The sequence below is a fragment of the Pyrgilauda ruficollis genome, unplaced genomic scaffold, assembly GCF_017590135.1.
Source record: "Pyrgilauda ruficollis isolate IOZ18807 unplaced genomic scaffold, ASM1759013v1 scaffold132, whole genome shotgun sequence".
Classification (NCBI taxonomy): Eukaryota; Metazoa; Chordata; class Aves; order Passeriformes; family Passeridae; genus Pyrgilauda; species Pyrgilauda ruficollis.
Genome location: NW_024511655.1, coordinates 223112 through 476695, shown reverse-complemented (window position 1 = coordinate 476695; position 253584 = coordinate 223112). Strand labels below are relative to the sequence as shown.

Here is a 253584-nt window from a genome sequence, read left to right as displayed (position 1 = left end):
AGTGCTGGTTTGGCTTGGCGAGTGTGGACCTGAAGCCACCTGTGATTTTTTGAGACAATCCAGTCTGCACCAGGAACTTTTCCAGTGCAGCCTGTGGATGTTGAATACTCCAAGCCAGCTCCTGCTGGGGTGCAGTTCAAGAACTCTTCCCTTGGCTGCAGGCTTTTCCTTGTCAGAAAGGGATGTGGAGCCTCCAAAACTCAGGCTGCAGTCACGTCCATATCTATCAACAGGATGCTCATGGTGTGGTGCTGGATTTGTACTAAATTTAAAGAAGCTGCTTCAAATTCCTCTCACGTTGACCACATTTCTACAGGAGCTGCTGCAAAGTCCCTTGGTGAAGGAGAAAGTGAGACATTAATCCATGGGCAAAGGAAAAGAGCAAGAATCAATCGGTCTCAAGGCCAAGTGTAGAGTACTGCCCTGGATCGCTTCCAAAAAGGGAATTTGGATTATCAAAGTACCTTCACTTGATAGATTTGTCCCAGGATCCGGGAAGCTGGGACAGAAAAAGAGGCACTACATCTTCCACTGCCTGGGAAGTGCCTCACGCACCAAGGCAACCCTGAAAGGAGGACTGGGGTGCTCTGGTACAGCTTCCCCAAAAACAGGGTCTAATGGCCAGGTGGAGTCAGGCAAAATTGATTAAATAATTACTTTTAAGTAGCCAAAAATTTAAAATCATCCATTTCAGCTATTTCTAGCAGAATTCCCACTTAAAAAAAAAAAAAGTAAAAAATAAAATTATCCTTAGAGAGTTGGGCTTACGTGACTTTCCAGGCCAATGTTTGCAGTTCCCAATGCCAGGTTTTGGCTTCTTCTCTTTGACAGAGATACTGAAATTGAAAGCTAAACAAGATTTGTTAATTCTCTGGCCTGCAAACCCCACTGCACAAGGAGGCATCCTAACTGGGGAATAAACATCAGGCTCACAGAGAGTCAGGAGCTGGGGCATCGCTGGGAATGTCATTTATTTGGGTTTTCTTTTAGGAGTCTGGAAGGCCTAGAGAAGCTTTGGGGAAACTCTGTATTTTGCTTTCCTGCCTGCCCAGTGCCATAATTATTGCCACCAGTAATTATTGGCCTTTCTTTGAAAGCAAAGCACAGACAGAGTGACCATGGGTAGGTCAGCAGAAGTACAAAGGCATTCCCAAAACAGCCTTTGGTTGGATCTTGGCTGGGGATCAGCGCTGGCTGAAGCTTCGGAAGGGAGGGAGCTGTTCTCTGCCAGACCCAGAGCCCGGAGCAGCTCTTTGTTCCGCGGGTGGGTTCACCCCCAAGCACCACTCAGAGCTCTCCCGTTCCACGCCAGAGCCAGGGGCAGCCAGGACACCCCAAGTGAAAGAGGGGAAGTTCCTCTGAGGCCAGGTCAGCCAAGGGAGAGTGCAGGAAGGTCAGCTCTGCAGCCAGGAGTCCTTTCCCAGCTGCTGGCTGTCCCTGCCTTGCTCATTCCCCTCCGCAGTGTGAGCTCATTCAGTCAGGTGCACGCGTACACTTGTCCTGCTCCTCCACCTGTTGGTATTTGTAGTTATGATATTTTATGAAAAATCCTTTGCTAGGATTTTTCTCTTATTCTAGCTGAGAAGCTTCAGAAAAGAAATGTGAACAATTAATTGTCTGGTTGTGGAATGTGGTTTGGACATTGTTTACCAACAGGTGCATCTGTGATTGGTTCCTTTTAATTAATGGCCAATCACAGTCAGCTGGCTCGGACTCTCTGAGTCATGAGCTTTTGTTATTATTTTATTCTTGTTCTTTTTAACCTTCTGATAGATTCTTTTCTTTCTATTCTTTTTAGTATTGCATTTTAATATAATACATATCATAATATAATAAATCAACCTTCTGGAACATGGAGTCAAGATTCGCGTCTCCTCACACAAAGCACCAACCACAGATATTGGTGCAACATCCCTGCTCCTCTGTGCCTGGCAGCCCTGGACACTGGCACATCCCAGCCTGGAAAGTAGCTCAACTTCAAGATCAATTATTATTGAAATTATGTAGAATTATTAAATTATTTAAAAGCCACATAGATGTGGCACTTGGCGTGGTTTGGCGGAGGGCTTGGCAGCTCATGGATCATCTTAGAGGACTTTTCCAACCTAAACAATTTTCTGATTATTCCTGGGCACACAGAGTGCTACTACACTTCCTGGAAAAAAACCAAGCTACCATCTTACCCTTAATTCATCTGTGTGGCAGCTACAAAATAAATTAAAATTCCTCATTAACCAAGCCTCTTATGGCTCCGCCTCCCTTGTGTTTGCACAATAGTGCAGAAAACCTTGATGTGGTCAGAAAAGCACTGATAAAAATAAAGGCCATCAAAATCTCAGACTCAAACACAGATAACGAGATTTCTCTACTGAATATTGGGTGTTATTTCCAGTGCAATCTGCAAACAGATCCTCCAGTGAGTTCATTCCGAGTTCTGCTGCTTTTAAGATTGTATTGCTGCTGATTTGCACTGGAATCACCTTTTCCTTCTGTAAAGCTCAGATATCAGTCTTGGCCTTTGGCTTTTGTAGCTGGTAACTGCAAATTGCAAACAAATCCAAATGTTCTTGTGTTTCTATTGGACATCATGAGGGAAAATATGGAATTTCATCTATCCAGGAAGAACAAGAGATCAGTCAGGAAAAAGAAGGTAAAGAAGGTGTCCTGAGTATTAAAAAAAAGGCAGTGATACAGCAAAAATATTCAACAGAATATTCAAAAATATTCTTAGACTTGAGCCCCAGGCAAGCCAGGGCTTATTTCTGTGGGAGGTTCTATTTGTGCCCCATTTACAGTGCAGGGATAAACCTGAGCCTTATAATAAACCCAAGAACCTCAACTAATGAGATAAAACTTGTGTTTTCAGTAGTGCAAGTAAGCAATATAATGAAATATTTGGCACAGTCCACTGGTGTCCTGACAGGTGGCCCTGTTGCCCTTTAGGGGACAGTGAATCATCCATAACCACACATTTGTTTCTGGGGTTTTTCAAATGAATGTTGGTTTTGTCTTTCAAATCTCTGAAATTCTTCACAGGGTTTCTTACTGTGGTTAATTAGACAGTTTTTCCCTGTCTGATGGAACATCTTTTCTTTAGAACATTTCCTTTATCTGTTATTTAATAATGTTTAAAAAAGAAAAAGGAAATGCATGTGTTTTGCTAAAGATTTTAGGTGTTATAGAAACTGCTATAAATTTTCTGCTGTCCTTGCAGACAAGGACAATAAATAAATCCCCGAATGATCTTTAGCTGTTTCCGTTCTTCTTTTAAAAAATAAAAAAAGAACAAAACAAGCCATGCAAACAAACAGAACAGGTAAGGACTAAATGGCACTTGTTAGCAGGAATACTGGGGCTTGTGCAACCTTGAATTTAATTTCTAAGGAGCTGCAGGTCACTGTTTTATTTTATTTGTTTTATTGCACCTATTTTGTGCTGACAAGAGCATGCAGAACTGTGCAGAGGTGGAAAATTTATCTTTCCTGAAGAAACTTTTGCCCCTTTTCCCTGGAGTTCTTTAATGCTGCAGCCAGGCTTTAGGTTTGGCATATTTTAGGTGCAATATCCCAGGTTTTATTTCTCTGCTCCAGAGCTTGGTCTGGTGCTTCAGTATTGATCTAACTAATAGTTTTCAATGGAATCATGAACCCCAGGAATGGTCTGGGTTGGGAGGGACCTTAAAACCCTCTCATTCCCCTTCCCTGCCATGGCAGGGACAGTTCCCACCAGCCCAGGCTGCTCCAGGGGTCCCCCCATCCTGTTTTTCTCAGCCCACAGCTCTGGCAGAAGAGTTCACAGGAAGATGCCCCACGATCAGCTGTGTGCCATAAGGAATAAATCCCGGGCTGTTTCCTACAGGACACCCCAGCACAGCCCCATTCTCCTCCATGTTTGGGCTCCCTCCTGGTTTCCAGCCTGAATCCCTCCCCAGCTGCTGACAGGACATTCCAGAGCCAGCATTCCCTTAGGTCACCCCCTCCCCTGGCTGTTCACCCCTCACATGAGGGGAAAACCAGACAGCTCCTTCCAGCCTCCCATTTTATGGTTAAACAGAGCAAGTCCTTCCCAGCCCTGCTCCAAGCCCCACTCCCAGCACAGCAGCTCATTCCCACCCTTATCCCGCTGTTCCCGAGCTCCTGTGAACGCCCTCCAGCCACTGACATCTACAGAGGTTTATTCCTTGGTATAAGGAGTTTCCTTGCTTTTTTTTTTTTTTTTTTTTTTTTTTTTTTTTTTTTTTGTGGCTGGGTAATGTGCACATCTCTGGCAAGCCAAATTTCTCTTCTTCCCTGTCCCCTGTGACAGAGCAGACCCATGGAATTCCTGGTGGGATTCTCCACTCTGTGCATGAGCTACAAGCAAATTTTCCCTGTTCCTGTGGCTCTGGGCTTTCCAGCTGATTTTCCCTGGGATAAACCAGCCTGGTCAGCAGCACTGACAGGCAGCACCTAGAGGATGAGCTCTGCTGCAGGCGGCTCTGTCCCCAAGGGTGGCAGAACAGCACCAGGGTCAGCAGGACAGAGCCAAAGGCGTGTCCATGGTCTGCTCCGAATGCACAGAGAGGGGAGGAATTGGCCTCTGGAAGAAAACTCCTTTCCTAGAAATTGAAAAGTAGCTTCAGGGAGTCACCTGCTCTTGCTTTGTGCCTTCTCTGTGATGCAGAAAATGAGCGTTTTTGGACATTTCAAATGCCCTCAGGTGAAGTGTACACCTGTAAATGTCTGTCACTGGGGCACTAAAAGTCTTGCAGGTCAGCCAGCTGAACCTACAGAATGCAGCACACACTGAAGCTGACACCCACTGCTCTGGAAGGAAAGAAAACTGCTGAGACAAAGCAAACGCAGAGATGGGATGCAGCACAGCTTGAAAAAGAATTCTAAACATAATAGTATTTCTTTGCACTACTTGACTATGCCCAGATAAAAATGAAGTGATTGTTGTTCACTTGTCGGCACCGCGACAAGCAAATGGTCAGTGATAAATACATCAATAACAGGAATGAGGAAATGATAAAAGTGAGTTCTGTCTCAGTCCCCTTTCTGTCTGATCTCTCGGAGCTCCCGCCTCGCCCTTGCCGCTGCAGGTCTGACCCCAAGGAGACCCCAGGCTGCAGCACAGGGTCACGACAAACGGACAGAAGAACGACAGAGCCCCAGCAGATCCTCACTCGGGATTTTCTAGGGGGAGGCTGGGTGGGAGAGCCACTCCCTGCACCCAGCAGGGAACGCTCAGAGACATTCAGGTAACCGGAGAACACCAGTGGAAAAGAACCCATTAAAACATGAGGTAGATTTTGAGGTTTCTGTATATTGTATTCTCTTCAGATTTCCAAAGCAAACAGGTACACGGCGACATTGATTCCAGTACAGGTTTAAGCACATGCAACACTGGTGTCCTATCTGTACATTGTTTTCTAAGGCTGCCCAAGGACCTTTACATTGAAAGCGTACAAGAACTCACACACACGTGCACGGATTCCTCCTGGCATCAGTCCTGAGGAAAAAAACAACTGGAATTTTACTGGAGAAACCAAACTTCAGCACTGCAAGCGCATCAGGGAAATCCCCCCCAGCTGTTCTGAACTGCTTCCTAACCTCAAAACTCACTTTTTTTTTTTTTTTTTTTTTTTTTTTCTTCCCAAGCCAAAACACCCTTTTTTTTTTTTTTTTTTTTTTTTTTTTTTTTTTTTTTTTTTACAATTTGGAGCTGAACAGGCTGTTGTTCATCAGGTTGTAGTGTCAGAAATGGTTCAAAACAGTCCAAGGTTTACAGTACTGGAGACAAAACCTGTATTCCCATTAAAAACCATGCCAGATGCAAATGAAGTATCACATGGAAATGCTGACGTTCAAAACAGAAAACTGAGAAAACATAAGCACAGAGAGACCAGAAAACACATTAAAGACTTCTCATTCATGTATAATTTGTGTAATTATACAGTCAGCCTTTCTGTAAAATACTAAAGGCCTAAATACTCAGGCCAACCTAAATAACAACAATACAAAATTTTCTAAAACGGCTTCTTGTAGAAAGAATGACAGTAGTTGAAAGTAAATAAATAAATAAATATTTTTAAAGGTCTGATATTGCTCTGAGACAGTGTCCATCAGGTTCCACTAGATGTCAGTGGCACAGAACCAGTTTGTGGCAGACTTAATGGCATCAAGTCCACTTGGTTTATTTATTTGTCATCGTTACCTCCTCTGTGAAACACAGCCCATGTCAACTGTACCAACCACCCAGGATTTATGGCAGTGAACTGAACCCAAAATAACAGTCTCATCTCATTTCTTTTCCCCACTCTTGCTTGCCTGATTTGAATAGAAGACTTGAAATCAGGCTCACAATGCCAAAAATGTGGTGAGATAAGGTCTGAATCACTGCAGCTCCTCAGCGTTTCCCAAAGCAGTGACACGGAGCTCACTCCAACCCCAGCACTCTCTGTTTGTCAGGTACTGAACACCCTGAAGATAAAGCTTTTTATGTGAAATACAGTGTAGCTGATCCAGGTGGAAAATTATAAGGCACGTACAATTTTTTTTTGTTGTTTTGTTTTTGTTTTTGTTTTTGTTTTTTTTTTTTAAAAACACACATTCTGAAGCGTTGTTACAATCGTGCTACTCGGGGTGGCCCAGCCAAGGACAGAGGGGATGAAAGTCCACAAAATGCAGGAAAATACAGGAAAAAAAATACAGAAAAAAAATACAGAAACCAAAGAATAAAGCAGAACACATTGATACAATGTACACAATGACAGCAATGATCAACTCTTCTCATTTCTTTGGCCAACAAGCAGTGACAATTGCAAAGCATTCTTTGTTTTGCACTGGAAATACCTGACTTTATTTGGATACACAGATGTTTGCCACAATACCTGAAATAAGTAAATAAAAAACCCAAACAGGCTGGTTCTAGTTTATGATTTTAACAAAACAAAGCTGCCAAGTAATTGTTGTTGGGAAATCATGAGAGAAATAGTAACGGGGGCTACAAAAATGATGAGCTAGAATGACAGCTGAGAAGAGATTCGTAGTTAAGGAACATATGAAACCAAATGGCAATGGTTCTAGGCATTTATTCCAATATCTTAGAAAATAAAAATAAAAAATACTCTTCATTGCATCACCATTTAAAGACAGAAAAACAAATCTTTAACTTAAGCCAAAAGAAGATGAGAATTGTTTCCTCGCTTTTTTGTTTGGTTTTTTTTTTTTTTTTGGTTGTTTTTTGTATTTTTTTTTTTTTTCCATTCGCAGCCTTGTTTATTCACAGTACAAACAGAGCCCGCTGGTACAGATTTCAAAGTGACAAGATGCACAAAGTCGGACGAGGAGCGCTGTTCCCTCCTCCCCTCTGCGCAGCTGCTCTGCCCCAGAGAAACCCCAGAGCCCCAAATAAAAACGAAATCCCCAAGCCCGCACTTTTCAGTGCCCCGAGAAATCGCAGAGCAGCAGCACTGAAGCTCGGGGCGTGCCGTTCCCCCCAACAAAGAACATTCCACACATAAAAAAAAAAAAAAAAAAATCAGATAATGCAATTTTCTACCTGTCCCCTTCAAAGTTTCCTGCTTTTCCAGATTTCAAGTGTGACCCCTGAAATTCAGTAAATTAACAGAACATTCGGCATAAGGAAAAAAAATTAAACAGGAAATGCTTTTCCCAACAATAAATCAATAATTTCCCTTAGTTCTATCTACATTTTGTTAAAGCATTTTATGCGTTTTCAATGACAAATTGCAACTTTTTTTTTTGGCAACTTATTTTTTTTCTTTCTTAATAAAAATCCAGACAGTGTTCTCTGTTTGCAATCAGAACCACACCCTTAGTGCAATATTATATTTATTTCTTACAGTAATTTTGGTTGCCATACAAGAGTATTAAGGATTGGGGAAAAGTGCAAGTTACAGGAGCTTGATTTTTTTTTTTTAATCAGTTGAAATAAGAGGAATTAAAGCACAAAAATTACAGCAACATAGATAACGTGAACACAAGTTGTTACACAAACTATAGCGAGAAACATATTAGTATCTAGAAAATAAAAGAAAAAATGTAATGGAAAAATTATCAATATTTGTGGCTCATACACATAATCATCGCCAGATCAACTGGGTAATGCTTTCTAAGAACTGAGAGGAAAAGAAAAAAAAATCACTATTTTTTTATTAACTTAAGTACCACAAATAATTAACTTCTTTGTGATATGTAAATCCTGTAAATCAACAGTCACATCTAGTCATTTTATAATATATGAATTAAACTTAAAATGTTCTCAGACACCTAGGGCAAGGAGTCTGTGCAGTTATACACAATTTACATCTTGTAAGATTTTGGTATTGTATACACAAATATTACAGAAACTAGGCATGTAAATGCAATTTATTTAAATTACAGTATATAAACAAAAGTTGATCCTAAAACCCAGAATATCATAGATCTCTAATGACTTTGTTTTTCACTATCAGAGTAGCATGAAAGAAATGGGTCTTCTCTCCTCCCCCCTGGTGAAAATACTCGGAGGCCACGGCGTTATCTGTTACTATTGCTTTCTTTTTTTTTGTTTCAAACCACCCCTCAGAGCTGGAGACCGAACTCGACTTGGCAGAGGTGCATTCTGGTGGTCCAAGTAGCTCCCCTCAGGTCTCCTTACCTTTTTGCTTCATAGGACACAAGGTGAAAAATAAAACTATTCCCTTACAGCTCTTTCCTCTGCTCGTTTTGTGCCTGCCCTTGGAGTACCTGAAGAGATGCAGGAGCAGGAGCCACACCTGGGTGAGGAAGGGACGGTCCCACCTGGGGGTCACTGGGTGTGTCAGCGCTTGCTCAGGGCAAGTTCAACCAACAGGAAGGTTGTGATCCAAAAAAAGCAGCTTTAAAAGTCAACTTCTATGGTTTTTTTTTTTTTTCCTTTTACTACTGTACTTATTTCCTAACGCATTTCTGGCACGTGTTATAGAGGTAATAGCAACTGTACCCAAAGAAACAAACAAACAAAAAATTTAAAAAGAAAAAAAAAAAAAGAGAGCATGGCATCAGTGGTTTATTTACTGAATTCTGTTGTATCACCAAATGGAAGACAAAAGATGGCTAAATTACCTTTTTTTTTTTTTTTTTTTTTTTCACTTCTTAAAGTGTGTGATGGCCTCAAGTTGCCTACATCAACCTGTCTGAGTGGAACTGCCATTTTCTACACCTCCCATGGAAAAACTCAGCACTCCTCGACAGCAAAACGCCTCGGAGCTTCGTTTTTATGACAAGGTTCCTTGGAACTCCCCAAATACAAACAGAGTGCAGTAACAGATGTTAAGTCAAAAGATTTGCTGTTCCATAAAGGGGGCAGGAGGCTTAAATAAGTTGATTTTTATGAGTTTCCAATGCGTTGGTAACTGTAACCACTTTTGAAGAAATATTCATCCTCCTCTGTAGAAGTTCTAGCAAAGATAGAAAATATAACACAGCTCTGCTGGTTCAGATGCATCCAAATGAGGTTGATTTTAAAAAGGTCAAGACTTTATAATTATTCCACAGAAATAGTAGTAAACCACAAAAAGTTTTTTTTTTCCTTTTTTTTTTTTTTTTTTGTTTGGTTTTTTTTTTTCTGTTTTTAACTTCCTAGCACTGAAGTGGCACAAAGGCTGCCCAGTAGACCAGCCACTTATTTTCTTAAAATATTGTGCTTATAAACTATCTGTACAACTATTTAAACTTGCAGTAAAGAAAGATATTTAAAATGCTAAACTTTATGTACTCATACTAGGGCTGTTGCAGACCTAATTAGACACTTGTTTGTGAGCAAAAAATAATCACAATAATAAAAAAATTAGAGATAGGCTGGACCATATCAAGGACCATATCAAGGAAAGAAAGTTCAGGTACCTTGCAAAATGCAAGGGAACCTGAAAGTTTGGTAGGGAGGCAGTTTAGCCATCCACACCCAATTCACCCGCCTTGAACATCTTCAATATTCTGTCCAGAAAGTCCTACAAAACTCACAGATATTCAGAGGTGTTAATTACAAGGGGGAGTTCAAACATGCAGAGAGAGACTTGTTAACTTGAAAGCTGAAAAAAAAAATCTTTTTTTTATTCTTTTAAAACAAAGCTGTGTGAACCAGCTGTGGGTGTTTCTCCCCTGCTGACAGAAGTCTCCTGGAAAGTTCTCTCTGCCCCGCTCCCAGCACTGGATTCTGGCAGGGTGCTCCCACCTCTCGTGCCAAGGAATGGGCTGGGGGCCAGTGCCCGGCCCTGTGTCCTTGTCCAGAGCCAGTTCCTGCCAGCAGTGACAAAATGAGAGCCTGGATCCCTCCCAGCCCTCCTGGCTCTCGGAACGCACCCCGAGACACTCGACAGCTCTTTCCATCTTGGCATCACCTCTCTGCCTCCTCTCAAGGATCTGAAGCATTTCCATCCTAACAGGCTGAAATCCCTCTCTCACTTCAGATCCTGGCACACTTCCCACTGACTTCAATGGGAACATTCATCTCTCTTTTCCTTCCTTCTCAGCCTGCTGTTCAAAATACCCAGGCACTTACCACTCACTGAATTAAGCAGCACCTCCCAGGGCTCAGCCTCTCTCAGTGTCTCACTGTCAAGTCCCAAAGCTGTGCCTGCACACCAAAGTTTGTCCTGGCTCGTGGAGCTCATATTTTGACTCAGCATCAGCTGAGCTGGTTGAGAACTGGAGGGGGTCTCAGGTTCGAACTAGCTTCACTTTTCTGTACCTCTAAGTGTGGTCCCTCCTCAGCCTTTACTCAACATCTGCACCATCCTACAGGCCACGTCAATGGAGCGTGCACTGAACTTGTTCTGCCACCTTGGAAGAGTGCTAAATACCACTGCAGAAATAAAGAAATACCAGGTAAAACAGAGCAAGGTTACCATTGGACTGACCCCAGCAGAACAACCAGCTTCACTGCCAACAGATCAGGGAGCTATGCCAGTAAAAAAAGAGGAATATGAACTCCTGTGCCCACCTCAATATCCCTGCTGCTGATAAAACTAGGTTTGAGTGGTAATGGAGCAACCTGTCCTCTTAAAATCAACAAAGGGCTGGGGAAGGAAGCCTGCTTGGAGACTGTATGTCAAGAAGAGAATAAAATAAAATGCAATATTTTTTTTTCTGTCAGTAAAAGAAACCCTGAAATGTTTGCAATTTTAAAAGAAAATCATCACACAATGGTCCCGGCCAAGAGCAGTATCAAGAGTTGTAAAGTTAACAATTGTCTCTCTCTCACATCTCCCCACAGCTTGGAAATAAAATGGCCCCACTTCTTTAGCATCTTTAGGTTTGTGTTTGGGCATGTAGCAGACAGTCTGCATCACCTGAGTACCAGGAATTCATCTGTTTTCCCCCTCCCCCCCAATTTTGCTGGCACTCGCAGACAGACAAGGCATTTGGGGTATGTCAGTACCAGCCCATCTCTAGTTATCAACAGAAGTTTGTGAGGCAAAATAGCTATTCTTATCTGTCCAGCAGCTGCTTCAAAGCTCTTTCTATGTTCATTCTGTGCCCAACTCTAGTCACTCCAAGGTCTATCAGATCTTCCTTCTGTAGATTTGGTAAATGTGTGCCATCTATTTCATTGTCCATAAATGTTTCTTTATGTTCACCTAAGTTTAGACTTTCCAACCAATCTGCCACATCTGGTTTAGTCCACAGGTGGACAGGCTTAGTTGTAAAAGGCTTATTTGAGATTGGCTGTTGTAATATTGAGGGAGAAGGAGACCTGCTGCGCCCTGTGGTCAAGCCAAATAAGTCCCCAGAAGGGGGCTGGCTGGGTAGGCTAAATACATCAGACAGAGTTGGAGAAGGAGAGGAGGCTGAAGCAGAAGCAGTCAGAGGAGCAGGCAGGATGTCTTTATTAATCTCTGTTGGTGAAACCACAGGGCTGGGAGCGTGCCTTGCTCCTGAGGTCCTGCTGTCATAGTCTGGGGACCTGCTCTGCAGTGTGATCGGCTGGCTGGCTCCGGGTCGGACAGTGAAAGTGATTGTTGTACTTCGTGTACCTGAGACAGTACTCATGACTTCCGTGCTCCTGCAAGTGCAAACAGACAGGCACAGTTAGAGCTGCTGGCCACCAGGATGGCCCCATCAGCACGTGGCAATTGCAGCATGGGAATGCTTGGGTAGTTTCACATTTTAACTAAAAGTACAAAAATAGTATCATTGACTCTTTCCCAGAAAACCAGCAACAATGGTAAGCCACAGTTAAAGACAAAACATTTGCTTATGAGCAATCCAGGAAAAAACACCTTCCAGACCACACCACTTTTTAATACCTGTTCCCAAAATTAACTCCTGGTTAAATGAGAAGTGCTGAGTGGAACAAGCACTTTGTACTCGGCGAAGCACGACCAGAAGTTGACCTTCCCTTTGCCACGTGGAGGGCTGGAATCCTTCAGTTCTGGCTTTACACATAACATAGCTAATAACAGTAGCAGTGGAAAGTTTCAGGAGCACTGGATTTTGGATCTTTGGGCTTCACTCAGTGAATTTTGCAGAATGTTTGTAGTGCTGTTTGTTTAGAGAACAAGCTGCTCTTATTTCCCTTTCTATCCATGATTTAATCATAAAACAGTCCTTCTAAGGTGCCTGAAACATCTCAGTGTCTACTTCCTTCCACAGAGAAATTATACTCTGGCAGTTTCACCACAAAATTAAGGAGACAAAAGTTCTTTTTCCTGTGCATGACTGGAGGTGATGTAGCTGGGATCAAGGAAATGAGTTTTAGATTCCAAATGAAGCAGGCATGAACCTCGCTGGGAGGCTCGCTCTGATGCCCAGCCTGACAGGGTGGGTGAAGGAACACGACCCTCTGCTTCTGCCTGCTGGCTACAGAAGCAAATTTAGAAGCTTTGGGTCTGTTCATGTCATCAAAGGCTTGGCCCCACAGCCCTCACTCCCATGGGAAGAGCCTGCCGGTCAGCGTGCACACTTCAGGATGCTCCACAGAGCCCTTGGATGCCTGGAGCTCCAGCGTTCTTCACTCCAGAAATAACCTGCCAACTGAGAAAACGTTCAGACAACTAATTTAAAGCACTTGCAGACCAAAGGAAGGGATTATTTATCCTCGGAGCAATGCCATGGAGTCCAGAGGATGATGTGGCTGATGCTTTACTGAGATTTCCAGTGCAGACCCTGACAGAAGCCCTCTGTTTCTGAGTTCTGTTTTTGAGTGCCACACTGTCCCCAGACCTGGCCTGTCCTGCCTGGGTGGAACTGAGGATGGCTTGAGTGCATGCTGTCAGATGGAAATGCTTCCATGAATCCAGCACAGCATTAATTCTGCGCTGCTGTGCAGAAAAGAACTCAAGGAGATGAAGGAAAACCAGGGCAAGGGCAACATGAGGCTGTGCTAACAAATAGACTATTAATCCCTTTCTCCCAGACTGCAGCCCTGAGCCGGATACAGTGATTCCCTGGCTGGCTGCTACCTGCGGAGAGCCCTGAGAGTATTCCCTGAATCATCCCTGGGGCTTTGGCACTTCACACCAACCCAGAGCCCAGAGAGGTACAGCTCTGCCACACCAACATCTCGGCAGGTCCCATTCAAATAAAGCTCCCTGTCATGAGAAGAGCACCGAGAATCACTTTTGGGAGAGCTCACATCTAATTCACACCAACATTCCCACTGATTTCCCACAGGCTGCTCCATGGATATCAATAGGAACAGGGGGATCTCTTTGGAAGATTGGTACTTCACTTAAAACCCAGTAGGAACAATGCTTCCAGCACTTATGGCTTTGTAATTTAACACAGAAAGGAAACACTTGGCAAGGTTCTGAGTGTTTCCTGTGATGTTTTTGGCACCTAATGCCTCTCATTGTCTTCCAAGGCTGGAGCTAAGCATTCTTACAAATAAAAAGTCTGTGGCAAGAGACTATTAAATTCTACTAACCAAGGGGAGCAAGTTATTTCCACCTCCTTTACCTCAGCACTAGGATTTCACACTCATTAGTAAGGCATGATATAATTTAAATCCAACAAAAAGCCTGCTTTGAAAAAGGTTGGGGTAGTGCTATCCTAGTGATGGCAAGAATGAGCTTTGTATAAATAGAGAAATGACTCCCTGATCTTTGCCTACTTTCCTGTCTTGCAAATACTAGAAATTAGGGTTTTGTATTTACACCCATTGTGGCAAGATCAAATGGATTACGAAAATACACCTTCTTTTATTCCAGATGATGAAAGATAATTTCTACAGCTTGAATGACAGCTCCAGGCTCAGTGCTTTGCAAATCTTGTTGCTTTTCCTCCAGACTGCTCCTCTTAAAGACTGCCTGGCCAGTCTTGCTCAGGAAATTGCTGTCACTCTTCCTTTAAATAAAGGGTGATAAGAGAGAAGAAACAAAGCCCCCAAAAGTAAACTCTGTGCTCTCACTTGAAGTATTCCTTGGCTTGTGTTCTTTAACTTTCTCAGCCCCATGGGCAGGAATACTCAGGGTGAGCAAAGCATCCCAGGCATTCTGGTCCTTTGCCTCCTGTCAGCCTGGATCTAAACATTGGCTTCACATGGCTGCAAGCAGCAGCAGGAGAACTGAGAGCATCTTGCTTTTTCCAAGCCAGAGGTTCAGGGCTGTTGATTATAAAAACAAAACTCTTGAGATAGTGATATGATAATTTAGCTGATTGCAGAGGTTTCAACATCAACTCAGTTCATAGCCATGTGAGTGCTCAGCTCTCATGTCATGGGCACAGACTTGGTGAAGCTCAGGGAAGTCTGCTGAAGCACTGCCAGGTTTTCAGTTCCATGCCTTTCACTCCAAAATTATTTTCCCACGTTCTTTTCCCCTTTTTCCACCTGCCATATCAACTCCATTCTTTCATGCTGCACTGTAATTGTAATCCAAGGGAAAAAAAAACCCAAGGATATTTATGTAACTCCTATGCATCCTAAATTATAATTTATGACATCTCCCACATGCTCTGGGGTGCAGACACAGCCTTGAAACCATCATCTGTCTTGCATTTTATGGTTGGTTGGTACCCTGGTCAATAAGGAGCGAGCACATTCCAGCTGGAGAGCAGGCTTGGGTTGCTGTGTTACGGGGTTTCCAGATTTTTAATCAGAGCAATTTTTTATGCCTTATTTGATCATCTGTTATCCTAAACATGTTAAATCCATATTAAACCTGCCAAACCCCAAACTTCATTTTAAAAAAAAGGTGAAAAGTCAGATAATTATTTTAAATAAAATTTGCTCTGTTGGAATCAGCATATGGTGGTAATTTATAAACATTTGCTGCTGTGAGCCTGCATGGATTGCAATGCCCATTATGTTGCTTCATATTAAAATCAAAATATATAACCTATATGTCACAACCACATGGCCTTCAAGTATAAAAGCCATCAGCAAGGCTTGTAGGAAAAAATTATTTTAAATTTTAAATTATATTTGCAAGATTCAAATTTACTGTTAACTTAATATCAGAGGCAAATCAGTGCAGCAGCTCCCATCGAAAAATAAAAAACCCTACATTATTCTCAGCTCCTGGGAGCTGTTTTACCCTAGAACTTTCCAGAAGACTTGCTGGTTCTGACACAGCTTTTCCATTGTATCAAAGGAAAACACCTTAAAAACCAAGAGGAGTAATAACTGAAGTCCCTGTGTAGGGGTACGGCAAGAAATTAAATTCTTACAGATCCTGGAGGCCGCACAAACCCCAAACTTTGCCTTCACCTCTGAATTTTTTTACTTTGTTGTCAGAGGCAAATTGCACAGCAGGAAAGCAAGAAAGAATTGTCTGTTTTGGGGGCAGGTGAAGAACAAGGGCTGAGGTGATGACTGGCAGGATGCAGAGCTCCTCACAAGGGCGTTATCTGGGGAGCAGAATTGAGAGCTGCTTGGTGTCTGCTGCCAGCGAGGAACAGTCAGGAAGGTCTGCGGGAGTGTGTCTGTGCAGGAGCAGGAGTTTCCATGTGAAACGTCTGGAAAGCAGAGGGAAGGGGATGGTGCTAGGCCAGGAGGCAGCCTCAGCCCTCTCTGCTTGGATAACTGCAGGGGAAAGGGAAGCTGGAAGGAGAACGGGGGGAATTCCACAGCTTTCGAGGACAGGACGACCACACAGGCTGGTTTGTCTTTACTTTCAGCCTCACACAGGTGTGTAAAACTGTACTAATCATCCCTCCTCACCCCTCCACCTCCCAAAATCTGGCAGAACCTGGCCATATCTGAAAAGTCCTGCCCCTTGTTTAGGTGCTCAGACACATTCAGGAATCTGGTCTTATATGCTCATGTTACCAACACATTTTTCTGAGTACTCCTCTGATGAGTGTGGCTTTTATTTCACCTTGAGATGATCCTAGGTCCCATTTTAGGATGGCTACCATTTCTGGATTAGGATGATCTAATCCACACTGCACTGTGAGAAACACAGTCACCACCAAAGTCACTGAAATGCAATAACAATGGGTGAGCATTAAAAAGCAGCAGAATGTACAACACAGAATAGTCTATGCTTTATGGTTGGCACTTACTTCATGGCACTTCAGCATGGCCCTCCTCTGACAACAGCAGTCATGACAGCAAATAAAAATGACAAAATGGAATGACTGAAACACTGCAGAAATCACTGACAAAGCAAGCAATCCTGTGCAATTGGCTGGCAAACAGTTAACGATGTGAAATGAGTCTAATGGAGAGCAGCAAAGTGAAAAATCAAGGCACTTATTTCATCTTCTGCCAAACTCAGACATCCTTTACCATAAACCAAATGTAGGATCACTCTCTATAAAGGACTCACTGCTAAGTTCTGTTCTTACCTGCTTGTGGAAAAATAAAAGGAACTTCTCCAAATACTAATGAAAAACGAATTCATTCACTCAAACTGGCCAGTTTCACTTTTAAAACTTGTTATTCCAGCACAATGCAGGTTATTCTTCCTAGAGGACTCAATTTCCACAGCAGCCTCCATAACTCCCACATTTATCATGAGTATTTCCCACTGCCAGCAGCGATGCCAATGTGCCCCAGAGGTCACAGGATTGTGCAAACACAGCTGGACAAAGACAGAAAAACTGGAAGTGTTTCTCCTTCTGGCCAAGCCATGGATCATTTTGGTGTGGTGCTGGTGGAGAGCAGCAGGAGCTGCTGTTCATTACTCCTTATCAGTGTTCCAGAGGCATGAGGGAGGCAGGATGCTGTGTTCCCTGGGGGCTGAGCTGTGTCCCTGGCAGCCCCTGGGTTTATCCTGCCTCAGCCACGCTGCCTCAGGCCCTGGATCTCAGGGGTTGGCTCCTGATGGTCGTGTTGCTACAGGACTGCAGGGTCACAGACACAACAAACACTCCTCCTCTCTCCCAGGGAAAGCCCTGCTCTGCTCTTCTACCCCTTCTTTCATCAGCTCCCTATAAAAGCCAGAGGCCTCTCAAGTGGATTTATAGCACTGCTGGATTTATTGTGATTGATATGTCCTGTCCTCCTCGCCTGCAGGAGGACATGGATAAATCAGATTAAAACCTCTGTCACCAAAACTGATGGCCATAATTCCTCAAAGTAAATGGTGGCCAAAACTGGGAGTGGGATCTGGAGGTCTCTTCCTGAACCTTGTGATCAAACCCTTTAATTACACTTCAATTAATACAAAGTAAGCAAGGGCATCCTCTCACTTCTTCCTCTTTTCCCTTCTCCTGCTGGGCTCCTTTTTCCTATCCCATGGGCTGGCCACTGCCACTGAGGATGAAGGAGCAGATGGTTTCCAGCCAAGCGTTTCCATGCTCTATTTAAAAATCTTGAAGCTCGGTGTCTCCATAAGAACCATGGGAAAACTATAAATACACCATGGAAAATGATTGCTAAACCAAGGTGCAGAGAATAAAAGCAAATTTAGGGTGGCTTCAATGTAATAAATGAGAAATGCTGTTCAGGACCATCTCTTCCTTATCTCCATTTATCAAAAACACACAAAGAAGGTGTTTTTATGGGTTACTGCAGCCAGTAATTACCCAGCTCTCTGTGGTCTAATTCACCCCTGTGGCACCCTAAGAGGGCAATTGCCTAGAGTGAGCCCCAGTTTTACATCTACTGGCTGTGTAAAGAGAATTCCCAGTGGGATTTAGGATTCCAATCTGGCCTATAATTGTATGTATGGCCCCATAAGCAGATACATATTTTTAATTTCATCAGGCTGCCTGTGCTGTGAACACCGCCCAAGCGAGCCTGTGAACGCTGTTCCTATTTATAACCCTTCCCAATCCTTCTCCTTGGCTGAAGGATAGGAACAGGCCCATTTATTATCACTGCTCTGTTCACAGAGCTAACGAGTTGTTCTTTAATTTAGCAGAGTCCCTGCTTTTTGTGAGCCAAAATTCCTTGGTCCCTTTCTAATGCTGCCTCACAGGGAAGGGCTGCAAGATCAACAATTGGTTGTCACAAGCTTTAGAGTATTAGGGGGAAAAAAATAGCAAGGAACTCCAGGAATTTTACCTTTGAAATTTAAACATTAGCTTTTACACTTGAAATTTTCACAAGATGCCTTGGTCATAATATTTGACAGCTTTGTAAAAAAAAATTGTGTCAGCCATGCAGTTGGGCTAGAAAGGCTGTAATTTATTCAACTTTTAGAGAGATAAAGTGGGAGTAAAAGCAGTGAAAAAAAACCACAGGCCTTCTGATTCCAGAAGTGAACATCTCCATTTCCATCTCTCTGCCTTACCCTGGTTGAGATGAAAAGACTCTGCCTGCAGCACCTTTTCAAACACACTTCCAGCATCTGTAGATTGCTGGCTCTCTTCTGCTGTCTCCTAGATTATTATTTGCTTTAAAAAGAAATCCTTAGCAACCTTTCCTGGTGGTTTTAGCAGCTTCAATACAGCTCATAATTAAGAAGCAATCACATCAGTTTGGAAAATGGCAGGAAACAAAACCCAGCCCTCTTGTCTCCTGTTCCCACCGGGAATGCTGTGGAGGTGTCATTTTCTCCCACAGCCAAATAACAGCCAAGAGTTTTCCTGCTCTTTGCCACTGCCAACTTATCCCATTTATGCCCTCGTAGCTCTTTTGGCTCTGGTACATTCCAGGATCCTCTCTCCAGCTTGCAAAGATGAGTGTTTGTGTTAACTTTTCAGGGAAGAAGCAGGGTTTCAGCCCCATTGAAATAATGCTTTGGGTGGGGTTAAGCTTCTGTATTCCATAATGAAGATGTAGTAATTTGCCAAAGCTGAGTTAAAAAAATTAAAAAACCTCAAGGAGAGGAAAAAAAGCAACATAAATTTGTAACACTAAGTCAGTTTTTCCTCTAAAAGGTAACATATGGGGCTACTTCTGCTTACATAACAGCTTGTTTTCCTCTAGTGAAGTGCTATAGTTTTTCAAGTTTTCCCCACCCTTTATACCTTTAAAAATATATTTTCACAGAAAAAGTATTTCTGTTTACTTCTGCTTTTCATTTTGCTCTCAGTAATGAGAATACTTTTACATATTTACAGTGCATTGTAGTTGGTAGTCTAGGTTATTTTCTAAAAAAATAGGGATGCTAAAGATCTCCACTGTAACCTGGAAATACCTTTCAGTTTAAAAATAAAAGCTGATAAATAATGTTATACACATGAAGCTACAGACAACATGTTCATGTTACCTTAACAAGAAATATGACCAACATCTAGCAAAAATAATGTGGGTTTTTTTCATGTATGAAGGCTTTTCCTGCAGACACAACTCAATTTCTAATCCATTTAGTCAAGTGCCACTGAGAGGAATTCCAGAATTTCTGTTTTATTCCCATTTCTCAATTTTAAAAATTTAATTCCTTCACCGTCACCAGTTTGATGACTTCCATCCTGCAGGAAATAATGTCTAACTGTGTGATGCTGAGGCTGTGGATCACACTGTGTTCTGAATGAGCAATCTTTGCAATCAGCAGACACCCTTCCCTTAAAAGCAAATTATCTTCATGCTTGCAAAGTACACCAGCTTTCCAAAGGCTGAGCTATTTATCAACCATCAGAATAATTCTAATAAAATTGACTTAGGTGGCACCTTTTTTAAAAAAAAACTAAGCCAGCATGGTGTTTTTGCAAGAAAAAAATACCTCAGTCTCCCAATGAAACATACAAAATTTGCTTTTTTTTTGCAATAATTGTGGTTTTCATGATATTATGTCCACATTCCATCCAGATGTGGTTTAGCAATAACATGGACAGTGCAAAGTAATTTTAATGAGAAATTCTCTGAAATACTTTATGATTAAGTAGATTAGGAGAGGTCTCAGCATGAATCAAACGAGACCACATAGTAAATGCAAAGCAGCCCTTGGCAAAAACACTTTTTACCTGTTTGAAGCCAAAATACCTCATGACACTGAAGAAAAATTAAATTATCACCCCATTTTAAAAGGAAAGAAACTAAAGAGAAAAAAAAAAAAAGAGAGAAAAAAAATTAAAGAGAAATCTAAGATATTCACACCAAAACAACAGAAAGGTATGTGCAAACCTTGAAGCTGAAGGCTGAGTAAGCTCCTATCCTATCATGCAGGCAACACAAATGTTGACAGTGTAAGAAATTCTTGTTTGACACAGATTAAGCAAATACAGAGTACACTCTTCCTTTATCTATGTGATTTACAGGAGAAATTAGCAAAGGGATGGCAAAAAAAAAAAAAAAGATCAAGCCTTTTTAGAAAACGATTTGGTTAATTACTTTTACCTTGTACTGAGACTCGCAGTTTTCGTTCCAGTCGGTGACTCCAATCCCTCCCCTGGCTTTGAGGATTTCTCTCTGTTCATTTGCTGGAGTATTGAGTTCAATTCACTAATGACATTAGCCTTGGGGCCTGAGAGAATCGGGCTTTTCACCTCTGGCACGTCCCCCCATAGCTTGGATGTCCTTTGGGGGACAACCTTCCCCAGGTTGGGCTGGGCACTGATGGGAGGCGGGGGCGGAGCGGGAGGAGGGATCACAAAGCTGTCTACAGTTTCCTCGATCAGCGCGTCCTTGTAAAGTGCATTGCTTTTGTTGATTATGGGCTTCATTTTTGGCTTAGGAGGTACTGGGGGTTTGTCCACCAGAAATGTTTGCCCATCTGCATAGACTGTACAAGTATCCACGTTCTCCCCCCCTTCCGAGGATAAGGTAGAGATGCTGGACACCGTTGAGATAGTGCTGGTTGTCTCTAGGTGATGGTCACTGCTGCTCCGACTGTCAACCTCCTCGATCCCAGAGTCGGTGATGTTGTCGAAGCTGTCGGGGGGTGGCAGGAAGGAGGCAGGCAAACAGTTTGAGAGGCCCGCTTGCTTTTTGCCGTCTAAGGAGTTTGCTGGCTGGCCGGGCGAAGGGGTGCCGTTCTTCCTCTGTGCCATCAGGTCTGTCAGCGCCGAGCCAGGCACCGCGCGGTCGTCGGGGATGTCAAAGCTGTTGGCAAACTCCAAGGGAGGGGGCAGCGGCTCGGTGAACAGGAACTCCTCATCAATGTCCACTGAGGCCAGGGGCGGCGGGGGGATGCGGAAGGGCAGGATGACGGGGTCGTCCACAGAGCTGGCGGCCACGATGGTTTTGCAGGGAGAAGCTGGGGGCTCGGGCGCGGCAGGGACGCTCAGCTCGCTCTCTGCTTCCTCGCTGCCCTCCGGCCTCTCTGGCGGGGAGTTTTCAGGGCTCGGCTCCATCTCAGCTCCCTTTTCCTCCTCATCCTCGGGCATATCATCTGACTTTGCCGTATCCACTGTGTGCACCATCAACAAGCCAGCTGATTTTTGCTGCGACGTATCCACAATGTTTATCAACATGTTCTTCTTCTCCTCAGCTTTCTTTTCTTTCCCTGCATCCATCTCGTACTTGTTCTCAGTCTCCTGCCGTCTCAACAGGCCGCGGGTATTTTGCCTGGTGACAGTGGCAGTAACAGGAAAAGTCGTTTCCATGTTGGGTCTCAGCTTGGTGTCGATGTAAAGCGGTTTGTTAAGGTCGGTTTTGACTGCGTCCCCTTTTCCTGGAATCTGCTGTGTCTGCTCTTTCATGGCTCTGTCCCTGGCAGAGAGCGCGAGGGCAAGTGGAGAGTTTGGATCCAACAGCTTCCCTGTGACTGGGTGGACGTAGCTATCCGAGCCGGGAGCGCTCGTGGGCTTGGCTGCCGCCATACTGTTGTCAGTGCCTTTCGTTTTGGATGGAGCATTCAATGTCCTTGAGTCACTCTGGTTGCTAGGCTCACTACTGTTGAAAAGGTTTTCGGGCTCCCTGGGGGCGGGGATCGGAGATGGTGACATGAGCTGTCTGAAACCATCCTCACTGCTGAACATTGCCTCCTCGGTGAACTTGGACTGCCTCATCCGTGGTGTTGGTGGGGTTAATCCAACGTCCTCATCTCCCAGGTCTGTGGAGAGGAAGGCCGGGGAATTGCGCCTCGCCTCCAGCCTCTTTTCCCTGTCCCTCACGGCCCCTGCGATGGCTGCTGCAAACGGACTGCTGACTCCCAAGCTGTCGTCAGGCCGGAGCTGTCCCGGCTGCTCCGAAGACTGAGGATCGATCTCCATGCTGCTCCCTTGGCTGCTTTTCCCGCTGCTGCTGGTGGATGGCTCTTTGACAATGATGGTTGGGATTGGAATAGAGCAGGTCTTTTCTGGACTGTCCTCCACGTTGGATTGTTTCACCAGCATCCCCTTCCTCCTGGCTGGCTTGGCTGGCACATAAACGGCTTTGCTGGCAATCTTCCCAACCTCAGAATAGGGATTTTCCGGCATCTGGCCCCTCTTGCTCCTGAAATTGGCCTGAGCTGCGGCACTCCGATTGTACAGGTCTTCCGAGTCCAGGGAGTATCGGTCCAGCTCCCGCCGGTAATAGATCCCTTTGTCCCTTATCATCGTCCCCACGCTCTCGGGCCTAACCAAAGAGATTTTTGCACCTGAATTCTGGTTAAATGGAGGTTTGATCGTTCCGTAGCTCCGGGTTGTCAGGGATTTGGGAGAGTTATACAGAGAGGGGGAAGGTGGTGGTGGTGAGGGAGGTAAGGACTGTGGTGGTGGTGGGATATCTTCAGAGGTGTCAGGCATTGAAAGACTCCTGGTAAACTTCAGCATAGGAGGGGCCAGAAACTGCCGCTCTTCCTCCGTTATTCCTGAAAAATCAGAGAGTGCTTTCAAAACACTGCCACATCCACTGGGATCCCTCACGCTGCACTATTTCTCCATCCAACCCAATATTCCAGGATGCATTCCCCACAGCATGAGGAGTATGCAAAATTCCAAAAGAGGCCTTTAGGTTGATTCCCACCACAAGCATTCTTTCCCACCATAAGAATTCTTTCACCTTTTCAACCCAGGTGCCAGGATTGAAAAGGATGCTACGGAATCTTAATTAAACTGATGTGTAGGCAAATGTTTGGGGTTTTTGTATCATCAAGGTGGCTGTAGAAAAGCACATTTTCTTTGAAAACTATTGAACAGGGAAGATATTCTGTGCGGAGGAGCCGCTTCTGCCTTGCTCCAGCACTCTACAAATGCATATAATAAAACAACTCAGAAACGTAATGAATTTTTAAGATGCAATTGAAATTTAGCAAAGGGACTGTGAAGATTCTATTGGGGAAAAAACCCATAATGTTGCATTTCAAAAGACGACATTATATGATTAAAAATATGGCTTTTAACATAAATTGGGTAATACTGGGATAGTTTGGATGCTAATTTTACATCAGCATAATGTGTTTCTAAATTGATAAAAGTCACTGCTAAGATTACTAACAAGAACAAAGAAAGCCCAAATTTGGTCTGCTCTTTGTTTCTTTGTTGCAAAAAGATCTATTGTTATCATTTGAAATGAAAAAAAAGGTGAATTTTAGTCCATTTGATCAACAGGATTTCTTTGTAAACTACACAGCATTACAATGCTTTCACATCAATAACAAGGAAGAAAAAGGATCATATTTTGCCCTAATGTTTTGCAAAAGGCTTGTAGTGGGGTTTTTTTGGTTTTTTTTTTGTTTTTTTTTTTGGTCCTTATTACAGGGAACATTCTAAAGAAAATAACCAAATTATAATTCCATACTTGCCAAATGTGGAAATCACATCACCTTACACACAAACTTCTTTTCTTTGTATAAAGATTAAGCAGCCACTCACTGGGGTAAAGATGTCGGAGAAACACACTTTAGGAAAGAACCAAAGTTACTAAAAGTATGCTATTAATGAACAAAACCATACAAGAGAAGCATTTTACCTATAGATTTTTGTCTTCTCATTGTACCCCGAGGTATACCCAGAAAAGGACCTTGAGGGCTCCCTGGGACAGTGGGTGTCATCACAGCAATACCCTGTCTCTCATACATGGACTACAAAAGAGCAAACAGAAACCCCAACAGCATTAAAACATGAAAGTCTCTCCCATGTGGAAGTAATGCCTCATCCATTACCCCTTGAAGTGAGAATTCTTATGGAAAATAAAAAATCTGGGGTTATTTCTGGGGAGGAGGTGGAGAGAAAGGGAAGACTGGGCTTGGTTTAGACACTCATGAAAGGACAGCAGCTGCAAGTGGAGTGTGTTGACATTATTTACAAGGCAACAGCTTAAGGTGGGTAATGGAAAAGTATGTCCAAAATGCAATAAAACCAGTTATTTTTTTTACCTGCAAAGTTTTGTAAGATTAAATTCTGCACTTAAATGATGCAATTTCAGAGCGCTGGCATTTAGTTTTTAATATGTGCTATAGTATTAATGTCAATTCTTCCCTTACAAAGCATTGGGCATTATTTAATCAACTAGGAATTAGATACATTAGTAGGAATAAAGCAGTACTTCGTGGCTCCCACTCACATTCATATCTGTAGCTGAGGGAAAACATCTACTAGAAGGCCGCTGTTTTATAGTTGCCACTCTGGAGTCCACAGTTGCATTGTCTGCAATTCTTGATGGCTTGGAAACTGGCACTATTTCATCCACCTTATCTGTAATATAAAAGCATTCAGTAAAATAAATATCACTTGTTCAAAGAAATGGAAAAGTTAAGTATTGCAAGGTCAAAGGAAGAGATTTACTTTTCAAAAAAATGCAAAGAAAAAGTTTTTTTGGCATTTTAACAAGGCAACGCTTGAGCATCATAAGTCGTGCAAGCCGAGCACTTTTTATTGCTGCTACATAACATGCATGCTTTAGTTTTAAGCCTGCATGCATTTAATGTTTACTTAGTGTGACTCGAAAAACAATCCTCTTCTTCAAACCTTCAAAATGTGAAGGGAGAATATCTATATAGAAATGGAAAGAAGACCTTTAGAAATAGTGAATCCATAGAGCACTGTTTCAAATAGAGATAAGCAGACTGTACTTAGTCATCAGAATTTCAGTGATATTTTGGACAATAACAAGTACTCCAGAAGTGCTCTTTCATGCCTATGCTCCTTAAATAATAACATCCTGATTTGTTCACACTCTTGGACTTGTAGGCTAGCACTGCTAACTGCATCCTTTGTTTAAATGAAACTTTTATATGCATTTCTGTCGGTTTGGTTTTTTAAAATTTCTTTTAATAACTGGACAGTTTGGGAATGCATTTAGTCATGGTCAGAAGCAGATCAAAAATAGGCAAAGTCCAAATCTGAATGAGAACTTCAACATTTGGATTTGGGACTCTGATCTACTGCATGATGTGATGGTAAAATACAGGGATAAGTTTAGTCAGGATATTCCAAAGCTGAGTGCTGGTGTTAGCCCCGTCTCCAACTTTGGTCACAAACAAGGTTCATCAGCATTAAATACAAAATGCTACTCCCTCACATGGAAGACCTTGAAGTACAGTATAATCCATTAATTATTGCCTGACAGCTCCTTTTTTTGCCCCTTCCACTGCTACAAAACCAAGGCACAGAGAAATTAAATCACTAGCCCAAGCCACCAGGAGAGTTTGAGTTTGGAATCTCTACTAGAATCCAAACTGGAATCACGTCAACAGCCAACAGCTTTCCTTCCTATGCCTTCCATTGCATTTGCTTGCCTGTATCACGTTAATTTAGTGTCTTTTCCTTTGAAGTTTCACCAAAACTTGGATTAGTTTTATAGCCTGTGGCATTTCCGTGAGTGGAACACCTCAGGCTGGCTCCTAAACTTCCACAACACAAGTCAGAGCAATGCTATTTTTCAGCAATTAGCTCCATCTCCCAAATAATTGATTGTTTGTCAAACAAGGATAGTTACTTCATTAGGATACTGCAGACTTGAAAAATCCCCATGTTTTTGGTGATCTAGAGCTGGTGTTACTATCCCAATTATTGTATTTAGGGATTTAAATTTTACCTCTCGCTGGAGAGCAGCACACTCAGAGCCCTGGATATTGATATGGATGGGAATAAGGCAGGAGGAAAAGAGCTTTTGATCCCTCTAAACAGTAGATCTGGCTGATGCAAGGAAGATATTTTAAACAGGAGAAGAGAGAGGGAAGAACTTTTAGCCTTTGGGTTAGGAAGAAGGTTGTCCTAGAAGTGGATATTTCAGTGTCACAGAGGGTCAGGGAGCAGGCAGGAAAGGAAAGGCTGAGCAGGACCAGTAAGCTGAACACTGCTGAGAACTGTCTCACAAGAGTAGTGTTGCTGTTTCTTTTCAGCTGAAGTTAGCATTCAAGTCTTTTCATTGGTCTGCTTTTCTTTTTTTTTTTTTTTTCTTTGTGGTGTTTAAATCATCCAGTGGAAGGAGAAAAAGAAAAAAAAAATTCTTAAAATTGTCACATGTATTCAAAAATAAAAAACCAAGTTCACATCACATTTCTGAAGGCTTTTCATAAGGGGATCTATCACCAAGAGCTTCAACAGGGCAGAGATTCCTCTTAAGGCTCTCCCACCCTTGTTCTCATCCCAGAAGCCAAACAAGTGATCTTTGGGATACAGAAAGAAGGAAGCCTTGGAAACTGAAGCACTCAAAATCTGCACATGAGAAATAGAAATACACCACGTAAGAAGTGATCCCCTTTATTTTGAACAGACACATGTAGCCAGATATCCATTCAGACAACAAAAAGCTACAGGGAAAGAGTGATGAGGCCATGACAGACACTTGGAAAAGCATGAAAAATTTTGTTGGGGATGAAACATACATACCCTCCTACTGCACTGATTTTGCTAGACAATCCTAGAAGTCAGATCCTAATTTTGGATCTGACCAAAATATCAGTTGGTACCCATTCTTAAAACCATCTACCATTTCCATGAGGGGAAAAAAACCCTGGTTTTGCATGAGTTTATTGCAGGTTTCTTGTCTGTAGAGAGGTTTTCAGTCCTTCTCACCCTACGGCTGCTCCCATTTGCCACATTTAGCCAAAGCACTCGGAAATGGGAGAGGAGGGCGGGTTAAAGCTTTGCAAGGAACTCTTTAGGGCTTTCTCGCATGGCACTTCCAACAGCAGCACTGCACAGCTCTTTCTCTTGCTCTACTGCCTTTGGATCAGAAAGAAAAGGTGGAGTGGAGGTTGTCATTTTGGAGCTACTACAACAAAAAATGTGAGGCCACAGAAGCAGCCAGCACTTGGAGACTGATCCTACATGGCGGGTCCCGTGGGAAACGTCAAAATCTGAACTCCTGGCCACAACTGCCCCACCCTGCCGGAGTGAAAGCACGACGTGAAACAAAAACATCCTCACTGCCGTATCAAACGTGCTCTTCAGGCCAAGGAAATGGACTGGCTGAACCGCAGCTAACCTCACTCAGACTCACCCCAGAGAAAGAAGACGTGTTGGGCCGAACCTTCACTCGCCCGTGCCGCGAGCTGTTTGTCTGCACAGCACCAGAGTGCAAACCCCTCCTGCATCCGAACCACACGTTCCAAATATACTCCTACTGGAATAATTTGTCAGGCTCACTAATTAGCTCTCCTCCCAGCCTCCTTGTGAGCTCAAATACTCTGCAGCACGCACTCCTCATACCAACGAGAGGGGAAGCTCACAAGCTCCTGTTGGAAATTCTCTGAGGATAACTTTACAAATAATCCTGACAAAAGAGAGAGAAAAAAAGCTACAAAATGGATGCAAAAATTGGCACCTGCTGTGAGGTGTGTTGATAGAGTGGCCCAAAGAAACCTGCCTCCAATGGGATTTTTAAAAGGAATGCAGCTGGATGAAGGCAAAAGGAAGGAATGTGGGAAAAGCCTACACTGGAGGTTGGCCATGCCAGCTGCATTTCCTCCTTGAACCGGTCATTTAGCAGAGTACAGCCACAAGCACACGCACACACACACTTTTACAGGAGAAGTTTGTGGCTGGCTGGTAGAGTAACAAACTCTGATCTGCTTTGCCCTGAATAACCTCAGCCTCACTGGAAGACAGGGAAGAAGAGTCTATGTCTCACTGGCCAAAGAGCATGGCTCAGTTGTAGTCACAGAAGAGGATTTTTAAGCCTACGATTGTTCCCTGGCATTTTCCATAGAAACTGCTCTGCATCTTCCCGAGAAGTCGCGACGGCATGTTGAGAGTCAAACACAGGAGCCATGCTACACCTGTGAGAACCTGTTCCCACTGCTCCAGGGCCTCCTGGGAGCAGCATCCTTCCGGAGAACTGTCAGGGATACCACATGTAAAAGCCAGTCTGATGCCTCTGCATGCATATAGCAATTTGAGTGCCACTATATTAGATTCCCCCGAGAGAGGCAGCACCAACAGACATAAAGTAATTTATTGCCAAAGTGCGTTTCCATCTGCCCTATTGGGTTACCAATGGGACCCGTGCCCTGCTCAGGGTGCCAGCCCTCAGGAAATTGGATGGCCTAATGGCACAGAAAGTAGTTGTGTTTTATAAAGATGTAGGTCTCGTCTCTGATGAAAAGCTCTTAATCACAGACAGAGTAGCACAGTACCCAACAGCATGTCATGACTTTTACATTCTCAAGAGGTCTGGCTGCTAGGCAGGTTGCTTTTTTTTTTTTTCTTTTTCTTTAATAATTAATATCTGTGATAATTACAGGGGACAGTCTTCTCCTAATAGATTTGTTACAGGAGATGGGTCTTATCCCCGTGGAACACATTGCTTAGTGACTCCTGTTCCGAATACCCAGACTCTCTCAGAGGAAAAAGTATAATGCTGCCCATCAAGCCACCAGATCCATCATCAAATGAACTTTGAAAACGAGAGTCAGGTGCCCAGATAGATCTGGTGGCACATCACTACACAGCCCCCAAAAAGAGAAATATGAGGTATGATCCTGGCAACATTACTTATTGTACGACATAGCCAAGACATGTGGATTAGCTCCACCGAGGGTCTTAGGAAGTGAGCTGGTGAGACCCACAGAGGATAAGAATGGTAATGATCCAGTACAGGCTATACCCCAACACCTCAGGCTGGCATGCCAGAAACACCAGGCAAAGACTGATCGAACACAGTTTGGGAGGCGAGTATTGCCAAGACCTCTATACTTACCACCAAGTCCCGAGTGCTTGCTCAGAGGGGGTGGGATAATGGAGAAAGAAAACTCAAAAAACAGCTGCCTCAAGAAATGACTTGTATTTGTAAGAAAAGCAACGAATGCCTAGCACAGAGTAAAAAAATGCTCGTATGAAGTTAAAGTGAAAGAACAGAGGCAAATGTTCTTCAAATACCAGCAGCACACATCGTTAACAGTGCAAATATAAACTACAAAATGTTAGACTAATCTAGTCAGCCAGAATACAATGTTAGCCAATGTAGGAAATGGTTGAACTCTGCCACCGATGGCCTTATGGCTAAGAATTAAAAGGACAGGCACATTAAAAAAAACTCTAAAAATCCTATGGAGTGGTTATTTTTTCTTCCCTCCCCCTTTTGCCTGGCGTGGAGGCATGGGCAGCGAGGCCCTCTCGGTTATGGCTCTCTGCAGCCGGCCACTGCGACAAGGCAGGGTGGCCTGCGGTGGGTCGCGAGAGTCGCTCGTCCCTTCGGCCCCTGGTAAGCACACAGTGGAGGATGCCACTGCGTCCTCACCAGTCCATGTCGAGGCACATGTCAACTCGACATGGGGGGTGGCTCTTTGGGAGATGCGCGTTTCAAGGACCTGCGTCCTCGGCTGCTTGAGGAAAGCTAAAATCTCTGACAGGTAGTTATGGATGGCTCTTGTGGAGGTAGCCACAATGCCCAGCTGCAGCTCCATACGGCCCATGGACTGGGACATGAGACCCATGGACTGTGCATGCTCCCTCTTGATATTTTCCAGCAGCTGCACAATCCTACTGTTGGTTTCCATCAACAGCTTCTCTCCCTCTGTTAGCTGGGGCTGCCCTCTCCAACCCCGATCCCTAGGGACAGGCTCAACACCGCAGCGCTCTTCATTCATCTCATCATTTCCCTCCTCCTCAGGAGAGTCACTTTCAAACTGAGGAGTCCTACTGAGTGACTGATCCCCAGGAGACTGTATGTCCATGGTGCACTCTGGAGTCCGCGCCGGCGTTTGAAATCCCTCAAAATCCTCCCCAACGTTGCTGTGCGTTTCAGATGAGGACAGCGGCCACTGCCAGCTCTCTGTGGTCCTGGCTGGCGAGTCTTCATCAGAGGCAGGCACCGAGGATTCCTGTTCTTCGGCCGGCGTGGACAGCGAGCTCCCTCGGTGATGGCTGGCTTGCCCCGAGGATCCAGGAACCTCCCCATCTTGCTCCCCAGTGACATCTGGCAATCAAATAGAGGAGCAACAACCACTGTATCTGAGGCCAGGCAGATGGAGGTATCTACATGCATTGGACAACACATAGAAAGAAGCCAGTTGGGAAGCCAGAGTGTATGTGTTTGGGCAAACGGAAGGGCGGACTAAAGTTTAGTGACTGCATTGGGCACGTGGTAATTGGCGTCATTAAGCACTTTTGTCTCAGTGCACACTGTCCTGTACCCAGAACACACACAGCCATGCTGCAACCCAAGGCAGGAGCTACCAAATTCCCCTCAGCGTGACTGTGACAGGAAATGTCAGTGAACCTAGCGAGAAGCTCACCTATGCACTGCAGTGGTGTCAGTCAGAAATCCCTGGGACGAGCTCAGGGCCAAGGGTCCAATTGAGCTTCCTGGGGTGCCAGATGTGCTCCACCACTGGCTGAGGGCAGCCCTTTGTTGCTCTGAAGCACTGCTGGCTATCTTCACTTTTGTCCGACGTCTCACGTCACCCCACCCAAAATCTCTCTCAAATAACTGCTGCAGCGCGACGGTGGCTGTCCGTGGGATTATCCCGTGAGCAATGCCCTCCCCAACATTTGCCAGATTTTCCTTGCTCTCTTCTCCAAACAGTAGGAAATGCTATCTGAGGGCATTGCTCACCGGGATCTCTTTGTCTCCTGCAAATGAACTGAGTTTTGCCCTCCCCTGGCTACCTCTTCCCTTGCCTGAGGGTGCATGGTGGAAAACTGGGTTCAAGCACTTCCCCACAGCAACAAAGAGAAAAATGCCCTCCAAAAGAGCAGGAAAGGCTTGGGCTTTTGCACCCACAGGAATCACCAGCTCACAATGGAATGTGATCTGCCCAACTCTCTCCTGCACCTCTCTGCATTACGTGAGGCTGTAGACAGGACTCTATATACTTTCTGTTACTTCAGATAAAAAAATGAGTCCACTTTTTTTTTTTTTTGAGGGGAGCCAATTTGGTCATGAGAAATCACCCTAGGGCAGTGTGGCTGAAGGAGGCAGCACAAAGCCCAAAGCCCTGCATTCCCCACGCTCAGGCAAGAGACAGCTGAGAGAAGCACTGCTCTCGGTAGGGCTGCGACCCGACCAGCTGCTGCTGCTCACACCGCAGTGGCCTGAGTGCCAGATCAGTGCTGTGCCTACTCTCTGGCATCCCAGCCTTGAAAAAAGCTTTTTGGGTTTCTTTTTTTAAGGATTAATTTCTTCTTTTTGAAATACTGCTCTTCAGACCTCAGTGGAAGCTGTTAAGCTTATACCTGCAACGTGTTGCTGAGGTCATGCTAAACCATACTTTTGCTTCTGTTTATGAATCAGGGCAGGGTTTTGTTTGATTTAAAAAAAAATATATATTTTATGTGAAATATAATGAAATGAAAAGCTTTTTCTGACAGACCCAAGGATCCTTCCTCCTATATCTCAATCCCTGTCTACCACAGTGTGGTACTCATTATCACCCATGTGCCTGCAATATTACGGTGCTCTAAAAGAGATTCAGTGTGACTTCATTGAATGATGACTTTTAAGTGCTAAAATAATGGATATTATTCGTGCATTTAGCATATTCACTACTTCAAAGTATTCACATTCAAAGTATTCATATTCTCTCTGCGTCTGGCTGGACTGTCCAGTTGCATGTTTTATGGAAAGTGAGGATGAAATTGTATTTGTAAAAAGGAATGAGCTCCTTATGAAAATGAATTCTAGGGACAAACTGTCATGCAATCATTGGTTCTTCCACTCCATGGAGATTTGAAAGGGACTATATATCAACCTAGCTAAGAACTGCTTCTTCCTTGGCAATTCTTCTCCTGCTTTGTCTAATACAGCCATAGCTGCATTCCTTCATTAGCAAAGCTTTCTTAGCAACTACAGTGTAGGATCATGAAATGATTTTTCAGCATTTTCCTATGTGAGTACACATGAAAAAAAAAAAAAAAAGAACAAAAAAACAGGGGACCTAATTTTACCACACAAAGCAAACACACACTTCAGTTAAAGTCTATGGAATCGGAGTGAGGTAAGGGATCATAAATACTCATTCTGGTAGAGCCACTGGTCATACTGAAGATCTTGGCATTTCTTTTGACATGTCAACAGAAAATTTCCCATATTTAAAAACCCCATTTAGCTGGCAAGTGTTCTAAACAGAGCCCACCTAACAACTGGTAAATAGTAGAACCAAACTATACTGGAAGTCAAAAACGGAAGCAAAACGAAATCAAAAACCTCGAAACTCCACACTGAATTATGAATACTTCTGTAAATGGTATCACTGTGTCTAGTTCGTTCAGATTCAGGGGGACCAGAACACCTTTGTTATTTGTGCATGTCTACATATTTGCCAGAAGCTTGTAAAGAAAAATTTCTCTGCAAAAGCACAATAATAAATTTTTCCAAAATTCCGTATGTCTTATGAAATGTTACCACTTGTTGTTCTCCCAATCAGTCTTTTCAGCCTTTCAGAGCTGAAAGAACAGCATCTGGCAATTGGTGACCAATGACACAAATGACAAAAAAGTAAAGAGTCTGTGAAAACCCCTGGGCAGAAGGTTAATTGCAGAAACTCTTGGCGAATACTTCTGAATAATGAATACATGCACAGGCTTTAGGTTAGGTTGGTAAACTTGGCTGGCAATGAGAAGAAGGAACAATCATCACTGTTATTATTTGTAACAAGGTTCAGCATCTCTCAGCAACTCTGGTTTCTGGAAGCTTTGGGAAGCATTGCCATGGGCATGGGGAACCGAGGGTGTGTTACAGGCATGGCCTTCTACAAACTTTCCTTCACTAAGGAGCAATCATGGGAAAATTCCCTGGAGGCCACTGGCTGACACCACCTGGATGAACGTGTGAGTTTCTGCCCAAGAAATCCATTCCTTAGTGACCAAAATTCACCCTAAATTCTGGACAGATCTTGGTCAGGTTGGTTACACCAGTGCCTAGGCTGGGGCTGTGGCAGAGGTGTGCCAGGGACAGCAGGGGCACTGCAAAACTGGGTTCAGCCAGAAACCGTCCTTATGTACGAACAGCTGACAGAGTGACCTCAGCTAACTGCCTTTAACTCCTTAGAAAAGGGGCCACCTCCAAAAAAAGAGAGAGAGAGGCCACTACAACTGTGAAGTCAAAATTGGCCATGGATCAAACCATGCACCTCCATGGCTGACCTCACCTGGTTGTTAATTTGCTTTAAAAATAAAAAAAAAAAGTCTCTTTCTTTTCAAGCTTTAAATAGTGTGGGTACAAAGAAGCACAGCTGGCTTCCTTGGGTGTGAAGCAAAGGGAAGAGGTCAGATTCTCTGATTTTTCTAGCAATTTCCACCTGACACACCATTCCTACATGCAGCATTTTGCTCACAGTGACAGATATGACTTACAGGCAAAATAGGTCACTTCTGTCTTTTACAGGTATTTTTATACCAAGTGATAGCAGCCATCAGACCTGCAGCCTCCAAGGTTCACGTTCCTAACCTCATGTCCATTGCTCTGCTGGGGCAGGACTTCCATCTCCATCCTTAAATGGCTGAGGAAGGGACTCAGGGAGGAGCATGCAAATGGACTAAAGGGAGCAGAAACATCTGGAAGTCAGTGACCCACTGCACTTCAGCTTTGGTGTTTGATCAGCTATTTCCAAAAGCTATTGATGCAGCTATTTCCAAAAGCCCCCCAGGATTCACAGGGTTCTGAAGGCTGTTTTTTGTTTTACCTCAGTGACTCTGTTGTGTTTAAGGAAAAAAAAAAAAAAAAGAGATCTGCTATTGAGGAGGTTCATGCAATAGGAACTGGTGAGCCTGCACCAAAGTCCTGGCTATCTCCCTTTCTCCCCTGTTGGACAGGTTCTCTGTTTCTGCAGAGGAGCAGAATCTGCCAGACAGATTCTCTGTTCCTGCTGCCTATCCAGGTGATTCCCCTGGGCTGACACAGAGCCTGGTCTGATGTGGTGGATCAGCAGGTGCTCCTGGAGCACAGGAGTGCTGCTCCAGGTGTGCCTGCAGGGGAGAGCTGTGGTTTTCCCCATCCTGCCCTGAGCATGCTGATCAAAGCCAAGTTTATTCCAGCCTTTAGGTTCATGAATATGTCCATTATTTTGGAGCACTGCTATTCCGTGCTATTCCTTGCACCACAACATTCATTTTACCACTGAGAGTCCTTTGTGTTGGTCATTAGGCATTTTTAGGATTGTAGCAATTACTGGGCTGAGATACACAGAGAATTACTGAATGGTTGATTCAGCTGCAGGGGTAGAGGACTGAGACAGAGGCCAAGAACAGAGCAGGGCTTTGGATATACACAAACTTTAGAGACATCAGAAGTACTTCTTTAACTTTTGGTCACTGAAGAACATTTGAGATTTATGCCTGTGTTGTGCCTTACCTGCCACTTGGCAGCTGATCCCTCCCCTGAGATGTGCTGCTCTTTAAGAAGCCCTCCTTTTGAAATCCCACCATTCCTGTTTCACCTCTGCTACTGGATCGTTGCCTTTTCCATTATCTTTCCTTTTCAGACTGCCCACCAGCGGAGCTGCACGGGAGGGCTGGGGCACCGTCTCTTCCTGCTGACAGACAGGTGGGTGGAGATGTCCCTTGGCCACAACAAGAGGGCCAGGAGCCCAACAACAGCGGGAACACAGCGGGGGAGCTTCCCGGGCCCTGCCTCTGCTGCTCTGGACCTGGGCCTCTGTCTGTATCTCATCATCCCTCCTGGGGTGGGTGCATTTCTCAAACTGCTTAGGTACCAAGGTGATAGGTGCCTTGTAAATACCTAAGATAGATACAGACAGAAACTGTACCAGGCGCATTAAGCAACACTTCAGACAATGCCAATGGCACCTCAGTGCTGTAGGATCACCCACCTGGTCCAGCATCTGCAGGCAAATACTGGGCACATGCATTTTTCCTTTGGAAAAGTGATGGGAACACAGGACATTCATTCTTCCTTGGTGGCAACAGGTTTGGGCACACAGCCCTTAGTGTCAGGCACTGCACATGCAAGGGTTTTGTTCCATCGCCTTCCCTAAATACGAGTTTGCAGGTTTAGTTTAATTTCCTTCGTTAGCCAATAAAATTTGCTTCCTTGTCAATAATCTGCAAAAACGGGTTACAGGAGCTGCACCAGAACTGAAGGGGTGGTCTTCACATGTGCCTATTTAAAATTCCTATCTGAAATGCTTTTTAAATGACATAAAAATATGGCTGTGGTGTTGCTTTCATCTTATGGACTCAATTTCTTATCCCAATTTCTTTTCTTTTTAAATACAAGTAGCTTGTTTTTAGCATGAAGACCAGGAGTGATTATGCATATAATTAAGTTTCCATGTCTGGAAAGAAAAAAAAAAAAAAGCAGCATCTAAATCAAGTTGGTGCAATTATTTGCACTGCATTCCTTTTAGGTTTTTGGCACCTTCCGTATATAAACCAAAGGCCTTGCCCTGCTTAATTTGTAAAAGAATAGCTGGGAAGTAACTGGATAAAAACTTCAGGGGGAACATCCGTGGATGGGAGAGCCACTAAACGACAGTTTGGGCAAACAGTGAGTATGGGGATCTGGGCAAGGCTTTCAAAGAAGCAGATGAACAAAAATTCTGGACCACCTTCCCAGTGCTAGCAGGCAGGTGAGAATCTACTGATTTCAAAAGAGAGCTTGGTGAGACCACAGGAGTTCATCTGATAAAGTTGCTTGGCACAGAAGCAATTTCACCTGACAGTGTCCCTTGGGGAAAACCAGGTGACTCATGTTTGGTTAAAATGGTTAAAAATGGATTTGTGCCCGCTGAGAACAAATGGCTTTCTTTCCAGCTTTTCAAACAGGATCAGATGTGTAAAAATTCATGAAAGACCAAAAGTAGGTAAAGTATAACAAGGCCTTCAACACATCACTGAGCATTTAAAGACCAGCCTCAGTTGAAGCATGGATTCAGAGTAAGAACATTAAAGGTTAAGTTCTAAATCCAAATTTGTTGTTTATGATCAAAATTAGAGGAAAGAAACAAGTTCAGCCTACAGTTATGTCCTGTAAATATAGAATTAAAAATATACAGGAATGGAATGACCTGAGTTTTCATGTGGACAATTAGGCTAATCCTCATCAATCTGCCACCACTATATTTTAATCTGGAATTACCTTTCTCCAGTCCCACCCCAAATTAACAATTTGCAGGACTGTGCTTGAATCACAATGCCCAAACCACACATTTACCATACTGCAAACAACAGGCAGAGAATATTATTTTAGCAGTCAGCATAATGAGGAAATAATAAAAGTGCTTTGCAATACAGTCAAACACAAAAGGCACTTGAAACACTTTCCTTCTATGAAAATTAACTAAAAATACTTGTCTGTTCTCTGGGATACTGTAAATTCTACAAAGTACTCTAAAATAAAAAAATAATAAAATGTAAAATAAATCAATAAAACATAAAAAAATTAGTTACTAAAATTAATCATTTAACATTGAGTATCTATAAATACCATTACATGATTTATGAAAATGCTTTGTAGGTATTCACAATAAAAAGCTCTCAAAACTTTCTTGAAGGAAAGCCTTATTTGTGTTTCTAGGGCTGAAAACAGCTTCACATTATTACACACAAGTCACATTTACACATTATAACCACACCATCAAAAGTAATTTTTAAGGAAGGCAGAAAACGGATATGTTCAAATTCTTTCCAGAGATACAATTTTCAAGTACCAGCTCTTTAACAGCATGTTCATTATTAAGGAAATAATGATACAGGCATTTAAAATACACCTGCAATGCTGAAGCCTTGCAATTCAGCCTACCTTGAAAGAGGAATGGTCATTGTCTAACAGTGGTTTCTGTTCAAGAACAAAAACAAAGCAGAGAATATAGTCAATACCCACTCCTACCCTGCAAGCCAGGTGGAATTTAAATGGCAATTTGATGTTCTGTTTAAGAGACAGCATTTGAAAATTTGGCCTAGTCACAAAAGAAAGGCAATTGAATCAAAGAAACCAAAAAGAAAGTGGAGGATCTAAGACACTTACAGCCTTCTCTGGTCTTACACTTTACTCTCATGCTTCCACACCGAGGGGAAAAACCAAACAAACTATGAGGAATTATCTAAAACAATTTATTTTTCATTAGATTAGAAATTAATTAACATGGGTATGTGAACATTTGAAGGAAAAAGAAAAAAAAATAGCAGCAAAGGGAGTTTTGAGATGAGGGAGATAAGTCCTTCATCTCCCTGGCTCCTGAAAAAGAGAGAGAACACATTAAAAGTGCTGAAAGAGTTTTCCACTGCCCTAACTGTGCCATGTTGGGAAACACATGCAATTTTAACTGTTCCTCAAGCCCTCATGATTTTGAATATGTGCTTAGATATTAAATTGATAATATCTGAGCATAGTCACACTCACATAAACCAACGTATTTAATGTGTCTCTTTGCAAATGCTACAAACCCCACATTTTCTGTAACACTTACAATTCCTTTTCCAACTTCTTTTGTACCATTGTCTTGTTTGGCTGATGCAGAAAGGTTTTAAAAACCTTTTCAATTACACTCCTGTAGTAAAGGAAAGCAAGTATCATGACAGGGCGCTACCTCCTCAAGAAAAAGCTGATAAATTCATAATAACAGTGTAGATGAGAACACCCATACAGACTCAAGCAGCCTCTACTCATGATTCCCAGTGTTTCCAAAATGTTAAAGCATCTCATGAAAGGTAATTCCTGGTCTGAATAAGTCTTTAGTATCAGGAGTGTCCTGTTAAGTTTGGATTCTGTGGCACAGGTTGCTGATCAACACATTGCCAAGTTATTTTTCATGGAAAACACAGGTTTAGCATTGTTCCCTTTTTGAAACATGCCAATTTTCAATACTTTGCTCTCACAAATTGTTTTACAAGTACTTATATTGTAGCCACGGTCCTAATCCTACACTTACACTGCTGTGGGCTCCCCCAAGTTACACTACAAGCCATAAAATCTGCAGCCTTGCTGCACCGACCACAAATGGGGCTGGCATTTCTTCACACAGACTTGACAAATTCCACCCAGAGTCACTGCTTGCTGCTTGAGATAAGTGACAACCCGATGACAACCTCTTCCTCATTACTACACTGCCACCTCATTAGAATTTCAAATATGTAATGTGAATCAATTACTTACAAGGGATAACCTTCAAGAATTCTTCATGAAGCCTGATGCCTTTTGCTCTCATCTTCTGAAATAGTGTCTGGTGAAGATCTGAAAACCTTCTTCCTACAGAGAAGTACTGCAGGTGCTGGGAGCTATCTCAGGAGCTGCTGTGGTGAGTGCTGTAAAAGTTGCTTTGGTGGTATTCCCATTGTTCCCTGCAGACAAATCTCCATCATCAACTCCACCACAGTGAAATAAAGAAAGTGAGTTTTGAACCCAGACGGCTTTGGGAGTGGTCTCTTCAAACAGAACAGAACACTGTGAGCTAATCCACTGCTTGGCATTCATTTATATATATTTGCTCTGCAATTTCATTGTTTCAGATGCCATTGGAAGGTGCCACCTTTGAAACAATGGACAACAGGAATGAGATGAAGTGGGAATGCTTATTGCAGACAGAGCTAATAATATTTCTTTTGAATGCCATCAACTGATATTTTTCTATTCAAATGCCAGTCAGACTTGATGCCAGGTAACAATATTCTGTGTTGATGATACCACAGTTATTGTGCATCTGTGAGGTGGTGATAGAATCTAAACCCTTCAAAGGAGAAAATCCATTATTTGTAGTTGGTACTGCAGCCCACACCAAAGCCCAAAGACCAGGACCAACACACATACTTTATCAGTACATGGTATATATCAGTATTTTATATTGATTACCATATCAAATCTAAGAACAAACAGCACCACCCCAGCTCACAGCTGACACCCATGTGACACTGCCAGCAGATTATTTATTAATGCAGAAGGATTATTTGTCATTCCCATTTCACTGTGGAAATTTAACCTGCTCTGTTCTTAATTTTGTCCTTTCTCTTAGAGGATTTTATATTAGGTGTTTTAAAATTCAACTGTCCACTTCAGCTTTCACTGAAATTCCCAAAATTACTCACTATATCAAACCCATTTCCTGGCAGCAAAGAAAGCTGAGGAGCAGGAAACTTTTAAATCTTGTATTTAGACATTTACAGATCTTAGCTTATGGATGTGTTCCTTAGGGATCATATAATTTTCAAATTCTCCCTCCACAAGGAGTTATTCATAAGTCAAAACAAAAACTGAAGGAAAAGCCATTTAAAACTAACCTCTCCACCAGCTGCATAAACTTATGAACAGAGTTAAATATAAAGTTTTAAATATTAATTTTGAAGCTCTAATGATACCTATTTTCCCGTCGTGATGATGAAAATTATGGCCTCAAATTTTTCCCTTAATCTTTCATTTTCAGAGTGTTTTCAAGCCTTCATTTCAATTTGCTGCATGAATATCCTGGGTACTGTTCAGTATTAATGGAATCACATTTTAAGTGCTCCCTCCAACAAGTTCTGCTACAACTCTTGGTTTACACGTTGCCATAACTTACTCATACAATGGTTCTTGGAAAACTACAGGGCACAGGAAAGAAGAACACCTCTCCCCCATCCCAGGTATCCCACAAAATCCAGAAAGTAGTTTGGAAACACAACCCTTCCACACACACATTTCAAGGCTGGAAGCTACCTCTGAGTCAGGCAACTACTGCAAGCAGAAAGTCAGTGGCACAGATGAAGTTAAATTTTAGTTAAATTCATGCTTTGTAACTGCAGTAAATTGACAGAACTGCCTATGCCATGCTGCTCCAAACCTAAGGATTTTATCAGCTTTTTAGACACAAATACCCTATCTTCTATCCTGCATATAAAAAATATAGCCTATGTCCTGTCCTGCCCTGCCTTTCCCCTGCTTTCCCAATGAACCAGAACCCATCTCCAGAGATAATCAACAAGACCAGTCAGACAAGAACCACAGAAGCCATTATCGTTATCTTAATGCCTCCCTCATCTCTGACCCAGAAAACTGAATTCGTGGTTGACAGAAGACTCTACACAAAAATACAAAGATTTTTTTTATATGCTGCCAAAACATATTTTTCAGTAGCAATGTGGTTTATTCTGTCATAATCTCTGAATGGAGAATAGCAAATATCCCTAGCTGGAACCTCTGGTAACCACCTGAAAGGAGGTCAGGAAAGAGCAGGAAAATAAAGAGTGGAAAATAACCCAATTCCGTCCTATTAAATGTCAAAAAGGAAAAGCCTCCCTGCTGAGAGAAGACACTGCCTACAGCCTAGATTTCTTTTCCATAACACTGAACCTCATCCAAGAGCAGGACACAGCCTGTTTTTCACCAGCTAGCACCCAGGGGCTCAGGGAAGTGGGAGACTCTTCCTTGGGCCACGCTCCATGAGAAGGTGGAAATGAACAGCCCCTGCTCGGGAGAGCTCACAATCTAGGGAAGCAAAATGACGTACAGGAGCATGGAAAAAGTACAGCTCAACACAAACAAACTCTCTGTACACAAAAATACATTCATGAAAACTATTAAAATAGCACTGCTATTTCTACCTGCCCCCCTGCCTCGCCATCAGTGCTGGGATGATTGCTCAGTGGGGATCTAGGGGAGGTGGGTCTCTGGGAGAGATTTCAAGGAGAAGGTGGTAGGTGGCCTCATGAATCAGTCCAGGGAGGGCACTCCATGCATACAGGACAGCGTGGAAGATGATCTACCAGACAGAGCAGCATTTCTGCACGTGAGAAGCTCAGGTGTGGTGTGCAAGATCCCTGATTCCTGAGCCAGACACAGTGTGGGCATGGGAAAACGTGTGGCCGCTGGGGAGACGAGCGGGATCACTAATGTGGGACTGCACTGGGGGGTCACTGGCCACTAACTCTCTGTGGCTGCCAGTCAGCACAGGAACCGTGAGGAGATGAGATGGAAGGGGTTGGAGAAGAGTCAGGTACAGAGAAGGAAAAAAAAGGCAAGGTGAAGGAAAGGAGACAAAAGGAAGAAATGCAGGGGATATTTTCGAATGTGGTCTTCTATTTGAGTTTCTTAGTGTGTTTGCAATTTATTAACTAATTAACTAAAAAAAACATATACAATAATTAATGTACATTTGACACCATAAAAGAAACTGGACCATATGCCAACATTTACATTGTTATTATCCTTCACTATGGAAAGGTGAGAAACAGGTTAAACAAGAGACAAAATGCTTCCCCTTACCCTTCTTCTTCCGTACTGAAGCTTGGAAATAGAAAGGGAAGGAACTGTGAATCAATTCTGAAGGTAATGTTTTATATGCTAAATCCTCATCTGTCATTTTGATGCAAACATTATCCTTCCCTCTAAGATGTCAGCCTCTCTCTGCTCACCTCGGCTAAATAGGTATTGGTCTCAAACCACAGTAGATAAAATCTGCTTTTGCCAAGCTGTTTATCAGGGTTTAAGAGGAATTTCTCCCCTGCAGTTATTAAGAATACATGCAGACAATTTTTTTCCTAAGTTCTTTTTTAAAAGCAGTAATTGGGGCAACTTATTGATACCAGGGCTGTCAAACTATGATAACATCGGGCATTCCCCAGTCTTTGCAGATTTAAATGGAAAGGAATCATTAGCACACTGCCATCTTTGGATTAATTAATTTAAAAGAGAACAACTCAGATGGTCTGCTCTGTATTATGAAGAACAGAATAGCTCAAAACATGTCAATAAAACTGCAAATAGGGTTCAGGGCCAGGCAAAGGAAGTGATTCTAATGACTGCAAGGTGGATAATTTTTTTTTTTAAAAATGATGTTTACCTTAGCTAGAAGACATTACAAAACTATGCAGTCTAAGGGAAAGCAAATGGGGAGTTTCTATTTACATTTTTCTTCTATTACATAACAAGGGACATTCAATAAAATTAAAGGCATCACATTCAAAACCAATAAAAAGGAAATACATCTGTACACAGCACATAATTAGCCCGTGGGATTCTTTGTCATGAGACATTATTGAGACCACGAGCTTCTCCAGCTCAGGAAAAAGGGTTACACATAGGTATTGATGAGAACATCCACAGTGCTCATTTATAGGTTCTTCCTATTTGGTTTGCACATATATGGCATGAAAGAACTCATTCATTAGAGAGTTTAATGGCTATAAAAATGTGGGTGTTCTCATAGCTCTCACAGATGTCCAATATATACACAAATACATAGAGGGATATATAAATTATAGATAAATACACACATACAAGCTGTGTTTTATGTCAGGAGACAACTTTTAACTGATGATAGGGAGAACACTTTCCCTGTGGAAGCTTGTTCAGTTGCTGTGCAATTTAAGAATTCTTGTCCCTTCTGGTAATAGCCCTTTTCCACAAAGGGACAAATATGAAAATAGGTAGACCACAGATGTTATTTGGAACAGCAGTCACATTGTTTGCTAGGGTGGCAAATGTTCAGAGTAGCACAGAAGTGGCATTTACAGACTTTTGTAGGAAGAAAGCAAATTTCTGCCACTACTACAGCTTTCCTAGGGGACAAACACCTCTGGAACATGGTGCAGGACTATTCCTCAGAACAGAAAACTCCTGCCACTGCAATGTCTACTCCATCTGGATAAAGGCATGAATGGGAAATGTGCTTAAAAATGGAAATATGTCCCATGGCTGCTTGTTAAAGTAGCTGCAGTGGTTTCTGCCACTTGGTGAGGACAAACAGCAGAGCAAGGGCCACAGCTTGAGCAGTGGGGTGGGAAAGCTAAAATATGATGGTCTCCACTGGGGACATTACTATTAACAAGCTATTCTTCCCTAGGAAAGTGCTGCTTGGGCTTTAAGATCAATATCTCCTGTGGAGGATTGAAAAGTCAGAGAAATAGAAGAATATCCTCAGCTTGAAAGCAATTGACAGAAGAGGATAACAAAGGGACAAAAATGGTGCTTAAATGTTGCTGTCCCCTTGGGAAAGGTGGTTGGTAAACCAGCAAAGTTTTACAAGCTCTCAGCACTCCATGAAAGAAAATGAAAAACATCCAGACCCACAAAGTGTGCTCCAGAAATAATATTTTACATTTTAATCCTGGAAGAAAAATAATGGAGCATTCACAAGCTGATGACACCTTGGGTTAAGCTCCTAAATTTCCTTGTACATAAAAACCAAATTTTCTGAGACTTGCTGGAGCTAAATAATCAGACTGGGGTGGTTTTTTTGGTCTTCATTTGGTTGTTAGACCATAGAGAAGACAGTACCTGCTTCAGCACCATTTTGCTGGGAGACTTCCCACTGGAGTTACATGACCTGACTCACTAAAGGATGGATAGGGTCCATCTGCCCCAAAAACCACTGACTTACAGGGGGAAGAAAAGGGGCCACAAGGCTATGATTCCTTCCAATTGGCCTTCAGATGAGTCCATGTCAGGAAAACCCCAAGACCATAAAATTAAGTATTTAATTGTAGAATTACATGGAAAAATGATTTTATAGTGTGGATTATTATATTATTACTCTGCAGTGAAGGATGTGGTTTGGCTTTATAACCATTTCTCACTTGCTAAACACACTGTTTTACTGTTATAGCCACATAGAAATATGCACTGGGCTTTTCCCTTTTTATATACGATTTATTCATATTTCCATGTCTAGCTGCAGAAATTCTACCTTTTAATGACCTAACAGATTAAAAACAGGAAGAAAAGAACAATTACCTTCCTCATTTCTAGAAAATGAATAAAAATTCCTGAAGAATTATGCATATCTAGAGTGTGGATGATCAAGCAAAGGAATCTACAATGACATTTCTCAAAACTAGCAAATAAAAGACTGAATGCTCAATAATTTTTATTACCAATAGTGAGAGGAGTTAAGTTTATATCATGCACGGAAGTCAAAGTGATATCATAATATGCACTTTTTCAGATCAAATGAAACAAGTTGAAGTTGAAGCTGCTTTAACACTGTCAGCTTTTAATAACAGCTTCTGGCAGCTTACCTTTATCCACTAATGAGAGGCCACAGAAATTTAAAATAAAACAATATTAGATGAACTGAAAATTTAGAAAGCAAAGCTAACAAAACATGATACAGCATTATTTTCTTTTTTTATTCTCTTTTTTTTTTTCTCTTTTTTGGTAGATGTGCCAAACTTTGATGATGCATAAAATGTATCAACATTCCCTTGCGCAGCAGTAAAGGCACAAGTCTCCACAAAAATCGTTCATGCGAGTCATGCACATTTTGAACTCTCCAAAGATGCAGCATTCTTAAAACCTCCTCTGCTCTAGACACTGTACACAGTGCAGCTCCCTTCACCAATTTCACATAGAGACATATAGATAGATATTTACATCTCCACCAAGCCAGCATGCTTGCCAAAAAACACTTTCTTACCAAGCTCTTCAAGCTCTGAGGTCATGGACTTAGAGCGCAGGGTCAGTGCAGTGGTTGGAGCTCGCTTAGGAGGTGGTGGGGCTGTGCATGGAACAGAAAAACACAAGTGTCAGCCAAAACACACCCTCTGGAAGCCCTATGCTCACAGCCACAATTCCATATCCATTTAAAAGAATAAGCTCCATGAAATAAGGCGAGAATAAATACCTACATGTGGAGGAAAAAGCCCTGAGATGCTTTTCATGGACTGAATTTCTCCACTGTTTCTGGCTCTAGCGTAGGTTGCTTGATACATCCGCAAGCTTTTATGTAACAGGATACATAGAAACATTTAAAGCTAAATAACTGTGCACTTCTGTTTCCCAGCAGGAAAAGGGTTTTCCAGAGAAAGGACCTCGCAGCAGTGGTGCCCCTTCTGAGAAACATGCAGAGCTAAAAACCTCCTGGGCACCAGCCAATCTCTGGCAGATTAATTTAATCTTTGCAGAAACTGTTCAATCCGAGAAATACAGGAAAGACCATTCACATGGATCTGAATTTTTAAGGTGACTCTAAGGGAAACGGGTGATCCTCAGAATATATAAGATCTTAAAATATCCAGGCAATAATCTAGCACAGAAACTACCATCTGTGCTTTAGTATCCTGGTAACAAATATTTCTGGTGGTCAGAAAAGATCATCTCATTCCAACCCCTCTGCCACACCTTCCACTATCCCAGGTTGCTCAAAGTCCCATCCATCCTGCCCTGGATGCTTCCAGGAGTGAGGCAGCCACAGCTTCTCTGGGCACCCTGTGGAAAGCCTCACCACCCCCACAGTAAAGAATTTCCCACTAATATTTAGCCTAAACCTGCTGTCTTTCAGTTTAAAGCATTGCCCCTTGTCCTGTGTCTACATTTAAGGTCAATATGATATATACCAAAAGGCAGAGGCAAAAAGGTTTGTTTAAAATGTGTGAACAGTATTTCCATCAAGCCAAAAATAATGCAAGACCATGCTGGGACATGATTTAGTTTAACACAGCCTTTCCCCTCCGCCCCACAAGCTGGTCTCATTCTTTTTTGCTTTTTAATTATTATTATATTTAATAAGCAGTGGAGGTCAAAAACACTTCCAGCATAGACATAAAGTTTTAATTTCATGGAGCAGGAGGGATGCTGGAGTGCCAGCCCCTCACCTGCTCCCGTGCTGAAGAGCCAGGTGTGTGTGAATGATAACTCATGGGACTGTGGGAGGAACAGGAACTTTCAGCAATGTGCTGCAGCTGCAAGGAGCACCAGTGAGCAGCAGCAATCTTTCCTGCTTAATTATAATTATGAGGGCCTAATGACTTCCCCGCATAGCTGGGAAGCCAAACTCTGGGGCATCTAAGGTGAAGGAAACAGTGTAAATTCCTTTTTTGTTTCCTCTTTTTATTGGGGTGAAGTTTTCATGGTGGTTTTTTGGATGGGTGGGTGAGAAACACTGCTAAACTACCCCCATTTCAAGTACATTTGAAATTAATAAAAGATCATTTCTTCTTAGTGCTTTTCCTCTCTCACTACTGCAAGAAATTTTACTACAAGATCCTCAGACATATACATGTGGAAAACTCACAGAGATTAATGCCAAGCATGATGAGAGAACACTGCTCTTTTGGCCACATGTTAATGTCTAACCCAACAGAATTAAATCACTCCAACTTAAAAAAGAACAGGGCATTTCAAATTTGAGAAGCAAAGTCTAATAAATCAGAATTTAGAAAACAGTAATTTCATGCCCATTCTTGGTTTTCTGTGAAGGAAGAGCAGAAGAGTCCATTAGGAAGAGAGAAAAATGTACCTTTCTTCCTTGCTGTGTCATCTGGATCAAGATTCCTGGTTACTGTGACAACCTTCAGCACGAGGTGATTGCCCCCCTGTCGAATCATGTTCACCACCTGCCTGTGGCCAACTTTCACTACATTCTCATTATTAACCTGCACAGAAAGGAAGGAGTCTTTTAGACCAAAATGCAGAAACTTTTTGTTCTATCATTTTTATAAAAAGAACGTGGAAGGAACAGATAGAAACAGAATTTCTAGTTACTGCCTTTTAATGAAAATATGTATTTAAGGAACAGTGCACAGCTGACATGATGACCAGAAAACAAAGCTACTCCTTTGGGAAATGCACATCTAAATAAATTCAACCAAATCATGCCCTTTACATATTTTATTTACAATGACTAGAATTTTACTTCTGCAAGTTTCTGGAGGATCTCCTGTCCTGGAAGCAAAGGCAACAGGGCCATAGCAGGTCCAAAGAGTGTCCAAGGAAAAAGAAGAGTTAAATACATGAAGCCCTGAGCAGTAACTGTGGTCATGCCAATTAAACTTCAAACTGCACTGCAACACTTAGCTTAGGGGGGGAAAAATATATATATTTTTATATATATATAATATATATATATTATATATATATTTTAAAATATATGTATATGTACTCTCAGTAATTTCTAGTACTAAATCATCATTTTTGCTGGATTTGTCTTTCCATAATATCAATTAATAGACATAGAAGAAAGCAGAGGCATGTAAATAAGCACAGCTAAAAGTAATTTATTTATTCATTCAATCTATAAGGAGTCACTGAAAGTTATCTGAAATTTGAATGATGACAACATGTAAGACTGAAGTGCTGCCTGTGCTATTTGAACATAAAAGATATTGAGGAATGGAGGAAGAGCTGCTGCCAGGATACATGCTGGGAAGTTGATCTCTCTCCAAAATTCCACTGACTCAGTAATATTTCACTGAGATCACTCAATGCCTCCCAAAATGAACAGTCATTTTCAAAGTAAGTGTTTTTAGCCTCCTCTATTTATTCTGACAGGCTGGGCATCTCACACTCTAAAGGATTTACAGTTCAGAGCAGAATCTCTCATTAAATATTATTGCTGCTTAGCGGAACAAACAGCACAAGCCGCCCCACTCCAACCTGAAATCATTTTTCCATCCATTGTCTGGAAGGAAAACCTTCCCTTTTTTCAGGCTTCAGCTGAGCCAAAATGCATTTTAATGAACCAGTGCATTGGTAAGCCGTCTTTTCAACAGAGTGCTGCAGTGGGGAGCCTACAGGACGAGCTGTGTGCTCTGTGCCTGAGCTCGGGGTGCTTTTGGAGATGCTTTTTTGGTTCCAAGTACTGTGACGTAGGTGGAACACATGCTGAACATCCAGACCTGTTGAGCAGGCAAAGACGAAGTTCTCTCATTCTGTAGGTGGAGGGTATAAAAGAATATTGATTTAAATAGGACTCTTGCTGGTTTGCTTTATTTTACACCTCCTTAGCATCTGGTATTTAATTCCAAGAGATATTTATTTAGCTGGACCAATGGCATCTAAATTTAATCTGTCTAAAATACTGAAGCAAACAGTGTACCCATTTACTTCTGAATCCTTCCAGTATTAAAGCCTCAACCAGGTAATTTTTTTCACATAAAAAAAAAAATCATGTAATTAAGAATTATGGAATGCATCCACTCTATTTTTACTGGAATTAAATTTCAAGCCTGGAAACCAGTAAGGATTACAATGTAATCCCTAATGCTGTCAAAAAATAGAGCCCTCCAAACAAATCAAAAGTCAATATTAATCAAACACATGTACACTTCACTAGTGTAAAGTGATAAATGTGTAATATGATAAACAGCTTATGCAGCATCCCATCTGTTCCCATCGTTCTGTGCAATGATATTTAACATTTAGAGCAGGAGCAAATATATACAACACATTTTTTTAAAGCTGCCTCAGAAACAGAACCTGTAAATGACTGTTTATAGCAGCTTTGTTGAAAAGGCACAGTTACAAGAGCTGGGACTGAAAAGATTGATCTGAAAATAAATAAAATAAAAATATTGATAGGAGAGCTGGAGGTTATTTAACTCAGAGTCTTACGGAAATACTAGAGAACAAAAGTATCATGGCACCAGAAGAGCAGAACCTCATCTTCACAGTCTTTAGCACTTCAGGGGGTAAAACTGGAGCATGATTACAAAGTAATAACTTGGGAATTGTCAACAGCTTATAAGTGACATTATTTCTTTTACCCTTCTTCAATATTTCATCGAGAAGCCAAATGCTTGCAGGAAGGGCTGTTAAGCAGTGAGAGACCAGAGTTCAAGCAGGTTTGTCTGACAGTTTTAGTTTGATTTATTCAGCAAAACTTTTCCAGGTGTGAATAATTTGAGGCAAATCTCTCTCAACTTCCACTTCAAGCTTTGGCTAGGAGAGTTTGTAAACCAGTAAAGCAGGTATCTATTCCAACTGTGCCAATTCATTTCATAATCACCTGTGTTCTCTGTATTAAATGTAATCCCACTCTTTAAAACACTCAAAAACTACTTTTTCTTTTAGCAGCTAGGTGTTTGGAAGGAAGCTCTAGAAACAAAGAGTAAAGTTGTTTTGCAGGCACAGATTTGTGTCTTTCCTTCTTCTTCAACCCAATCTTTCTGCATATTTTCTGCAATCTTTCACTGCAAAACCTGAGGTTCTTATTTTCCTTCTACTATTCCACAAAACATTTTTCTGCTATGTCCTATAAGTGAAAATAGATAATAGAAATAGACGTGTGAGGAGGCTGGGTCTGTGCTACATCAATGAAATCTGGTCATCCAAGAAACAAAATGCAAGGAAAACTGCCCTTTGGGACATCTCACAATTTCAACAACTCTCCTCTATCCACTCTGGACTCTTGGGAAAAGCCTCAGAATTCTGTATTTTTCAAAATCATCCTTTATTATCATCTGGTTACTGGGCAGTGGGATGGAAATTACTTTGAGAGAATTAATTTATGAAGTAATATGATCTCATGAATGTCTTTAAAAATAGTCCAAACAGCCTGGATAAAAACTTTTTTTCCCCAGAAATGCAGTTATGAAATGGGTTGAAAAATAATTAATATAATATAATATAATATAATATAATATAATATAATAGTAAAATAACCTGCACAGTAAAATAACCTGCACATTGTAAGCTGGCAGATGCATGAGCTGGAACACATTCACCAGAGCAGCCTTCCTGTAGGAAGGTGCAAAAGGAAAAAAAAAAAAAACCACTACCAGAAAAAGAGACCTTTGCAGACTTTGTTCTATTAATTAAAAATAAAAAAAATAATAAAAAAAAAAGATTAAAAAAATATAGGAAAAAAAAAAAGTCTTGATTTCTTCAATGCATCATCCTAATCCTTCCATTACCAAAACATTCCCTCAGTGGAAAAGGCAGTCAATAATTTTTAACAGCAATGAAGTAGACAGAACTCCATCATTATGCTTGGGATGCCCATTGCAGAATGGTTGAAGTTGGGAATGCACATCCTCCCAGAAGAAGCTTCTCAGAAGCTCTTTCTTATCTGCTGAACTGCTTGAAAAAAAAAACCCAACAAACCCCCAAACCCGTTACACACACTTACAACCCCCTGCCTACACGCTTTTTAAAATTCACCCTTTTTGATAAATATTTCACACACACAAACCCAATCACAATTTGTACCAGCGAAAATAAATAGCTCACAAGAGATTTTGCAGGCTCAAATGATGCTTCTGCATTTCAAGTAACCACGGAGTTGTGCACATGGCACTGCCTGTCAGCAGCCAGTAAGAGTTTCCCATCTGGAGACTAAAATGTGAGAGGAAGAAAGACACAGTGACCCAGAGACTTTTGGGGAAGTTATTTGTGCTCTCAGTGTACCCACAGTGCCAACCCAGAGGTCACCCACTGAAAACCAGCAAGGGGTTGTGGTGTTTGTGGCCATACTGGGATGGGCTGGAGCAGCTTTTAGCACAAACCAGCACAGATGTCCAGATTTGCACCTGACAAGCATATTTAGCGTCAAAAACTCTATTATTTTATCCTCTAAATTCATACTAAAGCTGGATTGAATGCACAAGGGTACATAGTGAATCCAGAAAGGCTTCTGTGAAAGTAAATTTGCACAAATTCTGTTGGCAGAATACTTCTTATTGAGCATCCCAGGAAAGACCTGAATATAAAAATAACCACAGATTCAAAGGAGGAGGCAAGTCAAAAAGGTCCAAAGCCAAAAGATGCTTTGGTGTAGTGACATTTTATGTGCTTACAAAATGCACTTCGCCACAAATTATACCAGGATTAACTGTCCCAAAAAGCTAGCACATGATTTTAACCTGTGTCTTAGATTAAAATAGAAAGTAATAATATAATATATAAATGAGTCCCATAATGGAAATTAATTTATGAATTTGTCTCTGCAAACCCAATTATTCCCATCCCACCACAGAAGCTTAAATAGACAGAAGCAAATGGCTTCAGTCCACCAGGCTCCAACTATTCATTTATTTCAACAGTTTCTGAAGCTGGCCTGGAAGAGTCTCTGGAAAATTCCTGAAGATTTTCTAATACAAATGGGAAGCTTTTTACATTCTGATCTCCCACAAACATCACTGATTCCCACAGGTGTTTGACCTGTATATTTGATTAAATATCCCATTTAATCTACTTTGGTGTAAAAGATGCTTCAGAGGCTTCATGCACTCTGTTGATTTAAAAGCTGCTTTAAAAACCCACCAAAAAACCCCATAAAAAACAAAAAACAACAAACAAAGAACTTCACAGAAGCAGGGATACAAGGATGTGGAAATTCCAGCTGCCATCTTGCATTAATGATGTTTTTGCAGTAATCCACTTGCTCACAGACTTGCCTGCCCTGGTGCATGGGATGACGTAAAGATGAAGCCAGTGAGCATGGAATTGTACTAGGTGATCAAAGGAGGCAACTTCCCACCTGAATTCTGTCACTTATGTGGTTTGTCCAGAACAAGAAATATTATAAGGAAGTATTTGACAGCCTTTCAGAAAAAAAAGTGCATATGAATTAAGGGAAAACCATCAAAATCATTCATAGCCTTGCTACAGTATAAATGTCTTGGCATAAACTCAAGTATTGGGGCACACAAACAAGATAAAAGATGCCTAAAAGAAAACACCCTGTGGAGAGACAATGTCCTGAAGTTTTGGATTCCATCCTATCACCACATCTGCCCCTGTTTGCACATGGGGAATGTTGTGCCTTCTCTGCTGCAGCTCCCGTGGCAAAGGGAGATGTCACTGCCTGGTGCTTGCTCTGGGCGAGGGCAGCAGGACAGGCTGGAGCCTGCTGGAACCTGGCACCTGCAGGGTTGCTCCAGCCAGGCAAAGACTTTTCCCTGGGCTGATTCAGCAGTGGTAAAAGCGCTGAGGGATGTGGTCTCTGCCTGGAGACAGCAGAGCTGTTGTGGAAGGGCTCAGCCGCTTCATCCCCATGAGTCGCACCAAAGCTTCAGTTGCGCTCAGGAACATCTATTTCTGAGAGAGGCACTGGAAGGAAGAGGCATCTCAGATCATAAACTCCAGACTCCTTGGTTGTCATGGCAACTGCATCACAAAATTTGTTTCTTAACATTTAGCCAAGCTCCATCTTGGAACTTCTCAGTTCTCTTGTCCCTGCTATTCCTGTTAGGCCCAGAACCTCTGAGAAGTGGTATTTTTTCTAATTTCTGTCATGGATGTAACCAGTTTGTATTATTTTCTTCCTGTGTAAAGCTACCAAAAGCCTAAATAGACTTTATTTCCCCCTTACTTTCCCAGCATTCTACAAACATATCATGTGGGAGTAATGTCCTGCCTTGGTTAAACACGTTTTAATAATATGACAAAGCTGAAAATCTGAATGGAGCATAACAGCTGTCAGTCCTTCAAAGTCCTTTTAAAATTTTTTTAACGTGTCTAACTTTAGTCAAACCAGCGTATAAAGATGGTCATGCACTCATCTGTGTTTCACCCAGCTAAGACTGGCCCCATGCCAGTGTCTGACCTCCCTCAAGGGAAATGCACAACTTGTTTTCTTCTAGTTAGTACAAACTCACTGGATTAGTTTGGGATCAAAGCTGATACCCCAAAAAAGCAGCAGGGTTAAGTGCTGCTTTTCATCTCTTACCCATGGCATGATTTAAAAGGCAGAACTATGTTAAATTAGCACTCTTATCTAAAATTTTGGATTTTGCATACTTATATCTAACCTGAAAGCTGTTTCAAGTAAGTGACTTCCATCCTCGTGAGACTACACAGAACATTTAAACATCACTCGATTACTTGGACCCTCTCCTATTAAAAATAATGGCCTCCATTAATTAGTACCTGTTCCTGTTTTGAATCCTTTGGTTTAAGTCACATTTCATTGGAGAGGTTCAATTAACTTTATTGCAGTTGATTGAACTGCAGTGCTCTGCAATCAATTAAGTGGCACTTAAGATGAATTTGTCTGATGTCTGCCAGGTGCAAGAGGTGGCAGCTTCTCATGTTTTAACTTCTCTCAGGGAAAAATATCCAATGAACTGTGCACATCTGTTTTGCTTCTTTTTTGCTTAAAATAAACTCACTGAAGATAAGCCGATAACTAATTTTTTTGCCCACATTCCAATGCTCAAAAAAAATGTACTAGTTTAAAATTCAGTGAAATGAAAATGAAGTTTGAAGTGCAACAGAGAGTACCTTTACATTATTCATCTTGTGAACATGCCTCTTATATTGAATTTGTTCTCATAGCCTATAAATTATGGTACATAGACAGCACCAAAAATAGAGTACCAAAAAATAGCAAACTAGAGGTCACCCATATGGTAAAGAAACATCTCTAGCATGTCTGCCCTTCACAGATGAAAGCATGCATGAAAATCTAAAACTGCTTAACCACTGCAACCAGAGCTGCTTCCATCTCATTCCCCTGGCATATCCAGTCATCCTCCTCTGCTGGGGGATGCTCGAAGGGAAGGGAAGGGAAGGGAAGGGAAGGGAAGGGAAGGGAAGGGAAGGGAAGGGACCCAGGCTGCTCATTCAAGCAGTGGGAAAACAAACTCCCATCGCTCCATGCTCCTCTGCTGGCCAGTCACCCACATCTTAGTTTGCTGCTCCCTCTGCACAGTCACTGATGCTTCATGAGGCCCTTCTGATAAATTGACTCCAGAGGGGAAAAAAATAGTCAAAACACAAAAGGATAATTTTGCTCTGGATGACAGACTGTCACTGTGATCTGAGTGCTGGGCCAGCTTAGGGCAGCACAGTGGGTGGAGCTGCTCTATTCTGCTGATCCAGGGCAGCAGGAAGAACAGGATCCCCTTTGGGCAGAGAGCATTTCCAAGCCAGGCCTATCTCTGGAGCCAGCTCCAGCTCTCTCCTGTGCTGCTGTGTGGGACAGGAACAGGGAGCAGAGGGAGCTGAGGCAGCGTTCCCGTTCCCGCTGTGCCCTCGGAACAGCGCCCACCTGTACACCCTGCCCCAAAGGGATGAAGGGCTTCAGACCCTCCTTAAACAATTCCCACCCCAACGCTGGAGGAAAACAGGAGGCTGTGTTCCACCCTAAAAATATCATATTTTTTCAAATGGGGAGTTGCAGTGCTGTTATGCAAGCACTGGGAGGACAATGGATCTTTATTTGAATTCTGAATGAACCACTTGATAAGTATTTACAGGAGGTAGAAGCTCGCAGGCTGAGCCCTTCTATTTTTAAAGCTGTGCATACCTACACTAAAGACCATTAGGCAGAGAATTCTAAAATATGGATCAAAATATAGATCTCTTTATGAGCATTAATAATACAGCCCAATATTCATTTACATTAGGTAAGCACCCTAAGTCAGGCAACACAATTTAAAATTAAACCCTGTACATGGGATATAAACTGCCTGGTTTTGTACATTTCAATGATTTTCTGTTAAAACCTTCCCAGAGATTACACAGATATATTGACAGAAAGTGTTGTCATCATGTGTTGATAATCTATATTTCCTCCTCCCACATACAGTCACTTTCCAGAAAATGCATCTGCTCTAAGAACAATATTAAAAAAAAATGTATTGCTCATGCATCCCTCTTTATGCAGGAAAACCTAATCTTAGAGCAGATGGAGATAATTCTTTCTTAAAGCCATGTTAGTTTTAACAAGGCTGCCTTAAACTTGGAATCCCTTGGAAATTTAATTTGGAGGCCATGGGAATGAGGACTGAAATCTGGGCCTGAGGAGTGTCTAAGCACATACAGAATAATCACAGAATAAACTCACATAAAAAATGTTTTCTGTGTTAGAACAGAATGAAGAAATACCCATCAGTCAGCTGGTGATGTGCGAGTGCCTTATTTTAATTTAGAAAATTACTGATTGCACTAACCATAATGCAGCTTTGTGCGTGTTTTATGCCAGACTTCCCAAACTGAAGATAAACCCCAAAAAGAGATATCAGTGGTGGAGTCATTGCACAGCATCGTTACAGACATGGAAATGTTTAGTTTAAAACAACCTCAAAACAACATCCAAATCTATAGGCACAAGTGTAATGTAAAACAGACAGGAGACACAAATACTGTTACACAATATTAACTCAACAAAAGCAACCAAAGACAACTTTCGCAGCTCTTTTAAAAGAAAACAAACTTGTTTATAAGAGCAACTTCATTAATTCATAATAAGGCTTTTTGTTGCCACTTTAAACAAACGACAAGTAATTTACTTACTCTCCACACAGAATAACCACTTTTTATCTTCTCAAGCAAGAGTACAAGTGCAAAAAGCTCCTCTCTTAAGAGGGAATGATTTATTTTGGTGAGTGAACAAGCATCAGAGGAGGATAAGAGCAGATTCCTCAGAGCATTTTGTCATAGAGAATAAGAATCATCAACAAACCTTTCATTAGGTTTGATTTTATTTGTAAATACTTTGGAAATAAAAATCTATTTTGGGACAATCTGGTGACTCACAGAGCACGAGGCAATTTCCTGCCCTTTAAAGAGGCTCCACCTTGGCTACAGAGAGCACCAGTCCCGAGGGAACACCCTCCCAGCAAAAGGCAGAACAGTGGAGCAAGGCTTTGCCTTCTGCACTGCTCCCAGCCCGCAGCAGCCAGAGATGCTGCAGCCTCTCCTTCGGGGACATTTGCTCCACAGTCTGATTCTGTATCCAAACAAAGCTTTGGAAACTCCTTTGGAGACCCTTCCTGCCTTCTAGTGGCCAGAAGGAAGCCAAACCTGTCACCTGCTTCCTTTGAGCGCCCGGAGCCAGCAGCAGCATGCTCAGCTGGGTGATGCTGGGGACGAGTCTGTGCCGTGACACACTGACATTTCAGGAACGCTCTCAAGAGCTGCACAACCTCGTGCCAACAGAGCAGCTCAGCAGAAGAGCCTTGTGGAGATAAGCATGCCCCAAACCTGAGCACAGGCACCGAAGAGAGGGAGACGAACAAAGCACGAATGCCAAACAAAGCCCAAGCAACAACAACATAACAGGATGTTCAGTCAGAAAGCAGCAGTTCCATTTGTACCAAAAGTAATTTTGGGATCACTAGAAAAGATACCCAAAATCACAATTTTGCAGACTTGTTCTCCTGCCACCTAAATTTTCTCTGCAACCCAACTCCCAAAATTAATGAACAGTGAAGCCCCATTGAGTTTGATTCTATGCAAAATATTTTGGAATGTGAACTAAGTCTTAGGCACACACGAAAAAAATCAGAAAAATAACATAGTTTGTTAAGAAGAACAGAAAGAGATGGTGCTGCCGCACACCAAAGGGCAGAAATGCTATGTGCTTCCAAAACTAAGGGAGGGAAACTTTGATTTAAACACCAAATATTATGCAAATCCCTTATAATTCAAATTAAATTTATATCCAGGTGTTGTAGAATGGAGTTTAAATGTTAGCCAAGCTCTTAGGCAAAGGTTTCAAACTTGGAGGCACTGTAGAAAGAGCTAATATTTCCCACAAAGTTGGAATTGCCAAAAACTATGTCAGTGTGACTCGAACACTGCCCTTGATGGATGGGCTCAGGGAGACCCAGGAGCTCAAATTCCCAAGGTGCTCAGCAAGCTGCATCCCCTTGCACAGGAGACGAAACCACCCAAGGTGTTGGAATGATTCCTGTGAGCACCTGATGTGCCAAAACTTCATCCTAAATCCCCATCCAGGGGAGGGCCAGCGACAGCAATGCAGATGGAATGTCACCCACCTCATCCAGCCCCTCCTGAGCACTCAGCCTCTGCTGGGCTACTAAATCCTGCTTGGCCAGCACCTTCAAGGGCACTCCCACTGCAGGATTTGGGAAGCAGCAAAGGCTGGGGACCGTTTCCAGGGACTGGGTGGGCGCAGCTGCCTTGCTTTGGAGCCTGACTCCATCTGTGTGACAGCACATTGCTCCCTGCCAGTGGCCACACATCCCAGAGAACATGGAATACTTGAATTTCCCAGCCTATGTGAATTCTACACGCTGCAGATAAACCTGGGAAAAAGAACTTTGCGTTTTGCCAAACATCCACCAGGTAACCCTGCTGGAGGTTACCAATTTCATTTCACAGCTAGCAGGAACAATTCCTTTAGTGTCACGTTGCTCACATGGCTTTCCCACCTCACACGGAGACAGAACTGTGAGAAGGAGGCACACTCACAGCTCTAATGTATAAATTTTAGATGACTTTAAGGTAGTGATTGATTCTCCTTGAGTGCCATCCTCTTTTTTATTCCAGCCTCTGAGCTCTTTGCCTAATTGCCCAAATTGCAGTAGCATCACATCTGATTTCTCTCCAAATACCTTGACCTAAATCAGCTTTGTCCCAGTTACTGGCATTGACAAGCCTGGCAATGGTAGAGGGATAATTTCAGTGCATCCTAATATGCTTTTTATTGATTTCCAGGTGGGGTTTTTTTAGACTACAAGGAAGACAGCCATGAAAGGCAAGATTTAGCTTCTGGAGTCTGACTGAGGCAACATAAAAGCTTCAGCTCTAGGAAACATTGTAAAAAGCAGCCTTAGTGTGTGCTACTCACTCCTACTACTGTGTCCCCCAAATCCTGCACAGGCAGCACTCCAGGAATTGCATAAATCCAGGACAGAATATCTTCTGCCACTGGCTTTGATCACTGCATGACTGTCAGCCTTCAGAGCATCTTCCTGCAGAATGCAAGGAATGCCTGATGCATGACCAAAGCTCCCGAGAGTCTCTGAAATTAAAACTATTTTTAGCCACCCTAAATATATGCTGTCTGAAATAGTTAAGTGAGCCATTGTTGCTAATACATAGTTCCTTTCACACATGTATAGAATACATGCTTATCACCCAGAGCACATTCCTTACTGAGGGAGCACAATTTTGTCCAGAAGAATGGAGAAAAATGTAGGTGTGTGCACTAGAGGCACTAGAAATAACTCTGCTAAAAGGCAGGGAACAGCAAAAAGCTGGGGGGTTCCGAGGCAGCAATTTAAAAACAAATAAATAAATCAATCAGGCAGACAAAAAGATGCCATTAATTAGTCCTTCTAATTTCTAAGCGGGGAAGAGCAGCTCTAATCTGATAGAGACTTTACCGACTCCATCAAATGGCCAATGTTGGTACAACAGGCAAGTGCTACTTAAAAATAAAACAAAAGGACAAAGGATTGGGAAAATCATCCTTTTAAGCACAAATTGACCCCAGTGTAAACGTTTCCCCAGCAGAAAGCTTTAAAGCATTTTGCTTATGTTCATATGGCAGTTCTTTCTCAGCGTTCTTGCCCAGAAGGAAAGAGCTGGAAGTTTTATGCTCCAGGAGAGACTGAATCTCATTGTATAATTCAGGAATTGGCTGCATCCAAAACTGGAAAAACTAATTTGTAAAATTCACTGGGCTTTGTATGCCAAAGTTAGGGCAAATAATTCGGGTTTCCTGATTTTCTGTGCTATTCCTCTGGGCCTGGTGGCTGTTTGTTTGGGAATTCCTGATCTCTGTGGACATTCAGGTCCAGCGTTATTTTCAAAGAGAAAAGAAGAGAGTGTCTCACAGAGCAGTACCTAGAAATTGAGGATATGGAAGAAAGTAGCAGCAACTCTCTGGAAAGTTTTCCTGCATCTATGGCATAGGCATGTGTAGGAAGTTGTGTGGATGCAAGAACTCTAAAAACAGACATTTTGTCACTTTGGTTAGAGATCAAAGACCTAGAAAACAGGATGCAGCCTCCTCAAAGCATCAGATTCTCAAGTTACTATCTAATATATTTCCATCATTGCTCAAAAATGAGTAATTTTATCATAAAATCCCAGCACCATAGAATGGTTTGGGATGGAAGAGACCTTTAGAGTTCCAAGCCCTCCTGCCATGGGCATGCACATCCTTCAGTAGGTTCAGGAGTTCCTTCCCATAAACCTAAACCTTAGGATAGAAGCAAACAAATGTCTCTGTTGCAGATAAAATAAATCAAATTTATTGGAACTTTTGAAACCAAGATTGCATCTTAGAACTCTATCATCACCTATCTGCACCAAGATTAAATTGATAATTGCTCCAGAATAGACAGAATCTTGGGGTTAGTTGCTTAGCAATTGAAACTTCTCTTTCAGAATCCAAAGGAGGCCAAACAGCACCTTTTGTGATTATAACTTGAAGTTTTCCTTCCTGACAGTGCAGCTGTGATGTTCTCAGCTACAAATCAATCACCTAAACCTTTACTTTATTTTGATAACACGACTCCTGCTATGCATGGGAAATATATTCCTGTCTGCCTGAATTCTGAGCTTTAAGAGCATTTCATCAGAGCCCTAATTTGGTGCCATTAAAGTCTATTCCCACTGAGGGTGGCTCAGCTTTTCTGCACCGAGACACTTTACAAATTCTAGATCACCCTCACCAGACAGGAATATGACAAATACAAATCTTTCCCACCCACTTCAGTAAGATCAACTAAATAATCAGGGAAACAGGGATGGAGCAAGAATTAGGATCAAATTCATCCTTTAACTATGGAAAAGGTTTCTGATAACACTGAGGAGTTAAGCCACTAACAAAGCATAACTCAGAACTAGGACAGAGCCCGTTTTCTTCAGCCAGAAAAGCACATGCCCAAACAAAAGAGTAAAATTGATAAATTTTACAAGCCAAGAATAAGAAGGAAGGATGGGTTGCAGGCTGTGATAAAAAATCAAGGTTCATTTCCTCCACCTGGAAAAGACGAAGTGATCTTTCACTTTTCAAACCAGTGTGGTGCAAGTCATATATTTTATGGCTTTGCTTCTTGTTTTGCCTTCTAAGCAGGAAATGCAGTATAATTTTAATTTTTTTATTCAGGTCTGGAGTACTGAATTCATCACAGCTCCAACCAAAACATTAGCAAAGTCCTCTTAAATATTTCCATCGGGAAATCCTAATTATCAACTGTGGCTTCAATTGCCTTCTTTACTCCTGTTTTTGCTTTCCCTGGAAAAGTTGCATTCATTTTGCCTTGGAGCATGTGCTGCTTTTATATTTTCCTCTTTATGCCTTTGGAAATGAGGACCACCTCTTTGCAAAGCTCATGGGCAGCTTCTCACTCCCTGCTACTGCAGCATCCCCACATCTCCACTGTGGGTTAATGAAGAATGCCCTCACTTAACTATGCATAACTGGATTTATTTCTCCTTTTTTTTTTTTTTTTTGGCCTCACCCCGGGGTTATCACATAATTTATCAAGAAGAGATGAAGCATTTTGTTTGACATAGCTGCAGCCCATCTGGAAGGTTGCAGGAGATGTAATGTGGCCAAGAGCGATTATTTCATCCCGCACCATGACAGCCAGCAAGAAGCAGCAAACAACAAAAAAAACCTTCATTGTGAATTATAGAGGTGCAGAATTTTCACTGTAAAAGCTGGATTAGCTAAAAGCTTCCTAGATAATACTTAGTCACAGAAAGAATAAACTCTGGTTACTTATTTCCTTCCCTTTTGTCATGCAGCAAGACACAGATTAAAAAGACAGACACAGGGAAGTCAGGCACTTTGAGAGTTTGCCAGTATTTTGATTAGTGACCAAAGTCAGTGAACTGCACTTTGTCTTGTCTTTTATGTAAGAATAAGGATGAGTCATGCAAGACTAAAATAAACACCTTCTTAGAGGCAGCCTTGCTATAAATAGCTGCTACATCTTTAGTCCTCCCCAGCTGAAACTACTCTATTACTAAAGCAGTAGTATGGAGCAGAGCGCGCTCAGGGGTGAATTCTACCTCTGCTGCTTGCACCTTCCTGTCTGATGGTATCAAAACAGACAGCTCAGAGCAGACACTTCCTCTGGGCTTGTGTGGCACGGTTTGGCAGCAGGCAGGATTGTGTGGGTGGCTGCTGTGAACATAAGAACCTGCTGGAAGGTTCTGCCGGGTCTGATGGAGCCAATGCCAGGATGGACTCCATGCTGGCCATGGCCAAGCCCACCAGCAATGGTGGGAGAACCTGAGTGGGTAAAAGTGAGAGAAAAACCTCTGCAGGCCCCCAGGCCAGGGGAGGAGGAGAGGCAGGAGGTGCTCCAGATGCCAGAGTCACTGAGTCCCTACAGCCCATGGGGGTCCACAGGGAAGCAGAGATCCACCTGCAGCCTGTGGAAGAGCCCAGGGGAGGCTGTGACCCCACAGGGGTCCCCTGCAATCCTGCAGGAGACCCACGCTGGAGTAGTCTGTTCCTGAAGGACCCGCCCCAAGGAAGGGACCCACGCTGGGGCAGTTTGGGAAGAACTGCAGCCCATGGGAAGGACTGATGCCGGAGAAGTTCATGGAGGATTCTCTTCCTCTCTCTGGAGCAGGGAAAGGGTGTGAGGAGTCCAGCCACTGAGGAGGAAGGAGCACCAATGACCACGTGTGATGGACTGGCCATGGCCCCCAGTCCCCATCCCAGGGTGCCACTGTGGGGGAAAATCAGGAGGAAGCCGAGCCTGGCAAGAAGGGAGGGGTGGGGGGGAAGGAGTTTCTGTACAAAAAGAAAATATTTTCAACGTATGCATCCCATAATAAACACATGAATTATATTTTGACACTTTAGGAATAGGAAACTATTAAACCATTACATGTCTTTCAGGTGTCATTGGGTAGGAAGGAGCTTAACCATTTTTATACAAACAATTCAAAAATTAGCTGTTTGTCAAGTGCTGAACACTACCCAGGGAACACCAACCAAGGAAAAAACCCTTCCACAGCACAGCAAAGCTCAATAAACCCAGGGAAAGGAAAACTTCCCTAAGTTATGACTGCACCATGAGGAACTCTTCCCGCTTATCCCAACAGACAGGCTCTTCCTGCTTCAATGTGCCTCAGACCACTGCACTGGATTTATGCTTCCCTGGAATGAAACAGTTTTCAGGTGCTCTCAAGCCTTCCAACCTCTCCATAACAACAATCACCTCCTGTTCTTTCATCTGAGCAGTTAAAACAGCAGCTAAGCAATGAGCCTGGTATATTGATGGTTATCCTTCGAGACATGGACAAGAATATTTTTCTGGGTTGGATCAGCCCTCTGTACAGGGAAGACTTATCCCAGTTAGAACCTACCTCTGCAGCAGAGCTGTTTTATTTCAAGATGGTCAGAATGATAATTTTTAAAGCATATTTTATAATTGTTCAAGGGGGAGAGCAATTTTTAGAAAAACTAGAGGATGCCCTGCAGGTTCAACACAACTGATCTTTCATTTACAAGCCTCAAACTGTCAGGTCACTGAATATTGTCCTTCAAAACTGACAAACAAGACTGGCTCCTATTAGAAAAACATTGTTAATGGCTTCTCCAAGACTTAAAAACCCCATTTAGCTTCTCATTTCCTCTGTGAAGTTCTTTTAATTATCTAGCCAAACTTGGAAAGGCCAAACAACAACAGATTCTTCCGTGGCTCTCACAGTCCTCTGGCATTAGGAACATATGTCATTTGTGTTTTATCAGACACTAAAGGAACTTGATCTTGCTTCTTGGGCACTTCTGAATTATTTCTGGCAAAGAGAGGCATTGAGATTAGAAAGGGAATAGTCCTGACAGCAGGAGCAGTTTTTTGCAGCCTTTAAACCATGCTTCCCCCACATATAGAAAGTATTCCAAGTTTCCATATATTTATACAAAACTTTATTCTCCTAAGTTAATGAACTAAGTCAGTGCAGTGAATTAATAGGTTATTAGAAACTTTCACAATATAAGCCTGGATCAAAGGGCAATATTCCAGTGGAACACTACCTGGTGTGCTCTCAGGGAGGTGTGCAGGTCTGCTGGCAGGAAGGCACCTGCATGGCAGAAAGGTCTCTGGTCCTGCCTTCCCAAATGGCTCTCCCAGCACACCATATGTTTCACACACAGCATCCCAGATGGATGCTTAAAGGGTTCATTAATTCCTCAAACCCAGATTTCTGAGGGTCTGGACAGCTCATACCTTTGTAAAATAGGGAGGGAGAAGTAAGAGCCAAAAACAAAATTGGGGGAAAGGGAGTTAAATTAAGATGTGTGCAGGGATGGTGGGAAGCAGCTCTGAATTCCTTCCTTTGGACCCAGCGCTCCAGGACTGTCTCGTTCCATTGAAATAATTATCTGTACACAAATGACATTTTAAACACAGCTTCACTCTTGTGGCACCAGGCACAACTTTGGAGGCCGTGCTTTGCTCAGAGCTGCAGACTGCATTAGTCATAACATGACTTAACCTTTGAAGAGCAAATCCATGGCCCACTAACATTTTTGGAGGGGAAAATTTCGTAACATCCCAACAGCCAGAGCAATCCATCAGGGTCTCTCCAGTTCTCCTTTTTGCTTTATTCTTTTGAGGCACTGCTGTCTGCCTTGCCATCCTGGCATTTTTCTCCGGCTTCAACACAAGGTTGTGATGAATAATATTCATTCCCTCCCTCCCTGGATGTGGGGTCAGGGTAGTGCTGCATGGAACATCTAAGGAGAGATGAATGGGATCCTAGAAACACTTCCTTCAGGAACTATGCTCAAATCCTATTGCATTTGAAGGTGGAGCTTGAGGAGATCATGATGCGAGTTGTCCAACAGAGGTGCAAACAAGAGCTGAAAAATCTAGGAGGAATAAGCCATCAAGCAAGAGCTTCCCCTGATGTACAGCCCCACATGGAGCACAGAAGGACCTCTAGTCTTCCTCTTGCAAATGAATTGAAAGCTGCACTTCAGGAAAAAAAAACAACAAATTCGTTGGTATGTAAGTAAAAATTCCCTTGGTAGATGGCAGAAAAAGGGCAAAATTTGTAATTTTGCCTCCTTCTGTTGTCATCTAAAATTTTGCTGGTGCTATTTGACCTCTTTTCTAGCTCTTCTCTGGAAGAACAGATAGAAATCAAGTGGAAAACATGGAAAGGAACAGCAAAGTCTTGTACCCCTCTGAGAACAACAATCAGGTGGTAGAAATTGAATTATTCTTTCCCTAGCAATGATTTTTAAATAGATCTTTCCTCAGACACACCCTTTTCTCCACAGCCCCTGTAACTGATAAACCAAAGAAGACAGCTTCCAGTAGAATATTTCCTAAATTTCCTTAATATTTTTTGCCTTGTAACTGACCCAGTGATAAAAGGCTCTGACATTTTGCATTGAGAAAGGCACAGATGATCTATAATCCATTTTTAACCTCTCTCTCTGCAACATCTGGACTATTATTATCCATATTAGAAGCCTCTGGTGTCAAAGAACTAACAGAATGTATATCATCCATGAAGAAATAATAAAAAGACCTATCCTCTGAAGTATTTATCCAGAATTTTGTAAAGTCTGTGGCTCCGAAAGATGAAGAACATGAGAGAGATCATCCATTCCAGAAGGACATCTCAAGATGCTCATGGGGGAATGCCTTCAGGCTGACATTGGGTGGGTTCAGGTTGGATATTGGGAAGAAATCCCTTCCTGTGAGGTTGGGAGGCCCTGGCACAGGTTGCCCAGAGAAGCTGTCGCTGCCCCTGGATCCCTGGAAATGTCCAAGGCCAGGTTGGACCTCACTGATGTGAGCCTCTTGTGGATCCAGGAGGATTTATCAGCCTTTTCCTGCTTGTCCTGCTTATCCTGCATCACATGGAATCATCTGATCAAAACCTTCAGCTATTTCTGACCTGATTTTGATTGGTGATCCTGTCTCTGCCCTAATAATGCCAATGATGGTGCTCCTTTCATCTGAAGCAGTGAGATAACTTCATTAATAACTCGGCCATGATGTCATCCCTACATTCCCTCTGCCTATATCATTTTTAGACCCTTGCGATCTAACTTTTCTTCTAAGTCTGGTTCCTACTTTTGAAAAAAACAAACAAACAAACAAACAAACAAACAAAAAACCTAGACATTTTCTGCAAAAGGTTGAAAATTTTTAAAAGTTATTTGTCTTTCAGTTCCCCAGACTTTGAAGTGGAAGAGGGGATATCAAAATTATTTTTTGAAAATCCAACACTTTGAACAAACAGATAAGATATAAGATACCTAAGATATATATACAGATAAACTTAATCTGCAAATTGTGGGCATAAAACTCAAGTTATTTCCCAAAAACACAAAAGGGATCAGGAGGACAAAAGTACAGCAACTTCTTCCTACAGGAGCAATGAAAAGTTTTGAGAGACAAAGCACATTAAAAAATTGAAGTCTGTTAATCCAGTTAGTGTCTGTGCAGGAATACAAAACACTGGATAGAAATACAGATCTTCTAGAAATGTCAGAGGTCTGATTTTGACTGCCATCAAATTAGGAGGAAATATGAATAAGAAAACACTGTTCAAGTGTGTCAAAGCAAGTCTGCAGATTATAAATGAACATGTATTTATTTGTACCCCATTTCTTGATATTATTGCAGACCAGTCCTTGTTTCTCACCACAGCACATTTGACTTGTTAAATCCCACTTTAATTAGAAATTAATAACAACAGCAACAGCAAAGCACGTCATATCAACTTGGCTACATCAGCTTCCACCACAGGAAAGTGAAGGTGTCATTTACAACAGATTAAAAAAAGACTGAAGTCCCTGTGGTATTGACTTAGGAAGTAACTGAAATAATTTCTAGCTTTGTTTCATCTTCTTCCAGAATATGACTTAATCCTCTTTGCAGATAATTCTCCATTTACCAAGCAGGAAACTTTTGAAACCAGGATTATGCAAAATGTGCCTTGGACCACAACAGCTTTGATTTTCCAAAAGGCACAAGTGAGTCCAGACCTTCATGGAAATCCAGAAAATATCCAGGTCAGAACTTTTTTGATGGGAAGACCCCTGATCTATCTAAATGGCCAATTACAGGTATGTGCATTTGCCTATTACTGTTTACAAATATCGGGCACCTACTTCAGTTCAGCATTCAAGGAGAAAGGTCAGAAAAAACATCAAGAGAATGTTTTTAGAGACAAATTCATCCAGAGAATCAAGTCAGAGAATTAATTGATTTCACAATTTCTTGCAGCACACTAATAACTTATTAGCTTGTTTGAAATTATGAATACCTTGAAAATAAAAATTATAATTAAATTATAATCAAAAGGGTTTTGTTGGGGTTTTTCAGCTAATGAATTCTTAAAAACAAAAGCAACAACATAGTATAGTCTAGCTAGATTTACTTGGCCTACAGTGATACAGTAATGCTGCATTTGCTAAACTCTGCTGGGGAAGGAACATAAAATTGGAACTTTCCCATGTTGATAAATAAAGTCAGAGATATTCTGCTGAATAAATTGACAGAAATGCAAATAACAGCAGGATTTGTGTGAAGGGAACCCTCCTGTGCAAGCACCAAAATGTGAATTTTAGGCTTACTGAATACACAATAATTTCAGCATACAGACCTGAATTAGAATTATTTTTTAAGCAAGAAAATCACACAGTTATCAATATGTTAGGTAGTCATTAGAAGCTGATCATTCTCTTGTGAGCTGAAGTTTGTTAATCCTCTTCCTTTATTCTAAAATTAATGAGTGACAGTAAGAAAGAGTCAATAAGAGCTAAAAATAATCTAACAGCAAAAACTTAGTCAGGCAATGATTTATTTATCTTCATGCTGATGCAGGTGTGTGGAAAAACATTGAATAAAGCAGCATTTTTGTGGTTCAGTAGCCAAACCAGTAGGTGGCCAGTCAAATGGCCCTGGGTTCACTTTCAGCATGGAATTTTGCAGACTGATTGTATTTCAGCAGAGCAAAGAATCCAGGTGGTGCATTTTGATTATCCATTTTAACTCAGAAACAGAGAACAAGCTTGGCTTGCTCAACACTTTTTTGATAACGGTGTACCTAGAGCTCTATTAAAAAAATCCCAAGTTTTGCCAATTTTTATATAATGCAAATCTTCAGAATTCATACGTCTGCATCACAGAATCATGGAATGGCTTGGGTTGGAAGAGACCTTAGAGCTCAATTAATTCCCACCTATATTTATAATATATATTATCATTCCAAGAGGATGATGGCAATATTCAGTAATTATTCTTTTCTCTGTTAGCAGTCAGGAAAAAGTTAAACCAAATGCTAAGTACGTGACTGAAGCCTTAAGCAACCAGCTATTAGCTACTGCTATCAGCAAAACAATCCCCTGCCGAATGCTGTTAATTAGAGCAAACAGTAAAACCACGGAAAAATGGAAATGCTCATGTTTGTCACAACAGGCCGCAGTTTCCTTCAGTAATGGTCAGAATCTGGGTCAGACACTGAAGCTCCTCACCAGTTAGCATTTTCCAGGAACAGCTGGAAAATCCAGCAGCGAATTCCCCAAACCACGATGAATCCCCACTATCTTCTGGGAAACCATGACTTGTGGCCACAAGGATAAACATATCCAAGCTTCCTTTCAAATCCAACAATAGTTAATGGCACCTCTGGCAACCTGTGTGTGGGTCACATAAGCCAGAATGTTTCTTTGATAACACAGACTTAAAAAAACTGCCATTGTCAAAAAAGTGCTATAAAAAGTCTTGGAGAATCATGGGATCATTTAGGCTGGAAAAGACCTCAAGATCATTGAGTCCAAACCTTAGCCTAGCACAAATATTCTATCTGTTTTCCTCAAAATGTGGAGTTCAGTCATTTTAGGTGCATTGGCTTCTCCACAAGAACCTCCCTAGGCCATTTTTCAATTCACTGGCAAGGAAAAAACTCAATTTTCCACCCAAAACCTACTTCTGAGATAAGACAAGTCCAAAGAAGGAGCCCCATCTGACACTGTCAACACACAAATGCTGAAAGCAGCAGATCTGAGAGAGAAAACAGAGGTCATTCACCACAAGGGAAAGGGCAGCATAAGAGACAGAATGCAAAAATACAGATGGTCACGAGTGAAATATACTCAGAGAACCAATAAAAGCTGAAGGTTGCTCAGAGGACAAAGGAGAAATGCACAGACAGAGGCAGGAAAGCTCTAAACTGAGCCAGGAATTCAGCAGTGTCCAGCAGGCCCTGGAAAGCAGAGCTGCCCAAGGGTCAGCAGTGATCTGGCCACAGGAATTTGTCACAGAGATGGGAGACAAAGAGACAGAAAAGCTCTGAAAAGAACATAAAGCTGCAACTGCTCATTCTGGATACAAGTCAAGGGCTAGAAAATATGAAAGTCAAGATAAAGAGGAGATGATTTCTGAATATTCGGAGGTGAAAAACAAAGGTGTTGGCTGGACACGAAAGAACAGAGTTATCAGGACAAAAATATTGACAACACACAGAATTACTTGAAGAAAAAAAACAAAAGACACATTCAATTTGCAGTGGGAAGCTGATTGCATCTTCCCAAGTGAGGATTCAATCCAATTGACAAAGGCAAAATTGAATATTATTCTGTAACTGCAGAATGTGAGTTATTTTAGAGAAGTCAATAAAGCAAAGAGTAAACACCAGCAGAGAACATGGGTGTAAAAAAGATACAGTGAAATGGAGGGGATTTGAGCAGTGATAACATCTTTTATTATTGACATTGATTTTTTACCCCTGAATATTACTAAATTAATACTCTTGGTCACAAGACATTGATCTTTAGGATCAAAGCAAAAAAAGCTTGAAGTCCATGTGAAGCAGAGGGACACACACTTGAACCCTGGTGTAATGAACACATTTCAAACTACATTCATTTATTAAATGGAATAAAATAGATTTTTTGTCAAGATTAAGGTTAAGGTAAAATACTAGTGAGATGCAAAGCAGTGATTTAGTGATATTTTGGCAGGAACTCGGCACTAAATTCTAAAATCAAATCTATAGAAAAACATCTGGGATATAGAATAGTGTGCCATAAATTTCTATTGGCATCGCTAGAGGTAAATTTGGGAAATGGGTTATAACAGCCTATGCTGTCAATCCCTCCATCACCCAGGGACATATTTTCCCTTAGTTGATTTAAACAAGAACCTCTCTAAAAAGGCAAATCCAGACAGAATGACCAAAGTCATTTTAGTTTTTGAGATGGGCAATCTATTTTAAGGACTTTGACTTTCTCTCCTAAATTTAACGATTCCTCTATTCATCATCTTAGCAGGATAGTTCTAGGAGAGTCTATACTTAAAATTTGCTTATATAGAAATCCACAGGGTCTAAAGGAGACTTTCTCCTTTGAGGTCAGCTCTCCCAACAGTCTGAATTTAATATTCCATGCGAAGTGCCACAGGTCACTGTAATTTTCCTGTATTTTATCTGATGCTTAGAACCTAGTAGATTCACTTAAACAGAGATCAGTCTAATAACAAAAGGCTTGATGCAGAAAACCAGTTTCCAGCAGTAAATACAGATACATTTACTCTAGATATATGGATCTTTCATCACTCCTATTGTTATCTATACCTTTGAAGACTTCAATACATCTAAATTTGTGTTGGAAGAAAATAGAAAATATATTTTTTATTGAGTCCTCTTACCCATTGGAGCTGGAAAGCACCATGGTAACAGGATAAAATACTTGGGGTCCTATTTGCCTTCCCAAATTCCTTCTAGACTAAAACTAATTTATATTCCTGCTGCTGGTACCATGGTATCTGTAAAACAGAATTCAGAGTATTTCATTTCATGTTGACATGACTGTGTCTGATAACTGAAGGTTCTTTAATCCCCAAAAATATGTCAAATGCTTGAAAAACCATCTGATGTCTGGAACAAATGAAAAATATCCTGATCTCATTTCCTGCCAAGCAATGAACTCCAGCTCTCTGGCAACAGCACCACCAGGTTCAACATTTCCCCCTGGCTCCCAAAGCTCCCAATCTGCAGAGCTTGCTCTCATTCAGGAGTGTTGGTTGTTTGGAGGGAATCATGGGGAATTCCTTAAAATCAGAGATAAAAATGCCACAGAACATCAGCGAGCACTTCAACTCCTCTACTGTAATCACAGAACAGTTCACATAAATTTCATTATCTTTATTACTCCTGAAATCACCAAACTGTCTGAAGAGCACTTAAGATATAATTTAAGAAAGGGAGAGATAGCAATCACTCTCTCATGGCAAACATGGTCTTTTTTAGAGTTATTTTTCACCTCAGAAAAGGTGATTTCTTCAGTACAACATATACTTCAGCTGCACTCCATGATCCTGATGGGTCCCTTTCAATTTAGTATTTTCTATTATTCTGGACTTGTAGTAAAATAGTTTTTGCTTCGGCAAAATCATAGACATAAAAGCCATTTAAAAAGCCATGTAAAAATGAAGCTGTGAATTAGTCAGATGTGGAAAAGTGGAAAAGCCCCATTATCCATCCCAGCCAGAGTTTTTCTTCAGAGACAACACTCAGCCTTCCAATTTCTAGCAATACCAGGAAATAAAATTACTTCCCTAGAAGTATTCACTAAAAATATTCCTTCACCTCCACTATTTATTGATTAAAGTTCCTGTTGCAGTCTAATTTTTTCCAGCACAAGTATTGCCACTTCATACCTCAGCAGCTGCCCTGACTGGCTTATCCAGGGATTATTCCTCTGCTGCAGGACTTTTGCCTGACCCAAGTCAGAGGAGCCCATCAAGGAGGATCCATCATTAGTGGCTCAATTAGAAATGAGTTTGGAGAGGCAGGTAATGATCTGGATTAAATTCATTAGACTGCATCTCCAGCTTACAGGCTCAAAATACATTTTAGGCCCATTCGAGTTAAGCACCCAGAGTAAAAGAACGGGATTCTATATTTTATAAGTATATCAAGGCCCCAAGAAAACCCAAAAAAGGTTTCTATTTTTGTGTGCTGCTGTTAATGTTTTAAGAAGAGCAGCTCCAGCCTAATATCTTACATGCCAAGGAGATGGAGAAAACCCCAGCTCGGCAACAACTTCATGCTCCTAACAACTTTGTGTAGCCCTGTTAAGAACTTCTCACAATTCTACTTTTCTAAAACCTGATGCAAAAGCAGAGTACAACAATAAACTTGTTTATTTACAGCTCCAGTGACAATGAACAACTGAATGTTGCTCAATAGCAAGAAAATATTTAATGTTCTGTTTCATCTCTTGTGCTGCTCTCTCTTTCTCCAGCTCAGCCTTGCATCTCTATGACAATCACTACACAAACCACATCATTCTGCAGCCCACACAGGCAGTTAACAATTTATCCCTGCTGTCTCCATCACATCCACTTAGGAGAGCAGCAATCATTTCTGCTTTGAGGCTCTGCTAATATGAATAATTAATTTCATCCCTTGAGTTCCAACACCAGTTTCCACTGTCCCTTTAATTACTTGGACAAACAGATTGGGATCTTCTTTTCTGTGCCTTTTATGCCACAAATCTTTTACTGGGATCAAAGAAACAGTCTGAATATTCCCCATTAAATGTAAGTTAGCAGTGAATCATGTCACAGTCCTCCACACCACACACTGCACTGTGAAATTCCAGACATGTCTCAGCTGCTTCACTGGCACCTGCTGAATGCATTCCTGATGATCACTTGGGGGTTCAGCCCTATTAAAAACTCTGCTGCTCTTCTTGTTAGGTCTGCATTGCCCTTACAGGAGGGAAATCTCTCTTGCCCCATCAGAAAAATCCCACGCAGAACATGGACAGTTGAACCCCCAGAAAAATCCATCTAGGTTTTACTTGAATTCAGCTTTTTTGCCCTCATTCTCCCTTTCAATGGAAAGATTGAAGCTGTTCCTCAGACTCCTCTCAAACACCAACCTGTCATCTGTCACTGGACACCATGCCTGGCTTTCAGGCTGACACTGGGATTTCTTTTAAACTCAGGGCCACATGATGTCCCAAAGGGCTCACTCTCACAGAAAGAGAAAATATCCTGTGGTTGGTTTAGTCAAGATCCCCAAACAGAGGCACAAATGAAACCTAGGATTCAGATTGTCATAGCTCAGTGAAGAAATGATGTGAGCCTAAAGCTGAATTCAGTACAAGCAAAGCACCTTTATTATCTCATTATTGGACCATGCCTGCATGGGAAACGTGTTGTGCCAGGAATAGCACAACAACAGCGTGAGTAATTCAAACTCCTCTCATGAAGTTAATATTTAACCTGAAAAATTCCCTGTAATCCACAGAAATTCACAACAAATCCAAAAGGGCTACTTTGTCTCAGAAAGAAAGAATTAAGGCATGAGCTGTCTTTTTTTTGCTATTTACAGAAAAAGCAGAAACATTCTATTAGATCATTTATGGGCTTTAACTGGGATAAACCATGATGCATCCTGAAAGGACTCTCAAAGATTCCAAATAGGAGAATTACCGTTTTCTATTCATTATGTCTCCCAAGCTCACAGAAGCTGCAAATATTATGCTTTCTCACATCTTACTGCCAAAGCTGAACCCCAGGTTAAGTGGATACAGCTTTCTTTAAGAGCTGCGCCAGAAAATTTTATAAACCTGATCCCAAGAGCATGTGTTTTATATGATTTATAAGCTTTGTTCATGTTTATAACAAATCACTGCCTTCCAGAAGGCAAATTTCTAAAAACCCTCTTATTTTGCATTCATTTTTGCAGTAAAAGCAGGACATATGTGTGATGTTGCTGTTATATGATACACATCAATAGATAATTAAATCAGCCACATATACATATTTCATTGTTTAACACTGCAGGTTGTCTGAACAAACCGTTTCCAGCTCACATTCCAGAGCCTTGTAACAGAATTGGGATCTTCATTTCTCCATACACAGCTCCCTGTTCCCCCTCAGAGCTCCATTACAAGAGTCAGTCCATTTTGAGAGCAGTAAGAACTTCCTTTCTTTCATGTATAGGATGATCTGACAGAAAATCTAAAAGAACTAAAAGAATAAATAATAAATCAGCTTGCCTGAGGTCTCTGAAAGACAGGGCCAGCATTTGCATGGAACAATCCCAGCTCCTTCAATGTCAGTTCAGGGTTTGATTTTCTGTTAATAACTCTGGATTTGTGACAGACTAAGAGCATAAAGAGGTCAGTGTGTTATAAACAAGCTGTGAATTGAGTTTGTTTGATCATCTAAATATAACTGTAATAAACACCTGAGAACCAGCGAAAAATCCAATGCCCTAAATGCAGAAATTAATGAACATGCAAAATTCACTTTGTCTGTCACACCCTGACTTCTGTGGAGCCAGGATCCCATCTCTGCATTTTCAGTGACAGGTATTAACCCAGGATCCACGGATTTAGTTGGGTAAAGAACCATTAAAAGGGATGAACTGAGGAGAAAGCCTCTTTTGTCACTAATCACCCTATACTCACTGTCAGGAACGCAGAATTTTAAAGATGAATTTGATATCTAGCAAAATTTTGCCCTGGGCATGTAATCAGCACAGCACAATTCGGATACACTCACTAGAAGATGGAAGGAGGAAGCAAAAAGGAATTTGGATAACAACTTTTTAAAAGGCATCACTGATTGTGTTATTTGTCCTGGGACAAAACCAGTGGCTTTAAAGCAAGGTACAGAATAAAAAAGTACTGGTATTTACATTTATAAGCACAGGGTGCTTGTGAAGCAGTGACAGCCCACAGACTTACTCACTTTGCTTAAACAATTGGGAGAGAGCAAGGGAAGTCAGGAAAAGAAACTACTTGGACAGAAAGCATTCTGCAAAGAAGCCACATCTGAAAAATCCACGAGTCACCAGGGATTTCTTGATAGAAAACCCCATATATCCTAAAGGAGATATATAGACTTAAGGATTTGGCCTGAAAAAAATACTATTTTTTTTCTGAACTTTCTTCTAAGATTTTCTAAATAATCTGCAAGAATACCTCCAGTGAAGCTAAATAGGGAACTTAACATTTTATGATCCCAAATACTTTCTGAGTGTGTGCCAACACACAGTAAAAAAAGCCAAGCCCATCAGAAATTACTATTCTCTCTTTTGCTGGGTTAGTACTCCAGCTATTTGAATTTATACACTCATTGTGGTTTATCACAGACTATTATGGCACAGAAGGGCAAACATAAACTGCATTGATTACCTCACAGTATTGATAGTCAGAGCCAGCAGAAGCTGACAGGTGAAAAGATAATTAGGGCAGTGATGAACCTCACTGTCATGTCTGCCTAGAAATAGCTTGTTATATTATATTAAGAAAATCAAAATTCTCTTTCTTTTTAGAACTATATTCACTTGATTATCCTCTTCTTTTTTTTTTTTTTAATTTTTTTTTTCTTTGCCAGGGCAAGAAACAAAACCCAACAAAATAACCAAAATCACACTGACTGGCAAAGAAAATTTTACTCAAAGACCGGTTGCTGCTATTGAAATTTTGCAAGGACTTCTTGGTTAGTTTGGGTTAATTTATTCCCTGAGGAATCTGTTAGGAACAGTGATTATGAACAGTGAGGACAAGTATCAAAAGGGAATTAGAAAGCCTGCCACTCTTACCAATAAGAAGACTAAGAAAAATAAGAATCTTGGCTGTTACAGGAAACAATGTTCAGTAAAATATCTCCACGTGTCAGCCCCAAAAATGATGCACACAGAGAGGCCAAGTGGCTGCTGCCCATCTTTCCCCCCAAGAAAATGTAGTACTTTGGGTCTCCACCATCAAAGCAACCACCAGTTTTTATTAAATTGGTAGGAATGATGATCTTATGACTAATGACTTAAATATAATGACTAGATCTTATGACTAACGATTAGATCTAATGACTTCTGGCTCTGTCACATTTGCATTAAATTAACCAATGTGTTGAAAGCCGAGGAGGAGGTTGGGTAGTGATAAATGGCTGAGCAGGCAGACATGGAGACTGCAAAATTTGTCCCCCAGGAAGCCAGGCTAAAAATAAAAAAAAAAAAAACAAACACCGACTAGGTGAACAATCAATTTATTTTAAATTTCTCTGGCAAGCATTTCCCTCCAGAGCAGACAACAACTCCCCAGTCTAAGCATGTGAGCAAACAAAGTTCAATTTACAGCAGTTCCATATCAGCAGGAATTAAGCCAACCTGCTATTTATGAGCCTTTCCACCCTTCCTCATTGTACAGAGTGTCTTGCATGGTGCATCCTAAATCCTTTCGCTGCTGAAGTAGGGCACAGATGGAAATGGGAAATCTGGACCCCGCTGGAGAAACTGCTGCAGTGGAATTGCACTTTGGAGAGCGGGTAGAGATTACTGGAGGTGGAAAAACATGTTTGGGATGCAGGGCACAGGACTTGTGATGAAGAAAAGATGTTTTCCACTTACCAGCAAACCCTGATTATGCATTTACCTCTCATACACTGCGTTTTATTTGTTCATACAATCACAGAATTGTGAAAGTTGGAAAAGGGCTTCAAGCTCAAATCAAAACGGGTCGTTTGGAATATCTGAGTCTCTACCTGTGAAACTGTAATTCTAATGTAAAACTCAACTAAAATTTTATCTAAATGAAGTAAATTCCAATACTGGTGCTTAATGAAAACAAAATAAAGAAGTGGAAGCATACAGATAAAAAAATACTCTGTAGGCATCCTTAGTAAGCCTGAATAAAAAGCAGACTCTCTTTTTGCATGAGGAATCTCAGGCATTAAAAATTTAGATGGGAAGCAGAGCAAGAGACTTTCTGAGCAGAGAACTGAACATTGGAGTCTCTTTCTCCAAGGTGATTTGCTCATCACAGCACTCCTGTGATGGAAGGCTGTTTTCCCAGGCCTCCATGTGACAAATGTCACAAAAAACCCCACTTTTCACTGGTTTTTTAACTACATTTCCTCCAAACCTACAAAAGACGCTCCATGGTCCTGCCTGGTGTTCCTTAACACACCAGGAGAGACTTTGGGGACAGACAAAGTGAATGGTGGAAAACTGGGAGAAAGAATGCAGATGTGGGGGAGGACTCCCACGAAACATGTGGAGGAGCTAATGGCATCGTTAACACCAAATTAAATGGAGTTTTAATGAGCGTTTTCCCCACAGGAGACAAGGCAATAAAAATGCTGCTTGCTGCAAGTGGGAGCTATGTGAAGATTTGGGGAGACTTTTCTGAATCTCTGAAACACAGTTTGTGTCAATGGAATTTTTTAGCAAAATGCCATGATATAAATACTCAGTATTCTGTAATCTGCCAGATTTCTTCACCACCCAGAAACACAACTTTTTATCTCAATCTCTCCCTGGGAAGGGGCTGGTAAAACAAACATTTGAGATCTATCATTCCATGTTCAAAGTCAGGTTGAAAATTGGGTTTGGATTACGTAGCTGAAGGGTTAAATTTTTAAAATTATTATTACTTGGAATTCTAAGCATCAAAAAATCCTTAGTCAGCTATTTAACCCCAAATTTAAAAGAGGAGTCACCAAACTAAACAAACTTCTCTCCAAAAGTAGGTGACAGAGCCCACATTAGTTCAGATCAGTTGGATAAAGGACAGAAGGGAGGGCATGCTACTGAATTCTTCTCCTGCTGCTAACCTGTGACTGAGAAAGAGAACTGTGAGATGATCTGTTCTTGGCATGGAAAAGGGATTTAAGTAGTGTTTCAAGGCCAGAAATTCAAAAGATACCTACAGAAGAATGGCCAAAAATAGCACATTTCTAGATGATATTAAGCACTTGGCCCTATCTGTGTAGACCTTCCATTAACTGGTTTCTCCAGAATTGAATTTATACTTCAAAGGATTAGATTTTCAGGCTGCCATTTTAGCACAGTTAAATTTTCTAATATTAATGGCCATAAATTAAATCTGATTCAGTTCAAAATCTAGTTATGTATTTAATTTCATTAACTTCCTGGCACGGAAAATGTACCCAGACAATTAGATGCACTGTACACTTGTAACAATCAGCAACATTTATTTTAAAGTGTTTCCTAAAAATGTCCTTTCTTTCCCCAAAACCAAGAGAGTTTCATATTTTTTTCCTGGTGGCTTTTCCATTTATTTCTTTGCTCCAGAACCACAAAGAGCAAAGATGGATGGAGCCAATCCCTGTGTAGTTCTTAGATTTGTCTTGCAGCCTCTTTCCTTTTTATTTAGCTTGTGTGGATGAATTAAGTTAAACTTGCATGCAGCTGAATAGAAGCCAAATCATTTTATGTCTGTTCTATTGTAAAATATTAATTCTTGTGGCTTATTAATGCATATTCAGTGCAGAAACATTTAGATGCTGAATAAACATTCTGCAGCTGGACAAGATTTTAAATACTGCTTTTCTTTAAATGCAAAGCAAAAATAACAGTTTCCATGTAGCATAGGAGCTGTGAAAAATAAAAATCAGTGCAAAGTCCCATAAACCTGAAGCTGGTTCAAAAGAGGACCCTGGACTGCCTGTCTTACACTTTTGCTTCTATTCACATAACTTGTGAATTACATCCACACTTCTGATAGGAGGAGAAAGGAATGGTTGGTTATGAAGGAAAGACTGGGACAGGGAAGAGGTTATTTCTCATTTAACAGGATGCTCTGAACACTGCAATTTCTGCTTCAGCATCCTTTTAACCTTCAAATAAAGATAATTATTAGTGTATTACTCTTCCTCCCTCCCTCTTCCCTCGGAGATGCTACTTTGAAGCTATATTCTATATATTATTTCTAGTATGTGAACACATCCACACACCTCAGAGCCTGAGCTTCAAGCCTTTCTTCAAGGCCTTAATTTTATTTTCATGCCAAGTTGTTTCATTAGGTACAGTTTCATCCTTCCTTGGGGCACGAGAGCACAACTGGATACCTCCCTCACATCCACAAAAAAGCTTGGCATTAGTCCCCAATTTTTTCTTACCTTTTGGGTTGGAAACTGTCAGCATGGAATTAGTAATATTGGGAATTAGTAATACTCCTCAACCTAGGTGATTAAATCAGTGAGAAGCAGGAGTGGGTTTCACAGAAGTTTCACCAGAATCCCAGAAGCATTTAGGTTGGAAAAGCCCTCTGAGATCATGGAATCCAACAATTAACCCAGCACTGAACGCCAATTCTGTGCCTAATAACTACAAGTAAAAAGGCGCAGATGAATTCCAGTGTGTCCTCTCAGGGGTGTTGGAGTTTTAAGGTATTTTTCCTGCTTCCAGAAGGAAATTTTTTAACATGCATTGTGATTCTGTGCAAGGAAGGATTATTAACTCATAAGCAAATAGACCTGATGAATTATTTAAATCTGTTCTGAAAACAGTCCATAGACATTTAGGCAGATAAATATAACACAGGACATTTTTGTAGCTTCACCAACCCTGTGAAGTGACCAAGCACTAAAAGCACCTCCCAGCCTTTAAATACCAATATTTAATAGCAGGGTTTTTTATGTTTATTCAAGCTAACTTAACACTGGGCTGAGAGTCAGTACACAGTAAAAAAACTCATCTGCATTTATATGATTTTTCAGTTTCATGATATGCAAAGCACTGGGCTGCACTTCTCCAGTGGCACTGATTGAATAAAATTCCTGCAACTTCACCACACAAACCAGAACATGTGCCTTGACTTTCAGATGTGCATCCCCTCTCAGAGGCAGGAAGCAATTACTTCTATTTCTTCCCTTTCAATACCACACTTGCATCTGCATAATGCAGTTCTGGGACAGATTATTGAAATTCCTTGACACAGCAGCAGCAAGCACACAGGCTAGTTTGAGCTCAGCCTCTCCTCCTGATCCCAAATGCTTGTAATTACACAGGGACCATAATTAACATGCAGGGAAAGATCAGGGATCTTTCAGATTCCCACTCTGCATTTTCCTGGTTTACTCCAGGCTGCTGTCAATCTTGTCAGACAGCACAGGTCCAGGAAGAGTCAACAGCCACAAAACTCAAGGAATGAGGAGGTGAACACCACAGGAATAAAAAAGAAAGCATTCTATACGTATAGGATATCCCCTAGCTGGTAAATTTTATCAAGATCTGGGTTTGGAAGCAGACTTTCAGCACTTTTTGATAACCAGCTCGATAATCTCACAGATAAGAAATCTTACGACCTTTAAATATTTTTCATTTAGAACTGAAGGGAGGAATTTAAGGCCACAGCAGCCACATTTATCAACCTAATAAAAGCACCTGAAAGGAGCTGCAATATAGAATTTACAGCCAAACACACAAGTGGCAAAAAAAATATACCATTTTAATCAGAAAGCTTCTTGGCAACTAGTATCTAATTTAGGGTATTTAGCCAGCCTTTTATGAGCCTATATTTCATTTTGTCACAGGATTTTCCAAATTGAAAATGGCGAAGAGATCATTTAACATACTACAACTGAAAAAATTCTTAATATTGTTGTTGATTCAACAGTGTACTGGACCCCTGCCAAGACCAGAAGCTATATTCAATTAGTTTAGGAACATATGTCTTCATGTGTTGGAAAGAACCGAGGTGCAATAAAATTCACAAAATTTATTCAGCAGATGGAATCAAATTAATGTGTTCCTGTGTCTCATGTTCATAGAATTGTGTTTATTTCATTTTTTGCTTTAAAAAACCAAAAAAACCAGCCATAAACCTAAAAAGATATATATTTTATGTTTTTCTGTTGAAATGCAAAGATGAGGATCAGAAATTGTTTTGAACACAAGGAATAAATTGGTATGGTCTGTATTTCCTCAGTTCCAATGTATATAGTAGAGCTTTTCTAGCCAGGAAAGGAACAAGTGAAAGTCTTTTGAAATGTGCAGGAATAAAGATAATAACGATATGCATAGATTAAAACCCTGCCCAACTCCAGGGTTTTTTGCAGCTTAAAGTATTTTAAAAAACCCTCAGCATTCAGTCCACTCTGCTTCACCTGGGACCACAAAACTGATTAAAAAATTAAGGATAAATTAAGGATGTGTGGCCGCATCCTTGGAAAATACAAACCCCAGCGTGCGTCTACTCCAAGCCTGGAGTATGTCAGGAGAGTGAAATGTAGATGGCTGAACCTGCCTGAGTTTACTCAGAGTTTAAAACCCCTTTGACAAGCTCTGTGCAAAAGACTGTTAGAGCAGGAGGTGAAGCTGTGCAGCAGGAGCTGGTTAAGGAGCAGACAAAAGAGGAGGAATGAGTCACCCCTTTTAGAGCCTTGAAAGAAAGTGCAGTGTCCCACACTTCCCGATGGGAATCAGCCAGCCTGAGAGAGAGAGAGAGGAAAACCACCAGAGCAGACAATCACTCTTAGTCAGAGCTCCAGCTTGCTGAAACTCCAAGAGGAGGCTGAAAGCTGGGAAAGTGCATTCCCAGTCTGATAGCAGGGAAATTTTCATCCTTGGGAACGGGGGACGGTCAGCTCTGACTGAAGGAGACCTGGGCTTCACCACAGGTCCTTCTGCTCAGCTGAGCTCCTAAAGGAAAAGGAAGCATACCTGAAAATCTCTGCTTTTATTGCTGACAGGTAAATAGATGATCACAGAAGTGAAATATGTCTATTAGTGAGTTCTAGACTGTGGGGAGGCCCCTGCTGGCAGCAGGAGGGATCCAAAAGCCCCTTCAGGAGCACAGCAGCGCTCTGAGGGCTTGTGGGTTTAGTGTTGCTTACATTGAAAGCAAAAAAAAAGAAAAAAGAAAGAAAGAAAACGTTCCTTTATAGCACAGACCAAGCAACTTGTAGGCCTTTTCCCAGAACCCAGACTAAGAAAAAGAGGGCATTAGGCAGGGCAGAAACTGAGCTGTTTTTATGAGGAATTGCTCCTTCCCAGATTCTGCAGCTGGAGCCCCTCCTCACAGCCCAGTATCTCCAGCTCCAAAATCTCCCCACCCACCACCCAGCTTATAATTCTCATCACTGGGACACAACTTTGACCAGTGCCCTGTAACTTTTCCATATCCACCTATCCAGCTGGCAATTCCTTTGTATTTACCCTGCATGATGAGTTTTTCCCCATCTGAGCAAAATCCTCTCAATTTCACATTAGCCAAAATTTAATGAGCAAACATCTAATAATATCTTCTAATCATGGCACAAAATCATTAATCTCTATCCATCCTGAAAATTGTATTTTGTTCACAGCTGCTTGTAGTTGACCCCTTAGCCATCTTCCTATGCAATTTTTTTCCACCTTCAATAATCATTTCCCATGGAATGATAAGGTAATGTTTTGTTTCAAACCAAACAGACTGACTGTCCTGCATTAATCTTGTTTAAAAAAACAGCTAATCTCTGCCATTAGCCTTCCCAAACCAGCATGAAAAAGATCCATTTATACCAGCTCCTATTCGCTTCCCATTCACTTTCAGGTTCCCACCTATCATTTTTTTAAATTCTAGGTTAAAACTTCCCACAGAATTGACCATCAGAAAACCAGCAGCTGCCTTGTATTTTCTCTTTCTGAGCACAGATGTCATGTTCACCACTCATCTCTCCTGCTGGCCTATATTCTGACTCCTGTGAAATCCAAGCACCACAAATGCAGTTTACCAGCTCTGTGCTTGACTGCCAGGCTCATTTTCAGCAGACACCTGATCACCCACATGCACCATGTGAACCCCATGGAACACTGGCACAAAGCACTCTTTTTTCCCCCTAGACTCAAAGAACAAGTGGTCCTACATGTTGGCAGAGGTATGAATGTATATGTACCACAAATATCAACAGGAATGAACGTTTTTTAAATTTCCCCAAAAATCCTACAGATGTCCACATCCTCCTTTGCTGACTTTCTAATTTTAAATGTGCTTTGCACATTTAATTTTGATGGCTGATAATCCTGCAGATATCTGGGCAATATTTAGTCCCCACAGAAAGCTGCCATCTCTTCCTCAAGAAAATAAAATATCCCAAGTCTCTCCTAGCATTATCATTCTTTCAAAACTACATTCAAAACCATTTCACGACTCCAAGTTATTTCTCCAGAGGAATCCCACTAAAGTTCACCTAAGCTGCAATAGCTTGGAGCATTTTTCACACCATGTCGTACCTGTTTCAGCAAGACTCTGGCTGTACCACTTGTTCCAGCAGTAACAACAATAAATTGCCTCTTTTCTATTCCTCAAACACGGGTTTGTATTGCCTCCTTTAGCTGCCAACACTGCTATATAGGTTTTCTCTTAACAAGTCTATCTCCCCTTGCCAGGACCTCCCCACTGACTCAGAACTCTCAGGTGGCTCTAAGCTTGTAAAGTGATCCTCAAAGCATTTCTAACTCACTGTGATTCTGATGCTGGACATATTTAATGATTTCCCTCTTCTCATCTCTGTGGATTGGTCTTTCTTTCCTTCCACACACCGGGTGCTTCTGGCTTTTCCCTCTCATTTTTTTATAAGAGCGGGACTATTCCATGTGCTCCACAACCAAACACAGCAGCAGCAGCTGCTCTGGAATTCCCACCCAGCGGGATCTCCCTGTGCCATACAAGTGTTTATCCCTGACCAGGAACAGGAGAAAATGGAGGAACACTTTCTTTGCACATCTTCTGGTCTGTCAAAACAGTTGCTCTGCCTGCCAGCACTTGCTACCTTCACGACTGGCAGATTTCGCTGGTGTCAGCGAGACCCAAAAGCCACCAACTGCTAGGGGGGAAAAAAAAAATAAATTAAGTATGAATGGAAATGAGGTTCACAAAGGCAAAACAAATCCTTGTATTTTGCCATCATGTTGAGGCCCATGCAGGAAATCCATGGCACTGGTACCCTTTTAGAAGCCCTGTCAGAGGGCTGAGGGAAAAGCCCTGCAGGGCCTGCAGCTCTCTCTTGGTCCAGCCCCAGGGAAAATGAGGCAAGAGGCTGGGAGAGATCCTAAATACAGACTAAACTGCACTCTGGCATTTCTCTTAGCTGCCATTTCAGGCTCTGAAGATGCTTCATGCCAAACTTTATCCCAGGCAGTTTCTCATTCTAGAATCATATTCCTTGCTACTTCTCCATTCCTAAGACTTTTTAGCACAGGCTTAGCCTCCATCTTCTGCCAAGTCCCAGTCCTCCCAGTTTATTCTCAGTCCCACTTATCTTCCACACTCATCCCTACTTCCTTTTCTTGGTTATTGGAGCATTTCACATGCTCTACTCCTCATGATGCATCCCATTTCTCTTAATCCATTCTTGCTATTTCTTCTCGTTCAGGCTCTCTCCTTCCTTAACTCTTCCCTCCATACAGACGCAGTTCCTGGGCTCTCCCTGCTTCTCTCCAGTTCATGTCCCTCTTCCATGCTGCTCATAAGGCCATGGTTCAGCCCAGCCTGCTCTCTGACTCCAGGTGTACCCACCATCCAGCTTTAATAGCACTGGAGAAAAATGTCTGGGATTTCCACCAGATTTCGGAAAGTCAGCTGAGGGAGCAAGTGCAGTTAGAGAACTGACAGACAGAATCAAACACAGCACATAATTTGGGCATGTTTTCAGAAGAAAACTTCTTTCTCCAAAGCACAGGAGCACTATCATTTTTCTAATGAAAGATCACCAGATTAAAAAAAAATAAACAAAAAGAGAAAAACCAACTAAAGCAGAAAACATCAACTAAAAACAGCTTCAGCAAGTGCTTAATAACTTGAGCAAAGTTTCTAATAGTGGCAAGTATCTGACAACAGTTTTATCCCAAGCAGTAGAAGCATTTTTATTATAGAATCACCGAATGATTTAAGTTGGAAGGGTCCTTCAAGATCATCAAGTCCCAAACCCGCAGCATGGGCAGGGATGTCATCCACCAGACCAGATTGCTCAGTACCCCATCTAAGCTGGTTTTATCTTCTAATCAGGCTTAAATAAATATCAGTTGTGATTGAACAACATCCACGAGCTGTTTCAGTGCCTGAGAATCTCACCACAGAATTTATTAGAGGATGAGTAAAAAGGAAAATGCAATTTGGTTTTTCCCTGCATCCCAAGCACTGAAACAGCCAAGTTGCCTGAGAGTAAACCACATCCCTAATTAACTGAGAGAACATAATTACCTGCTTAATATACTTCCAATGCATATTTGTAAAGCCACAAGAAAGCAGATTCTTTATAAAATATAGTCTGACCTGTCATTTGATGGTCTTCCAGAAAAAAAGGTGGAGGGGTTTTTGGCATATCCATGGAAGTTATTTAATATTTGCTGTTTTCAACTTACCCCAAATTTACTTAGCATGTGTTACTCCATTATAATTTAATTTGGACAAGAAAACTGCATGGCTGCTCAAGCAGTAAATTTAAAGTGTAAATGGATTCTTGGCTGCCAATGGCCCAGTTTCTGCTTCTGTTTCCATAGAAACCCATGTAGGAGTGGCAAGGAGGCATCACTTAAAATGTGAACTTAAGGGTTTACTTCTCCCTTTTTCCTCCCTCTCATCTCCAAGCAAATGGGAGGTAGTTTAAATTTTCAACCCCTTCTTTCTCACCCTTTGATTTTACTCCTGTAAGCATATGAAGCAATAATCCCACTGGCCAGCAATTTCCTCTGCTAAATTACAGATTCTGGGTTGCAGGAAGCGTGTACTTGGAACAGGAGGAGGAATGCCACACTCTCACACACCTCACATGTTTGGTACCGTGCCACAAACTGTTCCTGTCCAGTGAAATTCATTCTGATGAAGGGATGTAAATATAGAAGATAGAAAAATCATCTTTAAAATGAGATGTACAACACTAAGTCTGCATAAGCGGAAACTGTGACTCCTCAGTATAGATGCTACACACAGCTAAATTCACCTGCTAGGTTAATAATAACCTTCTCATTTATTAACCATCACTCTCACAAAATCTTCAACCCAAGGTTCAATTTATGAATATCTGTGATGAGTCCCAAATGCAGTGTATTTCCTACAGTAACATGTCCTGTAACAAAAATATCATTTCACCAACACAAAACTTTAGTGAGTTTGCTCATAAGAAATGGTTAAAGCCCTCAGATGTGGCAAAGCAATTTTTAAAAAGGGTGATAGAGACAAATGGGACCTGGACCATGATTTCATGTTAAGTAAAAGACAAAGATATAGAGATAGGCAGAATATCTCAATCCAACCACTGGGTTTATTTAATTGCCATCAAGATCCAGTGCCCACATCCTAAGCCTACTTCGGGCACTTCAGCACTGAAACTTTTCAGGCTCTTGCAGAAATGAGCCCCACATCACAAAAGCAAAGAACCAAACCCCCCGTCCCCTGAACCAAAGCAGGTCAGGCAGGGAGACAGAGGAGGAACCAGAGAAGAAGTGAAGGCCACCATCCACTCATCCTCCTCAGCAGGTCCTTTCCTACTCCTTAAACACATTTCTTCCTCCTTTCCATGGAATGCTAACACAGTAACCCACCCAGATACAAAATCCATGAGGGTTTGCAAACTTTCCTTCCAGAAGTGGGGGAACTCAGTCACAGGGCACAAACCCCTCTTCACTTTTACTCCACAGCAGATGTCTGGAGTCTGAGCCACTTATCTTCTATAAAAAGCATTTGCAAATAAAAACCTTATCTTTTCCTGCTGGTGTTCTTTGGTGGGCAACAAGGCCAGAATCTTTCTTCTCCCAGCATCAAAAAAAAATAAAAAAAAGGAAGTAGCAACCAAGGGGACATAATTTCAGAAGCTAATTAAGCTTGCTCTCCAGAACACATAGGCCTTGTTATCATCAAACTGCTGCCACATAGTAAAAGGAACAATTTGAAAAGGAAATAAATAAATAAAATGTAAATTTTCTTTACATGATTCACATTGTTCTTGAAGTCTGATCTCCCTGTTAGACACATGTTTGCAAAGGACAAATTAAGTTTATGGCTCTAAGCAAAGCCATTGCTTACACTTTGCCTGTACATTAAAAAAAAAAAAAAAAGGACAGAAACAAATCTTAGTTGCATTTCTCAATATTGCATAGATTTGTGTTGCAACAACATAATATTTTTTGATTCACAGAATCATTTTATCATAAAACAGCCTGACTGTTCAGCTGAGAGTAGGATTTCTAACTATGTTTTACCTGAGAATTCCAAGACACCTAAATCTTGTGCAGACTAATGGTAAGGATGTATTTAGAAATTGCCTTTAGATATTTATTTTTATTTATGCAGTGCCTGTGGTACTTCACAATTAAAGTAAGTGGGGCATCAAAACCTATTGGGGTATGAGGGAATAATTATGCATCAGAATCTAAGGAAACCAATTAAGCTGCAAGCATCCTTCAGAATAAATCCCTGATGCTCCCAGACAAACAGGCTTCTTCCATATTTGTGCAGCACAAATGAGACTAACAATCCTTTGGAAAAATCCTTGAGATGCCATGGCCTATAATGCAGCTCAAGCCAACAACATAACTGACTGCTCAACATAAAAGGCACTTTCTAAAATTTTGGCTAATCTCCAGGTGCTACTTGTTGGCTCTTCTGCTGTTCAGCTGTAAGATAATGACTGTGACAAGTATTTTTTCTTACATCACTAGTCCTAAATAACAGAGAGTTGTACAAATCCCTTCCAGTTGAATCCATGCTAATCACAGTGAAGGCTTTGCTGTACCTATTTACAAGCACAGCAAATTTTCTGGTGGCACCTCTAAGGCTCAGGAGGCTTAAAAGGATGATTGCTGCATTTGGATGTAACATTTTCCTTGGGTCCTGTGTGTGACAGAGGGAAAAATGTCCTCTGAATAAAAAGCCACTCTCCACCTGAGATCTAGATCTGAAGAATTCCAAATCTCACCCATCCGCAATTTGCAACTCCATCCAAAGGTCAAATGATAAAGCAGAAAATGTAATATATTTGAAGAAAATACAGTAGTAGGGCATTTATTATCTAACATATCTGTCCTACACATTTATTAAAGTGAATTCCACTGGTTTATAAGCTGGGTCCTATGGGAAACTTGCTGAATACCTCACACTGATCACTGAAATCGGGGTTTTTTTTCTAAAAATACATTGGTGGATACAATAAAATGACAATTATAATTGTGGTGCTCTTACACAAAGGTTATGACTCATTCATTAAAATATTTAAATTAGCAAGCCTACTGCTAGTTAAGATGGCAGATGCTAACACAGCCAAAGACTCAACACTCTGCATTATGTATGACTAACAAATCTTTGTGTAGAATGATGTGTAAATATTTCATACCAAGCAAATAGGCTTTGTGGAAAGTAGCATGATCTGAAACACACACAGATCACATCCCAAGTGTATTCAAAATACCCCTGATATCACACAGGCAGAGAGGAACCAGCTCACACAGGTTGAGATCAATTCACCATAAATGAGGACTTTTGCCGTCCGCTGGGACTGGAAATTGAGCATTCATAGTGAAATTCCTGTTTGCATCTCCGATTTTTGAATCTCTACTGCCTATTTGTGTTCTGAAAAAATACCCAAAAAGTATAATATGACCAATAAGTCATCTAAGAACTTTAGATACCCTCAGTAATGCAGATATAAATCAACAGGTCTATGACCACTATCCAGATATGAGTAGAGCTTCAGATAATTCTTTTAATAATTTAAATTCAATAGTATAAAAATACAGACTGCTTCATATAAGACCTTCAAATGAACCACTTGGTTTTTACACTTTTAAGCTTTTCCTGCCCTCATCCTTTCCCACAAAAAATAAAAGCATTTTGAGTTCACGGAAGGCTTTCCTGCTTTTCTGTACGCTCCAGTTCACGCTCCATTACCACCTGCACAGAGATACAAACACGAACCTCTGTTAAACCTATCAGAACAGCAGCATGGAGCAGACTTGAATCTACCACTTATTTATCACTAAGCTGCACTTTCCCTAAAAATTCTTCCATTATCCTCCAATTTCCAGTTTAATTTTGCGTGTTCCATTACAGGGTTCACAGCGCCAGCGCTGCGTCAGCAGAGCCCCTTCAGCGGGGAGATGGGAAATGCTGATAAGAGGAGTTTTTCTGCTGGCTCTGGAGCATCATCTCTGAGCAAACAGCTCAGACTCACTGAGCAAACAAAAGCTCCTTCATGTCAGCAAAGTGGCAACTGCACCAAAAATGTGGCTGCTGTATTAATGTCAAGCGAGGGGCAGAACTGTCCCTGTCTGGCTGCTGTGACCACAGCATGAAGATGCTGCAGGACAGAGGAGAAAATACTGAATTTATTCTGTGGAACACCTTTAACATCACAAAAGGCACAGGAGCAGGCTCCAGCACACCAGCAGCAGGCATTTTCTATTCAAATTCGAGGCTCACCCAAGTAATTAGTGCTGGCGTTTCTACGCTCACTGAGAAACAAGGCTTGGAGCTCAGTCTAATGACACAACAATTTTACAAATGTCTTGGATGTGTGGAAGAAGAATCTGGGGTTCTAACAAGACCACATGAACAATCCAAACCTCAGCCACTTGGGAATGTTGTTTATTCCAAAACCGAGTTCTTAACTTCTTTCTTTTAAACTACTAGTCACTGAACTAAAGCAAAAAGCCGCCACGTGCAGAAATGCCATAATCCCATTTTATTAATGTCCCCTGCCTCTCAATTTCCCATTAAATGGCAAATAATTGTGACAAACAAGAATAATACCAAGTTCCTCATGAAAAGATCAAGAAAATATGTTAAAATGTAGACCAATATTAAATGGCATCTCCAGGTTCCAAGGAAATGTCTGTAATGTATTTTCCTAGAAAAAAAGTTATTCTGGAAATACCTGTTTCATTTTACCCCCTTTTTCTATCAGGTATCAAAAAGCTTTCTGTTCCTGTGAAATGATTTAAGTCAGGCTGCTCGGTAATAAGAGAAGGAGAGCTTTTAGCTTCAAAAATCTAGGCTACAATATTCCAGAGAAGTCACATGAAATTATGCAGCTGAATGGAACTACTGCCACAGCAGGAGTCAGATTTCAAGAAATGGATATTAGAAGTAAGCATTTCATTGTCAGCTTCAGCTTTGGGAAATCTGAAGTACTTGACACATGAAGCAATGTTTGATTCCTTTTCCTAGATTAAAATCTGCTTTAGGGATGGTCTGTATGTTCCTCTGGGCTCCATGCCTACCTGGCTTTTATCAATACAATCACTACAAAACCCATCTTCAGCTCTAATAGTTATCCCCAAAGAAAGAAAAAACCTGATTTTTTTCATTCAGCAGTGAAGATACTTGTCCCAGATGCCTCTGTTTCCTCCATCCTTCCCTTCCTGCAGCAAATGTCTCACTCCAGGACACAGAGACAAGTTGTTTTCTCTTAACACTTGGCAAAATGTTAGAAAAGACAAGACCCCTGAACACAGACCACACCTGCCTCAGGGAACAGGTGTGAAACCAACCCAAAAAATCCAGCAGTGAAATTCAAACCTGCCTCTGACTGCTGAAATTGAAAGCTGCCAATTTAAGGTTCCAACACAGTTCCTTTCCCTACAGAAAAATATGAGGCTCAAAAGCTGCAAGGAAATAAATTCCCACAGTTTCGATACAGCAAATAAATGAACACTTCCCCAAAGTCCAGCTCCAGACCAATGTCCTGACATTTGCTGCTGCTGCTGCTGTGTAAGGTGATCCATGGAACCTGAAGATACCAATCCTAAAAACTCTGCTCTTGCTGAAATTTTTGTTTCCTTAGAAAGCAAAGGCTGGTCTTCCCACCCATTGAAAGAGATGTTTCTAAGCCATGAATAACATTAATCTTCCCCCAAGGAAAATAACTCTGCAGCCTCTACAGTACATCCCTGACCTGCAGAGGATCTATTACAAGAAATACCAATCCAGATTGTCTGTTGACTCATAACACAAACCAGGTATCAAGATGATCAAGAGCACTGCAAGTGAGGGAAGAGTAGATGCTGCCAGAGTTACTTCCTCGTGCTCAAGATGTATTCAATCATTTGTATTTAGTAATCTAAACTAAGGCCTTTGCATCTTCCATTTGGAAAGCAAGAGGTTTTTTCTAAGGAATGACAACACAATCATTCTAAAACCTCCACATGCAAAACACTCTGTGCATGAACAGAATGTAAACCTCCCCTGAAAGCAGCACATCATCAATAAAATTACAGTGCTACCTCTTTTTTAGAATCCTTCTAGTCAGTTACAGATAACCATGGAAAGGTCTAGGTTTTCAGAAAAATGGTTTTGCTCCTGTAGCAATTAGTAGGAAACACAGTACTTATAAAATTAGTGTTAAAATGGAGCAGGTCATGTCTAACTCTGGCAAGCTTCGGTTTAACCATGGCAGCCATAAAGCCTTCCAGCTTTGAAGACAGCTTTACCTTTCAGCTTGTTTGGTAAAGATGTGGCAGATCAAAGGTTTCCCCTGTCACTATCCACATCCAGAATATCCACTTCATACCTACAATGAAAACACACTCTGGAAACAACAATAATTTATTTGCTGTTAACTTCAGCTTTAAGTCAGACATTTGTACACTCAATTACTATTAATTTCTTCAGTTATGTTCCATCTCTTAATCAAGGTTCACTGCTGCTGCAAAGGCATTACAGAGTATTGAGAAAATACTAGAGGTAGGAGTAAAGAGACAAAAATCTGCGTTGCTATAGCTAAAATATGTGCAGTCTAGAACCACCTCCACTAGGTACCATCCTACTCCTCCAAACTGGAAATATTCAAAGTGTCTTCTCACTCTGTCAAGCTGCACATTCCAATCCTCAGCAAGACTCGAAAGGCAGGTTCATGGGGTCAGCTCCTTCCATCCCCAGCTAGTTACTATCAACACTTTTAGCCACTATCTGCATCTCCCCACATTTAATCCATTTAAAACTCTACTATAAACTGCTGCTGAGGCTTGCTTAAGGATCAAGTCAACCAAGCTTTGCTAAACATATGCAATTCTTCAATGGACATATGGTTACTTTGGAAATGCAGCTGAGGCTGTGCTTCAATACATCATCATCTCTAGAAAGCCCTGACAAAAATTAAACATTCAATGACATTTCTGCTTAGGCACAGGTAAAACTAGAGAGCAGAAGAATATAATCATCACCTTTTTAACTGTAAAACAGTAACACACAGTGAGCACAAATTATCGGCAGCATCAGAATACTAAAATGTTATTTACCCTGGAAATGGGAATGGAAGCAAGCTGAGAAGGCTGTTAAGTAGACTCAGATTTTTAGCCCTAAAACATTATTAGCTCCTACCAGCTGTCTCAAGGAACATGCACGTTCTCTCCTGAAAACTTGACATGCTGGAGATTGGGATGCTGTCAGACCACAACCAAAAAGCAAACATGCCTTCCTACAATTCTAGAAGAATTTAAGCCCTGCAATTTGTATTGTCTACATAATGTGTTGCTTTCTCTGTTATATATGTATGCACATATGGACATAGGAGTGTACCTAAAGATCTATATAAATTATGTTCACACCCAAATAAATCAGTTCCTTGGTCTGTCTGTCTATCATCCCATCCACATTTTATCAAACATCTCTAGGCAGGAAAGCACCAAAGAAATGCATTTAAAAGCTTGATATACTACAGTGATGGGGAAAAAAAAATCCAGTGTTCTTCCCACCAGGTAGTGAATTAAATACAAGAATCACAATAGCATTCTAATGTTTAAAATAGAATCCAGAAGACTTTCCCTTCTGCCAAACAAGCCAGTGAAAACAAATGAGCTACCTCCAAATCACAGCTTGGGACATGCAAGATTTAACATTATATGACTGGTTTTTTTGGTGCAGAGAAACCTAAAAAACCCAACAGTTCTTTTTCTGGAAATAGAAACTCTTTTGTCACCCGTGTTTTAAATGTGACATATTTTGAAGGGCTGTTATTCCCTAAATAAAGACAGCCTAAAATAATGTCAAAACCAGGGGCTAACAACTGTGGAAATCACAAGTTAAGACTGCTTGAACATGTGTAGTTTTCCATGGGTGACACCTTTCATTTCTACTTCTTTGGTGTTCTTATTAGGTTGGTATAAGGTCAAAGGCAATACTCAAGGAAAGAACTGCTTTCACACCAAAGGTGGAAAGTTATTCTTTGTGTTATGTGCTGCATGTCGATAAAGGAAATCACATTAAATCCCAAAAGTTAAATAATGTGTTTTTAGGCCAACAGAAGACATTTGGTAGAAGTCAAGATCTTTATGAATAAATCTCATTCCAGGCACAGATGGCAGCTCACAGTAATATCTATAAAAACAAGTTACAATTTGTATTTCCTTAACCACCTACTTAATTAAGTACTTCATAGCTGAATGCAGCAAAAGGCAGCCTTTATATTCTTTTAACTTTATTTTTGTGTGCTTAGGTACTGTAAATTCATAATCACAAAGATTAGGAGAACAGGCAGTATAGCAAAGAATAATGTGTCAATTTTATACACTTTTGTGTGGAAACTAATTACAGCCACATAAAATGGTGAAATCCCCTGTTTAGGTTTGAGTCAATGCCATACCAATGGATTCAGTACTCTGGAAAGACACTGCTGTCCTCTGAAAGTGACCTAAAAAGCTTACTTGAACAGTAACAGATGTAACCAGTTGTTCTGTTACATAACTGAATAGCATAAGGAAAACCATTGCATAAAATGGCAAAGTACTCCAGTTTGGGGGAAGAAAAGGGCAAGAGTTCAGAAGCCTGAAGGTAAGTCATTGTCTCTCAGGAGACTGTGGTCTACCTGCTCGAGCTAACAATGACTTAACAAGATTTGTAGAAATCACCATGAGGAGCCAGAGCTCCATTCCATCTCCCGTGGACTTCTTTTTCAATGGTTTTCCCCTTGTGCACTCTCAGTCTGGAGTCACTGATTGTTCCAGGAGTTGCATTTAAAGAGGTCTTGAGATTCAGCCATGGACCTGTCCCCTTCTGTCTCTTCCAAGCTTGTGATTCCAGCCTCTGCAGTGATCTGAGGCCTTGTGTGACATGGATAAGTGGATTTAAGCAAGCACAAAACCAAAACTGGAGCCTGCAGGGTATCTGCCCTGAAGAGCACATCACTCCAGGTTACAGAGCCAGCACATCCCAGAGCTGTCCTGCCACCTGCTCACTGCCACCTGTGCTGCTTCCAGCAAGGCCCCGACCTGCGCTTGCTGCACCATGATGAACTCAGTGATGCTGACTTTTTGCATTCCAGGAAAAAAAACCAAACCAACACTCTTAATTTGAAATCTTTTAGTTAAAGCATTTAGAATCACATAATGGATGGGGTTGGAAGGGACCCTCAAAACCATGCAGTCCCAACCCTTTCAGGTTGTACAGGGTTGAAGCTCAACAAGACTCAAAGCTTTTGCAGTATTAAAACCGGGAAGAGAATTCAGGCCTGGTTTGAGAAGCTGAACTGAACCTGAGGATTTCACTTAGCCTTAGTCACTGTGAGTGAGATCAACACCAGTTCAATGCACAAGGCTCCTTGGGAGTGCAAATATCAGCACAAGCTGACACTGCAGCTGCTCGTTCGTTAAGTGGTCTCCAGCCACACACGGTCAGGGAGAGGGAAAATTCTCCAGCCAAGCCAGAGCACAGAGAGCAGCCAGAGGGAATGGAGCAATCCTGTGCTATTCCTCCCCTTTTGTTTCTTTTGGAGGTCAGTGATCAGGTGTTGGTGTCCTTCCAAAGGCACACATGATTAAAGCCATGACACTTTTAGGAGTAGTGCTGCATATTGCAGTACAAGCACAAAATTCCCTTGGGAACATCATCCTGCCCATGTGCAAATAAAGAGGAAAAAAGAAAACCAGAGAAGCCTTTTTTTTTTTTTTCCCACCTATTTTTTTTTAACTACTGTGGTTTTAAACTTTAGCTGCTATAATTTAAAAAAATATTAATTAAAAAAAGGCAAAAGTTTAGAGATAATTCCTCCAATTAGCTAGCAGGAGGCAATATTTGTGTTCTAGGGAAACTGAAGGTTTTGTGGTTTGGAATTTTTTTAAGTATGAAAAACCACAGCTCAAGTGTTAAAATTTTTATTACATTCCTGAGCTCAGGACTCAGTTGAGGACCAAAGAAAATATTGTGCCTACTGAGGCCCAGAATATCTTTCCATTAGTGCTTGAACACTCTCCTTCGAGTGAGCAGTTAGTCCTAAGGGCTTTAAGAGGATATTTATGCTCAGGTATCAGCAATTCATCAGCTATTCTATTTGGAATAATCGTTTGCTATCATATTGCTATTTACAAAAGCAGTGAGTTAAGCTGTATTGCCTGGGAACGCAATAGAAACAAACAGGAGGAAGTTTCCATACTCAAAAATCCCTGACTGTGCCACAGATCTGAAAAATTATATTTCAGTCTGCATAACCAGAGAAAAACCTAAACAGAGCCCAACAACAGCTGTCTCCAGATATTCTGGCCTCACGGACCTCCTGCCTTGCCATCTTGACCGCTCAGCCCTCATCTTCTGTTGCAATGTGCCACCCCTCTGCTATTTTTGCTTTTTGAACCTTTTTTTTCTTTTGGGCGGTGCAGGGGGAGAAAAAAAGCCCAGTCCCATACTCATCTGTATTTATAACTCCATAGTTAATCTTTCTTTGAAGAAATCTTCTATCAGTGTCTTGCTGAGGTGTGGGGTGGGACAAGCTCTGTATCAACAAGAGCTGCTTTCCCATTTACACCTTTATCGTTACACAGCCTCTTGCCATGATTGCTGGGGATATCTTTACTGAGAAAAGAGACTCAATTGCTTCTTCCCCTGAGCCTGAAAAGAAGGAAACTGGCACAGCTCTAAAATCTCTTTTAGAATTCTATTAAGGGCCCTGGTCTTTACTGGCAGGAATTGCTGTCTTTTTAAAAGAATTTCAGAAAAAAACAACCCTGGTTTGATTTGGCAGGGGAATTACTTTTTAGGGTTAATTACTTTGGCAACAGATTTAAATAGATAACCATCCATTTAGAAGACCTAATGACTAAAAAGAACTCTCTTGTTGAAAGATAACAGGGATGATTTTGCATTATTGCAGTTCCAAGTATTATCAGTAAGTTAACCTGGAAAATAGCTGGGATGTCACTCCAGTTTGCCAAAAATTTTTAAAAAACAGAAAAAAACACCAGAATCACCAAAAACTAATTACAACTGCTAAGGGACAACCTGGGTAACCTAGTGGCAAACATCACTGAGCAAAGCAAAAAGAACTCAGGCACAGAGGAGGGCTGAGGGTGGGAACAGCACAGGGAACACACTCCAACCCAACCTAACCTCCAAGGAGAGGAAGAGAGATCCCAGATCTCTCCTGACACTTGGACCTCTCGTGTGAGATGGGTCTGAGGGACACATCCCTGCTCAGTTCTCCCTTCTGTCCCTGCCTGCTGTAGCAGCTCAGAGCAGCAGCTCCAAGGTTGCCTCAGATTTTAGCTTTTATATTTTTCAGATTCTGTACTGCTTAAGTGTGTACTTCTGAGCTTTATATTAGGGGATGGTAAGCTAAACGACAGAGTAGGGAGACAAAACAATTCCTTCTCTAGCTTGGGACCAAGGACAACCAATACAAGTTTCAGGCCCAAGAGCACAAACAACGTGGACTGAAGAGAGAAAAACAAGAAGGATGGGACTTCATAACCTGAAGCTGTAATTGGACATTAACTCCAATATGCAAATGGAGCAGAACTGATAAAAGTGAGAGACCTCGTGACCAGTTGTCCATTTTGTGACCATTTTGGTTCACCTTGGGTGCAGCCCTGGCTGGGCTCTTGTGCTGCGCAAATAATGGTGGATCCATTGAGGCTTTTAATAAACCCCTACTTTATTCTTTAACTCAGTCTAGTCTCTGTTCTAGGTCAGCCTTCACAAGGCATCAGTTTCTGATGACCAAGAGTCTGTCACACATCCCAGTCCCCAGCCCGGATCCATGGCAGTGTCAAACCTCACGGAACATTTTCTGGTTCTCCCAGGGAACACCCCCCCCACCAAGGAGTATTTTAAGCACACACACCTCAAAAGGCCATCCTTGCTGCAGCTCATGCTCAGGAGGAAGTTATCCTGAGTGAGAGGGTAGGCTCAGGAGGAGAAGGTGTCAAACACTTTGGGCTTTGTTCCCCTCGTGGGGGGCTAGGCTTGAGCACCGAGTGAGCATCAGCTCTTAGCATAGACACAACCAAGGGCAGATTCTCCAAGGAAAGCACAATTTTCACCTTAATCCAATTGAAAATGTGGCTTGAGACACATTCTAAGAGAGCCCCTTCTGCTGCCTGCCTCTGCCTCAGTGAATCTCAACACGAAATGCATTAAAACAAAGCAGGCATTGGACCACAGGCAGCCAAATAAAATCCTGCTGGGTAGGATGGTGCTGTGTTTTGGAAAGAAAATATGGGATGTTCCTGTACTCCAGGTTCTAATTCCTCAGAACACTGGGAACTCTGCCTTTTAAGAGGGCACATCTGGTCTACAAAAGAAGCTTAATCCAGGAGTTACAGGGTAAATCAAACCAAGGTCACCCATGCAAAATATTTTTTCACTCTGTAAAAACTTGTTCAGAGTAACTTGTTCAGGAGGCTGGAACTTGCACTGTGCATTTAACACAGCACAAGCAGAAGCTAAAAATTACAGGTGTGTAAATCTCAGCAATAGATTTCTTTGGGAAAAATACCCAACAATTAGTCATAAAGAATTTGAAATAACTATGGTCCTTGGCAGCTCTGTGTATTGATCACAGGTTAAAAGTAATACCTTACACTATTCCCAACAAGTATCCTTTTAGATAAGAAGTAGAAGTTCGTTGTTTGACACTTCTGGCTGCTTCATCTGATCCTCCCAAAATCTATTTCTTTTTAGAGGTGTTTTTTTTTTTCCTTTGTGCATGTTAAATCTAATTTAAAAAAAAATCTATTTCTTTTTAGAGGTGTTTTTTTTTTTTTCCCCTTGTGCGTGTTAAATCTAATTAAAAAAAAAAAAATTGATATTTATGAGGAAAAATACCATCAAATCAGGTTTCTGTTGAACTCAACTACTTTCTTCAGCTCACTAATAACTATATAAAATGCAATAATCAGATGGACTTCATTTGATAGTGGCCAATGATATGATAAAACTAAAATAATTATTAGCATTACTGATTGGGAGAATGCAATTAAATCTGTGGATATTTGATCAGATTAGCAAACCAAAAGAAAGTCAAAGCTCGTTCAAATAATATTTATCTGAGTTTGCTTCCTACTACTATGATATGATGGATGTTGAATGAAGGCTGTATCTATCAGCTCCTGGACTGCATTCAAATTTAAGGAAGAAAACAAAAATAAAAATGCTTATCAGCATGGAAAAAGCAGATCCCATATAATCCCAAGCATGGCCAATATAAACACAAGATTTACATAGCATTATAGTGCCTTACAAATCTTTGTGCTAGGCGACATTCAAATTATGGAATATGTGTTAAAAATACAGCCTGTCCATTCTCTGAGCAGCCAGTGTGACCAAGCCTTGTGTTTGGGAGGGAATTATGGAAAAGATCCATGGCAAGGTCCTGGGCACCCTCCCCACGGCAGCTGGAGTGCTCTGGGGAGGTGGAAGGGAGAAGAAGACAAACAGCCTTGTTCCTGTCACATTCTCCCAGTGCCAAGCTGAAACACAAAGCAAAAGGTGCAGCCTTCCCAGAGGTGTTACAAGTGTGGGAGGCAAACTTTCTAAAAATTAAGGCACTAGATACTAAATAACAGGCTGCACACAGAAAACCAGCAATAAATCCCACTTGTTCATTAAGTACAGGCTAATTTCAGATCTCGTAAGTGACTTATGGATAGGTCATGTATGTAAGAGCTTATAAAGGACTTCACATTGATTTCTTCAGCTGGGCTTGGCTATCAACACTTCCCATACGCCTTAGAGACATTTGTCTTTCACTTCAGGCTACAACCACACTTTGGTCTAAGATCCCACATTTGCTACCCCAAAATCCTCTTCTCAATTCTTCAGTGGCTGTGGGCCACCTTGTTGTCACCTTGTTGTCAGCAGTTCCGACTTCAACTGCTGTTCACTGAGTGTAAAATCATCCAAATGTACTTTGATAAAGCAAAACTTTCAAAATACACCGTGAACTTTTGTGATCTTTTCCTTCTCTGATGTGCAGATACAAAAACGTAGGTTCTGGTGAGAAACTTCTATTTCATCCCACAAGAAACTGTACGAGGTAAAATGGGGTAAATAAAGATGTTACTACTCTGCCTGTCATTGTATGGCTCAGCTAAAAATGGTTATTCCACTGCAAAGTTGTGTTCATGGCCTCATATACAAATGAAATATCTGTCCTATTATTGTCACAGACCAAAAGCAACCAGCACACAAACCTCAGAGCTCTGAAATAATATTGGCCCCTTTGTCCACTAATTATGCAGTTAAAAGAATAATTTTTTGTCTTCTTCAATTCCTTTTACATGGAAAACCATAGAAGAAAAGCCTTATAAGTTCAAGATACATCTAATTTTACTCCTTTTAAAGATCTAAGCAGAGAAAGCATACACATGCACATAAACTCCAAAATGAGTCACATAAAGCCAATAAAGTTCATACAGCAAGGAGCTTAATTGAATTAATGGGAAAACTTTGCCTTCTGCATTTCTGATGTTGAAACAGAAAAAGCTGAGTGCTGATAAGTGGGAAAAAGATGGTAATTGGGGTAGTCAAAGCAAACACCACAATCCAAGTGTTTCTAGATTATTCCTAGTCACTAATATCTATGAGGGAAAAAAAAAAACCTGAGGCAAACACTGTGCACACTGTGCCACCAGTGAATTGCATTGAAATTGCAAAACAAATGCTATTTAACATTAAAAATCTGATAAAATATGTTTCTAGCAGATATTTAAACTTCTGATGAAGTATCCCTGCCAACCACAGAACTCAAGTGGTGTCCTGCAGTTATCTTTTATGAGGTAAGATATTGCTTATTAATTAAGTTTAGTAATTTTTATACACACCTTTTTTTTTATCCATAGCAGTATTTTCTAAAAAATATAACTTTTTAAATGCCTTCAGTAAGAAATAGTATCTTCACAGCTAATATGACCTCAGTGATAACAGTTTGCTCTGCATTTCACATTTTCACTCAATTGCAAAACTGGTGCTCTTTCAATAAAAGGTGTCTATCAGCTGCAGTCTTTAAAAAACGCACAAGGAAAATTTAAATTATAGCAGGGAGCTGAACTTGACATTAACCTAGATCTGTTTTGTGAAAAAAACCATGAAAATAATTATAGATGCTATACAGATAAGCCTACATTTCAAGATATTAGTTTTTGAGGGTGTTTTTGAATAGTGAAATTTAATTTCATAGATGATTAATTAAAGGAGGAGATGTTCAGGAAGTACCTTGAAATCAAAAGTTTGTCTCTGAAAAGCTGAGAAATTTATGTTAATAAATAGAAACTCAGTCAATAGTACAGTAAAATAATCAGAATTCGACTACATCATGTACCACTAAAACAAGTGGTCTGTGTGAAAAAAAAATCAGTGTTTGCTGTGAAACTGGTGGTGAAAGCTGAGAGTCCAAAATGAAGTTATAGAATCCAAGGATGATTTGGGTTGGGAGAAATCTTTAAAGCTCATCCAGTTCCACCCCTGCCATGGGCAGGGACACCTTCCACTATCCCAGGTTGCTCCAAGCCCCATCCAACCTGGCCTTGGACACTGCCAGGGATGGAGCAGCCACAGCTTCTCTGGGAAATCCATTCCAGGACCTCACCACCCTGTCAGCAAAAACCTTCTCTGTCACATCTACTCTGAACCAAACCTCTTTTAGTTTAAAACCATCCCCCCTCGTCCCCCACTAAAAAATCTGTCCCCATCTTTCCATCAGCTCCTGTTAAACATTGGAAGGGAAAAAAAAATCAGTGTTTGCTGTGAAACTGGTGGTGAAAGCTGAAAGTCCAAAATGAAGTCATAGAATCACAGGATGATTTGGGTTGGGAGAAACCTTTAAAGCTCATCCAGTTCCACCCCTGCCACGGGCAGGGACACTTTCCACTATCCCAGGTTGCTCCAAGCCCCATCCAACCTGGCCTTGGACACTGCCAGGGATGGAGCAGCCACAGCTTCTCTGGGAAATCCATTCCAGGACCTCACCACCCTGTCAGCAAAAACCTTCTCTGTCACATCTACTCTGAACCAAACCTCTTTTAGTTTAAAACCATCCCCCCTCGTCCCCCACTAAAAAATCTGTCCCCATCTTTCCATCAGCTCCTGTTAAACATTGGAAGGCCACAGCAGGGGCTCCCTGGAGCTGTCTTCTCTTCAGGCTGAACAAGCCCAGCTCCCTCCGAGCCTGTTGCTCCAGGGACACTCATCCATTTGGTGACAGCTTTATTCCCAGTGCCAGCGTGGGGGTGGAGCAGGGAAGGAGTGGAGCAGGGAGCTCCAGGTTGGCAGCACGTTTTCCATCTCTCTCTGAGGGAAGCACCAGGGCAGAAGAGGAGCACTTTTGAGTTTTCTCACTGCTCCCTGCAGTGCCAGCCCTGGAGGGGCCCCCAAGCTCTCCCCATTCCTCACAGCAAGGCTTGAGGCCCCTCCAGGAGCCAGCAGCTTTCCCTCTCCTGCTGCTATCTGGAGCTGGAGAGAATGAAGTGCCTTTTTTCCTGCAGTACACAGAAAATATTCCAGAGGAAGAAGAGAAACCCAGCAGCTTCATCTGTATTCACAGAAAGAGAATATATGTATATATATATCTATCTCATATTCTCAGGATGGAGATCTAATCACGGAATGGGTGGGATGCAATTCAAATCTCTTTGTCAAGAAGTTTTAAAAAAAATTTTAAAAAATCTATATATATGTGTGCATATATATTTATATATTCGTAGAATTATCGAACCATCCAGGTTGGTAAAAGACCACCAAGTCCAACATTCCCCAGCACTACAAGGCCACCACTAACCCATGTCGCCAGGTGTCATATCCATACAGCTTTTAAATCACTCCAGGCATGGGGAATCCACCACTGCCCTGGGCAGTCTGGACCAGGGCTGGACCATCCTTTTAGTGAAGAAAATTTTCCAAATATCCAACCTAAATGTCTCCTGGCATAAGTTGAGGCCATTTTCTCTCAAATGCGATGGGACAATCTGGAAAACATGGATTGTTCCAATGTATTGGGTATGCACCAAATGCTGACTGTGTGACATTTTTGTTACAATAAAAAATGAACAGAATCAAGAAAAAAAAAAAGGAACATAATAATAATAATACATTTGTACTGAATAATAATATTAATTATGGTCTGAAAGAGGCTAATCACAGGAGCTACTACTCATGAAGGACTGTCAGTACATTGATGTTTCTGCAGCATGATCTGCCACATTCTCCTACCCAGAAGCTTTTGCTTCCTTTTAGAAAATTCCAGCTGGAGAAGGCAATGAATTCTGTGATATAAACGTGTTTCAGTGAGTTTGTTGGGTTGAGTTATTCAGATCGCTAAAGTAGTACCTCTGCTTTGAATAGCACTGATGAGTGACAGTACAGAAAGTGTCTGCAAAATGGGAGTAGAGTCATCTGCTGTTATGTGTGGTCACTAACAGAACTCATTCACTGGAGACTTTTTAGAATTTAGGAAGCAAAAAAAGGGACTAAATGAGGAAAAGCAAGGCAAACCTTACAGTGCATGTCCCAGCATCATCCACAAGCCTGACAATTTAGGCCTGGGGAAAAGAAACAGTGGCAAACTAACAACCAAAAAGCAAGTTCATATTTTTTCCCTCTCCTCTCCTCTCCTCTCCTCTCCTCTCCTCTCTTTATAGCTCTTCATGCCCCCTAAGAAAGACTCAAGCATTAAATCTCAAAACACTTCTTCAAAATTATAATACCTCAAATCAACAGTCACACAAATGACTACACAAATTATACCATAAAAAGAAAAAATCCTCTTAGGTTACTAGGTTCTGTAGCAAGTATTTAATAGATTACCATTCCCTTCCACAAAGAGTTCCAAATATTCCACTGGAGTTAAACTGGGGGAAGTGGATTGCTACATTCCTGCAGCTTTTAAACAGTTGGAATGGGTCCTAAATGAAACATAGTACAGCAAATAACAAAATGATGAGCTTTCTTAGAAGGACAAGGACTGCAAATGTACATGATTACCTTTTAAAAGATGTTTCCTACATATATTGCTAGTTTTGCAATTTGATAAAGCAGCTGGGGAGAAATGATATTAAACATATAAATTTTCTTTCTTTGTTGTATATTGATTGTAGTGAATTAGATTCAATCTACAGCTACTTTGTTTTGGTTTTGAGAGCTTGTTTGGAGTCAGTTGGCTGCAAAAATACCATTTTGTCAAGCCCCACTGGCACAGAGAAGGGAGCGGAGTCGATTGATATGTGAAGAGTTATTTTGGCAAAATGACTGACGTGGGCAGCTGACGGCCCAATCCCATCTCCCACCCGCAGGGATAGCTGCTTCCTGCTGGCAAGGGCCACCTCCAGGGCAGCTGGAGCCTTTTCCAGCAGAAGGGGGCAGGAGCCAAGGCTGGGTGGGAATGGATGCAGAGCTGCCTGACCATCCCTGTCCCCGCCGGGTTCTGTATCCTGGTTGTACATCCCGGTATTTCTCACAGTTGCTTGGAGACAGTTGCTGTGTTACAAGTCAACTGGAGCTGTAAAACAGCACCACGGGCACAGATTGGTGATACTCTGTCAAGGGGGATCTTGTACTTGCTGACTGCTCACAGCTCTCTCCTTGAAGATGCAGAGATTTAGGTATTTAGGAGGGGATGACTTAGGAAGGTTTCTGTCCTCACTGGTACATTTGTGATCCGTGTTTAATACCAAATTAAACCTTCTGAAACTGCACTGATCATTTCCCGGTATTGAATTTTGCTCACAGTATTTTTCTAGTTGCACAAAAAAAATGTGGAGATTGTCATTATGCAGGATGAGGGAAATATTTCATACACTTGCTCAATAAATAAAAGCTGTATTTTACAAATTGGTAGCTGCATTTTGTTCTTGCTCAGTATTAGGATATATGAAATATATTTCCCTGTTATGCATATGAATCTATACCATGTGTCAGAGCTACCTGACATGAAACACGAAGAATTTAATTTACTGGCACCCTTTGCAGTTTATCCTCGCTCATATTTCCGACATCTTTTGCACTTTGCATGCCTGTGTTTTAAGCCAACCATGAAACAGAGGCACAAATACATTTAACAAACAGAAAGCAGAAATACCAGGATCCCTGAGTCCCTTTCCAGCTGGTCAGCCCCAGCACATCCGGATGCCCGGGGGGATTCCTCCCCAGGTACACTTCCTTTGACATACTCAACACTGGCGTCTCCTGCTTTTCTAGTTAAGCTCCAAATGCTTTTTACTGGTTTTGAATTATGCCTAAGATCCTATATCTGATCATCGTTGTACAAATTTAACAGGACAGCTCACAGAGCATAGCCCTCAAAAACTGTGCTCATTTTCCCTGTATTTTGAAATAAGCCCATTTATCTCTACCCTTTATTTCTTATCCCAGGAGGTCCTTTTCTCTTACTACACAATAAGCTGCTTTTCAAGCCCATCTTTCCCAATGTCCAAATGAAAGCTCAGACTGCCAAGGCAGTTATTCATACAACCACCAATTTTTTCCCAAAACATGACTTCCCATTTTGGAATCAGTGAAGTTGGAAAAGACCTCCAAGATTGTCAAGTCCAACCTTTGACTGAACACTGCCACACCCCTGAACCATATCATGAAATGCTAAATTTTGGCTCCTGAAGGCTGGTGGGTTTTTTAATCCCTTTTCTAGCAATTCTAATCTTTCTGACACCAGCACCAGCTCTCCAGCTGCAGGAACATTCCTAACTCAGTGTTGTTTCTCTAAGTGTCCTGAGGAAGCAGCCATATCCCAAGCTCCTCCATAGCTGGACTATGGCTAAGAACTCTCTGAGGTTTCCATCAATAACATTCTCTTTCAACAGTGCTGCCTTTTAAAGGTCCATCATCCTTCAGGTCTGTTGACCTCTGGAAGACCTCCCTGTTTCTGGCAGGGAGAAAAGAAAAACATCTATCATCAGATTTTTATGCCTTTGGCTACTTCTTCCTTGAAATCTATTTTGGTGAGCCATACAACAGAGTTTTAACTCTGCAGGGTTAAAGTCTTTTCTTCCTTGTTCATATTTCCAGTTTTAAACTAAGGCTTCCTAATTCTTAGTGACACTGTTTAGAAACCATTTAACCACACTGTCTTTTTGGTGGCTGCACTTCTAATAGACAAAAAATGAGGAAGAAAATAAAAAACCCAATCAGATATCTTTTGTTTTAAAAGGTGTCTAAGGCAGGCTGTGTAGAAGGATGCTAAATTTCCAGTCTCAGAGGAAATAAAAATACTTGGAGAACCAAAGAGAAATCCTGTTTAGCGTAATTCAGAAGAATGCTTTAATTTTGCAAACCAGCTATTGCTCTGGAATTGTTTCATTTTTCATCCTTGCTCTTGTTGTAGCAAGGGTTATCCTGCCACATGCTAGGTCAGGCTTTCTGCAGAGCCATCAATCCACATAAAGTATATCCAGACAGCTCCTTGGACACTAATCCAGGACAATTTCAAGAGCTCTCAGGAGCTGACCTGTGTCTCTCACTAAACTGATGAGGCAGCACTTCTCTGTGAAGCCAATTCTTTGCAGAAATATTTCATTCTATTCTATTTTTTTCACTACTTTTCTGTATCCCAGAGACCACCAACTCAGTCCTCCTAGAATGGATGGCTTGGAGCAGCCAAATTTCTTTTCAGACCAAGCAAACTCAGTGAAATTTATCCAAAAGACCATTGATGGAATTAGGATATTTTAGTGACAAACTGAGTCACAAATGCACGATTCCCAACCGTTAATTTATTAGGTCATATAACAGAGAAAGAATTTGATCGTAACATTATAACACAGCTGTTTTATTTCAGATGTGGAACGAGGCCAAGGATTGGATAATTGTGCTGCTTCAATTAGTGGTGACTCGAGAGCTGGTGAAGTGGCATTGTTTGCTGCCAGGCAGGAAGCCCAGGGAAGCTCATTAACCAGCCCGAGGACGTGCAGGGCTGGGGGGGCTGATCCTCAACAGGCCATGGCAGGTGGCAGCACAGCAACAGCAGGGACTTTCCTTTCCCACACTGAGCACAGTTAGCAGCAGTTCAACCTAAAATCTGCATTTCCCAGCAAAAAAACCTGCATCTTCCAGCCAATGGATATTGAGCAAAATTGTCTGGGCCTATGTACAGATCTCAAAGAATCATGGAATGGTTTGGAACAGAAGGGATCTTAAAGGTCCTTTAGTTCCAACTCCCCTGCCAAGAGGGAGACACTTCCACTGGACCATGGACACCTTCACTAGACCAGGAATCTCATGAAGCGTCTCAATCAGCATCTGTGGCCCTCTGCTCATTTCCCTGGAAATTCAATCCCATGTGCTTCTTCCTTTTCGTTCATTTCCCTGCATTAGAAGTGTTTATTCATCCTTCCTCTGCCCTGCCCTGCCTATCAAAATACAGTCATCCTCTCCCCACGGCAGTGATGTGCTGTCAATATTTTAATAATACCATAACTCAGCTGTCCCCAGCCCCCAGCTCCTGGGGCAGGATTAGGGTCCTCTGGAAATCACTCCATGCAGAAGTTGGGAAGCTTTTGCCTCAGCCAAGGAAAAAAACTCACAGTGCTGTATTGTATTGCCACTGCAAATCTCTCCCTTGTAGGAGCCAGACAAGGATGGAGAAAGGTTGTCAGCATTAACTACCATGGTTGCCATTCTTATCTGACCTTGGGAGTGAAGGGGAGCAGGGGAAAACAACGAATCACTCTCTGCATTTTTCAATACTGCTGGAAAAATTTGTCAGAGGGAGAATCATATCATCTTCCTTTTTTATATTCTCACCTCCTTAGAAAGCTTATTCATATCTCTGTCTCTATTTAGGCTTCCTAACACATACTCTTGGTGCATTTTTGGAGGGGCACAGAGAAAAGGGGAGCAGGGGAGGCTCTGCTGCCCAAAATCACCCTCCCAGCTGGCTGAGAAATCAAAGGGTTAACACCATTATTATTATTATCATTCCTCACCACTTGCATTACTCAGAAAAATCCCAGCAGGCTGCCAAAGCTGCCACAAAACATGAACAGCCTGAAGAGACGGATACATATGGTGGCTGAGGCAGCTACATCCAGCTCAGGCTCCCACTGCCACGAGGAAAGCTCAGAGAAAAGGGATCTCTCCAGACCACACGGCCCCAGGAACGCCTGGAAAATGTGACAGCACTTCAGGGAGTTGGACTGGCATTGTTCTGTTCCAGCTCTCTCAGTGTTACTGGGTTCTGAAGTTTATTTTGGGATTGAAATGAGGTGCACAATTCGGACATCTCTGCTTGAACCGCGGGGTTATCTGCAGTTCCTGACAGAGGAATCCGAAGGGAAATCTGGCACTAACATCAGGATGACAAGGCATGGAGCAATGAGAGTGCTACAAATACAATCAATGGTTTCACCTTTTTAAGAATTTCTCCAAAAGTGAGGAATTTAAGTAACCAAAATAATTTCTAAAAGATTGGCCAGGCTTCCCAGATGTTAGAAAGTGCTGGATTTATGCTTTTTCCCACACATAAACAATATGTTACCAGCCTAACTCCCATTTTTTACTGTTGATAATCTTTGAGTGATTCAGTGCCTTGATACAAAGCCATAAATGTGACAATTTTCAGATGTTCAATTTTTCAAAACATGTACTGCCATTGCCTTCCTACTGGTATTTATGTGGAAACACATGGACTGGATTTATCCAGCCCAACTTATATTCCTGCCCAGAGTGTCCTCTGAGCATTTGTGTCCCTAACCTGGGACACCCAGGCCCTTGTTTAGTGCCCAGCTGTGACCTGAAGTCCTTAAGATTGAAATAATTTCTACAAAATTTTTGAAGAAAAAAAAAAATCATTATTTTATTTTGATTTGCATAGCTCTGAGTCTTTATTCCTTCTGGAAACAAGTTGCCATGCATTTTCTACCTTGCACAGTAAGTTTAGTAAACATTACATTTTAAACGAGGTTCTGTAATTCCAAGTCTAAGTCTAATCTTCTTCCTTCAACCACTCCTAATATATCCTAAAATCCCAAGAGAACCATTCAGCAAAGGTGTCAACTTGCAAATACAAAGTTGATCCTCAGGTTGATATCGTAAAGCTCTATTCTGCATCACATAACATATCACAGTCTGTTAAACCATTGGACCAAAATGTCTCAGTAGGCTGATAGGAAAAAAAAAACCAATTTGTAATGACTTTTCCCTCATCTTCTTGTTTTCTCCCCATCTCTTTCAACTTTTGAGATCATATTTGTAAGAGTTTTCCATCCTGATTTATTTTTCGTCATTAGCAAGAAGATTGACAAATGAAGAGAAGTATGCTGGGATTACATTTCATCTATTTTTGGTCTCTGCCTGTTTAATAGCAGCTCATCAACTACTTGAAGGATATTACTCCAAATCAGAATGAAACACTCAAAGCTGAACTTATCAAAAGATGAGCAGAGGGCATTGAGACTGGATCTTACAAAACCTTGTAAATACAGATTATCTACACTGAAAGCATCAAATAAAATCAACCCCTTCTTGTGCAAGAAGCAGACAGGGCTTGCAGAGAGGAGGAGCATCCTTTGGGAATGGGTTATTGAGCCTGAGCTTGCACACATCACTCCAAACTCCACATTAAGCAAATTCTCAAATCTGCAGACTAAAGACCTCATTTTACATTTAGTATATGAAGGACAAGATGGGCAGGAACCTTCCCACAACTACAGACCAAGTGATTTTTTAATGTCTGTTACAGTAACAGGGCAGTTTTCAGAGTAAACTTTGTGCTGAGAGAGTTCTCAGTGTACACGGGAGAGAACAGGAACCAACGTGAATCAAAACTAATTAAAATAATAATTCAAAAGAGACACTTCTCCCAAAGACATTAGTGCAGAACAATAAAGAAATTGCTGTGCAAACATGGCATATTTTATTGAAGACAGCATTTCTTTACTCAGATCCCTGTAGACTGGAAACCAAAATCCAAAGTGGGAAGAAAAATGTTCCTTGTCTATAGAATATGATAAAATTGAGATATTAGAAGGGAAAAAAAAAAAAAACCAAAACCAAAAAAAGACCAAAACCAAAAAACAACAAACCCCTGATAGTCTCCCACGGAGACAAATAAATAAGAAAAAGAGTTTTCTAAATGTGGATTTGCACATTCATGCCAATTTGAAAGTTAAAGCTTAGAACAGGTCATACATCTCCCCAAAACTGCTGTCATGTCACTGATCTGTGCTGATTATGAGTAACTGTGTTAAAACTATCTGGGTGGATAATTGCATGGCAGCAGCAGTTTTGCATATAAGATTGTCACTAAAAAAAAAAAAAAATTAAAATAAACAACTTTTACATCTTACTACATCAAAAGGTCTTTAGAAATATGTAAATTGGATTAATGACATTCATTTGTACATTGAAAGCAGCAAAACAGAAAATATAAAACTGCTTAAAATATCAAATGTTTTTTAATATTCAGAGAGTCAAGCAGAAGCTTCAACAGTAATCCAGCAATTAGATATGGGTTAGTATGCAAATGAAGGAGGAATTTCACTCATTAAAATTTCCTCTGTAATGTCAGGAAGGTGGCAATATTCCTGTGTGGAAAACCTATTCTTGGTGACTTTTACAACAGTGTCAAATATTGTACCAGTTCCATTTTTATGTTCCAAACCCTTCCCTGTTTTCTAAAACCCTTTCCTGTTTTAAAGACAGGAATTTACCCATTACATAATACCTTCAGAGATGGAAAAACCTACGCATACAATCTTCCTATTCCAGCAACAGTTAATATTAACATTACAAGATCCTAATCTACCCAAAATGAATCAAACCTTCATTTCAATCTGCCTTGAAAATGGACAAGAAAAAGTCAGTGCCTGAACGACAAGATTTAGTGTAGCTGCTTTAGGAGCACTTGAATAGTTCAGAGAGGATCCACCACAGATCAGCCACCACATGCAGCCATCAGAAGATGCATCCACCACAGGAATGTTCTGAATCCAGCGTTTCCAGTTCCAGTGAAGCAGCTGAAACATGAGAACTTGGATAAGGCAACTGGAGAAAGCTGGGACTTCCTCACAGAATCCTAAACTCCTGCAAGTGATCCCAACTTCTTTGCAAGGATAGAACCAGAGAATGGTTTAGGTTGGAAAAACCTGCAAAGATCACTGAATCCAACCACTAACACAGCACTGCCAAGGCCACCACTGACCCCTGTCCCCAGTGCCACCTCCACACAGCTTTTAAATCCCTCCAGCAATGGTGGCTCCACCACCACCCTGGGCAGTGTTCTAGGCCCTTGTTTCTGGGGAGATATTTTGCCTAATATCCAATCTAAACCTCCCCTGGTCCAACTTGAGGTCATTTCCTCTTATCCTGCTCCTTGGGGGAGGAGGCAATGGCTGTCATAGTCTTAAAATGGCAGCAGTTGCTCAATTTGGCATTATTTGCAATGATTCTTTACTTTCAGAGCTGCCAAAGAGAAACACCAGGTCTCAGGCCTGAGGTTTTCATACCTTTACACATGGAACAAGACTCATCCAGAGAAAACTCCCTTGATCAATCCCTTGAGGAGACCCAATAGGAATGAGTTCAGGCACCCAGATTCCTTTGCCAGGAACAAAAGGACCTAAGTTCTGAACAAGAACTAAGAGGTTTGCCTGGGATACAAAGAAACAGGAAAAAAACTGCAGGAAAAGGAGAGTTGGAGATGAATATTCCTAGTCTTTGAGTCTTGGATAACAGCTGCCTACGTCATTTCCAGCTCTGAAGAACCACCACTTTTTTAGGTGTGCACATGATTTCTGTTAAATATCTCCAAACTATTCTAAAAATGCACAGGGAATTATCGGAACCAAAGAGCTACTCTGAGACAAAACCCATCTTCAATTCCATCCCAATTCCTATCCCAATCTGGTTTTGTACAAGCCAGCTCCAAAATAGGTACAGTCAATAAGGCAAATTCAGATATAAAAAGACGTAAGAAACTTTTACAAAATCATTACAATGGATGTTTTGGTCATTTAAAAACAATTTCCTCTTTCATTTAGGAGCTAAAGTGAGCCATAATCATCCCCAGTGTAAATAAATACACCAGATGCAGTTAACAACTCACAAGCCTGTCAGCAATGACCATGGCTTCTCACAAATGTATTTGGTGTTGAAAAGTCATAGGTCATGTCCATTAGCAACAATAGCAGTTGTTTGGAGAACAGTTCTGGAAGAAGGAATAGCAGTAAAAATACCAAGAAGATTGATGTGGTGAAATAAAAAAGGATTCTTGGATGTTGCTGCTTGTATTTCTTTTTTAATAAAATACAACAATCAACACAAGACTTTTGTATCTGCTTTGCAGATTTTTGTATGATATTTGTCCAGAACCAACCCTTTTTGTAACAGGTTGTAAATAAACTCTTCCATTACTTTTTTTTTTTTTAATGAACTTCTATGCTTTCAAATTTTCTCTTCACCAGCAAATAAAGGAACACTTGGGTACCTACTCTTATCCTATCATCCTACACACTCATTCTTGAGAAACTTTAATGTATTTGCTAGGACAATTCCCAGTGCTCTGATCAGCAAAGCTCTCAGAGACCTTCAAGTGCAGCCACATCCAGAACCCAAAACAAAGAAGTCACCGCTTGGCCATGAAGACAACACAGGAGATCCTATTTTGACCATGGACAAATTATGGTTTTCTAACAACTGAAAACTTTCTACAACAAGATGAGGAGAACAAGAAATCCACCTTCCTAGACAGCTGCCAGAATATATGAGGCAAAAAACAAGGTAGTGATAAATGATTATTATCCTTCATTGTTAAATACAAGAGTCTCCGAAGATTCCTATCAGTGGCACAACAGGATGTAAAATATTATTTCTAATCTGACTGATTTAAAGTACATTTCAATTTGCTTATTAGATCAATTTGCTGAGCCACACAGTCACAAGGCATGGGAAATGCTTTGAAAGTAGAGAAAAAAACTAGGCAGGGATTCCTTGGAAAGCCACCTTCTCCTTTACTGGTGTCCTGCAGAGTTGCACAGTAATTTCAGAGGAGCATAGCAGCTCTGAATGGGATGGCCACCATTTATTGGGATAACACTGAATATTCCCATGTATTTACCATTAGCCATCTTAGCAGGAGAATAGCAATGGGGAAGGAAACCTTCTCTTGGTTTTTTAAAGCAATTAATGGATTAAATCTGAACCCAGTCTTCTGTGAGGATGCATGCTAGAGATTGGATATAAAAGCAATATTAATCAAAGGAATGCAGAGCTTCTGCTAGATCAGACCCAAAAGTTCAGAGTGTCTTCAAATCAAGTGTTTCTGCAGTTCTTAGCACCCACACAGAAGTGGTGGGTAGCCTGCTGTGTGTACCAACATTAGGGATTTATTTAACCCCTCAAAAACCTCAAGAACAGTTTAGGACCCTCATTCCACCATAAAGGTTAAAAGGGGATGACACTGAGGAAATCCAACCAAAAGCCCCTAAATGAATACAGTACATGTCCACCTACAGAGTTCTCATTTGCTTTTTCAGATTTGGAGATAATAGCAAAGATATATTTGCCTAGTAGGGGTCCATGAGTGAAGCTATATTTTCAGAAAACTTGACATTTTGGGATAGTGAGGGAGGAGAAGTTTACTGCTCATGAAGCCTATGATGATCAGATATTCCTAGTCTTCCTTTTAACCTCTGCACAGACTCGTGGCTCATGAAACAAAACCAGCAGGTGAACTGAGCATTTCAGTGTCAGACAAATTGATTGGCAGTCTCAGAATAGAAAAAAAAACCCCTGTCTATAAATAAAGAAACCATGACACACACATGTGATAGTATTTCTCCTGCTTGTGAGATGCATGCACCTCCCCCAGAAAAAGGAAAAAGAAAGAAAATAAAGAAGGCAAAATTCCAGATTTTTAGATTAGCTCTGCCCTAAGCAATAGGAGTCTGCCAGTTCATTCTCCACCATTTGAAAAAATTCATCTCCTTTCCCTCACCTGCAGTTTTCTAGGTTTGTAGCAACATCCTGCAATTAAAAGAAACAGTATTTTCTCTCCTTAAATACCAGGCACAAGTAGTGTTTTTCATATAGCTCCAATCCAGCAACTAGGTTTCCATAGTATCCAGAGACTAAAAAAAGCCAATGGCCTTCAGGGAAATTAATTTTACTAGAATGTCTTGTGGTAATTGCCCAGCCACACCACAGAAATGGCATTTATTTATTTGGTGTTAGTTTTAATACTTAATCCCAACATCTGAGAGCTGGAAATGGAGGAGATGCATTATTCCTGTGCTATTTGAAGAGATGCTGGACAGATTTCTGCATGAGTGAAGACCATCCAGAACTGAGCTTTATGTGAATCACAGGATGGCCAAGGTGGCTGGATGCCACTGGATGGCTTCTATGTCACCAAGAACTGGCTATTTATACTAAGCAGCTCAACTTTATACAAATTTGCTATTTTTAGAGGATTTTGTAGTAGGAATTTGGGGAAACAGTGGTTTTCATATTCACTAGGAGTCAGAAAGTTCCCTGTGGATATCTCCACACTCCACGTGCAGTCCCGCGAGCTTTGGCAGAATCCCTCAGGACAGGAATGTCAGGAAATTCTGCTAAAATACTGCAGCATCAAGACCAAATGCCTTAAAACTGAAAATGGAGAACTGAATGGACACAGAGTTAGCTCTGGATGTTGCTGCCATTATCATCACAATTCCTTGCAAATCCTCCTCTCAAATGAGCATAAAAATGAGCTCTGAGTTTCAAAGAGCTACTTGTTGAATTTTGGGGAACCAGAAGCCCAGTATACACCTCATGGAGAGTCAAGGCTAAAGGAAATTCCTTCCCAGTTCTGCTCACAGCCAGTAAAGCAAAGGGCTTTCATTCTTGTCTGCTCTTTGTTCTTATTTTTAAGCACATCACTTGCTTGTGTGTGAATAACTGAGATCCTTTAAGAACCAAATTATTTTTTGTCTGCTCATTTCCATCTATGTAAAAAAGAAAACAGTCTTAATAATGTATTTTAAAAATTAACCAAGATTTGTTTCTCTTTTTAATGATGACACCGGCACATTTGGAACACTATCACTTCCTATGGGTTAGAGGATATATGTTAAAAACAGATAAAAAGAACAATCAGAAATAGTAATGTACAGTGGGTTTGTGCACACCCAAAGCACTCTGAGGGCACAATAATTTCACTCAGGTGCCACCATCCACTAAAAACCTAAATTAAGAAAAACCCAAACCAACCCTTAGTTACTGAGTTTAAGTGGAGAGTAAGTAAAACACTTTCTCCATTAAGTGAAAAATTAAGGGAAAAATTAATTCCCTTGGTCAGATGCTGCACAGATACACCAGACTGCTCCACACTAGTACCACAGCTGCTCTATTTCCAAGAGCCCATTGTCCCAACCCTCCAGTACATCTGTAGCTAGCAGAATTCCAAAAGCAAAACAGAGAGAAAGTTTTCTTTGGAGTCTGAGAGCTTGCATTTTAGGCAGTGGCTTGCTGGTGCTTAATAGACATAATTTACAGATGTCACCAAGAGGATGATGAGTAACTGGTTAAAAGAAGTAAGTTTTTTCCTCTAATGGTTGGTTAAATCAAACTGCGTGCCATTTAAATATGCAGATTTAAAAATAGTGGTGCCCAACCTGGTGCTATGTACATACATCAAAAATCCCAGAATGGCTTTTTTTGGAAGGCACCAAAGCCCATTCAGTTCCAAGCCCCTGCCCTGGCCAGGAACTCCCTCTCCAGAAGCTCAAGCACTGCAGTGCTGCTGCAGCTTTGGCAAACCCCTCATCATTAAAAAGATGTTTGTAGAGTTGATCCAAACCCAAAGTAGGTGCTGTCTAGGAACAGAGCAGCTCCCAGCCTGGCTGCTCTCCTGCCAAACAGGAGGCTCCCTGGCTGGGCAGGAGCAGCAGCCAAGCTGGCAACAAAAAACCCTCCCGCAAGACACTGAACTAACGTGGACCTGACTCTGCTGGTCCCTCAGAAAGGCCTAAGTTGAGAGCTAAATCCAGCCCTCAGAAATGTACTGAGAATATGGCTTTGCTTTTTTCCTCCTACACACAGCACTCTTATTAAGCACTGCATGGAGCTGGTGTCCATACAGCTGGGAGGAGAGCAGCAAACTTTCAGCTGCAACGTGAGAATCCCGGTTCTTACAAAGCCATTAACAAAGCCTCCAGTTATTTCCAGGAGGGAAAAAAGTATCATGGTTCTCATGAGTCTGCCCATGAGAAAAAAAAATAAATAATTTACATTTCTATCTGGTGGTAGAAGCAAGCAGAGTTCACACTAGAAATAGTAGAAAACACACCTGGGGGTAATTAATGAAAACTATCAAAGGATGGGAAGGCTCCTCTCTTGGTAAAAGGATTGAAATCAGTAATAGCTGGCTTTGTAAAACCACTAATTCACCCAGCCACTGAATACCAATGTAGGCATAACATTGCTAAAAACATTCCTAATTACTAGAGTTTAAGCTACAACAATAAAGTCCAAAGTTTGCTTCCTACAGATGATTTCAAGTTTGTATAAAGTGCTTACTGGAATAAAACCAGTAGCCTATTGCTAAACATGTGTGTATAAAGGTGGAGTTTTTCTGTTGTTTGTTTTTTTTTTTTAATATTTCAGATTTTTTATTAATGTCTCCCTAAATGCTTATTGCAACTTCTTACATGCAGTCAGAGGACAGATATTTTTAATACAATGATAAAATAATGCTCTCTGTAATAAAATGTTTGTTTTCTACCCAAAACCAGTTAAAGGAAAGTTTGTACTGTAAATTGTATAAGCTTTTGAGGATGAAGAAATGCAGGCAGTTATACTACAGATATTTCGTATGTCTTAGTACAAGTACCAGCTGAAGAGTTCTGCAGCAAAATGATGACATTTCTTCTATTACCATCTCTGGTTTTGATCCTCAAATTAAACCTTGAATTTTGCCCTTTTGTTTTTATTTTTAAATGAATAATTCACCAGGTTTATCTAGTTTACATATTAACTGGAATGTAAATAAGCAGCTATGCTATTCCAAAGACAATAACATTTCAATTTCTCTAGAAAAATAAGAGATTTTATGGCACAATAATGCAAACTACAATGCCTCATTTAGAGAACAAATGCATTGTTCTGGTAAAATATTGCAGAATTAACTTGGCTTTGTGAGTATTGATATTGCAACATTATTGTTTGTGTGACAGGGAAAATCCCCACGAGCCACATCAGGCAACACCTGCAGAACAGCTGCACACTCATGGGGACAACACTAACAAACAGTTAGTAATCCACTGGGGGTTAACTTTAAAAGACACTATATCCTACTGCACTAAAACCCTCCACAAAACTCTATTCTGAGTGAAAACAGGCCTTCTAGTTTAATGGATTTCTTTACTCAAAAATAGTTAGACTTGTTTATGTCATCAAAGCAAATCTCCAACACAACCCCACATTCAAGAATTCTTGAAGTCATGTCTCAAGGCAGAACTCTCTGAATTTTTCCAAACTTGAGCAGTTATAGCATAGAATCCAGTCACAGATGAGTTATTAATGACCTACAAAGGAATTAGTGATGGTTGTAATTTTTTAACCTTTCTAATGGAGACTGCAGTATTTAGCATTTGGCCTAATATGTTGCTTTACTTTTATCTATCTTTTCAATCAGGCCGATATCAAGATTCAAGAAAACATCAGCTAAAATAGTGAAAAATAACATATAGGGCAAGCTATAAAATGTCAGTTATAACAACCAAATCATAACCATCCTTGTTTTCTGATTGTTCATCAAAGCTAAGAAAAAAAATCACATTGAATTGGCATCTCTTAAATTGCTTATGAAAATCCACATCTATTGACAGCTGCCTCTACCTCACTCTTTTATGTCTAAAACTTCTCCTGCACTTTTCCAGTACATTTGCCCTGTGCTCTATACAGGAAAGCCACTACACATTTTACAATTTTTAACATAAAAATCGCTGTTGGGTTTGAAGCAAGGAGGAGACAAACCACACACTGTCAGAAATTTCCATGGAGACTCTGTGAGCACTGTTTCCAAGGGCAAGTGTAATGTTCATCTCTGAAGTCTCATGTTAAAATTAGTTGTACAGGTTGGACAAATCAGGAACTGCACATTTGCTAAAAACTCAGTCACATGATACAACACCAGCTCTTCCAGGTAATCCCTACTCTATTTATCTGCTGGAGCAAAACAGCACCTTTTCTTCCTTTTCTGTATAGATCTTTCATTTGTTCTGCTCCAAACATGAATTATTATAATGCCTCATAGATGATACTGAAGTTTTCCCTCCTCCAGAAGATTCCAGACCTGTACACAAAGAAATGATGCCCCGTCCTCCTACCTTTGTGCTCTGCAAAGAAAGGATCTATCTCCCTGTCAAACCTGTCTTTCCACAGTGAGGTTCCCCTCATCTCCAAGACCCCAAGCCACCAAACCTCCTCAAGCAAGAATGAAGGGTCTGCTCTGCCTCTCATTTTCCCCCCTACCAAACTGGACTCTCCCCTCCCTAACGCCCAGCACCTACCACGAGTGTTAAAAATAGCACTAATTAGGACCCTGGTTGCCCATTAACTCTTTTATTATTCATATGACATTTATGATAAATGCCTGATGTTACATACAAATGGTTGAGGTGGCACTTACACACAGAAGCATAAACTTCAGAGTCATGGGAGAAATCATTTAGCAGCAAGGCAGGCTGACTACACCAGGGCATACAACCACTCGCTGGCGTGTAAATTTAAATCTTTTAGTTCAACACAAAAGATAAAGTAGTTTGGCATTCCTGGAAGTGCAGGTGGACTTCTATTTCAACAGTCTTTTGCATCACTGTAAATATGTCTAAAGATGGCTTTCTCCATCCAGCCAGGGCTGTGCACTGCATGTTGGCCATAAAACAGAAAAAAAATCCTGCCTTTCTCCAACAGAAAAGTCTCGTGCAACAGCCAAGTTGTCATTTCTCAGGATTATCATATCCTCTTAATTAAGTTGCAAAATTCAGAACGGAATAACCCCGATGAACATAAATTACACAGAAATGGATTTGATTTGCATGTAATAATGGCTTCTTTCAGAATTAATTACAAATATGCTGGAGTACGGATTAACGTCCTCCTGATTCAGCACTGTATGTGCATGTTTAGCTGCTCTTCTAAGCTAAGGCTAGGAGTAAATTGTCTAGACAATTAATTATAATTCTTCTCTCATTTGCCAAAAAAACAGTAAAGCTTTGTGCAGAATCAGCTACCCCCTTCTTCCACCCCTTCAGAGATCTTTAAAAATCCATGGGCATATTTGTCATTCCATAGTGAATTAAACTGCACATTGCTCACCATCAATTCTATCTGTGCAATCTGCCAGTACAGACTCTTCATACTTCCCGTGGATTAAAAGCCTAACAAGAAACCCACCTTTAAAAATACAGCCTTGTTTCAAAACCCCACCTAATAGGAATAGGGAGAGCTTTGGAAGGATTCCTGCCCAGGGATCACAGCAGTTCCATTTGTAAGCTGGTCTCTAATGCTAAACGCTTCTCCTTAAGTAAACAAACAGCAAGGGAAATGTGCTTGAAGACAGAGAAAAAAATGCATATCTATTTACTTTAGAAGCCTGCAATGCCTGTTCTTTCACAGCTACAGTGTGAGGAAGTGGTGCAACTATTTAAATTCAATCACCATGGGAGTTCAAGGCGCACTCCAAAAAAAGCTGCGTGTTGTACCCTCTCCAGCATGCAAAAGCCAGCTCTGCAGAAATAAACATTGTAACACCAGAAGTATTTTACCAAACCATACATGAGCCTGAAGAACAACACATCAAATAATGTAAAATCAATAGATCTTACAGACAGGGCTTGACCAATCCATCCCAAAAGCCCTATTTTCAGTACCTGACTTCACAGAACCACAGCATCCCTTTGTTCGTCATGAAGAGGTTGTGGGGGGAAGAGGAAGAAAAATCCTAAATCATGATTTTGCTGTAAACTGCCCAGCAACACTCAAAAGGAGAACCAACTTTTTAAACAAAACCTAAAACACCAACGAAAAATTCCTCCAAAATATCAAACGTGAAGATATTTTTGGTATGAATGAACAGAGTATTTAAATATATCCTTTTTATAAAGTAATTTATACTGCAATAATATTAATTGGTTTTTTGGGTTGGTTTTTTTTTTCGGTATTTCAGTGTAGTGTTGGAAAAATTCAATTTCAAGCCAAAGTAATTTGCTTTATTCTCCATGGTTACTAAACGCCACTGGACCATGGATATTTCTGAGTGCAGAAATAGTTGCATAAAAAATCATTAATTTTGGTTACTCCCTGAAAATATTTAGAAGAAACCAGAACTGATAGCCCACAATAAATATTGAAATTCATCTAAATTTCAATAACTGAAAGAAAACTACGACCTCCCAGATATCTCTGAGAGTGTATTCCCAAAGGACAAAAAGAACAACCAGAAAATTCCCAGCCAGCCTGACCATTGTTCTCTGTCACTGCTTTCCTGTATGCTGCATGAAGTTTTAAATTGATCAAGTGAAGCACACCACTGGTGTTAGCCCACAGAACTTGCTACTCAGAGGCATCCCACACTTTTTCCAGAGTCAATTCTCCACCAGGAACATCACTCTTTCCCCAACAGAGCACTGAGAATCAAATTTCAGGATCTCCTACCTCGATCAAAAAGTCTCCAGTTCTCAGGCCAGCTTGCCATGCTACTCCCCCTTCATCCACAGATTCCAAGTACTGCAAAGCAGGAAAGGCTGGAGTTGGGGTGAATTCTTCAATTGGTGTGTCAGCTTTAAAAATAAATACCACATTAAAAAAAGAAAGTTAGGGAGTGCTTGCAAATACCACTTGACTACAGGCCTATCATTGGCCATTCCGATTTAGGGTTAAAAAATGTTGGGTGCTGGAAGTGAGAGAGATGTGCCTCACGGAAGATCAGGATGCTGGGGACAGAGTGCAACCCCCCTGCAATAGCAATCCACAGGTCTTCCTTCCAGAGGGAGAAATACCTGCTCCTTTCCTGACACAAACTAAATCAAGCTGCACCAGGCAATAGCTGGGTTCTGATATTCCAGGATATTCAGTATTGGCTCAAGTAACCCTTTTGTGTGCCTGGCAGAATGCTGTAACTCTGGCAACATCCACCTAAAAATGAATTATGTGCTGGAGCCAGGAGAGAGCATCTGGCCAAACTAGGGGGCTGGGGTGGGTGGCAAAGGATGAAAAAAAATGAACCAGAATTTTTTTTCCCTTCCTAAATTTAGATGCGCATAACAAAGAAGAGACCAGAAGAAATCACTTTTTAGGACAGGAGGCACAGCTGTCCCTGTGACAGCCGTGCCTGCCCCTCTGTGTCACGTACACATGGGCAGAAAAGTCCTTGGGTCTTTCACCTGAGCTGCCCCCGCTGCTACAGAGAAAATCTGGGGGAAACCACTGGGCTCAGCCAGAGGGAGTGAGCCCTGCTCAAAGCACTGATAACCCACACCAACACTCAGAGATAAGGCAGTGCCTTGGGCTTCCCTGCTTCAACTCCAAACATTTCATTTGGCTAAAACTGGCAAAGCTTTCCCAGCCCTGCAAATCCACGGTGGCACCGGTTTAGGCTTAGGGGTGGGGAACAGGGAGAGCAAAAGCCATGTCCCGAGAATGAAGACATGGAATAATTTTCATGCTCAAGCAAGGCAAGGGAGAACCCATGTGAAATGAGGGGGAGCAAGAGATGGGACATACCATCACATATATATGTTCTTTTTTAAAATACAAAGGGAGCAAACTGCACTGAAAGTTAAAAAGCAAAGCATTAAATAGAATGCCTTTTTTAACTCCTAGGAATGCCACCGTGACACATTTTAGCCTACAGAGAAGTGCCGTGCAGCTTAACATATGAACAGCTTTAAAAATGAGCACACTACAGGCCATGCAACATACGTGCAGCTTCTCAAGATATAAAAAAAGATCATATTTTCATACTAAAACTGCACCAATGTCACCTTGCAGAAGATCCACACCTATTTTAAACAAAACATCCCTCTATTGTCTATTCCTATACGCAGCCCTATTCAATCAGGCTGGCATTTGAAATAAAGCAGCAGTTTTTTTGAGGAAAGCAGGTTTCCCACAGTTAAGTAAACTGCACAACAGAACAGATTAATGGCAAAATACTACATCCACCAGCATGAGAAAAATACAGGCAAAACTTTCTCCCCCCAAAACGATTATGCAGTGCTTCTCCTATGTAAAAATGCAAACGGCTTCAGAGAGAAGGTACCGAAATCCATCGGAGTAGTATAGCATACAGAGAATCCTGTTGTCTAGCAACCAAGTGCACCAAGAATAATTTCTGCTTATATTCTGAGATGTATAAATTTCTTCATGCCACTGCACATCACACACACACACTCACACACACACAGAAGCACATACCTTTTGCCCCTCTGAGCACAAATCCAAATCCTTCATTGTCTTTTTTCTGCAGGACCACTGCCTTTTCTTCTATTATGCAGTCACTGTAGAGAGAATTCCGAGGATAGCGACCATTATTACATCCCTTCATCACCACTGTAGTAGCTGCTCCTCCAGTGTGCAGGTTCATCATCATCACAGCCCGTTAATCAAATAATATTGCAGTAACCAAGCATGGGAAAATATAGAACAAATAGCAGCAAGGGGAAGACAAAGACTAAGCTGGATGGTAAAAGAGAACATGACAAAGCAACTTAAAAGGAATAAAAAAGGCAGAGAGGAAAAAGAAAGAAGAAGAAATCATGCATGGTGGTTTGTGTTCTATATGAATGACTGGATGAACATGTGATCATGTAATCTGTGGGCTAGCTAGGACTCTAAAAGAAAAAAAAGTAAGTGAACTGAACGACAGTATCATTAATAAACTCCTCAATCGTGGATGTACCAGATGCATCTTCTAGTGAAGCCAAAATGAAACCAACCAGAAGAAAAATGAGGCAGCATTTTAAATTTAAAGATAATAAATTATGATTTTCTATTAGCTAACTAAAAGGCACAAATATATTCTGAAAGCTATGCCTTGCATCAAAAGCCCTTTTTCAATCCTATTGAATGTTGCATGCTGCAAGAATCCCACATGATCATCTGACAGCCTACAATGCTAACAACGTGCAGCTGCCTTGGCGTCATCAAGCACAAATTTCCACAGCATCAAGAATCTGCATAATTGAAATAGTAACAAGGCATGCACAAGCAGGAAAACACATTTTCTAAGGAATATTTCCTGTCTCCTGATAAACAATTAATATTATAAAACAAGGAGATGGTATAAAGGACTATTTATGTAAGCAGTATTCCCTTAAAGAGAAAGTAGCCTTAGGAATCTCACTGTCATTGGCTAAGATAAAAGTAGAAGGTAGATGAAGAAAATGCACAAAATGCACATTAAAATGGGACCTTTCAGATACAGGGAACGATCTGTAAAAGCCTTAAGGGGTTCAATAGCTTTCATTAAAAATGAAGTTTACTAAAAATAAGCTCAAAGAAAAAAAAATTTTTTTGAATGTTCTTTTAGGTACCAAAGCATTGCACAGCACGAGTCGCAGGGGTTAAGTTCATGAATTGTCAGCACTGCAAACTATGCTGCTTTAAAATACCTACAGAACTAGTTCAGATAGAAAGGAGTATGAGCAAGTTTGCTTTCCCTAATTTTTTACTGGCCAACTTCTGTTCCTGCTGGTCTGGTACAGAATCAGTCCCCAAAGCAGTAAATCCAAGGAAAGACTGAATCTGCCTCAGGGCCATTAATAATCCCCAGGGGGAAGAGGAAACTAAATAAAGAGAAATTATTGTGACCTTTTTATTTAAAGCTCTGAACAAAGAGAGGGATGATGATATCAGGACACCAATGGACAGCCTCCAAACTCCAGATTTTTCGTGCATCACAGACCATCCTTTTGGTGCCTTTCCAACTCTGCGGGATGAAACTTCCCATGGCTGCTGAAGTGATGATGTAAGGTTGTCTTCCAAATTGCAGAGTGTTTAACACCACACATGAATTCAAACTGCCACAGTGGTGACTTTGTGGGCAAGACATGGTCTCCATCAGCACCCACAGCTTTTGTATTCTCAACTTACTGTAATTTACTGTGTCTTTCAGACATTTCCTGTTCTTAAGGCTAAAAAACTTCTGCTCCTTGAGAAAGCCCAACACCCTCCGGCTCAGGGGTATCTGCATGGGATGGAATATGCAGCTCTCAGAGCCCACTGAAACTCTCCATCAACATCCTGATGTTCTTGAAACTGACTGCTCCTGCCAGCACATTGGCTTATTTTCATCATTTCACCACCACATTCTCAAGGTGAGTCCCTGTGCTTGTCCACTGAAGTGTCAACAGTGTTACTTTTTTTAATACTTGGTCAAATTAATAAAACCCATTCCCTTCAAGTTTCTTTGTAACCAATCAATAGCTTAATAGAGCTTAGAAGGCAACTTCTGAGATTCTAATTATAGCAAGACTTTGATTCAAAGAACCCCCTCTCATCCCCTCCCCAAATCCCACTCTCATGTCAATTCATTTCCATATAGAGAATTCAGAAGTTTATCAGCTCAGCAAACTCAGGATCAATTCTCCTGGTCTACATTCAAAAAAATTAGGCATCCAGGGTCCTTCCAGAACCAGCTAATGAAATGGATGGGCATTGTCAAGTCAGGCTCACTTACAGATTAAAGGTATAAAAACCACCTCTGATTTTCTTCTCATGTACAGCACATCTATTCCATAAACTACCCAGTTTTATAATTCTGTTCATGTACTGAAAGTGGGGACGCAAAATTGCCAACATTTTACAAAATTACGTGCAAGGGGGAGGTGAGAGGGAAGGGAAGGAGAAACACAACATGATTTTTGGTGAGAAAGCACACAAACTGATCTCTATCATTTGACAAATACAACTTTCTAATATACAGTTGCAATCATGAAAAGAACAGCATCACAGCCTGGAAAATAAAAAGATAGGCTTGAAAAAATCAGATGTGTAGCATTTCTTCTCATTTATGTTCCCTAGAAGCAGGAAACCTGCAAAAATCCTATGGCTTGAGTAGCTTAACTTGTTCAAGCAACCACAGAAAGCAAATTGATTCTCCCCACACACCTCAGTGCTGCAGAGCAAAGAACCAGCAGCAGGAAAAGGGGGAAGACAAACAAGCACACAAAAAAATGAACTGAATTTACAACCTGCACACCCTTTCTCCCAGAAAATTTGCATTCCCAAGAAAAGGAGGCAGAAGAGGGGCAGAATTTAACCTCTGGCTCTTTGCAGTGCTGCTTTTTTTGCTCACTTTTCTATACCAGGGCTGTCTGTGCCAGCCAGGGTGGACTCTCCACCGAAGGTCTGTTCACAGTCCACCTGCTTCTGGCAGGCAAAGTGGTGCCAAATGTAAAACTAGGTCAAAATTTCTCCCCAAGAGTCTTCTTGGCAGCATCTCTTTGATCCTGGAGGTGTTGTAAATACTTAGCAGCAGAACACAGGGTACAGCAACCAGTGACAAATGAAGGTGGCATTACATTAGGAGCTGCTCAGAGGCCTGAGCTCAAGCAAGAAGAGGAATTTCTTCCCAGGCTCTTCCCAGTGCACAGCTCTCTGTGAGGCCAGGCAGTCCCTGTTATCTGTGAATGCCAAATTTCAATAGGTAAAATCCCTGAAGTCCATTTCTGTCCCATCCCAAACCAAAATTCAACAGCCTCCATTTCAGAGAGAAATCCTCAGAATATGACCAGTTCCATATGGTGGTAATAAAATGAGTAATTCTAAAATCAATAGCTCATTATTTAAATAGGGCAAGCACTGCTTTGACTTTGGCTGTGTAAGGCCAAGATTCATTGCAGGCAAAGTTAAATGCAAAAGGCATCCTATCAAGTGCAGGACGTTTCCGTGTGGAGGACAATCATAAAACTTCAGGTCAAAATAACAGTCAATGTAAATCTCTGCTTTACTCAAGCAGCAGATATTATAAAACATGCTTGTTCATCAGTTCATGTAGTTTCCTTAACAACTTAAGGCTCAAGAACTGTGCAGAGCTGTTACAATTTCCATAATTTTACAAACTGACCAATGGAGAAAGGGAAATAGAAGGATTTGCCCATGATCAGACAGATATGTGAGTTTTGAACTCAGCACTGTTCCACATAACAACCATCATTTGTGTGGGCTTTTCTAAACAGCAGGAATGTCTGCTTTGCTAACAGCCCATTAGGATAATATCTCAGGAAGGAAGGAGAAATGTCAAGTCTTTCATAAAGACCTGTATGAAGAAAATAAAGGTTGGAGTGTAGGTTCCTGCTGGAGGCAGGCCCACAAAACCTGGCTTCCTGTTCTCATCAGGGATAACTACACCCTATCTTAAGGCATGACTTATTCCATAAGGTAAAGTACTAAATTACAGAGGTAGAGACTATCAGGACTACAGGATGTGTTTAGGCAAGTTCGTGACAAGTGTTTCATTGCTGATTTCAGTCTGAAAAACAGCAAGTAGACAATCCACTGAAAATTATCACCATTATCTGGAAACAAAAATGGTTATTTGGTCAATTGTCAGTCTCCCCCTAAGGCAGAGGAAAAAATGAATGTAAAAAGGAATTATTTTCCTGATTCCCTGCAGTCATTCATCCCCTGGAAACATAACCCAATCTTTTCAGCTCCAGTAGCCTGGGAGTCCACAAGTCCTTCAGTAAGGACTTGCTCTCCCCTTGAGTGAGAAGTGGCCCTCGCTCTCTCCAGGTTCACTTCTTTCAGTTGGCTGAGTAAATCTAAATCTCTTCATTAGCCATTTTTCCTCTCCTCAGCACTCTTGCAATTGCAATCTTTTGGAAAGATCTACTGAGTTCACAACAAGATACATCCTAGAAGAATAAAGTGTTCTGCCAGGTGCAATAAAATGATATCTAAATCATTCCATAAATTTATATGCAATGTCTGGAAGCAGTCACACTAATTCCTTTCAGGATAAGATGGCCAATTCATGGTGGTTATGCTCAAGCCAGAGAAGGGCATTTGGGAAATCTGCTCAAGAGGAGGAGCCCTTTGTGCATTATCCAACAGTCAGTCCCTGTTAAAGGCACATCAAAAATATTCTTTGCCTTTTTTCGGGAAGTAACCTGTCCTGATACCACATAAAATGGAAATTATGTCTACAGCAAACCTTATTGTAGGATATAGCAAACTTTCAGTGGGAAAATATTTTCTGTTACTGCTGGAAGGGGTCAACCTTATAATTTATAGTCAACTACTCTAATGGCTTCAGGAAAATTGGCTAATCCTACTAATTAAGGCCTTCAAGATTAATGACGACACTTTCTGTGATTGCTCAAGTTTCCCATGCATCAATCATCCACTTTTAGGTCTCACATAAGAGCTCCCACAGCTCTCCTGTGTCAGGCATGGCAGCAATCACTTGCTCAAGAGGCAGCAGCTACAGCAGCGAGTGGGTTCTGTGCACAGCAGATAGGAAAATACACAGGCTGTCCCTAAAAAACCCACTGGCAGCCCAAACAGAAACAGTGGGATGTAGCCTACTAAATAGTCAAACTCACAGTGACCTCTCCCTTCACAGCATCCTAGGATCCCAGAACTGGGGGAGATGGCCCACTCTGTACAGCTGAGCGATGCTCATGTCTCATATGACAAGTCTAATGATTTTCCTTTAGAACACATGTTTATCTGGAAGTTTATAGCAAGCTGTGTTTGGGAGGAAGAAAATATTTCCAATTAGATGGGTCAGTGCCTCAGCACTTTCCTCATGGCAGATAGAACCTAGCATTAGAATAGAAATACTGAAGAGCAGTGAACTTTAAATTGATACATTCCTTACTAGGCAGCTGAAGATACAAGTCCAAGGAATATGATCACGATACAATAAGTAAAATATGACAGAGAAGGGATGAAGAGAATCACTTTGAACTAAAAATTCTCCAAGTCGTTCTGCTGTTTTTTAATTAAAAAAAATAAACTGGAAAATCAGGGCTGCATATGGAAGTGCAGCATGGAATCAGATGCTTAGTACTACCTAGGGATCTCAGCTTCACAGGTGCTCTCAAAGAAACCCAAGAGTAGAATCTTCACAGGCACAGACAATTGGTTGTGTGTCAGTGCCTGACCGGCACAGCTGGCACTCAAACAAAAAGCCCAGAGAAGACAGATAAGATCACCATTACCCCTGCTTGCACTGTGTTCCTCTCTGGCTTTATCACCTGTGGCAAACAACTTCAAATTGCAACAGAAAGGACATGGTCTAATTGCTCCTTGGTAAACTTGGCATAGCTGTGTCTTCCTCAGCTGGCTATGATCAAGCCAGACAAAGAACAGGAAATAAGAAAGGATGCTCCAGCAATACTCCTGTAACCTCCCCATATTCATATATTTGTCTTTCCAGTCTCCTGTAGCAGTGCTGTATCTCCAGAGTTAGTAAACATCTTGTGGAGCTCTTTGATCACGAGAACAGCAAAGCTGCAGATTTTGCTTTGAAATCTGCTGATGAAAGAGGGATATGTCAAACTGTGGCTGTTTTAAAGACATGGACATATTCTCCAGTCCTGGATCTGTACTGCACGGTGAGGGAATCACAGGCTCCAGTAAAACCTCACAGCACATCTTCCACCTAAAAAAGGTGTTTCATTCACACTTCTAAACAAGCAATCAAGCCATCTTTATTGGATTTTGAATACTTGATACCCTGGGTGGAAAAAGAGCAGTTCTTCACTAAGTCCCCAAACCCATACTAATGTCAGCCAGGAAGGGATTCACTAAGAATTAAGAAGTTGGAAAGATGGTGCTGCTTTTTCCAGCCTGTGATCAGCAGAGGTGCCCAAAAAAAAAACAAAAACAAAAACAAAAAACACCCATAATTACAAGAAGCAACCTATCTTAAAGAGAGTAACAGTGCTGTACAGTTCAATGGGTTTATGCTACAAAACTTTACAAAAAAATATAGGTTTAAAAGAGAAATATTGAATTTCACAACAGAAGTGTACAGAGTAGTTGCACAATTTCTTTATGTAGAACCAAGGAGAAACTTTTTCTCTCTCCCCCTCAGTCCACATTCCTTTACTCAGCTTTTAATTACACCAATTATCAGATTTTTTGGTGTGCAAGAGAAGGGAGTAGCCAATCTAAAGTAATACTTTTCAAATAAATTGATTTGGCTATTGGTACTTATAGGTTGTTTCCTGGTTTCACCTTAAGTTGCTGAATCTACAACAAGTAAAATAAAATACTGGTACAGCAAATCATGAAGTCAACTTCCTGGAAAGATAAATCATCTAGTAAAAGTCTGAGTCTATATTATGTAGGAATTTCAGGATAGGATATGAAGGCAATAAAAAAAATCAGTAGTAAGTTCATAATCCTAAGCAAATGTATATAGAAGGCATATTATGTACCATATGTGTGGGTATACTGATACCCATGTATGAATATACTTATACACACTCACAAATAACCAAGTATTTTAGCCTTTTTAAGAGAAATGTTATTATTCTTTCACATCTGCACTGGTAGAGAGAAAACAAAAAATCATTGGGGGGGAGGAAAGTGGCAAAATGAACTTAAAAATAAAAACTTAATTCCTCTGTATTAATTAATTTCATTTTTCTTTTAAAAATGAACAGTCATTTCACATGACATGACACATGACAAAGTGGAAACCAGACATGAGACACGGAGGCAGGAGTCCTCCTGCAATGGAACAGAAGAGTTTTATAGCCCAGAGTCCCTCCACCTCCTTCACACAAATGTTCCACCTAGCACAGGAATATTTTGGGTTCCAACACACTCCACTTGCACCTGATACTTATCAGCAATTTTCAGTTTTATTTATCAAGCATTTGAGCAATGTGAGCCTGGACTGTGAAAATATTAATATTCATTGCTAATATGATGAGCCTTAGGCAAACAGACTCTCCAAACACTCACATATGTTTAGGTAACCAGGATATTTATCTGATAAACACTTTACTGTTAAGGTTTGTATTTTCCTACCCCAAACCAGCTGCAGTTCCAGCTTCTGATGCTGCCACCAAACCACAGAGAAATAGGAATTTTCTCCCTAGTCATCTTAACATATAAAGTATTTAGATAAAAGGAATATTAATTATAGATGTTAAACCCCAGTGGTTTTTTATACTGTTGGTTTTTTAAAAATTCTTAATTTTCCTGCTGTTTTTGCTAAAACTGGTCATTATTACCACAGACAACCTCAGTACCAAGGAGAGGAACATGTTCAGTGTTATCGAATAGGACAAGAAACCAAGGCAGAACAAGGGAAGTAACTTCAATCACACATTGGGTTTAAAAGAAAATAAACAGAAAGTGTTTTATTAACACTTTTTAGATGTGCTACAAGCCCTTTAAGGCAGCAGTTTGACCTTGGAAGTCTTTAAAACAATTATTGAACTCACAGTACATTTTGGTATCATAACTCCACTTGCTCCAAGAGAGTCTAAACGAGAATAAGCTACAAAATAGGGAAAGAAACAGGTGATTTCAGGACTGATGACAAACATGAGTTTCAGATTAGTTTTAAGGTAACCTCAAGTTTTCCATCACACCCTGTTTGCTATGATGAGCAGGAGGAATTATCATCCTCCTGTCCTGCATTCCTTGGAAAATAAACACAGCCCTGACCACAAGGAGTGTGAGTAGCCCTGACTGTACTTTTCAGCTTTACAGGTGGAGGCATTTCACTTATAAGTCTGCATTGCACAGAAAAATACAGTGATTAAATCAATGTTAAACACACTGCAAATTTTTATGACAAAAAAATGTTATGCCTTTAGTATATAACTTATAAGTTTGAATTTCTGTCTCAAAACAAACGAGGTCTCACCAAAGGCATAAAGTTTTTTCTGAAAACATCTTTATTCTTCTCCAAGAGCTTTAAAAATACAGTGCACAGTGAGAAACTTTGATTTTCTAGGATTTTGCATGAAAGAGCTGTAAAGGTGACATAAATTACAGTTAAATTTTCACATATCCCTTTAAAAATCCTGACTAATCACGTTATTTCACAGTCTCATTAACATCAGAAAGGAGGTGGCAACTCTACCTTCTTTTCTGAAATATATTCTCCCTCTCCATTTCTCTAATTGCACTAAGCTCTTGAGTTATTTTAAGTCTACTCCAAATTTTGCTTACCTGCAAGACAAAATGTCCATCTTAACAGCTCTCCTGCCTCCCAACATCATTATTTTCAGCAATTCTGTCAAAGCATGGCCAGTTTAGCCCAAAATGCTGGTAGCAGTGAAAAAATCACTGACTTTACAATTTTATTTGAATTGGCAATGACTTCTCTTAATTACATGAATGCTGAACTGGAACCTGTCTTTATTGCCCCCTTGCCTTTCACATCCAGCTCATTGGTTGCACTGATGTGGAATTTCTGGGAATATGAAGCTTTCATTTTATGTGTACATGAGACAAGGTAAAGATGTTGGTTTATCATTTCAAGTCAATTCAGATGCACCAATTTTAATATATTTCAGAACTGATGGTGCTGGAAGTGGTTGCAGTAGAGGTGTAAACCACCTCTGCCATAGGTGCAACGGCTCCAGGTTTGGATGTGCTGGTCTAAAGGTTCCCACAATCTACTCAGTATCACCCCTGGTTTTCAATTGGAGGACCAAACTCTTAATTCTGTTATCTGGGCCCTATAAAAAATTAGATAAATTAGAAGACACATGGGTAACAGGTTTTTTTTCCTCCTAAAGATGCAGTAGCCACTTTTTCTTAGTGCATATATTCAACACTCGCTATTCCTCTGCTCAGAACCTTGCTATGAACTCAGTTTTTGTGTAACACTTATCCCTTAAAGCCAAGCTTTGTTGATACATTTTAGTGCTTGTCAGACATCATCTCTCCAAAAACAGGCTGACATTTTGTGTCAGAGAGAGCAGGGAGCCCCAGCAGCATCACCAGCCACTCAGTCGGTGCATCTGCCAATCATTCCCATGGAGCACCCTCTAACATCCACGAGGATGGAGAGAGCATCTGCTCCTGGCTCAGGGAAAGGGGAACACTTTCAAAGGGCTTGGATAAAGCCCTGCTCTGTCCAGCAGGTTCCTGGCATTCAGCCACAGCTCAGGCTGTGGATTTAAGTCTGACACACACAGGACTCAAGCCCAGGCCTCCTTTAGTCTAGGTGAATGCTCCACCACCAGCTATTGTTTGCTCTTCAGCTGCTCCCTCTTTGTTGGGTTCAATTCCATTTCTTAAAGAAACAGAGCTCTAGCACATCTGGTTTGTCCCAGGAGGAACAAGGCACCCTCCTCTCACATCTTCCTTTTGCACCACCAAAGAGACTGAGCATGAAAATCCACCCCTTTCCAATTTCAGGTAATTTCAGCTTTCAAGAGGAACAAAACACATACGCTGCCTGCCAGCCACCCTAAGAATGTTGCCTCATAGATCAAATTCTCCAAATGCAACAAATATTTGTGAAAATCTGCCTGGAAAGAGGGGGTGAGGGGGGGAAGAGTGGTTTAGATCACTCCCATTGGAGGCAAGCCCATAGTGCAAGCTCACCAGTTATTTGTTCCATTTGGGGCTGCCAAAACTTCCAACTGCATCATTCCCAACCAGAGGCACCATATGGAGGCTTTGCTCATCTGGTGATGAGGTGACAGAATGGCAGCCAAAGTTGCTCTGGGGCAGGGAATTAAATCATCACAGGGGCTGGGACACATGAATGAAAAATACTAATTATTAGAAACTTAATCATCCTCCTTTCTTCCTTTCTCCCCCCTCCCCAAAATAATCCCATTTGAATCTCCTATTTTCCTCTGTTCTGATTATGTGGCTCTTGTTTCTAACCAACCTGGTGTCACACCCTCACAAACTTGTTCTGCATCTCCACTCCTTTTTCTTTTCTTTTTTCATTTCCTCTATTCTAATTTAAAGAAAAAAAAAAAACCACTTTATTCCCCCTCATGCACAGGACACAGGCTGCTGCTTTCAGTGGTGACATTTAAATCCATGCTGTCCTCCAGTATCCGGCCGGAGGAGTTGCAGAGGAAATCCTGCTGAGCCTGGGAGTACCAATTACTGTGCAGGAAATGGCACAGCCCCCAAATCCCAGCCCTTGCAAGCAGCATCTTCTCTACCCCAGGCACACAGTTAAGTCTGGACTAGCACTAGAGGTAATTTTCTAAAAGTTTTTCAGAAGGCACATTGTAATTCTACATCTGGGAAAGGCTGTGTATTTTTTTTTTTCTCAGTCCTTGATCTCTCTTTGCTAACACTTATCACTAAAAATTGAGGAAAACATGTAGTCCAGAACGTGCCTGACACATTTTAGTCATTAGTTACCAAACCATTGGCTGCTAAAAGCTGGAATCTTACTGAAGTGGGTTGAGCAAACTTCACTGTTAAGGCAGCAAAGAACTTAAAAATGCACTTAGAAGCTAATGGAAACTTTTATCACTCACAGTAGTGTTTTGCATCTTACCATAATTGTATTAGACCTTAATAGTGCAATTATAGTACAGTTTTAGATGGAGAGGCACCACAATTCAGATGCACACACACACACACCCTTTTTACTTCCTATTTCAGCAATTCCTTTCAATATTTGCCACCAGCACAAAAAGCTCCATCGTGGCATCACACAACAGCAAGGGAGGCAAAGTGCAAAGTTGTTTATTAGCAACCAAAGGAATTTCCGTTAGAAACTGAATAACTATAAATGAAAAACTTCACATTTTACATCTCCACCTGCTCCACAGAGGCTACAATGCGTTAATTATGGCTTAAATACATATGCAATTCTTCAAATTGCATCAAATTATGCTCTTCAAGTTAATGAGGTACAAGGTATTAAGACTGAGCTACCCTTGCCTTTCTGCCTCACATTAAGAGCAGCTCAGTGCTATCAGGCTGTTATACTCACAGTTAATTAATTAATTCAGAACAGACAACAGGCAAGTCCAACAAAATACCTTTAGACATCAGGTGAGATTACATGCACAAAAAACATTTTACATACTTTTTTTCCCTACAATTTGGCTCGTGCTGACCATTCTCTGTGCCCAAAAGAACCGTGATATCACATCTGCAGAGATTTTTAAATCATTAAAATCACAGAGAGCTTTCAGATGTAACCACATCACTGTCTCACGGGGTTATATTTAATTACTATGATAAGCATACTCAGATATTTTTGTTACCATCTTCTAGGCAAAAAACTGAGCCACGTGTATAGGTAAAAGAAGTTAAAATGCTGCTGGTTTTACTTATTTCCACCAGAGGAAACCAAGGACTATGTTTAAAATATATGCCTGCAGGTAAAAACAGCTGTAAAATCACCTTCCACTTATTATCAATATGTCAATCCCAGATTGTGGATTTATTGTTAAGAGTGAAGATAACCATGTTAATCTCCTTATTCCCATTTCCTTCAAGAGATCTCTTGAACAGTACAGACTTCCCAGGAAACAGTACAGTGGAACTGGTGATATCCAACACAAAACAAACAAATAAACAAAAGAGCAGTTCACAGAATCCTAGAATGGTTTGGGTTGAAATGATCCTTAAGGATCATTCAGTTCCAATCCCATATCATCTAGTTCTTACTCCAGTTCAGAAAATCCCATTTATTTTCCATGTAACAACACTTCTCTCTGTTCTGCCCAGGCAGAACCAACATGAAAATGTGGAAGCAGGATATAAAATATAACAACAGCTTTTATACCTTCCCTCAATTTTTGCAAGGATCCATTTGCCAGGATTTAGTGGATTGCTGCCAAGCAAGTAGCACTCAGCAAGCACATAAGCCAAATTCCCCACCCCAGGGACACGGGGCCACCATAACAGAGGAGAAAATCCCTTTGCTTCACATCAGTCTTACATTCCTCACCACTTGCAATGGCCAGAATTCCACTAAAATTTTCCATCTGTTTCAAATCTATATTTTATTATTTAAAAATCTATATTTAAAGAGATGAGCAACTGCATTTCTCTAGAGGCAGGATTATTTATGTAAAATATCCACATGAAACCAGATGAATGTATTTCTGCATAGGACTGAGAACTTCCACTAAAATAGGTGTGGAACACACGTAATGCTTGAACCACCAAGACAGCACCACTTAACATCACAGATTTGGGACAAAGGTATCCAACAGGCACATTCTGTGGGCTAAAAAAATGAAAAATATAACCAAGCTCTCCACAGCATGCTGAGTTGCAGGGGCAGACAGCTTCAGCTGTGCCAAGGAGTCTCTCTGAGCTGCTCAGGAATAAATCTTATGCTGCTCTATCCAACAGCACAGATGAGAACAGCAACAGAGAATGGCCTGGAAAGAACTTCTGAGAAGAATCTCAGTTTTTTATTAGGTGTTTGCATGTAAATTGGCTTTTGAAGAGTTGTCCCTGTCAGCTTCTACGTTCATGGGACATGGATGTTGCCACCTGACTTCCAAGTAGGGACAGTAGGGTGAATGAATTAAGCCTTTAATTAAGCTTTCTTACAGATTACACCATCCTGTTTTCCTCTTTGTCTTCCTCCAGAAAAACAGAACAAAAACCACAAGGCAAATCAATTTGGTCCTGTCATTAATGTGATAGCAACCAGGCTTTGGAAAAGGTTATTTGTCATCATGTCCTCTCCTGTGAGCTCCTTAATACTGCTGGCACCAGGAAAACTTCTGCCACGCAGGGATTGGAACCAGTTAAAGAGTCTGGAGAAAACCCCCATGTGAAAGTCAATAACTCTGTGAAGAAAGACACAGAATAGGCAGGGGACCTCCCATTCATGTGCAGATTTGATGTTGGCATTCAGTTGTGTTATTGACTTTTGCTGCTGCCCTGTTCTGCTGGGGGTGGGAGATGATGCAATGAATGCAGTAGGAAAAGTTTCCACTGTCATGTCCTAAAGTTCCCAAACTCATGGGGACAATGGATCATGTTTTCCATCACACCAAGTTCATAATTTTTACATAGCATCACACTATGTCTCATATCATTTATGTCTCCAGAGTATAAAAGTTATCACTGTATTAACAGTCCCTTTCCATTTAAAAGGGTGATAACATTTTACATTTGAAATTAAACAACTAATTTATTCCACATATTTTCCTGACTGAACAATCCACTGTCCCACCTTGAAAGAATTAATCAATTCCCTTACTTCAGTTAAAAAGCAGATAAAAAATGGTACTATCTAAAGGTTTACCTTAGCTTTAAGTTTTTAAAAAATAAAGATTTTTTTTTAAATTTTTTAAAATTCAAACATCCATTCTATGCCTTAGCAATACTTTCAATTATTAAACTGGAATTCAACCTTGATCAATTAACTCATTTATGCCCTACAAATAATTTCATTTGAATTAACTGCTGACAAACCCAGGGAAGACAGAAAACTTCCGAGATGTTCACTTCAGCAATTCTGCATTATCTCCTTGCAGTTTCAGTGGTGTATCTGCTCTTTAGGACAAGGAGTGGGAATTTAAATTGAAAGAGGACAGACATTAAGAAGAAATTCTTCCTTTTTGAGGACATGTCATCAGTATTTAAGGCAGATAATACATCAGACCTGGTAGTTTCAAATGCTATATAATACTTGTATGATATTTAGTGACTATTTGCACAGGCAAGCAAGTCTCAGTGCCTTTCTCCACATTAGTAAGCATCCTCCCCATCTTCCCAAAGTTAATGTATGGGTAACTGATCTCTTATGCAAAGCTGAAATAGGATTTAATGAACCTTCATTACTCAAGCTGCACATTTTCCTCAAGATGAAAAATGCCATGTACAATGTATTTTCCTGCATGTGAATAAGCCCATTAATATAGATTTCTGAACAGAGTGTTTCTACTCAGCAATTTTTGCCCTTTGGGAGGGAGAAGGAAAGAGGGAAGGGAGCAGACACTTCCCCTCACTCCCCCACACGTCTCTGGAAAGGAACTGGATCAGCTTTGTTAGTACTTTGGATTCAGAGCTGTTCTTAGCACAGAGGCACAATTGCCTTCTGACAAATGTTTATGAAACCTTTGCTGCCAGCATTAAATCTGTTCTAATGTATTCTTCCCCGACTTTGATACGAAATGATAACAGAGAAAGTAATCAAAGCAATACAAATCTGGCAATATCAAAAATTGCTCTCACTTTCACACCTTGTTTGCCTCTTTGAATAATTCCCCTTCCTGAAGAAGCCCTTGTGAGGAATTAAATCTGGATGTACCACCAAGAGACATTAATCTCCAGACAGGTTCTGAAATGCAAATTCTCTTTGCTTTAGCAGCAATGCACAAGCACCAGTGAAATCATCGTTCAGAGGTACAAACAGCTGATTTGCAGCCTCAGTCAGGTACCTGAAACACAACTTGGTGTGTTATTGGTTTTTTTTAGTTTTCCTGGTGTTACTTTACAAAAGTTCTAGATTTACTATTCTTTGCTGAAAAAAAAGTCCTAAACAAGTCTACCTTTCCACTGCATTTCTTAGAATTTCATATTAATTCTGCCTTCTCCTACCTTTTCCTCTTAATTTCCACTATTACCCTTCCAAATGGAGCCACTGAGTCTTAGATTCTCTGTGGAAACTCAAGGAGAGTTTTCTTCCAAACTTTGTCAGGAGAACTCTGTTGCTGTCCCTCTCTTTACTCAGACAATTAATAGATATCAACTGCAGACACACTTCCTAACTAATTTATATAAGGCTGTAAAAAGTTCATTTTTTTCATGATTATCTCTCCTGCTCAGTCCTGAATCAGGTAAGATATATATTTTTGAGAGCTTTACTGTTGCACTGGACAAACCCAATACCTTTAGAAAAAAAACTTCAAAACAAGAGAGAAATAAACAAACAACCCCCTCATGCAAGGAAAAAAAAAAAAAAAAAAAAAGTGGAAAGGAAGGTTTTGGTGGAATTGATATTTCCTAATGGAAAAAAAAAAACCCAAAACTGTTGTTAGAAAGTAGCAGGAGGTTTCCAGAATTGATATTTCCTAATGGAAAAAAAAAAAACCCCTAAACTTTTGTTGGAAAGTAGCAGGAGGTTTCCAAGTAGAATTATTTGACATCTCTGAAGCAACATGCAGCACGACACAGCTTCTCTCTTTTGCAGAAACAACCCTATCCATTCACAGTGAAACATAGAGACAAGGATATGGATTTTGTAGACTAATGACCACACAAAAAACCTTGCAAAAAGCCAACTCTTCTCACTGCAAATGTCCCCAGTAACCACTGAGTCTGCTCTGCAAAGCTTGTCTCAGAGTATGGGCTCACAGATTTTCTCAGCAACATTACTGTCAGCAGACTCCCCCGGTCAATCACATCCTGTCCAACTGGGAACTCCCTCCCCAAATTCTTCAACTCACATAGAAGCTATGTCTGAACCTCAGAACAAAGTCTAAGATCACAGAACAAAACCAACAGTTACCTTTTTTTTTTTTTAAGTATTGTGTCACATGAAACGCTGCCGTTGCTTTACACATTTCAGAGTTTTTCTCCTACAATAAATGTGGTTTCCTTGCAAACGAAAAAAACAAACCTAAGCTGTAATTGTAATTGGACACTCAGGAGGAAAGCGTAATAATTCCAGTATGCCACCAAAACTTTCTCAAGAAGACACCAAAACCTAACTGAGGTTCTGTGTTTTGAAGGTCATCCTTTCTACCAGCAGTCACCTGTATCTTCAAGATATATCCATGGGGAAGAAGAACCTGCTTAAAAATCATGAATTCTCCATAAATAAATAATCTGATTTCTCATTTCCAGCAGCTTCAGTTCTACTCAGGTTCCAAAGTTACTGTTCAGAACAACAAATCTCTTTCACCACTCCCAAAACAAAACAGTGAAACTCATGACTTCACTGCTCCCGAATTTTCCACATCCATCCCATATGAAGAAAGAAAACTGCAATAAAAACCAATTTAGAAGTAAAATGGTACCCTCAGAAGTTCTGTTTAGTGATCTGCTTCCCTCTTTCCCGCCAAAGCCTAAACCAAAAGTAGCAATTAAATAAAACCTGGGAAGGTTTTGTAAACAGACTGCAACCAAAAGGAAAAATTCTTACCTTGAAGCATCAAAGCTGTCATAGGATCCAACAGTGTAGTGTCTAAACAGCTTCTTTGTTCTATCTGTTCGTGTTTCTGTACAGAGAAAAAAGAATTTTCAATACTTCTGTATTTCTTAATCAAGTGCTGAAGTATTTGTTTATATTCCCTCACAGTGAATGAACGTAGTTTCAAGGAATTTTAGAAAAATGGTTGGCTTTGGAGATATTCCTTTATGGCATCAGACACATCAAGTGAATAAGGAGAACTTCTTGGAGATCATGAATCACATCATTCACAAGTTTTAAAGCTCCACTCACATTCTCAGTGGCAAAAACTTTTGTGTCCAATATTTGGGTCTTTTATAGCTAAAAGGCAAAACAGAAGAAGAAAGAAAGAAAAATCTGCAATAGATGTCAGAAAGGTTGTGAAAATAGCCAGAATATGCAAATCAATATTTTTTGCCTAACTACAGGCTGGTCCTCCAACGAAATCACCTTTGGTTTGGCTAAGAGACATCAAAAATCAGATGGAAAAGTTTCTGGTTTAGATTATGACCATCCAAGTCTCATCTGCCAGGCTGAGGGATTCTCCATGGAAGGACAGCCTGACACAATCCCAACAGATTTTATTGATTCTCCAAGCCAGCCAGAGCCCTCAAGGCTCAGCACCTCTGTGGCACAGCTTTTAAGGATGGTACAAATGACTGAGAGATTTGTGCTGTCAAATGACCAAGGGTAAGCCTGCAGAGAGAAAAAGAACATCAGAGCAGGATGGAAGGGCTTTGAACACAGCCAAGGAGCAGGAGAAAGTCCTGGGAGGCAGACCTTGGGAGGAAGGGTGGGAAAAATGCTTATTTCCTTGTTTTAACCCGTGCAGCTGACATGTAACTGGATCATGCCCCCAGCTGGAGGCATAAATACAAACACACCCATAATACAGAGAAATTCCAGCTGGAAATGTACATGAAGGTTGCAGCTGGCTAAAAGAGTAAGAAATTTGTTTCTTCAGAGCTGTGTACCAATTGGCAAGGCCCAAGAAAAGCAGTATTAGGAAAAACCAAAAATATTTACATTTATATATATTTTATGGAGACCAGCCAGCATCCATCCTACAGGATGGCCAGAGAGGGAGAAAATTCCTATTATAATATGAACTCTACTTGATAGTTTAGTTTATTTTGTCCCCTTGTCACTCACCTACAACCTGTATTTTCTGCCTAAAAGGCCTTTCCTTTACCCAAAATCCTGCTCCTACTGCACAAATTGCAGTCTGTTCCCCATCAAGCAACATTCTTTTTTTCATGCCACTCTAAAAATCAGGTTCATACCAAGAGACATAAACAGAAGAAACAAAGAAAATCATAAACCTGGAGTCCACTTTGAGTTTCCCCTTGACCTGTTCTCAGAAGTCCCTCAGAAATGATTACAAGAAATAAATCACGATGAAGAACATTTCGAAATCTTAAACCAACTGCTTGAGCCTTAAGGAGCCAGATGTTCCCCCTGCAGAATCTGTTTTCTATAGCATGATATTTCAGTGCTATAAGGAATACAAAGTGGGTGGGAGGGATGGGAAGGCACAGCAAGACAGAGAGCTTTGTTCAGCTCCTCAGGACTGCAGAGCCAGCACTCTTCAGCTGCAGCTTGGGTTGGCTCCCCGGCTCTGCCACCCCACTGTTTCCCCCCACTCCTCTGTGTGCAGTCAGGGATTATTTGGGAAAACAGAAGCCTTGCAAGGCACTGAACTCGAGGCTGAGTGGCAGTTTCCCAGGCTGCTGTGTTAAGTTCCCTAATTACCCTCTTTCCCTCACCTCCAACACAGATTCCAGGCTGCCCTATCACACAGCATGAGCACAGACACCCAGGAGCAGGGACGGGGGGGACCAGGAATCTGCCATCAGAATGAACTGGGGACTGAAAAAGGAAAAGGATTCCATTGTCTGACTTGACAAAAGAACACAAAGAACCCATAGGCAATTGCCTAACAAATGCTGTTCTGAATTCAAACCAAATATAGCATAGTAACACTGTTATAGGTATATTTGAACCAAAGGGTTAGCTCCAGGTTTCCCTGGATTTGTACCCATTCTTATGTCCTAGGTTTTCTTAAGACTAGAACTCTTTCTCAAAATGCTTTGCAGTAAGTTAGGACCGCCTAACACTAACAAGCCCATCATTATATAAGAAGCTTTTACCCACAGAATTTTTTGAGGATTTCTTCTTAAACTTCTTGCAGACAGATTAGAAAGACCAGCAAGAAGATATGGACATGAAGGTCTAGAAACACATTATTTAGCAGTTTTATTTTAATAAAGATAATTATTTTAATAATACTGCATTCTTACTGAGAGGAATATTTGTCACCACAGATGAAAATCACTACATCAAGTTGGATCAGTTCAGAAAGTTTTTCTAAGAGGTAGAACATAATGCCAGGGATTTCAAAAACAGTCCAGTTTCCTTTACATTGACAAAAGACAGAAACATTGGGATATCACTTGAAATTTCTAGATCTTTTGAGAAGCCCATATTTTACCAGAGTAAATACCATAAGAACACAACATTTTTTTCCTGGTCCATTTTCCACTGAAGCCTGTGGAACTGCAGCAGAAATAAGCTGTGTGCCCTTGGCAATAGTGGCAATCAAAATAATAAAGACCCAGCTGTTTCTTTATTAGAATCATTTATTGTTGCAGACATCTCAGTAAGCAACAGGCTCAAACCCTGCCCTTCCAGAATGTAATTTATAGAGTTCAAAGAGGGGTGAGCACTGAGAAAGTGTAGGTGGAAAACATTTCCTCCTTTCTCTACCTCAGCAGCAGAGAGGGCTTTCCTCCAAATAACGTAGGACTTCCTGTAGATTCTCTGTCTCAGTCTTGTAAGTGACCACAAGACTCCAACAGATCTTGCAGACGTTTTCAAAAGCTCAAAGATCACTGCCATGAAAAGCAAGAAATAAATTTTGGACTCTAAACCACTCATGTTAGGCCACTTGTGCACTGTTTCAGCCCACATCACAATTGTGGGCCTGTTCCAGCAGCCAGCCCGACTCCCACCCTGACGCTCCTGCTTGGACCAGGTTGCTTACATATTTGATATTGCTTTGGAAGGTAAAGAACTAGGAGGGCTGTAGCAAAGTATTTGCAAGATCTAGGCCACTGTGTGCCCCAGCCAAACCATTTCTAGTTATTCTCATCAACACCCTCTGGAATTTGTCAAGGTTACTAAGACATAAATTGTGCTAAATTAAGAAAGAGGCTGAGAAACAGAATACCAAGACCACAAGAACTAGATAACAGAGATAGATAACTAGATAACAGAGAGCTGTGAAACACCTGGACTGTAACCAATCACATACTCTGAGAAGTGCATGCAGAATGTGTGAACAAGATAGTGACACCAACCAAGAGATGCGTGATCAGCGTGTGCAGTAAAGCTAGAATGTATAAATAAGTACATAATATATACAATAAACAACTTCTACTTAATCATATTAGTTAGTTATCCAAGATTTCCCACAGAGGGGGAAAAAATCCCAAAGCAACTGTCTCCACTCCTTGTCTCCTCCCTGCTGCTCCTGGCAGGGCATTTCAGCGCCGTGTTTCCAAGGAAACTGCACGGGATGCTCCGCCAGCAGGGATGCTGTCAGAGCTGCCAGCACTCTAGGAAAGGATCCGAGTCACCAGCATGTCCACAGGATGAACAGAGGAAACAGGAGTGCTACAGCAGAATTTGTGCTGTGATACTGGGAGGCAAGAGAGCAGCAGGCTCTCCCCAGATACCACTCGTGGGTAAAGGTGGGTTTTATCCCCACCCCAAAACATGCAGCTTTTCCTTCTTCCTTCCCTCTTCCCCAGTGACAGCCCTGGGAGATGTTTCACTCCCAACAGACATTTATAGATGTTCTCTGCCAGAGCAGCTCAGGTACAGCACTCTGCAGGTACAACACCCAAAACAGTGGCAGTTAAAGGCCTTCCCTCTGCACCTTCCCCTTCCTGGAGGAAAAACCCTTTCCCAACCATTTATGCTGGGTTAGACCATTCAAAGCTGAGGAAAGCAGTCTAATAATAAAGTCAGCAGATATTCACTATTCAAGGACACTTGTACTGGTTTGCAACAAGACAGGGGTCCTGTCTTATGAGTTTTTCCTTAAATTGATCCAAATTTGGCCATAAGAAAAAGTGGAGAAAACGTTCATGGGATTGAAAACATCACTAAGGAGAGCACACATTTTTCTATCCCAAGTATATCCAAAATATCTGCCATACCAAATGATGCTCCAGAAAATAATCACATTAAAAGATAAAAATACTCTTCATACCACAAACTGTGAAGTCTCAGTAACTTATTTTACTTAATCCTGTTTCCCATTAGAAAATGGAGATTGATCAAATCTGAATATAGTACGTTAAAATGGTGATAAGTGAGTTTTTTCCAGACTATGATACAATTGTTTAACACGACATTTCTTATTGCTTCCTTTGAGCATTTCATTTGAGCCATAGGAAAGATGAAGTTCAGGGATCCTCCTCCAAATAATGTGGAGCAGAATTATGGATTCTAAAAAATGTACCAAAAATGGAATGAAAAAATAGAAATGGAAATTTTCTCTATTAACTGTTTGATCATTGATTCTGATAAAGGGTTATAAAAACTCATGAAAGTGAAATCTGCAGGTATGTACCACCCAAGGATTCAGAAGAAACTTCACTATCCTTTTCATATCTTTTCAAATCTGAGGTAAAAACATTGATGCTTCATATGAAGGGATAAACTGTGAGCATCAAGAGAAAATAACCATATGATGAAGGCATTATAAATGGGAAATTAATGAAAACCTTTAATTCATGGTTCACTTTCTTCCCTTTAAGTATGTGGATGTTTTGGGTTTTTTTAAGTCGCAGTGTTCAGTTGATGTGATGCTCTCAACCAATTTTTCTTTCAGTTAAAGCTGAGAAATAGCAAATCTTATGTGGTTTTTGAAGTCTTTCAGATTTGAGAATAAGCATAAAAATGTCTCAAGGATAACTTGAGTGGAATAGCAAATCCTTGGATGTCCTTCTGCTTTCCTTTTTTTTTTTTTTTCCCCTACTAAATCTTATTTTCAGAAAAAGAAAGGAAGACTGAGTGTTGATTCCCTTCTTCATCCTTAGAGGAAGATTAGCTGGAATGCAGTGAATTCATTTACCCACAAAGGACGCTGAAATGGCTGATCAATGGAGTGAATCAGCAAGTTTGTTTGCAAGGGAAACCTTAATAACTGAAATATGCAACTTGGACCTGCTGGAGAGGCAGTTATGGAAGAACAGTGTTTCCCATGTCATCAGTTTTCCCTTTAATTTAACAAAAAGCTTACTTATACCTGAAAAATAAAACCCCAGCAAGAAGTTGAGGAAGCCCTTGCTTCTTACTGTCCTGACAACTTTACCAGCTCTTTATACTATCCTGGGATTCTGCAGCTCTTCCCTCATTTGCAGAATATTTTCCAAATGTGGTAATGGTTGCATGAGCTTTCCCTAAGTTCTCCTGTTTGGTTTCTGAGGGTCTCCATTCCCTCTGCCTCTCATTTCCAAGCCATCCATGGCAGCTCTGTGCCCATGGTCTCAGCTAATGCAGAGGATTAAGCCACTCTGTCTGGGACAGGCACAGACACAGCCCTGGGTGATCTCATAAAAGGAAATTAATTGGCAGAGGACAGATTTTTTTCCCCCCCTCTTTGCCTAACCGAGTAAAATGCATCTTAAAGCAAAGGAGTGAAGAGCTCATAAAAAGCTGGATGTTGACCTCAGAGTTTCTAGCAGCTGAACATGGCTTTCGTCCACCTGCACCTAGTCTGATTTTTGCTGAAATACCCAGCTTTTACCAAGTCAGGCCAAAACAAAGCAACTTTGGTGCACTTTGCCTAACCTGTACTTGTGGCCTGACAATATGTACATCTGCCTCATAAAAACCACCTCTCCATGTCAATCCCAAAGTGCTCCTGCACACATAAAGGCATCTTGTTTTTCAAATTCAGGGAGAACAAAGAAGTCTTGATGAGCTGCCTGCTGGCACTATCATCTGTTGCAAATGTTATTTATCCTGAAGGTCAGGATGGTTTGTTCACTTACAAAGCTCAGGTGGTGTAATGTTCCAGTTCTTTAGAACTGACTCAGGGTACGAATGTTTTTAATCATAACGCCGTATTTTACATTTTTCATCCTCCCAGCAAATAGTTCAAATATTGCCTGCAAATATCAGTGTTCTTACTGATGGCAGCAGCACAACCCAGAATGATGGCCTGTAGCAAAGGGCAGGTGCCAGGTGAAAGCTGGCTTAATGACTTTGCCTTGACAGAGAGACTTTGCATTAAATTTAGGGAAATTCCATTAGAGGTTTGTGAAGCAACTCTGCATTTGCTTGTGTGGCAGGAGCTGTGGTCTGCTCAGCATGACAGGGATTGTTCCTACCTGAGACATGTTTACAGTGCCACAAAGACAACCAACTGCTTGTGAGAAGGTCATTGAGCACTCTGAGTTGGAAAGAACAGATGGGGAATTATTTTGGGCTGAGTAAGGAAAAACAGGCGCTGGAAAGCCATTCTTCTATTCAATTTCAAAAATCATTAATTTTCATGTACAGCAAGTTTCAGCAAGAGTTATTATGGACTTTTATCATCAATGGTGATACAAATGTTTCCCCTCAATTTCCTCCCTTACAAGAAGCTCCATTCAAGTTTAAATCTTCGCCAGCTGTACTCAGGATCAATGATCTGTCAAATTCTCTGCCTTCAATAATAGATAAAATTTTGAATACATAAGAAGCTGCTGAACATGGGAGATACGTGGGAAGTTCCTAGAACCTCACCATCTTTTTCACCACAGCACTGCCTTTTGTTTTTCCTCTGCCTTGATCGTGCATGTGAACTTCTCAGTCTGATTTTCACTGTGCATAACACAGTGAAAATGACCAAACGCGACCAAAGCCCAACAAACAGGAATGCTTCACGACTTCCACTGTAAGGGTCTCAGAATAACTTCTAACTTAATGTTAGAACTCCAGTCACAGCAAACAAATAGCTCAGAGCAGGATGGTGCTGAGCAATCTGGTACCCAGGTTTGCACAGGACCAGGGAGGGGAAGATGAGGGTGGAACAAGGAGCTGTGGATGTGGAAGTTCCCTGCTCACCAGGAAGAATTCCTGCCTTGCCATGTTGTTGCATGTGTCTAAAATACAACATTCAAGTACAAATTCAAAAATGCAAAAGAAAACTTACTTAGAAACACCACATCACTTTTACCAGGAGTACCAGACTTTAGCAACTGAATTTGTGGTGCTGTATCAGAATATACAGATATGGCTAGGTACAGATATAATAAAATAAATAACATACATAAAAAATCAAAATCATTTATAGATATGGTTAGAGGTACTCTGCATTGATGACTGCTAAGTAACACAGGATTCAGAGGCAGGCCACAGGATAATTAATTTTCAAATAGAAGAAACTATCACCATTGGTTTGAGAGCTTACTCCTAGAAAACCTACACCAGTATTCCAAATAATTAGGATGATTGCAGCAGGAAAGCTGCCAAATCCAACACTATTTCTACCTTTTAAAAAGTGTGGTACATACTTGTCCTTACAGCATTGTGTAGACACACAAGGGCAATTACTTTAAATGAATGCATTTGAAAATCCATGCTCCAACCGTAAACACTGCTGGAAATTAGAAAAAAAATGCTGAGAATGCTGGGAATTGAGTTTTCTAAGAAAGCACTAAAAAACAGATATTATATGTTAGGCAGTGCATATATAGATTGTACCAGATATTGAGGAAAGCAACAGTACTGTGCAAAGTTTTTAAAAATAATTATATTTTCCAGGCATTTTAGTGATGGAGGTCCTATGAAACCTTTCCATTCCTGCCACTAGCACTTCAAAACTCAGCGATCCTTCATTAAAGCTCAGCACAACACCTCCAAAATGAACTTCATTCTTTGACTTAGACTTTCCAGCCAGTTTCTCACCAGCTTACCTGGGGTTTGGGTGCTTCTCCATCCTCACAGAGAAAAACACCCAGACATTTCATTGCAAAATGTACTCCTTCAACCACACTCAAAAAGTTGAAGCTTATCAAAAAGTTGATTTGACAAGCACTCCAAATTGCTACACAAAATGCTGCTGCCCGCTCCTCTTCCTTTGCAGAGAGCAGCTACAACAAAAACTCCAAACCAAGCTGACCACAAGCAAGAAGCCTTATTTTACACCAGGCTCAAAGCCCACGTCCCTTCAGTTCCACGCTGTACCAAGAGGGTTTTTTTTCCCTGCTGCAAGTTTCCATGGAAATGCATCAGTCACTAATCTAAATAAGTGCGGCTGAAGGACGCCTGAAAACCTGGAGCAATTACGCATGCCATTAGAGGAACAGAATATGATTCAGCCCAGCTATTAGAAATGTGCCACAGCTATCATTTCTATATTTTGTTGCAGTGTTCTAAAAACAATACTGCTTTATATTTTTTTTAAACCCACTCTTCTGCTGCTTATAAGATGGAGAAAACAAAACCCCAGAAAATGCAGTAAAAATACTTCTCACGTAACAAGCACACAATGAAGTCAGACAGTAAATGTTGCAAAACACAAATGGAGTTGATGCCACACATTTGTTTTGCCATGAAAATCCACAGGACTTGAAAACTTCTCTCTGGTCAAAGAGACTTCACTTGAGTCATTTCGATGAGTAATAAGATAGTGAAAGCTTTGATATGCTTTAAAGGGCTAATGAGCCTTAAAACAGTTGATGTGAATATAATTTCTGATCAATACAATAGTAGACATCCATGTGCAACCACAGCACACAGCTCAGGCACAGCTGAGTCTCTACTGGTCACAGAGCTATAAGATCATGGAATCATTAAGGCCCTCTGAGATCACTGAGTAAAAATGTTCTCCCCGCACTACCAAGGCCACCACTAACCCACGTCCCCAAGTGCCACATCCACATGGCTGTTAAATATCTTGGGCTCCAGTACCAATGTTCCAATGCCTGGCAACTCTTTCCATGAAGAAATTCTCCCTAATACCAAAACTGAACCTCCCCTGGCACTACTTGAGGCTGTTTCTTCTTGTCCTATCCCTGTTCCCTGGGAGCAGAGCCCGATCCCACCTGGCTGCCCCCTCTTGTGGGGGCCAGAAGGTCCCCGTGGAGCCTCCTTTTCCCCAGCTTGAACCAACATCCCCCCCTCCCAGCTCCCTCAGGCACTTCTGATACTCCAGACCCTTCTCAAGCCACATTCCCACTGATTTGGACTCAACCTATTCCTACTTCACATCCCACAGGAAAATTCCAAAAGCTGTGGAATAGGCACTGTGCTGGTGATTCTGAACAAATGTTTTGAAAGTTATTTAGTTATTTCTGTCTATCTGAACTTGCTGTTACCACCTTGTTATTTTTCCAATTCCCCTTACTCTTGAAGAATGAGCTGATAAAACACTGAAAAAAATACAGCTTTCAAATTCTAATGACAATTTTTGTCAAGTTCTGCTTGACTGTGTAACATTTTGCAGAAAATGCCCCCCAAGTGGTTGGCGTTCTATATAAAATGGAGGTGGCTGAATAAACAGTGCTGCTCCAAAGTCTGGAGCACAGACTGGAGATGGGCTCTCTGTGCTACCTGTGTGTACACCAGCAATGTGCAGCCCCCATGCCAAATCTATTTGAAATTAATGCAATTTCTGCCAATAAACATTGCAATTAGACCTCAAACAGGAGAAACTGAGGAGGAAGAAATACACTTGCAGGAAAAGGCCTCTCAAATGATTAATGTGGTATTTCCAGACTACAGCTGAGCACTCTCCATCTATACTGGGAACATGTATAAAGGAAGCACTCAGGAGAACTGGGGCTTTTACCTGCTTGGGGTTCTCCTTGCTGACACCAAGCCACCACTGGGAATAAAGTCTAATTAATTACATTCAAATTCATAGGCTGTAAAAACCGTAACGAGGGGGAAAAAGGGAGAGGGGACATAAGTGTCCATTAAGAACACTAAAAGATCATACTAAAAATCAGCCTGAAAATAAAAATATATATACATATTACCCTTTCTGTTGGCTTTTGGTTTGTTAGTTCTTACAATTTCACCTTTTCTTCATCTGCTGAAGTCTTCACAAAAAGGAGCAGAAAGTAGGTCTTTCTTTTCAAATCTGACAATCTTTTATCTACACCTCAAGCCAGGCCCTTTCAAGTTTCATTTTTCACCACTTAGTTGACTCTAGATTAAGGATTTAATGTAAATGTGACAGTAAAATTGTTGTCAAAGTTAAGATTTTTGAGTTCTTCTCTGACAGAAACTGAAGAAGTTTTATTTATAACACACTTTGAAAGCCTCATTAATGGATCACTAGAAAATTAGATGGCTTTTAATTGTACACTGGTTAAATAGAAGAGTGGATTGTTTAGTTTTCCCCGAAATCCAGTGAAGGTTTCAAAAGTGTATGATTTTACATAAATTTGGAATAATATCTGAACATGCAATTGTAGGATAAATACTTGTAATACAAGTATTACAAAAATTAAACATAATTCAAATCATGCAATTAGGATGAAATTGCCTAAATAGAATTGAAAATCATCCCTGAAATGGATCATATAAAAGACCAGCTTATTGCTGAGGGTCAACATTCAAGAAGTTTCTCCTCAGAAAAGCTTTGCAATTTAGAGAACGAGATACCTGAGGCACAGGGAGTGCAAACAGCATCCCAGGGACCACAGCAAACACCAAAGGCAGGCAGTAAACCTGGATAAAACTTGTGCAGCTCAAAAAGAACCTGAGCTTTAAGCTTGTAAATTTAATGATAAAAATGTATGTTTGATTGTTACAGAAATGTCAAAACCCATTTCCAAGGTGCCCCAAAGGTTACAAAAGCTGGAATGGGAAAATAAACTTGTAATTTCTAATGTTTTCAGCAAGCTTAAATTACTAATTCTTGGAAGCAAGCAGTGATATGGAAATGAATTCTCCTAAGACTGACATATTCCTGAAACTCCATTATGTGCCCTGCTTAATGCCTATAAACTAATAAGAAAAAAGGAATTGTGCCAGATCTTTGTACTTATGAGATTTGTAAAATGTTGTAACTGAAGAAATCAAATAGTCTGGGTGTTTCTTGAAGAGAAATCATGTAAAAAGCTTGAACCTCTCAACTGACATACAAAACCTCCCAAAACCACTCTCAAACCTGCAATGCAAAAACGTGAAAATACAGCCTTGACCTGTTAGAAGCTTTTCTATTGTGGACTTTGTGACCTCTCAGATTTGAATGGGAAAAGGCAAATAAAGAGAAGTGGGAGAGATTTTGAATTTGTGAATTTTTGTTTTGCCGTGGTGTCTCAAAGAGATCTCTACTTAGTAGGTTTATTCCTTTCTAAAAATGTAATTGAGTGTACTAAGCCCACCTGGATTAGCCATCTCTCTGTGCTTGATAATCACACTCCCGCCTTCTCCCCCTGCTCCCTCTCCTTTATCTCCTTCTCACATATAAATTGCATCTCAGCATATCCAAACTTAATCCACAAAGAGGCCATGCAAATCTAATCCTCCAAATATATCATTTAAAAAATCTCATTTCATTATTTATCCTAATCCTGCACACAGACAGCACAAGACAATCACCTCCCAGTGATAACGATTTGCACAGCTTGAAGAGTTCTTTGGACACTTAGAAAGATCCAGCTGGTTAAACAATCACTTTCATGCATCACTGTCTAATTACTCTTCACAGGACTGCTAGGGCACCTCAACTTATTGTCATACACCACCAGCACTTCAGGAGAAAATGGGCAAATAGTTGCTTTTAGATAACCTCCTTCCTCGTCACATAACCTGAAGTCCACAACTTGTCACCTCAAGAACATTATGATGTCAAAATTTGAAGATAATATTGTTTAAAAGAAGAGGTCTCATCTAAAAATGGGTAACAGGAATGAGGCAGATAAAGGTAGATTTGCTATTCACAGTGTGGGATTTAGAGTTAACTGCAGTTCTGCCAGCTTTAGATGCATTTTGATTTGTTTTGTTGGCCTGCAATCACAAAAATCAATCGCAATGTTGTGTGTTGACAGCAGCAGCAGCCCAGCTTCACTGAGGTGTTTTCAGGACTGCGAATCAGGATGCTCCTCCCAGAACCAAAGTATATATAACACTGATTTTTTGAAGATTTTTCTCCACAAAATGTCATAAGCTGAAATACTGCTGGCACACATCAATTTCTAATCCTGTCTCTAGATACAAAACACTCAAAATAGGTAGGAACTAAAACAACCTGCCTTCCACCCAGGGGTATTATAGGTAAAGCCATCAATCCATTTTAACAGTGTTTACTAAAAACACTTTAAAGATCTGAGGGTTTTTTCCCCCCCAGATGTTGTGCTAAATGCCATCTGCTTTACTCCTGAAGGAATAAAAGCCATCATACATTTTGCTTCGAGATAAAGTGAAGCAGAGTGGTCATTAGCCAAAAAAACAGAAATTAGGAGTTTTCTGAATACATAATTAGGGATCTAATGAAATGGACTTCTTTAGCCAAAAAGTCAGGAGATTAGAAATCAGAGGAAGAAAAAAAAAAAAAAGAGGCCTCATCAGCTTTGTGGAAAGTACAAAATATAGAGAGGAGAAAAACACCCTCTAAATTATATAAATAGAATGTAATTCAAACGTATAATTTTGATTGATGAAAAATTCCAGAGGACACTTCCCAGGCCAAAGTCTCTCCTGTTTTATTTTGGTTCTATTTTAGAAACCATACTTATGGATCTATCTTCTTTCCCTCCATTATCAGAGCTAATAAATACATTTCCAAACTAAACTTCTATTGAAATGTTGCTCACTAGAATTTTTGCTCCAGTGCACAAATCACCATTTCAAGCTGCCCTCCTCTGTAAGAGCCATGCACTAAAGACATTCTAGAAAACTACCAAGCAGACCTAACTTTTGGCATTTTCAACATCCTGAAGCAGCAAGAACCGCTTGGAATAAGCAACAGCAATTAGAGATGATGAGATCTCCTGTCACATCCACACATCAATCTGGAAACAGAATTTAGCTCAAGATTTTTTCAGCTCTGCATTCTGCAGCTGCAGCCACGGACAGAACCTCAGAACGTGGTTTTTCCCCTGATCACAAGCAATGTTACACACATTGGGAAGCCCCAAATGATGCCTCTGATCACCAGAGATCTCAAAGACATTCCCAAGATAATAGAAGGTGATTTTGTGTTATTTCTGCCCAGTCAAGCACAACAGTGATAAGGTGATATCCCATTCCAATCTGTTTCACAGTTTCACCCAGTCAAAGCTTGTGTCACTTTCTTCCGCGCTTTTTTAAAGGATTTCTGCAGCAGCTCTTCATTTGCAGAGTCATTTGCCCACTTGCACAACATCCTGCATGGCCATTAAGTAGCTATTAGAGTTGTGTACTTTACTTTGGCATTTATGTTGCACATAAAAAGATTAAAGGGCCATCAACCACTCTCTTTTCATTTAATTATTTCTACTCCACTGACTGTATTTCCAGTACATTATGCAAAGTGATGGAATCCTACTACGTTTAAAAACTTATTTATTCCTAGTGGACAAGACTATAAAAAATAACACACAACTGTTTATTTTAGACCACCACAATACAGATTTGCTTCGAGTGCTTCCCAGGACACAATAGTTTTCTTTGATTATCTATCTCTTCCATGATTTGTCACACATATACAATCTATACCTGGGTAAAACCCACAGAAATCATCCACTCACACCTTCACACACAGAAGCTGTTGGAAACAACCGCAGCAACAAAGCTCATGTGAATTCTCACTTTTACACCATCCCTCTGGTATAAGATATTTATTCAACATTTATTCATTTCTCTCAGATATTCTATGGCCTCATCTTCAGTGGCCTCCTTGGAAATATTTGGTTTTTTGCCACATTTTCTCCCCACACTCTACATCTAGCCAAAGACATGGGAGAAGGACAAGCCACAGTCACTGTCAAAAAATCCTGAATGTTATTAAAATCTCCCTTCAACCTGCCTGTAATTGAGACCCCTGTGTGTCCACCAACACACTTAGAGCATCTTAAGCAGCTTATCAGAGCTTTTTGCCTCTGACACTTCTGTGTTTCAGGAAAACAAGCAACTCCCTTGGCTTTATTTAAAAGTATCACTCAGTGCACTCCTTTCACACAAGGGGGAGTGATCGTAGGCTCCTTAAAAGGGGCTGAGAGTGAAGCAAACAGGGGGATGAAGGCAACAGGAGTTATATTTAATAGGTTTAGAACTCACACTCTTCTACACCAATAAAGCTCTGGCTTATTTTATTTTATATGAATGTACTTTTGTGCTATTACTTTTCAAATAGTCTGCATGTCATAGTTGAGACAGCCACGATACACAGAGTATCACCACACAGTTTCAGAAAGCATCAACCCATGGAGAGTAACACCTCACCACATCAGAAGGCTCCAGGCATCTGGCCATGTTCTTTAGCCCTGTTCCTTAGCCCAGCCTTTTATCCCCTCACGTTGATGCAGTGCACCTGTGTGCCCTCTGCTCCCTTTGGTGGTTGGTCAGTGCCCCTGGGCACTCCATGGCTCATTGCTGTCACTGCTGCTCACAGCTGTGCCCTTGGGGATGAGGATCAGTCACAGCCCCACTCCTAATCACCACAAACTGTGTGCCTAAATTTGCACACTGCTGGGGAAACAAATCTGTCCTGTAGGTAAGATAACAAAGCCAGCATCTGTTCCCTGCCATGACAACCAAGAGGGCTGAATCAAAGAGAGGTCCCTCATGCTGCTGACAAGGACAAAACCATTTGGATGATGGATCCTGCAGCATCATGGATACAAATCCATGGCAGACCAGCTTTGCCACCGGGGGAAAGGGAAACAGGCAGCTGACACCATTGCCAAAGGATTCAACTTCTTTGGGAAGAGTGCAAGAAAAGATTTTGAACAGCCCAAGCCATTTATTGAGTGAGAACAGTGATTCCTGTTCCAAGGATCATCCTATAAAAAATTCAGAAGAAAACACTGGGTAATCTGTGAGTGACAGATACTTCATGTTGTGTGAGTAGCAAGGGGGAAAAAAAAAAAAGAAAGAAAAATAACCAAAACAAGCCCTAGACACACAGGCAAGCACTTGGGAGGTCTGCAAGAAGAACTTTTCACAAATACATTTAGAGGATTATTATCACGATTTTACAGAACAGCTACAGGTAGGAAAAAGAAAGTGTCAATAGCTTGGAGGACTCTAAATGAAAAATGCAAGCCATACTGACTTTGGATGACATGGAAATGTTTAATAAACACTTCATTGCATTCACATCCCACTCTCTGATAGTCACACTGTTTCTTCTTTGGCTTAAGAGGACTGCCACCTACTGAGTTACCCCCACCTTCAGCAGGTTTTAGGAAAGAGATCAACATTACCTTCAAATCAAGAGAATTTGGACAGAGCTTTAATGTATTTCTATATATAAATATAAAAAGGTATCTTAATATGTAAGGATTAGAGTGCTGGACATATTCTTCTTTGCTGCAGAAGTTGTTTTGGTTTTAACCTGGAAATCCTTGCTGTTAACTGCTGACTGGTTGCTTTCAGTTTTAAGTGTTTTCAAGATGTGATTTTATCTGGAATATTTCCTAGTGATTGGCTATAATCTGTAAGGAGTGTGGGAAAAAAACCCACAAATGACAGATTCCTAGATCTGCATTCGTACATAATCTAAAAATTTCCACAGATATTACCTAGAAAAGTATTCCAAAATGTTTAGACATCATTATTAGAATTCAAGATAAACCCCGCTGCTCAGAAAGTACAAAAAAAAAGAAAAAATCAGAAAAACGTTTCCTACCCCCCTGTCTCCTGCTGCCTGGGCATGTCCTTTCTTAAGTTTCTATATCCAGGCAGAAATAAGAGCGAACTGAAACGAGGCTGAGCACAAATGAAACGTTAGATTCTTTTCCCCTAAATTCGGTACCCAAAGATGCCATCTAGTGACCACCTCCTGAATGCAGGGACAGCTCCCGAAAACGCAGCTCGGAGCCCACGTTACACATCAGCTGAGGCCATCTCCATCACTGCGTGCGTGAGTGTGAGAAGCAGAAGGGTGAAGTCCTCAGCCAGGGTGCTTTTATTCACGGACATCCCTTGGCACATCTGTCACTCCTTCCGTGCTCCCATCTCTCCATCTGGAACGGGGCTGCTGTCTCAGGGAACGTTTCTGTGTGCCTCCCCAAACAGCAGAACACTGAGGCATTCACTGTTCCTCACCATTTCCTAGCCAGGAAAGGTCCTGTCTGCTCTTGCTACCCACACATATTAATTTTGACTTGACTTGGAAAAAAGTAATTTTTGGCTGGCAGCCAACAGGATCAGAGCACTGGCTCTGGTAGCACTCAGAACACAGGCTGGGAGAGAAGGATGCTAATCCCAAATTTTGGTAAGCCAGGAATGTGGGACCAAGTCAAAGAAAAAAACCTCACTAAGGATGGCTCTTTGGAAAACTTGAGTCCAGTCTGACAGCCAAGAGAAACTCCTTCAAAACCCTCATATTGGCTGTTAGGAAATGTAGGGAAGAACTTTTGCACAGTAACAGGTGCACAGTGGTGACCTTATCCTGAATTTAAACAAGGCCCACAGAAAAGCTCTACACACACACACAGCACCCAGAAGTCAAATCAGAGAGTGAAATTCAAGTTTGGATTGTATCTTTTTAAAATTCTGCTGCTGTAGGGCAGGGTAATTGATTTTCTGTAAGGAAAAAGATGCAATCAGCATGTTCAGGATGTAGGAAGGCTTTTGAATATTGATATCCCAGATAAAGATGCCAGAGCAGTCCGATCTATTGAGCTTCCAAAGAGATGCTTGTGGTTTTAGGATACTAATGGAACAAATTGATTTGTGTAATACAATATATTAACTTCAAGAAACCCTGACTTAAATATTGTCATCAAACCATTAGATAGCTCATCAAATACATTTAATCAAAATTCAGAATATGTTCTTGCTTCTGAGATGCTGAAAAACATTAAGCACCAGGTCATGTATTATGCACGTTTGGAAGATGGTCTATAGGGTATCTTTAACTTTTTTTGCTTTAGAATAGCTCAGCAAGGAAAATCAGGGGGAAAACCAACAAGGAAAGAAAAATCAATACAAATCATTGGTGTTTTCATATTCATGTGAAAGTCAGATCTTGTAAGCAAAATGAGTATTGCAAAATCAGGTAAAACCTGATTTAGGGCATCAAAAATTAATGCTTCTAATATGCATGGCATGTATACACATCACAGGAGGGAAAAACACAGTGTTATATACTGCAGGTTTCAGAAAAAACATTTAAAATGTATCTTTGCAAGATAAAGACTTTCCTCAAAAAAATCCCAAAAAATAAAAACCAAAAAAAAAAAACTTTAAAAACAGTGTACATTTAAAATTAAAGCTGTAAAAGTATCTTTTATCAGCAATGATGAAATTTTAAGTGTCCTAATGCTTCAAAGCAGCCACATTTCAAGAAAAATGCAGAAAATAGCTCCAGAAAAACAACCAGTTTCCAGGAAATCATTGGTCTCTTACATTTATGAATAGCAATAATGTTATATCATAACTTCTCATATGTGTTTGGGAAGACATTAAAGCCACTCTCACATATTTTAGGGGATGAGTGAAATGGGTTCCTTATTTTCATGCTCCTTCAAGTGACATATTTGCAACCTTTACCTTAAAGCTTGGCTACAGGAGACTACATGGGCAAATTTAATTTACTCCAAAGGTATGAAGTTAGAATGGATTTTAAAAAGAAATTAAATCAGAGTGACAGGGATTGTAGCAATTTAAATTCACACCTGCAGTTCAAACCACTTTTCAAGCCAATCACAACTTTTTAGTGACCCTATACTCTTGGTCATCCCAGTCTGTGTGTGCCAAACCTCATAGGGCTGGGTGTGGGCGTGCCAGCCTGGGAATGAAATAATATCCAGGCATTAATCACTTCAAGCTGATTGATTTCCATTCAAAATTATCTGTTGTTGTGGTTAGTGTGGTTTCTCTGTGTTCTGAAGTGTGAGCTGAAAGTCAAACCATAAATCTGCCACTGAGTGGCAGGTTGCATAATCCAGAGCCTGCACTATAAAAGGTATTTTCAGAGTTAAGCGCCAAGTTCTGGTTTAAAATACAAAACAAGCACTGTTCTCCTAAATGCTTCCCAGAACAAGATTCCAGCAATCAGGGATAAGTGGTATTTTAAGCCTACCCATTTCAGTGCCCGAGTAATCAGTTTGAGCCATCTGAAACAGGAGGATTATTAAGGGAAAATCCTTGTCAGGGTGAATCCTGTTAGAAAGCGCAGACCCTGTTCCTTGTGTGCATGACCGTACCTGTGATCCTGCTGCCAACTGTTTTCCTTCTATTCTACCAACATCTTGGACTACTGGATGCTTTTCCAAGCTTGTTCCTCATAAATAACACAGCAACTTGAAATTTACCCCTGTTTATAGTTGTACTGGAAAACACTGGGAGAATCCCAGAATTACATGTGCTTTATGACATATGAAACACTTCACCAATATTGTTTCCAGATAGTACAACCTAAGAAACTGGATAGTGTTTTTTAAGGAAAATCCTTAATATCTTTTGATTCTGAGCAGATCTGATGGCAGATTTTACATCCTGCTTGACTTGCAACTTGGGTCAATCCAGAAGAAGGATAATCAACTTTTTACTGATTCTTTACTTTTAAAATAGATCAAAACAGCCTTGCAATAACTTTCTAAAGTGCTTGGCTGATTAACTTAAGTATTTCCACTTAACTTTTAAATGTGATGAGTTGCAGCATCCTCCAAAGTAAGGTCAGGACTTCAAAAAATTCTAAATATTTAGTTTTGAACAAGAATATTTATGATACAATTCAGTCTTCCAGTTCTATCAACAGGGTGAAACCTCACTGAATCTCCAAACACAGGAACTATGGTGCAGTTCAACTCATTAAAAGGATTTTTTATATTCAGAACTAAACACTAAAACATCTACCAAAATGAATACTTAAAACCATCTTGGTACAGGTAAAGCTTCTCATTAAATAATCAGTATCACCTGCATTTATTAGCCATCTAATAAGACATAGGCTAATAAACTCAACACCTGTTTAATGAGGAAAAGTTCAGTAATATTTAACAGTTCTCTTCCCAGATACAGAATGACTAAATACAAGTTTGAGTTCAAGGTTACTTAGACTTTAGACACAGCAGCCACTATTTTAGGAACAATTTTCAGAGAGTTTTACACACAAATTAACCTAAAAAAAATTTAAATATATATATGATATATGATATATTAATGTAATATAGAAATGATAAATTAATATATATAATATATATTATATAATATATATAAATATTTAAATTATATATTATATATATTATATATATATATAAAATTTTCCCCCCCCCGGGTGTGTGGCAGCATTAAAAGCACAGTTAAAAGCACAAAGAGAGAAGCTGGAGGCAGTGGCACAGGCAAGCCCATGGCTCTAGCAGCACCTGCAGCTCCCCAGGTGTGTGCTCCTCCCTGCTGCTCAGGCTCACAGACACTTCCCACCCCGGGCCACTCAGGGGCACCGAGCCCCCGTGGCGAGGTCTGGGACTGTCTGCCTGCACCAAGAGGTGTCTGTCCTTGCCAGCACTGTGCCATCTGCTTTGGGGGAGTGAGGACCTGAGGATAGCCACTCCTAAGAATAGCATCCCTGTGCTGCGGTAGGGAGGAAAGCTGCAGCATCATCCCACTGCTGGGCTGCTCGGGAAACACAAAAAATGTATTATCCACCAGGGCAATGATGTATCACCCCCTGACAATCATTTCCACCTCCCTGTTCTCCTTGTCCCCAATAAACAAGAAATTTGCAGGAAAATAATAGTTTCTCTTTTTCATCTGTCCACCTGCTGCCCAGAATACAGGTAATATTTCACCAGCTCACCCTGAAAATGTGGATTCATTTATAAGCAAAGCATTAAAACCAGCGAGGAAGAATAATATGAGTTCAAGAGTCCATTTGAAAACAAACTACACCCTTAAAATTAATTTGCCAAAAATTAAACAAGATTCTTTAATTTGCCTTCCTCTGGGGCAAGCTCTTAGCAAAATTCTATAACATTAGAAACATTCTCTACTTCTTCAAATAAACCAATTCTGGCATTATTTCTTCTGAAAGTCTTTTGTTGGCTGCATGTAGCTGTGTCTTGTCCTTGGGTGATAAAATCTTAGCATGAAAACTTGGGCATTTTGGGAAGGTGTCTTAGATTTTCCTATCTATATTTGCATTTTTCTCTTTAACTGTGGCACAGGGCCTCAAAGTCTCCTATGAGATCAGTCCAAAGGAGAGGTTTGATCCTGGCAAGATGAAAGAAAACGTATAATCTATAAGGATTTACAGTCAGGAGCGTAACTATTTTCCTTTTTAAAGTCTTGGCTAACAAATGTTAATATAACTTATAAAAAATAACTTTATAACTTAACTGACAAACAAAATACGATACAAAGATATGTTATATTTCAGTTCCTTAAACTACTAATGTGTTGTACAGGGTATCCAATGTAATTACTTTCATTATTTTTAGGAGAGCAGCCAAAATACAGAACTATTTTCAATGTCTCTCTAGACAGCACTAAACTAATTCCTGATGTGCAAAACATAACCGCAAGCATGGAGTAAAGACTTAGTGATTGCTGTATAATTAGAGTTGAACCCTTGGCTACAAAAAAAAAAAAAAAAAAAAAAAAAAGACTCAAAACAATACACTGAAGTGCTTTTTGCTTGTAAGTCATCCACAAAATCAGTTTGACTTTCACAGCCACGTTTTATATTTGTGGATTGTGGACTGACTGGAGAGTTGAGAAAGTTGATGGACATTTTCCATTTCAGTTCTGAAAGCAAGTTTCAGAGTCAGCTACAAACACAAACACACTTTTGTGTGTAAATAACATAACCAAGTCACGCTACCATTTAAAATTCAATCCATCTTGTGAGTTCACAATTAGGAACATTCACTCAGGTCTGTTTACTTTACCTGGAGACCAAGAATTTATTTCTGAGCCCAGAGTATCCCTTTAGTACTGATCTATAACAAAAGGAGCTGAGCTCTCTAGCAAGGGAGGACAGCAAAAAAGCAGAGCCACGATTTCAGAACAGAATATGGATTACCTAACAGCTGCTCTGTTTAGGCATCATTTTCCTGATCACCTCCAACACTGCCATTACTTTAAGCAATTGCTCCATCAACTTCCTTAAATTAAGAATAATCTGATCTCAGCTAACTGGGGAGTGTTTCAAAGAGTTTTCAGCCTCTGTTGTCAAGCCTTTAATCTGAGCTGTTAAAAATCAGAAGGGGAAAAAAGCCCCACTGTGTCATTTAGTGCAGCAGAAAAAGATGACTTATCAACACTTTTGGAATATGTACAGATCTAAGGCTTGCCTTGCTTTTTTTTTAAGTTGCTTTTAAAAGTGTTAGGTCATGCTAAATGTAATGAGTTAGATGAATTAAGCCATTGTATTTAATTCTGATAGACAGACAGAATGATTGAAACAGAAGTCGTGTTCTGATATAAATAATATTTACACAGGTGCATCAGAGAATCCCAGTTAAACAGAATTCCAGAGGGAAAAAAAAAAGGATGCTAAATCAAAGTAAAAGCTATTGCTACTGTCATTGAAGATACTTAGAGAAAGCAAAAAGATCAACAATAGTTGATCATAGGTTCATAAGATATTACAAAGTATCACTAATTATAAAAAAAAAACAAAAAAAACCCCCAAAAAACTATTAGCATAGAGATGCTAGAATTTAAATATATATTCTTTATGAAATTCAAAATGCTCCAGAATTCCAGGAGGCAAAAGCTACAGATTTTTGTCTGCTAACAGTCATTAAGATCTGCCAGGTTTGTTAAAATTTGAGAAGCTCAAAACAGATTTTAATGGCTTGAAAAAAACATGTTCTATGAGTAGTTTCCACAAGAACAACTAGGAATCAAAAATTAGGTATTACTCCTAGGTTTTTAGCACATTGCAGAACAGGGCTGCTCAAATTCTGCCACAAGCTGAAGTATTCTCTCTTAAACCAATAATTGGGCTTAAATTCCCCAGAAGGCTCCATCACTTCATAAATCATTCACGTCATAGCTTTAACTTTTTGGTGCTTCTACAGTAATTTGTAACATTAGACATCTCTGATGTCTCTATCTGCTCTCGACTTGAAAATATTCCATGGGCTGTGATTTTGAACAGAAAATGGGAATGCATCACTGGAAGTAAAAGGAATAAACCATCATAGTAACTCCTTTCTTGAGACATCCCTCAGAGTTTGCACTTCTTTGATCCTCTCTGGTGTGACAGATGATTTCTTGAGGGAAAAAAAAATGCAGAAAAAACCAGAAGAGGAAAAATTCCCCACCTGCATGTCCAATTTCACACAGCAGCAATCCCAGATGCACTGGAAATGCTGAGTTTCCTACCACATAACTCTCATTTTATATTGCTATGCAATTTATTTTTAGCCTATTTCAATGCTTTGGAGAGTTGTGCTGCTCCTTTCCAGCTGATTAGAGTTATTCCTAAGTGGCTCTTAGCAAGCATGGAAATGGGAGTGACATGTCAGCTGAGCAGCCCAGACAGTAAAATATTATGAATTAAAATTCCTTATTCAGAGATAAGCATGCACACAAGCTTACATTCTCTACAAGCTCTAGACATAGGCTTGCTTTTTTTTTTTTTTTTTTAATTTGAAATGTTTTTGATGTTTTGGCTTTATGCTGCCCTCGAAACCTTGACAAATGATAAAATTATTATCATGGAATCCTTTATTTTACTCTTCCTTCAAACAAGACCTGCATTATTTTTTGAGAAATGGGTTGGTAGACTCAGTGTTCCCAAGGATTTCTAACAAATACTCCTGTTAGAGTAAGAAATCTCTACTGCATCTTGCTCAGAAGATCAAGACTGAAAGAAGGAAAGGCCCTTCAAGGCACCTTTGGCCAGAGAGGACGCCCTGCAGGTTGTGTGGGAAGCAGATGGTACCTCCCATAGGCAGCCTGCAGATAAAACCAGCTCTCCAGTCACCTCTGCCTCCCCGTTCCCATTATTACTGAGTGATGATTCATTTCAGAGCCTTTTCCCAAACTGCTGTTTATCATCACTGGGAACAAATGCCTCGCTCAGCAAAGCTAAAGTGCAGAAACTTGCTGAGGTTCATTCTTTGAATTTCCATCACTTGAGACAAAAAAGTGGGGTTGATTTACATCCTCAGCTACAGAGAGTTGTCAGAATTAGCTGATTATTACTGCACCCAGCTCCTGTGTCAGCTGGGCTTTGTGGGCTGGCTTGCCAGCACCTCACATCTAGTTCTTTGCATAGATTTTTTTTTTTTTTTTTTGGTTGCAGTATAGTTTTTGGAGGAGAATTCGGTTTAAGCAAAAATATGGCATATAGCATGTTCCTGATCTTTCTAAAACATAAATCAGACACAGAGTATCTTTGTGTATGATCACTGTGTTGAGTGTTGTCATCCGTTCCCATTTTTTTTAATGACAGATCTGTCCAGGGGAAACATTATGTAGCAAAAAATCACTCCTCAAAGGATGAAACTGTTCAGAATCCCAAGAGCCAGGTGGTTGGTTGTGCAAAACACAGAAGCAAGGCAGGAAAGAGTATTTCAGAGGTCAGAGCTTTGGATGACATCCCTCAAGACAGGGGGACTGAATGAACAGTGCCTGACCTGTCAGCTTGGGTTCTGGGTACCAGGGTTACAGTGGGATCCCACCTTCAGAGCAATATATAATATAATACAATAAATATAATATAATATAATATAATATAATATAATATAATATAATATAATATAATATAATATAATATAATAGGTGTAATAGTCATCCCTTGAGTTTTCAACCCATTTGAAATGGCTGCCTTTGTATCTGCATCATAGCACACTTTTTCAAGTCAACACGTGAGAAAATTTTGTCTTTTAAATTTTATTTTAATTTGGCTTTATATTTTCTTGGCCACATTGAGTCCAGCCTGTACTGTCGAGTCAGAACATATTTCCCAGCTCTCAGAATTTCTTAGCTCTTTACACTACTGCCATGACAATGTTTGTGATTAACTTTCTCAACAAAAATATCTTTCCCTCACATATATAAATTTCTTTTATACTTCCTCCATTTAGTCCTTCCAGCTGCAGCAATGTTTTGTCCTTAACTGCTGCTGCTCATGCCAAACAGTTCAAGTTGCACAATAATTCTGTCACAGGCACACAGGCACCTTCTACTCAAGGTGAAATCATGTGGAAGGAGAATTTATCAAACTTTATTATCAAAACCCTTGAGGTGCTCATTTGGTGAGATACCATCTCTTCTGTCTCATTGAAATCCATTTATTTGTAGTGGTTTCCAAAGTTATTTGTGCATAGAATTTTTCAGAGTTCTAATAATCACCACAACATGTCTGTTTATTCTTCAGTTGCCTTTCTAGCTAAAAACTAGCCAGAACTGATCATAACAAATCAGGAATAATTTGTTAAAAAGGATTTTGCTAATTTGGGTTATTTAAAAAAGGTGGGCCATTTAGGCTGGATGAAAAGGGGGTTTTTATCTGTATTTTTCCCTCTCCACTGCTGTGTTGAACACAGAATCATAGAATCAATTATATGGGATAAGGCACTGGGATATTATGGGATATTATTATGTCCAGACAGCAAATTTGGGAAACCAAGACTCCTGTCCTTCTGGAAGGCCAGGACAGATGTCAGCTCCTCAATCCACAGTAAAGCATCTTTCCTTCCTGCAGGAAGGCAAATCCATTTTCTAGCAGCCTGGCTGGCTCGACTGCCTGGGAAGGTGTTGTGCTAATTATAAAAAGGGATGGTGGAAATGAGGAACAAATCTGGTTTTACTGAACGCACACGACATTAAAAACTAAGAATGTGAAAAACAGAAAATTCTCTGCTTCAGAAACAGCAAAAGGATGCATTTCATTAACACAGCTTGGAGTTGTTTGGTAACTTCTGCGATGGAGAGGGAATGCTGGACAAGGATTGCTGCAGTTTCTGCTTTTAACACCTGTGTACGGTTACATAAGTAAAAAAGAAATTGCAAGGGAACTGTATTATTCCTGGATAATCTGTCACTGCATTTTCAAGTTGCTGGAAACTCAGAAATAAGGGATACCAAACAAAAGCACAGGCACTGTGCTCAGTGGCACTCAGTCTGGCCGACAGTGTGGTCTCAGTGATCCCTGAGGTCACAGAGTTCACAGAGTCACAGAATGACTAGGCTGGAGGAAAGGATGACCTCCCTGCTCCTGCTGGCCACACTGTTCCTGATCCAGGCCTTTCCTGACACAAATATCCCAGGCCTCTGTGCCACTTTGGAGAGGAAAAGCCAGTGTGGAGCCTGGCAGAGTGTGCTGTGACACTAGAGGTCAGCACGGGCACAGCTCCATGGGCAGCGCAGGGCCGGGAATGTGCCCTGCCAGTGCTGCCTCCGAGTGTGCCACAGCCCCCGGGACTGGCACAGCTCGGGCTGCACGGACCAGATCCTTGCCTGGAAAAAGGAGCTCTTGAGAACTGCTCATCGTCACTGCAGCCATGAGCCCGCATCAGATCTGATCTGAAATAAACTCCCAGCACTCCTACAGCTGCTAATAAGGTGTATCCCAAGGGCACAGGATAGAAAAAGGCATGAAATAGGCTATGGAATGAAAACTCACCCTAAGACAATATTAAAAATGAGGCTGGAACTCAAGGAAAGGTGCACTGAGGAGGACGAGAGTTGAAAGACAGCAAGAATCTCTCAGACGCGCTGAGTCTGCCTTTATATCAGTATCATTTGTAAAATCTAGCAGTTCTCCAGGCATTTTAGGGAAGGAGGAGTAATAAATGATAAAGTTGGAATGTAGCTAAAGATAACTTCCAGCCTGAAAATGAATACTTCACCTCAGCTGTGGGCAATCAGATAGCCCTGAATTCTGAAGGATGTGGAGCATAAAATCACAAGTGTAATTGAAAGCATTTATGTAGTAAGTCTCTCAAGTTCATCTAATACCTTATGACGGAAGAAAAGCAAACAGAAACATCTAAATTAAAGCAGGAGAAACATTTTTTCAACTTACCCAGAACATTTTAGCAAAAAAAACCACCAAAAACATTTTAATGTACTTCGGCATAGAAAGACATTTCAGAATGGAATTGGCTCATTACCGAATAACACAAGATAACTGTCAATGCAGAAAGAGTAAATATGTGACATTTGTATTCTCTGTTTGAGCAGGTAAAATGCAAGATGATGTGCCAATCTCATCTGAGGGAATATTTTTACTCTCAGAATAATTCTGCAGAATATTAAAAACTGGCTAGAAAATGTCAAAAACTGGCACTTTTGAAAATGAGGTAGCACGAAGGTCTTGTTTGTAAGAATTTTTTAAAAGCAGGCAAAAGAATTTAGCAGACCACAATAATGATTTTCTTTGTTGTTGTTCTTTTTCCATTAGATCTCTAAATGTCAAGGGAACTTCTTTAAACTGGAAAGCAGCGGGTCCTGTGCTGGTGCCATTCAAGGGCAAATGAGACAACCTGGATAACTGGGAGCCCACAGACCTGGCATCAACCCTAGCAAAATAATGGAGCAATTCCTCCAAATCTCAATTAATGGAGGATAAAAGAAAGGAAGTAGAATTAATGCCAGTCAATATGATTTTTTTTTTTTGGAAAACAGAACCTGCCAAACTGGTATGATATCTTTGAAGAGAACACAGGAACCAGGTGCTGTTCTGTCCTGCCCACTTCCAGAGAACAGTTGGGAATGCAATAACGTTCCCTAAAAATGGAACTTTCCTTAGAGGAGAGATTATACATCAGCCTGACATGAAACACCTGCCCAGCAGTTTTACTGGGCCTGGAGTGTTTAATTGGAGTTTGTTTTTTCCAAGAACTATTCCTCTTTCCTTCACTCATGGCGTGCAAATGACAAGCCTCTATTAAACCCAATTGTTCAAACTTAATAGCAAAGGGAAGCTGCTGGAAGAAATGTTCCTAAATCTTGTTGAGGGGAAAGAGCTGTTGCTGTGGTGCTGGTGTGGAAAAGGCTGAGTCTGAGCTTCATTTCCTCCACATTGAAATGATCTACTTTCTAAATCATTATCATAAGAAGTTCTGCTGCTTTGCAAAGACCACGATGCAAATTCTTGCAAGTGGCACAAGTTTGTGATGTTTCTCAGCTGATGTTCTTTCAGCAATCCCAACAGACCTAATTTAATTTCTAATCATTTCACCATGCCTAACACATTTTTCTAAATTACTTCTGCATTTTTACTCAGAGGGAATACTAGCTGATTTTTGCTTATAAAGCTTTTCCCTTTCATTCCCATTGTTTCCTATGCAGAGGGAATGCACAGAGCAATTCTGTGATCAGCTGCTTTCACTCCATGCCATATTTCAATAATAATATGGCACATACTGTGCATTCCATATATTTCATTTCCCTCCCAGCTCCAACCTCTATCACATTATTCACAGAAGCACTGAACCTCATTCTGGGTATGGGACATTTTTTGAGACAGCCCAGCAAAATATGGGAGTGCACAAGTTCACTGCCAAAGAAAATGTGTCCCTTTTGTTGCTATTTACATTTTCATCCTTTTTAGAGTAGAAGAATGACATATTTAAAGCCTTAAGCTATATTAACATTATTATTCCCACTGTACCATAAGCAAACAGGAAAACAATCAGAAAGAAGGCAATAGTTATAAATTACAGTAAATGTCTGGTGCTTTGCCAGACACATGGCATAAGTCTTCATAATTTCATGTCAGAAAATTTATAACATGCTTCTGTTTATATTCTTTTCTTACTTCCAGCTTTCATAATACTTTTGTTCCTATTGTGACAATCATTTTCTTAATTTTTGTGTTCCTTTGAAGGATCAAAGACATTCTTGCTCAAAAAACAATCATTGTCTATTAAGACAATCCTGTCACATACTGAATTTACCTCCTGAAGTAATTCTCAAGGAAGTCTTTAAAGATTTGTAACAAACAGGTTGGTTACTCCCTCTTCAAAATCACTAAAAAGATGCAAAACTTCTTTCTTATCTTTAAACTTCACTTCGTGCCCTCAGAATTTTCTATAGATTTGGAGACAAATGGACAGCTCAAATTTAATGCAAAATTACTGTTCCTACATTGGGCAATTCCGGCTTCAATCTTCCTTTTGTTTAATATATCTCCATCTCTAAATTCTGATTTTTCTCAAGCCCTTTGAAGAGCTACATGACTGTTCTCCCTCTGTTCTCGGAGCCTGGATCCATTCTCTCCAAATATTAGATCTGGTTTTCCCTTCTCTTTTCCCCTCTCAAAAGGGAGATAGAAAAGGAAGCACAACCTTTCCACATAGGAAAAAAAAAAAAAAAGAAAAGTATACCTTGTAGTTTATAGTGATATGCATAAAAGAAAAACATCTGTAAATGAATGATACGATGCATAAATTTTAGTGTATCATCTGTGCAATGCCAGAAGTTTTTAATCAATACAACAGAGATCTAAAAACACATCAATAGATTATTTCAAACTGCATACACTCCTGGAGAACATTAATTATATTCTCATAGCCCATTTATAATGAGCTTTTAATTAGAGAGGATGTCCTCACATCTTAATTCTTAAAAGCAGAGAAATGATGAGATGGTAGGCAATTCTTAAAATAACCTGCTTTAATGTAGATTTCGGGTCTTTTTAATTATTATACCAGGACTATAAAGGCTCCTTGCTTAAAGTTACTTGTGGCAATACATGCATGTGATAAAGGAGGATTCCATTTCCTTTGTCATCAGTAAGGATGGGTATGGGACATCCCACTAAAGGATGCCTCCTCCAGCATTCAGAGAAAGGTCAACAGGGCTGTGGACAAGAGCTAAATGCATTGTATAACTCCTTCAGACTGGGAAATGACTGGCCAAGTTTTCTTCCCTTATTTATTTGTCTCATTAGACATTTTCCCACACTTTAGAAAATAATAAAAAAAACAAAACAACATAATCCTATACAAAATGTCTGCACACAGTTCTGTGTAAAAGCTTTGGTACTTCCCAGCATAGTTCCTCATGAGAAAATCTGCTTGCTTGGACAGTAAAATCCAATCAATAAACCCACCTGTATTTTTTAATTCAGCAGCTCAGCTTTATCCAATTCTCCCATTTCTAGCAGTACACAAAGGCCCTGATGTGTCTGTTGGGACAGACACGTGGCATCTGTCACATTAGGGTTCAACAGGGGCTTGATGTGATTACCTGCTTTGCTTTCACTTGGTTTGCACTGAACTTCTTCCACACACTCTGCAGGAAACCAGCCAATATGTCCCCGGGTGCTGCCTTCCCAGAATCCACCTTCTCCGATGCTCAGCACTAAACAGGGCAGACACAGGCAGTGTTACACTTTGCCTCCTCACACAAATACACCATTTTTGCATTACACCTTCAGTAACCCCTGAAAACTGGCAAACACTGTGCAATAACTACTGCTGGTACCCCCAAAATGGGCACAGAGTAACCTTCAAGCAGGACCCACCCTACCTGGTCTTTGTAACCACTCCCCAAATATTTTTTTTTGGCACAAGTTTCCCTGGCCTTCACACAATTGTTTCCATTTTCAGTGTTCTCACTGCTGGATTAATCAAGGATAAATACATGGTAATACCACTACCAAAAAAACAGTGTCTTTTCTGCTGAAATGAAGTGCTGAACCCATCGTCAAATTGCACCCACACTGAAATGGATTTTAATAATACATATTTTGATATCTCCTGCTTTTCCTGCCTCCTAAGGAAACATGCTATTTGATTTAGTGGGTAGCTCCAGGGATTTGCAATTCAGGTTGAGTAATATGATTCAAGGGTTTGAATACACAGCAAACACTTGAACCTCCCATAGGTGAGATCCACAATGGAGATGCCTTTTGAAACATTTCAATGATTTTTTTTCTCAACAGAAGAAAACAACAATATGGAGGAGAATGATTTGTCAATAGGAGAAGAGGCTTTTATCTGGCACTTCTAATTATCTTGATATTAATTCTAGGACTCAGAAAGGATCGTGACAAAAGCCTGCAGAGCAAGAATTTTATAAATAAGCAACTGGAGGTGAATTATGGTGATGGAAGGACCCTAAATACTTGCTATGATGTTTAAATTAGTATTATAGAAGTTCCTGCAAACCACTGTATGTTTACTACATATTAGAAGGCTATAAATGTACTGTCAGAAAGATGCTGCGCATTAATATTGAAACAAAGGTGATACATCAACAAAACCAGGTTGATTGGGAATATGGATCAGACACACAGCACAGGTGCTCAGAGCTTCCCAAAGTCAGCCCAGCTCCATCCACTGAGTGCCAGCTCAGCCCCAACTCCCCCTGCTGAAAATCAAAGCTAACTAGCCCAAATCCATCTCTCTGCTGAGGGATTCCAGTACCTGGGATCCTGCCTCTGCAGGGTATTTCAGTGCTGCAGGGACATAATAGAGAGCTGCTTTGATGGTCTCCAATGCCAGCACTTCTGGCACTGTTAAAACCTTGCAGGCTTTAAAACCCTGGCCCCTGCCTGGCTGCAATTGAATTCGGGATCAGTGCTGCTGCTGTGACTAGGGGCACTGAAGCTGAATTTGATTTGCACTACTACAGAGCAGAATTAAAATGAAATCGTAAAACTGCATTTGAAAGTAAATGTTTACCAGGGTTTTTATTAATGCAACTCCCAGCTATTTGTGATATCACTTAACAGAGCATGGCCATCTATTAACAGAGCATTTGACAGAAAAATATTTATAAATACATCACTTTTAAGCCTTTTAATGTAGTATATTCCAGGAGATAGATTCCATGAACTGCACATTTACACACCACCACAGTAAGGAGTACATACTAAGTCCCAGGAAACATCCATTAAGGAAAAGTCCTACACCTGGATGGGTCCAAATGCACAATTTGTCAAGCACCTTCCTGACATATATGAGAAAACCTATAACCTATAACTCCTATAAACCTAACAAGTTATGGGATAGGGGGGGAGGGCACTGACCTTGGATGATACCAAAACTCGACACTGAAAATTGAGCTGAATTAAAAAATGTTAGCATGTCTTTTTTTTAAAAATATAAACACGGAACATAATCAATGAAAAACTACGTTACTGTACTGGGTGTCGTTAAAAATATTTAAAGCCTGAGCACATTAACTAACACACATTGTCCATCTGATAATTCAGTGTTACATAAAACATTCCCTGATCATCCATCCAATATAAATGGGGAATTCAGCAGCTTCCAATACATTGTTGACAATGTAACATCTACTCATACAAGAAAGCATTTCTTACATATGAGATAAGGAACGAGGAAAACTTAATAACCTATATGTATATATTAGAATCATTGTACAAACCAACTGTACATTGGTTTAATTTCAGTCACAAAAGAGTGTGTAGGACTCCAGCCAAAAGAAATTTCCAGGTGTTAGACAGTGAGAGTCCTATTGCCAGAAATTATCTACCTTCATTTCTTTTTTTGGGGGGGGGAGGCAGGAGTTTTCAGCACTGAATCTCAGTCCTGAATTTCACTCCACAAACTGGCAAGATGCTCAGAACAAAAACTACTTAGATGTTGAGACAAACTTCCCTAATTTGGTATTTTATTTATCTGTCAGATCTGCTGACACTCCCAATTCCAGCTCTAGAAAGAGAGAGGCACTGTAAGGAGGAAGTTAGGTATTTCAAACCCATGGAGTGATTTCATGTGTTTATGGCAGTAGCAGCTGATGCAAATCAACACTTTTGGGAAATGAAATTTGCCTTGGAAGACTGTCTGTCAGTGCAGGGTGAAAAGGGATTCCTACAGAGCAGAACCAGACCCACTTTAGCCCATTATTATATAAATTATTGAGTATTAGCCATCACTAATAGCCAGAGCAAAGGAAAAATACATGTAGTCCTGCCTGAAGACATAACATCCATGGAAAAGAAGTGGAAGGGTGAAATGAGTGCTGCTGGAATGCAGGCAGCCTTCAGCATGCTGGGAAAAACCTCATGCTGGGGGCCAGGAGAAAGAGGAAAAGCCTGCTGGAGCTGCAAGAGGCACAAAGATGACACAAGAGGCAAATGAGAGACAGCCCTGGATTCAGCTATGTGCAGACAGACAAATTGCTGGATATGGGGGACAAGCTCATATTCCAATGCAGAAGTTGAGCTCTAGATGGTTCTGCATCCCCAAAAACCTTGAAATGATCTTCTTCCCCCTCACGTGGTGCCATTAATAAGAAATTCTGCAGCATGAGCCAAGGCCATAATAAAGTACAGATCTATAAAAACTGGCAACACTTCACGCAGTCCAAAGTGGAGAACTTAAAGGATAAATAGAAGAATGTAATTTATCTATTGTACCCATTAATGTTTTTTTTAGAATGAGGCCTTAATTTCTATGTTTCCTGTCCCAATAGTGTTTTAAGAGACTCACTGCAACAGAAAATTTGTTACCAGCAAGAGATTTTCTAATCAATATTTTCCCTGCTGAAGGACAAAACAATGGTAAATGAAAGGATAACTTTCCCAAATTTAATAATAAGGCTTTCTAATTTCCAATGGTTTTCGCTTTTCTTTTGGTAAAATCAAAAGGTCTGGTTGCTATGGCAAAAGCAGGTCAGATGCTCTTCACACACAACCTGAATTACAAAAAGAATCTGATGTTGTAAGAGTGAAATAAAGATTCTTGTAACATCAGGAATCCAGGGACATCTTTTCACAACAAAAGTGTGGTTTAAGAGGAGTTGTGTCCAATTATATGAACAAAACTGCAAAGCAAGATTGGATAAGCACCAACAAGTGGGTAACAGGAAAACATGGATAGGCAGGTGACAATCAGGAGCTTGTATTTTAATGTCTTTAAAGCATTATACGTAAAATCAGCAAGATTCTGCCAGAAAATTAAACATATGGAATATTTTACAATATTATATATTATAAATTAATAGAGCATAGAATGCTTTGTCGCTTGCAAATTTAAATCTATTGGCAATGTATCTATTGTTATTTATATTAATGGATACTAATCTCAAACAGATTAATTACTCAATATACCATCAAAATCATTTTAATCAAAAGAACGTAGAATTCGTATCCTCCCACATTACAGCTCCCTCCATGCCCCAACAAGAAATGAAAGTATTTTTTTCCCGAACAAATTATGGTGACTACTATTTCTAAATTCCTTGTGATATGGAAATGCCCAGGAGCAAATTATTCCAGGCAGCATTATTTGCAAAAATGTCAAGGAAATTTAAAGCCAAATTCAGGCCAATGTCTTTACAGCGGTTACAGTCTGTACCTAAAATGTCTTTGTAATATCTAAATCAATTTTTAGTGCTTGGATAAACTGCATTATTCTTTATAGGGAAAATAAATAATCATATGAATTGGGAATGAGAGACCATATTCTGGGAAAAAAGAACATTTCTGCAACCAGCAGAAAAAAAAGGAAAAATCAACAGAATGAAAGTAAAGTATAAAGCTGGAAATCCATTGAAAAAAAGAAATTAACAGCTGAACCAGCCTGTGCTGATGTAAAAACTCTGGGTTTGTGTCCTGATGTAAAATTTGTCTCAATTTTCTTCTTTGAAATACAGCAGATTTTTAATTTCTAATTGGTAGAGACCAACCTTTTTTTCTCTCAAAAATAATTAACATTGTGATTTAGGCTTTTCCCTTGCTTGTTGTCTGACATAAATTTTCAGAATTATTTGTCTTTGGCAGGAGAGCTTCCAAATGACAGACAATCTTTGCAGGAATACTTATTGGAGGCTGTGGTGTCTCACCCCTGGATGTGTCCAAAGCCAGGGATTGGGACTGGATGACCCTTAAGCTCCATCCCAACCCCTAAAAACATCCTATGATTCCATGATTCTTTGATGAAAACAGACTTTATGTACAACATAAATGAAGGTCAACACAAGTTACAACTTAATCACGCTCTCTGTTAAAGACAGGGATTTTTCTGACTCTGTTCCTCTGCCCCTCCTAGCTCCCTCCCTCAGTGAGGGATGCTGAGCAGGATCTAGCTGTTTTGTCTCCTGGGCAGGCAGGTTCTGGCTCCCAAAGATGTCATCAAGAGAGCCTGGCAGAAGCTGAGGTCAGAGCAGCAGTGTGGGGAGGAACCCAGTGCCCCTCACCCTGCTGCCAGGCACAGGGAGGATTCCAGAACACACACACACACCTTCCTGGGCACTCCACCTACAGTCTGGAAGGGAAGCCTTGTGTATCTGCAGTTAATGATTCTGGCTAATTGGCCTGAGCAGTCAGACTGGACTGTGGCCCTACAGACATTTCTTGTGGTGAAGAAGGAAATGCAGCAGTTCCTTCCCAGCTAGAGTTATGGGAGCTGACCAAATTAGGGAGATAACACAGAGGTCCTGACTTAAAACACCTCTTCACCTTTTCTCACCTCTGCTTTCCCAGGAAAGAAATGGTGCAAACAAGCACTTCAGGAAAAGAATCTTGGAGTGAGAAGATGACTGGGGCTACTAACGGAGCAACCACTCTCTACGTCAAACCTACAAATACAATAAGCTGCACGTAATCCTCTAAGTCTGAGGAAATATGGCTCAGTTGAAATTTAACTGAGTGAGTTGTGCTGTTCAACATTTGGCCCTCTGTGGGAGCTTTTTCCCCTTGCCATAAAGGTTCTATGAAGATCACCTTTTCCCTGTTATTTACAAAACTATGAAATAGTTTTGAGATAGTGAGGGAGAGATGAAAACAGTGTGAGAAATCAATCTGCACTGATTTGAGTTTTGGTCAGAAATCACACATTGCAAAAATCTGTGGTATTCACATTCTCTAAACAGAGAGAGACATAATTCTCTCTCCCAGGATTTTCCTGGGTAAGGCAGTGAGAAGCTCAGAGAAGAAGAGAAAACAATTCTTGTCTCTATTCGCTGCTCCTGTTGTTTGACAAATATGGAATGTGTTATGGAGATTGTTTACTGAAAGTGATTTAGTTATTGCACACCGGTGAAGGCTGTTTTGTTTCCTTGGCCAGTTGGGTCAAAGCTGTGTCCTGACTCTCTCCAGACAGTCACGGGTTTTTCTTTAGTATTCTTTAGTATAGTATATCTTTAGTATAGTTTTAATACAGTATTAGTATTAGTAATATAAGTATTATAGTATATATAGTATTAGTATTATAAGTATTAGCTTAATAAAGCAATTGTTCAGCCTTCTGAATCATGGAGTCAAAGCACATTGTTCCCTCGCTGAGTGGTCGCCTGTTTCTACTATAAAAATGCACCCTCTGATCCCCAGCTCTGTTGAGGAAGGTGCAGAGTCAAGTTTGTCCTTCTCCACAGTGATGCCCAAACTTGAAATCAAGGGAACTCATACAGAATTAATGGAGAAGGGGCCCCAAGCCAACCTGGATGCAGAGCCTGGAGTGTTGTGTTGCACCACACTGGTGCACTCACAGCTCCTCTCTGACTCCTGGTGCTCCCTGTCCCATGAGTACTCCAGGCCAGCTGTTGAGTACTCAAGAAAGGATGTGTTAAAGTAGCCAAACACAATGACAGGGGATTTGTGGATGCTTTTACCTCCGGATCCCTTCCCATGGCCTCTGACAGCAAAGGGAACTCTCCTGCTGGAGCAGGAGCAAGTCTGGGTCTTTGTTACATTTTCATAGCACCACTCTGTCCTGCTTTTCAGACACAAGCAGCTCAAAGGAATGAGTGAGGATAGGACCTGCGATGAGCCATAGTTTATCGTGTTAAGAGCTGAAATCAAACCATTCAAGTCAGGAGACAGAAAGGAAGCAAAACAGACCAGTGAACCTGGGTAAGATTAATATTCTGTTTCACATTCATTTCATCCTTAATGTGAAAGAGCAGCTGAACAATATCTTGCAAACCTCTTAGGTTCAATTTTGCTGCCACACTTACCCACACAAGGTACAAAATGCTCTTGAAGAAACAGAACAGCCTTTCTGAGGTTCTTCCCTTCCCAGTATTTTGTTTACTAATCTAACAAGTAAAGCCCAGGAGACCAACTTTCCTCCTGCCCACAAGCACTGTCTGTTGGCAATATCTTTGAGCACAGCAGGGGTTTAATAATCTTTTTTTTTCAAAATGACTTACAAGTGGATTTCACAAGAAATGAAAATGTTGGTGATATATTTGGATTGCCCTGCTGGCTGAGATCATGCTGAAATAAAAGCAGAATCACAAGGGTCAATATTTCTGATGCACAGAACTACTGACTTCCTGCCCAGAGCAGATGCTTGAGCTGCTGCTGCTGAGTTAGTCCTGCTCCTGCTGAGCAGAGCATTCCTCTGACCCCGAGGAATGGAGATGAGAGCTGCATTTGGGTTTACCACAACCCTTCTGTGATGTGCCCGTACCAGAGGTATCTCAGAGGGCTCATGGAAGTCTGTTGGAGCATATTTGAGATACTGAAATAACTCCCTTTTTTTCCATATACCAGGCACTAGAAAAGGCTGAGAGAGTTGTGGGGGGGCAGCCTGGAAAGAAGAAGGATCTGGAGAGATCATGAAAAACAAAGCTGTGAGCAGAGTGAGACTTCAAATGCTCTCAAAGTATTTGAATCAGGTGGGTTTTTTCTTTCTAAGTCAGTGAAGGATAGTTAATGTGCATTTTAGGTATGTTTTAATATAACCCAGACTCTGAAAATAATCCTGATTTTTTGTTTTTGAAGTGACCAGAGCCTGTCTGCACCTGGAACTCAGACCTGTTACATTCCCAAAAACCTTCTCTATTGCTTTATCTTCATGGACAAGAAAACTGCTAATTTGCACACAAAGAATTTTTGAGCATTGCATTCTGAGTTTTGCTATCAAAGAGACCACTTAATTTCCTGTGCAAGAATTCAATTTAGGAACACAAAAGCTGATTGAAATTCATTTTACAGATATTTTATACGTGTTTGTGTGCATTTAGATTGTGGCAGATTTATTGCTATGGACTTTCAGATACAGAAGGAAGAAAGAAAAAAATATATAAAAACAAAATATTAGAAGTGTTTCAGTGAGGAATCAAACTAGGTCTCCTTTATTTATGTGAAAACATAAGATTAGGGCAGTTCTGGTATAAATAAAGATATCAGATTTATTTTTGCAAGCAGCCATGGCTCCTCTCTCATGAGTGGCAGACACACAAATGATGTCAGTGTGTATGACTAACAACTAAAAATACAGCAGGTATTTTTGTACAGGCTACGTAATATCCTATGAATACAAGACCATTTTGTTTAGTTTACATTTCTTTGAACCTTGCCCATTCACAGATTTCTCTGAGCAGTTTCCTTGTATCACACACTGTGAACTATTGTCAGTGATGCACTTCCACCAGTTTTAGAAAGAAAAAAAAACAAAACAACCCTGCTTCATCTCCATCTGAGGAAAACATCTGATTTTTCATCAAGAGGTTAGGAATTCATCCCTCTCTGTGACCCTTCTAATTCTGCCAAGTTAAAAAAGAAAATCCATAAAAACATTTCCCAAGTAATCCCTTTCTCTAATATGTTTTTCTGGGTTTTTATCCCTGCAATAAATGCCTTGCTACATCTTTGCTGTGATTAGTCTCATGGGATGTACTCGTGATGAGCATCTCCCCGGGGTCAGCCTGAACACGGGGCACAACCACTGAGCCAGTGCCAGGCCACGTTTGAGCTCCCCAGAGCAATCCAAGAGCCAGGACTTGGGCATCAGTGTCTTACACAGAACAGTGCAGTCACCAAGCTGGCAGAGGAGAGGGGCCAAGACTAAGCTTTTCCATTTCTCAGTGAGGATAAGATGTTTCCAAAGTGAAGGAAAAATTGAATTCCATGGGGTTTAACATTCTCCCATTTCTTCCAAGTACTGCACGGAGTAAGTTGCTAAACCCCAAACAGGCTGAGCTATGGTCTTGCTAAGTAAGTCTGTAAAAGACAGAAAATACATCCAGTACCAAGAATTCCTGCTCAGAAAGAGGAAAAAAATGCAAGATCTCCTTATAGTCAGCAGTTCTGGCACTCCCACAACACTGAGGACTCTGAGTTCTACTGTCTGTGCTTTTGGAGGATGGAGAGGGAGCCCATCCTGTTCACATGGAGTAATTTTTTTAAAACATCACAGAATCCTGGAATAGTTTAGGTTGAAAGAGACCTTCAAGATCATCTTGTTCCAGCCTTCTCCCAGTGAAAGGGTATCCTTCCACTATCCCAGATTGCTCCAAGCTCTGTCCAACCTGGCTTTGGACACTTCTAGGAATGAGGCAGCCACAGCTTCTCTGGGCCACCTGTGCTAGGGCTTCACCCCCTCTCAGGGAAGAATTTCTTCCTCAAATCTAGTCTAATCCACCATCTTTCGGTTCAAAGCCGTTGCTCCTTGTCCTATCACCAGACATATTGTCTAGCAATAATTACATTTTGACTGAAACAGGGACAGGAATCCAGATTTAATTGGACCTGGATTTTTGGCACAAAAAGTTTGAGCTGTTTTTTGGATACTGTTACACAACAGAGACCTCTTTAAAGCACCACCGTCTTTTCCCTGCACTCTTTGTTCTCTCCATGACCTTGCCGTGTTCATTCTGACATATTTTTTGCTGCAGCTGAGGAGCCACTGACATGGTAACACGAAATAGGATTTGATCTTGTTCTGGAAGTTTTCTCTTTGATTAGCTCTGGGAGCCTGTCACACACTCTTCCAGCCCTGCCATGCAAACAGCCTTGAATTACATTTCACAAGGTTTCATCCTTGGGAGTAACACTGACAATCCCTATGTTCTTTCCCCAAACCCTCTCCCAAAGCAGGCTGACACCTACAGAAACCTCACCAGACTTTGCTGCAGCAAAGTTCTCTAAAATGCTTTAAAACAAATGGACCTGCAAAAACTCCACCAGATTTCAATTAAATGTGCAAATCAGATTCTTGAAGCTGCAAAAATAATCCCTGCAGGAATTATTTGATGTGGGATGGGGACATCCCCCTTTTAAGGGCAGTAATAATTAATGCATTACTTTCAATAAATTTACATTTTTCTCCACAAAGAAAAAACTCCAGCCATAATTCCATTTTTTATTTCAGTATTTAGAGTGCCCCCCAAAATCACTGGTCTCGCATTTAGGCTGCACCATCTTATGAAAACATGAAAAGTGGACTAATTCCTTCCTGCAATGTTTTCCAGTGACTGTTACTGTAACTTAGAACCAAGGGCTCATGAATTATTAAAAAAAAAATTAAACATTTCATTGCAATTTAAACTCTTTATTCTGGGATTATTTCTGCATATAATAGTCTCAAAACCTAAGGTAACCAACCCCCAGATAGGGAATGCCTCTAAAATATTCAGCATTCCAGGCAACCTGTTGCAGTGTTTCCTCTTTTTCCGGGAAACAAAATTTCTGTCTTGTCTTTTCCCAGAACTGCCCAGAGTTGTCTTATTCTGGTGAGAAGAACCTGTGTTGTTAATATTCTGTCCTCTACATAAACAGAATATTCCTGCATCCTTGAATCCAGCAGGATAATTGAACATCTCTGTGTCCAGCACCTGCCACAGAACAGCCACTCATTCCTTCTCCACTGATACCTGCCAGACCTCTATGAACGCAGAGTGGAGAAAGTTATTTAGTACCCCAAAAATTTCATCCTAGTTCTTGTGCACCATGAGATCATAATCACTGCTTCCTACCTGATCAGGGAACAACCTTGAGAACTGCAAAATTATCTTTTCAGCCCTACAGACTCAAAGTTTAACCTTCCCCCTTCGTCCTTGCATTTTAAATTAACTTTGCATGTTTTACCTTTAAGTACAGCACCGTTCAAATTTCTGTCTTACACCTTCTGAGGGCTGGAGTTTACAGAAATTATTAAATGCAGAAACACTTCAGAATCAGAACATCCAAAAATAAAAATGCAAAAATACCTTCTAATGGCTCCCTATTTTTTTTCCAGCTACTGTTTGTAGGCTCAAGGGAGGAGGTATTTGAAGTCTTCCTTTGTGAGATAAGTAGTTCCCTTTGCAAGAAAATTTGCAGCTGCTTAACACTTTTATTTAGGACACTGAATTTATTCCCTTTTGTTTGATTTCCATAACTGTTGCTTTGTATGGGTCCAACACAAAGTCTCTTCTATTCTGTTTTACCTGGATGTGCAAAACCACAGCCTCACACCTCACTCTGGGGAAGGCAAGTCCTGTACACCCTATCTCCCATTTTTTCAGCTGTACCTGGATGTATTGACTGCCTTCAAAGCAATAACAAAGCTTGGACTTGATTTAAACCTGGTCTTAGCAGGTAATTGCAGTAGTGAACAGAAATTTCACGTGCACCACCATGCTTCCTCCAAAATTATATTTATAGGAGGTTCTCCCTACCCACTTATCCCAAGTCCCATGAGGGGACATTTTCTACTTAACCAATTAAATGTTCCTGGAGGAAAGGGCCTGAAGCATAGCTAACCTTCCCCCCATTCCCTTCCTGAGTTGTTTAGATAACTGACAGGATTACAACCCCTTAAAGCCCTGGAGCAGTGCCTCTGGAATGGCTCCAGCAACAAATTCCGTGCCCTGAGTAAGAGAAAATGGTGCTATTACTGCACAGAGTTGTGAGCTGTGGCAGCACTTTGAAGTCAGTTACAGCGGCAGCTAAACATGCATTGGTTACAAAACAGAACCAGGAGCAAAATACCCTGCAAAGAAACAAATGCATAAAAGCACTTTCACCATACAGATTATTTCCACCCTTGTAAAAGAGAATTTTTACATAAAATTCCCACCTAGCAGGAGAAAAGGTTTATTCCAAATTAATTACGTGCTCACCTTTGACTCTATCTCCTTTGTGCAGGTGAATTTCCCCTTCCCCTTGAGGTTGATATGGCTTTACAACGATAAAAAGTCTCCCAGGGACAGCACTGTAGAGCTTCCTTTTGGGACCCTGATAATCCAAGGCAGACAGAGTATCTTTGTTGGCACTGGGACTGTAAACGGCACTGGAAATTGAAATGAAAAATCATTAACAGCTTATTCAAAAGGGGAAAGTTAATCATTTACCATCACATTAGCAAGATTAAATTAAGCAGTGAATAACAAAACTGTCTCTCAGTAAGACATCTAACCCTGCAGAAAAAACACCAAACAGGAGCTTTCAAAGGTTGAAATCTTTCAGTATGAAACATGATCAATATTCACCTGACCATAATGGCCTAGAACAGAAAACACACAACATTAAAGCTTTTAGGTTTTCTGCAAATTAAACTTGCATATTCCGAGGCCCTAATTAAATTCAAAATTTATATGCCCATCATAAATTCCCAGCATGTCAATTTGTCAGAGGGACTTGAAAATATCTGTATTTACAATTCTTGGGAATGGATACCTTTGTAACACAGAGTGAACAAGTGAGATCACTGAATAATTAACTAAATGGACTGAATAATCAAGTTACGTCGTCACTCCAAGGCCCAAGATTATATTTAGATCTGCACAAAGCCTGGTACTTGTGGTTAACATTTTCCAAATGATCATTTCTTCTGGATGGCAATCACCAGCTCACTCAGTGACTCCAGAATGTGCCCAGGAGAGCCACAGGTCACCACCAACTCACAGTCATGGTGTATAAAAAAGGAATTGTTGAAAGGTGGTGAACAATGAATAAGATCACTCTTAAACCTATGGGAAAATGAGTGAATTGTCAAAACAAGATGAAAAGAGAAAGAGGCAAATACTAAAGAGGGTGGGAAACCTATAGGATAGATCATAAACTTGCAATACACTAGCAGTCAACTTCAAAAACACCCCAAAGCATAAAAACTTGCAGTCTTAACCAAAGTCTAGAAAAGGAAAATATTAATGAGAAGGAGTAATATTAATAGAGCTTGATAGGGAAAAGGCTACCAAAGGAAGAAGTTTGATTTAGTGGTAGTTTGGCATTATAACAGTCTGCTTGCCTTCATGTAAGAAAGTATCTCAAACTGCTTTAAGCAAAATGAAATACAAGGGCTGGGGTCTGCTGAGTTTTCATCTTTTTTTTTTTTTTTTTTTTTTTAAACCAGTCTCCTAACAAAACGGGAGCCAGTAAGTCAATAGTACTGAAGTCTGATAAAAACCCACACTTATTGGACCTTTCCTATCAGGAACACTCCTGTTTTCCTGCAGTAACTTCTCCACCATTTGGAACTGCATGCACCTTTCACCTTGTTTTATTCTATTACTGTGAAGGGATGCTGCTAATGGTAAGCCCCACTCAGGAGTTTAGAAGTGAGCTCTGGTTGCATGTCTGTGATGGAGTTTGCACCAGAAACCTCAGCCAACTCTCACAGTTGTTTAAAGAAAGCCTGGAAAAGATGACATTCAGATTTCAGTTCTTTTGCTCCATTCCTTTTTCCTTATAAGTGGAGGAACAGTCATCACCATTAAAAAAAAAAAAAAAAAAAAAATCCAGATCTATAAACTATAGCTACACATCTGATTCCCACTTGTATCAAAATGTGTTTCTGCCTAGTCTGGTGGCAGCTATTCCCAGTGTTATCTCCCAGCATCTACTTTAACTGTGAGCACAGAAGATACATTCATTTTCTCCCTCACTGAAAGAGAAAAGGGAAATGGCACATTAAACCCACACAAGGAATGCAGAACTTCTCAGGCAACAGGCTCACTAATGGAAATCAGGGCTGCAACGTGGGGTGCAGGACTTTTTAAAAAGAGATCTTTCCTCTCCCTTGCTTGTCCCCAGCGTGGGTTCCAAGCCCAGCAAGTGCCAGGAAGGAGCAGGAGAAGGATGCGGAGATTTCAAGAGAGGTGTAGACATGTTTCCCTCTCAGCCAGAAGAAGGTGGCCATCCTTGGCAGCTCAGCCCTCACTGAGGCTGTGTTGGCACCTCATTCACTGATTTCTGTGGGTAAGTTCCACACAAAGGCTGTCCTTTTCCTTTCATTCCCAACTCCCCCTTCCCAAACACTTTACTGTGAAGAGCAACAGCCTTGTGAGAATCAAGAACAGTTTGGCCTTGGACACTCCCAGGGATGGGGCAGCCACAGCTTCTCTGGGAAGTCTGTTCCAGTGACTCACCACCCTCTCAGGAAAGAATTTCTTCTTAATACCCAATCTAAATCTCTCCTCTTTCAGTTTAAGAAGACAGAACACCTGAGCCACATGGGCTGCAAAGGTCACATGAACCCCTTCGAGCATGGCTCTCCAGCACCTCTCCATAGCACAAATCCCGCAGACCTCATTAACCCTTTGTCACAGTCTGACTTTCTCCATCACTGTGCCCCTTCTGGCTGCTTCTGCTCCACAACGGAACCTCCTGCTGTGTCAAAAAGGGCTTTTCCATCTCAGGGGAGCAACAGCATCGTGGTGACTGCTATTATTTGCAAATAATAAGCAGAGACAGCAACAGTTCCCACATTTAGCTAACAGTAAGTAGGTGGTCATGCAGTTAAACAAAATCTGTGAGGAAAGTGTCATATAAGGTGCCATTCCTGACTGCAAAATGGGCCTATGGCAAGAAAAGGCATTATTTGCAGGAAAAATAATTCATAAAAATCCTTTTAGTTGTCTTTAAATTTAGAGAGCCTCCAGCTCTCTTCTCAGTACTTGCACATACTCTGGACTTCTCTGAAACAAGTCTTGGTTGCACAGAGGGAACTCTGCAGCTAGGAAGCAGTTTCAGCAGCTGTGATGCTGGTGCACTAAGAGAAAGACCAAAATTTGATATCCACAAACTCTCAGGCATTAAATTGGTTCTCATTGTCACCTGAGTTACTTTTCAGAAAGGGCAGAGGAAAGCAGTTGAACAAAGTCAAAGCAAGTAAATGTTTGCTTAATCAAAAAAAAAATTTCTAATTGTTACCCCCAGCTCAAATGATTGTTTATACTTCTAGAATTTGAAGTGTGTTATCCCAGGAACATTGATGAAAAGGCACTTTTTATCCCATTCAACTAAAATAATCACTGACTCTAAGGTAGAACCTCCCTCTCTGGTGGCATCAGCAGAATCCAGAGGACAGAAGAACACTCATTCTCTGAAAAGAACCTTACAGCCTCCTCACTTCAACTCCTCATCCAGTTGAAGCCTCATTACAGACAGATCTTGAGCTGTTACTGGGCCCTGTGAGGAAATGCCACCCAAATTATACCCAAATGAGCTTTTGCTGTTATTGTAACATACATATGCTTTGTTAGCAAGATGAGCTTGCTTTGCTGCATGAAACCACTGGCATATGGAATCTGTATCCCCCTCCTTCCCTTTAATTCACTCCTTCTTACATGCCAGACAACTCTGTCTCACAGTTCACCAGATCTCCCCTGTCCAGCAGTATTGTTTCCATCACAAACAGTGCCTGGCAGTTTGGCCAGGGAGAGCAGAAGAACATGCAAGGTAACAGCAGCAGTGTCAACTATATAACATTTTGTTTTACTGACTTGAAAACTCCACTGAATATCCCTTATACCTACAAACAGCAAAGAGAAACCAACAGCTGCATTTCTTGACAATGCCCAGTTCCTTTTCTGCTCTGAACAGCAGACATATATATATATATATATATACATTTATATATGTATGTATATCAGGAAACAGGACAGACAAAGCCTGATTTTCAAATGAGGAGTGAGTTACATGTGTTTAGCCAAAATGTGTGAGCTCTGGTTCTGTCCAGCAGTACTCAGCTCTGATGCTCCCTTTCTGCAGCACTTTAACTCCTCGTCCTGGTGCAGCTCCATCTCTTTCACATTTGACAGGAGTTCCAGAGTCCAGAGCAGTGCCTTCTCAAAGGTGCTGCCCCCATATGTGATCACAACTTAGCCCCAGCCCTCCGCTTTATTCCATGGCTTACAATACCTACATGACTCTAATTAGTCAGGATTTGCTCTCCAGTGGGACAGAGCTGCAGGATATTTGCCCAGAATGCCTGCTAGATCACATTACTCCCTCTATTTCACTCTTTGGTTCAGCACACACCTACAGAACAGAGAACCTAAACAGACTCTGCTCCCCCACCCATGGGCAGCTCCAACACAGGTTCCAGGCATGACCAGTAGTTCTGTGAGGGGTCCAGGTATCCCAGAAACAGTTTGCTTCACTGTTGTATACAATCCTTATTTCAACTCTGGGAAGATGTGCAGAGCCAGGGCCTTGAGCTGGAGGTTCAAACTCTGTGTCAAGTCACTGCTGAACTTGAAAGTCTGCCTGGCTGCTGGAGCTCTGTGAGGAAACAGCTGGCTTTGGGGCTTCCAATTAATATATTTACACTCGGGCACGGTCCACTGTGCTGAGAATTAATAATTATACATTCTAGAGAGTGCAAATACCATAAAGGAATGTGGCAAGCCAGCATGGTGCCTTTAGGGGTACCTCATGCTGTGAAACAGCAAAGCTCACCTGATGTGCCTGTGCTGCTGCCTCTTGGCATCCTCTCCCAGCCTGTTGAGGGACGGCGAGCGGCTCCGGGAAGACGGAGTGTAACTCCCCACAGTTTTTACAGTTCCATTGGGATTATTCTGCATCTGTTGGAGCAGGTGAGGGGAAAGGCTGCGGTGTGAAGAGGCAGAGGAGGAGGCTGACCACTCGGGGAGGTTGTTGATGTTCAGGTTGTTGTCACTGTTGGAGCGGAGCAGGATCCGGGGGGCTGCCAAGGTGCTGGGAGGCCTCCTCCTCCTGTTGGAGTAGGTGGGAGCCTCCCTAAAGGGCACTGTGCAAAGAGAGACATGGAGGGTGATCTCAGATGATTTCACATTCATGTGTGTTTACCACCACATGCAACATATGGCATTGTTTCTTCTGCAGAGACAGAAACTCCACCTTGCCAGCAGAGCTGATCAAATTATCTTTAGAACATCATTAAATCAAAAACAACAGAGCAACATTAACCTGTTTGCCGGCTTGAATACATGGTGAGGCAACACCAGTGTCCTGAGCCTGCTGAATGCTCTGAACTGTGCTCTAGGAAATGGGAAACACCTCATTATTGCCAAGTTTGAGGCTCAGAAAGTTCATTTTCCTGCTGTGTTGTCACGTTCAGTCAGAAAGGCACAGAACAGGGCTGCCCAGCAGAATTCCTGATGCATAGACTTGCAGTTTCCATCCCCCAGCTGGTACCCAAACTGGTCCAGGCCAGGTTCAAGTTCAGGCCTAACCTGAAATCTGTGAACAGTCACCTTATCCCCATCTTGCAGGTTAAAAATTGAGGACACGGTTTCCTGTCCTGGCAGAACTCTATTACACTGCTGCAATCCCCAGGCATTCCCCTCTTTCTAATCCTGGCATTCCTACCACATCCATTACTATGGTATATAGAGCATACTACCCCAGGGTAATACACTGGCTCCGTCACATGCCGCGTCCCAGAGGGAACACCAGGGTATCCAAAGGCTCCAAGAAACTCCTTAATGGAAGAGCCACAACACAAAACAAAGCAAGGGCAACACAAATCTAACTCAGAGCAGAGGGTCCAGCCCTCCACGTGAGCTCCTGGTACACACGAGCGTTCACACCATTTTCCAGATCTCCTTTCCCACTCTAGTGGGTCAGTTTGTCCCGAGTGCAACTTAGAAGGCAAATTCCCTAATAAAAAAAAGCATACAGTTGTCAGCAGATGTGATGGAATTTCCTGCCCTGTCATAAAGGAATTGACCCCAAAACCTCATGCTGGCCTTGATCCCCATTATTGCAACTGCCCTCATTAATTTCTCTTGGTGGAGCTCATGGGGTCATAGGACCTGAGCCAAAGTGCACAGATTTACATCCAAAAAGTCACAGTGGCATAACTAACAAAAGGCAGCCAGGCATTATCCTGAGGGCTTCACTGAGCTGTTGTAATTCTCAAAGAAACAAATCATATGTAAATTGGGAAAGAAGACCCACAAAATATCATCCTTCATGTCTAAAGTGCCAGTAAGTGCCATTTATAAAGAGCCAGAAATGTCTGCTCATTCAATACCCTTCAAAACCACACAAAAAACCAGAATAAGAATGTCTGTCGTCATCCTTCATGTCTAAAGTGCCAGTAAGTGCCACTTATAAAGAGGCAGAAATGTCTGCTCATTCAATAGCCTTCAAAACCACAAAAAAAACAGAATAAGAATGTCTGTCATACTGTGCAAGTAAATAAATTCACATAAATACGAAATAGATAGGAATCAATCTGTCCTGCCTTCAAATCGTCTTTAATTGAGAGAACAAAGCAAAAATTTAAGGTTTCAGTGCAAAACTGAGAGCATATTTATAGCATAAAATAGAGATGGAACTGCGAGTAAAAGAATGGTTTGTATCATTTTCACCAGAGTCAGTTTATGATTACAGTTTATCAACTACAACTCTGAATATTTTACAATAACATCCTTTGTATTTCCAGTGAGCTGAAACTTCCTCTAGTAAACAACTTGACAACATCTGAACAACCAAACACGGGAACAGAGTGCACAGAAAGGGCTTCAATTCATTCCCATGCTTCCTTTGAAATAAGGGAAATAGCCTTTAAAAGCTTTAAATGGGAGACAGTACAGAAATCCAATGCTTACGCTACAAACTAGAAGAAACTCTGGATAATTTTCGTGACATTTCAAGTTTTTATCCCATTCCATATTTCTTTAAGGTTTCAAAGAAGCCGAGGGTGTCATGAGAGCACCTTGGTGCTTCAGATGTCACAGTGAAAGCCCCAGTTAGTGCTAACTTACAGCAAACTCACAGCATTTATCTCCAAAACTGGCACATACAGACCCTTAGGTCGGTGTGTGGGGCAGAGATGCAACATTTCTACATTCCTTTATTTTTGACATTTGGAACACAGCTCCAGAAAGCACTTCATTGAAGATGGGGATCTCTCCCAGGTACAACAAAGCAGAATTCAGTCAAGGAGAAAACACACAAACTGAGTACAAGGCATGTTTGGCACACTCAGCTTTGCTACCAAAAGGTCTAATGCGGTTCCCCCGGTCACCAAAGTTTGCCTTGGATTCGGTAAAAATTGGCTCTGACCTTTAGATTTCAATTTCTCATTAAACTGAAAGCAGCCTGCCCAGTCCTTCCAGCCACAGGCTGAGAAAACAAAATCCTGCCAGCGTTTTGGGGATGGTTACTGGGACTCTGGAGAGGCTGGTGGAGTCTCTGCTGGTGGGATGGGGAGGGAGGACAAGGACAGGGTGCCAGGGCACGGTGACAGCACGGACAGAGAGCTGCAGGGCACATCTGTACTGACAGATTGGAGAAACCACCCTCCAGGCACCAGAGGAAAGGAAATCTTTTTCCCTTACACACCTCAGGAGCATTTTATAAGCCCATTTAAGAGTTTAGTTTTTGTTTTGCTATTAATGTTCTATTCTTGAGGAGAGAACTACGAGCAAAATTAGCCTTTACTACAGGAAATAAACAGGGAAGGGGACGACTAATTACACCAATTGATGCATGTCTAACACAAATCTTTTATAGAAAGAGTTAAAAATAAGCATTTCTGTGCCTGAAGTGATTAATATTCCACCCAACTGTTTCTTTTCCCCAGCAATCTGCAAACTGTAAGTGGGTGGATATTTTTTTAGCTGCTTCTTATCAGCATTATTTATATTATTTTCACAATTAAAAAACAGAACTACAACAAAAAATGATGAAATGCAAATGTCCATGCTCTAGTCCCTGTTGGACTCTGCTTTCCCCTAATATTTCACCACATTTCAGAACTGCAAGAATAACTGTGGCAAAACTTGTTTGGGAAAAACACTTGATATAAAATGACATGAAAATGCCTGAACCAATTCCATGCCCCAAAAGTTTAAATTTATCATCCCTAAAAGCATACTTGAAAGTACCACATAATCCTTCCTCCAGCTCTCTGAATTCTATTCCTGGCACTTCATACATCTGAAGGTGCAATTCAGCACCATTCACTGACAAAATTCACCTAGGAAAATCCTTCCGTGTCTCCAAATGCATTTCTCAGGGAACAAAAACATTTTTATAATTACTTGATTCTTCAGAGAACATCCTAAAAGGAATAAAGTCACATCCAGCTTTAATAACCACTTGCCTAAATGGACTGTCTAACATCAGATAATTTTGAAAAAGAAATCGCAGGAATTGATTAATTATAGAGTCACTAAGCCCATCATATTAAATGTACACAAGAAAACACCAGTCTGAAACATCAAAGTGTTCTGCTTTCATCGCTTACCTTCTTTCTTTGTGAAGGCATTTAACAAAGACTTCATTTTCCCTTTTTACTTTAGCAGCAATCCCCTCATTATATAACCTTTGCAGGCAAGAAAGAGGCAAAAAAAGATTTAAAAAAATAATAATATTAAAAAAGAAAACCAACAATCAAGCTACCCAATTTCTATGTGTTCAGGCTGGCTGCACCCTGACATAAGCAGCAGGTTTCTGGGCACTGTGGAACTGCGAGCATAGCTGGGCATGCAGTACCCAGCGTTCTGGTGACAAAGCCCACCCCACATTCTGTCTGTCAGCTGGGAGCCAACTGTGCACAGACTGGAGCTGCTCAAAAAAAAAAAAAAAAAAAAAAAAAAAAGCCAGAAAAGGGGGCCGCAAAAAAAAAAAAAAAAAAAAAAGGAAAAAAAAAAAAAAAAAAAAAAAAAGGCGCTCCTGCTATCTCTCGCAGCATTAGTCATGTGAACCTGCCGCCGCCACAGCCCCGCGGAGGAGCAGGCGCTGCTCCCGCTCCCCAGCCCGCCGGCTGCGGGAGCGCCGCGGCACCGGGAGCAGCAATTCCCGTTTCCAGGCGGGAGAGGGGCCGGAGCAGCTGGGGCTGGCCACGGGAAAGCCCGGCCAGGGCTGGGAGCTGCCGGGAGCCTGCCTTTCGCTCTCAACTTGCACAGCTGCCTCTCGGTGCTCAGAGCATCCCACTGTTAATTCGCTTGTTGCTATTTATGTGCTTGTTGCTGTTTACTCACTTTCTGCTATTTATTTTCTTTTCCTTATCTATTTCCTTTTCACTGTTTCTTTTTTCCCCATCGATTTCCCCTTCTGCTCTTCACTTTTTGCTATTTATTCCCTTTCCCCTATTTATTTATTTATTTATTTCTTCCAAAGGACCGAGCTGAGGAGAAGCACAAATCGTCCCAAGCTTCACACAATGATCACGTTAAGGATGGAGCCAGACCTGCCACTACACAGAATCTCTCACCTATATTCCTGTATTCCAGTTTGAAACAGAGGGGATAATAAAAGCACAGTTATTCTCCCCTCCCCTTCCATCACACTGGAATAAAAGAGAATTTCTCTTTGCACAGAGTAAGAATATAAAAAAAAAATTGACCAAGCTCATTTGGTAAATTCGATGCAAATGCCAGGAAATACAAAATATAACCAGAGAAGTTTGGAAAGTCCTAATTCTGAAAGAAAAAGAAACCCGGGGATAACTATGCTTGGCAGTGCAAACATGCTTCCAGAGGAAGAGCAGATAACTGAAACAGGCATATAGGAAGGAGGGGGAGGTGCTAAAAATCACAAAAATTTTAAGCAGATCTACTTAAATCCAAGATATAAAGATTCCAAAGTATAGGAAATGCATGGTCTAATAAAAAAGAATAACCTACATTAAAAAATTGCCTTCTAGTAATATAAACTATATAACAGGTAATAAATATTTATTCTATTTCAGGCTTCTTCACTGATCACTAATGCATCTATCTGGAATATCAAGGGATTTCTTACTGAGAAAACTGCTTCAAGAAAGACAGAAAATAAATTACCTAAATAGGTTTAATGTCTGTGTGCATAGTGATCTCACAGTTAACATAGACCTGAAAAGAATTAGTAAGCATAAATAAATTGAACAGTTTCAACTTAATTTAACATCCCTGTGTTTAATTTACAAAGAAAAGAATATTTCCCTAATATAATATTTGGTTCAATTTATTTTTGAAAGCAACTATCCTTCGTACGTGGAACTCTTACCAGAGGAAATGGACACAGCACATGTGCAGCATTAAACATCTTTATTTGACAGGAAAAACCCTTCTTCTTGACTTCTAATAGATGCAAAGCTTCCTAAAAAATAACTTTGAACTTTAATTCATTAACTTATAAATATGTGCATTAATTAGCTCCACAGAAGAATCAATATAATTTCCAGAACCAGAACTGCTCCACCAGGGCTGTGCCACTAATTTGAATTATAACCCTCTATGAGTTCCATTTTCTAATATCTTCATCCAATCCCCTGATTATATTCGGAGCTGCAAAACACAAAGGAACTAGGAGTGTTAATGGAACCCTTAAACTGCTTTTTCCTTTCTCTGGGTGTCAGTGGTGGAAAGCAGTGACAGCCCAGGCCCCCAAGGACAGGAATTAGGCCAGGGAAGGGTTAACTCAATCCTGCTCATTCCTGTCTGTTCATATACAGTAAAATAAAAACAGACAGGCAACTGTAGTCAATCAAAATGAATTCCAGAGGGGATTTTTATTAGATTCTTGCCAGAGCTGTAACATTTCATCATCTGGAGGTTTCTAATCAGTGTTATAAAAAACATCCAAAATATGAAAGTCACTTGAAATTATTAAGTTTTGTGGAAATGGTGGGAACTCTTACAGACCTACACCATCAGAGACATCACCTGATGAGTGATCATTTTATTCCATTTAACTGTCTGTCTTTCCCCCAACGTGGGAAATGTAATTTCTTCCTACATGGCAGAGCCTCCTGCAATAACCACTATTGTACAATGGGAAAATGTGACAATCAAGGAAGTCAGTGAACACTTGCAGCTGCAGTTTTTGAGCTTCTCTCATTTTCACTAATAGCTTATTAGAATTTGTTTATTTTAACAGAAGTCCCAAATTCTGCGGTGTTGGCAAATTAGAAAATATTCCAGCATCTTCCACTCCTTCCTGAAAGATTTTCTGCCTCACAAATGTAGCCTCAATATTATCACCTCAGGACAAAAACTTAATAATTTGACTGTGCCTATACCCAAGCATAATATAACCCACAAGCCATTAGCATCCTTAATCTAAAAATCATGAGGAGCCTTCCAAATAGAGGTGCAGTAAACCCTCATTTCCCTGCTCCTTTGGTAGGTGCTCAGAAAAATGTGTGGGAGCTCTGCATGGGGATGTCTCTGAGAGAAAAAAGACACCTTAAACAGAAACCAAACATGGGTTCTCAGGTTAATTTTGATTAACATCTTTTGTGTTTTTCTAACACCAGTTTTTATGGGTGTTTAAATCCATAACCCCTATTTGAAATCTATGGAAAATCAGTGCCTTACACACTCTTGAGTATCTATTTTTAGGCATTTAGATGCCCAATGTCTTATTTAATCATCTCTCCAACACACCTTTGAGGGTCTAAGGCTTCTTAGATAATGATTTGCCATGATTTATTCTTTCCTGATTTTGTCCATTTTGGAGCTCCTGTCAGAATAATCCCTCTAGCTGGTACATACATATAGGTTCTTGTTAAAAATTCAGCATATAGAAATGCATTTCTCTGCACCATAAAACAGGCTTCCCGTATGCTAAGCCACCAAATGGAGAGTTAGACAAGAAAAGAGAGATTCAAATATAGACTGCAAAGAACATAAAGGCTCTTGGGGAAAAAAAAAAAACCCACCCAACCTAGGCTGCTACAGTGCTTGTAGATGACTGGCTTATTCCAGAAAGCCACAAGGTGGTCGTGAACCCAGGCAGGGGTGACAGATTTAGAAGGACTCCACCTCAGAGCAACAACTGAACCGATTTCATAAAGCAAAGGGTTTGGGGTTTTTTTAAATTTTTCTGAATAAAAAATCTGTGGAGTTTGCTCAGGGAGCTGCAGTTAAAGCAGCACAGAGAGAGAAGCATCTGAGCCCACTGAAATGCTGCTGGGAGAGCCCAGCCCGGGCTGACCTGCTGTTATATCTCTGTCAGCAGCATCTTAGCACCCAGCTACCCCTGGTATCAACCAGCTCGTGGCAGTAGCACTCACCCTGAGCTCAGGGGTGGAACAGGGGCAGGAGACTGTGAGTGGGAAAGGACAGCAGAGGGATGGCTTGGGAACAGATGGCAGGAGTTATCAATTAGAAAAAAAAAGCAAAAAAATAGCAGTGGGAGTTGCACAGCCATGTGCCAGACACCCCTTCCGTCACCCGGCACCAGCGTTCCAGGCTGTGCGCACTGTGACAAGGGCCAAGGAACCCAGAACCTGCCCAGAACTTCCTGGAAAACCAACAACAAGGACTTGGAAAGGCTCTGGGCTCAGGCACAGCTCTGGGGATGGCTTAATCCGAGGCAATTTCTCATGTGGTGGAAAGATCTGGTCACAGAGTTCTGCAGAAAACACTTTAGTCATTTTAATAACAAAGCATAGGAGAGGTACGTGTTTGATGGCACATCCCAAGGGAATTTAAAAGTTGATGAATCCACAGTTGCCCCACATAAATGAAATTAAAATCACAGGAAGTGAAAAAAAATATCCTTTTTTTTCCCCCCCCCGTATTTCCATGACTATAAATTAGCCCTCACTAAGATTACAGCAGCAATGCAAGGTAAGCATTCAAAGAGCTGCATGAGCCTGAGAAGGGAGACTTCAGTTCACCTCAGGGCTTTACTTGCAGGTGCTCACACATCAAGGAGAGACAGAGGAACTTCTGGTTAGATTATGTTCAAAAATTGCTAAGTATTGCTTCAAAACTTGCTACATGTCAGAGCAAAGTCTGACATCTCTCTGAGAGGTTGGAAGGTACTAAGTAAGAAGGAGAAATTATGATCTAGAAGAGTTTGAATAAGATTCAAAAAGAAAAATTACCAGGCTCAATGTGGCAATACTTCCAAATATCTGAAGCTCTGCCTGCAGCAATACAAATATATAGATCAGAATTTACCTGAGAATAGAGAAAAAACCTCTGTCCCCAAGGATGAGAGATGGCTTTGTGTGAGGAATCTGGGTCAGAGGTGCAGAGAGAAGTGAACAATAGAAGGTTAAAAGGTGGGGAGATGAAACCCTTCAATTCTCTGTGAAAGGCTGGAATCGGGGAGGAAACAATGGCCAATAACGAGGGAAAAGTCTTGCAAGTAGTAGCTTGGAGAGAGAAAAGCAAAAGCAATGACAGAAAGCTCCGATAGCTGAAGGGGAATTTAAAAACATGATTGAAATCTATCAGCAATGTGGAAGCAAGCAGCCAATCTGAATAAAATATGGCTGGCTGGCTTTCATTTTAACAGGTATATTGCTATAAAAGAAGCAACTTATCCAAATAAAGCCATGTATTTTCTGTAGTTCTGGAAAACATTCTCCCTGGAATGGGAAGGCCAGCTCTGACAAGGCTTTCTCAAGGTTTTATACTCCCAGAGCACTCACAGCCCCTCATATCTATTATTCCTGTTTGGGTTGAAAGTACCATCCACTCTTACTCTGAATAATACAAATAACTACAATAAATATTTGTGCCTCTCCTCCACTCATTTGTGCACCCTGATAACAAAGAGTTTTCTCTGTTGGCCATGAGGACAGGGAAAAATAGAATCTTTTAAAAAGTAAATAGTTTTTGTGAACTCTTTCAGAAAAAGGCAATGGGTGATTTGCAGTCAATAAAACACAAAACTACTTGTCGTAATTGATTTCTTTAAATATGAACAGGGCTTATTTCAAGGTGTGTTGTCATCAGCAAGTAGAACTCCTCCAGAGTGGTTCATCTTTACACAGCAGCAAATTCTGAGTAACCAGCTCCTTACAAGTGTTCTTGAAGTAAGAGATTAACAACTTGTACAGTATTTGGACAGAAGGATGCATTTAGCTCAGACAACCAACTTGAACTGAAAGCAGTCAACTGTGAACCCCTGAAGCTGCATTCTTTTACTTCCAACAAGAGAGAAAATAGGAATCAAATACAATTATATCCCACTACAAATTCTTCTGCTCTCTAAACAAGCCGGTGCAATTTTCCCCAGTAATAACACACTGGGAAATCTTGTCCCAATGCAGCACCACTCAGAAGGACTAAAGTACACAACAAATTAATTTCATTCCTGGCATTATGAATACACTGAGTTGGGAAAAAATATTGCTTAACATCAGGGGCTGTGCATATCCCAACCCACATAGTTTATGCTGGGAAAAAAAAATAACAAAGCCATGTTATTCAGAGAGAGTTTCATGGCTGATGGCTCCTGTAACAAAGACTCTTCCCCTAAATCTGACACTCATGGGCCTCGGATGCAGCATTTGAATTTGTGGCTGCAGCCCAATGTCACAGAGGAGAACAAGGACAAATGCAACTACACAAGATGCTCAGCAAATCATCTGCACCAATATTGAACTGTACCTCACATCTGCGTCCTGGTGTTGTACAGAAAACAATCTAATTGTGCCTTGGTGTAACTTTCTTCCTACCAGAAGCTCTCCATGAATTCCTTAAATCATTATGTTGTTCCAGGCTTTATTCAGTGATTTGATTTCACTGCTTTAATCTAAGTGTGAACCTCTTTAGTAAATAGTGGGACAAAGCATCTGTGCTTCCAAAAGTGTTGGTGGATCATGTCAGTTTTATTTAGAATAACACCATTTTCATAACTGAAAAGTGAATATTGCTCTCAATGAGAAAAAAAAAAAAAAATTGGACTCTTGTAGAAGTTTCAAAGTACATAACTGCTCAAATGTTAAAGTTCATGCATGAGTGTGAGGTAGCCAAGGCAGGTAGGGTAAGAAAACAGCAAAGAAAGAAATTCATAATATTTTCTTTTAGCTACAGCTCCTCCTTCTTCTCCAGCTCTTAAATCCTGGTCTGCTTCACTGCCATTTTTCAATCTCATTTTCCCTTCTTCTCATTTCTACAGTTGCACTGCTTCCCTCACCAATTCCCTAAGGATAATCTTCCTGCCACCCAGATCCAACAGGAAATAAATGGCATGTAAGAGCAGGCCAGAAGAGATAATTTCTAGAAGATACCACATCATAGCAAAGTTATATAAAGTTGGCAACCAAGACAAAAGGATAGGGATAGAAGAGGAGCTGGACATAAGAAAACAGCATCTAGAAGAGGAAGATTCATGGGAGGTTGCAATATTTAAATGCATTAACAATAGTGGAAATAAGCCAAAGTTTAATTGTGAAGAGAGGAGGGAACAATCAAACAGTAAATACAACATTACTGTACATTTTTATTGGTTTATTGCACTTTGGGCGGAAACCTTTCATGGAGTAAAGAATACAGCATTTTACTGAAGAGACAGAGCTGGGCTTGAGCTGTCAGCAAAGGAACTGAAACTCTGGGAGTTTTCTCTCTGCTGGCTGGCTTCCCACAGGTACTGCCACTTTATGATGTATTTAATGACAAAAAGCTGCATTGCCACTTCCATTCTCATTTTACAGCACAGCCCATTTTTATCCTGGCAGAAACATTGGTAAGCCAGAAACTAATCACCAAGAGAACTGAATTATTGACTCCGCAGCCTCCTTGAAGCCCAGGAATCTGCAAGACGTGAGAAGAGAATTTAGGGAGATAATCCTCATGGGGGTTGTGAGTGTAGAAAGCAAAAAGCATTTCTGTGATTGTAGATTTTGCTTCTCAAACATGGAGCTAGTGAGACCCATCGTTATGGCACCCCACATTATCCTCAGCACAGTTATTCCCCTCTTACTTAAGTGACTTTCAAGAATTCTTCCTCTGCTCTTATTCTCATCATCTCAATTCCAAAATGGACCTAAGAACCAAGTAATTCACACTGACACTTCAGAGAAAAGGCACATTTGGGTTACCTGAGCAGAGAGTCTCCCACTGCAAACTTTCAGTTGTCTTTTCTGCTAAAGATGGGAAATACACAACCATTCACCCCCCAAAATATCTTCTCTCCTAAATAGGGGATTTCTATTCAAAAGGGAGCTCTATCCAAAGTCATGTTATTAAGCAGGATCTTTAAAAGATAAAACCCAATAATTTAAGCTGATAATTGTCTCGCTATCCTTAGCTCCATTTAGACATTTGGTGTTAAATAAAAATTAAAACATTGCTGACTTATTCATTAAAATAACAGTATTTCAAATTGTATTAGTAGCCTACATTTCTTCATCTCAAAAATAACCGCTAATGAATCATGCTGGTTCAACTAAGAAAGGATAAAAAAAGCCTGCATCCGCTGAAGCAGGGGGTTATGTCTGTACAAATATGTAGGTGTTTGCAGCATTTATAATGTTCTCAGTGCTGAATCCCATTGAGAAAGGAAAGCTTGCTCATTGAAGGGGTTTTGAGGCAGATTAATGATTTAAGTGATGTCACAATACTATCCCTACTTCTGCTTCAAGACATCATCACGTGTGTTTTACAATATTTGAAGATGTTAAGGAAAGACTTCTTTTCCAATCTTGTTTCTTGATGCTTCCAGCAAATTAATTTTGCACTGACAGCTGAGTTTAGATTTTATGTAACAAGAACAAAAAAAGGACTATTGTTAAATAGGTAGTAAGTCAGAGCAGGTAAATAAGATCAGTTGAAAGAAGAAAGAAGGCACAGGCTTTAAACCCATCATCAAAAAGTAATTGTATGTATAAACTATTTCAGAAGCAGTGTCATCTATTCTTATGTTCCTGGCATCAATCTGATGTTCATTAATTCAGTGGAAAATGCATGGCTGACATCCAAGACATTACTATGAAAAGAGTTCTGGATATTATTTGGCAGTCCCAGCCCCGGACATCATGACTACTACAATGAAATTTGCCTTCCGTGTTCAAGTTTCAAAATAACTCTGTTTTCTTCCGGACAAGAAGTGATGCAAATAGTGCTAATGCACATCCCTTAAAAAGAAAGGGATCAGAGCAAGGAGAGGAATTGCATGAATATGGGAACTGCATTTTGTTGCTCTCTACTAAGTCATGGCATCCCAGGTGCAGATTCTTGATGTTTCTGAGTAGCTGCAGAATGTGCATTTAGGAGAGGAATCATTCTCCCTTTGGTGTCACCTGTACACTAGTGACATGTGTGTGACTATTCCATGTGGCCAGCAGCACTTTCATGGGAGGAAGGATCATTGAGCATCAGCCACCTAGGATCCAGTCTGTGGCCATCTACAGAAGCACATCTAAATCAAGATGATGAGTGCACTCACAAATTCAAGGGCACAATTCAGGCATTAAATATTTCAGGAATAAACCACACATCTTTATAAACAAAAAGTAAGTGCATGAAGAATACACTGTGTATCCAGAGAAAAAAGTGGACAGAAAACAAAACAGGGTGACATCAAATATGCATTTCAGATATTACATTAGGAAGCTTCAGCTGACAACTGAATTCAAATCACTTGCAATATTTCTTATTTGCTAGAGACCTAAACCAAAGGAAATACCCAGCTCTCAGGTCCACCAGTGGACACCAGAGAGTTTCTCTAGGAACAATCCTGCAGGCATTCCCAGCAGCTCTGGCTTCTGAGGAACAACTGCTACAAACAACAGAAAGGTGACCACAGCACCCAGGACACCTCTGTTACAGCAGGGGAAAGAAACACAGAGATTATTCTCATTCCCTGTGTCAAGTTCCCAGTAGGGGTCAGGAAAAGCCTAAAGTCATTCCCTCAGCTGGGTGATGACAGGTGGAGGGTGGTAAAACAGAATATATATATAAATTTAAAAGCTGAGGAAAACTTCTATGGAAAATTTACTTGAAGGGATTCTGTAGAGTTTTAACATATCTTTCCTGGACAAGAATTTGGCAAGAAATTTAGAGATGACTCACCCTAAGACCCCTTGGCTAGGACCATGTTTCACTTTATGTTGGGAAGGAACATCAAAGGTATTATTAGTAGAAAAGGAGAAGAAATAAACGGGGCTCACAGGACACATCTGAGATCAAGAAATAAAGTATAAGTGGAGGTGGAAGGACTGAAAGACAGGAAGAAAATGCACCAAAACTCCAGTGGTTCCCAGCAAATCTGGGAGCTATAATCTGGAGGAGTGTCCAGTGGAGCAAATGAAGATGGGTTGCTGCTGTCAGATGCCCGGGAATGCCACTGCTCCATGGCTCAGGGAATGTCAGCAGCACACGAGGCGGGAGGCAGAGTGTGCTGCACGAGGGAGGGAAGTGCAACCCCTGAAATCTGACTCAGGGTCTGAACACCAGGCAGCAGTTCAAGGATTAATCAAACCATTCAGCAGCCAAAAGCAATGCAGGAAATAGTGAAGATGCAGGAGTAAGCAGTGATTTACGTTTATGTAGGAGACTATGAAAAGGAAAGGCTCTGAGGATCCAGCGAGAGAGTCACGGAGTGCTGACTCTGGGACAGAGGTACCTCTTATTTTGTGGGTGTTAAGAAATAAATAAAGGGAAAAACACAGCTGTTTAAATTCTAGCCCCAGTAAAGGTGATTTATTTTTTTGCTCTGGACTCAATGGGGACTGGAATTTCAGTCAGGAAATAAAGAACCATACGAATTATGCAAGCCAGAACTGCTCCAGAACCAGAGAAATGGACCTTTGCAGGATTGCTAGAAGAGACTACAGGAGATTTTCCGATCATTAACTGCCAGGAGTGGACAGCCCTGTCTGCAAATAGGTATTGCTGAGTGGTAAATAACATCAGAACCACAGGTTCTCTCCCTTTACCAAAACCTTACTCTGCCTCAGTGGGGATTTGGGTTTTGAATCTCATTAACGGAGCCTCCCTGACCAATTTTAACCTTCTTCTCCGTTCCTTAAAGGAAAAACTGTCAGAGATTTTGTTGCTATCCACTATTACAGCTGGGAAAACCTTTGTAATTCTAATTGATCTTTCTTATCTCTTCTGCCACTCTCCATTACAGGAAAAAGGAGAGGGGGAAGCAGCTGTCTCCTAACTACGACCATTTTCTTGGCTTTTACACCTTGACATCTCTCAGTATTCTGCATTTTCAGTACTACCCAGAGCAGGTGATGCCTAAAGTCAGGGACAGAACAAACTTCCCAACACAGCACTGTTAATGCCAGGTGAGAAACACATCTTCACTAATGGGGAGCTCTGCAAAGAAAGGACATGCAAACACATACAGGAGAAAAGCAGAGAAGAAAAGAAGCCCCACGGTCTAGGGATTGTGTTAGCAGTGATGAATAGACCTCATAAGCATTTAACTGCATGCAAAGGTAGTGTAAGGGCAGAAAGTTCAGGAAACTGGCTGGTAGAAAATTACACTATTGCTCCAGAAAGGAAGGAACTGAGAAAGGACACTGTAGGGGGAGGGTTGAAGTAGTTAAACAGGAATCTAAGGCTTGCTATGAGACAAAATTGAGGGAACAGTTTTAAACAACACAAAAATAAATGGAAAAGGAGATAGGAAATCAAAGCAAGGCAGCAATTTAATACTGACAGTGATAATCACAGCTGGGTATTTCTGAGCAAACAGGCACACATCAGGGACAGAAATCACCATTGTGCCCAACAGCAAATAGTGCCTGTTCCAGTGGGCTTCAGGAACTTTCCAAAACACAGCACACTGGGGAAAAGCTCTTAACTAGAAGAAGGAAGACTTACCTAGCTTGACACTACATGCTAGGAGCTCCCAGGGAACATGGGAGGATCCCAGCAGGCTGATCACACTGCAAGATGACATCCTCAGCTATTCCTGCCAAAAGCAGGATGATCTAAAGCAGCAATTTTTGCATGCAGTCATGCAAGGCACACACAGCTAGTGGGATTTTCAAGCATGACCACAGCAGAAATTTGCATGGATAATAAAGACCTCTAAGGTCCTCAAGCTAGTATGGGGAATAAAGCGATGAAATGAATGAGAAGAAGTATTATAAAACAACTTTAGGTTTTGTTTCCTTCAAGAACAGACAAAATTTTTTAGGAAGGCACTTACTCATTACTAATCTACAGGCATTAAAAATTAGTGTCCTTAATAAGCTGGGAAGGACATTCAAATATTTAGAAGAGTACAAATGCTAAGTAATTAATGTAAGTAACAAAAGCACTTTAGTGCTAGAGCAAAATCCAGCAAGCACTGGTGTGTGTATTCCCAGACCAAGGAGCAAAAGGGAACATGGCTCATGTGTGATTTCTGGATTCACTGCTGAAGGAATTTTCTAAGTCCATTTAATTGAATTCTGAAAGATAAACTTCACTGGGGCACAGGCCTAAAATCAATTTTAAAACCCCCAAACATTCTAAAATGTACTTTTTTACAGCATTAGGCACCAACTACCTGTACAGATCTGGCATTTCTGTGCCCCTCCTCACATGGCGCTTAATTAGTAGTTAAATTCATTCATGTTATTCATTGCTTAGATTTTTCATTATATTGCTACACACACAAAAATCCCCCACATTATTTGTTCTTGGTGACCCCTCAAAACAGCATCATTCAGCACTCAAAAGGACTGGAATTCTCTCCATATGTATTTAAAAGCAGTCTGACTAAATAAATAGATTTCATTTGCAGAATATTGTAGGAGAATTGGGAAGAAAAAATAAAACTATTAAATTGTACCCTATGTACCCTATCCACTTCTTCATTTTTTTTTCTTGAAAGTATCCAGATCTACACTAAGAAAAATCTTCCACAAATCTTCCACATCCTGGAAAAACCAACATTTTTGCCCACTGTGGTTTGAATATTCTGTCCAGATACATGTCTCTGTGAAAGCCATCATTAGATCATTTTCTGTCCCATAGCAACCACTTTGTTTTCTCAGGGAAATAAAATATTTTCGCCTCCTCAGGCAATACCTTTCTCTGCGTGGTTCCCTAAATGAAGCTGTTTGTAATCCAAAGCCAACATCCCAATTTACACTGGTCTTCTCAGGGATTTATATCTATGGATGTAGAAAATAAACTGCTAGCCAAAGGCTTTTCTAACTCTATATATATGTGCAAATCCACAGCAAGAGTTAAAATTTCAAATTTTATATAGAAATCCTAGGCTTTTAATAACATCTCCTTATTTTAAATGACAGACTCAAGTTATTAATTTACATCATTAAACAATTATCTGAAAGAGAGCAATGGAAAGAAGAAAGAGGTATTGTTTTAACAGTCTGAAAATACAATGATAATTTATGTCTGAATTTACTGAGTGATAAGAAAGTAAATAAGCCACCAGAGACTTTCAAGCCACTTGAGAGGATTTTCCTGTAGCTGTCAGAGGTGACAATTTCATGGTAATCCATAAACTTCAGGGCTCCTGGCCACAGCCACCAGTTCTGCAACAAAGGTTCTTAGTTCTTTACCCCAGCCCTCTGGGGAGCTGACTTTATCTTTAAAAGGATTTTTTAATTATTAAATCACACTAAAGTGACTATACCTATTTTAAATAATTCACTGATGCTGTTTCACTGTGCAAGTCACTGCTGAAATTCCCCACAGGCATTACACAGAAGCAAACATGGAGAGAAACGCAGAGTGGAGTAAAAACCACCAAAGCAGAGGCCAAAAAAACCCCACAGAAGCAGAATTTGTACCACCCTGTGACTTGCTGTGATCACCTGGGAGCTTGGGTGCTGTCCTGAATGTGGTCTCCATTCAAGCATGAAAGGACTGCTATGAAAAGACTTCAAATTTTATATATATATATAATTTTTTTTTAATTTGGTAATCCTATTACATCTCCCCATAACATCAAAATGTTACTGATTTAAAGTTTAAACAATGAGGGGCACTGGAATGTGCAAAAAGTCTCCCAGGGGAAAATTGAAATGAGAGATGGAAGGCTAAACAGGATGCAAACACCGACGCAAAACTCTGTAAGAGGAGAGTAAGAAAGAAAAATAAGATTTAGCTGGCTGTTGTACTACTCCAGCTCTTTTGGAAATCTTATTTCTCCACCTAAATTCTGAAAAAATAAACACTGAGAAGGTTAAAAAGGTAAAACAAAGCCAAGATTAAATGTTTCCATCTCCAGCCAAGCTTTTCAAACCAGTACAGAAGGAAGGCTGGTAGGAATCAGTTTATCCTCATGGTACAATTTCAACTTTTTTGTCATTAAGCTTTAATGCAAGGCAAAGACATTATCTGCACAGCATTTCAATGATGATGCAACGTGATGGGTGCATTGCATAATGTCACAGGATATCAAAAGATGTGTCCTGGTGTAACCTCCCTCACTCCCAGGGAGAAGCTCCTGAAAATGCAGGAGGCTCCTCACAGCTTGGAAGGAGCCAGGGGAAGTTGTTACTGGGAAGTTGTCACTTGTTTTCAATAACTGAGCAGGATTTGTGACTACCCAGCCTCAGTGGGGCCAAATGCTTCCTTATGAAACTGTGCCTCCATTGGCTCGTCCTTCTCCTTCCATTTGTTACAATTCCTGCTCCTGGGCACGGAAAAGAGGGGGACAAAATCCAATTCAGGCAAGTGCTCCTTCCTTTGAGGGCTGACTCAAAGCTCTGCTAATTAAACCAGAGCCCCCTAGAAGGGTCTCCCATTCCATCAGTCAGGGATGCCTGGGACAGGGAGACACTTCAGTCACTGTGTCCTGAGACAGGGAGGGCTGATCTAAGAGCTTGCTGGGCTCAGGGAACTGCTAAACCACCAGGTAAATCAAGCCTAGATCAGCTCAAAGCAGGCAAACAAATACGAATTAGTGGAAGCAGGACTAGCAGTTTTGCAGATTGGTTTTCTAACCTGTTTTGCATTTTTCATTTTCAATATTCTGTATGAATTTCTCTGCACATTCATCCTTTTAAGAATTAGATGGGCTCTTAGTGCCCTTTTTTATAGATGAACGGTGATGCCACATACTGTGTGTTTATGAACAATTTATCAGTTAAAGATGGAGCAGAATTGGAAAGCCCTGAGATTTTAATTCCTTGTTAAGTAATTGCCATGGCAGCTTCTGACAAGAACAAAAAAATGTCATAAAAATAAGCAGAGCTTAGCAGTCCTCAAGATAATTTTCACCTTCTAATAAAACCAGAGCAGGTACACCTATACATTCCTTCACAAAGCCTGTAACCATGGTAGGAAAAGCAGCACAATTTGATTCTGACAACCTGTAATTCCTCGTTATGCCACAGTTTGAATAAAAATTTTTAAAAATCTGCAGGACCACTACATTATAACTTTAAACCAAGAAACACAAAACCTAAACAAAGAGCATTGAAAACTTCCTTAATCTTAGCTGGGGCTCAGGGGCAAGGCTTCAAACATTCCTGTTACAGCACAGCACCATTTTGGCTGAAATAACATTAAATGCATTGAAAATACATTGGGGAAGACCAGAGAAGGAAGCTCTAAGGGGAGCTATGAGCACACAATAGCAGGAGCTTGGGGATTGACTGACAGGTCTCCAGGATGGAGAACAGCTTCCCACCTTGGGCAAAGAGCAGAGGACACTGCACAGGAATTCAAACGGTCGACAAACTGCAATCTTTTCATTAAAATGCTGATTTCACCAAACTCTTCTCCAAACCGCCCTTATCTTGATAAAAATCAAGAAAAATGCTATTTGAAATATCTAAACAGCTCTGAGTGGGTCAAGGCTGCAGAGGCAAATTAAAAGCTGTCGGCCCTATCAATACTGGAGCTTCCAGGCACTGTCACTCTTCATGAACATCAGTCCAAAGGAATCTACATCCTGACAATTTCCTACAGCAATGTGGAACTACACACTAAGAAATGATTTCTTTCTTTCAGGCATAACAGTAGCAAGTGATAATAATTAATTTTTTTCTAACTGAATGTCTTTCCCCAGTTTAAGTGACTTCTCTCCAAACAATAAGAAGCAAATTAAACTATAATACACAACAGTTATCCCACATGATTTATTCCTCCAAAATGTACTATACAAGCATCAAGGAAAACATGGAATCTCAATCATGTCTTACACTCATGATGGAAAACATACTAGCTAATCCACCCCTGTTGATTTTAAAAGTTTATTTGGGTTTTAAGAGAACTCTGAGTGGGGCTTTTGATGCTCCAACATGTATTTAAATCCTGGAAATAATTCCTTTGATCCAGAATCAAACATGCAGTCCCACTGACTTCTGGAACTCAGATCCACAAAATGATACAGTAGATTTAAAGTGTCAGAAGAGCAAATACCTCTAAAACAACACAAAGTGTGTTCAATATTCCCTTTATGCTTTTGATAATACTCGGCACCCTGAAAAACCTCAGATTTCCTCTTCTTTTCTAGAGAATTGGAATGATTTTCTTTCAAGTTTTGAGAACTTAATTACTCTAAAATGGCTTCTGTCACTCACTGCACCATGAAAAATGGATATGCACATTTCCAGATGTCTGGACACATGTCCATGGAAAAGTGGGCTTGCTGTAGGCTTACCACAGAAACTCTTTATGTAAGCTTTCCTCATGTAAACCGTTCTTGATAAACATTTTACAGGAATAAATTTGAGCCTGTATATTCTACAGCTACCCTCTCTGTAATTCTGCATGGCTCATGCAGACACATTGAAAAAACCAGAGCAGCACCAAGACCATTGGCTCAGTTAAATTCCAAAGTTGGGATGATCAAGAGGATATCCATGCCCAAATTCCATTGACTTCGAAGAAAAAATAAGGAGGGATGTTTTTAATAATTAAAAAAAATTCCAGCCTACAGTGTTCAGTGAAATTTGGAGTCATTGCAAATCACATTTAAACATCAATACACTAAAACACAGTAAAATAAATCTGCATATTAAGCAATAACCATTTCCATTAAAAGAGACTGGAAAAAAAATTCTATCTGTACTAATGGAAATAAAACATTCCCTTTTTTATGCAGAAGTTTTCCAACCACAGCTGTCCTTTTTCTGCTTCACGTTTACTGGTTTTCCCAGACAAAAAGGACTGTAGGACCACATGGAGCAGCCTACCTGCACACAGAATCCTTACTGAAGCGTCATCTGCAAGAAAACTGGGAGACAAGGTGCTCAACTGCTTTATTTTTCCTTGACAATCTAAATATCCAGTACTCCTCGCAGTAACACCACTTTTAAAATAAGAGAATGTTTAGTCTCAAACATCTCAAGAAGTCACAGCCCCTTTGGCACAGGGACTGGGGTCATGCAGCATTTAATCACTTCATGAGATAAATTATTTTGTATATATTGGTGCAATATAAAACATTTAAGGAAGATTATTCTATTAATCACAATGAATATACTAAACCCACTTTATTCCATCTATCTTGTCAAGGTTCTCAAGACCATATATGGAGTTCAGAGTCATTCTGAGCTCAAAATTTTGAATACAATCATAGAATGGCTTGGGTTGGAAGGAATCTTCAAGATCATCTTGTTTCATGCCCTTGCCATGGGCAGGGACACCTTCAACAAGCCCAGGTTGCTCCAAGCCCCCTCCAACCTGGCCTGGAACACTTCTAGGGATAGGGCAGCCACAGCTTCTCTGGCAACCAGGCCCTCCCTCAGCACCCTCACAGGGAGGAATTTCTTCCTGGAAATTCTCTTTACTTACCCCCAAGTTTAGCTCAAGTCAACAGATTATGGGTGTATGAAGCCCTTCCTTTTGGGAAAGCTGTGGTCCTGAAGTATTCCATGTTTCTTTGTTTTACCTTAACCAGGAACAAGAGCACCAAAACCAGACCTTTCTACGACTGCCTCCAAACAGAAAAATGACCATGGTTCAACCCTTACCTGACAGCAACGGATTCCAGGGACTTCTACTTGGATATGGGAAGCTGGATCCTTTAAGAAGGGCAAAGGAATGAAGGCAACATCGAAAAGAAGTTAGGTCAGAATTCCATGTTAAGGGGAGAATTTGAAAGCAGAAACCCATAAAAGCAAAGCTTTTCTCATGGCATGATTTGAAAATGGAAAAGTAGACAGAACAAACATTTAGAGGAGATGAGGAAGAAACTTCCTCATAGTTCCTCCTGCTCTGCTGTCCCCGTCACTCTGAGCATGAAATGAGGAAATTATAATGAGGGACTGGAAGGTCGGGAAGAACATTAAATGGGATTAAGGCTGGCACAGGAATGTGGCACAGGACTTGGAAGCCTGGAATATCTTAGTGATATACCTGGAGCCAAGAAACACTGCTTTGAGCAACAAATGTGCAGGTCAGGGACCAACATCTGCAGTGGGGAACAAGACACCACCACCACCCCCTGCCCTGGAAGTGCAGCAGCACCGGCACAAAAAGAGCTCACAAAGCACATGCTGGAATTATTTCAAACTTAAATCACATCCTCAACATGATTTCCCCTCTGTTTCTTCTCTGTTATTCTTTGGTTGGGTTTTGAGAATTCATATTTTACAATCCAAAACCAGCCCGAGTATTTTCTCTGAAATATTCAGCATCAAATACCCTAAGAAGTTCACAAAACACTTGTTGGACTGGTTTTAAATATTTACTGCATTCTGTTATTGTAGCTATTAATCTGTGTCTGCTTTTTAAGAAGCTGCACTACTCAGTGTCTTGCTTACTACACAGCCCTTACAGTTTCACACTCCTTCAATCTTTTGTCTTATAAAACATCAGGCTAAGCTGAGTTTGAAAGCATTATTTTACAACCTACTTTGCTACACTTCATGTCTGGATGTCTGTTATTCCAAGGAATATTGTTACAGCTGGGGAGTTTGGAAGAGTTCTAGTTTAGAAGACTGTTTTGTTCAGTGGCATAATTCCGTATTTTAGGAAGCTCTTTTTAATCACACTCCACAGGACTTCATTTTGAACACCATTATCTAAAGTATGTATTATGTTTAAAACAGCCCTGGAAGGTTTCACATTTCACTGTTCCAATTAAATATTGTTTAGAATTGCCAATAAGTTTCAGAGATTTGATATTTTAGGGATCCAATTATGATATGGAATAAATGCCCTATAAATACTGACTAACCATGAGCAAACAAGGACAACTATTGTGCTTTAATTTTCTAGACATCTGGAGCAAAGGGTATTTCTCCAATAAGCTGAAAAAGAAGAAAATATCTGCATAATCCAGGACTGAAATAATGTACAGTAAGATACTTAAATGCCCCTTAATAAATTAATAAAGAAAAAATTTGAAGAGGTTTTTCTATTAAGTGGATCATGGTGGGTTGAAGTGTTATTTCAATTATTACAGCATTTAATGTGTTTAGCTCTACCTCCATTAAACATTCCACATGTTACATACAAGAATTGCCTCTACCTGTGCCCCAGGGCTGATAGAGCAGGAAAGGATACTCCAAATTATCCCTCTGGGACATATTAAAGAGCAAGGAGGAGGAGTGAGAAGGAATCAGTGTTCTGAACTGACAGGAGTGACAGAGAAATAAACTTTAAAAAACCTGTTCTTGATAGTTTCCAGGAAGCTCAAGTAGCAGGTACAACAATGTGGCATTGAAATCTTGAGGGGGAGTCTCAAGGAAAATAAGCTTGTACTGGAAAATTGGCAACTGGCTTTTTCATTCAAATAACAGGCAGTCAAGGGAAAAAAGAAGAGAAAAAGCAAACGTTGCCAATATTTTGGCACTTGTAGGAGTTCTCCAAAAAAAGCATATCTAGGTTCTCTCCAGCTTTAACCTGAGAAAGAAATGCACATTAATGCTGCAAAGGAGCTGACACTTTTAATCTGCAGCCCACTCAGCCAAGGAACATCCACTTATATACCCTCATGCATTATTCACCAGGAAAATTGAAATAATCTACCCGTGGTTAAGCAGCTCGGAAGCAAATGCAAATCAAGGGAAAGCAGCTGAGAACGAGGATCATTCACAACTCCTGACACTGCTCCACAAGCTTGGAGCCTCCCGTGGGAGCAGCCAAATCATTACAACCCCAATCCCCATGATCGTGCCTGGGAATTGTCCTGGCACAAGCACTGACCTGTGGCCATGCTTGGAAAAGGAACTTGCTCAGTTTTTATTCAAGTAGATTCTCACTCCTTGTCAATGAAGGTGTGTCCTTAGGCACACACCTGAAAAAGCCTGGATGATCATTATTATTATTATTACTATTATTATCATTATCATTAGTCCATGATAATTCTAACACTGGCTATAATCCTCTTCATTCCGTATCTGACTTGTGAAACAACTTCGGGTGTGCAAAATAAAGTTATATAAAACAAAATCTCCAGCAAGGGAAGAAGTTATTGCTGTCACCACCTTCATTTTTAGTACTGAGATTTAATGGGAAATATCTTATCATGATTTACAGCAATTATTTTATTATCTTTAGGAATATACATGAAGATCAGAAAGAATAAATTAATTTTTTGCCTCCATCCCAGTCAGCTGTTTTGAAGTTATCCACCATTAGTTACAGGCTAATGTGAACAGGAGAGAGATGCATAATTCTCGCAAGTTTATACAAATTACTCTGGATAAATTCTCCATGAACTCTACATAAATCTTATATTATGAAGTATTTCCATGTGCCTGAATTTATTACCATCTAAGTGGTTGTAAACACTCAGGTGGTTGTAAACTCCATGCATTAATGTTTTCTTCATCAGAATTCAATAGTTTTAACCCCTCTGGTTCTAAGGAAAACCATTACGGTTTTGTTTGTGGTTCATTCTTCCCCACAGATCTTCCACAGCAAAGAAGTTTTCAATTCAATGGAATTGGATGGAATTGCCTACTCTAGACCTGATGTCATGAAATTACAAAATGACAGAAAGCAGAAAACTTTCCTGTCATAACCACAAAACTATAAAGTGTAAAATAATGAATAAAAAAATTAAATAGGCCTCACTCCAGGTAACAAAAATATCCATTAAGGTTATATATTTTTTCAGTCCTTTCAGAAATATATTTGACTATCAGAAGGCCTAAAGAAAAAAACAATCTCAAATTTCAGACATTGCAGGTACGATGAGAAAAAATGTGTTCCTACACGCAGAATTCATGATGAAAAATTGCTCCAGCAAGAATTTGGTGAGTGTAATTGTATTCCCCTTCATGGATTTTTACTTAAATTCCCTGTGTTGTAGTGATTCTGCAGCAACAGACACTACTCAGCCAAGGGAAACAGGAGCCCAGGACAGAGAGAACAGGGCTGGGCCCTTCCTTATGGAAAGTAACCAAGACACTTTATGTTCATATAATCCAGACCAGAACTGCCATGGGGCCTTTTGGAAGATTTCCACAGAGATCTCCATTTTCCCCAGGAAGCCCAAGCACATCCCTATGGAATGTTATCTCTAATTTGGTCCTTCAGAGGTATTGCTCTCACTACAGAGTTACAATAAATATTCCACAGACCGGAGGTCTTCCTTGCCAAAAGTGGCCCCTAAATTTCAGATCAACTGAAAGCCTAAAAAATTGTTTGCAATAAGCTATTTATTATGTTACTGGCACATTGTAAACACATCCTTAAAATTAAACTGATCATTTATTTAGGTTGAATAATTAAAAACCTCCTCTGCTTCAGTTGCTGACCCAAGATACAAAGCAATGGCATCCCAGAAATAAAGGAGATGAAATATGTACCCAAGTATTTTGCAAATACTTCAGAACTCTCTTCACATTTCTACTAAAATGGCCTTATCCCGAATTTTATGCAGTAAAAGATAGAAAAACTTGAGTATTAGTAGACAGGGATCTGACTTTGATTTCAAGCTTCATGTGGACCAGTGCTAATTACACGGATTTTTTTCAACATGTCGGCAGGGAAAGCAAAACAACACAAAAAGGTAGCCCTAATAGCTTTATTTTATACACATGTAAATCTTGACTCTGTGTTTGGTTTTATGTGATTAAAGATATTCAGCTTTGCAGAAAATATTCTTTATCAAATGAGAAAAGACTGATCTGGATTTGATCACTGTAAAAGCCACCCATCCTCATTTTGCCACATCAGGAGTAAATAAATCTAAAATGTTATTTAACACCATACCAAAGCTATTTGTAAAGGACATCCAGCAGAGGTGACCTTGCATTCTCAAAGTCAAATTTTAGGAGTATTGACCCCAAAAAAAAAAAATGGAAAAACTTGCTAGAATTCTAAGATTTCTTTACCATGATATGATGCTTGCCTGACCTTCCCTTTTTGCCTGGGAGGAATTCAACCAGAATGGGGAATTTAATCCTCCACATTATGTATTTTAATGACTCATTTTTTTCCTTTTTCTTTCTAGTTCCTGCAAAGCTTAATGGACTTGAGCATGATTATTAAAATGCTGCAAATAAAAAAGAGTTTTTAAAACCTTAAAATAAAAAAAAAAAAGTGGAGATGCAGTAAAGGGCATTCTAAAATTGGAGCCCATTTTGTTGGGGATGGGAGCAAAGTGTCTGAGCCATATGCTGGTGTAACACAGGCAAACTGGGTACAAAGCTTATGTCATTGCAACTTGCTCCTTCAGGAAGCAGCTATGGCAGAAATCATGCCCAAATTTTACATTTTAATTTACATGCAGCTCCAGATCAGCACCAACAATTGGACAGCAGAAGTCCTTTAGAGTTCGTCTTCCTAGGTCAAGAACACGCTGTTACCAAATAATAAATATAAATAAATGGATATTAAACAACTTCTTATACCCAGTTTACTCAATTTTTTTTTCACTTGAGCAGACCAGAAGAGAAGCAGATTTTTTAAATCTGTAGAGTTATCTTTCAGATGGCATAGGACACAGTCCAGCAGCTGCCAGGAAAAAAAAAAAAAAGAAAAGATTTTGTGTTTTTTCTTCTCCAAGAGGAAACCCAAACACACCCTAAGATAAGGCCCTAGCCTAAATCCGCAATAATTTCAGTGGCTTTTATCCAGATTTACACTTCTTTAATGTAGAACTTGATTTGTCAACTTGCATAACAGAGTTTAGAGACAAGAAAAACTCCCCCTGTCACTTGAACTTTCTCCCTGCTCAGCCACCACAGAACAAGCTGCAACTGGTGATTTGGACACAGCCATGCATGGACAGAAACACAAATTGTATTTGGATAATCCCACAGTGGGTTTGTTGTTTTGGGGTTTTTTTGGTGTTTTTTTTTTTTTTTGGGTTTTTTTTTTTTTTTTTTTTTTTTTTTTTTTTTTTTTGGTTGTTGTTTGTTTGTTTTGGGGTTTTTTTTTTTGTTTTTTTTTTTTTTTAATTCAGAAATGAGAAAATAAAAGTAAAACGACAAACAAATCCCAAATTCTGTTAAGTCTACCATCTGACCAAAAAGTTTTTTCCCAAGCACTATTCCCTCCAAATCTCTGGACATGCCAAAAATTATGTTCAACTGCATAAAATTTCTGCCAGTACATAACTTTGAAATGTACTTTCTAAGATAAGAGCCTGGACTCCACAAAAGGATGAGAAGCAGTTTTAGTCCACAGGGACTTCAACTCAACTAGATCTTCTCTTACTTAAAAGAAAAACCCCACAAAAAATTCTCCAGTGCAGGCATGTGGAGAGAAAGCTCCACCAGCTTTGGAGATAGAGTGGCTTCAAGCTTCAGTTTTTGTCAGGAAAGATGATGAAAGGGAAAACCTCATCCCACCATCATGAGAAAATTTCTGTCCTCCCACTATGCACAGACAAAGCAGCAATGAAGCCCCCTCCCTCATACCCCTGCCCCCCCAAAAAAGGTGACAAAAAGGAAAACACTTTCCTGTGTTAAAAACCTAAAGCATGTCCTATATTAGCAATCTAGCTAATGAAATTTGCTTTCATTTAGCTGAAATAAACTATATCAGATTAGTTTAGGGGTGGTTTGTTTTTTTTTTTGGTCTCTCTTGGTTAACTTTACACATAAGAATGTTCCTCTGTTGCTGATGAAGATGTCTGAATAAACATTTCTATGCCAATTGATCAAAAGATCAAAAATATCTGTCTTAAGTGCAGAGTGGAAAGGAATAAAGTCACCAGATTCTTGGGATCACTTTTAACTACTTTTAATTCCTAAACTCCCATCTCAATGTCACAGACCTTGCAAAATGTGGAAGTTCCTGGATCCAATCAAAGAAGTGTTTGCAAAAGAAAATGAGTTTTTGCTCTGGATCAGTCATGCTCTTAAAAGGTGGCAAAGATTACCCTGCACAGGGCTGGAATTCAGCCTTGCTCTCTTTTAAGATGAGAGAATGATTTTCCTTATCCCAATTATCTTATGGTTTTGTACAGAATTGCTTGAGGGAAGCAAAAATCAGCATGTGCAGAAATCATTGCAGCTTCCTCAGGTGCAAGAAAGGGTTGTATCTTACAGGAGAACAGAAGCTGGATAATCCAGCAAAGAACTGAGTGCACAGAGGTACAACACAGAACAGAGCTGGCACTGAGAGAAGTGAAAGAAAAATATGGGAAGGTGACAAGAAAAGTAACAGGAAAGAAAACACAATTAAATGGCAAAGTGATCTAAAACAGGCAAGATGCAACCAGCTGAAAAAAATTATAATATTTTCATTGGGGTGAAATTAGTAGTTCGACAAATCCAATCCAGGATTTGAGTGTGAGGTGCTGAATAAAAGGCTCTGGATGTTACAGCTGATCACAGACTGAACATGAGTTGCTGGGGCAGACCAATGTCCTCATTCCAAGCATTCCTCAATCCACATTGATGCTGTCAGGCTACACCAACAACCTCCCTGTTGTGAAGTTTTTGGAATTAAAAATTAAACACAGTCCAAAACTAAGATCAGGGCTTCCAGCCTCCCAGGTGCTGCCTCTGAGCATGTGTAAAAAACTTCTGGTATTGCCCTAAAATCTTTTCTTGGTCCCAGCTCAAGGAACTTTTTCTTGCCTTTTTGGTACACTGCAGGTCATTGCAAGTGGTTCTTTGCTGTTCTTTTGGGTTTCTACCCCAGGAAAATCAACTGTGCCATGGAGCAAGTCCGCAGTGCAGCCAGGTCAGTGCCAGAGTCCCTGTGTGGGTCACAAAGGACCAGAGCATCTCCTTTCCTCCCTCCAAGATCCCTACCTCCTGATTATTTTTAAGACAGTTGATCCCCTGGCAGGGTTTAAGCACAACCCCTTTGAGTAGATCAGGCTCCTCAGCATCTCACATTCTTCAGGTAACTGCTTAATACTGAATGCTAAATAAAATTGCCCAGGAACACCTGTGGATAAGGGGGGACATTTCTGAGCCACCAGTACTTGAGAATCCTTTGTTCAAATGCATTTTTATGGAATTATCTGGAAATAGTCAATTGACTGCTGAAATATAGCTAACAAAATGTACCATTCCATTGTTATTTTAGTTGTTTTTATATGCATCATTTCCTGCCTTTAATTTTAATTCTATGCCCTCCAAGAAATGCAATCTCACAGACAGATCTTCCCCTTTATTTTCCTGTAATAATATCATAGCAGTTTTTTTCTAGCTATTTACAATCTCTTCGCTCCCTTCACAGCTTTTCCAAGCCATGGAATGAAGAATTATGTAAAAATAGGCCACAAGAAACCAGACACACTTGATCTGCACAGCAAAAATAGAGCTCTTTAGCACCTGGCATTCTCAAGAGTGGTAATGAAGCTGGCAAGATAAGCCAGGCTTTGACCCAAAATAAAAAGCTTAGCCCTCACAAGAAGGATAAATCTCAGCTAACACAAAAATTCTGTCTTTTGGTTTCTTGCAAGGTGTGACCCCAGACATCTGGACAAGCAGAAGGATTGGCCTTCCCACAGGTGGGAAATGCAGGAAGAGATCAAGCAGCACACATGAAAACATTAATTTTGGCCTGTCATAATCACTGAGGGCAAATTACAAACCCCCCCTAGTGCTTGCAATCCCAGGAGTGCTCATGGCTGAGGGGGAAGCCAAAAGAAGGGAAAGGGACTCAAAGGACAAACCAAGAAGCCTGCACTTGTGAGGATTTTTTCAGGAGCAACAAATAAATTCTTCAGGATAAATAACCGATCTGTGTTGAATTACAGATTTGATGAGGCACATTTAAAACTGAAAATGCATCACAGAGTTTATGTTAAATTTTGCTACCTCAGATGTTCCAAAGAGATGTAAGAGGCTGTTTCCCAAGATGAAAATGCTGTAATGTGAAAGATTATGCAGAGAGAATGGAAGTTTATCAAGTAACAGGGCTTTTGGTAAGAGAACACATAGGAGAAGGAACAAAATCTGGACTTCTGGAGTCAGCAGATGTTAAAAACAGAAACCAGAGATACCTCTACAAATACACAGATAATACAATCTTAATGTTGTAAATCTTCAATTCAATAAATATTTTGTTGTTTTCATTCAGCAGGGATTTCACCCAATTAGAGCCACTTGGCTGATAATATTTACTTTGCAACTTTTTCTGAATCAAGGTGACATCATAATTCTGTCTTTTATGAACAATTCTGAACAGTTACTTCAGCAACAGCACCTAGAAAATGGAAGAGAAAACAGGCTTTTGGCTTCAATATCTGAAATTATCAAGATGAATAAAATGAAAAAGTAAAAAAAAAAAAATCAAAGCAGAATGGAGACTTGCTAAGGGAACAACCTTGTTGGACACCACGAGGTATCCCAGGCAATGCAAGGCCTCCAGCAGTGAAATAAAATGGGAGAAATAAAAACTTCCAAACACCAGCTCATTAAAAGGGAGAGGGAGTGACTTAAAAGGTTCAAGTAGCACCATTAGGTTTGGATTCCCTGCAATCTCTGTCCAAGATCCTAAGCAGACCTGATTTTAATACTCAAAATGTTTACTCTGAAATGTCTTCCACAGTGTGACAAGACCTTGACTGCAAAAGCTGCATCTTACCCTGAACTCCACAGGAAAGACTCCGAGCCAGCCCAGGAGATTGAGATATAAATGGAGTGACAGCAACAGCGTGAGATATTGTGAGCAGTGTGAAATACAGTGTGAAATATTACACTCATTACAAAGCCCTGTGCTCCAAAGCCTGTCCCTTTATCAAGCCTCATCTATAATTTGACAACAAACAGCCTTCTGGGATGATACTATTTCCTTTTAAAGAGGCTGAATATTACCAGATCAATTTTCACAAAGTTATGACAGTAGTATCTTGTTATTGAAATCTGAGTATTTATAAGGCATTAAAACAAATTTCTTCTGTGAAGCTTCCCTTCTTAAATTGTCAAACCATTGTATGCAGAACAGAAAACATAACATCAAGTTCATTTCTATAAATAATGGAGTTTGACTGAAAACTGCTATGTTGAGCTGTTAAAAATGATGTCAATATAAATTCAGCATAATAGAAAGAGGAGTTGCAAGTAAGGGAGTCAATGTAAATAAATGCAATCAGGGATTAGCCATTATATAGTCCAATATTAGCAATTGAATAGTCCAACTTAATGCTTTTCAAGTTTATTTGAACCAATCTAAAAGTGAGATAGTGGCCTTGAAATCATGCAAATGTTTTGATTTTGTTTTATTTAACCTTCATAGGAAGGTTTTGGGGTTTTTAACACAAATATTTCTTTCATACAATTGGAAAATTAATAAAATTACATCTATATTTGGAAGGCTTTCCTCATGCCATCCAATTTTCCCATGGATGTTCCTCCCTTCCCCAAGTGGGAGTTACATTGAACCTAATTCTTTTCCATAAAGCAATGATGGCACATAAAAATCCACATGCTCACAAGTTACAAACCCAATCCTGTGCCATCAGTCTTAACTTTGTGGTCTACTTTTAGCCTAATTATAGAAAGGAAATTATTGGGTGCATAAAGAGGTTTGTGATGAAGTGCTCAGCATAAGGACCTACATTACACTCAGAGTTTCATGTGGTTTACTTTTCCCTTCTCTTCCCTTTTTTCTTTTGGGGGTTTTGGTTTTTTGGGTTGGGTTTTGGGGTATTTGTTGAGGGGTCTGTTTTTTTTAAATTCATCTCTGCATTTACTTTGGGAAGCATAGGAATTTTCTTCAGGAAACATTCCTGACTATTTTTAACAATCTCTATTTTCCCTTTTTTCTTTTCTTTTTTTTTTTTTTTTAATCTAACATTTATTTCATGTGCTTTCATCTCTTTTTCCTTTTTCCCTTTTTTCTTTTTTTTTTCTTTTTTTTTTTAATCTAGCATTTATTTCATGTACTTTCATCTCTTTTTCCGGTGTTCTCAGCATTGTAAATGGAAGGAATAGAGAGCCCTGGGAGTCTCTACACATCTCTTTCCCCACTTGTCCTACCTCTATTTTTGACCTGGCTCTGCTGCCCCACTGTTAGAAATCCTGCATGGCATTTGACACCATCTTAGAGAGCTCTTTAGGCTCATGTGGAAAAATGATTTAAAGAAAACACATTAACTTTTGAGGAATACCAGAACTCTCTAGGAGGCTCTTCAAACAGTTTTCCTTCTGTAGCATCCTTTACTGGGCAGCCTGATATCTCACATATCCCTTATCTCAGCAACAGTTGGTTTTCTAATATCCTAACATTGGTGTGGCCATCCAAACCCTCCTGTTTTGTTACACTGAGACCTAGATATCTATATGTACAGATATAGATATAATATCATGATTGAACTGCACAGATCACATACTTCCAATAGGCACAGCCTCTTAAAAAAGGCACAATTACAGCAAATTTAGGGATTCCAATTTTAGTGGAGCCTGAAGAAAGTTAGCAGAGGGTGCCTCAGATAATGCTGATCAAACTGCAGCAGAAATAAACCCCACCATAAACGTGGTGGTTTCTTATATCTCATTTAAACCTCAGAGTTTTTCTTCTCCAATATTTCAGCTCCGTTGCTCAGGAAGGAAAATGTGGCACTGACACAGCACAGTTGAGGAGTCTCAGTCACACTCAGGGTCCAGCTGCAGCAGCCACAGTGATTTCAGAAACAACATATGTCTGTTCAAAGAAGGGGTGATCAACTCCAGAACAACAAAAAGATCCAGCCCCATCAGATCACAAGACCAGGACACAGTTTTCCAAATCCCATTTACAGTATTGCAGGTCTTTAACAAGGCAAAAAGTTTTTCCTGGTTCTAATCCAGTCCAAACAGGAGTTAGTTAATATAAAAACTGTAATCTGCACAGTGAGAAGGCCAGACAGCATGATCACATAAACCTCTTCCTGTTTTGTCATCTATGACCTATAAAACTGAAACAGAGGTGACTGAGCAAACCTCAGGTCAGAGATAAATTCAAAAGTACTATTTTCTTTTTACAACCCCTCAGCCAAATACAACTCCTTAACTAATTCTAGCTTCCCTTGTGTCCCAAAGACATCCTGGTATAGGATCAGGCACCAGGCTGAATCAGAAAGCAGATTCCTGAGGGATGGGTCATCTGCTGACCATTTCCAGTGCTTCCAAGGGGAGCTACTGGGATCGGAAGGATCCAGCTGCCAGGCTGAACAACATTGTGGGTTTTGCTCACAGGGATTGACTGAAAATCATGATTGGAAGTTCCAGTTTGGCTGAAATATTAGTTCAGAATTGCAGCATTTGAGGGGTTTGGGGTACTTGCACTGCTGTCTGCTCCGAACTTGACCCTTGGCTGCATAGCGAGCTTAATGGCACTACACTTTTATGGAGACCACCAGAATTTTGAGGACAGTACAATCCACTAAATTAGCTTTTGTAAAGGAAGGAATTAACCTTATTAATTTGATAACTTGTTTGTTATACAAAAGTACATTCCATTTTTGTCCCTGTAAGAAACACTGTTCCCTGGCATCCTCAAATCACTTTTTCTACTCATGTTTTATGACTTTATTTCTTTTTTTAATTCCGTGACTTGTACTAGTTCTGTACATGGCCTCTGATTTTATTTCCCTGTACAGTCCCTCAGGGGCGTCAAGACAGTGAAAACTATTTTTAAAAAAAACACCACGAGGAAAAAAGCCAGTACCAGTGAAAGGATGGTGTCTTAGAGTGGCCAAAACCCTTGAAGGGCTTGGGAAAGGTTTCTGACCTGACTCTGAGGAAACAGCTCTGATGACAGGAATGCTGCTGAAAGCAGCACATTCCAGCTGCTGGATACAATGGTCCCAGTCTGGAAGATGCAGAGAAGGTGAGAGACATTTCTGCTGAGGAGCAGCCAGTGGACTGGCAGCTGGCTGGAAGCCAAATTCGGGGGAGGCAGGAGCTACAGGCCCTGGAAACACTTCCAGCCATTTGGATCTGGGCGTAAAGATGGGGGCAAGGCTCAAACACAGAGAAATCCCCCCCTTCCTTTCCCCTCCCAGGCACCTGCAGGGGATGTGCCAGTGTGACCTGCAGCCACTGCTCAGCCCAGAGCTCTACCTGAGACCAAAAGTAGCTCAAGGGCACTGGAAGCAGCCTGGGATCCCTCCAGGGGGTTATTTTTGGCTCAAGTGCCAGGCTCTTCTGGTTCAGTCTGTAAAATAAAGCCTAGGAGGAGTAGCTGTGGCAGTCATTGCCTACCTGGCAGGTGGCAAGGACACGCTGCAGGCTGGTCTCCAAAAGCAGGCCAGAGCATTCTGCAATCAGCTGTACTTAAAGCAGCACTTACACATGGCACCAGCTCTCTCCTCACCTTCCTGCTCAGAATTTCAAGTAAGCCTCAGAAATGGCCACACACCACAGAACTTGCACGCCTCAGCCTGCAGTCCTTACTACACACACAGAATACACCCAAGTTCAAAGACCAAGAGTGACCAGCTTCTGAAAATGAAATTTAAACTTTGAAATAAAGCAAATCACTCTACGGTTTTGCACCAATGCACACACAGAAATAACTAACTTGCGATCAAAGGGAAAAGGAAAAGCATGTTAAGTTTTTCAAGCTCTGCCCTACATTTCAGTATGCAATTACATTAACACACAATTCCCAGTTTTCCAATTTGTTTGCTGCCACATAGCAAGACTGAGTACAGGAAATTCTATTTCTTGCAACCATTCAGAGGAAAACAGAGAAATAATAGCAACATATTTCTTTCATACCAACCAGCATTTGTTTGCTTGTAACCCAGCCTAAACACCATTAATGCAAAGAGGTGTTTTTCTATGAACACAGAAATAATTATTCGTTTAGCACAGATATTTGAAAGAAATTGCAAATGGAACACAGGATTATGATATTCTACCACACAATACGCATTTAAAACGTGAGAAATCCACACCTCAGTGGTTTTGCCATCCAGATTACACAGATATCATTCTTTTTCCACGTTAAATGCTCACTAACATTTGAAACAGGTACTGTTACTCCCAAATGACAACTGCACTGGGCTACAATAGATGTTTCTGTCCCTTTTGCTTCTATTAAATAACAAGTGATAAAAATAGAACAAGTCACTGCACGCTGCCGACAGTTTTGTAGATTTTCCTTTTGCTTTGCTGCCCTTTCCTCTTTCTTCTCTTATCTGTCTCAATCTGATTTCCCTCAGCTCGAGGAGTATTCTGCAGGCATTTGATTGATGAAAATCAAAATTACTGAACCATTCCCCAAAGCCAAATAAATAAGTAAACAAACAGAATATTCCTTGGGCTGGCCAGCATTTAATAGCAACACTTGCAGCTGAAAAACCAAGATTGCTGACCTCAATCACTCTCATCTAATTAACGAAAATTAGTTAGAAAAGCAATTCTACCACAAACCAGCTAATATCCTCATGTTCTGAAATACCTGTTCTGCTTATTCCACAATAAAATACACATTCCTTATGTTTACAGTCACAATGCCAGTTTAAAAACCCACATTTTTACTCATACTCGAAAAACGTTTAATTTCAAAGCAATTTCTCTATGTGGAATATGTCTACAGACTGTATTAGCAGATTTTCAAAATTATCAAAATAAAAACACCCATGTGAAAGCACAGACAAACCATCACACACACATCTCTCTGCATAATTATAGAGGAATACAGGAACTCTGACTTGAAGCCTAGCAACAGTATCCAAGTATTAGTTACTCTGCTAATCAACTACCAAAAACTCACACACCAGCTCAATGTGCTTCATTTTCCTAAAGCAAACAAAAAACCAGACTAAAGAATCCTATCACTCCTGGCTCCAGAGCTGCTGAAGGACGAGATGCACAATAGAAAACAAACCTTGTTCACTTGAAGAAGAACAACCCATGTCATTTAGTCCGTCTGAAAATTCATCCCATCACAAAGAACCAAGGCAAAAGAGAGATTTAAAAATAGGTTATCCAAGTCAAAGGATTATCAGCTTGCAACATACTTAATATCTGCATATCTGTATCTAATGAAAGCTTCAAAATTCTTACATATATGATTGGGTTTTGTATCTCCATCCTATAGAAGCCATAGTAAATTCTGTACAGCAAATTCTTCCTAAATCTGCTGTGCTCATTTACTCACAGACAGCTGCAGGCTGGATGAAAACAATCAGGGATTAACTTTTCTATTCATCACATCTTTTAATCCATTACTTTCTCTTAGTTTGCAATAAATAAATACAAAAAATTAAATAAATTATAAGTGTGTTATGCTTAGTTAAAAGAAAAAAGTTTAAAAGGGACACTATTACTATTATTATTAAATATTTTTAATGGTGTGCAACTGCTGTACATCAGGAGTATGTGTAAGGTCTTCCTCAAAGCAGAAAACAAGATGCAACAATAGTCACTGAGCTGGGATACACTTCTGGATCCCAAATATTTCCAAAATAGCCAGTAATTAAAATAAGCTGCTCTGGTGCTGTTATTATTCCTCAAAAAAAACCTAATTTGGGGACATGATGAATTGAAATAATCTGAGAAGCCACACTAAGCATTTCATACTGCTTGTAAAACCAGTTTCTAAGTACCTTATGGTAATAGGGTTTCTTGCTTTATGAAAAATACTATTGTAATTTGTTTCAAATAGGATTACTTTTTAAATGATATGGCAATTTCCATTCACCTTTCAAACATCTGCCATGAAAACAAAAGGGATTCCCTCATAAAAGATAAATACAATGAAATCTGGATCTTGTTTTTAATCCTTTATGGGCATCTCTTTTTTTCTGTCCTTGGATTCTGTTATCTTTTCTGTTTCATTCAGTCTTACAAAACAGCCTCAGCCCAGTCCAGAGTAAGAACTTTCCTGGTAGAATCAGCCAGGGGGGTTTTATTGGACTAAAGCCACAGGAACTCCTTGCAAGGCTTTTTCTTTATACGTTTATTCACATTACCCCATGGGACATTATTCTCACCTTTTTTGGTTCTAAAATATTTTTTATATTTTTCTTCTCTTTCCAGAACAGCTGGAAGTCTTACAATTATTGCAAAGAAGCTAATTTTATATATGCCTAATTTTCACATCTATCTGATGTGAAAGTGATTTACAATTAAATTAAAAGAAGAAGGAAGAAAAATCTTGGTGGGATTTGATCTGTAGGACAAAGATTTAGTGGCGCTGATGTAAATCAGAATTTTCTATTTCTAAAGTAGAGTCTAAATTACAAAATGCAAAGAGACTGGGATTATTAAATGAACTTAAAATAATAACAAGTTTTAATGAACTGGTTAGATATCAAAATTCAAAATCTAACCAAAAATACACTTTCTGAGAGATAATTCATTAAAAGTTTCTCAAGAGACTTGATAGTATGTATTGTCCTCATCTTCCTGAGGATATTTCCCAAGCTCTTCACTATTCCTTCCCCCTCTGCTGCCTCTAAGCAGGTGCATTACTCAAGTGATAAATTTTGGAATACATCCAAAATTATAGGAACACAGTGGGTAACCAGACAAGCACAAGAAGCAAAAGCCAGCTTGCTGAAGCTGAAATGCTGACATCACTCTGCACATTCATCATCACAGCAGCTCTCAGGTTTTCTGCTCAGGATTTGGTTCTTTGATTTACTCTTCTTTTCTTTTTTTTTTTTTTTCCCACTGGGACACACTCCAAAGACGGACATTTCAATAACTTCATTTTTCATAAGTAATAAAACTTAAAGGACAAATGTCCAACTCAATTAAATTAGGTGGGAGGAAATCACATAATGTAATATTTACTCTTTAAGAAAAATCTATTAATTTAAACAGTCATGCTCAATCTATCATCTTGCAAAATTTGCAAGTGAATAATAGAAGTATCAATATTTCTATTTTTCAGTGGCAAAAATGGAGGCATCAGAAAAATTTAGAGAATCTTCCCATAGAAAGTATTTTCTAAGCATTTTTCTAGAAATAACCAAATCCTACAAGTCAGAAAAAAACCCCCTTTACCCATATGTAGCTATAAACAACAATAAGATGCCCAACCTAATAAGAATAATGTGTTAATTTTTAGTTCATGCCTTACAGATTATTAATAAATACAGAAGGATGAAGAATTCTTACATGGAAAGGAACTATCCTCTTATCCCAGGGATAAGAGGGGGAAAAAAAAAACCTTCCACACTGTATCTGAACTTTTATGCAGAAGTTATAACTTTGGTGCATTTTGCCCTCAGTTTTCTCAGTGCACACTGCAAGAGCTGAAAGTGCTACAAGAACTTACATTACCACAGAACCTTCAACCATATCCCTGCAGATCATATGCAACAAGGAAGGGAAAGGGAAAGTAGTCCTTAATCCACATCCTTAGTTTTATATTTCATGTGAGCTGGCCTAATTTCCCATATAAATGAAGTACTCAAGTCAGAGATTTGCCTTGCTGAGTTAAATCAGTGCAGGCGACTACACAGAGCCTCCTGCTGCAAAAGAAATGCCTTTTTTTGTTCAACTTCAGGTTATTTCTGTGGAACTTCAATTAACTTGAATGAAAGCATTTTAGCCCATTTTGTTAAACTGTATTAGGCATCACTGGTATTAAACTGGCTTTTATTTTAATGGCAAATCTCTCTGCATTAAAAGATCTGGAAAGAGCCTCCAAATTTTTGTCAGGGGCCCTTAATCCCACCAAATTCAGTGAGAGGGAATGCCTTCATGGATATGGGGAGTTGGCTTCTACTATATATTCATTTAATTATAGAGAAGCATCTTTCTCCATTTGCATCTTTTGATCAATTGTTCCTATTTGGGAGCTGCTTTAGGCAAGGCCAAAACAACCTGCAAGAGCCAATCTGCCTCTTCCAGGGAGTGGAAGTATTTAGTTTATTACAAACTGACTGATTTATACTTAGAAAGCACCTACCACTTATCACATTTTCCTTTTCAGAGTATATTTTTGAAAACATTTCAGCTTTTTTCCCATCTGCATTTTTTTAGAAGAGTTACTTTTCAAACCTCCCTGAAATGTCAGCAGACCTGTGGTTGAATCTCACATAGAGTCAGTTTTAACATCTTTGCAAAATTCTGGCATAAACAACTTATTTTCAGAGTCTGTAAATATTTTTCTTACCAATATCAGCTTCTCTGTGATTCTTGATGTACTCAGCAAGCTCAAAATTTCCCGCTATTATAGCCACCTAAAGGGTTGAAAAATAGGCACAATTATGTGTTGTCATCATTTGCTAAGAAGGAAAACATGTTACATCACTGACAAACATCAGGTAAAGATATTTTCATTTCACTAAGTGGAGTGATTCTGTTTCTTTCATTCTGCAATACATTGGTCTGAAACACCAATACAACACTGAAACAGCAAGAAATGAGATCTTAATCTGTTTGTAAGAGCACTGCCAGTCCCCCAGCTGCCCATTTCCCAGGAATGCTGGGATGGTGGCAGCCTCAGGAGGCTGCTGGAAGAGCTGCTGCTCTTCACATGTTGGCAGTCCAACACATAGTGAACATTAAGCACAGCATCCCTCTGTACAGCTCTGGGAGCTGTACTGGTGTGTGGGGAATGCTGCAGGAGAGACAGACTGAAAATATTATCTCCCTTTAATTGCTCCTGCCTCGCTCCTTACCTGTGCAATAAAAACAGGAGCTGAAATGCAAAGTACACAAGAGAGCCAAGGACCAAGAGCTACCAGTATTCAGGTACCACTAAGGCACCAAAAATCACACCGAAAGAGAGAGACTGGCAAAGTTTATGCATATGTATAGAGTTTAAAATGTCTAAATACATTGAGTTCTAAAATAACAATTTTCTTTTTCATTTATTTCCTGGTTGTTGAACACAGATCTGAATTCTCATTTCAATAGACTTAAAAAAAATAACATCTCCAACAGGTGTGAGGGAAGCAATTCAGTTTTGCCATTACTGGTTTCTCCCTTTTTCTTCTCTTTTTGCCCTCAATATCAAGGAATTGTTTTTTTTCTGGCCCCATTTTGCAGTTCTGACAGATCCTGTTCTCCAGTGGCACTGCAGATTTCCTGATGTATGTGCAAGACATAAGTTGGGCTCACCTTTCTCATAGAAACTTCTGCATCTACATAGTGCAGGTTAAAAAAAATTGAAAAAAAAATCTTGCTGTAGGATTCTCTTGGATATAGGACTGTATCCAAAAGAGTCAGCCATGAGAAATTATTAAAAACTCAATGCAAATCTCTGAGCTGATGACCAAAAAAAAATTATTTGCTGGTTTGTGCCTCTCCACATATGAAGAACGATGCAAAGGAAGACTTAAATGTTGCAATGGTCTTAGGGAGTGTATGAAGTACAGTTAATGCCAGCAATATCTTTGAATGCAACAAGCATAAGATCATGTTTCTGCACTCAGCCTAGGAAATTGAATAGGCAGTTTTATTTACCATAGCCAAAACAAACTAATACGGAAATCCCTGATATTGAAGACAAGCTGTGCCTGCCCCACCCCTGGCAGTGTCCAAGGCCAGGTTGGATGGGGCTTAGAGCAACCTGGGATAGTGGAAGGTGTTGCTGACTATGCCAAGGGCTGGATCTGGGTGGCTTTAAGGTCCTTGCCAACTCAAACTGTTGTGGGATTCTGTGATCAGTGAGGTTGGACACAAGCAGGTTAATGCACTAACACCTCAACACCATCTAAAACCATCCAGCTTAAAATTACTATTTTAAACACTGGTAAGCCAACCTTTATTCCAGAAGTCCCTCCAGACAGAAACAGTTTCTCAGCACAGTTAACACATCAGAATCTGGCCCCCAGCCTCCTCTGTGCAGCCCTGAAGTGCAGCTCATGATTCTCCCTGGCAAACAGCACTAGCAAACAAACAGCAGAGCTGTACTAATCCTCTCTCTTTAACTTGCAACTCTGCAGCCTGGCTGGCTCCAGGTTCATAACAGCAACATTTGTGTGTATCTCTGAGGTTTCCTCTGCATTGTGAGCAAGTGGTAATACTTCTCTCTGATGGTAACCCTAATTAGCAGTAAAATTCCAGCAATGGGGGGGAATTCAGCAGTGACAGGCAGCTTGCTAGACAGCAGCCATGGCACTCAAATGAAAGAATTTTTCATACCTAGTAGATTTTAAACCTCAAGTATAAACATGCTCTTCAAGAAATAAACACATTTTATTACTTGGAAAAAAATTTTTATATACATTTCCAGATAACTAAGAGACAGCTTGACAGGGAATTGTTCCCATATTTGCTTCTGAACCAAGCAGCAGATTCAGCAAGCTCAAGGAACCATTTTTCTCAATTTAATTCACTTCAATGCGCTAAAAACAGTATGTAAAATCCTTAAAGCAAAATGAAGGAAAGATAAGATCTAAGGAAAGCAAGGAAAAGTTAAAAAGTACAAATATTTCTTGGCATAACATCAATGCACTTCACTTGAATTTGATGGGTAAAATGTGTGGGAGAAAGTGAAGTCAGAGCAAAATCAGAAAGACACAAAATTATACTCATTCAATTTGTACAGTTACAAACCACAAAGCATGGAAACCTCAGCCCTTTTTCCGTACAAATGTGTCTTAAACCAAAATGACAGTGAGTTCACATGAAAATGTAAATGGGAATACACTAGGAGAAGTGAATGGTCTTCATGAGATCCAGAGCTGGAACCAAATAAAAGTGGTAGAAATTCTCTCCTTGATCAAGTACCTAAATAAGAGACCAACTGAAATTCTATATTTGTACTAAATTTCTTTGTACTTTAGAAAAAAATAGTAATGCAGTGCCTTGGCAGAAAATACTAGAGTTTGATTCTCTCCATGCTTCATAATTTACATAGTTTTAAATAGCCATAGTTTGCTTTTCAGGATGTTCCGTAGACAAGTGCTAGATTTAAAATTAAGAGGTTATGGCAGGAAAGAAGGTTTTGTTTGAGGTTTCTTTTGATCACAAGACATCTCCTCTTGGCAGTGAAAAAGTAGCACAGCCAGCAAAACTGCAGCGAAAGTTTGCTTCCAGTTCCAGTAGGAACTGGATTCCAGTCATCAAAATGCATCACGTGCATGTTTACAGACATGAAATATAACCATGAAAGGCTGGAGGTAGCACTTTACAACTAGAGGCTATCTACCCACTCTGTTATGCTGAAGCTTCAAAAATTGCAGCTTTTCTAAAATTGCATATGCAGCAGTCTTGCCATAATTCAGGTTCTTTCATTCCTGCCACAAATGTCCTTTCATGTCATCCTTCCGACATTTATCTCACATCAAAAGTCTGTGTGTCCTCAGTCACATTATTCTGCAAACCTGATAAAACCTGGTTCTGCATCTTGTACGAAATAAAAACATCACTCACACACAATTTGCACGAAAACCTGTTTTGTGCTTTGCCATGATTTTAAAGGATGTCTTTACTTTGCATCCAGAATCAGAAAGAGTTCACCTGCAGGGTCCCAGCATGGTGTCAATCAAAGCCCAGCAGAAAAACCTGACTCAGTAATTCAGTGCTTTTAAACCCAAACCAGGATCTTTGTCTGCTGCAGACATTTGGTTGGGAGCCCTGCCACATTCTACTGTACAGAGAGTAGAAATTATCTTGTTGGGGTTTTTGTAATCAGCATTAGAGGCAATTTTATACGAACGACAGTAACCAAAGTGAATCACTTATCAGCTCCCTCCCAAGCTTAATTGACCCCACTAAGGCTGTTAATATGGGTACCTAATTTTTACCAAATTACCTTTGAAAACACACATGTCTGGCCTGGGTTAGTCTGCCAGAGGGAAGCAAGCAGAGAGTAAAGCTAAGCAGGAAGATGGATCTTGGTAGGAGGCAACTGATATAAAATAAAAAGAGAGGATAAAACCATGCTGCTGGACAGTGGTACCTCCTCCAATTCCCACAGTGATGTGTCTCCAGCATGACAAAACTTAATGGAGTGCCCAAAACAGGTCCCAGCTGGGACACCCTGAAGCACAAAGCCACAGGGTGAACAACTCACTGGAGCAGAACCAGGAGCTGGCTGTCACTCAGTGTGTGTAACAGGGAGCTTGACCAGAAAGATTGTGTTTACAGAGACATTTCCTGTGCCTGGGGAGAAGCAGAGCTGTCACAGACACCCCAGTGTCTCACTTGCTGTCTCACAGACAGATGTTTCTTTCAAGTGATGCAAGGTTCCAGGGCCTCACTGTTTGCCATGGCAGGCAGTGCCAGATGCTCTCCTGCCAAGCCAAGGGAGGAAGGGAAGGAGTTTTATCGACACTTGGCCAGTTGCTACGGGTGGTAACCAAGGGACAGCTCAGCCAAGTGGAAACCTGAATAAATGAAGCAGCTGCAAGGCAGGGACTGGGAGGGAGCAGGCAGGAGGTGGGAGCATCCCAGCACTCCTACTCCAGCACTGGGCAAGGAGTGACACTGTCAACACTGGCACCTTCACAAGTGGTCTCTTGCTCCTGACAGATCATTCTCAGCCCTGGCTTTCTGATATTCGCAGTCAGAAACAATCCCTCTGGATAAAGGCACTGTTTAAGTTGCCTTTCAGGAGTAAATTCAGAAATTTAATATTTGAGGCATCAGGTACCACTTTTTCTGAAACATGTTCCCCAAAGAAACTTAGTTTAAATCATGGCAAACAAAAGTACTTTGTGTAAACAGTAAAACTGGCCAGATGTCCCGTTACAGGTTTCAGTGTGGCAGAGTTTCACAGACTCTGCATCAGACAGAAGCAGCACTGACTCACCACCATCTCTCTGTTTAGCCATATAAATGCAGTTCTAAAGATACCAATTTACTTACATTCAAGTATTTACATTTTTTATGGGGATTAATGTGGTTTTTTGTTACTTTTGGGAAACTAGAAGTTGTATTTACACTTTACCTGGCACTAACCTTTCACAACTGATATTTTCCTGCTCTTGAAATGTATCACAGGTAGCGATTATATTAAAATAGAGCATAATTTTGTAGCCTATTAACAAATACAATTTCAGAGCTTTATGGGCTAGCCCCTGAAAGGCAAACACCACGGCTAAATTACATTACCACTCTTGGGAACAAACTACTCCACCCTACGAGAAACAGAAAAAAAGACAAAAACTGAAGCTGTCCCCTCTCAAATCAAGACAATGAACTTTGACAAACTTTGTGTGGGACTGAAGAGAGCCCCTTAGTCCATTTATGTTCCACTCAGTCCAGGCTTCTGCATTTCTGCTGCACATGATTACATTTGAGAGACCCAAAGCTCTGAAATGCAGAGCCTTTGAAGGGAGCAGAGGGAGCTGCAGGGTTGTAGCTGCCATTCACAGTGAGCACATAAAGCATCACCACTCGCCACCTGCTTTTTCTCCCCCTGCTCTTCTCTTCCAGACATATTTCCTTTCCTGAGGAAAGTGCATTTAACTATTCTTTCCTTCAGGGCTGATGTTTCACCTTTCTCTTGTCTCTGCCAGCCAGCAGTGTTTATTGAATGATGGCTTTTTCAGATAGCTTGGATTGGCAGTAAGTTCAGGCATGGTGCAGTACATTAAAGGAGGTAACTCCAGCCCAGAACAAAATGTGAATTACATCAGTGCAAATGCAGGTGGACAGACAGGGCACTGAGGTAAATCTTCCCTACACATGCCTTTCTTCAGTGGGAACCACAAGAAAGAGGTCACACAACCCTGTGAATGAGACTGTAACCGTCAGACTCCAGAAACTGCCTTCCACTTCAACCACAGGCTCACAAAACCATAAATTATTTCTCATTCCAGCAAGGATTATATAATTTTACCAATGAAAAAACACCACTCAAGCAGTCACAGCCATCACACAAGAGGATTGACTATTAGCAGAGGCACATGAGAAATTAACACAAGGGAATTTACAAGGAAGCGTTGCGATCACTTCCTTAATTAAAAGATTTTCAGAAATGCTCTTCCACATATCATAATCAGGATGTGTTTGCTTAGTATTAAAAATATATTTCAATATACATTTCAATAACCACAGCTTTTGGAGACTGACACCTCTTTAATTTGATACAAAAATCCAATGGTGTTTACTGTGGGGCAATGGAAATGTAACATAGCTAAACTTCAATTTTCTACTGTGTGCTCTGGAAAGAAAAGCTCTCCCTAATAAAGCCAAGAGGTACTTGGAGTCTAAAGCCACTTTGAATTTAGTCCCAGCACACCATCAAGCCCACAGCAGTCATCCCCCAAGGACATCAGGAAGTTAAATTTAGGTTAAGTGCCAAGACCCCGTTCCCATGCGTGCCCATTAGGACACGGCAGCGGGAGGCTCTATCCCTGATAAATGGTGACACAAAAGCACCCAGCACACCCAGCAGACTCAAACAAATCCCATCCTAAATGGATCTGCATTAGCTGCTCTTGTGTAGTGTGCGGATTTTATAACTCTCTCGGTGGGACAGATGGAGTTCAGTTTGGAAAAGCAGGAAGCAATCTGTGTTCCAAATTTCTTTTCCATAGGTGTGGGATGGAAATGTATCGATCACCCACTGTTGGTTCCTTATGCAATTCCAGGAGCCTGCACTTGCAGAGATGTTTATTGATTCAAAGAGCACCACAAGTACCTGGAACTCAGTGTCCTTAGGAAAGGCATTCTCTTGTAACACCTGAGCAAAACGTGAAAATGTGGAAAACATTGTTCTGAGCTCAAATCACAACACAGACCTCAGGTGTTTCCCATCAGAATGTTAAGAATTCCAAATGGGTCTTTCTCTGAACCAGCTGGAAAATCCTACACAATTGCCACAGCCATTATAACCTAACGCAGAACCGCTGGACAATCAAATTCCTTATTTCACTTTGCAAAAATCAAAGGGCAAAGTTTCACCCACATTTTGTAGTTCCATGAATTGCAGTTGATTTTCAACTTTGAGGCTACAACACAGCAAAATAAAAGTAGCAGAAGCTTCTTGATTCACCTCATTAAAAAATAAAACCAAATGCTTGATTAATACTCTATTAATATCACTAATTCCCTGTCTTTATCTAACAGTGCTGCTGAATACATAGAATATGAATGACATAAAACATGACCTCAAGGAGATACATATTCTTGCCTTATGGAGACACACATTTACACTCCAAAACTACATTAAAAAAATAATCAATTCTGAAGCTGAGATGTAATACATCTATTTAGAAATCTGTCAGAAGCAAATCACTACTTTAAGAAGTTTATGGTTGTGCAGTATTTTGTACATTTAATAAAACAATAATGCTTTTATTGAAAATAGATCAGAACTGAAAGGTTTTATTTTATAAAATAAAATAAATTCTATCCATTTGAAGTTCCCTTTCAGGTGTAACATTTTCAAATTTGGGCAAAACTCACTGATGTAAGGTAAGACAGAATAAAGAAAAGGTTAAAATTGAATTTGTTTTCTTTAAATAACAGCCAGCAAAGGTTTCTATTAATTGCAGAATTAACCCACATTCTCTACCAGGACAATAAAATTCTGACAATTTTCCTAAATTACTTTATAGTAATGTTATGAAGAAATACAAGTAAAAAAAATCATATTCAGCATTTTCCTGCATGCTTCTTTCCTGGACAGAAGAGAACTCTTAACATTTTTAATTATATCACGTAATACAAGCAGTATATTATGCATTTTGAAAGGAACTAACTGTGTATATTAATAGATCTGATGTCCAGTAGATGGCAAAATATCAGCAACCACCACCTTTAATCTTGGCACTTGATTAATTCAAACCCCAAAGTAAATTTTTTTTCTTTTTGTTTCCAATATCCACTTTCTATTTCATTGGAGAGCAGGATTAGCTTTACCTTTTGGATGTTTTCTGTCTATTATCTGCTTGAAAGACAATTTCATCTTCGTCAGGTCTCGATACAACAAAGGACAATAATGTTACTGTCCTTTAAATAGTCCTTTGAAGACAGTTTCTTCACCACTGAATTTTTTTTTCCTCCAAGAGCATTCTGCTGCTACTGTTCCCAAATTTGCCAGCACATGTTAGCATACTGTGTACTAAAATCTCTTAGCAACAATATCTTAGTGTCTAACATTTCCCTTCTTCCAACTATGATTCATGGAGCCATCTGTAGTCAGATATTGACATGCAGCATCCTAAAATAGGCACCTTACATTTGCTCAACAACTAGTTTTAGCATCTGAAAATATAAATTGTGGGGAGAGGGCCAATATTTCTGTGAGGCTCCTCAGCATTCCCTGGATCATTTCAGCACTGTTTAAACAAAGGCTCGCCACGAGCGCTTTGCCTCGATATTGAGGGCAAAGTATTCCCGCTTTTCCAAATGACAGCTCTGCTTACGTAACCCTCCGAGCAATCCCAGGCTTCCCTGGTGAGGACCACCTCACACTGCTACTCAGGCTGTTTTTAATAGTAATCAAAGACTAGGTTTTCAAGCTCCAAGATCTGAGCGTTCTTCACACCCTTGGAAGCCTCAGGCTCATGGGAAGCATCCCACGATAGGTGGGACAAGGTCAGTGTCCCAGCTGGGTGAAGACAAAGGGACTTCTGCTGTAGGAAATGCAACAATATCACACACTCGGGAAGAAAATTTACAACCACAGCCTCCCAAGCACTGCTTTTGCCTCCCAAAACTCTAACCAAGCTTGCCCTCAGACAATACATCCTCTTCTTTTCAGCTGCAGCAAGTTAACTCTTAGCAGCAAAGACTTTGCATAACCCAAGTTATTTGTGGCAATGCGCTGTGCAGTTCTGTACAACTTAAAAGAATTGTGCTGTACTAAAAATGTTAATTAAACAGGAACAGGAAATGTTAATTGAAAAGAATCATATTCAGCAGAATACATTATATAGGAAGAGTTGATAGTATAGCTTTGGAACTGTCTCAAGAGTGAGGAACACACTTTCACCCCAGCGAAATCAGTGGGATTTCATCCACTTCAAAGGAACCAAAATTTTACCCTAAATACTTTTCAGCAATTAATATTTTAAAAACAAGCAAACACACAACAACATGCAGCCAAATACAGCTGGACTTTATAAAAAAAAAAAAAAGTACAGTGCAAGCATAACAGTGCTGGCACATTTTCCTTGCTAAAATGCTGGGTTTGCTTTCAAGAGATTTGACAGCCCCCATGGGTCTTCTGGAATACACTCAGTAGCCATGAAGCTGTGCCAGGGCTGAGCGAATTCCAGTCAGAACATGGGGAAGGCAATCACTCTGAATGACCTCTTTTCTGTCTCTTATGTCCTGCAGCACTGTTTTAGCAGGACTGGACAACACCTAAAATGCCTGCAAGCATCTTTGCTCATTTTCCAGTCTTCCTTACTAAGATTTAAAAGGCAGAACCTGTGTTTTATTCTCCACTGTCCTTTCACGAACACACACAACTGCGTTCTTAGAATCTAATCACTCTTATTCATGAAATAGCCTGAATGACTGAATACCTCCAGATTAAACTGGAGGACACCTGCGTGGACACCAAGATAAAAAACGTAAGTCCCTTCCTCACAACATGGGAGCAAATCGCTTCTAAATCATCTCCTCACCAGGCTTTGAAATGCAAACTTAACTCCTAGGACAAAAGGAGTCGTTGTTATGCAAGAACCAGCTTGACAGGAAGTGTTGAACTGAATACACCAGCAAGTCGAGCAGAGTTACAAGGAAACATGTCAGGAAGCCTAAAAAGGAACACGCAGGCAAATCCATCCCAGGCACAACTTCACTGCTTCACGACGTTCTTTTATTTCCTCCTATTTCTTGCAATGAGAAGTAACTCAGATTTTTAATTTATCCTATTTTGTACAGGCTGTATTGAGCCTCCTCCATGGCCGCTGCATCTATTGGGAAATGTTACGTTTCTATCTATTTCAAAAGTAGAGGAAAAAGCCTTCCATCTTTTTCCTGCTTCTCTGCTGAAATGCCACCCAGCAAGTTATCCTCAAGCAAGATGCATTTTCCTACACTCGAGTTTTAATAATTAAAACAGCAGAAAAAGCCAAGTGTGATACACACACACTTACAATTACAGACTCATTCCTCAGGAAAATCTAGCTCAAGCTGGAAAGAGCCACCAAAAGCCAGTTATTACATAATCCTTATTACTGCTACATGGGCGAGCAGCGGTTCCAAAGGAGTGTTTACTGAAAGCAGATAAAGCCAGGTTGCAGCATCACATGAATCAGATAAGACACAGCCAGCAACAAAATCGACTTAATTTTCTTCATCCCCTCCAATAATATGCTAAATCAAAAAGCCATGAAATGCAATCTTCTCCAGCTGAACTCTCCTAGAAAAAGGCTGAGAAAGTGTGCTGTTTGCTAGGTTTTGTTTTCCTTCGTGCTACAGGAAACATTGGGCTGTGCAGAGAATTCAGCTCAAGGGTTTACAGGTCTGCTGCTGTAGAGTGAAATCTTCCACCTTGCCAGGCAGCCTTACCTCATGGAAAAGCCAAAACCCACCACGTTAGCAGCTTCTTCCCTGAACACTTTCAGAAAAAAAAGTCTTCCTACTCACAGCAGACAGACACTTCCCACTATTTCACAGCAGAAACTTTCAGGGATTCAGTTCTGCAAACACTTAATAATATAGTGTTGCTTCAACTGCTAAACCAAATGGCTGGAAATCCTTTTGGAAAGCTCTTAGGATAAAATGCATCAGTGAATAAGACACTGTGATTATTTTACCTAATACATTTGGTGGCTCCATTCCAAACTCTGTGGGTTAACTACAATAAAACCTTTGGAAACAGCAGTCTAGCAATAGTCCATGCCAGTAACATACTCTGATGGAGATGGGATTGCCAACTGCATGCCAGGAATGCTCCCTCCAAATGGCAGTGGAAGAAGATGCTAAGTCTGTCCTACAGGCACAGATTCTACATTTCTATAAGGAGCAAGAACTTGGATATAGCCAGAAGATAATGCTGAGTAGCCTGTTTTGAAATGCAAAAGCAGAAGATGATGCCATACAGCACTCAATCATCATAACTCCAAGCATGAATCCATTCCTGCAATCCTCAAGTGCCCACAAGTCCCACTCACAGGTTATTTTATCTCCCAGACAAACTGAATGGTGTTAACATCTCAAAACAACATGATTTAAATTAGGATTATACAAATCCCCACTGCCTCTTGTAACTTCACCCACGACAACTAACTGTGTCTGAATCACACTCAAGCCTTTCTTACTTTATGGCAAGAGCTGGTGGTGACCCTTACAATTTACTTTGCTTATTTGTTCCCTTTTGTAACTTCTGAACTTTTTTTCTCATGGAAGAACAAACAGATTGGCTTCTAACTACCTCAGAGACGGCACTTTTCCCAGAGAAATTGGACTGCCTGTGGCAACACCTGAGGCATGTCAGCTGGACAGCCCTGTCTGAGCATGGAGAGAATGGGGGAAAAAGGGGGAAAAGGGGGTCTTGGATCATTTACATGGAACACAACAGATGGTCACATGGAGACTCCTCCAGAGTTTGCTTTTGGTAAACAAAAAAATGAAGACACATCCTGCAGTTAAGTATTTTTAGCATCTCCAGGCATGGCAATATTTTGCCTTTCACAATAAAAGGTAATCATATAATTTCATTCTTTTATGCTTCACTTCCATTTGGGTGCTTTTCTGAAAAATGACAGGGTTAAAACAAAGGTCAGAAGGGACCAGCCAGCACTAAGAAAACCATCCCTGAGTCAGAAGGAATCAATTTAACTCTATTTTGTATCCATATGTATTTTTCTTCTCCTGTGTCTCCTAATATTCTCAGGAAGACTTCATTTGCCACTACTTCCCCCAATATTAATTTCCACCCTTTCAGTTATTCCCCTTCCTTTTAATTATTATTATTTTTATTTTAATTGCATCTTTTTAAGAAATTGTGCTGAGTGTGCCTACACATATACAGACTCACATATATTTTTGATTTTTAAAGGAAAAATCCACAGTTTGTTCTGGGGTGGTCACTTGTATAGGATTTTTTCTTCCTAAGTATAAATAAGTTCCATTATTTGACTGAAATCAGGAAAAAGCTGGAAAAAGCTTGAAGTCTGACTAAAGGCAGAGTGCATCATGAGCTCATAGCTGTATTTTTTGCCAACTATACCCAATATTCAGTGATTCATTGTTCACACAGGTGCTTCAAGAAAGGAATTAAGATGGAAATAAATACACCGAAAAAGCAAAGTCTTTCTGTAATTCAAATGCTCCATGAACACAATGGTTCCATATTTGAACATCATGACAGGAAGCATTATTTTATATTTGTGAAGATGACTTTGAGGCACCTAATGAAGATTTTGGGTTTAAAATTAGCTTTCACACACTTTCAAAAAAAAAAAAAAAGTCAAAGAAAAATACCTGAGAATAACTTTTTGTCCTTTGCCTGTAAATTTCATCCAAAAGAGGGAAATTAAAAATGCCAATAATCTAAATCTAAATTGGGCTTTAGGAAGCCATTCTAGTGAGGTGCTGGATATGCCCAGTTGTGTCTGTGTTCCCCCCAGCCAGCTCAGCTTCTAAACCCATGGGTTTAGTTCCTGTTCCTGGTTTTGGAGCCCCTGTGTCTGAGTCAGTCTGGAAACCAGTTCCCACTGCCAGGTTTTTAACATGGAGATCAGCACACAGGGCAATTAAAGAAAACAAAACTAAACACCACAACATAACACAACGGGGGAGAGAGGACAAGGAGGGGTGGGTCAGCAGAGTTTTCCAGTGTGAGGAAAACAACACATGTTTTCCCTTGCCCAGATTCCAAAAGAGCTGAATCAGTTTGTTTTTCCAAATAACAGAGATAGCAGGCATGAAAAATTTCAGTCCAAATGATTCAAACCTGGCAAAAAAAAAAAAATATATATATGTGAGCAATTGAAAATAGAGGCAGGGCCAACACACTGAAAGGATCAATTCTACCTGCAGTGGACCTGGAAGATTGCTGTTCCTCCTGCAATCCATGGGATGTAGGCACATGGATTATTCAGGCTGGTCTGGGACAGCAAAGCCAATCTTTAGGGACAACTAGAACATAAACCATTCTCAGGTACAAGTCTGCCCTTAAACGGTGACACTAAATGCCACCTCAGAATAGCTGTTCTGTACACTGAAACATATTTGTTCTAAAAACACTAATTATTAGCACTATTAGCTAAAATAGTGCTTTATTGCCCTTTTGAATTATTCATAAGAGAAAGACCTGATAAACAAGGTGTATGATCATTTTAACTTACTTCATTTCAACAGCTTGTAAATACTGCAAAGCACTGATTTCTGAGCTATTGGATTAATATTTGCTAGACAGGCAATGAATTATCTTACATTAACCTAGAAGCAAAAGAAATGTGTGGAAAACCAAGTAGCTGTGGACAGTGATGGGATATCATGGCTCTTCTGAAAGGCTCTTTCTGGAGGTTTTACTAATGAAATAAAAACTAATAATATAGCATGTAAGTTACTTAGCTGGCCCAGCCAAGATAGGCTGAGTAAGTGATTAATAAACAGAACTGGCAATATAACATAATGATGTGGCACAAGTTTCATCTCACCTCAAATTGCTAAATATAAAATACAGGAAAATTTCTGCTGACCCCACGTTCTGCAGACTTTCAGCAACGGGTGACATCAGCTGTACCCAACACCAATTGCTGACTCTACGCAACCCAGGAACAGGTCAGGATGAAACACACCCCTGCAAAGGCAGCTAATGCAAGGTGAGGTGCTTAACTGGGAAATACAGCCAAGCTTTTTTGTGTCCTCAGCACCTGGCAATGCCATTCCAGCGCTAACTCTGCTGGACACTGAAAAGGCAAAAAGGACACCCAGATCCCAGGTGGGCACGGTGTGGGGGCCCTGAATTCAGTGGCACAGAATTCAGCCCAGGTTATTTTTACTTCCTGCCATCTAGTGTATCTATGCTTGCTTTAACAAGCCCTGTGACTTGGTGAGAAGTGAGCATATGCACATTTATTCTTTTGGTGGCAAAACTGCACTACATTCATTGGACACTGATGCCTGATACAAACTCTGCCACTAATTTTCATCAAAAGAAACAAAGCCTAGGGAGGCCTTGAAAACAGGACACAAATTTCTCCACAAATGTCTGGATCCTGTTGTTTCTACAGAATAGAAACAACACAGCTTTCACATAATCAATTTTCTGAGCGGCAACTCCAAAGAATCATCCTTTTAATGCTGCTGAGAAAGGGACATAATAGAGGTGACTCAAAGGAATAGATGCTGCAGCTACAACCACTCTCATTATGTACATATGAGATGCCTCAATGTTCCTGCCTGCTGATTACATGAGCAAACATTTTTAGTATGCAAAATCCTATTAACTCAAGGGGATTCTGCATAATTTTATAACAGCTCCACTTGTGGTGTTTGATCGACTGGGTCAGCAACAGACAGATGGCAAAGAATTAATTCTCTAAGGCAGGGCGGGTTTTCTCTACTCACTCCACTCGGATAAAACAGAACTTTTTCTACATTCCCTACACCTTTTTCTCTTCTAAGAGCAAGAACAAGAATGTTGGAGCTGTCAGCACAAAGAGGAAGACAAATGAAAACTCTTCTGTGTGACATTTACCCTCCCCTAAAAAATCTTAAACCAAAAAGGAAAGTTAACCTCAAAGTAACAAAATAATCCAAGAGATTACCCTGGAACATATCCCTCCAATAATTAGGGCTTTCTCTTGCTCCATTTCTTGATCACTTCATAATTCTGAGGTGCAGAGAAAAGTATTAGCCAGTACTTAGTGAATTTGTGCTTAGCATGTATTTAGATGGAAAATTATGAGCAGTCTGAAAATGGTGCCTAAAATTAAATTATTAATGCACCGTTTCCCCAGTTTGAGGAAAATGGTCCCAGAAGTAAATAACAATCTGGCTAGGATTTACAAGTAGAACTCTTAAGCTTATAAGATGTACAACTTGGGCCCAGAAAACCTTCAAAATGGAGGGAATTAAACTGATAAAGAAATATTTGTCTGATGGTTTTTTTGAAAGCCCTGTAACTACATGTAAACTTGGAGGAGTTAACTCAGAGACCCACATGGATCCAGCAAAAATTCCAACTGTTTCACTTGTCAAAGCATTGCTCCTTGAGTCCTCCGCCAGCATTATCCAAAGTGGGTCAAAAAAGCAATGGGGAAGACACACCAAGTTAAATCAGGATTTCTTTTGGTTGAAAAACTCCTTGGTTTGGGGAAACAGCCCCATCCTTTTTCACCACAGCACAGTTCCTGTTAATGGCACTGCACCATCATTCTTCCAGAAGCAGTGATTTTTGTAACTTGAAAAAAATTCTTCTGGCTTTTTTTGGGTTTTCTTTGTTTTAAATATTAGTTTCCATCCCAATTCTCACGTCACTTTGAATTAGAAATATTTCTCTGACATCCAAGCTAATTAAGCCTGCTTCAGAAATAAGGGCTCGAGGTTGTCAGCCACACCTGACAACCCTTTGGACAAACAATTCTCCTCCATTTGTATTTTTAATTAAGCTTACTGAAAGTGCTTTCATATCAGAAAATGGGGACAAAATTTTGACTAATCCAAAGCAAGACTTCCATTTTCATTTGGAGATAACAGATGGCAGCTTCAGCCTGTAACGCTGACTGTGCACTAAGTCAATCCCATCCCTGAAACTTAGCCCATCTCTTTGGCCTCACATCTAAGGAAAGAAGAGCTTCTTTTTACTAAATCAAGAGGGGCCAAGAAAACCAAAGTGCCCAGACAATCCTTGGACCACTCTTACATGATTCTTGGATCTTTCCTACATAAGACTGGAGATCAGCACAGAGAAAGGCACATCTGACTGCAGAACACCAAGGATTTCATCTTTTGCCACCAACAGCTCACAGAATTCTCAAAGTCATTAACAGTGTTATCAGAGGGGGTGTTCCTCTCATTCCTAATTATTCCAGGACACCTTCACTTAGTGAATTAGATAAAAACCAAAGTTTTTACTCACTCCCTCCACACCTGTGTTCAGCCTTGTACAATGTGGCTTCTTCCCAAACCCAAGTTCATTTGATATTTTCTTCCCAATATTTCAGGGGGAAGCAGTATTTCCTTTTTTACCTGAAATGGAGACTGGCTGTTGTAATTCTTGATCTCCTTGTTGGCTCCCCGGAACAGCAGCACCCTTGCACAGCTCTCCTGAAAATGATGGAAAAGGAAACTTGTTTGTCAAGATCCTTTGGCACTAAAAGACTGACTGCTAAGAGGTTATGAGGTGTTTGGTCTATATTTTCATGACTAAAAAATAAACCAAATAAATGATCTTAGAACTCTAAATTGTTTAAAAAAGCATTTTAAAAGTGACAGGGCTTCAGGTGCTTTGCAGTATATTAGAAGCACTAGGCAAATGTAAAGAAACATGAAGGAAAACAAGAAGTAAATATCTTATTAAATTTTTAAGCAATTGTACTGACAAAGTTCCATATTTGACAAATCAAACTTTGCACAGTTATGACTCCCATATGGGGTTTTTGCCTATTTTGCAGTAAAAACAGTACTGTTCACAGAACTGGGATGAATTATATCCTTCCCTCCTGTTAAAAGTTAAACAAAGCAGTTTTGCCACTTATTTTGTTGGGGACTTTTTTCAACCCATCTTCAATATTAAATGTATGAATTTTTTTTTTTTTTTAGTACCCATGAAATTATTTCAGGCGTGTATCTGCCTATACACACTGCACTGACCAGCCCTATTGCCTCTCTTTTCCCCTAAAAAATGCTAGCAGTTACAGCACAAGGAGGAAAATTTGGCTTCAGATCCTCCAAACTGAGGAAATCTGCAAAGGAAATCCCTTAAAACCAATTTATTTTGGCCAATACAGTGCATTGGTTAAATCATTGCTCTCCATGGCTGTTAAATATGACTGCACACAATCTGGTATATTCTTGGAGGTTCAGAATTTTTGATGATTCCTGTATGGACTCTCTTTCTTACTTGTCACCTTTAATGTTCATCTTAGGGTCTTATGCAAATCAATTCACATTTCAAAAAGGTTTTATATTCCCTCATCACAAATATTGATCTTAATTTTCTTGTGCTTTCTGTGCTGTCTTGATATGTTGTGCTAGGGAGTTCTAACTACTGAGGTATTTGGAGGTGCTACCTTTCACTTTGAACAGCAAATTCGCAGTCAGAGAAGACAAAGTACATAATTTAGGTATTTTAGTGGCAGAAATGAAGCTTATTTACTAGACTGAGTCACAGGTTAATTTGCAGAAATGATGATTGAAAATCATTACTCTCATTGTGTTTTCTAATTTCTCACCATGAATTCTTGGTCCCATTATGTCTCCCCATCACAGGGCTGCCCTAAATGTATCTGGAGAGGAGGTTATCCTACCTTTTCCTCAACTGAAAAACAACAAAATGGATCAAGATGGTAAATTAACAATTATCTCTTAGATTATAATTTTTAATGATATACAATTAACTGAGATAGTCTTGCTTGTTTGCACTGCAATCTGCACTTTAGTTGCATTTTCTCTGTCTCTAAGCAATTGATCAATGCCCAATTTTAATCAAGAACTTGAGTAGATAAATAATTACATTGAACAACTTACTGTATTTATTGGGTGATTATTCATTTGTTTATCAGAATAAATCATCCAACATTACAACACCAAAAGAATTATATACTCAAAAACTCCCTAGAAATTTAACTGAGCTGTCTGCAGTGTAACAAAAACATGCAAAGGGATTTATTAACTAAATGATTATGATTAGAAAGGTTTTTGCCAAAAGTCCAAGAGCTGTTCAAAATTTTTAAAAATTCAAGAAAATTTATTTGGGTTAAGTACTGCATTTGTTTGTTTATTTATTTTTAGTCTTTTGAAACAAACAGAAGCATTCTTAACTCCACGTTTGCTCCTTTTTGTTTCCTCCCCATCTGTCAGATTATATTCAATTTTAATACTACAACAGCTTTCATACAGATCCGATCCTCCCAGTGAAAGAGGGCACATTTCATCCCAGCAAAAAACAGCCTTCCTGCATGGACATGGAATAACTTTCAAAACCAAGAGTTTATTCAGATCAGGACTTTGCTGACATCCAGAAAAACAAATTTACCAACTTCGGAAAGCAAGCCAAGAAAATTCCCCAGGGGAGCCTGGAAGGGAACATCAAACGGGTAACGACTCCATCTACAGGAATCTGGGGGTGGTAACAAGGATACTGCTGTCCTTCCCATCCTCTCCAGCTGGAAAAGGCAGACCTTTCACATGAACCAATAAAAACTTCCCATTTAAAAAAACAAACAAACAAACCACCACAAAACACTGGCAAAATCAGCACAGGTTAAGGTACACAGCAGCCCAAGGGAAACTATGTATTTCCACATACACCGGATGAAAGAAAACAGAAGGACGGCAGTGCAGGCAGAAGATGTTAAAGTTCTATTCACCAAGCCAAGCTTAGTGACTGTGTAAATACTTGAAAATTTGTAGATGCAGTTTCAATTAGTCTTTAAGTCTCCTGCAGAATAACTTCTACTGAGGTCAGGAAAACACATCTCTGCATGAAAAATAGTGTAAATTCTACAGGATTACTCTAATTCCCACCTCATACTTGCTAAAAGTGTATAGTCTTGAAAAATGCCAAATTATCCCCAAAATTCTTTTTTTTTTTTTTTCTGTTTAAGCTGAGGGCATTTTAGACCTAATTGAGGAATATGTCTTGACAAGACTCCAGGAAAAAACCAAGATGGTAATTAATTAAAAAGCAGATCCTTTAACAGATGTTTCACTGTTTACAGTCACATCTCATGCTTTCCAAATTCAATGTAATATCCTATGTGCTGAATTTTAACATAGTTCTAAATTCATCCCCTCCCCATCTCATCCCTGCAAAGAGAGTATAAAATGCTATCAAATCAAAACTTTCTACTACTTGTAAATGACTACACAAGTTGTAAACAGCAAAGAATCCAGTATCTTCTGTATAGAGACAATTCCATAGTATTTTACAACTCTTTCTTATTTAATTCTAAGTTAAACTATAGACTAACAGCAATAAATTCTGTACAGGAAATAAATACTTAGATATGAATCAAACCCAAAAAAGTTGGTAAAGCATAATGCTTTATTTTTTAATACCCATATTCTTGCCACCGACGATGAGCAGCCTTATTTGTAATCAGTGAATAAAACAGCACTAAAACAATTTTAACTATGTTCTTTCCAGGTTGTAAGACTGCTTTTTAATACCTGAAGCACTTCATTGTATATAAAATAATGTAGTGATAGGATGAAGGGGAAAGGCTTCAAATTGAAAGAGAGCAAGTTTAGATCAGATATTGGGAAAGAATTGCTCCCTGAGAGGGAGGTGAAGACCTGGGGAAGTTGTGGATGGCCCATCCCTGGAATGTTCAAAGCTAGGCTGGATGGTGATTGGAGCAATGAGGTGTAGTGGAAGGGGATTGGAACTGGATGATCGTCAAGTTCCCTTCCAAGCCAACCCATCCCGTGATTCTGGGAGCTCCCAGCTCCTGCTGGGGACATTTCTGTCCCTGCAGGGGGCCAGCAGGGCTGGTGACAGGGCAGGGGCTCTCACCTGGTTGTAGAGGGCACAGATGTGCAGGGCTGTGTTCCCCGAGGCGTTCTGCGCGCACATGTCGGCGCCATAGAACAGGAGGTGCTCCAGGTGTTGGACGTGTCCGTACCTGCAAGCCTGGGCAGGGATGCACCAATATTTTGGTTATTACACCAAAGCCTAGGAAAGATTTTCAGCAGAGAGGGTACTGTTTTTAAGGAGGGTCTAATTTTTAGAACCACAGCTGGTTCTCTGATGGGAGCACAGACACCCAGATGTGCATTCCTGTGCCAATTCCAATGTGGGACGTTCAGGTACAGCAATCCTGAAATCAGGTACAAGCTTGAGCTTAACCATCTGATTATTTTGGGAGTGGCAGCCTAAGGGATCAAGAAAATACTGCCTGTGGAACTTTTTATCCACTAATGTTCATGACTCAAATGTGACAAGTTTTTTGTCCTGCTACACTCTGGAGCGCTGCCCACCAGATGGCACTGAAGACGATCAGATTGCCAGAGCTTTTTCCCAAACTGCTTACAGGCCTTAGAAAGAAAATCTGGCCAAAATCCAAGGAAATCATCTTGGTTCTGTGATGTCAAGCAGACACACAACATACACAGGACACTGCTCCAAAACAGGGGGAAATCTTCAAGAGTTACTTTATCTGTCACACAAATAAAAGGTTCAACCCTGGATTTTTGGAAATAAGCCTCCATGAAGAAGATTCATTGAAATTAGAAACTTTCCTGATTAGTAAATAAGCTTTAGAAAAATCACAGTGATTCCAGTCCACGGCCTCTTTTACTTGACTTCCTTCTCCTCTACGGCCCACTGACCAAGCACCTCCCAATTTATAATGTTTTGGACTTTGTGGTATCTTAAATCAGCATAATTCCTACATAAATCAGAACTTAAGGTAAGAGATAAAGATATAGAAATCCATTCAGTCTTTCTGAGGTACCTCATCACTCCTGAATTCTGTGGGAGGTACAGACTGACACACCTGGCTTGGATCTACAATTTGGAAGAGAAGTTAAGTGGACTGCTCAGTGCACAGATTAAATCCCCATCCTTCTTACTTCATTGAGGAATGCTTGAATTATTGATTAGTCCAAACAGATTGTTCCTAACCCAGATGTAAACATTGATTTATTTAGGATTACAACCAACACAGGAAGTTTGGAAAGCTCTATTTCATTATGAGAAAAAATAACCTTATGTGTATGAGGCTGGAATTTAAATAGAGGGACAGTTTCCCTGTATTTTTATGGAGTCCAGATGGGGCAATACTTTGATTTAGACAATCCATTTCCTCCATATCCTCAGAAAATATGGTAAAAAAATAATTCCTTTCTATTCTCCTACTCTAGAGATGGATCCAAACAACCTTGACCTAGACCCACTTAGTGAAAAAGCTCCAATTCCTGCCCAAATGTGGGTGCCAAAGCTACCTCCCAGTTCTTTCCAAGAAAAGAAGAAAAAAAATCTGTGTACTAAAGAATTTAGTGCTCAGAAAATAAATTGAGTCAAGATGACCCAGGCAGACCTGTACGGTTGATTACATGTATCTTTATCTCATATTACAGCAGTTCTAATTTTTGTAGTTTTCCAAACTCATCCATACAGAGACACAACAAAGTAGCAGCAACGACATTGGGGCTGTTAGAATCTTTGAACTTCATATATTATTGAGTTTATCACTGTGCAAAGGGAAATCAATAAAGCATTTTTACACAACTGCTGGATAACATTCAGGCATTTCTGAAGAGGACAGGGAGAGGCTGATGGACCCCAGCAGCAGGATCCTCAACCCAAACCTTCCTGCAAAGTTCAGCAGAGACAAGGGGAAAGCACCCTGACAAACACAAAAGGAGCATTATCAAGGACACTGACTCTGGCATCTAACCAAAAGAAAGCTACATTTTCCTACTGAAGTGCCGCAAACAGGAATCTAAACTTCCAAGAGTTCACAGCATAAATATAACGAGTGCAATTTCTGCATGAAAATCCACAGTAAACAGAGGATTTCAAAGTTACGGAACACCACTGGAACAGTTTTCTACTTCTTACTCACCACAGCAGGATGCAAAGTGAATAAATAAAAAGAAGTAGAAAAAGTAGATAGAAAAAGCAAGAAATTTCATACTTGAATGTGCAGGGACTTGAAAATAGTGCTTAACCCTAGAACAACCAGGGCACATTTCCTCATGCAAGTTCAACTCCAAACAAAAAGCAAATCTTCCTACCTGATGAATTTCTTGCCATCCATTTTCATCCTTGCAGCTGACTGTAGCATGTTCATGGAGTAAGAGCTCACAGCAGAAAGGGTCCCCTCCCACCACAGCCGTGTGGTACAGCGGGGTCAGGCCACAGCTGTCCTTGTAGTTGGGAGATGCTCCCAGCTCTAAAAGGGTCTGAAAGCAATCACAGACTGTGAAAAATAGATTTGGGAGGGGCTTCCATATAAAGGGTCTTTACCTGAAAAAAACCTGAAAAAAATATGTATGAGGTTGATCATTGACATAATATTTTTTGCTCACCTATTTATCAGCTGCTAAGAGTGGGCCACAGCACAGACTAAGTTAAGCAAGAAATGACCTTGGAAGAATTAAGATCTAAAGGAATCTATGGAGATGGCACAGAAAGGAGTGGTAACGTCCAGTTTCCATCCTCTCACTAGGTTCAGAAATGTCAGCTCTGTAAATGTTGCATCACCTTTGCAACACATTCACCTCTTCAGCTCCAAGGTGCTTTACCAAAAATGTCATGCAATTTGAGTATCTGTCAAAAGGGAATAAGCAAAACCCATAAATCTAAGACTTAACCTAGACCATTAGAGTGATTTAAGAATACCTGTTAAAATACAAAAGAAAACAGAAGACATTGTGTTAAGGCATAATGTGCAATCCATGCCACTGGGAGCTGCTTACAAAGTGTTGAGTGACAAGAATGCTATTCCTATTTCCTTAGACACGTCTCAGTGTATCAATGAATAAGCTTAAATTTCACCACTTTTCTTCCTACCAGGAAAAGATACATCAGAAATTAAAATGCTCTTTATTGAAAGCAAATGCTAAGACTTGAAAGCCACAAGAAAGCACTAGAACAAGCACATCCTAAAGGATCCATGGAGGACAATACAATAATTAACTGAAAACAGTCTCCTTTATGCATTTTTTTTTTAAAAAGATTACACATAATTTGCTCCTGAAAGCATTTACCTTGAGGGCTACTTGGTTCTTGGCTCTGGCTGCTTTGTGCAGAGCTGTCATTCCATCTTTGGCTCTGAAGTCTAAATGTGCTCCTCCATTTTTCAGGGCTTTTATCACTTCTACTGTGTTGTCAAGCTGAGCTGCCAAAGTTAGGGGTGTTTCTAAGGAAGAGAATAGGATGTACTTGGAAAAAGGTGAGCAAAATTATAAAATAAATTTAAGTTACTTTATAAAATAAAGTTTAAAATACTGTTCAAAGAAAAGCATAAAATTATCAATTATCTCCTTTGGACAGCAAAGCCCTACAGATTCCACCGGTTTAGAGTTACGAAGGAATGTGTGAGATTCACCCTGTTAATCAATTTAAGTTTAACTAACTCAAGGTACCCCTCTATGCTGCTTAGTTTTGTTGTTCTGACCTCCGCTTTCTAAGTCATGATAGTTTGGGTCCAGTCCTCGGTCCAACATCTTGGTCATTTTTTCCACAGAGAGATGGTGGACATGATCCATAAATTTTTTCAAATTGGCCTGAAACAAAGAGCAAAAAATGAATCATCCTCTGATTTCAAAAATAAAATTTTGACTAAAAATGAATTATTTTTTTGACTGATGTCAACACCCACTGTAGGTAATTGCTAACTCCTGCAGGGAATTGGGATACCTTGGTGTGAAGCTTGGCCAGCTGCTTTTCATCGAGGTTGAGCTGTCTGTACACTCTTTTCTTGTAGCGAAACTGAGGGAAGAAAGATTTTAAAACTTAAAAACTTGGAATTCATAATATAATTTTCTGATCTTACCAAGAAGTATCATCCACTGTGATGGTAGATTTAGGTAAAATTTTTAAAATTTTAGAAATAGGCTCAGTATTTCATATAGTTTTACATCATTTAAGCAAAATTCATATCTTGTACCAATACAGTGAGATCAGTGGAGGTTTGTGGGAAATGAGACCAGCCTCTAGAATCTACAGAAATAAGCAAGAATTACACTGAAAAGAACTTTTCCCCAAGGATTCCTGTGCACTTTCATTTATAGACTCAGGCAGAAAGCTAGGAAGGCATGTTAAATAAAAAAATATCAATTTCAAAATTGCAGCTTAGCACTTCTGCAATATAAAAACAAAATAAAGTATACCTGAAAGTCCCTTAGTCAATATAAGAGGAACTTGCAAATGGGAATAGTTGTTCTGATGTTGAACAGGACTGGTTTTGTGAATGAGATTCGGAGGATTGCCTCTCTTTTTGGCTGAAACTCAGTCACATTTTATCCTGTGCAGCTTAGGTACAGTTGCAAGATCTGTAGCAAAAGCCATGGGGGTTTCCATAGCTATAATTTATGACTCTCTTATTGTCCCATGCAGAATTCCAGGAATGCAGCATGTCTGTTGGACAAGGGACTGCACTGAATGAGGCTTTAGCACCAGCTTTGCACAAAATCACTTTTAACACCTCAATTGCTGCAGTCAACACTCATGAAAAAGGATGAAACAAAATAAAGTGGCTGTTTAATTTCCTTACAGCTCTAATGTGGTCATCAGTGACTGAAACTCAGAAATAAATTCTGGAAAAGGGAAGACCTGAAGCCTTCTCAGGACCCTGGTTCTTTTCTCTTGGATTTGTGTTATAATGGAGTAAGTCTATTAACCACACATTATTAATGGTTGATCTGCCACCATACAGGCAATATCAAAATTAATTAAATGCCAGTTTCATGCCCCAGTTTGCTGCTATGTTGCATGATCTGGCTCTGCTCCAAGTTTGTTCAGTGCCATAAAAGTTCTGCCTAGCGTATTCCCAACTGCAGAGCCTCTGCAGGAGCAACAGAGAGGGGGAAATCCCAGTACACGCCCTCTCCCCTATTACTGCTTTCCTAGGAGGCAGACAGAGGCAACCTGTGCACTCTGAGGGATGGCACAGAGGGAACTAGATGGGGGTTAAAAAAGGCTTCACTGAGACAGAAAGTTCTCTTTGGGAGACAGCAAAGTCTGATTATCCAGCAACTACTACACTGCTATTGCAAACATCATCACAGAGCCAACAGCTTCACCTAGAACCTTACATTTCTTTATTAAATCACTAAATAAGATAAATTCCTGTGTCCTCAGCAAAGGAAAACTCCAAAATCCACTGTCCCAGAAGGGCTGACTCTTTGCAACTTTTTGAGGATGGACCAGCTCCATGAGCAGGGAATGCCAGCACTTCTGTGAGCAAGGGTTCAAGCTCAGACTTGCTGGATAAGCATTTCCCAGATGTAATTCAGGTGCATGCAGACACCTCAAATACAGCTTTCTGCACAGTTTATATCAGAACAGAAATGCTGCAGATGTTAAATCTAAAAATACCTCAAGTGAAGGAACTCCTTTATTGACTGGTTGTGGGTATTCCCTCAGAAGTCTTTCCTCATCCAAAAACTTCCCATCCCTCCCATTGCTTGCAGGCTGGAACAGTCCATAATTCAGGACATCTTTCAAACTCTGGTTCAAAGTGCACAAAATCCGCTGCTTTGCAACCCACACTGAAGCTTCTGGGTTAAATCGAATGCATTTCTGCAAAGAGAAATTTGAAGGAACCAAATTAGCAAAAAAAACCATTTCAACAGTGTCTTACATTCTAAAATTTACAAGTGTCATGAATAATAGGAATATGCATAATAAATATACAGATTCCATGACAAAACATTGCTCAGCAAAAATTCTATTTCAGATATGCATTGATAATACCTCATGCACAAGTACTGTGAAAACACAGGACATTTCAAGTCCTTCCACAAACCTCAGGGAGCACACACATCCTTCCTCAGAGAGAGAACACCTTAATGGAAAACCTGTTCAAAAGGGATGTTACAAGGTGTTTAACTATCCACTTAATTCTTGGATTCTACTTCCCTTTTAGCTACATTTATCTGAGGGTAAGTTTATGGGAGGAATGGTACAACATGAAGCAAATGACTATAAAACCTTGACAAACTTCTGCTGTTCTCTGCTTCTTACCAAGCTGGAATTCAGGGATTTTGCCTACACTGCAGTCACTGGTTCCAAGGTACCAGCAGATGGCAATGCCTAGAAAGCAATTTGGTGCCTCTGATGTACATCCTGAACACATAATGCTGTTTCTGCTTTAATCCTTTGCAGTCTTCAACATGAAGAGAAATGTCAGAGACTTTGCCACAAGTAAGGCTGGCTAGGAAGCAGCTGTCATTTCCCTTACTTATTTTATTTTTCAGTTTTGTGAAAAGTTTTGGGGGTATTACATGCTGAAGGGAAGGAGACAGGGATACAAAGTAGATGGTTACAAGTATTTTCCTTCCCAAACATCCCAGTAGTTACAGTATTGGCTTAGCAACAAGGCAAACCTGTTTGAAATCCCGGTGTTCTTCTGAACCTCACTTGCCCCACAACTCCTACATGGATTCAAACTTCAATACAAGATTAAGACTCAAACATCAGCACTTTTCAGCAAAACCATCAGTTACAAGATGTGCAATGAGCATAACTTTTAACATTATCCACACATCTGAAAGATTTCAGTGAGTGTTATTCAAATGGGAAGATCATGTTGAAATTACATGTATTTTTTTTCTCCAAGGAAAGTCTTACGTGAAACAAACTAATTTTGGACTTGTATGACACTGTTTTGATTTTAAAAATACAAAGCAGTTACTTCTGATCACAGTTAAATTAAGTCTGCTGCTTTTTAATGCACCTGGAGAATCCAACATGTCCAATTTTCTTCAGTCTATTCTTGTGTTCTCTCTGTTCTTGATGGCAGGCAAATATTTCACAAACTAATTCAGTGAGAGCTCCAGCTCCTCTAGTGATTCATAAGAAACAAAAGTGGGCTTTAATTGTAAAAAAAAAAAAGCTGATTCCATTAGCAATTTAGAATTAAATAAGATCAGTCATGTAAAAAGTAAATTGCTAACTGGAAAATTTTTTGCTACCAAAATGTCTCAGGCTGAGAAAAGTGAAACTAGTGCGAAAAGTGATTATTTATGCTTTCCATGAAGCCAGGCAGTATAGAAGTGGAGCTGTTACCACTCCCTCAGAGGCAGGTGCTGGCCAAGAGGATAAAAAGAACCACTCAGATGCTGCATCAGGTGCATTTTCCACCAGCCTGTCCCTGGAACAGCTCCACTGTGCTGCTTCTGTGTCCTCCTGGCAGCCCTCCAGGCAGGGAGCACCACAGCCACCCCCTCTATCCTGCAGACAAGTCATTACTTACTGCCACACTCTGTATCCTGAGGAAACATCAGCTCAGTCACAGCAGGACCTACACTCAGGCTGCTCTAGTTATGACATAAGGAACAATTCATTAGGCACAAGTGGCATGGTGACCACAAGGAAAGGAGGCAGCAGCAGAGCCAAAAAAAAATTGACACCTTTTTCTAATCTTCAATGACAAGAAAAAAAAAAGAAAAAGAATAGGGATCATTTAGTGACAAGGAACTACAGAAACATATGAAACAGATGTTTTGCACTGACAGATACATTCACTGTAAAAACCACAAAGAATAGCCAAAAAATAAAAAAGCCCTGAGTGGCTCAAAGTCACTGTCAAAACCACAGCAAGCCCCTCAAAATGCACGTGCAGCAGCAAGACAGCATGTCAGCACTGGCTGCTGAGATGCAAGGCTCAGTTTGGGATGTGAAAGCTCCTTGGATCACAGGAGACATGGTCAATTATAATCTTGCATTCCTGCACACTGGTGAGAGCAAGTCAGAGTGAAGGACAGGAAAGGAAGCCAGGGAAAATACAAATCCCCCAGCTGAAGGGAAGATATTAATTCAGTAGGAAGAATGCTTATGATATAGAATGTCTGAGGGATAATACTTTCTGCTTAAAATCAATCAGCAAACACATCTTTCTGCTCAGCTGTGAACCACAAAAACTGCTGTGACTGAGGGACACGACAAAATGGTTTGTACAGCTGCCTCCAAAAATATGATTGCCAGGATATCAAAATATGAATTCTTCCTTTCAATGAGAGATGTTGATATTAAAGATGTGACAGCCAAAAAGTGGGAAACACAAATGAGAGTTTGGCATCACAAAAAGAAAAAGGAGCAAGTCCCACATTTTGGTTTGTGCTGTGTTCAGCTTGATTCTCTGCTGAAACACTGCTCTCCATCAGGCTGCACTCAGGAAACACAGAATTCACGAGGGGATAAGTCAGAAAAACCAGTCTGGCCAGGATGTCAGCAGATCACCTGCCCAGATAACGGGCATGTGAACAGATACCAGCAGCACAACAACTCTCTTATCAAACTGAAAATAAAACAAGGAAGAGCAAACAGAAAGCAGCAAGAAACAATCAGGCACAAAGTGGGATACAGAAGAATACTTGGGAAAAGTTGCAAAAGAAAACCTAGAGTACCTATGAGGCAGCACAATCTGGAAACTAGTGAAACTGGAGGCATCCCAAGGAAAAATGGGACTCGAGCTGCAGTTGGCACAACTGTGTTCCTACTTTTTTAAGGTAAAAAGTGCACAAAGTAAAGTAAGTCTTTTATCTGAGAAGAAATACCAGGTAAGGAAAAGATTCTTAATCCTAAAACCCAACAAATAATAAAAAAAAAAATCAAAGAAAGGACACAAAAGTATAAAAAGCAATGCAGAAACAGAACAGCAAGAAGTGGCTCCAACTTAAGCTGTTGCTATACCAAACAGTCACTTACCAAACAATATTTTGCATGGAAAGTCCAATATAATTTTAAAAACCCCAAAACCCAGGGGAGGGAGAAATCAGTAAATGTTCATTATTGCAGTGGAGCAGCAAGACAGATGGGCAGAAAGCGTCTCAGAAGTCTTCAGCAGACCCAAACCCATCTCAGCCTCAGAATTTAATAAAATGTATGGATCTGAGCATTTTGACTTTAAACATAACCCAGAGGAAGTACCTAAGTACAGGGTAAAACAAAAGAATGTTACGAGCCCTATGTGTTGATAATAAAATGATGAAAACATTCTTTAAAAAAACTGGGTGACAGAAGTGACAGTGCCTCAGTGTCTGTGGCAAAGAGCAATTCTAAGCACAAAACACCATTGCTGACAGAATACCAAGGTAAAGGAGATTTTCTTGACAACAGCTCCTGAGGAACCAGACTGATTTCACTTATAGGCAGCATCACTTGGGATTTGTTCCTACATAGGCTGGAAAAGGAAATGGATACAAGATGACTGGGCCTGGATTCAGACCAAATAATATATGCCAGATAATACAGCTGTTTTACCCACGCTCCTCGAGACTGTGGAGGGCTTTCCATGCTCTCCATTCCCTCAGGAAATTTACTGAGCTCAGGAAATCTTTCTGTTCCTCATTTAAATATTCTCCATCCTCCTGTGAGAAGGATGACACTTACTGAATACAGGTCATGCACAGAGGCAATAAGAAATTACCATTTCTACCAAGCAGTGTTTCAGTAAATTGGGTTATCACCCAAACTGAGAAGGAGACAAAAAAAATGACTAATATAAGAACTGAAAAGCAATTGTTCTTAAGGGCTCTGTATGAAATTGTCAAGGTTCACATTGTCTTCTAAGTTTCAAATGAGAATAAAAGAGCAACAAGACAGCCTTCCTACAATGTATGGTAATCTATAAAGTTTTCCATGGCAGCACATCCTACTCGTGGTGCTTGGTGCTTATCTCGTACCTGCAGTGAAATAAAGGCAGTTTGTACCACAGCCACTGCAGACAAGCAAACTTCATTCTCTGGGAGTTTGGCTTTAAAGCTTCCCAGCCGGCTGAATTTTATCTAAACCCCTAAACTTGTCTTCCTTAGAACAAATATAGTCTTGATCATACTCTCTAAAAACCAAAAGAAGCAGAAAACTAAATTATGTTATTTCATGCTTCTTTGATTAAACAGACTAATTTTAAACACTTGATATGTTAAATTAATTATAATTATACAGGAAATGGGGCCTATGTTTGCTCTGGCTTGTAGCTGTACAACAGCTCAAACTCTGATCTTCTCCACAGTTTTCTTCACCACATTTAATCCACCAATATTTCTGTTTGCTAACCTGAATCCAGGTTTCACTTTCCTGCACAAAAAGTTTATGGGCTGATAAATTAAATAAGAAATACATCAGCTGCTTTAGAACTGCTTAAAACAATTCAGTTACTTTTCATGAAGAGTTTATTGAAAAGGAAAAAGAAATACAAAAAGTAAAGCAATAAAAATGAACAAATCATAAAATTAATTTTTAAATTGGTCTCAATAATGTCAATAAGTAATTTGCTATTGATCTAGAAACCAGAGTAATTAAATAAGAGGACTTCAGGAAGCTACTATCCCTGTGGTTTTAACAGCAGAGTAAATATAGCAAGAAAAGCTGGTATATCCCTTCCATTTTCATGGATCTATTCATTGACAGAATCACAGATAGAGCAAGCTGGTAGGATCATCAGAAAGAGCTCCAGAACCACACCTGAGGGCACACTGTCAAATCAGCTTTTCCTGTCAGGCTGCATCCAGCCCGTCTCTATCATTCTAAAAATGAACTTAATTAAGAAGAAAGGAAGGGCTTCATCTGAGATAGATCTTTGATGGCAGCAGGGCATGATGCAGCTCATACATATCAGCACAGAGTGATGGATGTGGTTCACATCCATAAAATGGATGTGTTTTTATAATCATTTTGGAAATTTCAAAAGGTTGGTGCCACCACTGAAAATCCTGACAGCAGCATTCAAGGAGAACCAGGGTAATTCAGATAATTAATAAAAAACTCAGACAAATTGTGATTCTAGATGGAATCAGTCTCTCTCAAGACCTTTTCCAACATGACACTTATTCCTATCACAGCACTCGCATTGGTTTCTCTGGCTGGAAGGTTCTGAAACAACACCCTATAGTAAAGGCACAGCAGCAAAGGAGGAAGGAAAGGTTTATTTCCCCTCATCTTTACACTCTAAAAGCCACAGGCTCTCTAAAAGGGATGTCTTTTGTGAGGTAAGTTGACAGAAAAAGTCAACAAATACAGTGAAGAGAGAGAATTTGATGACCTCTTGCAGGACCCCAGTCTAGCATCAATCACAAACTATTTCAAGAGAAGAGGAACTACAGAAGCCATACAGATATATATATATATATATACACACATATACATATATAAGGCTTTCATAGAGTTAACGTGTGATTTTTTTTATTCAATCTTCATCCTCTGATGAGGTTATGGATTCCTAAGTCTCTTTCTTTTACCCAAAAACTCCAAATGCAGATCAGAGATATTTTGCTTTATGAACATGGCTTTAATCAGGTCAATACACTAAATTCTCTTGGAAGGGATGGAGCCTTTAGTGAGGCAACCAGTCAGATAAATCGCTGGGGTACAAAGCACAGACATTAAAACAAAACATGAATTTTGTCTGCAATAAGTCAAAAAAGAAAGTTAAAAAAAGGACCAGATGTACTGCAGGTTGAAGCCAGCAAACCTAATCATTAATTTCACTTTGTTTAATTGCAGTGCACTCTGCCTTACCGTTTGCTGCAGGTCAGGTATGATAATTCGAATCACTAAAGTGTTGCTCTGACTGTCTTCCATTCTGCTGCTTGGCTTTTCTGCAGTTGCTCTAATTGTGTCATAAATAGTTTCTTCTTTGGAGCTGTCTGATTCAGACTCAACAGAATAGTCAGAGAAGCTTTGTGCCATTTCATCTTCACTTGATGTAGGGCTACGAGGCATGTTAAAGTTTTTTATCCTGCCAATACAAAGGAGAAAAAGAAAAAAAGTTACAGTTCAAGTCTTCAAAATGAATCAGCTACATTTTTTTTTTCTTCTTGGAAATAACATGCATTTTACAAGGAAGTTTTATGGTTTATCTTCCTTTTATTTCTTTCTGTCAATTATGCGGGTAGGCAGAGTGTAAAGGAAATAAATCTGGCTACCAATTTACTAGAGAAGAAGGGCAGGAGAAGGAAAAAAGAGTAGTAAAAAAGAACATGACCTTCCTTTCCAGGCACACCCAACCTCCCAAAGGATCCAGAAAAAACAGCATAATTACCCAGTCCTGTGATAACCAGCATGCTGTAAACTGTACTAAGAGCTAGGTCTGGCTTTGAAGCTTCCAACTCCCAGTGAAAAGACATTTCAGGGAATGAATGTAAATGCTAAACTAACATCATCCTGTACATCAAGGATCTGCACAGGTGAGGCTTTCATAAAAGTCAGTATTCCCAAATAGTGGAACCAACCAAAAAATGAAATCCTACAGGGAGCCAGACAGACACAGATGCTGCTCTGTGGTTTGTGGCTCACACAACATCCTTTTAAACCAACACCACCCAAATCTGTCCATTACAAATACTTGGAGTTCAGAAGCAGTTTTAATCTGTGATATAGCTTAGGCTAAAACGAAAGTAATGTTTATTCAAGACTAAAGACATTTGTAATGAGGGGTCTCACACTAAGAACAGCAGAACATTTGCCTTCTGGGCTTTTCCGCCGACAAGAGCAAATGCATTTTGGTTTTGTCCCACAAACTCAAAGCTGCTCCAGGATATGAAAATTATTAGTCTATGGAAAAATGGAGGAAAACATTTACAGTGGAAAAAACTGAAAAGACCAACAATAAACTCTGCAGTGCTTGGACATCATATAACTTTTCAGATTTAGGAGGCCAGAAAAATGTATTATTTTTCTTTTTTTTCCTGTGAGTAATCCTCCAAGACAATTCCTCTGCATTTTAATGCAAAATAAAAATTCAGTTGGAAGAAAAATAAAATAAAAAGAAAAAACCAAACAAGCAATTCCACTGCCAGGTCACATTTAAAAAGAGACAGTAAAGCCAAAGTGAAGCATGGAAGGGTGAAGTGACTTGATCACTCGACCGCTCATAAACCAGGTGAGCATACTTAAGTATCCAAGTACACATTTTCTATATTGATCTCTCAGCCAGATCAGCCCAAGTAAATCAAGTCAAACAACAGCAAGGGATAAAAGAACATTTTTTACCACTGTGTCTAACACTTCAGCTTAAGTCATTCCCTCTTCACTGCCCAGTCACTGTACCAGCACTGACTCCAGAGCACAGACCAAAGGCTGCCACTGCCATTTCCCATTTTAAGGTGCCCATAGGTTGGCTGGGCAGTGGAGAGTCAGGCCTGAGGCTGGAGGTCAAGGACAAGCACTCCCACATCACATCACACCC

The 253584-nt window shown here is 40.4% G+C and overlaps 1 protein-coding gene across 2 annotated transcripts; it reads right to left on the bottom strand.

Moving 5' to 3' along the window:
• Window positions 1-11141: 11141 nt before the first annotated feature.
• SHANK2 (SH3 and multiple ankyrin repeat domains 2) lies at window positions 11142-252119 on the bottom strand. 2 transcript variants are annotated; one of them, XM_041459183.1, is made up of 25 exons: window positions 251916-252119; window positions 245772-245975; window positions 244092-244163; window positions 243850-243958; window positions 243440-243591; window positions 242465-242632; window positions 240240-240356; window positions 236750-236827; window positions 220863-220929; window positions 182320-182614; window positions 181191-181203; window positions 178719-178741; window positions 177744-177895; window positions 166188-166301; window positions 136842-136917; window positions 120236-120318; window positions 118475-118599; window positions 46715-46850; window positions 44894-44974; window positions 44496-44504; window positions 41743-41763; window positions 24730-24860; window positions 24115-24247; window positions 20638-23035; window positions 11142-12030 (listed from the first exon to the last, which is right to left on the bottom strand). In XM_041459183.1, the coding sequence occupies exons 1-25, from the start codon at window positions 252117-252119 to the stop codon at window positions 11457-11459; spliced, it is 5535 nt and encodes a 1844-aa protein (XP_041315117.1). In that variant the 3' UTR covers window positions 11142-11456. The 2 variants fall into 2 exon arrangements, with proteins under 2 accessions (XP_041315117.1, XP_041315118.1); XM_041459184.1 differs by lacking the exons at window positions 220863-220929; window positions 236750-236827; window positions 240240-240356; ... (4 more) ...; window positions 245772-245975; window positions 251916-252119 and adding an exon at window positions 186086-186122.
• Between the last annotated feature and the right edge of the window lie 1465 nt (window positions 252120-253584).

Excerpts from the sequence above, each read along its gene's own strand:
- SHANK2 (XM_041459183.1), bottom strand. The coding sequence starts at position 252,119 with ATGCCTCGTAGCCCTACATCAAGTGAAGATGAAATGGCACAAAGCTTC. Across the intron at positions 118,600-120,235 it reads TGTGCTCAGAGGGGCAAAAG|CTGACACACCAATTGAAGAA; the intron begins GTATGTGCTTCT and ends TTATTTTTAAAG. Across the intron at positions 24,248-24,729 it reads CCTCAGCTACAGATATGAAT|TCCATGTATGAGAGACAGGG; the intron begins GTGAGTGGGAGC and ends GCTCTTTTGTAG.